Source organism: Desmodus rotundus, chromosome 9 (genome assembly GCF_022682495.2).
Source record: "Desmodus rotundus isolate HL8 chromosome 9, HLdesRot8A.1, whole genome shotgun sequence".
Lineage (NCBI taxonomy): Eukaryota > Metazoa > Chordata > Mammalia > Chiroptera > Phyllostomidae > Desmodus > Desmodus rotundus.
The window spans coordinates 17649974-17938331 of record NC_071395.1 but is presented as its reverse complement, the minus strand read 5'-3'; the positions used below and the strand labels follow the sequence as shown (position 1 = coordinate 17938331).

Here is a 288358-nt window from a genome sequence, read left to right as displayed (position 1 = left end):
ACTTAAAAGAGGTGAGCATTTTTGAGGAAGAAAATGGAAATGTTTTAAATTTTTACTGTACAATTCAAACTTTTCATGGTAACCCTTTATTCCAACTTTAAGGGTTTAGATTAGTTCAACTCTTATCCTTTTAATATCTTAACAGTTCAAAAAGAAATATCTGCCGTTAGCCTAGTCTTAATCCTAAGGGACAGCTGGTGTGAGTTTGGCAGTTTCTTTAGAGAAGGCTCAGTGAGTAAGAAGACTAAAACAACAAACTTGTTTTGAGACAGTGCTTCCAGAACATGATTTGAAACTTTAAAAATTAATCACAGAAGTATCCAGCTATTATTTATGAGAAGAAGAACCTGTTGTCTTTTACATTTACACAAAATTCTTGATGTGGTCAATTTCAGGATCCTTTATTCTCCTGCTGTTTATTTTCTTTTTCTGTAGTTACAATTCATCCAGTAAATAATCAATCTGTCATCATATTTTAGTGTTGGTAGACATTATGACATCCTTCTACATTGGAAAATGAGTCAGCCAATCAACAGCATGTGTTGGACGCCAACACTGAGTCATCCATGGTACTTTGAAAACGAAGTGACCTGTGAAGAGATATGATTTTACTTTGGAAAGGCTAAAATTATAAGGGCTAGCTTAAGTATTTTGTATTAGCTGTGTCCCCTGATTTTAGACTTTTAGATGTGACAAATCAATTCTCTTAAATATAAAAAAAAATAATACTAGGAAGGTTGGTGTATTTTGTTATTAACAGCAAAAAAAAAAAAAAAAAAAGAAAAGAAAAGCCAAACAAACACCGCCCCTCCCAGTATTCTGCTATAAAAACAGATGGGTTTTCTGTAATTAATGTTTATGGGTCTATTAAGAAGATGGGTAGTTTAATCTAGATTCTTTCATTGTAAGAAATCTAATAATTATTACAAGGGCAAAATGCATTTATTAAAGGAAAATCAGAAACTGTGGAAACAAAATGAGGAAAACAATAAAATATTCATAATCCAGTCATTCATAGGCAATCATTTATATAGACTATGGTTTCTATTTTTCTAAGATGTTTTTCTTCTTTTTTGGTTACACCTTTCCGGACTAATATAAATGCATTTAGTTACATAAATTATATTATGTTATTAATAATTATTTTGTAGCCTAATGAAACGGTAGTATGTTCTAAACAGCTTTCTAAATGTCGATTCACTTTATTTTCTAAACAAATGAATAACAATATATAGTATCAAACAACATAATTTGACTAATGAAATGAGGGACAATTGTATTGGTTTAAATATGCCATTGTTTTACACAGTAGAGTGACTATAGTTAACACTGTATTATATACTTGAAAGTTTTTAAGATAGTAGATCTTAAGTGTTATCACCATACACGCACGAATCATAATTATGTGAGGGGATAGGAGCTGTTAATTAACCTTATGATGATTGTCATTTTGCAACATGTACATGTTTCTAATTCACGGGCTTCCATCACCCACTGATTGAAGGTTGACTCCTGGGTTTTTATCTCCCCTCTACTCATTAGTGCATCTGAATCTCCTGTTCAAGGCAAAATGTCTGGACTCTCATTTCTCTCTGTTTTTGCTTCTGGCTTTCTAATTCATTTCTGAGTATATTTAGTTTCTAATTTCTTGGCTTTGACTGCTGTTTCCAGACCTCGTGCTTGTCCTTTCTGCTAATGTCAAAGTTGGCTTCTTCAGTTTTAATCCTTTGCACTCTCCCAGATATTACATCGCAAAAAGTAAAAAGTTTCAGCTATTTTCTTGGTATTGTGTACTTGTTGAAGCCATTTCACTCATTCAAGCTTGACTCTCTTGGAATCCATTCCTCCTGGTCATCTTTGCTTCTCTGCGAACACTTTGGTCTTTTCCCAAAGCCCTGCTTGGAGGGTCAGATCCTGGCCCAGCGAGGAAAGGTAGGTGCTGAGGGAAGGTGGGTCTGGAAGAATGGTTAGACCCAGCTTGCAAGCACAGAGGCCCACCCTCACAGCTTCCAGGACTCATCATGGCAGAACCCACACTGTGCCCATTGCTGCCTGCTCTTGGGCTTGCTTTTGGTTCTAGTATATCTTTAGGCTCCATGCCTCCTATTTGCTGCCGATAATCTGGGCAATTTCCCTAATTTCTTTAACCTTTGCTTAGTTCCTGCAGCTATAGGATGATGAGAATACCAATAGGTAATGATAGAACCACCTCATTTAGATTGTTGTGCCTCGAACAGCTACTGCTATTGTTAGAATCTTAAGTTTTCCAATGGACTCATTTCCTACCCAGCAGTCAGAAACGCTCCAGAGTGGTTGCTCCCCGGGCCATCTTCAGTACTCAGAGCCAGCAAGGTATGTGGGACTCATTATGCTGGCTCCTGCCCACCCTCACTCTGTCTTTGCTTTTTGCCTTCTGACATGTAGACCCCATAATCTACTTTGTCGGACAGAGAGTTAATGATTACTGTCATACATTTTTGCATACAACATGTTTCAATCTCTTTACATACATTAGTTCATATAATCTTTCTGGAAGATAGATTTTATAGTCTCTTTTTTATTGCTTAAAACCAAAACCAAATTAAAGCAAAATAACACAAAACAAAAACAATAGCAAAACCAGAGGCTCTGAGAGATTGATTGCATAACTAGCTGATGTTATATTGGGTTTCCCAAAAAGTTCACTTAGTGTTTTCCATACAATGGCTCTAGTAGTGCTTAGCTGTCTTTAGCTTCATTTGAAATAATTTTGTTAGATTGTATTGTGACAGCTGTCACATCAGCATGCATAAAAATAAACTTACCAAAATTGGTGAATTTTTGTGCAGCCATTTTAATACTGAAGGTGGAAGAAAATACACAACATTTTCAGTGTATTATGCTTTATCATTTCAAGAATGGTAAAAATGCAACTGAAACACAAAAAAAGATTTGTGCAGCATATGGAGAAGGTGCTGTGATGGATTGAACGCGTCAAAAGTGGTTTGCGAAGTTGCGTGGTACTATCGCCATTTTGGTGAAATAATTCTCTGCTGTGGGGCTGTCTTAGGCATTGGAAGATGTTTAGCAGTGCCCCTGGCCTCTACCCACTAGAAGCTAATAGGGGAGATAGCTGACACACTCAAAATATTCAAATCAATATTAAGTTCTTAGTGAAAGTGAAAAATATGTCTTTTATTTTATGGAAAATACTAAACACACTTCTTGGCCGACCCACTATATCCAGGAAAGAATCCAATCAGGATTCTTAGTGAGGCTTTCAGTTTTAAGCAATTTCTCAAATAGTATACTTCTTCAGGATTTTATCCTGTGGATACTTGGCCTATTGTCCTAAGACAAAAAAAAATCTCTACTTAAATATCAAAAAAAAATTTCATCACTTCTATTCTCCCTCATTCTAAACTTGGGAGCCAAGGTACAGGTTTGGTAAATGTACCTTGACGTGTCCATTTTTGCAACAGCTATCTCCTGTTTCCTCTGCCTTGTGTTCTTGAAAGGATTTGCAATTCTTTCCATTAGTCTCTGAAAAGCCTAGAAAGATATCAGCATCTCTTAACTACTTTCCCTCTCTTGGAATTTTGTGGCAGCCAGGCCTTTCTTCACATGGGAAGATCAAAATAAAACTACTTACAGAATGGAATGCTTGCAAGCTTCTCTGACTTTATTTTAACCTTGATGACATTTCTGCTTGCTTTATTACCAGTTTGGTGTGGGAAATTCAACTAAATAAATTACCAGATGTAAGAGATACAGTAATTGCCGACAGGGTGGGAATTTGGAGGCTCCTCATTTAGACTAATTTAAGCTTCAAGCCAGTTTTGTATTTTTAGAAAAATTCTAAAACATTAAAGTCCTGCTTTTCTTCAGTTTTGTTTTTAATACTTACCCAAGGATTCATTTATTGATTTGAGAGGGAGAGAGAGGGAGAGAGAGAGAGAGAGAGAGAGAGAGAGAGATATCAGTCAGTTGCTCCCGTACATCCCCACTGGGGATTGAATCTGCAACCTAGGTATGTGCCCTGATCAGGAATTGAACCCACAGCCTTTCAGCATATGGGGTGGTGCTCTAAGTAACTGAGCCAACTGGCCAGGTTAATCCACTGTACTATTTTTTCAGGTACTAGATGTTTATAGTTTTATGCTGAGTTCTGTTTTAAAAAATCACCAAATGAACACATTCAAAAGTCTAAAAATCTTGAAATATTTTTTAGAGCATGTTCAGCATGACATAATAGTAAAAGTTACAAGTCAGTGTTGGTGAATTATGACCAAGGTCATGGAAAACACATTGCTTTTTTTAGTGGTTGCATGATTATCAGGCCCCTGATAATAAATCTGCACCCACTGGAAATGCAGTTAACTTACCTTGGTGATTGTGATTTATAAGTCTTGCAATGCACAAGGTTGCCCATTTGTTAGTGCTTGTTTTATATTTGAATAGCTTGGAAGCCTGTAAATTTGAGGCATAGCTTAAAGTTTGTCTGGCCATTTCATATTTCATAAAAGACATCTGATCAGACAACTTCAACTTCTATTATTTCTATTGTGACACTATTTAGTCTTTTAACATAGGACTTCTGATTTCTATTTTAGAGCATCTCTTTGTGGGTCAGTGCTGAAGTTTCAAAGAAATGTCGGAACTATAATAAAAACATGAAAACTGCAGGTGAATAATCAGCTTCATTTGGGGAATACAAGTTAAATGGTTTAAAGGAAGAACATTGAAGAACAAGCGACTAATAAAATTTATTCTAATTAGCTTCTCTTTGAATTTTGTTCACAATACACATGATCCTGAGGGCTTTTAATAAAAATTGTGCTTAATTTTAATGATACAGAGAAATCTTCCAGCACTGGTCTGGAATGGCATAGAGAAGATTATTGAATGAATGAAAAGACGTGCCTAGAATGAAAGCTTAATTAATATGGGCTTTGAATGCCAAAATGTAAAATAACTTCCAGGGTTAAATTGACCATAGAAGCAGTTATGCACCAGCCTGAGCTCTCCTTTCTCCTTGCTTACTGAGGCTCTTGATTGCAACCTGAGGCATAACCACATTAAGAACTTTTGAGCATTAGTCCTTGTAGCAAGGTTTCTCAGCCTTCCTGGTATTGTCATTTTGGGTTGGATAATTCTCTGTTGTGAGGGGTTGGTGGTAATCAGGGAGCCGTCCTGTTCATTGGAAGTAGCTAGAGGCCAGTAGCAACTACCCCTAGTTGTGACAATCTAAAATGTCTCTAGACATTGCCAAATGTTCCCAGGGGGATAAAAATCACCCCTGATCTAGGACCACTGTTTGACACTGATAATGCAGAAAAGAGATAAGAACGGCACAGGACAAGTATAATCATCTTGAAGACATCACAGTGTGTATATTAAAATAAGGTACAAATTGCAGTATGTAGTCCATTTGCCATAAGCTCAGTCAAGCTGAACCAATCCGTTCAATATAGCTGCAGTGTTATTTCAATATTCTGTGTCTGGCAACTGTGCAACACTTGATAGTTTTGCATTTGATGTTGTACTTGAATATAACATTGAGAATGATCAAATCTTTTGAGACAGTTTGATATTTGGCATTTATAAATACTGAAGTTTGAATCATCATAGGTGACTAACCTTTATACATTCACATGGACATGAAATTTTTTAAGAAGTAAAATATCAGGAATGTTTCCCCTTTAGTCAACTTTTATTGATTCTTTTACATCTTACTTGTTATAAGCAGAGTCTTTTCTGTGAGGCCTGGCACTGTTTTCTGTGGTCGGATTTGGTGTTCTTCCTAAAGGAGTTGAAACTGACTATATTCTTGTCTGGGACAGAAAAGCTCATCTTGATACAAGCAGTGTGAGAGTAACAGCCAATCGCTGTCTAGTACCTCACAAGGAAACATTCTGCTTCTAGAATTCTTTTGGTATCTAATGGAAAGATGCATATGTGAGAACTAGGACATAATCACATGGTTGGCAGGATCTAGAGAACTATTTGTTATTCACTACTTACTTGGATTTGATTTTAAGAATTTGAAACAATGTAAAGTTGGATAACTAATGGGGAAAAAGAATACAGGAAGTATACAGGTATTAAGTATTCTTAAGCAACTGACATCATTATAATTTTGAGGCAGTGAATATTTTTCTAGAAGTTTCTTGGAGCTAAGGCAGAATGGTAAGTAGTTAAATAGTATGAATTCATTTTTTAAAAAGCTTTTAAATTATTTTGCAAATCCTGGCCGAGTAACTCAGTTGGTAGCATCATCTGGGTGTGCCAAGGTTGTGGATTTGATCCCTGGTCAGGGCACATACAAGAAACAAGCCATGAATGCATAAATAAGTGAAACAACAAATCAGTGGTTCTCCCTCTCTCTCAAAAAAATATCATTTTGCAAGACACCTTTTTTTCATGGAGTTTGTCCGAAATATATTTTCTTAGGATTTGATAAAATTATAAAATTCTTTACTTACAGATGTTGAAGTATATAGTCGACAGTGTTTTCTGTTTTATAAGACAGGAAGGGGAATGTTGTCTGTTAGCTCTTGCAGTTCTCTGCCTTATAGGAAGAAAAGCAAATGGCTTCAGTAGCAAAACTTTTAAGGTGGAGGTTACTAATATACCTCATTATGTATAAAATGTTCCTCCTGGCCGATGTCTGATTATAAATAGCATTGCATCCCCGTGCAACCTCACTTATAAACTGTATTCCCACGTAGCTTTGTGAGTTGATTTAATTATTTAGGTTTCTTAAAAATTACCGTTTAAAAGTTGAAGAATTTTGCCAGATTAAATGTATTTAGTGTTAATACCGAGCTGTTATGACTCAGTCAACAGGGACCAGAGCTTCTTTGAGAGGCTTCTTAAAAAGGGGAAATAAAATCATGCTATTTTCAAAGAGTAGGACACTCAATTGTTTTTTTTTTTAATTAGCTCCATCTCTAAGTCGCATTGTTTAGATGCAGATTTTTAGAGTGCACTTGGCCACAGACATTTAAATTCTGGAAAGATACATATTAAACAAGACATGAGAAAACTCCCAGATTTTAACTGTAGTAATATGATTCAGATCCCAAAGAGGTAATGCATAGGGTATATGTGAGCATTATGCATTTTTTTAACTATTGATGATCTCTGTCCATTGGGCCAATTGCTAATGATAGACCAAAGAGAGAGATTAAAAATATTATTCAGAAAAATGATTCTTAACTGTGCCTAAGTAAGATGGAACAGAGGTGAACAGTGATTGTTAGAATAACCATTCTGCACACCTGGTTGATATTTGTGGTGTGTTATGAAAAAGCTATTATAGAGTTAAGAAAACATACTCAAAATATTATCAGTCAATTCCTTCTGAGTGATTAAGTGTAAAAACATCACTTTGTCCATCTTTAATAATTACCCTTTAGACTTAATTAAGATAATTAGCTTGATAAAAACTGGGTTATTCTTTTAGAACAGGTTGGGAATAAAATTCTGGTGATAAGAGATCATTTTCTGGAGCTGTTTCTAGTGTAGAATAGCTAATTATATGTTTTCGAGGAGAGGAAGTCACAGGTTTCCAGCATGATTTCTAATATGGAAATATCAACATAAATTAACATTTTGGAGTGAAATTACTTGATCAGTATGTGATGGAAATTTGCACTTCAATATTTCCTCTTGGAAAGTCTTGCAATTTTAAAACATCATTCTGTGTATTTGAGAAATTTGGGTAATGTGCAAAAGGTTTTATACTAATGAGTATTAAAGAACCTAGGACCTAGGTTCTTTTTGGTTTTCTGTGTGGTAAGCTTATCAAAAGATCCTCCTGTTTATTTTTAGAAATGTAAATCTGAATTCAGAAGGTTCTTTTCAGCTGCCTCCTACCATTCAGGCGACTCCTTCATGAAGCCTGTGGATCCCAGCATGTTCCCAATGAATTGCAGATTTCCAATTCTTGGGAGGTTTGTAATGAAGCTCTGGGGTTCTAAATGGGTCAGAGCAGATTTTGTACTTTGTCAGGTTGTAAGGAATCCAGGAGGCAATCTGTGCTAAAGACTCTGGAATAATAATTTTGGAACCTGCTGCTTTCTTTGCTTTTCTATGAAGAGAAAAACATTATTGAGGACTAACCAGTAAAAGAATTCCTGAAAGGTATTCCTTATTGAGATATGGATCAGTTTGCTCGGGCTGAGTGTAAAGATGATTCAGATCAGATTCTAGTAATTTAAGTAAAGGTAATTCTATTTGGCTTGGAGACTTATTTCAATCTACATTTGTTTTCCACTTACAACTAAACAGATAAAGAAACTACACTGAAGGGCACCCAGCTGAATTCTTTCTTAACCTTGAATTGGGCTGGTTAGAGTCATGAAGAAATATTCTTGCATTATTTTACTGATGATTGTGTTTTGTTTTCTGGAAACCCTGCTTTCCATTTGTTGAATCTCTTAGACTGGTCTCTTACTTTTGTATCTCTCCTCTCCTTTTTTTTTTTTTAAATCTCTTTGTCCTTTTGATTTATTTCTGGGAGATTCTTCCAGATTTTATCTTCTAACCCTTATACCAATTTCAAATTTCTTCTATCATGCTTCTTAGTTTCTGAAGTTCTTTTTTTAGTTGTTGGTTTTTTTTTAATATTCCTTCCTTGAAGCATTTTGGCCTTTGGTATTATAACTATCATGATTTATTGCTCTGATTTTTTAAAAATTTATTCTCCTTGATAGCCTCTGTGTCTGGCAAGTTGCTTTATAAATAAGTTGTTTTGACTATCTTCCCTAAGTAGAGAATGAAAAAGCTGCTTGAAACCTCTAAGCATTTGAGCTGTACTGTGGGTAACTTGGCTGGGCCATTAGTTGGGCTGATCAAACTCCCTAAGGAAATGCGTTCTGATCTCCTTTCTGGAGGGAGAAGTTCTATCTGCCAGGCTCAGGCACTAAGCAAAGAGGCTGTGTGGAGTGGAGGGAAGATGGCTCCATACTTTGCGTCCTATATGTGCATAGTTACTTAATCCCTTTGTTTTTGGTAGGTGTCCCATGCCCTTAGTCGCTTGGGATACTCCCAATTCAAAGACCCTCTGTTTTACCTTTCCCAGACTTCAGTGGGGGTGGTGGAGGTGAAAGTGGGGAGGGATGGCAGATAACACTCAGCAAAGTGGAGTAGGGGAGACGTGTAAGATTCTAACCAATTCTCAGAGAGCTTTTATCCAATCCTTCTTATTTTAGGTTCCCACCTGCCTACCTCCCTTTTTCCTCATTCTAGAGAAGCTGGTGCTGTCCGTTGCTGAGTATTTGGGGGAATCTTTTGCGTAACTAGTTAGTTCTTGGTTTTTCCCATTGCCCACATCAGATGGAGCACTCTTGAGTCCAATAATTCAACTACTACTTGAGCACCTGCTTTTCGCCTTCCAAAATTTAGTTGTCATTGTCTTTTATCCTGATCTTTCCATTCTTGTAGGTTCAGATCTTTTTTAAAAAGGTCAAGTTAGTCACTTTTGTTCAATACGCTGTGTTGCCCTGGAACACCCTCTTCAAATGTGCTTTTGAATGGGGAGCTATACCTTTGAATGGGAAACTTTCAGAAGACAGATCTTAAACTAATGATGTACCAGGGTCTGGTGCAGAAAATTTCCTTAGCTGAAAAAATAAATTTATTTTGGGAGGCTAAAAGAAAAAATACCCGTTAAAATTTATTGTTTGTGGTGTAGATATTGTACCCATGTCTTTCTTGTGTGGTAGTTTTCTATCCAGCCGCTCACGTGAATTTTGAAAATTAGGACAGTATATATTTTAATGCCATGAAAAAGTTTACCGAGAACTAAATAGTGCCTGAAAATTAAGAATAAATATGCTTAGAACTCTGAAATATTAATGTAGTGTACTCATAACCCAGGTCAAGTTGCTGATTTTTTATGACTATTACTACAAAGAAAAATGCTAGAGGCTTTCATCACAATCACAGAGGTCTGCACTGTTGCCTTGTTACAGGGGATGGCAACATTTATAATTGGTCAGAGCGGAGGATAAGCTTCAATTTACATCAACCAGACTGGAGGCAAAGAAACACACTGTTTCTTCTCTGTGCATTTTATACCTGGGATAAGAGGAAAAAAAACCACTGTCAATCAAAACAAAAAGGGAATTGTAATTACTTCTAATATATTTTACCAACAGTAAAGATGTGTCAGCATTTTAATTATCAATGTTATTCACAATATTTAGATGATATATATATCTCATGTAAATATCTGCAGATTATATATATATAAGTTTTAAGAGGATATTCTCTAAATAATATTTGGGGAATTAGAGTTTTTGCTGTCACTTGAGATGTGTGTGTGTGTGTGTGTGTGTGTGTATAGATGATCTAGATGAAAGAAGGACAGATGAGATGAGAAGCTGGATTTGACCATGAAGTTTGTGAGGCTCCTTGCGGCCATTACATTCTCACTTGCATCTTTGCAATGTGGGGTCATATTATGTATTTCTGGTGCTCATTCCCATCTTCCAATGAAAAGTTATGAGATATGTAATTAATCAAAAAAGAGTACCTGTCAGATCATTTTCAAATGACAAAGGATTTGACCTTTGTCATGGTTGTATTTGGCGTTTAAGTTTGGCTGCTGGGAATTTGACTCCAAGTTAAAAGAAGCATTTGTATTTCTCAGTTCACCCAAAGGAGTAATAAACTAGACTTCAACTTCTGAAGTCTGTTTCAAAGTCAAATGCCTTCCTTTGAGAGTACTTTGCTGCTCACTGATAAAACTGGAAAAGGGCATTTCAGTCAACGTTTTATTCTTTTAGTCAGGAATTGAGGCTGAGTAGGTAGCCACCAAAAGGGATAATTTAAAAGGGACCCCCAGAAGGACCTTCTATCAAAACATATCTCCCTGAAAGAAGACTTCCAGTATATATTTTTCCCTACTTTTTTGAACTGTTTCATATTCTGCTTATTACAGATTCCCTTAGGTTACAGTCTTGTCTTTTAAAATAAAAATATCCCAGGAAGGGTTAAGTAGTCTATTAATCAATCTTTCACAGTCTAATGTGACTTAGTTAAATTACATTGCTTTCCTCTAGCTAATGGAAGTTTTTTTTAAAAAAAAGATTTTATTTATTTATTTTTATAAAGAGGAAGGGAGGGAGACAGAGGAAGGGAGGGAGAAAGAGAGGGAAACACCGAAGTGTGAGAAATTGGTTGCCTCTCGCATGCCCCCTGCTGGGCACCTGGCTCACAACTCAAGCTTGTGCCCTGAGGGGGAATTGAACTGGCAAACCTTTGGTTCACAGGCTGGTGCTCAAACCACTGAACCACATCAGCCAGGGCTGCTAATGGAAGTTTTAATGGGGGATCAGAAAGAGGTGAAAGGGAAGTGCAGTCCCTGGGGTTCTTCAGTGTAAGGCTGAGCAGAAGGCACTAAAGTGGGTTTACTTTGGACGTCCAGTGCATGGAATAAGGACACGGGGTACCTGGTTTGGGAAGAAAGGATGTAGGAGCTAGGGGAGGAGGGAAGAAAGAGAAATGGGAAAAGAGCAAAAACAAACTTGCAAGTTTGAAATATGTGAAATGTGTGTGAGTGGTATGGAGATATGCCTTTGTATTTTTGCTTGGAATTTGTGTTGTTTTGTGTCATATATATCTCAATATTTTAAGAAAGAGAATATAGTTCCTTAAAATCAGACAAGCTGTATTAGAAAAAAACATAAAACATATAAAATGCGATTATATCATTAATTAAAAAAATTTTAATGCTTAAACAATTAAACACATGTTTAATTCAATTAAACATTACTCATTAAACTTCCATTAACTAGAAGAAAGCATTTAATTAATCTATTTTTATTTTAAACTTCAGGGAATAGAAAATCAGGGTTATGAGACTAATTATTGCAAAAGCAAAGAGATCCCAGAATTATTAAATAAAGCAATTCTGCAACTCTTGACTGAAAGAAGTATTTTTTTTTAGAGTTGTATTTTTTTCTTTGTGTTTTTCTATGTGGCAAGGATAATACAATGTAGTATCCCTGGTAGGCTTGAAAAATATTTTCGCTTAAGCAGGTGTTTCTATTTTTTAAAGCTTGCTCTAAATTATAGAGCTTCTGAAATATATTTATTTTAGAAGTTGTTGGGCTTGTTCTTATAGAACAGCATATGTGAGTAGAAAAGCAAGCTAACTTATATACTTGGTTAATCACATCAGTGGGAAACAGACAACTATACTAGAGTTCAGATGCTGCCTGCCACTTCCGAGTTTTTATCTTAATTACAGATATATTGCCTATGAGGAAATCAGTGATGTCATTCTTACTGGTTTGGCAAAATCAAGTCTGGAAGGCCAGAAGCTGCAGCTCCATAGTTAATAGCTAGGGTGACCATATGATTTATCAGCAATCCAAACCCAGAGTTTTGCGCGTAAAAGGTGAAGTTCAAAATAAATTAAAATGTTATTCATCTGCTCTTCATCTATGACCAGTTTAAATTCTCCAGCTTTAAGGATTTTCCTTTAGTTCTCTTTTAGAGTTTCAGTTCATCTCCCGAATACTCCATCTTTTTGGCCATTATATCTTGCCTCTGTTGAATATATAATCTTTTGGTTATGAGTTGCTTGACTCTTTGCAGGTTTTGTTGTTTAAAAACATTATTATTATTATTTTCTTTTTTAATAGAATATTTTATAAATATTTATTTATTTATTTATGTTCGGTTATAGCTATCCTGCCTTTTTCCCCATTGCTCACCCCACCCTTCCCCCACTCCCACAGTCAATCCTCCCCCATTGCCCACACCCATGAGTCCTCTATTTGTGTTCCTTTGCTGGCCCCTTCCCTTCTTTCCCCGTTATCCCGTCTCCCGCTCCTCTGGTCACTGTCAGTTTGTTCTTTATTTCTGTGTTTCTGGTTCTATTTTGCTCGCTTGTTTGTTTTGTTGGTTAGGTCCTACTTATAGGTGAGATCATATGATATTTGTGTTTCACTGTCTGGTATATCCTGTATATTGTTTTCTAAAGAACAATAAAGGCTGAATATCTACTTCTATGTTTATATATCTATTTCTATCTTAACATTTTAATTTAGTATCATTCTTTACTCCATGATTTTCTTAACTTTACCTGATAGCTCTTTCATTTAAATTTAATTTCAGTAATTATACTTTTAATTTCCCTTAAAATCTTGTTCTCTAATTATTCTTTTCCCCCCACAGAAGCCTATTTTTATTTTATGGATGTGATAATTCTTAAAACCGATTTTCCTTGAATGCCCAGTAAAGCATTGATTTTCATTCTTCCTTATTATTGGGGAGGTTTGATTGTCATAGCTCACTGGCATAGCTTCCCATTGCCACTGTATACCTCTGTTTCCCCCGAGTGAGAGAGTTAAGTATAAACTCTGCAAGTACTTGAGTAGGCGTGTTCACTGGTGGATGTGTTTGAATTTAAGAGGAACACCATGTAGCAGGCAGTCCGGTGTTTTCCTTCGGAGTTTAGCCCTTCCAAGAACAATCATTTCAATTCTTTGGAGATGGGCTGTGTCATGTGGTACTTCTGCCAGATGCCTGAAAAAAGTGGGAGGGACTTACCCAGCTGTTCAATTCCAGCTCCTTTATTCAGATACCCTCAGGAGTGCTGTTCAACGTACTCTTGCCTTCCACACCTCTGGCCTGTGCTGTTAGACCCTGTCTGGGTTCTTCCGTGAGCAAAACAGACCCTCATCACCCATTGCCAGCACAGTAATCCCATCTTCGTCCTGTGTCCTCTAAATCCGTAGAGTGTGGCAGGCCAGTCAGAATTTACTGTTCACTCTGCTTTTCGACCTCATTCACTTTTTGTTATGATATTCCCTTTTCTGCATTTTAAGATTCATGTTAGTGGGATTTGAGAGGGAGAAAGATAACGTTTGTGCTCAGGCTGCTTGTTCTGCCTCGACAGTAGCATGGATTTTGAATGTTATTTAAATGTTTAGGGCTTGCCTTTGTTGTTGTTTTTTAAAGCATTTCAGGAGCACTGAAAGTAGGTTTCAATATTTTATATCTCCCTCCCTCCCTTTTTTATCCCTCATGGATTCTGCCATGAACTGAATAGTGGACAAACACAATAAATACTTGTTGAATGACTAAATCTTAAAACCCACTAGCATGAAACCATAATTGAAAGTATTGTAACAGATCATGGGAAAGTTTTGTTGTGAAAATGTGTGCTCTGGCAAAATTAAAAAACTGAAAACCAATTTATAATATCCCTATTTAAAAAAATGCTTTAAATGAATTTTACTTAAAGCAATCTTTAGTGTTCCCTGATTTTGTAGTGATGACGCAGAAAAGGATAGGAGTGAGTTAGAAGCTGCTGAAATTGGAGGAAGTGGCTCTAGGAGGTGCATGGTGAAAGAACATGCAGATGGTGGGGAAAGAGATGCCTAAGAGTGAAGAGTGGAGAAGGAAACTGTCTTGTCTTCTGCTTCCAACTTCTCTTGTCATGGAAGAGACTCGAAGGTAGCTCTGACTCTGAACACTTAGAACTCAAAACTACACAAGAGAAACATGTCTGAGTTTCTTTAGATGGTATTGGGTATAAACACTATGTATTCATTAATTTTCCTGAGTCAGAAGGTAGCTTTTCATACCAGTTTATTTTTATACCAGCTTTTTATATCCAGTATATACTGTTTATACCAGGGAATTGTTTATGTGAATCAGTAAGGAGATGCAAACTTCCCTTCACACTTCTTAATTAGGCTGAAATTCTGTCAAGGGATTTGTGCTGACCTGCTGAATGATAGATGTGAAATTCAATTTTCCAAAGTCACCGATGCCCAATCTGTGTCTTTCCTGGACAGTCTCCTGCATGCCAGCATTGTTCAAGGGCTGAGATGCGTGGAGCCCAGTGTAGAGCCTGCTTTCACACTGTGGCCGGAAACTCCTGGAAGCCTGTGTCCCATCGACGCTTCAGGGAGGCACTGCTTGACTTGCTGTCATTTTGCAATGTTGCTTGTGTTTTTCATAACTTGGTTTGATTCTTGTTCCTCATCTCTGAAATGATCCAATAAAATACAAACAGCAAGCATAGCACCCATTTATGGCTTCTGTTGATAAATATATTGAGTACCAATAATAATAGAAGAAAATAACTGTAGGTCAAAGACAAAAGTAGAGGTTACTGATAGGTTAACATTTTCTATTGTTTGAAAATCACCTATGATGAATTTTGGGAAGAAATGGACAGAAAATATTTTTGAAAATTTGCTTTCTTCCCATGGCTATCTAGTCTTCCAGCCATGGACTGGCCCAAACATATAGCTTCATGAAAATTACAGTATGGCATCTTTAATTATAAAACTCTGCAATGAGGATCCCACAATACAAAGTGCTGCAGCTTGGAAATTTTACATTTAATTTTTATCTTATGGAATTGTACTGTAATTGTATAAATAGTCTTAAACTATCAAATGTTTAAAAATGCATATTTTCATTATTACATATGGTAAAATTTTCCCAAGTGAATAAAAATACTGTGACTCTTTCAATTGAATAAATGTGGGCTTCCCTCTGATGTAATTAATGCAACCTATACTATTCACCAGAGAACAGAAATGTTAAACCACACATTAAATAGTCGCTAAGAGTATTTCATTACCAAACCAATTCTGCAATTTTCATAGGCTTTTGGAAAATGTTACTCACCTCTTGGGGAAAACCTTTGGCAGAAAGCGGGGTTTTGCTTGGCATTCTGTCGCATCAGTTTGGTCTCTGGTTAGCCTGTTCCTGAAGTCAGTGTATGCGTATTCCCTCATGTGGTGGAAGGAAAAACAACTTCAGTTCTCAACCCATATTTATTTTTCTACTGGTGTTTAATCTCTGTGTTGAGATGAGATTTAAGATTCCAGTGTGATAGTTTGAATGTGTACTGTTTGCAGTAATGACAGTTCCCAAGTTATCTAAAGGGGATTCTGGAGTTTTGCTGCTTATTCTATTATAAGCTCTTCAGCTAAACATCTCTGTGGTATAAAATAAGGACATCATCTGAAGCGAGGTTATGTTTCTGACGTGCAGCGAACCTTTTAGGATTCTCAGGCACCTGCTAGCCAGACTGAAGAATGCACATTAAACAAATTTCTAGGTAAGAGAGAGGATAATGAGAATCAATGAAAGAAAAATGGAGAAAAACAACAAAAGGCAGTAATAAAATTTAGAAAGTAGTGTTACCTATGGAAGTTATTTATATGTAATGAAATACGAAGCTTAAGTCTCGTTACTAATCCTTTCATTGGAATTTTGGTGCCTGAATAAAATTATTTGCATTTTTACAGCTTTGCTTTTTAATAACTGAAGGTTTGATTATCTAAAATAACCATTGCTCTTTCTAAAATGAAGTCAATAGTGTAACATATGAGAATACTGAATATAAATTCATATTTGTCTTTGTGTTAATATTGAGATGATACATTTAAAAGATAAAGACTATTAAAATCAGACAACTGAGTTACTTACCTCCAGCCATCAGACTTTTTTAGCACAAATGTGTAGGAGCTACATTTGGTGTCTATTTAATTGATACTACAGTGAAGTTGGGGTGCACGAATATGTGTTTTCCCTGGGCCTGACCCCTGGGGCATCTCAGAGTGGGATATATAGTTGCTGAACTGTGCTGTTTCACTTTCAGTTTTGGTATTATGTTACAATTTCAGCCTGTGTTCTAGGGAGAGTTTCATCCTTAACTATGCAAGAATCTTCCCACTTAATCATTAATTTATCCTTTAATTTAATGACCAGATTATTATTATATAATTACCCACACAAGTTACAGCATTTGAGTTATTCATTCTACTAACACTTCAGGGTTTCTTGCAACAGAGAACACATTTAAATCAAGTTTATCCTTTTATCGTACCTGATCCATAGCAAAGGTTATACTTACATGCTTTTACTGACTGACTGGATTCTTTAGTTAAATTCAAAACCTCATTCACCTTTTTTTCCACATATAAATTGTATATATGAATGGTGGGGAGTGTTGAGAAGGAAGTGCTCATTTTTTTGCCTGCTATGTGATTTTTTAATCTCCAGAATTCATCTGCGGTATGGTTAGGTTAGGTTACTATTCCTGCTGTAAAAATGAGGAAACTAAGATTTCAGAGATTTGGCAATAGGCCCAAAGTTATACGGGGGAAGTCAATGTGGAATAGGATTTGTAGCTAGGTGTTTCTGATCCCAAAGCCTTTGCTGTCACCAACCAACCTATGTCACAACCCCCTGAAAAGTTCATGGACTTGGGGGAGATTTTCTGTGTGAAGTAGTACATTGTTCTGTTGATTGAGTTGTGAGTAAAAAAAAAATTCATCCTCTTGATGTTTACAGCTTCGTTGGAGAACATTGATAGCTTTGAAATAATATTTTAATATTGAAAGTACAGCTACAATGGTGATGAATGCTCTGAAGGGACAGAACACCACTCTACACTAGTGACGTTAACCGAAGAAGCTGAAGTTGAGATGGAAAGGGAAAGTAGGAATTAACTACTGAGTAATGAAGAAGGAACATTCCAGAAGGAAGAGCAAGTGCAGAGGCCCTGCGGAAGAAGAGAGTGTGATGTGTTAGGGATAAAAATGTAGGTTAGAAGCCCTGGCCAGTGTGGCTCAGTTGGTTGGAGTGTTGTCCTGTAACCGAAAGGTTGCAAGTTCAATTCCTGGTCAGAGTGTGTACAACCCCCAGTCTGGGTACATACAGTAGGCAACCAATTGATGTTCCTCTCTCACACTGATAGCTCTCTTTCTCCCTTCCTCTTTTTCTAAAAAGCAATAAGAGGGTGTCCTTGGGTAAGGATAAAAAAATGTAGGGCAGAACAGTAGAAGTGAAAAAGAAAACCGAGGGGGTATACTTTTGGGGGTCTAAGGAGAGGCGCATGACAAAGCTGGCCTTTCTAAGCGGTTTTTCTCTTGGTACCAAGAACAATGGGAAGCCATGAAGGGCTTAAATCAGTGTATGCTATGATTTTTAATGAATAGGGGTGATCACTTATGAGAATATCATGCAGTTAAGCTTTTTAGTAACTGCCAAAGACATGGTAGGTATTTCCATGATTAACTTTTGTTGAGAATGCTTGCAAAGAACCTTCTACCTGGGTTTCTGTTTCCCATTTGCTTGCCTTGCAAACTCTTTAGTGAGGTTCTCTGAGATTTCCAGCTGAGACAATATGTGTGACTGTCCTTTCTAAATCTTTAAAGTTCTGTATGTTAGGCATTATTATAACATGTAGCTTGCTATGCAGTATCAATTTAATGTAATCAGTTGATTCTTACCGAATTTGTTGGACAATAGATAGCTTTCTTCTTTCTGACATCTGAAATTCCCTTCTGGTAAACAGCAGAGATTCACTTCTTAGTGGCAGAACTGAACAGGCAAGTGAGGACTCTAATATGAGCATTAAAAAGGCATCCTTGATGGTGAGGCTGAGGTCCAGGTCTAGAAGGTTGAAGAGACGGGGAAATTACCTGAGGGGTATAGCTGAACAACACATCATACCAAAGGGAATAAGAGGAAGCCACAGAGCCTCTAGTATTAGTCTAAAGCACACCTTAGACTAATAGATACTTTTGTTCTCAATTTTGTCCTGGAGTATTAAACAAACAAACAAAAAACACATATGAATGCCCAATTATTTATTAATTTCTGGATAGACTCTGTTATGGTGTACAGAGAGAGGGCCCAAACATATTACATCACTTCTGGTTGTTATTTTTGTCCCATGGACCACTTGTGAAGGCAGGCATTCAGATGACAGGTATCGGGAGGGATTACCGCCCCCTATCCCCCTTCTCCACTGTGGTTGGGGAAAGCACGGGATCACAGGGGTCTGGGAATAGGCTACAGTTGCAACATGAGGACAATGATGATGTCTACATGGCACAATGGCACTATATCCTAGCACAATGTATAGAAACTGTTGGGGTTTCAGTAAAAATGTATTGAAAAATGAATGAATGAGAGGGAGGTAATTCCAGGTTGGGGTCATACAGAAAAAAGAAACTCAGGAACAAGGAAGCCTTGGAACTGCAGTGCATGTGGGGTCGTTCGCTTGGGGAATGCAGCAACAATGTACTTATGAGGCTCAGGCAGCCAAGTCAGTAAACAGCCAACAGCAAACCAGAATCAATACAGACTTGCAGAGCTGGGGTCCTTAAATTCTTTAGGATTAAAAACCTTGGTGTAGGACTGAAGTTATAGTTGGGAAGAAGAGGTCTCTGATTTAAAAATTAGAAGGGTGAAGGAATGGGTAATCTGAGAAGCAGACTTTTTCCTCACCTGGTTTTCTGGTTGAATCAGCAAGAGTTATTTGCCTTTTGTGTGTATGTGTGTGTGGTACTTTTTGCATGTATTAGGTACTTTCACATCTGCCGTAAGCTCTACTCATTGGGCTGGTGCAGCCAATAGGTACGAATCTGAACAAGCTTTTCTCTTTTTTGTTTTCACCTCCTTCAAGTTAAAGACACTGAACACAGAATGTTTTAGTAAGAAACCTGGTTACTTTCTTCTGACAGGTTTTATCAGATAAGAAAATAGTAGCCTCTGATGGGAATTTTAGCGCATGAATTCCAGACAGTCCCAGATCAAAGGATATTCATTAGTATCACAGTGTTTTTGCAGAGGCCACAGTTTGATCTATATACGATGTGGCTATTAGCGTTGGATATTGAGAACCTGTTTCTGGTACCCAAAATTCTTTTTCTCATCTTTTGGTAAGATTTCTCTGGTGTTCCTTAGAGAACTAGATGCTATTTATTTTCAGTGCATGTGGTTTAGGTGTATCTCCAGAGGACGGCACAACCCCCTCTGACCAAAGATAACACTGTGACTTAATCCAGGGTGGACACGTGGCCCATGGTGAGGTCTTCAGAGCCAACGGCACTTTATCTGTGGACCTTTGCTAAAATGAAGGCAGTGAGAGTGTACTGAGCTCTGCCAACATAAACCTAGAACTATTTTCACTGTGTATAGGGCTGTTGCTGGGTATGGAACCAAATTAGATAAGAACTGAGAGATGGAAAGACAATGAGTTCTGATGAAAATTTCAAGTTGCTGCATCCAGCCATGCCTGAAGTATTTTCTTCTGGACTTTTTAATTTCTTGAACTTGTACATTTTCTTTTTATTGAACTCGATGTTTTATTTTATTTTCTGTAACTTGTTAGAGAAAGAGATTCAAATTTCTTTGTGGAAGGTAGGGAATGTAAAATTAGTAATATTAGAAAATTAAACAATGATAGAAGATTAAATAAAATTAAATTTTATTGAATGCAAAATTATATACTTTCTGAATGATTAAAATGACACTCTTAAGTATGGCCAGTCTAAGGTAATATAGTGATTTAGGAATAATTGGTTCAAAGGACCTTATTGGTTTGATGAGGTATATATTTTTAAAAAATCAATGGCTCTTTTTTTGCAGTAGTATATTTTGCTTTTTAGTAAAAAAATAATACTTTCCAACATTGATATGTGGTTAAGATGTTTATCTCTTGATTTAATTGTTGCCCTTTCTGCCCTCTTCTGTGATTGATACGTTTGAGCAGGCATTTGCCTGAGTGTATCAGTTGTCAGAAAGCCGTATATCGTGACACACTGACTAAAATGCTGGTCACTCCAACCATCTCTTTAATGAAGAAATGTAGCTACCGATACAGTGAGTCACCTGTGTGTTTAAGACTAGATACACTAATAGCACGCATGCAGTTAGATAAGCTGAGCATGCATCTCCAGGCTTCTATGGAAGGTTTGTCAGTGAATGATATGGAGTAAAGACTTAAAAGGATTTATTTGGCTCTCTTCAGTCAGTTTCCAGCAGAAAAACATAGTAGACAAAACCATTCGAATCATCTGCCTCTTTTCAATCCAGCTCCAAAGTATGCTTACATTGAAAACTATCCCTGGGGATCATGCAGTTGGTAAACTCTGATTGATTCAAATAGCTAAATGATAATGTGACAGTGGATCTTTTCATTGATACTATACATGTCTAGTCATTTAGGAGTACTTTTAAAGGAGTATAACTTGTCAATTTAAAAGTCATCTTAAAATATGAATAGGATATGAATTTTAATATGATACATCTGAGAATTTTTTACATTTACTGAAATTAGCTTACTGATTTCCTTGTTTAAGAAGTGAAGCAGAGGAGAATTACTCTTATGGATGTGGTGATTTCCACTGAATCTACAGTAACATATTTGAAAAACAATTTGATATTCTATAAATAGATTTTGTAAAGCCAACTTAAATTATTTGGGTAGTGTATGCAAAGCACTCTTGTAAAGAATATACGGTCTTCATGATACAGTAAGGCTAATTTGATCACATTATTCTCCCTGTCTGACTGCTTTTAAGATGTCTTTTTTTCTTGTCCTGATTAGCAATTTTATTTTGTAGGAAAAAAAATTTCACTTACTTTTAGGACAAGTGTAATCCCACTTGCTCTCCTTTTTGAAACTGGAATGGTCTCCTATCTCCTAAGGACAAAAACCCATTCTCTCCTTTTGTAGATGTTGGTTGGATATGATTCTTTCATTATATTTTCTAACAATTACATAAATCAATTAGATAGCTTTCCTTAGGTGTTCCAGTTATCATTTTTTAAAGAGTAAAGTTGTAACAATTTTCCAATTTTTCCAATGCTACCCTGGGGCAGAGATACCATGCTTTCAGACCCTAATTTCTCAAATAGATGGTTTAAGCTATTTTCTCCACTGCCTCACCACTCACTCACTGGTTAGTACCCTATCATCTGGCTTCTCTGTCTCCGTTTTGTAGAAGCAGTACTGGTCTCCCAGTTACAAAACCAAGAGGCCTTTTCTCAGCTCTCCCGCTCATCTCGCTTCATGCGGAATTTATCGCTGTGGATCATAAGACCCTTTTTGAAATATTCTTGTTTATTGACCTTCATGGCATGACACTAACTTGAGTCTTCAATCTTTATTATTTTCTAAAAGAATAATGATTTTACTATCCTAACAAATGTTTTATGAAAATGATACATACCCATGCTACATAGAATTACAAATAAGAAAGCTGCAAATTGCCCAAATCCCCACTCAGAAATAATGTACATTGTTAAATGATTATTCTGTACAGATGAAGGAATAGCCAGATCAAGTGAGTGACAGATATTCAGGTAGAAGTAATTTTATTAAAACAGAACCACAGTCTATAACATTGGTGACAGGCAGACTCTAAGATGGTCCCCAATTAACCCTACATCCTGGTGTTCCCATACCCCACCGGTAAAACCATCTGAGCCAGGACTTTTATTTTTGGAAAATTTTTAACTATGAATTTGAATTTTTTAATAAGCTTTTTTGCCATTCAGTTATTTTTTTTTCTTGAGTGAATTTTGGTAATTTGTGTCTTTCAAGGATTTGTACATTTCATCTGAATTATTTAATTTGTTGGCATAAAGTTTTTGATAATATTCAGTTATTACTCTTTTAATTTGTATAGTAACTTAAGTAATATCACCTCTCAATCTTGATATTAGTAAATCATCTCTCTTTTTGTTTTTTGCTAATCAGTCTGGCTATGAGCTTATCAAGTATATTGATCTTCACAAAGAACCAGCTTTGGATTTTATTGATTTTTCATCTATTTTTGTCTGTTTTCTATAGCAAAGCTTTTTACTTTGGTCTTTATTGTTATTTTGTCTTGCTTACCATGTATTTAATTCATTATTGTTTTCCTATGTTTTTTTGTAAGGTGGATGTTAAGGTCATTTTTTGAGAACTTTTTAACCAATATGTAGACATTTAGTGCTACATATTCCTCTGTAGCTGCTACTTTTACTGAATCTCACAAATTTTAGTGTATTGTGTCATCATCTTTATTTAGTTTAGAATGTTTTCTAATTTCTCTTTTGATTTCTTCTTTGATGCAAGTTACTTAGAAGAGTGCCACTTAGTTTGCAAACATTTGGGGGTTTTCTATATTTCTGTTATTGTTTTCCAATTTTATGCTATTGTTGTCAGTAAACATACTTTGTATGAGTTTTTAGTCTTTTAAATTTATGGAGAGATATTTTATTTTACAAAATGTGGTCTACTTCAGTAATTGTTCTGAGTGCACTTGAAAAGAATGTGTTTGCAGTTGAAACATCATATAAATGTCAATTCGATTAAGTTGGTTGGCAGTATTATTCAAGTGTTCCATATTCTTAATGATTTTCTGCCTTTTTATGTATTCTATTACTTGTTAGGATATGTGTGTTGAAATCTCTAACTATGATTTTGAATTTATTGATTTCTCCTCCTAGTTCTATTGATTTTCGCTTAATGGATTTTGAAACTCTGTTATTAGGTGCATAAGTGTTAAGGGTTGGTGTATCCTCTGGATAAACTGGCTTTTTTATCTCAATGAAATGACTCTGTTATCTTTGGTAATATTATTTTCTATAAAATGTATTTTGATATTAATATAACAATTTCAGTATTATTTTGATTGTTAGCAAATATATCTTTTCTATTCTTTTAAAAAATCTATTTGCCTTATATTTTATTTTATTTTATTGCTTTAACCCAGTAAGGCAATTTCTGCCTTTAAATTGTAAGTATTGATACCATTTACATTTAATATTTTTGATACGTTTGGGTTTAAGCTCCCATCATTCTTTGTTTTCTATGTTTTCCATATATTTTTGTTCTTTTCTTCCTTTGTTTCCACTGTGTTTTGTATTCTTTTAAGTTTTTATTCCATTTAAATGATATTACACTACTTAATTAATAAAATAGGTAACTTGTAAGTTTGCTTCTACTTCTTTTCTCCTGGTCTTTGTGGTTATATTATTTTTCTTTGTCAAAGTTTAAATTATTGAAATTATATTTTCTTATGTATTACTTTAGTTGTTTAAAATAATTATTTAAATGATTCAATGCCCACCAACACTTATCTATTCATCTTTGCTTCTGAGTCCCTTATTTCATCCATTTCTTAATGTGATTGCATGTGATTTTGTGTGCTTTATTAAGTTAATTGCTTGAATGTCAATGAAAAAGTTGAATGAGTATAAAATCCTAAGGTCACAATTTCTTCCTCTTGAATAGTTAGTCTTTTTTTCCATTGTCTCTGGCAGTTGCTCTGGCAGTTGTCTTCTTTGTTTGGAAGGTGTTACCAATAAAGTAATAACTCTCCCTGTTTTTCTTTAATCCTTACCTTATGATGTGCTTATTGATTTTAGAGAGGGGAGAGGGGGGAAGAAAGAGAGGGAGAGAAACATCAATTGGTTGCCTCTTTCATGTGCCCCAGTTGAGGACTGAACATACAACCTAGGTACGTGCCCTGACTAGGAATCAAACCCTCAACCTTTTGGTTTATGGAACAACACTTCAACCAACTGAGTCACACTGGCCAGGGCCCACAAAATAATCTTTGAATAGGTGCCTGAAGAAAGGGAGCTGTGAGCTAAGAGGTATCTGGGAACAGTGCTCCAGACAGAATGTTTGAAGGACCTGAGTCAGTGGCAAGTTTGTTAGCTTTGACAAGCAAAGGGGCCATGGTAGCTAAAGCACAGTGTGCAATGGTGAAAATGGAAGAAGATGAAATACGTGTGTGGCAAGGGGCCAGATTGTGGAAATGAATTGGGATTTTACTCTGAGACAGAAAGCCATTGGAAGGTACATTAGTTTCCTATTGCTGTGTAACAAATTATCACAAATTAAGTGGCTTGAAACAACACAGAAACTTATTATCGCACAGTGTGTGTGGGCCAGGATTCTGGGCATGGTTGCATGTGCTTTGTGCTTCAGGGCCTCACAAGGCTTCATTCACTGTATTGTCCAGGCTGCATCTCAACTGGAGGCTTGTCTGGGGAAGAATTCACTTTCAGGCTCATTCAGGTTGTCAGCAGAATCTATTTCCTTGCAGTTATGAAACTGGTGGCTGGAGATCGCCTCAGGTCCTGCAGGAGAGGCCACATGCAGCTCTAGAGGCTATTGGAGTTTTCTCCCGTGTGGGCTTCCCCATATCACTGCTGACTTCCTCAAGCTTACAAGGAGAGTCCCATGTACCTATTAGACACAAAAGATGAAATGTCTCAGAATGAATTTCAACACAGCAACGAAACGTAATGTTACCAGCATTCTTTAAAAGGATGTATGCAAATCTCATTGATGAATCATCTGGGTTTGAGGTTTGTAGAAACTGTTGTATTTTTAGAATTAAATTTTTAGAAGATTGTAAAGACTGAAAGAGAGGCTTATAAAAACAGGTTGTGTCTCAGTGTTAGGGAGTTGGACTGGACAATTTCCAGAAAAACCACACGAGTATCTTTTTGTCATGGACATTTGTTTCCTTATCTGCATCGAATACTCTGATTCTGGATGTCAGCAGTTATACATTCTTAAAGACTGGAAACAGGCAGATCTGCAATTTAAAAGTGTCCAGAAATTTGCTACCAGTGCATCTATGGGTATGAGTAGAATTTTCTCTACTCCCACTTTCTCTTTGTCCCCAAGGAAAGATTTTACTATATATCTTATTGCTCATAAGTATAAGATAAATCATTGTTCTAATGATAGCTGTAGAATTTGGAAAAATCATCCAAAGCAGATATTTCAGAGTGAGATGTTAGATTTTCTGTCCGAGATTGTAAAAAATCTCATACGATTGAGTTTAAAAGATTTATCTTGAATCTAGCCATTTTACCAATTTTTGAAAATTCTAGTCATTATCACCCTTATACAATTCTATTAGCAAATAGAGACAAGTTTGTCTTTTCTTATCCAGTGTTTATTCATTAGGCTCAACAAGACAATTTTGAGTGATAATGGCGATGGGGACAGCCCTCTTCACATCTTGATTTTACTTGAAATTGTGTTAGTTTTCTTTGTATGTCAGTCTTATGTCATCTAGTTTTATTTTACTAATCTTCTCTCATGTATCGATATAAATTTTACCATGAAAACTAGAATACTGTTGAACTGACTAATGTTTCTTCCTCTTTTATATATCCATTTGGAGGTTATAATCAGAAGAACCATGCTTCCCATAAGTTGTGATCATAGGACTTAGCCACATAGCTAGCGGTTACAGTTATCGATGAGGAAATGTGTTAGAGTGGGAAGACATTAGATTTGAAATTAGAAAATCTCAGCTCAGCTTGAACCCATCAATTGTTAGTTATGTGACCTTAGGTAAATCTTTTAGTTTCTCTCAGCCTTAGTTTTCTTGTAGAAAAGTAGGGATAATATTGTGCTATTTATATCATAGCTCTGTTTTCAGGAAAAAAAATAAAAAAAAATAATTAACTGCAAAATATTGTCTACCATAGTTAGGGTGACTATATGTCCATGGGACAGATTTATTTATGCCCATTTTTCAGCTTGATTTTTAAGAGCACCTCTCTCACTCTCAGAGTGCCCTAGTGTGAACACTGGATTTGTCATCCAAAGTATAGTTGTTACTTTCTTTGTGCCTGCCATCCCGGGGAGATTGAAAACTGACTGTGGGCAGAGGCTGTGGGCCATCTTTTTTGTGTCACCAACACCACTAAGCCCAGGGGCTTTCAACTTAGGCTGCTCTTAACCCTCGAATTAATGAATATTTATAAAATAAGCAATTAAACCTATGACAGTGTTTTCTGATGAACATCATTATCTTGGCTTATACTGGAACTTAAAATAGTTTGAGTGGGAGGAACCTGCAGCTATATATGAATTTTTCAACTCATGTAAGCAATGCATTATTTAAGAGGACTGCAATAAATTGGAAGTGTGCACTTAGAGTGGATAATTTGGTTAAAAACCTTGTAAAACACACAGTAAGTCTATGACTTGTGCTGACAAATACTGATAGAACTCCTGAAAAGACCATAATAAGATCAGAAATGAAGAGATGGCCTCAGCTTTATCAGTTTTAGTAGTTTGGTGGATCTATTTTCTTGTCGTGCCTTTTATCAGCAGATTTAAGTTTCTGCGGGGCTGAGATGCATGACCTGCTGGGTTATTACTAGCTCCCCCTCTGTAGATGTTAACAACTTTAGGCATTGCCTCTTTACTTGGTGTGAGAAATACATATTCTGGGTCACATCTTGAGGCATTTGTCTTTGGAGAAGCAGTCTTCAACCAGATACTTATTTCGGAGAAGGTTTTGTATTTAATCATTTCAAGAACATGGGCGACATCAAGAGGTCTGTCTCTTGGAAACTTTGAATTTAGGGGTAGAATAATTTATCCACTGGATGTTCATTAAAAAAAGGAGGAATAATCTGAAGCGAAATATGCGAGTTGCTGAATTACCAAAATAACTTCTTGGATTTTTAAAAATATTTTTATATATCTAATTTTTTCAGCAAAAAGAACCTAAGAAACACCTTGGCTTGTTTCCAGGGTCATTAAGTGGCAGCAAGGCAGTCAAAGCTGAGTGGTGTCCAATATGTGGAAGTGATTCCTGGGTGGTGAGAAAAATGAATGTCTCATTATGGCAGCATCTTAACTTGCTAAATTAAAAAAAATTGAAAAAAAACTTTCTCATATCTCTCATATATACTTTCTTACTGGAAAAGAGAAAATTGGACATGTTTTACTTCATCTTTCTGAATGTAATTTTTTTTTTAAGAAAGTAGAAATTTTTATTTTACTGCAAGGCTTGTCGCTGCTCAGGTTTGCAAGTTGAGGAGGTGACATGTATTACAGAGTTAGGCAGCTTGTCCAGCTAATTATACCCTTGCTATATTTGAATAAAACTAAGGAGGAAATGGCTTCAATGCTTAGAATTTTTTTCTAAAAATCACTTTTTAGGTGTGATTTTTAGAAAAGAAAAGATAAGGAAAAAAGACCATTAAAATAATATATTCTACGGTATTCTGAGAAACCTATTATTTGAATAATGACTGATTCTTTAAAAAACAGAAATGCATTGAAATATTAGCCTACATTTTCTTCCTGTTTTCATAAACATTAGAAGAGGGGAAAGGGGGGATAAATGGTGATGGAAGGAGACTTGACTCGGGGTGGTGAACACACAATAGAATATGCAGATGATGTGTTATAGAATTGCAGTCCTGAGTCTCATATCATTTTATTAACCAATGTCACCCTAATACATTCAAGAAAAAAGAAAAGAAAAACAGACATATTACAAAGTAAAAAATAGGGGAATATATATACAAAAAGAAAATTCTTTTAAAAATTTTCTTATTGAATTTATTGGGGTTACACTGGTTAACAAAATTACAGAGGTTTCAAGTGTATAATTGTATAACACATCACCTGTATAATGTATTGTGTGCTCACCATCCAAAGTCTAATCTCCTCCCATCACCATTTATCCCTGTTTTACTCTCTTTCACCTCCTCCCACCGCCCCCCACCCTTCCCTGTGGTAATCACCATGCTGTTGTCTGTGTCTGTGAGGTTTTTATTTATTTATTTTGCTTAATCTCTTCACCTTTTTTACTCAGCCCCCTAGACTCCCTCCCCTCTGACAGCTGTCAGTCAGTCCTCTGTATGTATAAGTCTGTCAAAAAGAAAATTCTTAAAAAAAAAAAAGTAGATCGTGGTTACCAGGACAGGGGGTAGGAAGAAAGAGAATTTTGTTGTTTCATGGGGAGAGAGTTTTAGCTCTGCAATATGGAAAAGTTCTGGAGATCTGTTTTGCAACAATTTGAATATACTTAACTCTGCTGAACTGTATAGTTAAAATGGTTAAGGGGGTAAATTTCATGTTTTACATATATATATGTAATTTTTTTTACCACAATAGAAATAATTTTAAAATGCAGATTCTTACCTTGTCAGTGAAGTTTGTTTTCTGTAAATATACTTTCTAGATGAGGAACTTAACCAGAAACCCACAGTAATGAAGCCTAGAGATATTTATGATTTATTCTCTTAGAGTGAATGACATTTATCTTGGAAGTCATTACAGAGCAGAATACAGGATCAGTCATTTGTAAAATGTATGTTCATTTGTGACAAAATCAGAACTCAGGCTAGATGAGCTCAGCATTATTACTGTTACAGTTTGGCATTTCAGGGAAGCTGCAATTACAATGATAACTTTTAATTGCATGTTTCGTTAACAAACAGAAAACAGCTAATGTAAAGGGAAATAGGTAATAGGGATAGCGTGGTTAGGGAGCACACTCGTGATACCAATGTACCACTTTGGCCAGTGATATGGGCCAAAAGTTGTTCACATTTTTGTGACTATGAATGATCCCATAAGAGACATAATTATACACAAATATACATCTCTGCATCTGTGACTATTTGAATATATTTCTTGAAGGATTGTTAGATGAAAAGACATGGACATTTCCTAACTTTGAGAGTCATCTCCCTAAGAGAGGTGTGGTTGACCATGCAGTTGATTATACAAACCATGATATTTTTATCAGAACAAATATTAAACTGGACAGAACTGGAATAATGGGTGCAAAAGAGAATGAATTGAAATGGAATATAGGATCATGTTGCTAAAAGAAAATATGATTCTTTCCCTTTTAAAGTCAGGTTCCTTCCATGCTACCTCCATTAGAATTTTAAATATTCCTTAGCATGACTATTACTAAAGGTAGTAAAAGTATATTGTCAAAACAACTCATGATCAAGCACACGAATGTATGCTTTCTTGTTCATCAGAGGCCTGTTTGTGAACAAATGCAAAGCTACACTGAGTATTAGAAGTCACACACACGCAGAGACACACACATACACAATTTAGGACCAACAGTGTAACTCCGTTATAACATTATAAATAGGTCTGAACATAACACACTTCAGATCATTACTATAAAGAGGAAGCCTGAACCAAGTACCAACCAACCAGTCAATAAAGGATGAAAGACTATTATTAGTCTGTAAGCCTCCCAAATAAAATGAGAAATTCCATTCTACCATGAGCTATTTTGAAGAGATAACTCATAATGAGAATGAATAAATCAATTAGCTTGTAATAAGAGGAAATTTTAAGAGGCAGTATAATATTTAAGTATGACAATTATTTTAAGGCAGTCTTTTGTTTACTTCACGTTTAATTTGCTATTCTTTTTATTCTATAAATATTAATTAGGTCAAGTTGCATGATAGTGTTATTTAAGTCTCCTATACTTTTACCAATTTTTTGTCTACTTTGTCTATCAATTATTGATAGAAGGATATTGAAGTCTTCAATTATAATTGTGTATTTGCCTTTTTCTCTCTGCAGTTCTATCAGTTTTTTCTGATAAACCACAGTTCAGCAGGTGCATAGGGACAGATACCATATGATCTCACCTTTAACTGGAACATAATCAACAAAAGAAAAAATATAACCAGAGACATTGAAATTAAGAACAATCTAACAATAGCCAGAAGGGAGGGGGGAGGGAACAGTGGGGAGAAGGGTTTTCAGGAACTACTGTAAAGGACACATGGACAAAACCAAGGAGGAGAGTGGAAGCAAGGGAGGGAGGGAGGTTTGGCTGGGGTGGGGGGAGTGGTGAGGCGAAAATGCAGACAACTGTAATTGAACAACAATAAAGTAATTTAAAGAAAGATTGCATGTGCATAAGCCATTAAGATTACTATGTTTCCTTGATGAATCGGCCCCTTCTAAAGTGCTTAATCTAAATAGTTTAAGTTGTCCATAAACACTTTTCTAAATGTAGTCTCAGATGCTGTAAAGAATTCAGTTGTCCTGATGCATAAGTTACATAAAGTGCCCAAAGGCTGCAGTTTGTCAGCTGTGTTGCTTCTCTTAGTGCCAAGTAATACCACAGAGGACTCACATATCTTAGCCTTCCGTAAATATATGATTTAATTGCCAAACATGAATGTTTTCTTAATGATCCTTGGTCTCTGTTTAAGTGCTTCTGTTGTTGAATAACCTAACCCTGATTAGGGGTGGGGAAAATATTGGGATAATCCCATTATAAACAGAAATGTCACAAGCTGGATTTCACATGTTGAAACTCTTGGCAGCAGATATTCAAGTTCCCAAGGGGTGTGTGGGCTGTTCAGAAAACTGATCCTACATAGGATTTTATTTTAACTTTAAAATGCACTTGTCCAGAATTTTTTTTAAGTGATGCAACCAGATATTGGTATAATATTGCTACTTGAATTTTTTCCCTGTTGACCATTGGTTGTTATAGGTGTAAATTATTTTGTCTGTAGCAATCCAAAGACATGCTAGAAAATCAGATGATTCATTATCAATGATTTATTTAGTCAGTACATGTTTCCATTTCTAACCCTGGTCTTGTTATCACAGAGACTGTGAAGTGGGCAAGGTCACTGCCTCCTGGTACTGCAGTTAATCCAGTTTCCGAATTGTAGAGGGCTTCACAGTGATGGTGAAATGATGTATCTTCTGCAGGCATGATTACTAACAGTGTAATCTATCCACCCCTTCATATTTGTGTGCATCTGTGAAATAAAAGTTTAATTTGAAGCAAAATGCAAGATGCGTGAAAAGGAGCTCATCTCCTCTTGAGTTATCTATCTTTCTAGGAGCTTTGAGAGGTGATAAAATTACTTACGTCAGGGTTATGAGTGACTTTCCTTGAGATATGGGACTATTAGTCACGCTCATTTTATATAGATTTTTCCAGGCCCACATAACTAAGATTAGGCCATATATGTAAGGTGAAAGTAGGTTAAATACCCTAAACTCTGAAACAGATCTCCATACATGTACGTTTCTAAAAGGCCACTTTATGTTGTCTGTCTCTCTCTCTCTCTCTCTCTAAATGCACCTGTAGTCCCTCCTATATTCCCATTTATTCTCTTACTTTTCAAAAGACCAATTATACATAAAGATTTAAATTCCTCAAAAACTAGTTTGTCATCTTAATGACAAAGACTAATGAGCAGCAATGATGATAACACAGTTCAACAGACCATTTAATACTCCAAGCTGAAACATGTGATAACGATACTGAAAGGATGCTGAATTTTTCACTCTACCCGACCCAGTCAGTAGGGAGACGATCACAGGCCTTCCGAGAAGTTGCACTATTGAAACCAGAATGAAGTTCAGGAAATATAAATGCTCCGAGACTGATGCTAACACCATGCATGGGTGGAATTTACTCTTTACAGCCATGTCTTTCAGAAATGACTTGTCTCAGTGTAATTTTGAATTGACAGGAGCCGACTATGACACCAGGGACAAACCATAGTAAAATATCATTAAATATAATTAGAAGAAAAATATAAAGATATTTTGAAATGAATAAAAGAAATGGTGTTTCATGGATCTTTGAACCATCAGTTACATAATAAGGATTTCAACAAAATGACAAAAGTCTATGTGTTCCAAGTTTTCTCAGGCAAGATGGCTCCAGCTGACTGTTGTGACAGAGGTGTTTGGGCAGTATCTGTCCCCGTGTTAGTGACCGTAAAAAACGGAGAAATCGCCATCTTAGTGCTAGATGATTTTGGTTAATGAAAAGCATTTCATTATATTTCATTTCTTCCTATTCCTTCTTTAAAAAATTATGAGTAATTCATGTTGTTTTTAGGAAAATTAAAGAGTGAAAAGAGAAAAAAGATAGTGAAATTGCATTGCAAATTTATTTGTATTTTTTTACAAAATAGGATCATTTCATACGTATCTTGAAACTTAATATTTGTTTTTGTTAATATCACTAGGTAAAATGTCAATTAGCCCTAGTTAAAATAATGAAAAATGTTACTATTATTAGAGTCAACTTTAATCTTCTTTCACATCATTTTTCTCTTAATGTGGAAAAATTAGCAGCAGTGTTATTACCTGTAAAAATCAGAAAGGTATATGTGGAGAGTTTCTTGACTTGCAAACCTGAGAACTAAATTCTCTACCTGTGGGGATCCACTGAATTTCTTATTTGCATTAAACACCTTTGTTAAGCTAAGATTTTTTTTCATAATAATTCTACCAGTTATGGGGTAGTTGTTGCAAAATAGTAAATGCTCTGTGATTTTTGTATAGAAATACAAAAATGGTGATTAACACAGAGCTCTTTATCTTTTTTCTTCTCATCTCCAAAGTTACTTCACCTTTGATTTCTCTCTCGTAGTCTTGGGGTCGGAGTCTGCTGTCTTCTACTTCAAAAAAATGCCATCTTTATTCTTTATCTCCTTGATCTCAGCACTTTTCAGCACATAAGATGCATAAATGTTTAGTCATAATCTAAATTTTACGAGGATATTTCACGAAGAAGTACATTTTTTGGTACTTCTAATGTATTTAAAGTGGCTATAAGTTATTAGGTAGAGAAAACCATGATTTTTCCCTCTGTTTGGCATCTGTCAAAGGCACTTCTTTTTAGCATTTTCTAGGTTGGTGGCAGGCCCAAATAGCATGCTGTGGCCCTTATTCTTTCCTGATTTCTGTAACATTCAGTTTGAAACAAATGTTAAAGCAATCAGAGATAAGAGATAGATGGCTTGGGACTTAGAAGTTTTGTTAAGAAACTGCTCATAGGATGTAAGGGTTTCATCCAGCCCAGATGTCTGTGGTGGGATATCCCCGCACTGTGGGATACGGCAGCATCCTCATTTAAAATCTCCAAAGTGCTAGAAGTAGCCACATAGGTTACAAGGCAGATGTGGACTTTTTTTTTTTGAGGAAAATATATTCTTTCCCTGGCAAATAGAGCAGTTTTCAGCTCTACCACCAATACCACCAGGAAGTTTCTACTCTAAACTTCTTTTCTTCATTTCACAGATTCTTACAGATTAAAAAAAAAAGTTCTCGATTCTTCTCTGTCACCGTTCTGTGGGAATTTGTCTTTGTACCTTTCACAGTGAGAAAGGGAACATGCCCAAAGTTTAAGAGCTTACTTTACTTTGTGAGTCAGAGGGTCCTGGCTTGAGTCCAGCCTCTGGCACCTATAGCCCTTTGTCCTCAAACGGGTTACTGGCCCTCTCCAAATCCCTGTGTCCTTATCTCAGAGATCGAGATAAGCAGTAAGTGCAAAGGATTGTTATGGATCTTCAATACAATCTTTATTTAAAGTATTTAGTTTCACAAAGATCATATCCTGGGGATTGCACACACCAATTTCTCTTATTCTACAAACCTCTAAGCATCTCTGATGTTCCAGTTTAGGGGAGGACAACCTCAGCTCTGTGCTTCTCCAAGCCTCTTGCCTCCTTTAGGAGCCTCTTCAAACCCCGCCTCTTCCATGCATTTTCATACACACCCTCCACTCAACATGTGAAGGCTTAACACTTTGCAAAGGTCCCAAGCGTTTTTCTGTTTGTTTGTTCTGACATCACCATGTTATTACTTTCTGATGATGACAGTGATCCTGATGGACTCTGTAAAAATAGGAAGCCATATTTTTAGCATGAAGGCAAATATTAGATTAGATGTATTAGAGGTATTAGATATTAGATTATATTTAAATCTCACTCATTGAATGTACTTGATAATCTTTGTTATTCAACTTTGGATGTTGGCACCAGAGAATGGACCTTGCTCTGGGTGCATGCACGTGCGTGCGCTCCCACGCTCCATGCGTATGTGTATTTAAATGTAACATTTTTACTAAGGCTACATTGAAAATAGCTGCATAGGTATAAGGAGACTAAATGGTAAAGGAAAAAATGCAATAAAATTTATAAAAAAAAGAAAATGGCTGCATGGCAAGAGGATTATCTCTGGGAACCCCTAGTAAGAGTAGTTAGGAAAGGTGATTTAAGTAAAAAAAGGGAGGGAGGTGTAGGGGAATGGGTGAAGAGGTGAGGGGATTAAGAAGTACAAAGAGGTAGTTACATAATAGCTATGGGGATGTAAAATATAGTACAGGAAATGGAGTAGCCAAAGAATTTATAAGTATGACCCATGGACATGAACAATGGTGGGGGGATTGCCTGAGGGAGTGGGGGGCCTGAGTGGAGGGGGCAAAGGGGGGAAATCAGGACAACTGTAATAGTCTAATCAATAACATATATTTTAAAAGTCATAAAATTAAAATAAAAATTTTGGGAATTTTCTGTTAGAGGTTGTATAGATCTGTGGAGAGAGCCTTATCTCTGAATTACAATTGAATAGGCTTTTTATAAATTAATCTCAACTGGAAACTATTTTTTTCTAATTCCTCATGTGAGATTGTACCTAAACCTTACTACATAACAAGGCAATTAAATCTAACTCTCCTGCTGGCGTTGATTGTCTGATAGGGAGGGCCAGGTGAGAGGAGCCTACAAGATCAAGATGGATTTATAGCATGGAGTTACTGCAACCCCTGTCTTCGGTGCTCACATCTTCTTAGGAAGGGACTGTGCAAGTGAGAATGTCCTTTTTAATTAGCTCTGTAGTGCTATCTCAGAGGAGATGAAGTAAAATGATAACTATTTTTATCGAGAGTTTGATACATTTTGTTGTGAGCACACTGCTGTAATTGTGAGGCGATTTGAATATGAGGCCTGGAAGAAGATAACTTCCCCCCCATAATAGACCTGGTATCACCTTTTAAGCCACCTTCTTCCATCTGCCTTGTCATTGAAGAGAAGGTTGTAAGGCTGACTTAGAAAGATCATTTTCCAAACACGTTCTTGTTCTGTTCATTACTTCGCAGCTCACATGTTCCTAAATTTCTGCATCAGTGAAGAACCTTTCCTGTCACGTTACTTAAGCTATTAGATAGAGACTTTAAAAATAAAACAACACCATGCAGTTTTTCTTAATATTTTATTTAAATTGTCTTTGTATATCTTAACCTTATAAATTCTTTTTAAAATTGAGGTATAGTCGACATAGAACATATTAGTTTCAGGTATTCAACATAATGATTCAATATTTATATATATATTGTGAAATGCTCACAATAAATCGAGTCAACATCCATCACCATGCATAGTTATAATTTTTTTCTTGTGATGGGAACTTTTAAGTTCTTCTCTCTTAACAACTTAAAATTCACAGTACAGTATTATCAACTAGAGTCCCCATGCTGCACATCACATCCCCATGCCTGACTTTGTAACTGAAAGTTGGTACTTTTTGAACAAACCATCTGATTCACTTCCCTCCCCTACCTCTGACAGTCACCAACCTGTCTCTAGAGTTTGTTTGAGATTCAACATAAGGATAGCAAGACTAAGAAGGAGGAGAGCACAGGGTAGTGGTGTGGGAATAGGGAATAGGAAGCTTGTTAGCATGCATAAATAAGAGCACTGGGCCTTCGAGTTGGACTTGGATTATTTATTATGATATTATTGTGTAAACACACTTTGATCAAAAAAGGAACATGGATAGATCCATTATTAAGGGGGATCGTTGTGATTTTTTTATGTTGAGCAATAAGGTCATGTGTGAAGGAATAGTTGAATTATGTATTATTTAATGTTTGGCTCCAAACACATTCAATTTCACATCCTGGTCTATATATAGGCATTCTTGGTCCAAGGAATGGACAGGAGAGTAGTAGTTCTATATTTTGTGATTTTAAGGACATCAGGAAAACTTGTACAAAGGCTTAGCAAAATTTTCTGTCTGCTAATATCCTTAAGGCATATTATTTCTTAAAGACAAGGGATGTACTTTCCCCTGTTAAAATACAAGAGCCTTTGGGCATAGTCTGAGAGCCTGGTGCAGGGAAAGAGTATCTCCAAGAACTTTCCTAAAGAATATTTAGGTGAGCACCATTTTTTTTTGACTGACTTCACATTTTTACCTAACCCTATTTTGATAAATCTCATACGTATGTCTAAAATAAATAAATACATCCATACATGTAAATAAAATATACAAAAACAGCACAATGAGTTCACTGGTAGATTTTCTGTAATTTTTATTAAGTAAAAATTTTATTAAATAAAAATGAAACAAAATAATCAGTGTTTTACTATGTGTAAAACAAATGAAATCAGGAACATGACCTTTGGTGGGTGGTTGGAATAGGAGCTCTTCTCCAGAGAAAGATCTGCTGTGCTTTCTTAATGAATACCTGATTTCTGTTAATGAGCAATTCAGGTGTGTAAAAGAACAATTAAATTCACTTTCAGCCTTCTGCTATATTATTTAATCTTGTGTAATGGTTCTTAATAAAGTTACTTTATTCTAAATTGATTTTATTTTGTATAATGCCACCTATTTTTTAGAAAAGAAGATATTGTACTCAAGAGCTAGCATATGATTACTTTGTGCTGCACTTCACTTGCCTCTCGCTTTACTGCATTTCTTGCTCTTCTCGGCAGGTTTTTTTATTTTCTGTGGTTTCTTCTTCCATGTTGGTTCAGTGCCCCATGCTGCTCTTGGATGTTTGAGCCTTCTAGATTGTCCTGCCTTACCTGGGCTTGTTTGGTTCACCCAGTGCCCTAACACAGCTGCACTTCTCTCCCCATCCTTTTTAGCCTTCCTTTTTGTTCATAATATTACTCCTTCCTTCTTTCCTTCCTTCCTTCCTTCCTTCATTCCTTCCATTTTCCTTCCTTGGTACTTAGAGGCTTATATCTTTGTGGAAAATCTCTACTGTTTCATTTTTTGCAGTTGTTTTCTATTCTGTTCATTTTGCTCTTATCTCTGTTAGTTTCTTGTACTTTCTTTGAATTTAATAATTTTTTCTTTATATCAGTTAAAGTTGAGTGCTTAACTATTTTAAATATTTCTTACTTTCTCTTAATAAATTTACTTCTCTATCCTACTTTGCCTTCATTCTACAGGTTTAATTTGCTGTGTTTTCATTTATTCCACATTATAAATATTTCATAATTTCCAATTTGATCTACCCATTAATCAGGAGTACAGTTAAAAAAAACTATCTTTATTGTTGCTTTTTTTAACCTAAAAATAAAAAGTCAAAATGAAAGCAATAAGCATTTACTTGAGATCAAAAAGAATTGCAATTTGGGGTCCCAGTTGCAGGGTGTCCCAATAGTGTCCCAATTGCAGGGTGAAGGCAAGGAGTTTTATAAGAAAAGGAAGGGAAACAATTCCATGAATAGAAGGAAAGAACTTCTGTTGGCATTAAGCGGAGTCACTCTTTAGCTATATATAATTGGATGCTGATTGTATCTTCTGTCTCATCCACCATAATCACCAGTCCTTGTGCTGAGGATGCCTGCCTTCCTGTTAGCCGCGCAGACAATTGTTTGTGAGACAGCGTTGGTTTCTGATTCATAGTATTGTAATTGCCATTGGGTTTCCCATTCCAGAACCAGGTCTTACATTGGTTCTTTGGTGCTCCTGCCTCTGTAATATTGACACTATTTCAAATCTTATCTCTAAACTAGTGACTGGCACGGCTACGTTCCGGTGGTGAGACATGTCTGTATCCTCCGCCTCCTCAAGAATGGAACTTATGAAAAAAGTCCTTGCTCCAAGCAACAGTTGGAAGTTGTTTTTTCTACCTTCTCTAATTTGGTGGCTTTTAGCAGGGCCTGGACCTGACCCCCAACCTCACATGGGGATTGTGCGGAGTCCCGGGTACCCCACTGGAGCTGAGATCCAGGTTGTCTGCCTGTGTCTGGAGTTGGGACAGCAGACACAGCTTCAGTCCCATCACCGCTCTGCATTTACTTTCTACTTCCGATTCTAGACCATGCCTGAAAATATACCCCTTGCTTCTTTATGCCTGCCTCATTCCTTAGGGGAAAGCATTCAACCAGGTATTGGGGAGAAAAAGATAATTGCTTTGATATTTGTTGTTCAGTGTGTTATTTCTCTCAGGGATTTGTTTTCCTAGAAAGAAATGAAGGCTAGATGTTTTACTGTAATGCATCAATGATGTGGTAATTATGGACATTTTTTAGCTCTTTGGGGATTCTTTAAGTTTCTAAAGTTATCCGATGTAGTAGACAAAATGCAAGGGGGATCCCCCAAAACCCTGGAATTTATTTATAAAAAATCGTGTATTTATCCTTATGTGTTGACCTTCAAACTACTCTTCATTTGACGCGATGCATCTACTGAGACAGTTTTCCCACTGCTCCAAACAGTTTTTGAACTCGTTGATTTCGATTTTGATGCTTTTAATGCTTCTGCTGTTTTTTGTTTCACTTCTTCCGCATCGACAAAACGTTTTCCATTGAGGACTTTTTTCATCCTGGGAAACAAAAAACGTTGCTTGGGGCAAGATTGGGTGAATAGGGAGGGTGAGGCCTGGGGGTCATGCTGTTCTTGGTCAAACACTGCTCAACGCACAGTGAGTTGTGGGCAGTTATGCTCATAAATTACCCATCATGATATGGGCAAATGCATCGAGTCTTCCAAAAAATTCACTGAAGCTGAATGCAGCCTCTCACAACAATGCCAGCTGGTGTACTGATACAGATGGGCTCTTAGAACACTCACCTAATGGGGGAAGCCTGTACTACAAGGGGCCTGCCTTCCAGAAGATAATTCCATTTTGGGGGGATCCCCCCTTGTATACTTATTATTTACTTCCTCTTTCTTATTTTATAAAAAGTCCTTGATAGAATCCACCTTTATTTTTAGAGTCAAGTAGAATGTATTACTGACCCCTTCCATGTAGGCCATGGCCCTGTGATTCTGTCATTCCTTGTTTGATCATGTTCACTGATACTGATATGGCCTTGAGGCACTCTCCTTACTTCTTAACATTCTCTTTCTTTCTATGCTGTTCCCAGTCTCTTCAAGTCTGCTGCTTGTGTGATTTCCAAGAAAACTCATTCTCACTCAGTTTTATTTCTTATTTTATTTTTTAAATTATATTTTATTGATTATGTTATTACAGTTATCCTGATTCCCCCCTTTGGCCCCCTCCACCCAGCACACCCTACTCCCTTTGGCAATCCCCCCACCATTGTTCATGTCCATGGGTCATGCATATAAGTTCTTTGGCTACTCCATTTCCTATACTGTACTTTACATCCTCATGACTATTCTGTAGCTATCTCTTTGTACTTCTTAATCCCCTCACCTCTTCATCCACTCCTGTACACCCCCTCCCACCTGGCAACCATCAAAATGCTCTTTGTGTCCATGATTCTGTCTCTGTTCTGCTTGTTTGCTTAATTTGTTTTTTAGATTCAATTGTTGATAGATATGTTTGTTTGTTTGCCATTTTGTTATTCATAGTTTTGATCTTTTTAAATAAGTCTCTTTAACATTTCATATAACAATAGTTTGGTGATGATGAGCTCCTTTATTTTTTTCTTGTCTGGGAAGGTTTCTATCTGTCCTTCCATTCTAAATGACAGCTTTGCTGGATAGAGTAATCTAGGTTGTAGGTCCTTGCTTTTCATGACTTTGAACATTTCCTGCTGATCCCTTCTAGTCTGCAAAGTTTCATTTGAGAAATCAGCTGGTGGTGGGATGGGAACTACTCCCGTAGGTAACTAACTTCTTATCCCTTGCCGCTTTTAAGATTCTCTCTTTATCTTTAACCTTTAGCATTTTAATTATGATGTGTCTTGGAGTGGGCCTCTTTGCATCCATCTTGTTTAGGACTCTCTGTGCTTCCTGGACTTGTATATCTATTTCCTTCACCAAATTAGGGAAGTTTTCTTTCATTATTTTTTTAAAATAGGTTTCCAATTTCCTGCTCTTTCTCTTCTCTTTCTGGCACCCCAATGATGTGAATGTTGGACCTCTTACTTTTATATCTCCAACAAGGAAAGGGACCCCAGAGGAAGTGGCAGATATGGCAATGAGTGCGTACTGCGGGGAGGCTCTGGCGAGGTGCTAAATGTTTTCATACGTTCCTTCACTTGGTCTTGCAGCAGCTCCATGAAGTTAAAGATGATTATTATTCCTAACTTACAGATAAAAAGAGCTCAAGCTGCGGGGACTCAGGATCTTCAGTTTTAAAACCAGTCAAATGCCAGGTATACTGGGACAAACTGGTCCCATGAGGCCTACGATCAGTGACTGGAAGGTGGAGAAGCCTGGACTAGAACTCAGGTCGCCTTAAGACTAGGGTCTTTGCCCTTCACCATGGCATGCTATTGTCTCCATTAGAATGAAGTAGGAAAAAGGACTGACTCAAAGGTAAAAGAGTTCATGCAGGGGAAATACCATTTCCTGGAAGGCGTCTGTCAGGGGAAATTATGCTTTATCAGGAGTCACGAGACCTGAATCTGGGTCCAGTTCATTCACAGACTCAGCACAGGGTTGAACAAATCCCTTACATCCCTGTGCTGCCGTCTCCTCACACGTATAATGAGGGGCTAACAAGAAGACCACTCCTGTGATTGTTTCCAACTTTAAATTAAAAAATTGTATTACTTGAACTTGTTCCTTAAATATAAACTCTTCAAAATCATTTCCTAGCAGATAAATATGAGCTAGTTTTACAAGGTCCTTGAGAAAAAGGAAATCTAAAAATAGATGCCAGGATTCACAGGATTTAATGATTGTGCTGAAATTTCTAGATCTAGCTCTTTAGCACTACTTAGTATTTCTGAGCACAGCAAAATTCCATTGCAACAGCCTAACAGTTTTGGCCTTTAATTTAGTTTATTAAATTTGTGGTAATTAACTTTATGGTATTTTCACTGTTGCCCTTAACTGTTTATATAATGTCCCAAACATTGCAGCAGGAACTGATTTATAAATGGTTTTTGCACTTTATTGTTAATTTATAAAATGTTAATGGCTTTTATTTAGCTGAGACAATGTACTTTTGTAACAGTACTGTTTTCTTCTGTGAAAATTGTAAGAAAAACAGTCAAAACATGCCACAGGTGTCATTGAAGACATAACTGTGTATTGATATGGGAATCTTCATAAGATATTTTGAAAGCATTTCTGATTTAATAGAGTGAATAAAAATAAGGCGCCACTGCCTTTTTTTGTTGTTGTTGTTCCTGGACACATGTGTTTTGACCAAAAATTTCCCCAAATAAAATTCATGATAAGACATAGTTTTTAAGATTTTTAACATTTTATTCAAGAAAAGTCTTACTCTCCCTATGACCTCTGCTTCTACCTCTTCCTATCAGCTTCTTAATGTTGAATTCAAAGACTGAGGGGGAATTTGAGGTGAGGAAAATGTGGAATAATAATAAAAATAACTAAAAGAATGTGTTTTTTCTAAAAATAGTTGCACGTGTGTGTATGTATGTGTGATTACCACTCATTTTGGGCCAAAGTAATTATCTCCTTTTCTCATTTGGGTAATTATGATCTCCCTATCAAGATAACTAGGTGCCTAAAATTAAACAAGCCAAGTTCATTACCGCGCTACAAAAATCATGAAAAGTTACATGGAAAATTTAGTACTAATAAGATTTCTAAATACATATTAGGAAGTCTGTGAAAACTAAGCAGATTGTAACAACTCAGGACTTCCTTGCAGGAATCCAAATCAATTGCTTTTTATGGGGTATTAATTGCTTGGCTAGCCATGTGCTTAGTCTTATGGAAGATATAAATTTTTTTATTTTCTTTTTCTTTCTTTCTTATTTATTTTTATTTTATATATTTATTTTTTCTATTCATTAAAAAATTATTTTATTGTTCAATTACAGTTGTCTGCATTTACCCCCCACCACTCCCCCAACCCCCACCCCAGCCATCCCCACCTCCCTCCCTTGCTTCCACCCTCCTTGGTTTTGTCATGGGTCCTTTATAGTTGTTCCTGAAAACCCTTCCTCCCTTCCCCACATTATCCCTTCCCACCTCCCCTCTGGTTACTGTCAGATTGTTCTTAATTTCAGTGTCTCTGGTTATATTTTGCTTGCTTGTTTTTTTGTTGGTTAGGTTCCACTTAAAGGTGAGATCATATCGAAGACATAAATTTAAAAGACTAGCTCCTTCGCTAGTGGGACTTGTAATCTAGTACAGATACTGTTAGATTTAGCAAAGCCCTATACTTCATGTGCCTTTTGAGGAAGAGTGAGAAGAGCATAAATGAAACTGTCTATAATGATGAGGGTAGTATTCTCAGTTTTAATAGGTTACATGGAAAAACTAATAATTAAAAATTAAAATTTATTGTGAAATATAAATACACGTGTACCATAGATGCAGAAAATTGCACAGTTTCTTAGTGTTGTAGCTCCATGAATATTCACAAAGTGAATGTGCCTGTATGACCATCATCCAATAAAGACAGTGTTACCAGAATCCTAAGAGCCTTTCCTTGTGTCCTTCTTGGACACCACACCCTTTCCTCAAAGGTCACCATTACCCTGTTCGAGTGCCATTCATACGTTTTCTGTGTTTTTAAACTGTATATTAACAAAAGCATACAGTCTGGCATTTTTATGCTGCCTTCTTTCTCTCAAGATTAGATGTGTGAAAATCATTTCTGACATATTTTTATATAGCAGGTCATTCTCACTGCTGTGAAACATCCCATTCAATGAATAAACTGCAATTTATTGGTCTATTCTACTGTCAATGGATATTTGGGTTGCTTCTGGTTTTTAGCTGTTACAAAATAGTGCTGCTGTTGTCATTCTTGTATGTGTCTTTCAGTCCCCACTATAAAGCATTTCTATTTCTGTTGGGAGTGGGAGGGCTGAGTCATAGATGTAGACTTAGTTTTTGAAGATACTACAAATAGTTTTCCAAAGATTACCAATGTACACAACAACAGACAGTGAATGACTTAGTCATTATTCACTCCTAATGACTTAGGAGCTGTACACTTTTGTCAACACTTAGTATTTTGTTAAAGCCATTTGTTTGGGTGTATAGTGGTTGTGGTTTTCCTTTGTTTCCTCGATGACCAATGAGGTGTGAGCATTCTTTCACATGCTGCTCTCCCATTTGGAAATTGTGTTTGCAACGTGTCTATTGAAATCATTTGACTACATTTATATAAAATTGTCTTGTTCATTGATTTGTAAAATTTATTTGTATTGTCTATGTTGTGTTACTCCTCCTAATCACTGTGGAATGACAGTCTCATCTAACTAACTCCAGCCTACCATACCCTGCTGGTAATCTTTGAATGTTAGTGGCCTTCAGTGTACGTGCTGACACACTGCCAAATCCTAGCCCAGAGGGTTGGGCTGGGGTGACTGGGTGCGATGACACCGTGCTGGGAATGACTCTGAGACCCTCTTAAATCAGAACAGCCAGGCTTTCATCTGCTGTCCTCATTGACTTCTGAGAAAGAGTTCCTTTACACTTAGGCTGAAGCTGCTCTTTTTAACATTGTGTGTCTATTTTAAACCCTTGAATTAATGGATGAAGAGGTGGGATTCAACAAGGTCAAGCGGTTTGGCCCTGATCACACACTTTGCTGATGGCAGAAACAGGACTGAAATCCAAGTTAACTTTCTCCACGGTGCTCTGAGACTGATGTTTGTGTCACCTGGAGGAATGTCCTAATGATTCAATTATGTTCCTTCCTTTCCACTTCCCAGCTCTGAGAAATAGATCAGCCCAAGTTAATTAGAGAATCAGATGGAGGTCCCTGCATCAGAAAAGGAGCAGTGCTCCACATGCTTGCCATTGCTGCAGATGGTCACAGGATCCCAGCTTACCTGGTTGATATTAATGGTTATGAATTCATGGATTGTCTTCTTTCCAACTCATGTATGGTCCTCTGACTAATTTGATTCACAATTTTAATTATGTGCGATTATAAATTTTTTATTTTTCTATCATCTTGTATACCATTTTAGCCGTTATTAGATGCCTATTATTGGCCCTGTTATTCTGGATCTACTTAGGACTTGTTCTATCTTGTTTTCTTCACCTGCTCTTTCTTTTCTTTTCTTTATAAATTATTTTATTGTTGTTCAAGTACAGTTGTCTGCATTTACCCCCACCACTTCCCCCCACCCCAACTATCCCCCCCCTCCCTCCCCTGCTTCCACCCGGCCTTGGTTTTGTCCATGTGTCCTTTATAGTTGTTCCTGAAAACCCTTCCACCCTCTACCCTCCCATTATCCCTTTCCACTTGCCCTCTGGTTACTGTCAGATTGTTCTTAATTTCAATGTCTCTAGTTATATTTTGCTTGTTTGTTTGTTTTGTTGATTAGGGTCCATTTAAAGGTGAGATCATATGGTATTTGTCCCTCACCACCTGGCTTATATCACTTAGCATAATGCTCTCCAATTCCATCCATGCTTTCGCAAAGCGTAGCTCCTTCTTTCTTTTTGCTGAGTAGTATTCCCTTGTGTAAATGTACCATAGTTTTTTGATCCATTCATTTGCTGATGGGCACTTAGGTTGGTTTCTTCCAGCACTTGGCTATTGTAAATTGTGCTGCTCTGAACATTGGGGTGCACAGGTTCTTTTGGATTGGTGTTTCAGGGTTCTTAGGATATAATCCCAGCAGTTTGGTGTCAGCATATCTGATCTAGTCAGAGGGACGGGGAGACTTGGCAGAGGGAAGTCAGGCAGGAAGCAAATCTGGAAAATGACCTAAAGGTCCTTGTTGACTTGGAAGAGAAAAAATAGAGACAAGCTCACACTTATCAGAGAGTAGAAGCAGTGACAAGGACAAAAACCTGAGAGGGATGTCCTGTGGCCAAAGGCTGGGAAGCACATGCAGATAATGGTAAATAGGGACTTGACTGGAAGAGCCAGTTTTTTTTTTTTTTTTTATTCTGCTCCTGAGTTCCAGAGAACAAACTAAAGTGAACAGAGACAAGAGAGAGGTAAGAACTCTTAACTATGCAGTTGACTTTTGAGATTAAGGTCCAGTTAGCATCTCATCCAAAAGCAGTAAAATAATAGAGTTTTAGAAACTAATGGGGCTTTGAGATACTCTTGCCCAACAATTTTATTGTGCAAACGAGGAAACTAAGATGAAGAGAAATCAAAGCAGACCCCTTGGCTCAGTTCTGGGTGGGGCTGTGGGATGCCAGGCCTATATTTTCCATTCACATTTATTTACCCAGTTGCATGAGACAGGAGCCTAGATTTTATTCTAAATGCACTTGGAGGTCATGGAATGGAAATTATGTGATCTGATACACATCTAAGAAGATCCCTCCTTCTGCTGTGTGAAGAATAAATTGGACTGGGGTAAGAGTGTAAATCAAGAGAGCAGATAGGGGGCTATTTCAGCACTTTCAGAATGAAATGGTTGTGGCTAAGAGAGGGAAGATGAGAAGAAGCAGGTGTGTTTTGAAGTTAAAATGTAGACGACTGGATGGATTGGATGTGGTAGGTAAAAATACAGGAAGAGTCAAAGACTATGCCTGAACAACTTGGTGCATACAGGTATAGTTTTCTCCATATATAAGTCTATATATGGAGACTATATATGGGTATATGGAGAAATGGGGAGGGGGTGAATGTAAGACTGAAGGTTAGGAGGATTCAGGTGAAGAGACAGTGGGGAAAATTTTGGACTAGAAAATTTGTTCTCATTCATCTTTATATGAACTGCTAAAGCTGTCGGTCTAGACCGCGGGACAATGACCTATTTCCCCAAGTCCTGCTCAGCTCCATAAGGCAGTTCTTTGTTACCAGGTGTGTCATTGTATAGGGTGCCAGGGCACATTCTTATCAGTCATTTGCTTCAGGAAGGATAAGCTAAGGATAAGTTACCTTTTAGGAAGGTAGGGGAATACTGTTTCCACTTCTGTTTGCCTTTTATCCATATACAAACGAAACTAAAAATCCTTAGCATTCCTATAACCCAATTCAGGAGTGCTTTAAGTTGCATCTACTAGAGGAAAAAGGGTGAAAGAGCTTTTTTACAAATGTGCCCACAGAGACATGGGAGGTGGGACATCTCTGTCCAGCATGCTGTTGCTGTAATTACTCGTTCTACAAATAGTTTTTGAAATACTTCCACTTGCCAGGCCCTGGTCAGGGCCCTGGGAACATAGCAGGGAGGAAAACAATGTCCTTGCCTTAGTGGAAATTACATTCCAGAACACTGGTTATGTTAGTGCCTTGTTCAGGAACTTTCAACGCTTTGTTGCCCATTTCAGCAGCGCAAAACCCAACCCTCTGCTTCAATCAAACAGAGCCACTCCTTGCTGTTTCCCAACCACGTGCTTGAGCTATTTCTCTCACTTGCCTGCTTCTCTGTTCCTCTGAAGACAGCCAGTCACTCAGGACAGATACTCAGTACCACAGGGTTGTCCTGGCCAGCGTCCAGTTCTAACTGGTTGATGCCTGTGCTGGATGAGTTATTCAAAATCTCTGTTATCCCTGCACCCACCAAGTGTAGCTCAGTCTCTCTCGAATACTTTTCTAGGTCCCTTTTTCAGCCCTCAGTGATCTTGTCTTCATTTGACCCTCCTTTAAGTCACAAAGCTCACAAACTTTCTCATGACATCTAGCACACAGTCCTTTCCATTTTATTGAAAAAAATTGATTTGTGACTTTGCCTTTTCTTCAAAAAAAGATGATATGCCCCTTGTACAAGTCAGACACTGCATATGCACTTATTGGCTGATCAGTGCACCAGGAGGGACTCAGCACCCATAACTGCCTGCCGAGGACTTCACGTGGAGAGGGACCCTTCCTGCTGGTATTGTGTGTCAGTGTGCTCAGCTCTAAGAGTTCCATCCTCCAGGGCCTTCTTCCACCCCCAGGTTCTATCTCAGAGTCACCCCATCACCTCGGGTTTGCGGGGGCATTACCATGCCAGTACTCCTCAGGATGCCTGACTAGTTTTCTTCATTAAAAGGACAGTGGGATGTCTCATTTGCCAGCCAAGATAATGCAGGCTGACACTCCTGGCACACTGGATTAAAGTGGAGGACCAACTGCTTCAGAGAAGGGTCCACTTTTTTACGGGGATTAAACAAGAAAATGATGGCATGTGAACCATCACTTTATTTTTTCCTCATATTTAAATAGGAAGACTAATTAAGCCAGACCAGCAGATGAGTTCTGATTGTTAATTGCTAAGGGAAGGGCAGTGTTTTTATTTATCCCAGGTCGTTTGTTGAACTAGGCAGATGAGAATCATGTTCTATGGTCTTGCCCATGGTGTAATGCTGACAATGTGAGAATTAATCATTTTCAGATGTTTCAGAGTTTTTATTTTAAAGCTGTTTTCCCCCTCTGGGGAAAAGCTGCGGAAAATATGTTAGTCTTTTATCTAAGAGCATGTTGCTACCATTATGACTTTCATAGGGCAAAGTTGGCTTACGGATTTGCTTGAATAATCCCCCAATTTTTAAATAGGTCACTTCACCACAGTGTGATGGTCTAGTCAGCTAAATGAACAATTATAGTTAGTCTTTTAGAACAAGAGGCTCCTTGGGGCTTCATATACATACACTATTCCACTTCTAGTTACAAAGCTGTGTGAATACACAGTATTATCGACTTGGTGTAACTGACTTCTTGGGGGCTGATAAAAAATGCAGGTGGTGAGGCCCCACTCTAGACTTTGATATATTTTTAACAGCCACTCATCCAGGGCCAAGGACCACAGGTACAAAGTATAGTTTGGTTTTGGAGGCACGTGGAGTCTAATTGGGAATATAAGGGCTTGTATTTATGACTGTCAATCTGCTTTTTTAGCTCCTTACACAGAAGGATATGATAAGTTTAAGTGAGAGGTGTGGACCACATAACTGCTGTGTTTAAGGGAGGAACAACTTACTGAGCAAAAAACTTACTGATGGAATAAGATTTGAACTTATGTTTTAAGGATGATTAGAGTATAAACATAGATATGAGAACATGGTACTCTGAGTAGAAGACTAGCGTGAACCTAAGCTTGTCTGCAAACTCAAGGCAAGAGTGTGTAAGGTATGTACCAGGTATTAATTGCTTATTAATTGGAAAATAAAAGTCAGGTGGCCCTGTACAGGGACTTGGGTCCAAAGATCCAGGTATGAGTTCTGTACATGCCACTAAGTAATGTATATTTCACCTCTCTGAGCTCCAGTTTTCACATCTGCCTAAAGTGGAACAGCAGTTTCTATTTGGTTGTTCGGAACCACTAAGGTAACAGCACTTGATAAACCACAGCGCCCTACCCAAGGCTTGCTTTTATAGTCTTTTGGAATGAAAGTCATGGAAAGTTTCAGAGCAGAGGAGTGATGCATAGAAAGCATTAATCATTCACCCTATTTCTTCATGAGTGAGTGAAAGGAATAGCTAAAAGTGAGTAATAACTGAATGAATATAATTGTGTGTAGGGACTTGGAACCCAGCCTTCATAAAAGAAGACTGGCGTAACTGACATCATGGCTGCCGTCGAGGCTGCGTCTGATGAGGCCTGTGAGTAGCCCCCCTTCCTACGACTTAGTCAACTCAATACACAGTGTGTGACACTCTAACAGCTCTTAAGGACACTTTTCACTAATTATTAACCCCCAGGGCACTAAACTTATTGGCACACCTTGTAAGAATTCATCTCATTCCCTTTATTTAAACATAACCAACTTTTGATAAATCTGTAGCACCGTTTAACTCAGTGTGTGGTCCAATATGGCTATTCAGTGCTTGCAATGAGGCTAGTGCAACTGAAGAGCTGAACATTTAGTTTGAATTCATTTTAATTTCAATATAAAGACCCATAATGCAATTATTGAAAAACTTTTAATCATGTTTGGAGCAACATGGGTATGTGAATCTACCTTTTTGTGTGGACATTTGTAAATTTAAATACAAATCAAGTATTTCTGATAAAAATTTAGCATCTGAATTGAGATGTATGTAAGTGCAGAATACATTTAGGATTTTGAAGACAGAACAACAATATCTCATTAATTTTTAATATTGATTAATGTTGAAATAATAATACTTGGAAGTATTTTGTTTAATAAAATATTCTGTAACAATCATTATATTTTATTAAAATTAATTTCACCTCTTTCCACTTTTAAAATGTGACTACTAGACAATTTTAAATTACACATGCAGCTCACATTATATTTCCTTTAGAGCACTACTACCGGTAGTGCAACACTACAAGTGATCATAAATTCAGGCTTAGGTAGCATGATTGAGAAAGATTTAGTGCTGCGTTATAGAGCTGGGATTATTGGGATTTCCTGTTCTGCTACCTCCCCTTGGCTCAGGTGATCCCAGGTGGTATGTAACGCAGGCTGGCTGGCTTCTGTCCATGGCTACCAATAGCATGTTTTGAGGATCACTTTAACTGGTTTTCCATTTGGATAGTACAATATATTTTTCAAGATGGAGGAGGACTGTCATTTTGCCTTTGGATCATGCCCAATATTACTTAAATTATATTGGAAGTCTTGATACCATAAGCTTGGAATTTTCCTACTTCTCCTTGGCAACTTAGCCCCAGTCTGAGAAACATTAATATAGACGGAGTTTTGGAGGACTACCCTGTAAAATCTCCCTGATATGTGTGGGAAGCCTATTAATCACTTACTGTTGCAAATAGGGTAAACACTTTGCTAAAGAAGACCAAGGTAGGAAATGAGGAAAAGTGAGTCTCTAAGAAAGAACTCAACAGAATATCTTCAAGTTGGAACTGAAGAGTTGGATCTTAACCCAGAATGTGTTGTGAAAAAAAGAGAAAACTATTCCATATAGGTTTCAGGAAATGATAGTCATATGTAACTTGAAGTTTGGGTTTTACTTGGTTCTTTCTTTTTGAAAAGAACTTAGAAAAAATTATGTTTTCTTCATTTGTACATAATAGAATTGAATATAAACTATTTTACTTGAGGTTTCTGTTCAAAGACCCTCTGTTCCCATTGAAGCTTCCACAACAACTTGACCTAAAGTGATTCAAAGGTCTTGGTTCTACGCCCCCCTCCTGTGTTTCCTCTCCGAACCTCTCCCCTCTCCTAACCCTTCCCTTCCTCTGAACGAGCTTTTAGAAGATCTTTCTGCACATACACACATATTCAAATCTTTGCTTATTTGTTTTTTATTTGTTTGGTGTGTGTTTGTTATATTTAGCCAACTTTCTCCCCCCCCGCAATATAACACTTAAGAAGAGCTCAAATAAATAAAACCAATAATGTCTGACTGAAAGAAGGAAGAGCCACCAAACATGTAAACTTGTTGAAGCACAATTTTAAAACCAGTGACTTAGTCTGGATTTGATTCACTATGTTATTTCTCTTGGGATATTTCTGTTTCAAATCTTATCTCTAATAATACAATATAAAGCCTTATATCTTTAAGGGAAGTTTTCACATCAGTGGACTGGCAGGAGGGGTGCTGGTGATTTATGTTGGCCTCTTCCATAGCTTGGATCTTACTGAATGTCACGGCATTTGTGTACAGTTTTTTCTGGCACTGGGTTGTGTGTGCCTGGAATGCTAGGATACCGAGGGTCTTGTTTCTTGCTGAACATTTAGCACCAAAACAATATCTAGGACTTAGTAGGTGCTTCATGACCATATGCTAAGTGTTATTGAGTGTGAAATAGGACTTTTCTAACACCTATGAACTCAAACAGACAATCAGACACCTACTAAGGCTAGCTTTAGCTGTGTGCCTATACATCTTTGTTCGGCGTATCTTCTTAGTAAATATTTGTGAAGTCTCTGAAGAATGCAGCCTGTTTGTAGGAAGGATGAAAGTCCTCTGATAAGTCCAGTTATTTTTGTCATAGTTGTAAAAAACACATGTTTGTTAGTCCCTCCATCGTTTTGGATGCAGAAAAGACTTGTTCAGTGATTACAGGCAAGAGGTGGCCAGCAGTTCATTCCTTATCGTAGTTACTGTAATTGGAGCTTTTGGTGTCTCCATGTCTTCACTCGAGAGTTTTGCTAGAACAATTATACAGAAACTCCTAAAGCATTAAAAGAAAACTGGGATTTTACAAGTGATCAATCATAGTAGCAGTAAGCTGAGTTTCAAGTATATATAATATATATTACATGTATAATAATATAAGAAATTGTTTTAGGCTAGTAAAATTATTTCTTTCCCCATGGAAATGTTAATATTTGCCCACATGTTTTAGCTAAATTTAATATGACTACTTCAATCTCTTTGTGAACTTTATTATAACATATTTGTTATTGCTAATAATAAATTTTTATTGCTACATGGGGATTTGGTCAGTTAATCCAAAGTATGAAGAGATTTTATTATTTGCAAACCTATTAATTAATCAGTTTTGGATAAAAAGAGCTATAATAAGACCAGACTCATTCAAACTAATTTAGAAAGTTGAAATTTATCCTTGTGAAATTGAAGAAATGAGGATTGACTCATGAAATTAATCATATAAAGAGTTAGCTCAATCATAGTAATACAACAATAACTACAGTAATAGTAACTGTCCACATTTATTGAAAGCTTATTATGTGCTGGGTGCTCTGCTAACTGCTTTGTAATCAAGTCCAATTTTATCCTTGCAATGACTCTGTGTGAGATATGTTATTATTATCATCCACATTTTACATATGAGAAAATGAAGGTTTAGGACAATAAAATAAGGTTCATGAGCAAACTGGAATTCAAGACCAAAACAGTGTGACTCGGAAAGAAGGGCTCCCCTCCTTTTTTGCTATGGTCTCCCCTAGGCCCTGTTCCTCTGATTGTCGTTGACCCAAAGTAACAGCTGCCTGGACCCATGAGTCTACATGGTGAAAAGCAAGGGGAAAGTTTGTGAAGGAATGACCCTCTCCTTTCCAAACTGCTTACCTTATTTTGCATTTGCCCCAATGCTGCATGAGGATTCCAGTAGCTCCACGCCTTTCCAACATTGGCTGTTGCCACGCGTTTTAACTTTAGCTATTCTGGTGGGTACGTGGTAGTATCTGCTATGGTCTGAATGTCTGTGTCTCACCTCACCCGAGATGTGTGTTGAAATCTTAATCCTGCAAAGATAATGATAATATGAGGTGGTGCCTTTGGGGGGTGATTAGGTCATGAGTGGGGAGCCCTCATGATGGGATTAGTGCTCTTATGAAAGAGGCTCCACAAAGCTTTCTAGGTCCTTCCACCATGTAAAGGTACAGCTAGAAGTCTGCAGCCGAGAAGAGGGTCCTTTCCTGACTGTGCTGGCTCCCTGATCTCAGACTTCCAGACGTGAGAATTGTGAGAAACAAATTTCTGTTGTTTACACGTCTGTGGCATCTTGTAAAAGCAGACCAAGTGGACTAAGTATCTCATGATGGTTTTGATTTGCTCGAAGATGGAGTTTTTAATTGCTTAAAATGCGAGTGGGTGAAAAGAAGAGAGAAACAAATCTTGATCCTAAGAGTACTAAAGGAATTAGAGTTATAGAAATGGGGAGCATACTGGCCAGACCGAAAAGCTGATTTCAATGGGTACTATACAGGGCCTGGCAGAAGTAACGCCAGTGAGTGTGGTTGGGAGAGTACGTGAATGTCTCCCACTAGACAGACAGCAATTCGAACATTTTGCCTACGGTTTCATATGGTGTGCTTCAGTGTGATACTGTTATGTTATATAATTATGTGATTATGATTTTTATAATAAAGATTTGGTATAGATTACCAGCTCATAAAAAAAACAGTGTTATTTATGCTGGACCCTGTATTTTAATTTTACTGAGTTCAAGGTAAGAAGAGAAAGCCAAGAAACACTTTTAAATGTCACAATCAGCTAATAATAAAGGAAATATATAAGTAGGAAATCTTAGACAAGGCTAAATGAGAATATGTATTCTATATAGGTGCTATAATATTCCATATATAGCTCTGGGTAAAAAAGTAAACTAAAAATCAGGAAAATATAAATGAGATAAGGTATTATAATATTACCCATTTGTAAGTGTATATATTTTTTATTTAAATGCTATTATTATGTAATAAACCTATTTAAAAGTTTTATTTTGAAGTTATAATTTAATCAACAAGTTTTAGGATAAAATTTTTCAAATAAATGTACAGCCATATGAATTATTCATGAAGTATGGAAACAGGAACAGACTTGTTAGTAATTTTTTGTGGCCAAATCATGTCACTGTGTCTTGTGTATAGTAACATTTAAAAATGTTTAGAACTATTTGAGATTTCAATTTTGTGTGCTTTTTTTGATTTCCCTGAATTTTACTAATTTAGGATAATCTATCACTCTGACTATTGTAAGCTGATGTTTTTTAAAGTAAAATATTACATTAAAGGAGCATTACATTAACTTGCTTTGCATTCACTTATAAGTTCCACTTATAAGATTCACTTTTTTTTTTATTATTGTTATTCAATTACAGTTGTATGCCTTTTCTCCCCATCCCTCCACCCCACCCCAGCTGAACCCACCTCCCTCCCCCCTCTCCACCCTCCACCTTGGTTTTGTCCATGTGTCCTTTATAGTAGTTCCTGTAATCCCCTCTTCCCACTGTCCCCGCCCTGGCTATTGTTAGATTGTTCTTAACTTCAATGACTCTGGTTATATTTTGTTTGCTTTTTTCTTCTATTGATTATGTTCCAGTTAAAGGTGAGATCATATGGTATTTGTCCCTCACCGCCTGGCTTATTTCACTTAGCATAATGCTCTCCAGTTTCATCCATGCTGTTGCAAAGGGTATAAGCTCCTTCTTTCTCTCTGCTGCGTAGAATTCCATTGTGTAAATATACTATAGTTTTTGGATCCACTCGTTTGCTGATGGGCACTTCGGTTGCTTCCAGTACTTGGCTATTGTAAATTGTGCTGCTATGAACATTGGGGTGCACAGGTTCTTTTGGATTGGTGTTTCAGGGTTCTTAGGGTATAATCCCAGCAGCGGAATTGCTGGTTCAAAGGGCAGTTCCATTTTTAGTTTTCTGAGGAAATTCCATATTGTTTTCCACAGTGGCCTCACCAGTCTGCATTCCCACCAACAGTGCACTAGGGTTCCCTTTTCTCCGCATCCTTTCCAACATTTGTTTGTGGATTTGTTTATGTTGGCCACTCTGACTGGTGTGAGATGATACCTCATTGTGGTTTTAATTTGCATCTCTCTGATGGCTAGTGATGCTGAGCATCTTTTCATATGTCTCTGGGCCCTCTGTATGTCTTCCTTGGAGAAGTGTCTGTTCAAGTCCTTTGCCCATTTTTTAATTGGGTTGTTTGTCTTCCTGGAGTGGAGTCGTGTGAGTTCTTTATATATTTTGGAGATCAGGCCCTTGTCTGAGGTATCATTGGCAAATATGTTTTCCCATACTGTTGGTTCTCTTTGTAATTTGGTGCTGTTTTCTTTAGCCATGCAGAAGCTTTCTATTTTGATGAGGTCCCATTTGTTTATTCTTTCCTTTATATCCCTTGCTTTAGGGGATGTGTCTGTGAGGATGTTGCTGCGTGGAATGTCTGAGATTTTCCTGCCAATGTTTTCCTCAAGGACTTTTATGGTGTTACGACTTATATTTAAGTCTTTTATCCATCTTGAGTTTATTTTCGTGTATGGCGTAAGTTGGTGATCGAGTTTCATTTTTTTGCACGTAGCTGTCCAGATCTCCCAACACCATCTGTTGAAGAGACTGTTTTTGCTCCATTTTATGCTCCTGCCTCCTTTGTCAAATATTAATTGATCGTATAGGTTTGAGTTTATTTCTGGGCTCTCTATTCTGTTCCATTGGTCTATGTGCCTGTTTTTATGCCAGTACCAGGCTGTTTTGATTACAGTGGCCTTGTAATACAGTTTGATATCAGGTATTGTGATCCCTCCTGCTTTGTTCTTCTTTCTCAAAATTGCTGCTGCTATTCGAGGTCGTTTATGGTTCCATATGAATTTCTGCAATGTTTGTTCTATATCTGTGAAATATGTCATGGGTACTCTAATAGGGATTGCATTGAATCTATAAATTGCTTTGGGTAGTATGGCCATTTTGATGATGTTAATTCTTCCAATACATGAACATGGTACATGCTTCCATTTGTTTGTATCTTCCTTAATTTCTTTCTTCAGTGTTGTGTAGTTTTCTGAGTACAGGTCTTTTACCTCCTTGGTTAGGTTTATTCCTAGGTACTTTATTTTTCTTGTTGCTATATCGAATGGGATTTTTTTCCTGATTTCTGTTTCTGCAGTTTCATTGTTGGTGTACAGGAATGCCTTTGATTTCTGGGTATTGACTCTGTATCCAGCTATTTTGCCAAATTCATTTATTAGGTCGAGTAGTTTTTGAGTGGAGTCTATAGGGTTTTCCATGTACACTATCATGTCGTCTGCAAACAGTGACAGTTTCATTTCCTCCTTTCCAATTTGGATGCCTTTTATTGCTTTTTCTTGTCTGATTGCTGTGGCTAGGACTTCCAATACTATGTTGAATAGGAGTGGTGAGAGAGGGCATCCTTGTCTAGTTCCTGATCTTAGTGGGAAAGCTCTAAGTTTTTGTCCATTGAGTGTGATGTTGGCTGTAGGTCTCTCATATATGGCCTTAATTATGTTGAGGACTGCTCCCTTTATTCCCACTTTGCTGAGTGTTTTTATCAGAAATGGGTGCTGTATCTTATCAAATGCTTTTTCCGCATCTATTGATATGATCACGTGATTTTTGTCTTTGCTGTTGTTGATGTGATGTATTATGTTTATTGATTTGCGAATATTGTACCATCCTTGCATCCCTGGGATGAATCCCACTTGGTCATGGTGGATGATCTTTTTAATATATTGCTGGATGCGGTTTGCTAATATTTTGTTGAGAATTTTAGCGTCTATGTTCATCAGCGATATTGGCCTGAAGTTTTCTTTCTTCGTTGTGTCTTTATCTGGTTTTGGGATTAGGATGATGTTGGCTTCATAAAAAGAGTTTGGGAGTCTTCCATCAGTTTGGATTTTTTCGAATAGTCTGTGAAGGATAGGGGTTAGTTCTTCCTTAAATGCTTTGTAGAAATCTCCTGTGAAGCCATCTGGTCCAGGGCTTTTGTGTGATGGGAGTTTCTTGATGACTGCTTCAATTTCCTTTGCTGATATTGGTCTGTTCAGGTTTTCTGCTTCTTCTTCAGTCAGTTTTGGAAGATTATATTTTTCTAGAAATGTGTCCATTTCATCTAGGTTTTCAAATTTCTTAGCATACAGGTCTTCATAGTAATTTCTTACGATCCTTTGTATTTCTGTGGTATCAGTTGTAATCTCTCCACTTTCATTTCTAATTCTGTTTATTTGGATCCTCTCTCTTTTTTTCTTGATGAGCCTACTTAAAGGGGGCTTGTCAATTTTGTTTATCTTTTCAAACAACCACCTCCTGGATTCATTGATCCTTACAATTGTGCTTTTAGTCTCTATGCCATTTAGTTCTGCTCTGATCTTGGTTATTTCCTTCCTTCTGCTTGCTCTGGGCTGTCTTTGTTGTTGTTCCTCCAGTTCTTGTAGGCATAGGGTTAGGTTGTTTTTTTGAACTGTTTCTAACTTCTTAAGGTAGGCCTGTATTGCTATGAACTTCCCTCTCAGGACTGCCTTTGCTGTGTCCCATAGGTTTTGGGTTGTTGTGAGTTCGTTTTCATTTGTTTCCAGGAAGTTTTTGATTTCTTCCCTAATCTCGTTCTTGACCCATTCATTGTTTAATAGCATGCTATTCAGTCTCCATGCTTTTGAGTGTTTTGGGTTTTTACCCTTGGGGTTGGTTTCTAGTTTCATACCCTTGTGGTCAGAGAAGATGCTTGATATGATTTCAATTTTCTTGAATTTGTTGAGGCTTGCTTTGTGTCCTATCATGTGGTCTATCTTTGAAAAAGTTCCATGGACACTTGAAAAGAATGTGTATTTTGCTTCTTTGGGATGAAAAGCTCTGTATATATCAGTTAAGTCCATTTCCTCTAGGGTATTGTTAAGTGACACAATATCTTTGTTGATCTTTTGTTTGGAAGACCTGTCCATTTTTGATAGTGGGGTGTTAAAATCCCCTACTATAATTGTGTTGCTGTCAATATCTTTCTTGAAGTCCTCCAAGATATTCTTTATGCATTTGGGTGATCCTATGTTGGGTGCATATATATTTATAATGTTTATGTCTTCTTGGTGGATTCTTCCTTTGAGTATTATGAAGTGACCTTCTGGATCTCTCTTTATGGCCCTTCTTTGGAAGTCTATTTTGTCTGATATGAGTATTGCTACCCCTGCTTTTTTTTCCTGTCCGTTTGCTTGGAAAATTTGTTTCCAGCCCTTCACTTTCAGTCTGTGTAAGTCTTTTGTCCTGAGATGGGTTTCTTGTAGGCAGCATATGTGTGGGTCATGTTTTCTTATCCATTCAGCTGTTCTATGTCTTTTGATTGGAGCATTTAATCCATTTACGTTTAAGGTTATTATCGATAGGTAGTTATTCATTGCCATTATTTCCTACCTGTGTTCCTCTGTCTTTCTCTTTTCCTTCCTTTCCTTAAAGCAGTCCCTTTAGCATCTCTTGCAGAACTGGTTTGGTGGAGCTGTATTCTTTTAGACTTCTTTTGTCTGGGAAACTCTTTATTTGGTCTTCTATCTTAATTGAGAGCCTTGCTGGGTAAAGTAGTCTTGGTTGCAGGCCTCTGGTTCTCATTACTTGGAATATTTTTTGCCATTCTCTTCTGGCTTGGAGCGTTTCCATTGAGAAGTCAGTTGCTAACCTTATCGGGGCTCCCTTGTATGTTACTTCCTTTTTCTCCCTTGCTGCCTTTAAGATCCTCTCTTTGTCTTGAAAATTTGCCATTTTAATTATGATGTGTCTTGCAGTGGGTCTCTTTGGGTTCCTCTTGCTTGGGACTCTCTGTGATTCCTGGATTTGGGTGATTTTTTTCTCTCCTCAGATTAGGGAAATTTTCCATCATTACTTTTTCAAACAGGTTTTCTATCCCTTGCTCTTCTTCTCCTTCTGGTATTCCTATTATACGGATATTGTTACGTTTCATGTTGTCCTGCATTTCCCTTATTGCCTCTTCATTCTTTCTGAGCCTCTTTTCCTTTTCTTGCTCCTTCTGGGTGTTTTTTTCTACTTTATCCTCCAGCTCGCTGATCCGATCCTCTGCTTCATCAAGTCTGCTTTTCATTCCTTCTACTGTGTTCTTCAATTCAGAAATTGTATTCTTCATTTCCTCTTGGCTCTTGTTGATATTTTCTATTTCCTTTTTCATGTTTATATAGTTTGCAGTGAGTTCATTGTAGTTTCCTTGTAGTTTCTGGTAGTTCTCTTTGAGCTCAGAGAGCTCAGTGAGCTTCCTGATGACCACTGCTTTGAACTCAGTATCTGATAGTTGAGTTGCCTCTTTTTCGGTTAGTATTCTTTCTGAGACTTCCTCCTTTCCTTTCATTTGGGAATTGTTTCTTTGTCTTCCCATTGTTTGTGAGGCTCTTCTTGTTGGCCTCTGCTTCTTAAATTGCTTTGTTCTGACTCCCTGGATTTATGATATGAACTTCTATGGTAGAATGCCAATGGGATTCGGTGGTGCTGTCTCCTTACTCTCCTGTGCTCACTGGTCTTGAGGTGACGTTTATGTGTTTAACACGGTCTAACTCTAGTCTTTTCAGTCCTCCAGGTTTTGTTGTCTCACCTGTGGGAAAAAGAGAAAGGGGGGGAGAAAGGAAAACACACACACACACACACACACAAAAAAAAACCCACACACACAAAAAAAACCCCACACAAAAAAAACCAAAACAAAGATGGGAAGGAGGGAAAAAGGAACTAGGAAAGGAGGAAAGGAAGGAAGGAGGGAAGAAGGAATAAAGAAAGATCGTAGGCAAGATAAGAAGGAATTTTAACAAAAATTAAAACATAGAAATAGATAAAAGAAGGCAGGAAGAAGACATAAAAATGGTAAAGGATGGGAGGAAGAAGGAATGAAAAAAAAGAAAAAAAGGAGAGAGGAAGAAGGAATTCAGGGGGATAGGAAAGAAAGAAAAAAGATAAGAAAAAATAAAAGAAAAAAAAATCTTCTGTTGGCTTTGAACCAGTCAGGTTATATCTGCTGGTGTCCTGTCTGTGCAACGGGAGGGGGTGGTTGGAAGGATTGGTTTCACTTTTCTCCCTTCCTGGGTCACACTTTTGGCTGTTTTGTAGGTGTGGTCCCTGGCAGTCAGTCAGGCCGTTGATCAGCCACTCCAGCAGCTTTGTTCTTGGGACACGCAAGCAGCGGCTCCAGCCGCTTTGGCTTGGTATGCATGCGTGCGCAGCAGGGGAATCCAGCCGCTTTGGGTTTGTGACGTATTTTGTGCCGCCGGCCGACCAATCGAGCCGCCCGGGCTTGGGACTCTGGAGTTAGTACACTCGCCAGCAGCTTTGTGTTTGGAAAACGCGCACCCAGCCGGCCCTGCGCTTGGTGAGCGCGCAATCCGCGCGCCTGAGGTTCTATGCTTGGGGGCCCCATCCAGCCACCCTGGGCTTGAGTCTCTCGAGCGGGCGGGGCCGCCGTGGGACTGAATCACACGGCACTCGATTCCGAGGTTTTGGGCCTGTGGGTGGAGCAGCTAGCCTCAGCTCCAAATGATCTCGGAGGTTTCAGGTGTGGGCGCCCCTCCGGGGTTTCATGTATGGGCCCCGTTCGCTAATCTGCGCGCGCGCGACCGGACCTCGGGTGAGCGCCGTCACTTTTTGTGCTGTTTATCCCCCCCACTCGCAGTCCAGGGGCGGAGGGGGGAGGGGCGCCAGGGGCCTTGGTTACTACCGAGAGTTCTCTAACTAGCCCCTGAGTGTCTCTATTTTCTTTTTCTTTTTGAGAAATTCCTCCTTTTCAAGCTCCCCTGGTCCAATCAAGCACCTGGCTGCTCACAGCGCATCCTGGCCCTCTCCCAAGACTCCTGCAGCCGCCCCTGCGCCAGGGCTGGCGCTTCTGCCGCCCTTGTACCGCGCGTTCCCGGGTCCCGGGGACCTTATTGTCCTTGAGCACTCTTCTTACCGTCAGATCTTTCAATGTCCTCTATCTTTGGTCTCTAATCTTCGTGTATGCTGGAGTACTGTTGGCTGTTCGCTCTGCTCCTCAGATCAGCTAGGTATTTCCCTGGCGCTGAGGGGAAGTGGATTCCGCTCCCACCTATGTTGCCGCCATCTTATCTCCCCTTTTTTAAGATTCACTTTTTAATAATGTCCTACAAGATTCATAACTGTCTCTCAATTTTAATATCATAGTTTCACCATATTTTGATTAAGAAAGTAAATTAACTACCTTAAAAATAAAGTGTCTCTCTTTCTCTTTTAGGTCCTGTATTAGAGATTACCAAACAAGATTTTTTTCAGGAAGCAAAAAATCTCATTGCCCAACATTATGAGAAAATAAATGAGGTTAGTGCTTTGCATTTATCTAACATTGTATTTTTCAGGAAACTAATAACTATTTTTGTATACTACAATGATTGTTCCAAATGATTGTGTGAACCCTAACAGATTTTGAATAGAATAGAGAAAAAATGAAATCCTTCCTAGCTACAAGAATTGATTTCAGATTGCATTTCAAATTAAGATTTTGCAGCTATACACATGATTTAATTATAAATATATACTTAATTTGCACACACGATTTTTAATATTTTTCTTTTGATGAATTAGAAATATTTGAATTAAATATCTCAAGTAAATATCTCTAGAAAACACACTGTGAGATGTCTCCTCTGTGCCCCTGGCATGCCACGCTTCCCTGAGCTTCCTCCTCATCACTTTGAGTTAGAACTGTTCACCAGTCTGAATGCTCCTCGCGGGTAGTGGCTGCCTTTTTAGAATATCGCATCTCCAGCAACAAGCTTGTGCCTGGCCCAGTAAATACTTGCCGAATGGTATAGATTTGGAAGGTCCAGAAGGAGGAATGGAAGGGAAAGGGGGGACAAAGAGAAAGGAGAGTCAGTACAGGGTGAAATTTTTGAGGACAGCTACAGAAGAGATGGGAAATTTGGGGAGCAGCAGCTATGGTGGCAAATGGGCCTTTGGGGAGACAGGTGAGGAAGGGGGGATCTTAGAATGATATACTTTGTCCTGTGATACCGTATTCCCTTTTGAATACTTCTTAAAACAATGTATTTTAAATAAAGATTTTAAATATGTTTCAATACTTACTATGGAGGAAGGATGTTATAATTTTTACATATGTTACTTTTGAATGGTCCTCTATTGGGAAACTGGCCATAGATAGTTTTAATCTTGTAATCAACATTGTCGACATTGCTTAACTTTTTCCTCTAACCCAAAAATACTTTTAAATTATATTGATTAATTAGTAGGTACATGGGATGAAAACTTCAGTCTTCAGAGTTAGATAGAGGTGCTTTAGAACCCTGACCTATGTTTAGAGTTTAATAACAGAATAATATTCCATCTTTGGCTGCTTGCAAAACATGATACCTCCTTAATGGCATCTTGAATTGGCAACAGTTTGAATTTGTCTAAACCTTTTTTGGGGGAGATGAGGGAGCTATTCTCTATCTGTGAGACAGAGAATGATTAGACTAGAATAAGTATAATTGTTTGGATAAGTACTTCTCAGAGACCTAGGACTATATTATTCTTATATTGCTCAAGGTAGTAAAAAATAAGAAACATTTAAGTGATTGAAATGATCTCAAATACATGCCCAATTGTTAATATTCTTTTCTTGAGAATCTACCTCCATGTGTGAGCAGTTATTTATGGTTCAACAGAAAAAGAGTATTGGGGGTGTTGGCATATTATGGACATTTTAGAATTCTTCAAAGACGATTGAAAAATAATTACATTCTTATATGTCTAGTTGAAAACTTGTATTTTAAAGTAGACTTTAAAGCTATATTTGGAAACATCGCATTTGAGGAAAAAATAACTATTTTAAATTTACATTTTTCAAAGTGGAATATAACCCTCATGTTTGTGAAGTGCCTTTTGAGAACTACATGGGAAAACATCTGCTTTACTTGAACACTGTCATATGCTTTATAGGAAATAGCTTATATAGAAAGGTACTCTGCAAAATGTATTTAGTGGATGTAAGTTTAATACTGTATTAATAAAATTTATTACATACTGTTATTATATAGCTAATATGGGAATTAAATTTAATTAAATTTATCTTTGTTTTATTCACAGAACAAAGTTCAAGGTAGTTCTATAAATGTTTTCAGAAATAAGCACCAAAAACCGAAATCTGGGAAATTCATACCTTTGGAGATTAAAAAAAAGGAAACACTTGACGTGGCCCAAGAACTTCAGATAGCACACAAACATATTTGTCTCTCCAAAGATGTTTCCACAGGTGACCATCTTGAGGAGCCCCCACAGCCAACTTCCTTCAAGGAGCCATGCATCTTTAATGTAAAAGAGAAATTCACGGGATCTATAGATCTAATTGCAAAAGGTAAGTTTTTGGTGGAGCAAAGGGATTCAGGAAACTAACAGGCAAAACGGTTTGCTTCTGGTGTGCTTTTAATGGAATTTCCTTGTTCAGGCAAAAATCCAAACTTTAAATTTCAGCAATGAAAGGTAAGGAGGCTTGATTGAAAGAGCTGCTAACTCTGGGGCAACTCGAAATTGAGAAGAGAGCACCCTAACGGGGAAGAGGAACTTAGATGAACAAAACTGGCTAGCTGCTCTTCCAGCAGGGTGATTGACATTCCTTCTAGTACAAGTCCTCAGAGACTGGTTAGTTCACTATGAGTGGAGCAGTCAGGGCCAAGTGGCTTTGGATTCTGTTGTTGAGTAGGGTAGGTAGGGTAGGCAAACCATGTGTGAGTGTGGTCCTCCAAACCCCTAAGAGGAGTTTTGGGAGTTATAGAGTTCCCTTATTCTCTATCAGGAACTTGGTAAGGTAGAAACTGAAGGTCTATTTAAACAAAATGACATTGTTTTCCTGAGACTAATGGCTGGAATAAATGAGCTCTTAAAACACATTTTTAGTTATAGCTTTTTGAAATTCATGTACATTTTTCTCTTTGTTATTGCTTATTTTGTTATTCATTCCTTTGAATTTTTTCTTCATTCAGTGCCTGTTCTGTGCCAGGCACTGTGCCGGGAGCTGGAGAAACAAAGGTTGAAAGGCTTAGTTACTTAGAGAGTAACGGTGGGAATGCACACATAGGTCGTGTCTTGTCATACAACATGACAGTGGCTGTAACAGAGGTCAGTGCAAAGCATTATGGAAATACTGCGGCATAACCAACCAAGTGCTGGAATGGAAGAGATCTCACTAGAAATGGGTTTTAAGGAGAAGTTTGTTAGAGGATGGAAACAGGAGAGGCCATTTGGAGCAGTGACAACGAAATAAAACCCTAAAGGACAAAAGAATGTGATGTTTTGGGAAGGGAGAGCTGTGAAAGAAAGGAAGTTGGGAAGATGCGTGAGGCTAGGATTTATAATATATAACAGGGGTCTAGGACTGGAACTTGCCTGTATTGGAAACCCAATGGTGACTTTAAAGTTGGGGTTGGGATGGAATGAAGCATGACCAAATCCGTCTGTTAGAAAAATCAAACTGGAGAGGATGTGGTAGAGAGATCAGTAGGAGGCTTTTCAGGAAAGAGGCGCTCCATGTACGAGATGATGGGGGCCTAAAGTCGGGCAGTAGTGAAGGCTGAAGTGTGGAGGATGGATGCTATGGTAGTGATTCTCCAAGTGTAGTCTTCAGTCCTAATGATTCACCTTGACAGAGGGTTCTTCTGTTAGATGACTCTGAAAAAATGCATTCACTTCTTGAAGACTTGTATTGAGTCTTCATATGTAGTGACAAACACTACAGAAAAGAAATCTGTCTATAGTTTTTAACCTAGCTATTCACAGTTCATCTAATTAAAAAATGCCTAAAGAACAACACTGTAGTTCCTAGCCTGGAAAATTTATGTCATTACATTGAGATAAGAATTCAGAGGGAGAAGCAGGTTTTGGTCAGATGGAGAAAGGGCCAGGGAAAATAATGAATTTAATTTTAGACCTGTTAAGTAGATATGCATATGGAGATAATGATTAGAAGGTTGGAAATGGAGATCTAGCACTTAAGGAGGGACAGGTAGGTGAAGACTGAAGATTGATCTTAGGGGTCACTGCCATACTGAAATTGTGAGGTTCATGCATTTATTCAACCAACATTTATTTATTATGTCAGCTATGTAGAGATAAAAGATAAACTACTTGCCCTCAAGAAGTTGCAGTTTGACATATGTAATTTGTATGTGGTTGGATGAAGGAAGATAAATGGACAGTTTCAACAGAGTGTTTCCAATACTGTAATAAACACTAGCTCTGGGCTTCTCTGGCTCCTCCTGACTTGGGACACCCACAGAATGGGCTTAGCACTGATCCATGAACCCCCAGGAAGGGGGCATGAGAGCCGATGGGGAAATGTTTCCTCCTTTCTCTACCTGGGCAGAAGGGCCTCAGTTATATTCTATAAAGCTCCTCAGAAGGCCTCAGGCATTTAAGCAACTAGTTTCCTGTAGTGAGGGTCAACCACCCCCATCGCCAAATTCTTACATTAGTCTCCCTTCTTCCTGGTTTTATTTTCCCATCATTCATTCCTGTTCCCTAAGCTCACTTCCTTAAAATACTTCCTTTAAAATTTTTTGGTGACGAATTGTCAGCACATGCTGAAAGAATGGGTATGGAGGGTGAGGGAAAGGATGATTCTTAACTTTAGATTTGATGAACTGGAAGATAAGAATCGTCACTCTCTGAGAAAGGGAGGAGAGGGAGATGCAGTTTCGCATGGGCCAAAGTCCCGAGTCGAGATTTGGACACATTGCATTCAAGGTGCCTAGTACACATACAAATGAAAATGTCCAGTAGCCAGTCTGTTATATAAGTGAGGGCTAATAGGAAAGGCTGGAGTTATTAATGATCAATATTGTCTAATAGAAATATAAGCCACCAATGTCATTGAAAAATTTCTAGTGGCCACATTAAAGAAGTTAAACAGGTAATATTAATTTTCATAATAGATTTACTTAACCTAATAAATCCAAATATTATAATTTCGTCAGTATAATAATTAATGAGATATTTTACATTTTTTTTCATACTAAGTCTCCAAAATCCAGTGTGTATTTTAGATATTGGTATGACCACATTTCAGGTGCTCAACAGCTGAACACCCTAAACAGCACAAATGTAGGTTTTCTTCACAATCATAGGCCTAGATACATTCATCTAGGAAGTAAATGTAGGTGGAGGAAAAAAATATCCAAGAACTAAGTCCTGGGAGTTACCAACATTTAGAGGACAAGAAGAGAAGTGCACAGCAAAGGAGGTAGAAAAAGAACAGCTAGGAGGGAAATCAGGAGAGCGTGAAATATGTTTCTCACACTTGGATCAAGGAGGAGCAACCCTTAGACAGGAGTAAGGAAAGCTCATCCACTGTCCCAGGAGGAAGGCAGGGGCATGGGCACAGGCACAGGCCGATGGGTAAGTTAAGTGATGGAATTGCTTCTATTGCTTCAGGGAAATTAGATGTGAGGTTTTCACTTAAGGATATGATGGGAAGTATTGGAGTTTCAAGGAGCAAAGAGAAAAGTGAAATAACCATGATCAGGGTGAGTGTGAAAGTACATGGACTATGAACAGACAGTTTGCTATGAAAATGAAGTCCCCATCGTTAGGAGAAGAGAGAAATGGTTGGGAAATGTCAGTAAGGATCGAGAAAGAAACAGATTCTATCTTTAGCTATAGAGTTTGGGAAGGGTTGAAAAAAAAAGGAACAGTTACTTCTTGAGGTAGCTGCCGAAGAAGCTGTATCCTTATGAAAGATAAGATTGTTAGAACAAGAAGACAGAAACCATACAGAGAACAGAGCTCGAATATCAATTTAGCTGATGACAGATTTGAGGTGTCCCAGGGCACAGTGAAGAGTTTGGGCAGGTGATTCAAGAAAGGATGAAAGAAGGTGAGAGGATTAAGCAAAAAATGTATATTCATATAACACATAGACACAGACAACACTGTGGTGGTAGCCGGAAGGAAAGGGGGGTGGAGGGTAGGTGGAGGTGGGCAAAGGGGAGGCAATGTGGATAGAAAGAAACTTCGCTTGGGGTGGTGGGTGCACGATGCAGTGTGCAGACAATGTTTTTTTGAGTTGTACACTTGAAACCTGTATGGTTTTGTGAACAGATGTCACCCCCCAAAATTCAATATAAAAATACATTTAAAAAAGAAAAGGTGAAAGGTTAAGGGTCTATGGAGATTGAGATGAGCAGCAGAGAGTGAGAAGACTAGTTCAGAGGGTGTCTTAGAGAAGGTGGCTAGTCCATTCCAGTGATGGTTTCCTTTGGGGGATTGTTCTCTTCAACTGATTGCTATCTTGAGCCCAAGGATGTTGGAAGTGGGGATGTAAGAAAGGAGTGGAGGTTTATCAAGAACACAGGGAGGCCAGTGGTCATCCTGCAAATCCTACTATAGGCTCTGTTGAAGTCAGGGACATTTTACTAGGGGCCTTTGCCTGTGTCCCACCAGAAAGCTGTGAAGTGCTGATCTTAGACTTTATATGTGAATTAAAATCGCAAACATATTTCTCAAAGCTCTTATCTCAAAAAGCCTATATTAAGTCTGTAACTTAAACTGATTTTAAAAACATATTCTTAATATTCACTTCACTGTGAATGGAAGCATGATCTAAGATATCAGTGACTTCCAGAACTTGATTAAAGTTTGTGAGATTAGAAAGAAAAGTGAGTCATGTGTGTGTGGTATATGTATGTACCTTTTGCTCTCGATGCACTGACAAATTCATGCATTATATTCCATAAGTTGAACATTTGATGTGAGAACAGGGCAAACATTCCTTAAATTTGAGCCAAAGAAATTTGATCCAAAGAAATCAACTTTAAAAATACACTGTAACAATTATAATATCAAATATCTTTAGTAAGTATTTTTTGTGCTTGCATATAATAATACGTAGCCATATTTTACTCAATGGAACTAAATCAGAAAAAAAATATTTTCTCTTTGAGTACTGTTTAACCAGTTTCTATTGTCATGCTGCCATTAATTTATGAATCTTGATTAGAAATATGTAAAAATCAGTTTTTGTAATATATATTAAATATTGGTTTATAGTGAACATATAATAAATAGTACTCCTCTACTTATGCATTTGCTTGGAAACAGAAAAGTACTTAGGTCTTATTTCAATCTATTTAAATTTGAAAACAGATTTTAATTAAACTCAATAAGATTTCATGATATTCATGTTAAGCAAATACATTTATGGTTAGTATTGGATTGTTTCTTAACACTTTGGAAAGGAGTAGGTGTATGTATGTAGGTTCTTTGGACTCCAAATAGTAAATATTTTCCTTTAAATATGAAATGACATCATGAATTTTAATAATGTTTTAGAATAACTGTATGGCTAGAAAGCACTAGAAAAACCTATCAGAAAAAATGACTGTGCTATGTTTATTTATTTTTTCTCACAGTGGTGACAACTTGTCAAACAGTTTTTTGATCAACAATGTTTACAAAACCTTCTATTTTATATTTTAATGAATTTAAGTGTACATAAACTATTAACAAATTTAAAAGTATATTTTACTAATTCTCTCAAAATTATTTGGAGAAATAAAAGAACAGGTTTTATAACAATTTATAAGAGACATGGAAACTAGAGGATTTTTGAAAAAAATAAAATGGAAAATTATATTGAATTTGGTATTACAATGTAATTTGATTTTTGAAGCTTTGGAACTTGAAACCTACTAATCTTCCTCCATGTGTAAAAACAGACTCTAACTGAGGAACTTATAAAGAAGGGAATAAATTTAGGATAATATCTTTAGAGATCATCACACAGAGATTCTGCAGCTGCTTCTCTGCTTCTCTTAGTTTCTTCCAGGCTCAGATTGTTATGTTTCTTTCTATTTCTTGTCTGCAATTATCTTTTGCTTGCCTATACTCTTACAGAAAAAACCTAAAAGAATTTAAAAAATTAGCAAATGAATAGAATTATATATCTGAGTGACAAATTTCTTGAACACAGTCATTTCTCCTCTACACTTTTTCTCTTCTTGTACTGACCCAGTAAGCTCTGAAATAGAAGGCTGCAGGATGGAGATGCAAGGAGAGGAGTCTCATTGCTTCTGTAGTAACATGGCTTACTCCACTGAAGTGGCCACCACGGTCACTGACTTTTAATAAATTTACATATTTTAATGAAAATCATTAAAATATTGAAATATTGTAAAGGATTTAGAGGCGATTGAAAGGCATTCTTTTAACTGTCTCCCTTCTACTAAGTCTATTATTAGCTCAGAGGACAACTTAGGGAACAACAGAAATCTTAGGACCAGACAGAGGTTTGTCTAAATTTGCAGAGCTTTTCTGATTTGGTACATTCACTGTGTTTTGCGTTTGACAAGGAACACAGGCAGAGAAGAGTTAAGAGGCTAGCGGAATAGCTTACAATAGGCGAGGGTCCTCTAGGTCATTTGTACATAAGCTTTATGTACGAGGCAATAATATCACCTTCTCCAAGAAAATAAAATAAGTGCCTTTGCTTCCTAGAAATGGTTTTCCTTGTGCAGTGAAAAGCTTTTCAGCAGACATTTACTGTTTTGGGCTTCTTGGCATCCTTTAACCTTACCTCTGGTGGTAGTCCCCTGATTTGATTTGGGAGAACCATTCCTCCCACTTAAAGTGTGTGCAGTCTGGGGAGGGCTGTCACCCCAACCCCAGCTGCAGGGTGGGCATGTGACACAGGCATAGCCGGAGGGAAGAGCTTATTCTCCTGGCCACTGTGATGGGGTGGAGGGATCGGGCTTCAACCAGCAACGATGATGTGAGCTGGGAGGCACCAAAGAACACAGCCTGGAATTTTGGAATAAAGTCCACACTTAAATGTCAGCTACATGATGCAGAGAAATCGAGTCCTGAGGACATTGTCTAAACCTCAGACCCAAGCTCTGCTGAAGAAAAACTTTACCTGCACTTTCCAGTTTAGGTGACTCTGTGAAATACCCCCTTTTGAGAAGGTGGTATGGTTTATAGGTTCAACTCCCTAGATTCAAATACCAGCTCTGTTACTCATTAGTTTCTTCTATGTCTTTAAAATAATTTGGCTTTCTGTTGGTTTTCTCTGGTAGCCCGACGGAAACATTGCAGGAAAAATTTTACTCGGCGTGTCATTTTGACACCTGGATTATGGATGTCTGATTTCCAAAACTGTAATAGGGACACATTTCTGTTGTTTGAAGCCACCAAGTTTTTGGCAATTTGTTATGACAGGCATAGAAAACTAATAGAGTGTGCTTCCAAAAGTAAGTTTCAGTTGCAGACATCATTCAGAAAATATTTTTCCTTGTGTAGTGAATGCAGAAGCGTCATCGATAGGCTAATTGTTAAACTTTCATTCCTTCCTTCATATCTTTATTCAGCAGCTATAGTGAGCTCCTGCTTCAACCGGGTGCTACTTTCCGTGGTCCTTGCCCTCACAGAACTTTTGGTTTAGTAGAAACTCTCTCTCTCTCTCTCTCTTTCTCTCCCCACCTCCCTCTCTTCTCTCTGTTTCTCTCTTGGGGGACCAGGTTTATAATAAGTAACTGTCATTTTCCTTCCCAGTTTGGAACGGGTTGAATTGGGAAATAAGACACAGGAATCGGGCAAATGAGATTAAAATGTTCATTTTGTTACAGAGAAAGTTGATGAGAGCATATTGCTCTGGAAAAATAGCCATGTGGCTTGTTAATCATCTTCCAGCATTAAACTCATTCTCCCCGCGGCAGGCAGAACTCACCAGCAGCAGGGCCCCATGCCCGCTCTCTGCACACTGCTCTCTGTCACTAAACCTTGTTCTGCAGAGGACACTGACTTGCCTGTTCCCTGGTGGTGTCCTGGAGACCCTCCAGAGGGACTAAGCCCAGCCTGACTCTTCTCGTCAGTGCGAGGAAAGGGGTGGGGTAAGGCAGGCCTTTCATGGTCACAAACCAGAGCCATGAACCTTTCTATCTGTCCCTACCCCTGTCTCTCCTGTATCCTGAAGTAAGAGGAAGGATAAACACGTGTGTGCCCCAGTGATATAAATGCCTATCAGAGGCTACTGAGAGTAGACGTTACAAACTGCTTGCAAGGTTTGCCTATACCCTGAGGTTTACATACCTTTTGGAGGGTTTGGAAAAGGAACAGCCATAAATTGGGTATGAAGGAAACTCAATCTTTTACTGAGTGACAAGTAATTTCCTCCTAGCAACTCGAGACAGTCCAGGACGTGAGCAAATGTGCGAGGCCTGGGACATTTCTTCCTCTCAGTGATTTACGCACGGCCAAGGGGCCTGTGATTATTTCTGTCCTACTGTGTGGAAGTTGGTTGACCCCAACCACTAGCAGTAGTATTCATTTAACCTTTTTTTCAGGCACAGATAATGATCGTCATATGCTAATTAGTAAATCAAGTCAATGTCATTTGAAAAATTCGAGGCTACGCTTATTAAGATCTTAGTTGTCATTCTGAGACAATACATTTTTGAGATTGGTATGTTTATATAAGAGAGATAAGTGAGACTAACTTAATTGGCTTCTTTTTAGTATTTTGAAATGGAGTTTTTAAAAAATTGACTAACATATAAGCTATAGAATGTTATTCACACAGTAACCTCATTTTCAGTAAGAGAAACTCTGTAGTCATTTTGAGACTACATTATTAATGTGCTCTCCTAACTTGTCCCTTTCCTCTGGCCTTAACCTGGCTTAGTATTTAAATAAAGTTATGCCAGAGTGACTTTTGTAAAATGTGAATCCTACCTTCTTTTTTCCCCTAAAATTCCTCAATGGTTTCCCAGGGCTTATAGGATAAAGGAGGTAACATTATTTGTTTTATGCATCTCAACTATGAACATTAAAAATATTGATTAACCATTATAGAAGAAGTACTGAATTATCTTTCAACTCCTTTTATGGAAAAATGACACTTCTGTTGCATGCAGAGGTTACCAAAAAGTATAAAGCCAAGTATGTAGAAAAATGTATTATAGAGGTGTTTCTGGTAGTTACTTAACAAAAACACTATCATTTTTATAAATTGTGTAATGTGATTTGTGTCAGTTTTTTAGAATTTGTTATTTGTGGTGACAATCTTCTCTAATTCTAAATATTCACATTCACACCTCATTTGTATTTATGCTTTTATAGACTCTCCTTTAGTGTTGCCCCCCAAGTTTTATGATTTTAGTCCCCAGAATACCTTCCACTGAGGGAGAGGCAAAGTTTGAGCAGGAAATCAGAGGTTGCTGTTCTAATGTGGACACAGTGAGATGGTGACTTGGATTAGGGTGACAGCTAAGTATTTACATTTTAGGTTTTTCTAAAGGTAGAATCATCGACAGGATTTGCTGATGAGTTGGTTATTGAATGTTACTGAAGAAAAGAGAAGAGTCAAAGGTGATCAATTTATCGGCAAATCCTATTGAAGATTATACCTTTAAACCAAATTCAAAACTTTAAATGCTTTTGACCCAAGTTATTGAGGATGAAATTTCCACTTACCAAGATAGGGATATGTATGGGAGGAGCAGATAGGACTCATGACCAGCAGCTGAGCTGTAGTCGTATGAAGTCTGAGATGTCTTTTAGACACCTTGGTGGAGATATTGAGCAGTAAATTGGCATCTGGGATTGTGATTCATGGCAGAGGACTAAATTCAGGTGTCACTTTGGGACACCTCAGCTTATAGATAGCATTTAATGCCTGGAGGCTGTGTGATATGGCCATAGGAGTTAGAAAAGTCCAAGAACTAAGCCATGGAGTATTTAGAGGTCAGGGAAATGAGGAGACACTAGCAAATATGACTGAGAAAGGAGCAGCAAGTGAGGGAGGAAAAGCAAAACAAAACCCAAAGGATGAGTTGGAAACTGAGTGAAGAACATATTTCAAGGATGAGAGAGTGGTTGATCAACTGTGTCAAATTCTGTTATAGATCAAGATTAGGACTGAATATTGACATTGAACTTAGCAATCTGAAGGTCAGTAGGACCTCCACACCTGCTATTTTGGTAGAGCGGTCAATTTGAAAGAGAATGGTCAGAGAGAAACTAGACAAGCGTAAGAACTATGTCAAGGTGTTATACAGGAGAACACAGAAACTGGTGCCTGCTGAAGGCGGTGAGAGCAGGGAGAATAGTTCCCTTTTCTTTGCTTAAGATGGAGGAAATGGCATTTCTGATCAGAATGATCACAAGGTGAGGAAAAAAAAATCACTAATAAAGGGCAGAGAAGGGAGAATTGTGGGGGAACAAAGACTTTAAGATCAGAGTGGATGAGAACTGTTGTACAAGTAGCGGGGTTGGCTTTCGATTACAATGTGGACTATTTTTGCCTTCACTAATGGGAGGGCATACAGAGTATATGGATACAGATGCTGCCAGTAAGGTAGCTTTGGTGGTCTCTTGCTTGCTTTTGTTTTCTTACTGAGATAGAAAACAAGGATATCAGCTGTAGCTGTGGGGAGAGATGTTGGAGGTTTGGAGTAGAAAATATGAAATAGAGAGGGGAAAGTGAATAGACCAAGGAGTTGTACTGTGGTTAATGATAGCATTAAGGTCCACTTGGGTTCATGTTTATGAAGTATGAAATGAGACCCAATCATTTTTTTCTTTGTTTCTTTGTTTTCCTCATCACGTTGGTCATGCAAATATCACAGAATAGGTGGAGACTTAGATTCAGCTAGGGTTTTGTGTTTTCTCAAGTGAAGATGACAGAATGTGGGAGGGACAGTGGAGTTGAGAGTCACGAGAGAGGATGATCATGAGGACTGACTTCAGAATTTAAGCTGGCTGAGATGTGAAGGCGCAGGCAGGAGTGAAAAGGAGGTGGTATCGATGAGTTATAAGTCCCAGTAATGGGCAAAGGTAGTTGGGGATTGGGAATAACCTGACAAAGTAAAGGTGGTGTTTAGAGAGTAAAAGGCTTCAAATTGAGCTCATCAAGTAGCAATGACTGGTAGTGAAGAGGACCAGGGTGTGAACTTCATCACAAATGGCTCCTCAAGGGGAGACAATAATTTCTTTCAGATTTTACAACCTGTACTTCAGCCAGGCAGATACTCAATAAATAATTCTGAATGAATTCAGAATAAAAGTTGACTATCAGAATGGAGGGAAGGTGACGAGAGTAGATCACTCTGAGTCAGTTTTTTAATTACCAACTGTATCTGTCTTTATACATTTGTGAGGTGCACAGGACAAAGGGCCCCTCAGGCTAGCTTAAGTAAAGGGAACGTATTCTGAGTTTCAGACCTCACTAAATGCAAAGAATTGGGACATAAAATACAGCTGGATCTCGTAAGAACTGCAAAGCCACCAGGGATGGAGGCTGCCCTCTCAGTCTTTTGATGACCACCTGGTCTCAGCCCACTTGTCCCGGGCACACTGCTGTTCTCCCAGACAGGTCCCTCCTCCTCATCTCACACACCGACCAACGCGGTCACCTCAAGTTCTAAGTCAGCATGGACTTTTGACTTCACATATCCAACTCATTTTCTCAGTGTTTGTATTTCTGGCAGAGGGATATGATGGGCCTAGGATGGGTTAGGTGATCCCAAAGCCACACAGTCAGGACAGCAGTGATGGCAACAAGGTACCATTATGGCCATTTCCACCCGTCCTCCCAGCAGAGTCCATAGACAAGAGTCGTATGGGAGAGGGGGCCACATAGGACAGGCAACCCCAAATAAGTCATCTTTTTGTGAGAAAGCGGATCAGGTAGAAAATGTAAGGAAAAATATTTTTGCTTGTGTAAGAAAAACATAATTTAGCTTCTGTAATTCTATCTTTTCTTTTAATAGAAGTTCAGTAGAAGATAATCCTGTTATCAGCTGATTTATTTTGTTAGTTACCACTACTCTTAACAAAACTTGGCTGGTCAATATCTTTATAAACATATTCTTATTTCCACTGATAAGGCCACTTATTTTTATTCTGACCTAGTCAATTAATTTGTACCAGAACATAATAGGATCAGTTATTTTTTCAGGCCAAATATTTTAAAAATAAAAAAGCTCTTCATAGCTCTCTACTATAAAGACACTGTAAGGATAGCTTGGGCAGCAGCTTCCCAAGATGTCAACCATCTTCCAGGATGAGTACCCAGTGTTCTTACTGACATTTGAGAGGGGCTTTAGGTCCCCCTACTATTTGTAGCTCCAAGAACATCTCCCAGCTTTGGTCTATATTCCCTGCTAGTGGGCAGGGATCTTATCTTGTTTGCATTTGTTTGTGTCTAAACAGCAGAATGATGGGTTCGTTTAGAACCTGAAAGGTGTTCTACAAATAATCGTTGAATAATGAAATTAAGAGGGTGTGAGAGTCAGTATGTTTGTGTGTATGTGTTATTAACCAGATTTAAGCAAGTGGTGGTCTTTCCAACTCTTCCATGTACCACTGAGTGGACACTACTGTTACAAGGCACCGATCCCTGTGTTACACCTTAAGAAGACCCAGTGTGTATGCATGTCTGTGTGTGTGTATGAAATGTGATAGTTACTGTACGGAATAAAGAGGTCAATTGTAATTACTGTCTGGTGTAAAACAGCTGTAGCCGGAGCTGCTCAGTGCCCAGGGCAGTTATTCATTTCTTGGGCTTGCGTGGGCACCTCCAAGATGATTCTGTCATAGCATGTGTTTCCTGGCATTCCCTCTGAACCCTGGGAAACGTGGAGCCAAGGATCTGTTAGTGTCTCAAGTGTGGAATGTGTGACACGGATCACCCCTCTCTGAGCTGGCACTGCTCTGAGGCAGCCCGAGAACCAGGAGAACAAGCCCGCTGCCAAATCCGTCTGGTTTTGTTCCCAGTGCACTTAATGAATCAAAACATTTCTTTAGGGCCATTATTATTTCTTTTTAGCTATTCTAGAAGTTCAGTGAGTACTCTGACTATACGTAGGTTGGACGAAAAAACATGCATCATGTAGTAGGTGTAGAGACATTATGGACATGTGTAATGTGTGACCATTACAAGTTTAATAGACTCTTACTTGTAAGCCCTTCCTATGGGATTGAGTGGATGGTAGTTTCTACTTAAGTTCTTGGTTTCCAGCTATGCAAAGCCCCTAAGAGTGGCCTTTAAGTAGAATTCAAAAATAGTTGGGATACCTGGTTGTAGCTCTGTAAATAAATGACCTTTGCCTTTTCATTTCTCAGTGAAAGTTTAGAAATCTCTATATATTTCTGTAAGCTGATCTGTGGCTTAAAGATACTGAAAATGCTTTCACTGTTCTTCTATTGGAAGTCAATTACTGGAGAATAGGAGAGAGGAGCAAAAAATAGCATATATTGAACATATAATACTTACTAGGCGTTATATAAAGCCATGCATTATGTAGAGCCATTCATTTTGCAAAGTCTTGCAAGATAGTCCTATTATTACTTGCGTTCTCCCGATAAGAAAGCTCAGCTCAGAGACACATGTCCAAGCTGCTGTCATGGAGAGTGATGGCAGAACCAGGACATGAGGCCTTTCTGATGCCAAGGCTGGCAGTCTTTCCCTCATCACTGTGCTCCCTCCTTTTCCCCCAGTGGCACTGGGAGCAATTCAGGGCACTTGGAGAAATGAGGGTGTTCCAAATGCTCTGGGAGTGTGGAAATGCTGCTAAGTCTTTTCCTAAATTATTGTATACCTTGAGCAAGTCACTTTTCTTCTCCGAATCTGCAGTTGCCACATAAAGCCGATCTAATCCTTCCTGCTTTTGAAGGCTATTCTATTTTCATGAAGATCTATGATCTTTCAGGAAAAAAAGGTGTTATTTAAAGCGCCCAACCTTATTCTTAGGTAATAATGAGAACGCTGCCAGTGCCAACTACGTCCTGCAGCAAACGAGAGCTTTCCTGGTTCTCGCAGAGCTGTCCCCAGGGGCAGTGTCATTTTCAGGAGGTCCTCAGAGTGGCACCCCGTGGATGAAGACAGAGCATGCCAGGGAGTGGTGACAGCCAGGTCATTCAGCTCGGATTGCTGGTGCAGATCAGTCCTGAAATATTCAATTATTGCTACTGCTTGCATGCTGCTGTCGGACCAAAGCCACAATTTTAGAGGCATCTTAGAAATTTCAACAGAAATGAAATGACATCTGAAAGGGCTATTGTGCTGTGGATTGAAGAGATCAAGAAATCCCAGGAAATGAATATATTTTTGCTAGTAAAATAGAAAAGATGCCTAGTGTTACACAGATATTTTAAAGATTAGAATTTGCAATGAGCTTGGGCAGTTGCTTTTTTCCTGTCTTTTTATTGCGAAAATGGTGACCATTCCTACATCTACCCAGAAAATCCTTTCTGATCATGCCATATTTATTAACAGGGGTATGATTGTTTCCTTGAGTGGGAGGAGCAGCAAGAATATGGGGAAGAATTGACAGTTTCTGTAAAAGAGTTGAAGGCATGATTTTCTGGGCCCACAATAACGAATTGCCCCAAATGGCCGTAAAGATGTTTTCGGTGTTGCCGCACAGTTTCCTAGATAAAATGGTTATGTGAGTTGTTCGGGCTTAGCAATAACACTATGTGTTTACAATTCTAGGGCCCAATGCTAGAATGACCAGACCTTGGGTTTATACTACCCAAGACATTTCTTTGCCAAGCTTTAAAATGAAGCCTGATATTTTTTACAAAGCCTGATTTTTAACTTGTACATAGGCTTTTGCCTTGTTGAAAGAAAAAAAGAAATCACAATAGCTGGAACCCCAATTTGCTCAAATCTGCCTTTTGCAGCTGATTTTATTTAGTTATTGACATAATTACGTTTAGAAAACATTTTGTGGCATCAGCAGTTACATCAAATGAGTGTGCGAATTTTCTCATCATTTATTTCTTGCACAGATTTTAATTGTCCAGATCTACAGATTCGGGACATTCCTGCCCTTGAAATAGGAATGCTTTTCAGGTGTTGATTTCCACTATAGCTAGAGGTTTCATTCCTTTTGTGGTTGTCCTTCATGGTTTGTTTTGTTTTTCCTTTTTCTTTTCCCTTGAAACTAGAGTGAATTTCACATCTTAATAGATTGGTTCCTGACTGTGAGGAAATGTTTGCACTGCTTAAAGGAGCAGCTTCTGTGGCTGCAGAGGGTGGGTAACAGGAAGACCTAGGGGTTGTGAACACATGTGGGAATGTAGTCCAGGACCAGGGTCTGCACACGAATGATAATGGAAGTCTAATAACTGTGTCGCTCCATAAACTCGCTGCGTCTGCTAGAAGGAGAATCTGAGGTTTAGAAACTGAGATAAACATTTAAGGTCTAGTTCCCTTGCTGCATGATCCTAGTCAAATTCTTTAACATATTGATCCTCAGTTTCCTGTTTTGTTTAAATGGTGATGATAAAAATACATGCTGACTCCATTGCTGGAGGACCAAATGAGATTTCTGTGTGAAAACATAATGTAACCCATAAAATACTCGGCACATTGTTACTGATGACTCATTGGGAGACTCCTGAGAATGTGTGCGCTACTGTGGAAAGCTGAGGGGTGTCTATCAGTGTAAAGCAGTTAAGAAGTATGTTTGCAAAAAGAAAATTTGCTGGGAAATATGAGTGGGCTGAGGGTGCTCCCTCCCTTCCTTCCCTTCAGTCAGCAGATCATATTCAACCTTGGTAGGGAATCCAAAAATTAGTTTGATACATTTACCTAGTGGCTATCTAAAAAATAATGTTCTAGTTTTATGTCAGTGTGTTCCAGCTATATTGGTGCTCTAGTGTGTCATCTGGTTTTAGAGTTTTGTGTACCGTGTGGTTTTTAAAGAGTTAATAAAAACTTAACTACTTAGTAAACTGCTAGGGAACAACTGAGACAAATGTCGTTGGCATCAAATACACTGGGAAATAGGGTTTTCAGCAGAAGTGTCTTAATTGGGACTGGGGCTGGTGTCTGCCCTCTGTTCACCTTGGTCTCTGCTTCTGCCACGAGTCACAAAACCGGTCAGCTTTGCAGCCTCGAGCTTCGTGATTGGCTCCAAATGAGTCAGATTCCTGTTCTGTCTAGTGCTTGATATGGTTGGCAAGACCATGTAGATAAACAGCAGCAGAAGTGCCAAACCCGTTTGAGGAGAGAGAACATATCCTGGCTTGGAGAGCATCCGTTGTCCTTCACGTAGGCTTAGTTTTATTGTAGGCAAGGGAAAACTCTCTCTCCTAACGCAAGGTGAGAAAGTGTGTCAAGGTGTTTGGGAACTTTTCCCTTAGACAAAAAATGGTATGAAATGTGAGGAAAGCTAAGAGCTGGTGGGAACATGAAGAAAGAAATAATCATTTACAAATAGCTGTTTACTTCACTCGAAAATGATCCTAATCAGGAATTTGCATTTCTTTAAAGTCTTTCTGTTAGTGATAATATCCCTATCCCTATTTCTCAAAAGACAATTATCACATAAAATGGCTTATAATAGAAGTGTTATTGTTTTCCTAGCATTCAGCATGTAAGATTTTTATTGGTGTGCTTACTTTTTTTTTCTAAGCACCTGCAATTATATTTACATTCTGACAAAATATAGTGAAGGTGGCATTAAATCTCCCAAGTTTCTGTCTGTGATCCTAAGCAATTTTACAGTCTTTTCAGCTCTGTTTTCTGTAACATTTCAAGAGCAATTAAGGCACAGTAGTATCATTTGTAAAGTTTCCACAAAGAATGTATTTTGGGTTTTGGTGCTAGATGGCATAATAACTTGCTTTTATTTATTTTCTTTCTTGTTTTATTGTCATTCAATTACAGTTGTCCCCATTTTCCATCATTACTCTCCCTTGCCCTACCTACCTCCCACCTCCCCCATTCAACCCTCCCCCCCACTCTTGTCTTTGTCCATGGGTCCTTTATACATGCTTTTAATTAGTGTGGCAGATCGAGGATTAGCTCAGTATCAGAGCCTTAGTAGTGAGGCCATAAGATCTTAGCTTTAATGTGGGAGACGTTCTGACGGTGTGAGGAAAGCAGAAAGGGGGTGAGGTGCCAGCATCTGTCATTGGTTGTGTTGAGTGGTTGGCAGGAGGGGATGTTGATGGAAGTGTGGTGAATTGCCAAACAGATGACAGTTTGTGAGAAACAGGAAGAGGAAGATCACAAACACGCCATGGATTCTTTTCTTGGTTCTAGGTTAAAATAAAGGACTCTATTCTACTAAGAACAGGTAAACACCTTACCTTAGATGTCTATTAAGAAAAGGTAATGAAATATATATGAGATACCCTAATTGGCATTCATGCAACAATCATACATTTACTAAGCATCTTCACAGGGCCTGTGAAGGGTCTGGAGTTCCACCCCCCCAACCATTTACAAACTAAAAATTTAGACTGCCACATTTTCTGGGTGCAGGTGGAAGGCACAGAATTGTGACAAGGACTTTGTTAATCCCAGCTCAGCATGCAGGCTGAGCTTTGTGTCCCTGTCAGTTCCTCTTGCCCCCAAGTCCCATGGGGCCATGCGGAGAGGTTCTGGTGGATGCTGTACTTCTGGTGGGTTTGTGTTACTGCTAAGAGATGTGAGCTTGGGGAATCTATGGCTTTTAGAGTAAACGTGTTCTTTGTCCCAGGGAAGGCATTAACTCATTCCTCAAGGTTGTTTGCAGGGAATACAACCCAGAGAAACAGACTGGGTAAAGAGCAAAGAGCAGGCAGGGCCCATCGTCCCTGGCACCCAATACAATTTTCAGGAGTGCTCAGGACCCATGGTAGATTGCCTCTTCCAACACTAAGGGACACATGACAACTACCTTACAAACCATAACTGTCTGTGTACCAATACGTATAATATGCATAAACTCGGTGCACTTATATTTGTAGTTTGCAAGGATTATTATTCCTTCTTTCCAGCACATGAAGAGTTGGAGGCTCAGTGTTGAAATAAGGAACAAAAATCACAAATGAATGGCACAACAGGCACCACAAAACCTCAGTGTTTTAAACTCATAGTCTAACGGTATTACCATTGAACGGTTTTGTGTCACTGCTGAAGAATTTTTAGGCCATGCTGGCTCTGTTTTAGTGAGGGCTTTTCCATTATTTTATTTAGTGCTTTGTACATTTCAGGAAATGAGCACTCTTTTTGCTCATCTATTGCTATTTTTGTTTCTATTGGTCTAGCGTGTTCCTACATCTCTTCCTCCATTTAGCTTAGATAAATCTGTTTATTTCTAAAGATCTGCAGCTTTCAGAGTTCTAGGAAATAGGCTCAAAACAGTGAAATTGTGTGTTAGCATAGAATTGCAGAGTTGTAGAGATAAAATGTACACCAGGCACCATTTAGTCTAACCGTTGGACCTCCGTTTTATGAATAAGAAGGCAGAGGTTCAGAGAGCCTGGGTGAATGCCACCCAAGGTCAAAGGTCTTAGTAATGATGAAGAGAAGATCATAACCCAAGTTTTGTTTTTTTAATCTAAAATTCGGTGTTTTTATCACTGTACTACATTTCATTCTGAAAGAAAAAGAATTCCAGAATATTGGTAGAAGCTTAGTACCTTCTCATTATGTACTCTAAAGTTCTGTTCTGTCATATCAGTACTTCCGAATAATCAATCTATGTATTGACGTACCACAGAATTATAATTCCCTGAGATCATGAGCTAGAAACTGAAATGCCTTCCTCAGATCAGTAGGTAACTGAAACAGCTAGTGTGCTCGGTGGGAAGAATGGAGTCTACAAAACCTAGAGAAAGCACACTCATTCAGACCCACTCGGATTTGACATTTCTTGAACATTGTGTGCCTCATCCCCAACCTACGTCTGCCTCTGGATTTGGCCCTCCAGCTGCCATCCCGCAAGGCCTGAGTTGTATAACATAGACTAAAAGTATTTTCTATATCCTTTAACGTGTTTGGTCACATAGGCTTTTAGAACTAAATAGCATACTAGTTGCCAGCGGCTCTAACCCATTATTTTGCTGAAAGAGAAACAAAGCAGAGTCAGTGACTTGCTCAAGTCGATAAAGCTAGTGTGTCAAACCAGCTGTGACTAGAACTAACTTTATAAACTCCTAGTCCTGTGTTTCTTCGGCTTCATCTTCAAACATTTTCTAAACGAATGTTCAATTTTATAAAGAAAAAGCAATGAGAAAGTCAGATTTGACATGTAACATCACTTTTTGCAGATAACATCTCAGGAATCAATCAATAAATGTATTGAGTATATTATCATATGTCCATGCTAATTGACGTGAGGTATACAAAAATATATTGGACATCTTTGTTCATTCCTGTCCTCCCTAGTTGGGAAAGTCAAAATGAATATTGGAGAACAACTAAATGCTAGAATCTAGCATCAGCATAGCGAATGATTGTGCAGGAAGAAGCTTCTGTTCATATTTTTCTTTTTTTTCAATTTTATGCTTTTAAGTTTTTCTTTTATTGAGTTTATTGGGATAACATTAATTAATAAAATTATATAGATTTCATGTGTACAATTCTATAATATATCATCTGTATATTATATTGTATGTTCATCACCCCAAATCAAATCTCATTCCATCACCATTTATCCCCCTACACCCTCTTCTACCTCCCCCCACCCACTTTCCCTCTGGTAATTAACATGCTGTTGTCTGTGTCTATGAGTTTTTTCTTATATCTTCTTATTTTATGTCTTTTTTATTTTACAATGTTTTATGCATGATATATTAATAAAGTAGATTGTAAATATAATTTGTAGACAAACAACTACACATATATTGGAATACCTGTCCCCCAATCTTTGCAGTGATAATAGTGGGCAAAAAATGATTAGAAAATTAGAGACTCCTGCTATAACTTTTTACATCTTAGCGAAGACCATGCATTTGAAAATATGCCTCTCTCATGCTTGCAGATGAGAAAGGCATTCTTATTATGGAGAACAGTGAGTGCAGAGCTGTGAAATAGGGAAAGGGTACCAGAGAATGTTAGGATCTTGTTAATTCCCTCTCGCATATTCTAACGTTTTAATTGGAACTGCCTCAACTACTCAACAGTAGACCATTAGTCTAATTTTACCTTGAACAGCTATTATTCTCTAATTCTGTTAATGGCCTAGACCATATATTTTGTAGCCTTTGTTAACCCCACAGCATCTGACAGAAAGTTTGATGTACAAAGAGCAAAATGCTCATAACTAAATAAAATGTCAACAAAACACCATTGACTGAAGGTCGTATTGTGACTTTAGAGAACACCATAGAGGCCTTGGACTGTTGTTTAAAACAATACTTGCTACCTTATGGGGGGAGGTTGTGATAGTTACGAAGTTCTGCAGGTATTTTGTGATCCATTTCTCCCCACCTCCTCCCACCATGTGCCGCTAAACATGCCAGTGGGAAGTGTTCATTTTAGCTTTAACATGAATTACACTTAATTTATTTTGAGAACTTTTTGTTAATGTCATGAGGCTGTTTGATATAATTTCAGTTCTTTGGGGCTATGGTAAATCCAGAGTCAGAATGCCCCATACAGGTAGCTAAGATAGGTAACAAAATTAAGTCAAAATCTTTTTAATAGTATGACATTATTGCTTCCTAGTAGCCTACTTTTATCCTTATAATAAAGAGGTTGCATGTTTTGAGGGTTTTTTTGTTTGTGCTAGGCATGTAATTGTGTATGCAAGAATAAGTTGCAAATGTTGAATAAAATATAACGAATAGAGACAGCTTTGCATTTTTAGTGTGGCCTTGTCAAGCTAGAGTTTTGCTTGAGCTAGGAACACAGTGCAGACCATGCTAACATTCTGCCTCGATCGGCTTTTCTTGTGCCATTGGCCCATTTTGTGGAAGTTGGCACTGCCTCTTCACACCCGCATGTGGGGTAAGCCTGGATGACGGGGGAATATTTGAAACTAAAGCAGGCCCTTTGAACTTTCAGTCGTGCCAGCAACGTGTCAGCATTATTAGTCATTATTTGTTTCCATGTTAAACACTAGATTAACAAATTAATCTCTTATTTTCTAGTAGCTAATTGTAATCTTCCAGATAGATGTGTTGTAAGCATAAATTCCTTCTTCCTACCAGGGAAAAATCTTTTAAAGTGTCAGTGGAAAATAATTCTATATATTAAAAACGTATTCAGAGCATGCCTACACATATCACTGTTTGATCTTCCATCTGTATTTGCTTATTTTATTTCCTTTTCATGCTTACCAGTGGCTCTCGGTTTCTGTTTGTGATGAAACAAACTAGACATTCAACTTGAGGAGGCATCTTGTGCAGCTGGAAAGACAAGGAGAGGAAAAGAAGGCATCTTTACTCAGTGCTTCATTTGTGCCAAGTGCTTATTCTCTTGTGTAAGGCTTCCCCCCTCTTGTTTTTTTGGATCTTAACATGTTTATTATTATTTATTTATTTTGTTGTTGTTGACTATTGGACAGTTTATGTTAAGAAAAAAATTACCTATAGTATTTGGATGGTCTACTGTCAAAATGCTCAATTACCTCAAAAAGATACAATGGGAAGGAAAAATGAGTTTCTCTAGTCCTTCGGGTGATGTCCTTAGTGGGTACAGGAGTCCGGATGAATATATGTTTTGTGTCAGTGAAAAGCAAAAGAGACGATAGAAGCATGAAAGTGTGAAGTGAGGGAGTCATCAGGAAGAGCACATAGTCAGAAATAGAAAGCAGCTTGTGTCGGTGCTTCACAAAAATTGGTGGTGAAATGCCTGTTGTTATCTGCAGATCCCAGTCAATATACTGTTGTATATGATCAGTCCTGATGCCTTTATATTTGTAGCAGATATATGTCATCCTATCTTTGTAAATAGATTGACTTTAACACATTAAATGGAAACATGTGTCAAGATATATACATAGACATTCACTCAATATTTATACTGGATTAGATCAGGTGACTGGAGGAGGCTTTTGGGTTTGTTATGTTAGACCATATGGGCAAGTTGCAGACTTGAAAAGACGTATGGTGTTTTCAGTTTCATTCTAATTATAGAATCTTATCTACATCAGTAAAAGTTTATATTTAACTTTTAAGAACTGTATGCAGTGAGCAAAATAACAGTACGAACCCGTGTGTCTGTAAAACAGAAATTAGATTTTGATAAAAAGTAAATTGATTCTTGATAAAGTTCTGAATGTTAATGGGACAAAAATTCCCATCTGACTCTAACCATTTTCTGTTCTTGCAGTAACTTTTACAGTGATATAGGCTGACTTTTTTTTTTGGCACCCACATATAGCAAAGAACTGTGAAACATTTCAAACCTCCAAGTGACACTAAAACTGTGAAGTATGAAATGGAAGTGCCAGAGCGTGTGAGACGCATTGCATAGCGCCGCTCCGTGATTCAGTGTGTGCGTGCAAGGGAAATGACAATGCCACTGCCAGATGCAGCATGACGAATGCTAGGAAAAGTCATAAACAACACAATCTTCATTTGCAAACACTCCCTAATGCCTCAAAGTTAGCGCCTTCTCCGTTTAGCAGCCCTGCCCTGCCCAGTGATTACACCCTTTTCACCCCATGAATATCTGCTGTGAGAAATAAAATCATAAGTGAATATCCTCCATGCTATGTTAAGGTTCCTAAATGGTTATGATAAAGGGCTCTGGTAGTTCAGGATTCCCCATGAATGCTTCTATCCCCCTCCCCCAATACATGAGTATAATTAGTTTGACATTAGTTTGTGTTGATATCTGTTGCCCACTTCCGATTACTGCTTCCTTCCTAGGTTTCCTCAGATAATATTCCAGCTTGGGTCAAATGAGTCCTCTGAGTCCCCCAAATCTGACTCAGGGCCTCAGTTGTGTGTCCGTGTGTGCATTCTTGCTTCTGAGACTCAGGATATCTGTACGTCTCACTTTTGGGAAGCATGTTCACAGGGATTAGGGATGATCACCAAACCTCCTTAACTCCCTGGACAACTCACAATGGGAAGGAAGGAAGAATTCCTCTAGGGTCCTTCAGGTGGATACAGGAGTCCTGCTAGGTCAGGTGAGTGTTGATGCATTGATAATTTATCTTAGTGAAGAGCAAAAAAGACAAGAAAAATATTAATGACAATAGCAACAGCTCCCTATTTCCTGCGTGCTTTATATGTAGTTAGTTTATCGCTTATCTAACGCGTTGCAATCTAATCTACAAAGCTCAGAAGTATCATTCCCCAATTTGAAGAATGGGTGAACTAAAGCTCACAGAGGCTAAGTGGCTTACCAAAGGTCAGAATGGAGCAGCAAACTCAGGCTGCTGACCCAAATTCACTTGCTGCTCACCCAAAGTGTATCACACTGTCTGGTGTGATGCATTTCCTGAAGGAATGAGGTTTTAGTGAGTTGTTTTTGAAACCTCTAGTCCCAAGAGATATTGCAACAGAATGATTAGTTTTAGAGGGTTTAGTAGGTACCCAGCTGTGAGCCAAAGGAGAATAGTGCTCAGGTGTTAACTGAGGCCATAACCAGCAGAAGGTCTTCCTTCCAAGGGATGAGGGCACATGGGAATGACAGGTGTATCAGTGTGGTGGCTGGACGGAGGTAGAATTAAGGAGCTGCTGCAAAAGCAATGAGTTTGAGACATCAGGAGTTGCCCAGAGAAGAGGCTGAGAACTCAAAACTGCTTAAGTTTGGAAAGCAGCTTTGAGGAACAAAATTAATTGCTGGACTAAATAAGACTCAAACATCTGGAAGTCAGTTCTTTACTCACCTCCATGTGGGTCATCTGTGAAGGAAGAGGAGTATGTAAGCCCTGCTTATGTTAAATTTTATGTATTTGTGAAAATGTGTAGCTATGTATCCATCCATCCATCCATCCACTCACTCATCCATCCGCCCACCCATCCACCCATCCATCCATAGACATCTATCTATTCTGACAAGAAACATGAGGTTTCTGGATCAGAGACAGACTTTTAATTACTCACATAGCATCTTACCTCAGTTTTCCCCATGATTCAATTCCCTGTGGGGCCATTCGACAATGGCAGATGTTACCCACATGCACAGAGGTGTTAGTACAACAGAAGAGGAACTCTGAAATTATGAATCTTGGAGCTTATTTAGGACATTTGACACATTTTCCTGTTCCTCCTCTGAGGGTGAGGGGGTAGAGATAGAGAGAGAGAGAGGGAGAGAGAGGAAGGAAGGAAGAAAAAGAAGGAGGAGGAGGAGAAGACGAGAATGAGGGGGAGGGAGAACAAATGCTTTAGGAATGTAAGCAAACCAGTTCTGGGAAGAGGAGGTGAACCGAAGGTCCCGATGTCTATTACTCTTTGGAACTAAATGTTCCACGAGGTCTTTATCTTTAACTTCTATGGCTTATTTGCCATTCAAACATCCTTATCTGATGTGCCAAAATTAGTTGCTTAGAAAGTACTGACTGTGTAGAAATGTGAAAATATTCACGGAGAATTATTTTCTAGAACCTGTTTTTAATTTTGTTTAAGGGAAAAATTAAGATTGGCTGACTAGGGATATACAGCAGCATTTTTCCATTAGGTGGATCAGGGCCCAGTAAACCCACGCAAAGGCTCAGGTTTGCAGGATTAATTGAAACGTAACCACATCTTCTGAGTTTTGATTTGGTTTGTTATGCAGCATTATTCTGGCAATTTTTGTGATATTCATGAATATAGAGAGAAATGGGCAAATTTTAGATATATTTTAGTGATAGATAATGAGTTTCTGGTTTGAATGGGTGGCTATATGATGATGTCATTTAGTAACACAAGAAAGACAATAAAAAACAGCTTTTGGAGGAGAAAAATTAGGAGTTCCATTAAATATATTTGAGATACTTATCAAAATGTGTGTTCACATGTAAGACAACATGAGTCTGAAATTTTGAGTGCAGGTGTGGGCTGGAGAATAAAATTTTAGTATAGACATAATTTATCCAAGGAACTGAATGAAATCTCCCAGAGAACAAGGGAAGTTGATGTAAACAAAAGGGCTTAAAGTAGAGGCCTAGGGCACACGCCATTCTTTAGGAGTCAAATAGAAGAGGGAGAGTCAGCAAAGGAGACCGGGCAGCCTGCTTTTTATAGGAGGAAAAGCAGGAGAAGGTGTTGTCACATAGTGCCTTCCCAAGGGAGTCACCATTGTCACTGAGCATTGCTGAAGGCATAATAAAAAGCAGAGAGTGGGCATGCCCCTCTGAAAGTCATTGTATCCTTGATAAGAGCAAGGACTGTGCAAGCTGGACTGGAAGAGAATTGAAGAGTAAATGGGGTGAGAAGGCGCAAACTGTCCACAGACAACCAGTTTCAACATTTTGCTGTAAAGTGAAGAGAAATTGAATAGTAGCAAGGGAATTTTTTAAAAATTTTGCTGTGAAGTGTTAGGTATGATGGTGACTGCATTAAGCGGTCATTAAAAAGTTAAAACCTTTTATTTGAACGTGGTCATTCTTTTCCCACTCCACTTGACATACATTTCAGATCTTCGCCACTCTCTTGGAGACCCTTGTCCAACTTCTATCACCTTCTCTCGGTACCTGACCTCACCTCCTACTTCATGGAGAAAATAAAGCTGTTCTCGATGACCTTACTGGGAACTTATCAATAGCCACATGATCTACTTTCCTCCTTTAGAAGAAAATGCCTCTTTTCTCTAGATCATGGCTAAATTTTATTCCAACCCTTCCCCTCTCTGCCAGGAACCTATCTTACTTGTTACGTGCTATTTGCTTTTTTACCCTATATTTTCAGTGTCCCCCTTTTTATAATATATAACAATTCTAACGGCTTTCCATCTGAAAACATACTGATACCCAAACATTTTGTTCTCAAACACATGTCCTGGTGGTGCCCATTTCATCTCTCCTCTTCCCTTTAAACCACACCTCTTGAAAACAGAGTCTACATTTATTATCTCCAAACACTTTATTCCTTCAAACCAGTGAAATTTTGCATTCACCTCCATCTTTCCATTATATTTTCCAGCAATAATCTCCCAATTAGAAAAGCTAGAGTACACCTTTCATCACTTGTCTTAAATTTAAGATAGTGGAAATAAATTTTCATAGCACTACAATAGAAATTACTCTGTTATTTGTGTAATTATTTCATTATTCGGTTAATTTTATTTCCCAGAGTATAGCCTTCACAGTCCCCAGATTATTTCTTATATACCTGGCGCCTAGCAGTCTCCCATCATATTATAGGCATTCAGTAAATATTTGTTGAATAAATGATTGAATAAGTGGATGATGGATAAAAACACAATCCTTGTCCTGAAGAGACCATGAAAGAGTTCATGGTCTAGTGAGGAATTGGCATCCTACATTAACACATATGTGCTAGAAATTCCAACCGCAGAAAATCATGCGACATCCACCCAGCCCACACTAGAATGTGAAATGTCAGTAAATTGCAATCTGTCATTCTTGACTAATTAATCTGTCTATAAATTTGTAATACTAAGTTTTAATTTTGTTATAATTACTCCATATGAAATTAAGTGCAATTTAAATAGCAGGTCTTAAAAAGGGGGAAAGGTAAGAAAAGTATTTTATAATCCCTTCAATATACAAAATCTAAAAATCTCATTTTTGATGGTAAAGGATTTGGATTTAGTCCCTGTGAGGCACTTTTGTAGTATTATTATCTGTGTACAAGAGAACTGGAAGCTCATTTAGCCCAACAATTTTTATGGTATAAAAATCCCCTCTATAATGTTCTCCAGAAAGTTCTTATCAAATCTCTGCCAGGAGACACGTGTAATAGCGAATATGCTCCATTTTATGGTATCCATTTTATGAATTATTAAAACTCTAAATTCTACTTAGTGTAATATCCTCTAGGTCCTAAGTGAAATAAGTCAGACAGAGAAAGACAAATGCCATATGGTTTCATTTACATGTGGAATCTATAAAAACAAAGCAAACAAAACAAAACAAAACAGACTTCGAGAAAAGGAGAGCAAACTGAGGGTTGCCCAGGGGGAGGGGGGAGGGGATGGGCGAAAAAGGCGAAGGTGAATGTAGTCAATACTATTGTGATAAGTTTGTACAGTGACACATGATTATTGGACTTAGTGTGATGATCACATTGCAAAGTATATGACTGTCGAATCACTATGTTGTATACTTGAAACTAATATAATGTTATATGCCAACTACATTTTAAAAACCCTCTAAATTCTAGAAAACTTGTTCCTAGTAACTTAACTTGGTCCAGTTTAACTATTGTATTTAGGATTGGTTGCCTTTAACCTTCAGAGTTAGAGCTCTATTTTTTTTTTCCCCAAAAGGAGGACATAAAAGGATTCATTAGGATGGTTGGGGCAGAGATGGGGGTCAGTTGAAGGAGGAATGGTAAACCTATAGTAAGTCGTGATATTAACAATTTTGTGTAGCTGAATAAGAAGTGTTAAATATTTTATTTATTGATTTGTATAACAAATGCTTGATGAATGCGTTAGATATTATAATGAGGATTGCAAATTATTGCAGTGTTTAGACCAAAGAGTGTTTCCTGAGTTGAATCTCGAAATGTGCCTGGCTAACAAAAAGGGGGAAAGTATCGAAGACATTTCTTTTTTTTTAAATATAATAATACAAAAGTTTTATTTGGAGATATGAAGTTGATGTTTTTGGTTGTTCCAGTTCAGTCAAGATAGCCAGAACAATCTTGAGATTTGTTTAATTAAAATTTGATTTGATTTGAACTAAGAAAATATTTAAACCTGATCATATTGGTAATGCCTCTTTTTTAAAAAAATATGTATTTTTAGAGAGAGGGGAAGACAAGCAGAAAGGAAGAAAAACATTGATTGCTGCCTGTCATACTCCCAGACTGGGACCAAACCCACAACCCAGGCATGTGCCCTGACCATGAATTGAACCACAGACCCTTCACTCTATGGGATGATGCCCAACCGAGCAACACTGGTTAGGGCAATCAATGCCTCTTATTTCCCTTCCCTTTTTTTAAGAATCAGTTTTAATGAGGTATAGTTTACATAATACAAATTTCTCCTATTTTAACTATCAAAACATTTTGAGTTTAAGAGTTTAATATACCAGTGTAACCACCACCACTACAATCAAGATAAAGAACGTTTTTGCTCTGGCTGCTGTGGCTCAGTGGATTGAGCGCCAGCCTGAAGACATTTCTTTATTCCGCACATTTTTATGGACCACCTGAAAATCCAAAATGGAAGAAGAGAAGAAGAACAAAAGATTTAGGGCAGAGCCCAGCTTCTGTCCCTGGCAGTTGGTGCACATGCCTGGTGGCCATGACCCCTTCATTTGCATTGCATGAGCGAGGCACAGAATTAAAATTCATGAAACATGCAAGGTGGGGAGTCAGTGCAGTGGCTCCTCAAATTTGAGTGTCTCCCAAAGGGGATGCCATCAATGAAAGGCTAAACCAGGAAAATAAAAAGTCTTGCTTTGTAAGGAGGAAATAGCAAAGAAACTTGAGTATCTTAGCTTTGGCTCTGAGAGAAGTCTCCGCATATAATTTATTGAATCAGAATCAACATTATACTGGAATCTCAAAAATCCCTAAGTGAGAAATTCATTTAATGTTATTATGAGTTGAAACTTTTCTCAACTGCCTGGAGGAAAAATAAATTATTTCTTGAGGAATGGATCTTAATCCCAGCTTGTAAATAATTTCCATTCCTATGAAATATGAGTTTACAGTTTTAAAATATCAGAAAGAAATAAGCCACTGGGAGTGAGAGACCTAGTCCTTCAGTTTCCTCAAAACGAAATTAGGTTTACAAAGACCACAGACATTACAATTTTCTGATATAGAATAGAAAATAAGTATGCTTAATATGTTTAAAAAGTAAAAGTATAAAAATGAACTAGAAACTATAAAAATGTTCAGGAAGATTTGATGAAGGACCAAAGGAACTTCTAGAAATAAATATATAATAATTTAAATAAGACACTTAGTAAGTTTTAAAAATGAATTCAATGAAGCTGAAGATAGAAATAAGAAATTAGAGAAGGTATCTTAAAATTTATAAAATAAGCACAAAGACATGGAAAATATCAAAGTCTAAGAGCTCTGGAGAACATACTGAGAATTTTTAATATGCATTTAAACAGAATTTTCTAATTAGGAAATACTGGAGAATAGAGAGCAAGGTAATTTTAATTTAAAAATATATTTGTTGATTTTGGGGAGAGAGAGAAGGGAGAGAGAAACATTGATATAAAAGAAACATTAATCAGTTGCCTTCAGCATGTGCCCCAGTTGAGGACTAAACCCACAACCTAGGAATGTACCCTGACTGGGAATTGAACCAGCAACCTTTTGGTCTACCGGACAATGCTCCAACAAATGGAGCCTCACCAGCCAGGAGAAGCAAGGTAATTTTAGAAGAGATAGCGACCCCTGCCTCTTGGAGACCTGCAGGTCTGGAACAGAGAAAGAACAAAGTGAGCCTAGAACCATTATTGTGGCAGAAAGGAAGGAGTGTTCAAAAGCCAATGGAGATATGACAAAATGGCCCAGGAGTGACTAGCCAGTTTTGTTGGCATCAGCTTCAAAAAGAATAAAGTTGGAAGTAGATTATAACACACTGAGTAAAAAAGGAATTCATGTGTTATATCCTACATCTCCCTTCTCTAGGAGTTAGCATTGCTATTTTCACTAAGTAGATATTACTTAAGTAAAGAAGCAAACAAATATGCATATTGAATGTCACTGTGATTAAGGATGCAGGCTCCAAGGCTGGCCTGCCTGGGCTTGAATATTGACTTTATCTACTGGCCAGCTGTATAACTCAGGAAAGTTAACTGCTGTTTTTTTGCTCAAGTGTTCTCATCTGTAAAATGGAGATAAAATTAGTACCTAATTTATGGGGTGGTTATGAGAAATAAAATATGATAATCTATATATAGCAATTAGCACACTTAGCTTGTAACAAATAGTTTCAAATGTTTCTGTTTTTGAGTCTCAAACTTATGAATTCTTTCTCTAATTCACCTTAATATATTTCTCAACTATCATGTGTCTTTACTTAAAGTGTGTCTTTTGAGCTCTATAGTTACCCTTCAAAGGAAGCAAGGCAGAAATTACCCGCTTTCCCTGATTAGGTCCCTGAGGCTCCATGAGCTCTGGGGACAATGGAACAGTGATGAAGGGTGAACCTAGTCAGAAGGACACGGGTTCATTTCTTGGCTCTGCACTTTTTCACTTACAATATCTTGAGTAATCTGCTTTCCTCATGTATAAAAGGGAGTAGTCACAGTACTGTACCAAACAAACAAAGAGCGATAAAGCATAAGTGTAGCACAATTCATAGGGAATGCTAACTAGTACCCCTGGTATTTTACAGTCAACAAATATTAACATTCTGTTCTTCATTTCTCCAAAATTTCAGTATTCCATGTTATATGTTTTCAATGGAATTTACATAATCTGGTCAACTGTGCTTTTGTGTCTGTTAGCGTTGAGACACCACTAGTTTGTAAATAATTCTAAAACAGAGGGTTTTGTTCCATTTTTAACATATCTTTGATAGATCTGAGCTAGTAGCTACAAGGTACTTAATGTATGACAATATTTTGTTGCAATGCTTCAAACTATATGTTAGTCCCATTGCGGGTACAAATTAAAAAGTAGTAGCTATTTTGAAAATATGTATGTAATTTTCTCTTTGGACTCAGAACTAGTTTTTTATTTTTTTAAGCAGAAATTTTGCCTTTTCTGGACTTTCGTCTTCCGATCAAACGGATGAGGCTTTTTGGAGCTGTCGATATTCCTATTTATATTAACTAATGATTGCCAAATTATTTTAAAATAGCAGGCTCGCCTGTAAAAACTAAGCCTTCTGATGATCGCAACGATAATAATGCTGATGTGTGAAAACGAGGCCATTTGTTTCCACTGGGATGTGCTGTGCTGTGGCCGACATTTCTCAGGGAGCTAGCTCTCTCCTTCTTGATATATGCGGTTCATTTACTCTATACTTTCAGCGCTAAATTTTCGTAATTGCAAAACATCTGAGGAGCATGGGGTGAAAAAAATACATTCAAATGTGGTTTTAGAGTACCTCTGTGTTAGTAATTTTTTTGAAAAATATGGTAGTACCTGTTATTAAAAAATCCATGATTTGCAATTTAATTTGAAAAATGCCCTTATAACTTGAAAACTAATAGTATACAATTAAAGCTTTTTTTTTCAAATTCCAGAACAAGTTAAACTGTGTAAAATAGTGACTAATATTGAATCAGTGGGTAAAAAAATGGAGAAAGAAAAGCAGCAGTGCCATGGGAAGTCCAGGTAATGTGCACTAAGCTAATCTATAGGAAATTGCTTTCCTTCCATTTGGCCAATATTTCATGACCAATTCTTGTGGTTTCTCAAGTCTATTAACACCCCATGCATGAGGCTAATTTATCCTTCTGCTTGAGTCCCTCAAAGCAATATCAATGATCACAACTTTAGTTTTCATTTCAATTAACTTTTGAACTGGAAGATGTGTGAGGAGTGACGCAAACCATCTGGGCTTTACAGTGCGTAAGCGCAAATCCAATTTGTGGCTTTCTTGAGAAAAATGCCATATTTTATGATAACGTTACATAAGTTTGGGATTTTAATAACTCATATGCAGCAATTATGGAGCAGTTAAGTTATACTTTTTCTTTTTTTAACTTAATAATTTAAAGTTACTCTTTTTCTAACAGAAGGTGAGGCCGATCTTACAAAGCGTAGTTGGTAGGCAGACACTCTGAGTATTGCTTCTGTTTTCCAAAGATGGGGGGAGATGGGTCAGTTACTTTGCCGAATTATTCCACTAAATAACCATCATCCTCTTCAAGACGATGTTATAATTGTGTGTGTGATCATTGGATCTAACGCTACAGATAGACCCTCTCAAAGCCCTTTGGCACGTTTTGTAAGAACACGTATACTTATAGAATGTAAGTACTACCCTGTTAAAGTGCTGTTTATTTCAGACCCTTGTTTTACATCAATTCATTGCTATGGTCAGAAGTTTGAGGTAATTGGCACAATTATAAATAGAATAAATTTGAGAAAATGTTGCCACGGCTACACAGAATGTCATTGATCTTCCAATATTTACGTGGCAAAAATGTGCTTAACACTAGAAGGTTCTTGCTCAGAAGTGTCTATCCTCTTGGCTTAAGTATAAAACTTAAGTTTGGAAGAGTGGAATATATGTAGAGCTTTAATACTGAGGGTCTTTAATACTGAGGGTCTTTAATACTGAGGGTTTTTTCCATGATAAGATATTAATTGTGAAAAAAAAAAAGAAATGATTGTATTGGGAATTTACTGGTTTATAAAAATTTCCTTTCCGCCTTTACTTAATTTCACCCAAGGCCCAGATTGATTTAGCAGAGTGGTAGCTGTTAAAAGAGTACTTAATACAGCAATTTAACCAAATAATGATTTAGGGACAAGTAGACACATATTATTTAATAATCTGATCATGTATAATATTTTTCAATTTGTCTTTCTCAAGAGAGTTCAATATTTACCAAATATTTTTTTCTGCAACTGGCAGAAGACAAAGGTCTCTCTTCACCCTTGTGTCCCTTTTTTTTTTTAAATGAAAATATGTCTCGCTTAATGAGGAAGAGCAACACCCTTTGACAGCAGGGGGCACATAAAGCCTGAACGTAAATCCAGCCAGCTGCCTTGTCTTCACAGCTAGCTTATGGCAGTGACTAGTCTCCTGCCTTAGCAGTTAGCTTCATTTTGTTAGTATTACAAGTGTGATGGGAACACAGAAGAAGAGGCAAATAATTGTTTTGGACATGATGACTCAGGATTTTTAAAAAACTGTGTTTAATTAGACAAATAAAATGTGATCACACTGAACTTTTTATTGAAATCTACTATATCACATAATCTAGGAAAGAAAACTTGGCAATGAGGATATAAGCAACAGTCAGGAAGTCAGGTGGGATTGTAACAGTGCAGAGATAGGTTCTAGGATTAATTAGCATCAATTGATCAGCTTTTTGTGGGACTCAAAATGTGTCTGTTCAAGACAAATAGACTCCTATGAGAGAAGTTGTACGTAAACTACTTACAACTCCCCTGAAGTTGCTAATTTTTACTAATTTTTAATGTGGCACAATATTTTTAGGTAGGCCATAAAAATATTGATCCATGAAAGGAATTTCTTTGGATATGAAATGAAGAAATAGGATAGGATCATATAAATGTTTTCTTTCTTTTTTTTTTGGAAAATGACTTTATTAATCATTGATTTAAGCACTTGTGTAGTTATTAAGAAATGTAAGCAATATATCTTTTTTAAAACAATCTATTCATATACGTAATTTTTAAAAAGATATTTGGTTAGGTTGTATTAGTGAGGGAAAAAGCATTCTCAAAACAAAATATGTTAACATTATTTAATATAATTCCCGTCAAAATTATAAACTTATGTACTATGAATATTCATCTTGAGTCACCGAAATGTGACCTGTGAAGAATTTTTCCCAAGTATGTCTATGTTTGACTTGCAGAGGGAAAACAAAATTGAATATTTCTGCTTTTCAAATTCAAGCTCAAGGAAGTAAAATTCTTTAATATACCTTTGAATTTTAACTTCAAAGATTAATTATCATATCTTAACATACTCTTTTTATGACTATAATGATAAATAGGAATTCATTATAAATATTGATTTTCCATCAAGGAAATTCATTTATAATTCACTCATTTATTAGAACAGATTTTTTTAGTTGATGATATTTGGCACATTTGGAGATATGAAAACTGCGTTTCTGTAAACAGATTCTATAATTCAGACAGGTGAGCCTGTATTTCGTCCCCTAGTTTTGTGATCAGTAGGAATTTCCTATGTGTTACGTGGCAATTTGTATTTAGATTATTCTGATCAGTTTAATAACAGATGAAGATGGGTCATTTCACCTTAATGTTTGTAAAATATTTTGCTTAAGTGGATTAATTGTGATTTACTTCTATTAAAATCTTGCATTAACAGGGGATCATTTTTAAAAATGCAATTAATAGTTCTAATTTTGAGATTTACATAATATTTAACCATGGATCAGATAGAAGAAAGCAAGGCAAACTGACTGATTAGTTTATGTTAATCCAGTTCTTGCTAGCATACAAATAATTTCTAGAATTTCAGATGGAGTTCTGCAAAACTGCCTGAATACCTGTTAAGCATCTCATATTTTCCCTTGGCAATATGACTTAGTTATATTTGGGACACCTCAGTTCTTTGGCTACTAGAATGGGTATGACCACATGAATGACAGTCATACTCATGGATCTTAGAAGTCAGTCATTTATTTACTATTTATTGAGTGCCTACTATGGGCCTAATGTAAAACTCTGAACAGGCCAATTACATTCTCTTCCCTCACAGAACCTATACTTTGATGGGCAGAATGTGTTAAAATCCTAAAAATGTCTTTTATATAACATGTGAATTAGCAATTTCATTTCTAGGCATTTATAACAAGGAAATAATTGGACAGGTACACAAATATAAATACTCAAAGACTTTTACCTTTGTGTGTAAATAACAAAAATGGAAATAACCCCAATGTCCAGCAAAAGAAGATTCATAAATAAACCATCAGTATGTTAAATCCATACAGTGGAATGTTGTGTAATGGACCCAAATAACAATGTGCATCTCTGTAGAGTCACAAAGAAAGATTTTCATGACACAAAATGTAAAAGTAAGCTGAAAAAGTGTTTATACATAAACATAGAAAAGGCATGGAATGTATTGCACATTTTAATCATGACAAATGGTGTCAGTATAAAGTAATAAGAAGAAACTTAGCTCTTGAAGTCCCACCCAATGCCTGGATTCCAATCCTGGCTCCACCCATTTCTAGCTGAGATAATCTGAACTGTATACTACTTAACCCCAAATGTCTTAGTTTCTTCATTTATAAAATGGGTATAATGATAGTAAATACCCAGAGGCTTCTTATGAGGATTAAATGTAATAGTGCGTGGCTGATAAGAACTTAAAGATTTGCAATTATCACTAAAATATTAGAGAGGTGAATTAAGGGCAATTTTAATTTTCTTCCTTTTGCTTATTTACATTTTCTAAAGTTTCTGTGTAGTATCTGGTTTTTGATTCCACTGATGTGGTTGAAGTTCTCCACTTCATGAGAGGAAAACATGTTGGTTAAATCTTTTGCAAAATAGAGAAAAAAATAGATATATTGCATGTTTTTCTAATTTTTCTTAATTTTTTTTTGTTCAGAAAGTAAATGTTATTAATTGTTATCCATGCTCAAAGTCATCAAAACTTGGTATTAATTTGTCTTCATTCAATAATGAATATTTATCAAGAACCCTCAATGCGTCCTTGACTGAAGGGCACTGAGGGTACAACACCTGTCTCGGTTGACAGGAGACAAATAGTTTTCTCTCGAAGATTAGTGTCTAATCCTATAACACTAGCCTTGAAAGTTTGTATTTCAAAATAGGACTATGAGATCACTCAGAGCTCTAACTTTATATTTTTTGAAACAGAGTGCTGGACTCATATGCCTTCCCCATCACCAGGTTCGGCTTGTCCTTACAACCCATGGCCTCCCCTCTCATGATGGGGCTTCTGAAAGGACATGGTGAGTCTCATTGTGTGAGTGTTGGCAGCAGTGATGTTCATTACTCTGCATTCATTCAAAATGCAGAGTGAAACAGCTAGTATTGAGGCAGTCATTTTGTTTTTGTTCTATTGCAAATACCGTATCAAAAAGATTTCAGAAACAACTAGTAACAATTTTTTTAGCTCTGTTTTTGAACTTGAGATGGAAATGTTTTTTGATGTCTATGAATTTTGAAAGTGTTAGGAAATTAAAAGGATAAATTCTTATAATTTTAAAAGTTTCCCTATAGTTGAGTTATTGTTATTTTTAAGACTATATAATTCTTCAAAAGAAAATATAGATGATTCTCTAAAGTCCCTTAAGTGTGATTGAGAAACTTTTTGGAATGTGGTGAGCTACTTGAAGACCTAGGGGGCTACTGAGTCAAAGAAATTAATTTGTATTTTGCCCTATTTTTAACTTATTATTCATGCTCTTGAGCTTCAGGCTATCATTAAGAGGAAAAGCTTCTTATAGAGTGGACTTTGGTTAATTTTGGAAGACATTTTTGAAAATTTTTAGAATATACTCCTCCTTGGATTCTCAGGTCACTCTTGCATACAATTTCCTTGATCCAACTTACAACTTTACAGCCTTTATTGTTTGGATTATTATAGAAGGAATTCCAGCATCAAGTGGAAGCTCAGAAAACACATTTTCATGGATCCAACCAATATCCCCCCAGACTATTAGTATTTGTGAATACAGTGTCAGGATCTTAAACAAATGTAATTGGTCATTTAAAATTTTTTCTTTTAGGCTTGATCAGATCTGAGCCCAAGGGTAGTGGAATGAAGTGTGAGTCTCAACTGAGTCTAGAACTGATTATGCCCGTGAAGAAGTAAATGCTGTCAACAGTTCATCATAAGGCATAAGTTCAATAAATGAAGTCATTTTAGTAGATAATAATCTCAAAATCTGATAACCCTAAAACTGAGGTTTATAACCATTAACTACCCCATAAGTAAAAGTTCTACTAATCCTGTGACATTTAGAGTTTATCCAGGGTCATCCTAAGGGTTAGTGGGAGCTTTCAGTTACAAATGCTGTCCACCTCAGATAAATCACCTGTGTCTTTCCCTTGTGGAGGAACTTCTTAGCTCATTGAAAGATTCAGGAATTCTCATGGCTTTAATCTGAACGTAGAAATTTATTTAAGCCTTCTTTTTCCCATATACCCAGAGCTTACTATACAGGGACTTGACCACTGTTTGTTTAGTGCTAAAGAAAAGATAGAAGACCTTCTAAAACATGTGTTGAGAGAATCCCAGTTACAAGCTACAGATCATTGTGAAATTGTGCGTGGAAGGCTGGCAGAATGGGTAATCACCTGCGTGATATGTTTTGAGATTTGCTAATGGTTCTACCCATGCAAATTTTTTCTGCTGAAGTACCTGAAATATTTACTAATAGAACCATAACTTCATGGAAACTGATGACACCCTGTGTTTATCATAGTGATGAGTATCTGGCACCTATTAGGCACTAATAAATAATTTGTTAAATGAATGAATGAATTATTGAATGTTAATTAAAGAAGAAGCCACCAAATGGAATATACGTCTCTATGCATCTGTGTGTCTGTTTCTGCTTAGTAGGCTAAAACATGATAACTGCTAAAAGAAAAAAGAATTTGGGAATGTCAACTACAATAATAACAGTAATGAATTAATAGCAGTAGTAACATGGAAAAAATAGGACCAGCTGCTATTTCTTAGTTCTTGTTTACTGATTATTTGTAGACTGTAGAGATACCATTAAAATAAGGAAAGTGTTATGCAGTTTACTTTATATGCTTTAAAACCAAATTGTTGGGAAGATTATCAATGTTGTGATATAAGTCTCTCAGTACTCACATAACCTCATGGGGAATTGGAAGGTTGAACACAATGAAAGTACAAAGTATTGCAATAAAAATCATTAGTTCCATATGGTATAGGGTAGCTATTCTTGTATTCTTTGAAATGTATTTTTAATCAAATAAGAGGGGGAATTTCATCACTGCTCTGTTGTATGTGAGGGTTTTGTTTTGTTTTAGTTTGTTTTGTTTTTAGCCAAAACTCTTCTTTTATAATTGGAATTTTGTTTTGGTAAAGGCAGCAATACCCGAAGGCCTGTGGCCAGCAACGTATTTTCTGTGAGCTATTAGTAAAATGCAAAACATGTGGGTTTTCTTTTGAATAACTAGGTGTGGTCTTGGCTTTGTGTCTTAGGTGAAAAATAATGAATACTTTTTATATGCTCATTAATTTTTTAGTTCACTTTAAGGTATAGTATAAAAATTTGCACAACAAAGATTTTTCTCCACATCATTATTATAACTCTGTTTCAATTAGTAAGTTCCAGCTTTACTGAATTTCTGAAACAGTCACTGAGGCCTATTTAATAATAGAATGTAGCTTAAATTGTGAGAGAATGTAGATCTTGTGGTTTTCTCTAAGGTGTGTGGTAATTGACTAGGCTCTTAAATGAAAATTGCCCAGTTCTTTTTTAGAATAAGTAAAGTATTCTTACTTAAGGAAATAGGAAAGGAAATTAGAACATAGAAATAAAGACAAAGTCATTATTTCTATTCGTTTGACTTATACATCATTATATATAGTATATAATATACAATATATGATATATAATATATAATATATATTTTGCATGGGGGTGTGTGTGTGTATACACACACACAAGGTCTGTCCAGAAGTTTTCCAGCCATGCAATAGGAAAAATGGAGACATTGATTGAAGAAGACACAAGATGCAAGAAACATTATACATAGGACAAGGACCCCTCAGTTTCCTCCAAAGTGGGCACAGTTCTCCCAGTCACCATCAGCTGCCCCATCATATTGTCCTGAATCTCATCGACAGTCTGAAATCTCTTCACTTTCAAAGGAGATTTTATTTTTGGGAACAGCCAGAGGTCGCAGGGTGCCCAATCTGGGCTGTAGGGGGAGTGAGTCACCTGGGTGATTTGATATTTTGCCAAAAACTCTGCATGAGATGTGATGCAGGAGTGGGCATGTTGTCCTGATGAAGCTGCCAATCACCAGTTGCCCATAGCTGCGGCCTTCTGAATCATCTGAATAGTTTCTGTGGAGGAATGTTCAAGCTCAATGCAATATTTGACGCAGATTTGTTGCTTTGCTTGCTCAATCGTTTAGAATGCAATGGCCACACCCTGCACATGCTCACTCAGTGGTGTCTACTGCCCCCACTGACTAGTACAGTGAAGTTGTTATTGTACATGCATGTGCATTCCAGTCCACTTTCCTTGGTTGCCAGGTTACATTGAAGATGCACAAACAGTTCTTGTTATATTAACAATGGCTAGACTTTTTCTGGACAGACCTTGTAAACGTAAGTATCTTACACTCCTTGAAGCCTTGTCTTTTTTTTAATCCTCACCCGAGGATGTATTTATTGGTTTTAGAGAGAGAGTGAGAATGAGAGAGAAAGAGAGAGAGAAACATCAATTGGTTGCTTCCTGAACTTGCCTTGATTGGGGATTGAACTCGCAACCTCGGTATGTGCCCTGATCGAATCCACAACATTTTTTGATATACAGGATGATGCTCCAACCAACTTAGCTACCTGGCCAGGGTATCTTGTCTACCATTATTATTTTTTTAGATTTTATTTACTTATTTTTAGAGAGAGGGGAAGGGAGGGAGAAAGAAAGGGAGAGTAACACTGATATGAGAGAGAAACATCAATTGGTTGCCTCTTGCACACACCCCAACCGGGATCAAACCTGCAACCCAGGCTTATGCATGGAACATGAATTGGACTGTGGATGGAACCGATGACCCTTCATTTTGCAGAACTACACCCAGCCAACTGAGCCACACCAGTCAGGGTGCGCCTTGTCTTTTAAAGCAGTATGGCACAGTGATTAACAGTGAAGGCACTGGAGTTACTCTGATGAGGTTAAAACTTTGGCTCTGCCCGTTTCTAGCTGGGAAACCTCATCCAAGTTACTTAATCACTCTGTGATTCATTAGTTAAATAGAGAATAATAGCAATACCTACCTGAAAGTGTTTCCATAGTGCCTGTAAATTATATAACACATATCTTGGTGTTGGATACAATTGAGCTATGCTTATAGCTATAATTCCCTAGCTATAAACTGTAAAGCATAATAGGTTTGAAAATCTGGTGTTGGAGATCCAGCTTAGACCCTGTCCTAAATGGTATATTACCAGCAGCACAAGACACTTCTCATTGTAACATGGACAGACTGTAACAGCACTGAACTCAGGAAGTACAGTTTATTGTTTTTGTGTAAACACAATTGCCGTGGCTTTTCCTGGACTTGGCTGTTTTGCTATTGTTACAGTAAGCATTGTGTTCTAGACCTTGAATCTGCCTGCTCACCCTCCTATTTCAATAAATTTGGCAGGACACTCAAACTTCTATTACTCAAGTGCCCCTTTCCCCAGTAATTTGAAAGCTCTCTCCCATCTTTATGGTTCTAAGGGAATAGGTGCATGGCAGAAATGCTTTAACAGCCTTTTTCAACAGTAATTTCTGGGACAAAGGGAGGTATGTCAGAGAAGCCCACATTGCTCTGACTGAGAACCGTTTGGTCTGGTACAAATCCCTTCAATTTCCTGGGCTTTACTTTCATCATTTGTAATCCTCAAGCAAAGAGTGAAACTGCCCTCAGCAAAAGGGATGATGAGGTTAGAAAATTTTCCTTTTTCTGTGTGGCCTCTCCCCAGATATGAAAACCTCTCACATAGTCGTTGACAGGACACCAGAGGATGGGCCCCCAGACTCTGGTCTTTTAGGTCACCTCTTATTACCAAAAGTTCACTCTCTATATAATTCTGTATTTCTTTTTCCTGACCTCATTCCTCACCCCTGCCATTCCCGAGTCCTGTGTACTGTTCTCCCTGAATCCAGTAACTAGCAAAAGTCCTAAATCCTTAATCTTTTCTAAGGGTTCCCTACACCTTTTTGGCCTACCTGGAATCTGAGCACTGTTCCCAGCTCTGAGGACATTTCTTTCTCTATGGCTCTCTGAAATGATGATGGTCTTTTCTCCCATGCCCCACATCTCTGGGACTAGAGATGGGATTGAGGGTGTGGGTTGCTTCCTTATTCTTCATGCTGTTTCCAGACCATTCTCCCTTCCTCTTCCTTAAAACTCCCAGCTTTGAATCTCCTGTGACCAAATGATACCCTTCATCACCTCTCCTTCTTAGTATCTATTGATTTGTATCCATTCTCTCGTATCTTAAAAAATTTAGCTCCGGGGTCCTTGTAACTTTCTCCAGTCATAGTCTTATAATGATTTTGTGATTTTGGTAGCCAAATAAATAAGTTCTTTCATTTATTGGCATCTAAATTCCCTGATCATTTTTTCCTCCACTAATTTTTGCCTTCCATCATGCTATATACATTCTCTGATAGTTGTGGCTGAGAGATCTTTAAAATATTATTAAAACTCTTACTTTGAAGAGCACCACCTCTAAAACAAATCACCTCTGAGCTCCAACAATTTTTTTTAAAAAACTCCCATTGGGAGCCTTGGAGCTCCCAATGTCCACAGGAGGCTTGGCGATCAATTTTTGAATTTCTTCTCTAACTATACTTATTCCCTCAGTAATTGTACCCATCCATGGCTTTAAATACCATTCATATTCTGATGACTTCAAATTCATATCTCTTGCTTGGTTATTCTCCCAAACTTCAACTCACTTTCAACTGCTTAATCAGCATTTCCACCTGCATTTTTAATAAGCACTTCAACCCTAATGAGTCCAATCAGGAATTTTTTACTTGTTCTGTGCCTGGAAAGCTCTTTCCCTTCAACGCCACAGGCAACATTTCCGGGCTTTGTCCAAACGCCTCCTTATCAGTGAGGACGTGACCTTCCTGACCAGCCTATGAAGTAGCAGCCACACCTCCCAGCCCCATTTACCTCCCCTGCTTCATTGGGATCTCTTTATTTGGCCTCAGGACATGTTGCCTATTCTACTTATTTGGTTTAATCAGCCTCCCCCTACTGGAATGTAATCTCCATGAATTCCTATCATTTTGACTTTTTTTTTGCTACAAGATCCAGACTCATTCTTGGCACATAAGAAGTGCTTATAATATTTTGTTGGATGAATAAACATACTGCTATTTTATTTTCTAAAAGAGTGGCACCAACTTTCATATTTATTTTTCTATTCAATAAGGAAAGTTATCTAATTTGTTAGAATAAATATTTTTACCCATGGAACTCAAATATACTGTTTTCCTTTGGAAGGAAAACTACAGCTGAAAAAAATACAGCTGTGTGTGCCCGTGAGTGCATGGTTTTCTGAAAACATGGTGAACAACTACACAAGGAAAGACTTCTCAGTTGTAGAGCACCTAAAAAAAGCTATTTAAATATTAAAGATAATTTTAAAAACCTGGCTGAGCTGGCAAGAAATCATAAAAATAATAAAAACAGAAAATGAAGAAAGCCAGATTCTATAGGGGTTTCATGTTCTTTGTAGTAGTCTGTTTTTAGAGCTCATATCTATTCCTGGTGGCCTAAAACTTTCCTAGTTCAGGAAAAATAACCCAGAAAAAATTGGCATTAGTTATCTTCTTCTTCCTGTCTGTCTCTCTACTCGCCGTGTAGACAGTATGCATATATTCTCTGTGAAACCTCAGGTATCCAGAATTAGATTAATAGATATCCTTGCTTTATGATGCATCACCATCATTGTCCATGAATTGCCCCCTGTTATTTTTTTTGTATTACTTCATATTATAGTGAACATGGACAATTTCTTCTTTTTTCTGTTGAATGGAATAATGTGTGTAATATTGTGCTAGTATTTTCCTTAAATGTTGGGCACAGGTCACAAGTGAAGCCAAGTGGCCTGGAGATTTCCTTATATGAAATTTTAAGTTCACAGATTAAACGTGTTAATAGACTTAGGACTGATGAAACTATTTTTTATCTTCTATTAGTTTTAATAAGTTACGTTGGTAGGGCTACGTGCATTGTAAAAAATACCGCCATTTGGTTGTCTATAGTAACATTTGTACTGATATCTCCTTTTTGATATTTAATATTGATTATTTAGGCCCTCCCTCTCTTCTTCTCTTCTTCCCTCCCTCTTTTTTTTTTTTTTTGATAGTCTTGCTAGAGCTCGGTCAACTCACTTTTTTTCTTTTCTTTTTTTAAGGCAGGTTTATCTTTACCAATAGCACATTCCTCTATAGCACATTGCTTTCTAGTTTATGAATTTCTAATAATCATTATATTTTCCTGTTCTTCACATTGCTCAGCTCTGACTGAGCACTTCTTTTGAGGCCCTAATATTTGTTACTTGGTTTTATTTCAGCATTTACTCATAACAATGAACATTTTCTAAATATTGTTATATATGGTACTATTATCTAATTAATGTGATACAATTGTCTCTCAATAAGCTAGATGAGTTTTTTGATGAAAGCAGTTTCCAGTAGATTGGTAGACATATGAGATCTCAAAAAATACTTTATAAATAGCTTTTGTTTTCCTGAGAAGACAACTTAAAATAAACAAAACTTATCATTAGATTCATATTGTATTAAGATCAACACCAAATTTTTAGGTTTCATTGTTTGCTATTATAAAAAAAATACATGTAACCATATTAAAGAACATTCAGAGAAAAGACAAAAAAAACTTGTCCATTAATAAATAGCTTCCCTCACAGTCGTGATTAACAACTTGGTTTTTTTCTTTCTAATTTTGTTCCCTTTGCATCTTTGAAAAGCCTTGTGGCAAGTAAAATAGAACCAGAGACAAGGAAATAAAGAACTGACAGTAACCAGAGAGAAGGGGGGCCTAACGGGGGAAAGAAAGGGAAGGGTCAAGTCCAGGAACATGTATAAAGGACCCATGGACAAAGACAAGGGGCAGGGCAGGGAAGGGGAGAGTAATGGGGAAAAGTGGGGACAACTGTAATTGAACAACAATAAAAAAATAAAAAATAAAATAAAAGTCTTGTGGCAAGTAAAGGGATGGGAAAGATATTTCATTCAAATGGAAATTTAGAAAAAGCTGGGGTAGCAATACTTACATCAGACAAAATAGACTTTAAAACAAATACTATAGTAAGAATCAAAGACGAACACTGCATAATGATAAAGGGATTGGTAAGCAAGAGGATATAACGCTTGTAAACATTTATGCACCCAAGCATAGGAGCACCTAAATATGTAAAGCAAATCTGGATGGACATAAAGGGGGAGGTGGACAATAATACAATCTTAGTAGGAGATTTTAACACTGCATTGACATCAATCTTTTAGACAGAAAATCAACAAGGAAATGGTGGCCTTAAATAACACACTAGGTCAGATAGACTTAATTAATATACTCAGAGCATTTCACCCCAAAGCAGCAGAATATACATTCTTTTCAAGTGCACATGGAAAATTCTCTAGGATAGACCACAGTTAGGACATAATAATAGTCTCAGTAAATTTAAGAAGACTGAAATCATAGCAAGCATCTTCTCTGACCACAATAGTATGAAACTAGAAATCAATCAAAAGAAAAAAACTGAAAAACACACAAACACATGGAGGCTGAATAACATGTTACTAAACAATGCATGAGTTGACTACATAAGATAAAGGAAGAAATTAAAAGATACATTGAAACAAATGAAAATGAGAACACAGCAACCTGAAATCTACAGTGAAAGCAGAGAGAGAATCATAAGTGTCCCACCTTATGACCTCATCTAACCTAATTATTACCTGGAGTCCTTTCCTCCAAGTTCTATCTCTTGAGGGCTAGGAATCCAACATAGCACAAATGTTGTGGGACACAGTTCAGTCCATAGCGCTCAGTATCCGGGAAGGAAAAGCCATGTCCTCTGTCCCTGCACTCTGACACCAGGTGAAGGCAGCTGAAGGCAGGGAGAGAGACGGACGGATTCCCAATTCATTTTGGAGGTGGAACATAGATTTTTTTAAAACAATAAAATTCTAAATACATTTAGTTTGATGCAGGAATCCACTGTCTCACTACAGCTGGGGTGGAGGGGAGATGATGCTTCCCTTTTGTGCATTTAGACTGCGGCTACTGGTCCTTTTAATTGTATGGTCACCTACGTCCCCAAATTCTCCTATAATCAAGTATCTCTTCATATATATTTTCATTTATTGATGTAACTTCAATTATTATTTTATTTTTTCAATTATTATTTTGTACAAAGGTGTTTCAAAAATGGTTTTAGAAAGATGAAATTTAAAATATTTAAAAGATTTTTATTTTTGCTACAATGGCTACTGAAAAAGATTAATTGAAGGGTTGAACTTTATAATAAAATACTAGAATAAATTTGTTTTTATATAATTTTAGCATGATTTGTATAACACTTTATTGGTAAAAAGTTTATTTTTATATGTTGTCTCTTTCATTCTCATGGGATTTTTAGTTATGGCCCGTCTGACTTTTTCCATCTTTCAGATAAGGAAACTAAACATCCAAAATTTGGCAACTAGCTGAAGTCTTACAAGTATCAGGCTTCTGATTCTCAGTTGTTGCTGCATTTTATTGTATTGCTTTATATGTTTACATTGTCTTATATGTGGCTGTAAATATTTTGCTCCTTAAGTATGAAATTGAGATGTTTTAAGGCTATATTTTGAGGTGGAACAGAATGATTTATTCTAGAGTGCGCTTATAGAATGAGTATTTTGTGGTATGTACAATGTTACAAACTAAAGGGTAGTGTAAATTTGTTTTTGAGAGTTTTGGTTCATCTGATATCCTACAGTCTAAATTTAGTGCTACTACTGTACATATTTTTTAGAATTATATTTTCAATTAATTTTATAAGCTTATTGATATTGCATTCTATGCAATTTTAGAATGTTAGCCTTTATGCTGAATTATAATTTAGTTTATATTGCTCTTTCAGTGTTTAACAATAGAAAAGGAAAGATAGCTTTCTGATATAGTTCCCCACTGCTCACATTAATAGACATTTCATAAAAACACAAGTATTTTATTGCCTGAAAGCATCCTGCCTCATCTTTAGGAAAATGTGAAAAATATATTTAATGTACCAAATTCTAAACAATCAAAATTTTTCATGCTGAGAGAAATGAGTGCTATACTAAAAAAGTGTTCAGCAAACCTCTAAGAGGTACTTGTAAGATGTAAAAAAGCTATTTTCATTCCATTACAGGAATATCTGTCTTGAACGCAGGCATTTCTCTGTTCATTATGTACTTTGTCAGGAAAAGGAAAACCAATAGGGTTTAGCTAATTTTAGTTAAGCTAATTTCTGAAATTTCAAGGGAGATTGAATATATAGTCAATAAATATTGATGGTGGCAGGAAGATGCATTCCATAGTGGATTATAGATATTTCTTATTCAAAATAATCATGAAATACTTGTGTACATTTAAAAATAACATGTAGGTAATTCATTTACCTGTCCTGAAGCAAGATTGAGAAGATGCTAGTGATATACAATAGAAATAAATATGAGACACACTTATAATTTAAAATTTTGTAGTATTCACATTACATAGGTGAAGAAAAACATGAAATAAATTTTAAACATAATTTTTATTTAACCTAATGTATATGCCACTTATCATTTTAATATGTAACTAATATGAAAGATTACTGGTAACATTGTACATCCTTTTTTTCTTATACATCTTTGAAAATCTTGTGCGTAACATGACTTACAGCACGCCGTAGTTCACACTCGCCCCCTTTCAGGCGCTCCTTGGCCACTATTTCTGTGATGACGCTTGACGCATAGAAAATAGACAGTAAACATTTAAAGAAAAGAGGGGAAAAAGGGTAGCAAAGACGGCTCATGGCAGAACTTTGTAGTCAGAACTATACCCCCATTCATTAGTGTGATGGCCCTGGTTAAGATACTTATCTTTTCTAACCTCTGTGTTCTTTTGTAGGAAGGCGACATTTGTGTCTGTCTTTCAGAATTACTGTGAAAGAATTGAATTAGGGTAACAGGGCACCTACTTGGTATTTTTTTAACCCGTTTCCTTTCTGAAATCTGAATGAAGTTATATACTTGATGACAATCTTTGTTTCTACTTTTATTAGATTATTAAAAATGTAGCAAGCATGGTACTTCATTTTTCAATTATGAGTGGAATGGAAAGGAAGAAACTATTATCAGAGTAGGAGGTTCTTGGTGTCAAGATTTAGTAAGGACAATTATGTCAAATTGCTTAGCATGCTATGGAATTAATTGCCTCTGATCTTAATTATAAATAATTTATAAAACAGCCTTTAAACACACAGGTCTCCATTCAGATGTATGAACATTTTGGTAAATAAGTTTCAGTCTGGTAGTTTAAAATGTGAATGGGCCCTGGGTGCTGAGACTCAGCGGATTGAGTGCTGGCCGGTAAACCAAAGGGTCGCCAGTTTGATTCCCAGTCAGGGCATGTGCCTGGGTTGTGGGCCAGGTCCCCAGTAGGGAGCACCTGAGAGGCAACTACACACTGATGTTTTCCTCCTTCACTTTCTCCCTCTCTTCCCCTCTCTTTCTAAAAATAAATAAAACCTTAAAAAAATAATAAAACCTGAATGGCACAATCACTTTAGATCTTCTGACTTCCCTTCTGCTAATTAAGGCGTGACCCATGGCTCGGGGCCTTGCAGAAGAATAGAAGTATGATTTGTTTGTTCTCCTCTTTCCTATACTCACACATACACTTACACAATATTATGCACATGCACACATGTGTAGAAGACATGTATGTATGGTGTGGGGCTGGCTTCATGGGTGTGCAATCATGCAGTCACACAGGACTCCTCCCTCATCAGGGGCTCAGCACTTACAGTTTTAATGCACTGTGGTCGCCATATTGAAATTATTGGTATTTTTACCTTTCAATTCGTGGTTTGCAAATGAACCTGAGAGGGTAATGAACATGCACTGTAAGTTTGGAGCCTTGGTTCCTAATTGGTCTCACCTCCTGTCCACATCCCTCTACCCCATCAGGTAGGTATAGGGTGTTGATCACACACTCTCAGGTTCCAACCCAGGGATTGTAGCTGCCCTCTGCCCCAGGTACCCGCCTGGGCTCAGGAGCAGGGAGGGTCTGGTGAGTGCTTGTGGCCCACACACCTCTGAGGGTTTGCACTTGTCCAGCTGGTGTCCCCAGGCTCAAGGAATCTCAACATTATATAGCAAATAAAAGCACCATGACAGACTGAGAGAGACTGCTGAATAAATGAAAACTTGGTGTGATGTGATGAACAATTATAAAGTTAACCCTGTGCAAGCACTACCCAAGTCATAAAATAGAATATTCTTAGCACCCAGTCATTGGCCCCATGCCATGCCTCACCTCAGCTCTTTCTAATGAGAACACTCTTACTCACTCCTCAGAGTTATCCACTAGCTCTCATTTTGTGTTACCCATTTCTGTACTACTCTCTCTACTTTTCTCTCTACTTTTAACACCTAGAGTGATGGTGAATTATTTGTGCCTATGCTGAAAAATTTGTATAAGTTAAATCATACTGCATGTATTTTCTGTGTCTTACCTGTTTTGCTCAACATTGCTTTTTTTTTTTTTTGTCTTGGCTGCTACATATGGCTGGAGCCTGTTCATTTCCACTGTTGTATCACACACCATTTTAGAAATATATCATAAAGTTTTTAGTCTATTCTTGATGGAAATTTGAGTTGTTTTCACTTCAGGATTGTTATGGTATACATGTCCTGGTGTGATGTATAAGAATTTCTCTAGGGTTTATACTAAAGAGAGAACCTTCTGGTTCAGGGGTTACATATACCGTCAACTTCTCAATAATGTCAAACTGTATTTTTAGGCTGGTACTAATCCACCTTCACAAAGATGGGACATTTCCATTGTTTCACATCCTTTTCAGCTCTTGAAATTGTTAAACTTAAACATTTGTACCAATCAGTTGGAGTTCACTGTTTTAATTTTAATTTGCATTTCTCTGATGATTGATGAGATTGAGCAAACTTATTATATGCTTCTTGGCCAATTGGAGTTCCTCTTTTTAAAAATATCATTCAAATACATTTTTTACCTAATTTTCTTTTGGGTTGTTTTCCTTTTCTCACTGAGTTGTAAAAATTCTTTATCAAATTTTCTAAACTGCATCTAGGTCAATTGCACGTGTTTAAATTTTTTCCAGCTCTGTGGCTTGTCTTTATATACTCTTTTATGGTGTCTTTTTTTATGGAGGGTATGAAGCTAAGTGAAATAAGTCAGATGGAGAAAGACAAATACTATATAGTTTCACTTATGCGTGGAATCTAAAGAACAAAACAAATGAACAAACAGAACAGAAACAGACTCATAGATACAGAGGACAGACTGATGGTTGTCATAAAGGATGGGGTGTGGGGCACTGGGCGGAAAGGTGAAGGGACTGAGAAGTACAAATTGGCAGTTACAAAACAGTTGCAGGGATGTGAAGTACAGCACAGGGAATACAGTCAACAATATTGTGGTAACTGTGCGTGGTGCCAGGTGGGTACTTGAAGTATCAGGGGGAGCACTTTGTAAAGTATGTGATTGTCTAACCACTGTGCTGCACACCTGAAATGAAAACAAAATAATATTGAATATATACTGTAATTGAAAATTAAAAAAAATTATAGTTTTTATGTTGATTCTTAGGTTTTTAAGCTTATTGGAGTTGATTTTCCAGTCGCATTCCCTCCCCATTCTGTCCTCCTTTCCTGACATAGAGACCCTCGGTGGTCCTGGACACTTTTCCTGAGAAGTCCCTCCTCTACCCGGTGGTCTTCAGGGCCACCTCTGCTGTCACATACTAAATGTCACATATGCATAGGTCTATTTCGGTGCTCTTGTTCCCTTCCATAGGTGTTTTTCTAGCCTTAGAAGAGTACCACATTTTCCTAAGCATTATATGTTTATAAGAAGATAAATCTTTTGTCAATTTTTCTGGTTGTTTGTGACAGCAGGTAAATTCCCATAACAGAATCCTTCTGTTGCCATAATCCTTCAGAAGTAGGAAACACATTTTCTTCATATGTATCTATGACTCCCCCCCACAAACAATAATGGAATTTGCATGCATCTGTTTAGTCTTCCCTCCCCCTCCTTCGTCCATCACCACATTTTATTAAATATGTTTTTCTCTTAGTGTACACCTTTATACTTTTATCTATTTTTAATCATGTGATTTACTAATTCCAAATGCTATCTTTCCCCTTGACAAATAAAAGTTGTTAAAATCAGCTACTAACATCATTTATAAACTTCTTTTCCTCTCAAAATTTTGGTTAGTTATGTTATTTATTGGTTCTGTCATCTAGGCTAGGATAAAAATCTTATGTCACATTCATTTTTCTTGAGTATTTTGTAGACATTTTTCCACTGCCTTGTAGCTTGTGGCTTTGCTGCTTACAGTTATATTGTTCCTTTTGCCTGGCTATTCAAAGGATTCTTAGTTTTGAACCCTAATAATAATTCTGAGATGTGTTTTCGTGAGCATATCATACTGTGACAAGTTCTTTCCTGATATAAAGAATGTCCTTCAATTTGAAGATCCTAATCCTATTTTATTTCAGTAATTGCATCTTAAACTATGTCTTCAATATGTTTTCTTCTATTATTTGGTTTCTTTTCTTATTTTGTCTATTTCCTGTGTCTGCCATTTTTCTTATAATCCCTTTAAAGTCCTTTTTATCGTGTTTCGTGTTGTCTACATCTGCCAATCCTGTTTACAACAGCTTAGAGTTTGTCTTCATGTCTGTGAACGGTTTTATTTTTTTATCCATCAGCCCAAGCGGTCATTTCTATTGTTTCACTATATCTTTCCTAAGCTTTTATATCCTTTCATTTCGGGGTTCTTTTAACAGAAGCAATGACATTTTTTCCTCCCAAAACCCTAGGTAATATGTTTAGTCAAAATATTTACATTGTTTATGGCAATAATTTTCATCTTTTGGCAACATTTTTCTCATGTATTCATCTATCATATGTTTTTACCACCTTTCCCATTTTATTTGTGTCTGCAGAATTTTCGTGAACCTTTTATGCTAGTTCTTTTAAAAATTTTTCATTACTCACTTTGAATGTGGTGCATTCTTCCTGGACCAGCCTTGTGTGGGAGGCTGTGTGTGGGAGTAGCTGGAGCAGTGCTCCCGGTGAATGAGAAGCACCTTTAATGATGCAGGGGTGTGTGTGCGTGTGCGTGTGCGTGTGCATGTGCGTGTGCGTGTGCATGAGCTCTTCTAGCCTTCACTTCTCCCAGCCACTTCATTTCCACTCTGAAGGACAGATCACATTCCTGGCTCTCTCTCCTTACCCCAGCATCAAGGAGGCTGCTTCCTGGAAATGTGCCTCATCTGTGTGATTTTTCATTCAGCCTTACCTTCCCAACTTCCTGAGACCTTGTGAAAATGTGGTGCAGTGTGCTTCTCTGATAGAATAAGCACCTTAGTTCCACTTGTTTTCCAAAGGCACTTGCTCCCTAGCCTGGGACTGCTTAATTTAGAGAGCTAGTCCCTGTATTGTCTGAGATCTGCACCTGTGAGCATCTTTAACTTTCTCTTCTTCCACTCTCATTTACTTTTAATTTATATGTGGGAGCTCTTTCTCACATAATATGCTTCAGAGTTGTGGTTGTCTTTTCCTTTCATCTAAGAAATTTCCTTTTCTGATTTTTCATTTTTACTATAGGTTTCAGACTATTTGCAAGAGAAAGGACAAAAACTGTATTTTAATTCCAGAATTTACAAATGAGAAGGCATAATGATATTTTGAGGAACTAAAGCAAGTGCGAAAAAGCAAGCGTCCCTGACAGAATTATAGTTTATATATTAATGTGTAATATAAAACTTATTATATTATTATCTATCTGTTCTTTTGTATTAAATGATAGTCTTGTAACTTCTTCAAAAGTTACTGATAATGTAGAAAAATAAAAATAACCTTTTAATAGGGTATACTAACTTTTTAGGGCTGCCATAACATATTACCACAAAGTCGAGGGTTTAATACAACAGAAATTTATTGACTCACGGTTCTGGAGACCAGAAGTCTGACACCAAAGTGTGGACCGGGCCAGGGTCTCTTTGAAGTCTCTCAGGGGAATCCATCCTTGTCTGCTCCAGCTTCTGATTGCTCCAGGCATTACGTGGTTTGTGTCAGGAGACATATACTACATAGTAATTTAAATAAGGGAAGTTTAACATAATTATTATGCAATGAGAAAAGAGATATAAGAGAATTCTACAGGGTCCCCTAATGCTGAGAGAGAATATCCAAGAACAGAAACTTGGAAGGGGCCTCCCTACTGAAGGCTGGGGTTCAGACCTCACTGGAGAAGTTGTAGTCATGGCCTCTGAAAGCAGAGAAGTTCACTATGCACCTGGACCGGAGCTGGTCCACAGTCTCTGGGTAAGCAGGAAGCAACCTTCTGGGTTGCATGTGAGCCTCAGCCAATGGCAAGCACGTAGGCATGAGGGCGTGCAGGGGAATGGGCCTGCTCCTGCAGGTGGCGGGCCTGGAATGCCTGGTGTCCACACTGGAAGAAGATATGTGAGCAGAGTGAGTTGGGGTGCCAATGCTAGCAGGAGGTCTGGAGTGGGATGTCCTTTGGCAAGGGCTGTGAGAAGGCGATCACCAGGCCAGGCTGTGGCTGTGAGTTTGCTAAGAGTTCTGCACCCTATGTATATATTCTATCTACTAAAGAGGTGGCAAAAAAAGGGATTTTTTAAATACATTGTAGCATAAAAATTAATTATCCTCATAGAAAAAGGCAAAATTGGATGCATCTAACATCACCTCACTCTTAGAGTGTAGCAATTAAAGGGGACCATCAAAGGAGCTTCTGGTTGCTAGGAATGCTCTGGTTTTAATTTAATCATGGTTGACAAGGATGCTTGCAAAAATTAATTAAGCTGAATTCTTATGTTCAATTTCCTGCATGATTTATATTTTAGTAAAAAGTTAAAAATATGAATCTTTTAACAGACTAGGGAAATATATCCAGGGGTAGAAAAGGGTATCTTAAATAAGATACAAAATCACAAAATATAAATAAAAAAACAGGTTAGTTTACCTATATCAAAGTGAAGAACTTCCGTTCATCACATGCACCATAAAGAGTAAAAAGACAGGTTGCAGAGTGGGAGAAATAATTCCAATTCATATATCTAACAATTCTCTAAAACCTAGTGTGTAAAACAAATTTTTTCAAACTAAGGAGAAAATGAGAAACTACCTGATAGGAAACTAGACAAAAGACTAGAAAAGGCAGTTTAAAATGAGGAAATCCAAATCTCTTATGAACTTATAAAAAGATGCTCACCCTCATTAGTGATTAGAAATATGCGAAGGAAATCGAGGAGATTCCAGACCACATCCTGTAACCAGGTAGTTACAGATGTGAAAGACTGACTGTACTAAGCAAGTGCTGGTGAGGCTGTGGGAGGCTGGGAGCTCTCATACTCCACTGCTGTCCAGCAAGGCTTAACTGGAGTGACCCACTCCTTGGCTTGTATGCTAGGGCAGCGCTTCCCATCCTGTACTGCCTATTATTCACATAGACTTTAATGTGCAAATGAATTTGGTGCAAATGGAGATTCAGTAGGTCTGGGTTGAGACCGAGCACCCACATTTCTATCAAGCTCCCAGAGGAAGACGATTCTGCTCACTCATGGACCACGCTTTCACTAGTGCAACCTAGATAACCCCCGGGACACGGGCACCTGGAGGCACTCATAAGAGTGATCTTAGCAGTGTAGTCGGTAATAACTCCAAACTGGAGAAGATTCAGATGTCGTCAACAGTCAATGAGGAATACGTTTTTGATAAATGCATCCAAGGGAAGAGCATATAGCAAGAAAGGGAATAAGCTACATCTATGTGCAGCAAAGTTGGTAAGTTTTATTAAAACCACGTAGAACACTAAAAGCAAAATACAAAAGTATTTTGGTAGATCAAGTTTTAACAAAAAGGTAGAACTAAAATGTATAGTGTAATCTCATTGGTAAATTTACTTTTAAAAGACAAAGAAATGTTTATAAGAAAAGTTGGGAGAGTAGTTAGTTCTTGGGGGAGGCAAAGTACTTTGATTACGAAGGAAGGGTTCCGGGGTAGCGGCACATCCATTATTTCTGGTACTGAGTGGTCCACTATTTGTTAAATCTGCACACACAACATTTTTGTGCTCTTCTTTATGTACATTACATTTCACATTAGTAGATTTTTAAAAGAACGAATTCACTAGGAAAAGCCATACTGTGAATAAATGCTGCTCTAGGCCTGGGGGCAGGAAATCTTGAGGTGACCGACTGGCCCACCTTGCCCTGGACTGAGGAGGTGTTCAGTATTTATGACTTTTAGTGCTAAAACAGAGGCCATTGGGGCAAATTGAAATGTTTGGCCACACACGACTAAAATACGTCACCGTCGGAGAGGCCATGAAATACAAAGGACAAGTCTGAACATCTCATCAGTTATCATAAAATTGTGCTAGGGAATATTACAGGAGGAAGGCAGAGTCTTTCAACCCAGGGTTTAAAGTAAGAAAAAAGGCTAACCCACTGGAGAGCTTTACTTGGCATTTCTAGTTATAGCAGGTAGGAAAGGGCACAGTGTTAATACAAAATTATTAGGTTTCTTGAGAAACTCCTGACCACCCAGTCTCATCTTGACCAATCTCTAGTTGTCATGGGCAACACCTGGATTTTAGGTGGGTTCCCCCACTGACACCCTCCTGTCTGGCTACACAGTGCTCTGTACTAAGTGTCAGGGATCTCCAGAGTATCTGAGCACCTTGAGAATGTGGAACTCAAGCCCCACCTCTTCATTTTTACCACGACTGTCCTCATCTGAGGAACAGAAGCCCTTCCACCCCTTGCTGGAGCTACTCCATCGTCCTTCAGTGTCCAGCTCAAGTGCCCGTCACCTGTGACGGTATCCCTGGACTTCCCTGATGGAGTTGCTCCATCTCAGAGTGAGCCTTCATGACATGGATTTATTAAAAACTTAACACAAAGAGGCAGTAAATTGTGTGTGTTTACCTTTCCCTATTGGACTGTGCATTTCTCAACACCAGGGCTATGAGTTGTTCCTCTTGTATTCTCAACACTATGCACATGCTTGGCATGTCGTGAGCATCCAGCATTTAGCTGCACCTAGAAAACGTGGAATAAATACCTGCTGGGCTTGTAGCTTATAATAATACCAAAACCATGTGTCGAACTGAAATACTAAGTAGAATAATTCCTTTGGCACTGAAGAAAACCATACTATGCTTAGTCAATACAGGGTGGGACAAAGTAGTTTTACAACTGTGAGTACATGAGCCAGAGTTTATCCTTATATTATTATCTAGTCTTTATTGTATTATTGTCCATGCAAACAACAGTTAACCTACTTTTGCTCCACCCTGTAGTGTTTGCCCGATTGAGTGTGGCTGTGGTAAGTAACACTGGATTAAAAAAAAAACTTAAAAACTAAAAAAAAGTAAAATAACAAGTAAGTACTGATCTTTGGGTTACTGTTATTGAATGTAAATGTCTTAGAAGGTAAACCCCTCAAGGGCAGGTACGATGTTGTGTGTGAAGTCTGCTAGGTAACCACCACATGTATTATTCCTAATTTAAAAACTTACGTGCTTTCTCTCTCTCATACATATGACAAAATGTGAGATAAATTTTATGGGCCAGTAGACATGTTTGTGTGCCCTAAATATATTTTTGAGTCTATCCTAAATCAAGAAGAACTATTCATTACTGTGTCCTAACTCATAAGGAAACCAAAGTCAGTCATTCTTCAAATTTAATACCCTGGAACAATATTCTAGTGTTCTAAAATATTCTTTAAACCAATGAGAATCTCTGTTGTATTTGGATGATTGAACTTTGAAGGAGCTCCACATTTTCCTGTGCAGTGCATGAGAAGGGTTTATAGTTTAGATGGATGAAGGCAATAACTGTTGAGATCACAGAATTTCAGTTCTTTGCTAAAGGGGAAAAAGAATACTTTTGTCATTCCTGACTGCTTTGCAAAAGGTAAAATATTTCAGTGCTTTTAAGTTGGAATTAATTTTTAGCCACTACTCAAAGACTCTATGCAATTACACACCAATGGGCATGAAAATGGATTTCCTATTTTATGACCCTTCATTTTTTATCAGTTTGTGCTAAGCTGTGTCCACTGGGAAATATAGTGTATATAAGTGATGTTTCTTTCAGGCATTTCACACATGTGAATCTTTTAAGCATGAGGTAGTGAAACTACGCCGGCCAAATATACTAGGATTCTATGGCTTAAAAAACAAATAAAAGCTGAAGTGGTTTGACTTGAAGATTCTCTGGGGCTTAAGCAGTTCTTCAAAGTGTCATTTTTTAAATGTCATACTAATTATTTGTACCCTCAGTCCTATAAAGCAAATCTCTGTGATAGCTTTTTATGAAGGTGATTTTTCTCACGCACTATTTGGACTATTTCTTCTTGAATATGTACACTGAGAATTTATCTTTGTCCATAAATAGCCAAAATTTTAATGTTGGTTAATTTATTTAGAGTGACTTTTGAACTAATTTTTAGAATACAAAGAAAGCAAGATCTTACTTATTCTTTAATTTGCCTTTTCTTAAAGGCAGTTTTCCAACAAGATTTGCAATTTCTTTTTTATACCTAAGGTAGTTTCTCTGGTATAAGTTTTAAAAGTTGGAATTAATAATTCATGACCGTAGAAAATTACACATATGTCATAGAATATTTTGCAAGCCCATCTGATTTAAGAAATAGAAGGCTAAAGCATAGAAATAAAGATAAATTTTATGAAGTTTCCTTTTGCTAGGTTTCTAATTTTTGTTTTAAATTCCTCTGTTGGGCAAAATTTGGTTTGGAAATATACTGGAGAAATATTTCAAAGACTGATGCATTTTCTCTGTGTTAAAAAATGAGACCATTTAGGAAGATGGCGGCGAGATAGGTGGGAGCGGAGTCCACTTCCCCGCAGCACCATTTAGTTTCCACTTACAAAAAGATAAAACACACAGACTATTAAAAAGAATTCTTACGTTTTTCATTTTCTTAATTGTGCCCAATTATTTTCATTTAAGTGTATGTGAATGAAAGTGTTTTTTCCACACATAATTTATAAAACATGAATTTTTAAAATGGTATTTATAATGTTTTCAATTTTTAGTGTTTCTGAAATAGTACATAATTAAAAATAGATAGGATTTTGAGTGTGAGAGTCTTAACCAAAGCAAAAGCCTTAAATGAAGATGGTATAGAGTTGGAAAATGTGGTTAGAATTTAAGGAATCAAAGGGGAAAATAGTTAAACAAGAGAACAGGAGTTTCAAGCAAGATAAGGAAAAGTAGTAAAAGCAGGTTAAACCGTAGTTTCGTGTGACTTGTAACGGCAGGGGAGAAAAATCCCTCTTTTATCCACGTGTCGTGGTAAACGGGAGAGACACATGAGGCTTTTCACAGCTGTTACATTGGCACCACTTTGGAACTCTATGAACTGAGGGGTGCAGACCCGCAATCTCAAGCCTTCAATCCTTGAGCATAGCGTTTCTCTTCATTTATTTGTGTTTTATACTGTCTCAGCAATATTTTATATTTTATAAATTATATGTTTATGTAAAGTTTTATATGCTGTCTTTAAAAATTTATCTTTAATACTTTAGTTTTGAAGCTATTGCAAATGATGGTGATTTAAAAATTTTTTTACAAATTATTCATGGTACTATACACAGTAGAATAAATTGATTTTTAATTGCATTAGATACTGCAACAGTGAAAATTTATTTAACTAGTTCTACTAGTTTTCTTTCTGATTCATTAGAAATTTCTACACACTGAGTCATGTCATTCTGACAAGGGCGGCTTTTCCTTTTTTCTTCCCAAACTGTATGTCTTCTTTTATATCTTTGTCCTGTTTTATCGCACTGGTTAGAAAATCCAGCACGATGCTGATTACAGACATCCTGTCTTGTTTCCTATCTTAGGCTTAGACATTCAATATCTCACCATCGTGCATGATATTAGCTATAGTCTTTTGTAGGTTCCCTTTGTGAGGATTAGGAAGTTTTCATTTTTCCTAGTTTGCTGTAAAAATTTTTTTAATGATAACGAGTGTTGAATTTTGTATAATGTTTTTTTATACATGTACTTAAATAATGACTTGATTTTTTCTTTCAGTATATTACTATAGCAAATTATACCAATCAATCTTCTTTTTTCTTATTATTGTTCAATTACAGTTGTCCCCCTTTCCCCCCTATTACGCTCCCCCTGCCCTACCTCCTGTCCCCATTGTCTTTGTCCTTCAGTCCTTTACACATGTTCCTTGACGGCCCTTCCCCTATTTTTCCTCATTATCCCTCTCACCCTTCCCTTGTGGTTACTGTCAGTTTGTTCCTTATTTCCACGTCTCTGGTTCTATTTTGCTCGCTTGTTTGTTTTGTTGATTAGGTTCCACTTACAGGTGAGATCATATGGTATTTGTCTCTCACCGCCTGCCTTATTTCACTTAGCATAAAGCTCTTCAGTTCCATCCATGCTGTCACGACGCATAGGACTTCCTTCTTTCTTTACACCAATTAATTTTCATATGTAAAACCAACTTTATATTTTTGGACTGCATCTAATAGATCAGGATTTATTATGCTTTTCATATCGATGGATTTAATTTGCTAATACCTTGTCAAGGACTTTTGCATTTGTGTTCATGAAGAACGTGGGTGTGTAATTTTCCTTTCTTGTACTACCCTCATCTGGCTGTGCTATCAGGTTACAATGGCTTTATAAAGTGAGCTGAGTTTCCTGCCTGTCCCCAGGCAGCAGCCAGTCACCACCTTGCTCTCACACAGTGTCTGGCTTGGGGATAGCATTCTCTAGCTTCTTGTGGTCCACCACCAAACCATGGCTATCCCCATGCACCTGCATCACAGGGGAGGACTCAGATTTCCTGCGCTACACCAATCTTTCTCATCTGCATTCAGTGCGAACCTTTAGAAAAGAGTAGGACAGTGGGTGTGGACACCCCAGGTGTCTGAGCTTCTGAGGACTCTCTGCTATTTAGTGAGTCCACATTTGGCCTTTAACGATTTATGAAACTTTCAGGTTTTTCCTCTTGCCTACCTCTGGGGTGGTCATCTCTTCCTCCCCTGGTTTTGCCAAGGTGAATTGATATTGCCACTCATTGGGTTTCCTTGTGACCTCAGCTCTCTGATTGACACACAAAAATTATTTTTTGTAAACTGGCTTATTCTTATTGTTAGAGTGAGAATGATTTTATATTTAAAATGAAATCACTATATATCTTTTAAGATTTTGAAATGATATTTCTTAATATTGCACTGAAAAGCCTACAAAACGGGTTGGATTTTCTTTCTCTCATTCTTTGGCTCTGGGCTGGACTTCTCAGATTCTGTTTCCTGTCTTAGTAGAATTGATACTGAATGAAAATGATATCCTAGCTTTTCCTAAGTTACAAAGAACATATAGAAAGTTCTTCGGTTGAAGGAGTGAGGGACCATGAGTTAAAAAACAGGGCTGGAATCTCAGTGGACTGATAGATATAAAATGGGGGAGGTAATCCCTGTTTCCTCTATTTCTCATTGGATATGAGGCTAAAATAAAATGGTGTATATAGAAGCCATTTTTAACATTATAAATAGATGTGTTACTCATAAATAATTTTCAGATGGGAGCATACTTTATTTTGCTGTATGTAATGCACTTTTTGCCCAAATTTTTGAGGGAAAAATAAGCATGAGCATTACACATGGGTAGCACTAATTGCATATGATTTTAATTCTTTTATTTATGCTTATGCATTAAGAGTATAACTCTAGAAAGCAATAACGATATCTGTATGCAAAATAATACCCTAGAATACGATAATCAGTTTTGTTTCTAAATGTAAATAAATAAAAAGTTGAATAAAAAATTAAAATGAAAGACTTTTTCCCTGAAAGTTAGGGCCAAAAATGTGGGTGCATATTCTACAGGAGCCCATTATGTATGGCAAAATGAGGTACGTAATTAAAACCTGAATCTTTGAGATGAGTTTTTGTCCTGATAGTATAATGCTGATGAGAGTTTATGGGCTGTGGTGATAGTTGGAGCACAGTTTATACACAGGAACAACTGAGAGATATCGAATGAGCTTCGACTATGCTCTTGCTGGAAAGACACTGGTAAGATAACAAAAGCAGTTGACCTTGTAGTGCTCATATTCTACTGGAATAGAGGAACAACGAGCAAGTTTCTGATGTTCTGCTTTACCCGAGGAAAGTTCTGGCCTAGGATTTTATAGTGTTTTCAACAAAAATACTGTGTGGGGACTTGCTTAGATTAGTTTCCTTGACTTTATTGTTGTATTCTATCCCTCCTTTTTTTAAATATCAGATCCTGTCAGACAGAAAAGTATTTTATTCATGTTTTGCTTTGTGGCCTGCTCTCTTTTCCTGATCATTAGCTATTTATTTCACATTTTTTTGTGGCATGGTAAAAGTTTATGAATTTTGGAATGAACAGATGGAATCACTTTATAATGGAAAACATAAATATATATAAAAATAAATAAAGTTGGATAATAAACACACATATGCCCATCAGCCAGCTTCTCCAACCAAGAACTTGTGGCCATTTCATTCACGTACCCACTCAGTTTTCTTGTCAGCGTGGGTTATTTGAAGCAACTTCCTTGATGTCTGTTCATAAATATTTTTTCAGTTTTATTATAAGCAATAAGGAATCACATTTTAAAGCACAACCAAAATATCATTATCTCATCTAAAAATTAATAACATTGATATCAACTAATAGTACCCAGTAATTGTTGAAATTCCACATTTTTCATCATATTTTCATAAAGTATTTAAATGGAGATGGAGTCATTGCAACATTTTGGTTCCATCCTTTATAGGGATAAAGACATTTGTTATAAGTATCCACAATGGAAGTGAAGATGCCACCTGAATTTCTTAAAGCAAGGGAATGTTGATTAAAGGGTTTTTTTTTAATGTTTTGAAAACTGAGCATTCAAAATGCTCTGCTAGGTGTATAAGGATTCATAAATAGATTTTAGACATCTGTCATGCCTTATAAATAAGTCACAGTTTGTGACTGAGTTGAAACACAAAGCGAAGGTGACCCCCATACAGGCACTGGGGTGCATGCTGTTTGAGGGGGGGGTAGTTCTCAGCCTCCTGAGCGTCCGTGTCAGCGTGTCGGATCAGCCAGGAGATTGCAAGGCACACGTTTCTTAATACTGAAAAGATAGAACTTGGAAAATTAATTAAATTTTTAATAATTAGAGTGGATTTGAAGTTATTTTTGTAATCATGCCAGTCACATTCTGTTTAATTCCAATATGCTTTTATGAATAAAGAAAAAAGGATGGTGGCTTTACAGCTTGGCCTTGAGAGCTGAACGCACTTTGGGAAGGAGGACTGGGCAGGGTGTGTTGTGAAGGCACAACAGTCAGGGTTCTCCTGAGACACAGAGTCCGTGAGATCTTTCTCTCTCTGTATAGGTATGGATATAGATTCATATTTATTGTAGGTATAGATAGATATATAAGTAAACACATTTTTATATCCTTTGTCCCTCTCCACACATGACTTCTTAAAATCAACTGCTCTTTCCCTCTCTCCACCCCACAATGTATGGGGAGGTTTATTTTACAGCTCGCTGTTTATTTATGTAGAGGCTAGCAAGTTCAAATCTGCAGTGGGGCCGTCAGGCTCGAGACCAGGCAAAAGTTGATGTTGCGCTCAAGACTGACGGCAGTCTGCTGGCAGAATTCTCTCTTTTTCAAGGAAGGTCTGTCTCTTTTTGTAAGGCCTTTGGTTGCATGAAGCCCACTCACATTATGGAGGGCAATCTGCTTTACTCAGAGGAGACTTAAATGTTAACCTCATCTAAAAATACCTTCACAGCAACATCCATGTATGTTTGACAAGTATCTGGATGCTGTGCCTAGATAAGCTGACTCTCAAAATCAGCTACCATAGGCGGAGACAAAGGGCATCGGCAGGCAATCGGGCTTCCAAGCTCTTTCAGGGGAAGGCGAGTAGAGCACTTTAACCAGAGGAAAGGTTCATGGTTGGACATAGTAGGTAGCAGAACGAGTAAGATAAATTAATAAATACACTGAAGTTTGTCCTCAATTATTGTTAAAGTTGCTGCTAAATAATACATATTATGTTTCTGAAAAGAACCAAATTTTGTTGAATTTGATCTGTTGATGTGTAGGAGTAAGAAGATGGAGCATCTGCGGCATATTTTATTAATGCAGTCAATTTTCATTTATTAATAATAATGGAAACAGGGTCCACATGGTTACCGAGCTTTGTAGATAACATTTAACACATTAATATTGAGATTTTTTTATTACTCACTCAGAACTTGGATTTTTACTTATATTTTTAACAAGGAGAAATATTTATGTTTTATCTTTTCTTCCTTTCTAATGATGATTGACAGAACTGAAAAGAACAGGTAGAAATTGGCTAATCCTTAAAGCCAATAATTGTTAACTGTTAGTCATCATAATGGAAAGTTCTTGTTAGCTTATTTCACTAATCTTGTTTGTTATATTTATATGTGATATTTGCTGTGGTTTTATGGGCTTGGTCTCTGTGAATCTCTTTGTAGTTACATGAATTTTTAATTTAATTCTCTACAGTATTCTACCTGTAATTTTGTTAATTTGCCAGCAACCATATATGGTCTATTCCTTGTTGGTGATGAGCTAACTCTCCTAGGTATGACTAGGAGAGTAGAACGGAGTGGAGTAAAACATTTGGAATAAATACACAGACATAAGCAGAGCTAAAATACTCTTCTGTAATTATATTTTTGTTTTTGTCACCAAAGTCTTATTTCCTCCCTTGAATATATTGCTTTAATGAGCTGTTAGTAAAGATAATGATACATTAATGAACTTCAATCTTTGGACAAGCCAATCATCAAAGACAGATGGAAATAACTAACATTAACAATCTTCCTTAGGGAATTGGATTCTTGTTTTTATTTTCTAAAAAGGCCAGCTGATTCCAGAATTTACACAGTAATTCTAGCTTGTGCGTAACCTGTGAACAAATAAAACACCAAAGATTTGCAACAAAACATTTTGTAGATAGGTTTTGTTTACTAAAGCTTAATTATCCTTTTATATTACAAAGCAAATGTGTCTCCATTGGCAGTCTTCTGGAAAGTCGAATGCTCACGCCAGGCTCCTGATGGCTGAAAGGGAATGGCTGGTGCTCTTTCCTCTAGTGGTGGGGCATGGGTATGACAGCATTGTGGGAAGCCGTCCCCTCACCTCACAGTCACTCTGTGATCCAGATTTCTCAGCACTGAGACGACCCACCTGTTTGGAGAGAAGTGGAGAAGGTGCCGACTCTGCTTCTGTTCACTCACTTAGCATTTAAACTGTTAAAAAGTAAGATGTGATTGTGTCACAGTGTTTCCATTTGGTGTGGAGACCAAGCTGGGCAGAGCTGGGGCCAAACCTGTTACCCTCTCATGTCCCCTGAGCTGTGTTTGTCTCAGGCTCATGAACGGGTTCCTCATCCAACCCTCTAGAGCTCAGGCACAAGTCTGACTCCACAGCTAACCCATTGGTCAAGTCCTTCAGCAACTGGTATAAAAAAAACCCCACCCAATTAGGATAGCTTTCCTCAAAAGTCAGGTACTTAGGATTTATGAACCCCACATTCAGCCAAGTCAAAACAAAAAAAAAAAATAGAATACAGGCAAAATTTTGTTCAATCCAGAAACTATCACTTTCAGCATATTGGTATATTTTTTGTTTAATCATTTTGTTTATAGATGTTTTGTTCATCATTAAAAGCATAAGATATGTAATATTTTCAATTTACTGTATTATAATTATCTTGTAAAAATCCTCATAAGCCAAATTTTTATTTTTATAAAATAATCCAGTGCACTTATGTACTGTAATTTACTTCACCCATCTTCCATTACTGGACATTGACATTATTTCCAATGATATTATTGTGCTGTGGGCTGCCCAGACCACCCCCGGATTCAGAGATTTGCTAGGGAGGACACATGGGACTCAGTGTGTAGCTATACTCACAGCTAAGGTTTATTACAGTGAAAGGGTACCGACCAAAATGAAGAAAGGGAAAAGGCACCTGCGGTGAGGTCCAGAGCAAACCGGGAGTGAGCTTTCAAAAGTCCCCTTCCAGCAAGTCTCCCAGACGCGCGTAATGCCTCCAGCCATGAATCATGATGCGTGTGAAGTGGTGCGTACTGGGGAATCTCTTTAGAGACTGCGCCCCCGGCTTTGACTGGGGAATGGAGACAGAGGCGTCCTCTGCTCAGCATGTTCCAATATCCTTCTGCGTAAACACTATTGTTTGCACAGTCTAGACATAGGGATACACCCTTATCTTTTAGTGAAAGTATTACAGCCGTAAAGGGAACTATTTACCCACCAAGTTCCCACATGCCAGTTAAGGGTCAACTTTGCAAGGCTGCCTTTCTAAGAAACCAGTCTCGAGTTTGCAGTGTTAACTCACTTCCTCATAATTACTGTCAATAATTCTATAGTAAACATTTTTGTTAAAGAATCTTTTGGCATATTTCAGCTTATTTCCTTATGAAGTGAACTCCTAGATTGATGTTACATAAAAATAGGAATATTAAAAGACTTCTCTTACTGACAACTCGACTTCCCAAATTTTCCTTTTCATCAAGCATGGAGGAGTGTGGGAACTAAGACCTTGACTAAAATAAGTGAGATCCATGTGGTCCAAACATCAATATATAATAAACCTGAAAGAATTAATTAAAAAAAATTTAGAATTATACGAGACCTAAAAAAAGGCTTGTTACTTTCTTCTGTGGGGGGAGGGAGTGGAGAGTAGCACATTTCTACTGAATTATCACCCAATATCCACTTTCCTCTTGGACCTCCGTCTTTTTTGGTTTTTGCCTATAAATATATAACATCATTTTCTTCTGTAAAACGTGCACAACCTGCTCATTTCAAAATCCATTTGTTCCCAATGATTCGCACATATTCTGTACCGGGCGTTGTGGTTGTGCAGAGGGAAAACGGTGCACCAGGCTCAGCCCGTGCCTCCTGGAGGGCGCGGTCTGCCGCCTGTAGGGGCTGTGTTTGTCAGCGCTCCTTGGCTAAGACGGCAGGTGAGCTGCCATCAGGAGGCATTTTCAGGTCATGTCTTCACCTAGCTGCCTCTGCATTGCAGAGGTGTCTGTGATGGTTCTGCTACCCAGGCTCCTGCTCTAGTTCATCAAGAATCTTTGCTTTCTAAGCCTGAGAACCGAAGTTTTTCCAGAGCTACTTATGACACTGCACACTGCCTCTGACTTCCGGGGAGGGGAGCATGTGGTAAGTTGTGACTCTTTAAAGATGTTGTGGCTCCCCATTTACCTGCCCCCCCCCCCCAAAAAAACCCCATTGTGGTCATTGAGGGAAAATTTAAAGAAAACATTTACTTTTGTACATATGTTACAAGGAGTTTAAATAGTATTTTCTTCTCATAAGTATGAAATGTCCTTCTTAGGAAAAAAGGTACAATTTGGTCTCCATCTCATGCCTCCCTAGAAGTTCACATCCCTAAAGTTATGTGATGTTTTCTCCAGAGTTTGCTTTTGTTCATAGTTTTCTACATAATTTTGTCTGTTTTTACCTAAAATTATATAGCCTATTTTACATATGCCTTTCTCTAAAATATAGTTAGTTATTATTTGCAGAAAACTTGGAAAATACAGAACACTATCACAAAAAAAAAATCACAATCCTGTAATATTCCGCATCCAGAGATACTCACTGACAAATTCTGGTGTATTTCCTACAATCTATTTTCCAGGGGGGTGTGTGTGTGTGTGTGTGTGTGTGTGCGTGTGTTTGTTGTCATTGTTGTCGTTGTTGTTAGTTAAACAACAGTGCGCCATAGCAGCCCTCAGAGGTAGTTCCTGTGACGTGAAACATGTCATGATTCAGGTGATTCAATCTTCATTTTTAAAAAGGAAAGAATTTATTATTTAGGTTCTATGAAAATGGAATAGCCATCGTATTGTTCTCAGTTATTCTCGCCTTGTTTCCTGGGTCTCTGGGTACGTGTTCCACACAGTCAGCCATTGTACGTGCACGACAGACATCAGCTACTGGTCATTGTTTTGGATCATCATAGACTAAGATTCCATTTGAAAGGCTGTTTCATTTAAACGGTGAGTTCAAGTTGATACCCTAGTAAATAACTTGTTTGGCTCCTGGGAAAGTAGAATAAGCAGAAAGGAAACGATGAGGTAAAGCAGGAGTAAGTTTTAAGTCCTGCTACAAACTCCAGGTGCCTACATGGGACCCTACGAGAACTGTGTACAGCAGGGACTGGAGGAACAGCTTGCACTCTGAACATCATGATTTCCGAATTCTTCCTCAATTTGGATTCGTGTCTTGCTCTTCAGATAAGGGTTTATTTATCTAAACAAAAACAAAAATCAAGATTTTTTCTGAGATTTTCAGGGTGTTGGTATATTTGAGGATACATGTTTTTCCTGACCTTTATACGTGGAAGACAGTTTGGTTATAAAATTTTTGTTTCACAACTTTCCTTTTCCTGGAAATTTGGTTGGTGGTATTCTATTACTTACTGGTTCTTTGGCTGTTACTTAGAAGAAATTTGGGAACAAACATAGTTTTACACCTTTGAAATGTTTTCTTTCTAAATATGTATGAATATTTTTATATTCCTAAAATGTACATTTTCTTATCCTTGTGATTTTGCAGAATGTACTTGCATACAAACCTTTTTAAATTCATTTTTCCTTAAAAACCAATGAACTCCAATACTGAGAAGATGTACATCTTTTTTTCAGCTCAGCAAATTATTATTCAATAGTGTATGTTTTCTTTATTTCTGATTATTCTGGTTTCACCCTCAGTAATGGGTATGACTCCTTTGACAGATATTTATTCTTTTCTCCTCTTTAATCTATAATCTTGTCTCTTGTAATTTTCATCTTTGGACACTTTTCTTCTGCATTTTAGGACTGCTTGCCAACCCCAGTCATTTGATATTCCGCACTGTCTATAACATCCCTACAATTCTGAAGTACATTTTAATTCTGCCATTGTGTCTTTGGTTTTATTATATTTCTGCCTTTTTAAAAGGTCTCATTTCAATTTTTCTTTACCTTATAAATATTATTTTTTTAATGTTTTAGTTTATTTCCTCCTTATTGCTTTTGTCCTCTATTTTAAAGAGTTGTTTTGTTATCTTACATTGAGAATGCCAACACTTTTTTTCTGGGTCTAGTAGAATATTTTAAGGCTTAAAAGACTTTTACTAGATTTTCAGAATTGAAAACTATATTAGTTTCCCAGGGCTACTCTCTAACAATTTGCCACAAACTTGGTAGTTTGAAACAACACAAATTTATTCTCTTACAGTTCTAGAGGCCAGAGATCCAAAATCAATTTCCCTGGACTAAGTCAAGATATCTGAACTGCAGAGCTGAATCCTTCTTGCGGCCAGGGAAGGATTTGGGTTTGTCCGTTTGTGTTTGCCTTTTCTAGCTTCCAAATACTGCTTGCGTTTCTTTGCTTGTGACCTGTTCCTCAGTTCAGTCTCTCTCTCTCCTGTCATCGGATTTCCTTCTCTTCTGTAGTGAAGTCTCTGTGAGGGTACTTGTGAGTACCTGTAGACCAACCTGGATGGTTGACGATTCTAATTTTAATCATATCTGCAAAGTTCCTCTTGGCATAAAAGCTCGTGTTTACAAGTTTCAGGGATTAGGACATGAGTATCTCTGGGGCCAGTGTTCCTTCAGTCTACCACAGGGGAGCTTTCCCCTTGTGTCACTGTCACTTGTCCTTCAAATTCATAGTGACCTGGGTTCACACAGCCACTTTGGCCGTCTGAATTTAGGCATGAGACTTAATTTTGTTTTCTCTTCTATTAACCTTGGGATAAACTCAGCATCCGCCTTTTAGGGTTATTGTGCAGAATAATGTAGGTGAAGTATTTAACAGTCCAGGTCCTCAGTAAATGCTAGCAAGCACTGCCAGGATTAATGCAGGCCCCGGTGTGTTTACTCAGCCCTGAATAAGGAGAAATCGATGTGTGCAAAATGAGGGATTACAAATAGGACATGAGGATTTTTCTCAACTCTGCTCTACGTCTACTTGGAGGCATCTGTTACCTTCCCTAGGGCTGTATCTGGTGAGCAGGAGCCAATGCCCACTTCTCCACCCAATTCCCAGTAACCTGTGAACATGCCCCTGGAATAGTCTGGCTCTGCTGAGCTAGGGACTTTCCAATTCCACTCCTTCATTCTTTATTATATTTAGCTATTCAGCACATAAAAATTACAACACCCATTCTGCATTGTTATCGAGACCTGCCAGTCCCACCCTCTGAACAGAGCTCTTCCCTTACAATAGAACTGTATTAAATCCTGGCACTGCTATAGGCCGGATTACTTCCTCTTCTAGCTGTTTTTTTAAAGCTGTACTGTCCAAGTGGATTGTGATAGATGAGGATATAGAGAAGAAAGTGGATCTTCAAATGCAGCACCCACATTATGGAGAAGTAGTTTTTGTTCTTTATTTTTATTCCTTGGGAGGTGTTAAGACTCTTTCTAATATCTTTCAGGTGGGATTGGGGTTTTATTATTATGAAAAGGTCATTGATTGATTTCCTCAATTCAACATCCTAATTAAAGAACATTTTTCCCTCATTTGCAAATTGGCGGATGGTTAGACTTAATGTTTTGTGACCTTAAGATTTCCGGCTCTCCCTTTAGAGTTGTGGTATTTTAGTGGGGCTGTTGAGCATGCTGCCTTAGCAACAAGCCACACTGAGCCAGAAATCATGACTTTCTTTGGGTGTTTTTTGTTCACTATTAGCTTGGAAGCATCTGCTAAACTTGTTCAAATACTTGACAATTCAGAAAGTTATGCAACAGTGACGTTGCTGTTCTGTATTATACCCTAATCCGAAAAAAAGTTCTCATGTTTTCTTTTTCTTCCTTTCTTTTTTTAACTCACATTAAGCTTACCCTGCTTTTTTTTTGGCTTTGCCAAAAAGTTCATTTAGCTGTTTTCCATATGATGGCTCTAGTAGTGCTTAGTTGTATTGACTTCATTCAAAACAATTTTTTAGATTGTGTTGTGACAGCTGCATTGTCATATCAGCGTGCATTAAAAAGACATCAAAATTGAAGTTCTGTGCAGCCATTTTAATATTGAAAATGGGAGAAAAATATATTATGCCTTATTATTTCAAGAAAGGTGAAAATGCAACTGAAAGGCAAAAAAACCCCAAAGATTTGTGCAGTGTGTGGAGAAGGTGCTGTGACTGATAGAACATGTCAGAAGTGGTTTGCAAAGTTTCTTGCTCTTATTGACATTTTGGCCAAATAATTCTTTGTGGTGGGACTATCTTATGCATTGGAAGATGTTTAGCAGCACCCCTGGCCTCTACTTGCTAGAAGCCAATAGTGGGAGATGTCAACATATTCAAAATATCCAAATCAATAAAGTTGTGAAAATGAAAAAGGTGTCTTTTATTTTACAGAAAAAACTAAACAGACTTTTGGCCAACCCAATAGTATTTGCTCTGTATCTACAGACAACTGGTCTCAACAGAGAGCCAGGAAAATGATGAAAGTTATGTCTTACTTGCCATCACTTAGCACACATTTTAAAATATTAAATAGATGTAGTTCAAAAGGAGTTATCTACTTTTCTTCAATTTTTTGAACATAATATTTGGGAGCCATGAATATTAACTGGTATTCAGGAGATATACATAGTTAGCCCATTGAACATTTTTACTGAATCCTTTTGGAAACAGCTCAGTATAAACAAATGAAGGAAGGTAGATAGTTGGTCATTTCAAGTACATATTGTTCATTTTTGATGACAAGTTAACAATATGAACTGATTTAAATGGACATTTCAGTCACTGGTTCTAAAATTTGAACTAATAAAACAGATGGAATTCAGCTGCCCAAGCAGACTTCTGGGGTTTGATTATTCAAGTGATTAAGATGCTATTTGTCAACTCTAGTTTACCACCCCTTTTAATTATATAGATAATCAGACCAAGAACTGCTAATTCTGTCTCCTAACTATTAATTGTTTGTAATTACCTACAGTTTAAAACTGCATGTGCAATTAACTTAAAGAATTAATTGTTACAAGGGAATTGATAAAAGGGAAACAACAAGCTTGGCATAAAAGAGGCTCTCGGGACCACGGACCACTGAAACCGGTGGTGTCTTGGGCTCTATTATGTCCTCATAAAGACATACCGCACTTCATTTGGACTTTTTCAGCTCTCTGTGATGCAGTCACACACACTGTTTCTTATTAACATTTAGTTTCTGAAACAGTATATTCGAAAAGTGTGACTTTTATGGGTTTTGGATCTTCAGCTGATATTAAGGTGACTTGGACTGATTTATCCATTTGAAATAAGAAGGAAATGCTTGTTACTATAAAGTGTGCAGAAGTGGTGAATATTTTAACTAACTAGGAATTTTTCCTTCCTTCCTTCCTTCCTTCCTTCCTTCCTTCCTTCCTTCCTTCCTTCCTTCCTTCCTTCCTTCCTTCCTTCCTTCCTCTTTGCCTTACTTTTTTTTTTAAAGACTTTATTTATTTATTTTTAGAGAAGGGAAGGGAAAGAAAAAGAGAGGGAGAGAAACATCAATGTGTGGTTGCCTCTCACACCCGCTACTGAGGACCTGGCCTGCAACCCAGGCATGCGCCCTGACTGGGAATCAAACCTGTGACCCTTTGGCACTCAATCTGCTGATCCACATCAGCCAGGGCATTTTTCCTTATTTCTTTCCTCATTCTCACGGCAATATCATTGTAGTATACAATCTTATCAGTTTTCAATCAAGTATCTCAGTAATAATGACACTGATTAGATTTTAGAGCTATCTCTCACCTGTGTAAATAATTGGCTCTTTGTTAACTACATAAAATATTTGAATAAAAATGGGAAATAAAACAAAAAGCCACTTACAACTGAAATGTATTTAAAACATGAAGATGATGCTAGAAAATGAGAGAAGATGGTCTGGTGAAAAATAATATTTGGTCCCTGAAAAAAAAATATTTGGTCGAACTAAAAAACCCCTACATTTTTAAGGCTTTTCCATTTCTTCAGATATTTGCATTGGTCGCATGGTATGGGACCTTCCACTAAACAGTTTTGATGATTGGCCTTTCAATCAATGCCACATTGGTCCAGGGGCATTTGTAGAACATGTACTTGGAGCACAGTATTACATTCAGTTTTGGGGGGAATGCAAAGCAACTAAAAGACTTTTAAGTCTAGATAGGGAAATAAGATATGCAAAAGACAACAAAATAACATGAACTATGGTATAATATTTTTCAAAAATACACTAAGTATTGAGGAAATGAAAGACAGGAAGACATCAATGTGGGTAGTTATTTAACAATTTTTTTACATTCAAAATTATTAGCTATTTAGCTAATGCCTTCTTGTTAACCTGATGGAACCATTTTGGTTCCTTTCCAAATTTTGATATTACATTTTCCCCAGGTTTGTTTAATATTAGAGTATTTTATTCTTACTGCTCCCTCCCATCTCTTTCTCTTTCTTGTACATACACACACACACTTGCCCCTAGAATTCAGAGTCCTTATTTCTCTGTGGCATTATCTGTTAGATTGTTGACTCCGTGAAGGGTTTGTGAAGATTTAGTTTGATGTATGACTGGTATCCTTCAAACTATCAGCTTATAACTTTCGACCGACTTTGAGGAATAAACCAGAATTTGTGGCATGTCATCTTCTGTGCCTGGCTTCTGAGGAGGAGTCATTAGCATAACATCAGTGTGTGAATGATTACCTTGAGGATTTTAGTGGAGGCTTTACTGCTTCCTGTAGTGGGAAAGTTATAGCTGTATTTTCTAGGCTGATACCTATGGACTGAAGAAAATAATGCATGGCCTTCTCAACTACATGAGTCTGTTTGGTGGGTAAACAAGATAAAATATTTGAAATGCTATGGACTCTCTTGGCAAATTAAGTTGTATAACATTTAGTGTCATTTTGGGTTGGGCTCTTTAGTGATCAGGAAGATTTCTTTTGCTTGTAAGATTTAACCTCCTGAGGCTAATTCCTGCTCACCGGTGTTTGGATAGCTACCTTAATCACATTACTAATGAACTAGAAGCCCAGAGAAGTTCCAAGTAAGGTATTGTCCCTGCCCTGGAAGGTTTTATATATTTAAAAAGAAGATTGTCAAGAGAGCCTAATTATCTAAAATATATGAGAACAGTTATTTTAGAAGTTCATTAAGGGAAGCGGTTGGACCAGGGGTAGTGAGTCAGAGTGCTTCATATTAGTCAAGAAAGCTTCGTAAGAAATGTGAGGACTAGCACATTTCTAAGAACTCTTGTTTATAAGAGTCTTCCAAAGTATAACATGTATGGCTTTTCCTTTGCTCTCCTCTTCTCAGGTACTAATATTTTCAGGTTCTCTAGAATCTTCCCATTATTGATATTTAATTCCATTAAAATGTTCATTTGTTTGTATTAAGTTGTGATTGAAATATGCAACTTCTTATGTGGCCTCTTTGAAAGATGTTACTTTTTGGACAGAGGGCAGAAACTCTTTTTGACTGAAATGGAAGAAAGACTTATAAAATTAAAATGGGCTAAGATGTGTGTGTGATTTGATTAGGATGTCCCTCAGATAACATCACATATTACACATTACTACGCTGCCTTCTTAGGGGACACTTAACTTTGATCTGTCAATAAATTAAAACAAAGAAATGAAGGAACTTTTTACTTTTGAGTGTTCTGTAAATTTATATAAAATTAACCAATCCATGGAGGACTGTAGTAAATCGACAGCTTCAGGAAAGAATATATGTATGTGAATAAGTATTAGAAAAAAGGGAAAGTAGTTTGACTCATTGGGATGGAAGAATTGAACTACTTTCTGAGAAAAACCGTTTCCTCAGAAATCCCGTATAATAACCGGCACAAGGCAAAAAGAAATATGTGGGTATATGCTGGCTAAACTTTTGTTCTTCAGTCTATTTACTTTAAATACTTTCAATAATTTCATTTACTTTGCAATTTCAAAACTTGTGTTCCTTCATCATAATTTTGTTTTTTCTTTTAAGGTACTTACATTTACAGGAAAAAAGTTTTCCTTTTATTTTTTAAGTGTTACTCACAAACATGACTTTGCTTTAAGCCTCCTTTGTTCTTGAAGAGAAGGGAGTTAGAAGGAGGAGCCTATTAATCTTTTATGTGCACACTCTCTGCAATAAAAACACGAGGGCTTTTCTGTATGAGGAAGTCAATTAATTGAAGTCTACCTCTCTGCAGTGCTATCACTTCATTTCTTTCTGATTAGATGACAAGATGTGATTTTAATACAGAATAATGGGGCCATAAAGATGATATACTTTCCTCTTTATATTATTAAGCAGTATGATCAGTGTGTACTTTTCCTGAATAAAGTGTGTTAACCTACAATGATATTTCCAACAGACAAAACATTCTACGATTGGAGAGGAATTATGTCAAGAAGGTCTTGCCATTCTGCTTGTGGCTCCAATTTGCCTAGTTTCTCTGGACCATCATTTCCGGACTATAGGACTGTGAGTGTTTGTAAAACTGGGCATAGAGTTGAATTATCATTTTCCTGGCAAATTATTGGGTTAATTTTGATATAACATGTGACATTTTTACTATGGACCTATTTCATTCCTAAAATGATTATTAAAATTCACCTTTTTTTAATGAAGCACTGCTTTAGCTTGGTTATCATATCTTATATAAATCTGTTGATCACCTTAACTCCTAAATATGTGTATTAATTTTTATTTGAAGAGCACTAATAGCCAAAGTAATCATCTCAATGGTTGGCCCCAAATGTGATAGGAACTATTTTCGTAATGGTACTTAGAATATCAAGAAAATAATATGGAGGCCAATGGCGAATGAAGACATTTGTTAGGAGCGTGACAGTTGGAGGACCCAAAAACCCCAGGGAGATTTCGTGACCACGTATTGATGGTTTTCTCAATGAGGGCTTTCTATACAGGGACATGGGAATCTGTGACTTGAAAATAGAATCAGGGCTTTACCTTAAGTTCATCTGTTCATCAGAGCAAGTTCTCAGATGTCTCTAGGCAAACAGTAGAGGAAACTTGTGATTTCTGACATCTTTAGCAATAATTTCTTAAAAGATTGTAGCACACTATTTTATAACATCATGACACAGGGTTTGGGTCTGGGTTTAGTACATCTCCCGATGCGTTCTGTTCTGGGTGTGAATGTGTCTGTGTCATCCTTTCTCTGCCTTTTTTGCTCTTTTCATAGCACTATATTATTTTTCTTCTGGAATTGTGATTTGTATTGGTGTGTATGGGCTGCCATAAAAAAACACCACAGACAGGGTGGCTTAAACAACAGAAATTTACTTATCCACATTCTGCGGTCTGCAAGTCCGCATCTAGGTGCCAGCAGGGGGAGTTTCTCGCGGTCCGCTCTCTCCTTGGTGTGCAGACAGCTGCTGTCCTGCTGTGCCCTCACATGGGTTTTCCCATGTGTGTTCCTGGTATCTTCCCATCTTTTTATGATGACACTAGGCATATTGGATCGGGGTCCTACTCTTATGACCTCATGTAACCTAATTACCTCTTTCAAGTCTCTGTCTCTAACTATAGTCACATTGGGTGCCAGGGCATCAACAGGTGAAATTTGAGGAGAGGAGACAACATTCATCCCATAATACCATTAGATAACTGAAATATATTTATTTAATAATTATTTTTTTATCTATTGACTAGTTCTATATCCATCATTTAAACAAATAGTTGAATTTTATATTTTTCCTGTAAACATTTTGAATTATGCCATTTAACTTATGTTGCTAAATTGTTTGTAAGTAAATTTATGAAAGTTAAATTATTGCAATCCTGTTTCAGGCAACAAGGATATTATATGACTATTATGAAGAACTATCAGAATTTTGACAAGGAAATTGTATGAATATTGTATTTCCTGAAATTGTAACAGTCTTTGTACTCTTCTACTTTTAAAACATATTAATTAATCATAGCACAGACAGTTACTCCAGGTAACAGGATGTATATTTCTGATGCACGTATGTCCTTAACAAAAGTACTACGCCTAGAACATTGTTTTCTTATCTTCCAGTAAAGGCAAAAAAAATGAATTGCTTCTTCTAAGCCTTCCAGCTCTGCCCTTTTTTATGCTAACCATTTAGAGACTGCTCTTAGCTGTGCAAATAAGTACACACTAAGCATATTTCTTTGGGGAACACATCTGGCAAGAATAGGCTTGATTGTGGAGATCTCCACGTGCAAGATCGGGGCCTTCATCCATTGCTATGTGAGAAATTAGGAGTAGAAAGGGCTGCTGACCGTGGCTTTGACATAGTAGACGGTACTGTGGGGATGTGCGCCTGTCTGCAGACTTTGGTGTGGACTGCAATGGAGACTGGGCGAGCATTGCCAGGCCTTTGCATCAGTCCAGTTGGAGGTGTGTGTCTTCTCCTTGCAAACCAAACGTACAACGGTGGGGAGAAGGCGTAAGTTTCCAACCTTTAATTGTTTATCCCTGCACCTCACCGCATTTTAACTTTTCACCATTGGATGTCTAACTGACTTATTCACTAAGGATTTCCCTTTTGTGTTTCCTTTAAAATAATAATAGTTCTAGAAGGAGTCAAACACTAAGTTCCAAGTAAACCCTTATATTTTTTATTGTGGTAAAATATACATAACATAAAATTTACCATGGTAACCATCTCAGACTGTAGAGTTTGGTGGCAGTAAGTGCACCCTCGTTGTCGTGTAACTGTCTCCACCATCCATCTCCAGAACCTTTTCATCTTTGCAAACTGAAACTCTGTGCTCATTAAACACCAATTCCCTGTTCTTCTCTTCCCCCATCTCCTGCAAACAAACATTGTGCTTTCTGTCTCTGTCATTTTTGTTTGTCCTTTTATGACTGACGTAGCTCACTTAGCATAATGTCTTCAAGGGCCATCCACGTAGTAGCCTGTGTCAGAATTGCCTTCCTTTTTAAAAAGGCTGAATAATAATCTCTAGTATGTATACACCATATTTTATCCATTCACTTGTCTATGGACACCTGAATTGTGTCCGCCTTTTGGATATGGTGAATAATGCCCCATGAACATGGGCGTACAAGTAATGTTTGAGTCCCTGCTTTTCGTTCTTTTGAGTTTATACCCAGAAGTGAAAAACATGAACCATATTGCATTTCTATGTTTAACATTTTGAGGACTCACCATATGATTTTCTACAGTATTGCTAGTGGGAATTTTTACGTATTCCCACTAGCAATACGCAAGTGTCCCACTTTCTCTACATCCCCATCAACACTTACTGCATTTTCTGTTTTCTTGATAACACCCATCCTAATAGATGGGACGTAGTAAGTAATCTTCATATGAGTTTGTTCAATCGTTCAAGACAAAAAGTAACTTGCAAAGTTGAGAATGTTGAAGCCTGCATTGTTAAACAAAGGAGTAGAGAACAGAAAAAGGAACAGAAAACCCTACCATTGATTGTAGGAGGAGAAAAAATATAACATATTCTGCTTTCAAAACACTCTATAGCTTAGCTGCTGTTATCGACATTTTAATTTGCTCATATAGAAAAGCTATGCTTTCTGTAGGCTAAAACAGACACTTTCCCTTTGAAGCCTGAAATTTTTGTTTTCCTTTCTAATATATTTGGTATGCTTATATGTTTTTTATGTCTAATTAAATAATAATTTAATGTTATATGTCTTTAGCTGTAATGTTTCATTTCTGCAACTGTGGTCTTATGATATTAGAATTATATAAAAGTTTCCAGTTATTTAAAGCAATGGCATGTAGCCCTCTAAAACTTCTTTGCATGAAGTTAAAGAAACTACATCCTGAAGTTACTAATGCTACTTCTTATGGTTTCTGAAGTACTGAGATATTTATAGCCTTAATTATCTTGAAAGGTAATATTTATCCAAGTGAGCACTGGTGAGCATAATCTTTCATGTAACATAAAAATGTAATATCACATTGCCATAATATAGGGAAGACCACCATCTCCAACTTTTTATCACAATTTCATTTCATAACTCTTCCTTAAAAAGGTTTGCTAACTTCATAATAATTTATAAAGCAATCTTGAAACCCACAACCTGGAGGACTGTAGTTATGGAAAAAAACTCCAGTATTTATTAAAATCTGAGATGTAAAAATTAATGTATTTATCAATATATTAAAATATGCTTATAAAAATAGGATAAAAATAAATATTGCCAGAAATTTGGATAAGTAGTTAATTTCTAGCTAATATTTGGAAGCACAGGAGAGAGTACAATAACTTTTATTCACTAGTTGTCCATAAAGCAAAGCTGTCCTGAGTGAGAGGTAAAGTTTCCATGTTGCCCTGGTTCCAGGGGTCAAGAAGGGTTCCCTGAGGGGCTCAGCCATGTGTTGATCCCCTAGCCTGGGGAAGAGATGACAAGCAGGGGAATGCCTGAGCAGGCATGTCAGCATGCATGGCACAGCGGTTACAGGGCTTGGGGACAGGGGGGTGGAGGGGAAAGAGCAGCTGTGGTTGCCCAAGGCAGGGAGCAGCATGCACCTCAGGAACTGAAAGAAGTCCAGTGTGATAGAAGTCCAGTGTGCAAGAGGGAAAGTGGCAAAATTTAACTAAGTTTCCCTCATCCCAGAGTGCCTTGGAGGAAGACCTTGGATCACTTTATCTTCTTAGCCCTGGTTGGAAAGAATTTGCCTAATCTTGGCACTAGCAAGTAAGGGATTACAAGCAAATAGAATTTGGTTTAATGGTTGGTTGCATTATGAATTGTTTGATGTTTCAAAAAACATACTGTGAATCCTCTGGGCATTTGGCTTCTTTCCTCCCTCTCCCCCCAAGGGAACAAGTTCTATATAAGAGAGAAGAAAACGAAAGTCACTGGTCATATGTTTTTAAAACACATTTATAGTTTCATCTGATAAAAACCCAAAAATTTTCATTCATTTTATAAGAACATATTTTTGAAAATTGAAAATTTACAAATATACTATTCTTTATATTAGCTTAATTTTAACCATAAAATGGGTTGATTAGATTTTACCATAAAATTTCTTATTAGTTTTCTCTGGAGAATTTGAGCCATTTGGATAAAAGAAAATGTAAGAATCCAAGGATATATTGTTCTTTTAACTTGGAAATACACACACACACACACACATTTTGTAATTCTTTACTAAATTATATTTTCAGAAGACTGTGCATTCACGTGAAAGATTTTATTATGTAACAAAAATAAATAAATTACCATTTAATACATAAAACATCTTTGTCACATCTTCCTTTCACATCTCAGTATCTTATGCTCTTTACCTTCTGTCCTTCAAAACATCTGAGAAGGTATTATAATTATTTTTATACTTATGATTTTCTCCTTTGGCAAGCTGCACTTATAAAACATAGTCATCTAATTTGATTTTTTATATTTCTAAAAGTTAGCAGAAGTCATTAAAACTACTAAGTTTATATTTATATTTATTCAAATAATTTCCTATGTATCTTTTGCCATTTTGGGTAGAAATGAAATTACTTTTTAAAAATCCTATAGTAGCCTTGGGAATAATTTAGGCCCTCAGTTAATACCTAAGTGACTGATATTTTTGACATTTTGAACAGCATTCTACCAGTTTACTCTTACCTACATTTTTGTTTATTTGTTTGGGGACTACTATGAGGTATAGAAATGCCTAATGTACATACTTCAACCTTCAGATTTTAATTTTAACAAGTATATTTCTTTTCCTATGAAATATTAAAGTCTTGAATTTTTGTGATAAAATGACATATTCACTTTGACACACACACACATATATAAGACCTCATATATATGTGATATCATATATATACACACACACAGACACACACATATAGTCTGTCTAGAAAGAGTCCAGCCATTGCTGATATAACAAGAATGGTTTGCACAATGTCAGTGTAACCTGGCAGCCAAGGAAAGTGGACTGGAATGCACATGTGTGAACAATGACAACTTCACTGTACTAGTCAGTGGGGGCAGTTGATGCCCTGGAGTGAGCATGTATACTGTGTGGCCATCACTCATCAAATGAATGAGCCAATAGAACAACGAATATGCATCAAATTTTGTGTTAAGCTTGAACATTCCTCTTTGGAAACTATTCAGATGATTCCGAAGGCCGCAGCTATGGGCAATTGGTGATTGGCTGCTTCATCATGACAATGCACCTGCTCATGCATCAGGTCTCATGCGGAGGTTTTTTGACAAAACATCAAATCACCCAGGTGACTCAGCCCCCCTACAGCCCACATTTGGCACCCTGTGACTTCTGGCTTTTCCCAAAACTAAAATCACCTTTGAAAGGGAAGAGATTTCAGATCATTGATGAGATTCAGGAAAATACAATGGGCCAGCTGATGGTGATTGGGAGAACTGTGTGAGGCCCAAGGTGCCTACTTTGAAGGGGACTGAGGTGTCATTGACCTATGTACAATGTTTCTTGCATCTACTATTACATGGCTGGGTACCTTCTGGACACACCTCATATATATAATGCACATAGTTGTAGTTAAAAGCCCACACTTTAATAGTTATGTTGTCTTGTAGCAGTATTATCTGGGTCTAAAGTAGATTTTTATAACCATAATTTATTTTATTTTATTCACTTTTAAATTCTAGATAAAAAATTCTTTACTCTTGTCCTAGTTAAGATATTTATTGGGAAAAATTAAGGAGGTACTCCATGCAAAATTTAGCAATAAATAGGTTAATATGTATAGTCAGAAGAAATCAGTCAAGGCTTATACTCAACATTCTTATAATGTTTTGAAAGAAAGCAATTTTGACAAATGAAAGATATGGGTGTAACATTACTTAGATTTACCACTTGATGACATCACAATCCCACCCTAACTAAATAATATTCAAAAGTGGAGGATTAGGTAAATAAATATGATAATTTTAAATTTGTATTTTTGGACCAACTTACCTATATAGAGAAAAATCTTAATCTATACTTATCATTTCTTTTATTATAAAAGACCAGTAAATTTTTACTTTTGGAAGTTACTTCACTGTCTTTCTTTACTGTGGAAGCCAAAAGACTCAACCAAATTTTCTCAATCATATTGATTCTTTATTCTGAGATATTCTCATGGGAGAAAGATATTTGAGGGGCACAAGGACCATCTGCATTACTAATAGTGCCCACAATAGTTCTAGTTCTATAGTTGCCAGTCAACATATGAATTCTTTCTGAGATAAGCTGGAGTGTGATTGTTGCCAAAACCCGGATGAAAGAATGACAAGTTGAATGTAGAGAGAGCATTTGAGCAGATATTAGATTAAGGGAGGGAACAGACAGCGCCTGCCCTGGGGAATCCCGCCTCGCCCAACCTCCTGGGAAGCTAGGTACATTTGTTCTCTGGTAAAGGGAACATTAACTAAATTTCTTTAAAAGTAATGAAAGAGAACAAGCTGTAAAAAGGCAGCCAAAAAAGGTGAACATCTGTTACAGAACAGGTTTCACTTGACTTCCTTTTAAATATTCTTAGGAATAAATTTATGAACTAGGAAAGGTTCAGCACTAATTAGCTTATTTTCATCAAATAAAATGCACCAAACACAGATATAAATACGAATGAAGTCTTTAGTAGCAATAATAATAAGTGGATGTAGAAAGTGCTGCTATTCAAGGTCATGGTCACAGGCTTTCAATATTGCTGTGTCTATTAACATAATATTGACTTATATTTGCTGTAATTTTATCTATTTATTTATAATTTTTTTCAATATTTTAATTTTTAAAAAATTTTTATTCAGTTACAATTGTCTGCATTTTCTCCCTATCCCTCCACCCCACCCCATGATTTTTTTAAAATGATTAGAATAAAAGTTTAACAAGTCAAGTGTATTCATGAAAAAATAGATGGGTTATACACAATGTTTTTCTTCAGTTATACACCTTTAGGATAATAAGATGTTAGAATGATCTGGAATAAGAAGTATAGAGCTACTCAAAGGCAACAACAGTGACAATAGTTGTAGTTGGCAGTAGCTCTACAGACCTATAACCCTTTATTAGAAATTCTTATAGTCAGATGTATTTTGGAATTCAGAAAATTTCAAACTTTAGAAGGGAAGACAAGTGGATCTTCAATTAAACATGTAATCAAAATATGTTAATATTTTCAGTAAAGCATAAGAATATTTTCATGAAGTAGGAAATGGCCACTATATTGGCCTTTTGTTGGTTGGTTCAAGTCAGGTTTTGCCACCATAGGTCAGGTGAGTTAAGTTTTGCCTCTGTGTGTATTATGACAAATGTGTTAGTTTTCAAAGCTTTTTGAATTTCTGAGTCTCAGATAAGGAATTGTAGACCTGTAGTAGCAATAGTAAGAGTAATAGTAGTAGTAGTAATAACAGTAACAATGGTAGTAGTAGTCGCGAAGATAGATGGGGAAAATAAGGAGATAAAGACATGCGTGCATATTGTTAGGTGCATAAGAAAAATATCATGATTATATATTTATTGTTCTTGATGGTTGGTACAAGATATCCTAGAATTAGTTGCAGAAGGTCTGTGTTTACATGGTTCCCAGTGGCAGAAACAGGCAGATGTGATAATACAGCTCTGATAGACACTACCTTCCGTGAGAGTTCTTCCCTGAATCCCACCTAAAAGAGCACCACTGCCTTTATTTTTCAATGTATTCCAACCCGACAGTACATTTTACATGTCTTTATTGGTTTATTCTTGGCCTCCCTCATAAAATGTAGGCTTTGCAAGGCTGAGATGTTCAGATCTTTGGTGCAGCCCCAGTGCCTAGAACAGTGTCTGTCGTACAGCAGATGTTCAGAAAATATTTGCTGAATGAGTGAATAACAGGCTAATTGACACTTCTTCTAAGAGGAACGCAAAAGAGACCCCCCCTTAGCCCCCTTATAGCGCAGAGTTGGTACCCTGAGACTTCTGCCTTTTCCCAAAACTAAAATCACGTTTAAGAGGGAAGGGATTTCAGATCATCAATGAAATTCAGGAAAACACGACGGGGCAGCTGATGGTGACTGGGAGAACTGGTCTCAAGACACCTACTTTGAAGGGGACTGAGACGTCATTGTCCTCTGTTTCCTGTGTCTTGTATGTTCTTCAAGAGATGTCTCTGTTTTTCATATTGCATGGCTGGATGTTTTCCTGACAGACCTCCTATACTGTATTCTTACAGTAAATTAAGCTAGGGGAAAGAAGATGTTATTAAGAAAATCTGAGGAAGAGAAAATTTATTTACAGTTTTTATTGAAAAGGATTTGTGTATACGTGGACCCACAGAAGTTCAAACTTATGCTATTAGAGGGTCAACTGTACATACTGACACTCATTTTAATCGTAAGACCAAAGCAAAATTTGGTGAAAGCACTTTTCCAGGAGTTGGAGGACTTCTGAGGTACGGGTTGTGGAGGAGGTAATGTGGAAATAACATGGTCCTAGTGATCAGTTCTCTGCAGGTTTAGTTTAAATCAGAGATAGATTTTAGGGCATCTTGGGGACAAGGGGAATGTTCTTCAGGACCTTCCCATTCCATCAGTCAACAGCATTGTTATCATCTGGGAACTTGTTATAAATAAATGTAGGATCTCAGGGCTCACTCTATATCTATCAAATCAGGATCTATATTTGAAGATTACTTATAGGCATATTAAAGTAATTACTTATAGGCATATTAAAGATCAAAGAACACTATTTTAGATAATTCCTCATCATATTTTGCCTGTTAAGTGAACTTCTGATAAAGAGACAATGTATGCATGTAATTATTTTTTCAGACAAATACCTAAAGTGCAGATACTCCATGTTGAATTTAGACTCGTGTGGTCAGATAAGAGTGTGTTTTCCTGTGGAAGTCAAGGAGTGAGATAATAACCAATCAAAGACTCAGAAGCAGTCTCAAGTAATGAATGTCAAAATTGGCCTGCAATAATATGCCATATATTTTGATAATAAAGCTTCCATCCAAATGAATTAATCTGGATAATTTCAATAAGCTGATATATCCATCTAAGTATATCCTGAGCCTCTAGAAATCATATCCTAGTGACTTATAAGCACATTGCAGTTTGAGAAGTACTGTAATATTTAATTCCTTATAAAAGCCTTCCAAACAAGGAGTGACAGTCAAGTTGTAGTTAGGGATTGGGGCACTCCTTGACCCTGATGCATTGATTGGCAGTTCTAAATCCCATTATAATTAAGTCCTACTGACTTTCTACAAAATCACTGGATCTTTTCTAAAAAACAAAAGTAGAAAACAAATTTCTGAATCCCAACCAATTAAATGTCTCACATAAACTCCAATACTGTTTTGTTCACTGTATTCTGATTATTTTCATAGATTAAAAGTCTTCTATCTGTATCATCAGTTTCACCCGCTATATAAAACAGAAATCAGTCTGAATCCCAGCAGCTCCACTTGTATAATCAAGATAAAAATATTAAACTCCTTAACTTCCTTAGGAAAAGGGGTAATTAAAATATCTATTTTATGCAGATTGGTGAACATACAAGAAAATGTACATAAAGCACAAACTAGATTCTAATTATTGGTTAAAACAAATCTCATGATGATAACCAAACTCACAATTTACAAGGGTTTCACATCCAAACAAATCCCGAGCATGCAAAGGGTTGAATTCAAAAATTTAAAATACTGTTGAGTTTGTTACTAAATTGTTTAGTAATAAATTTACAACTTGGGAGGTTACCTTAAATCCAAAGGGGGAAACATATTCATAATCAAATAAGCACCTTCTGTATGATTAAGTGTCAACTTCCACATCAGTGTGAACCCAACATTAAAATGTCCCTATATTATAAAACAAAAATTCCTCAATTTAAACTTTTAATTCTAGCTGATTGAAAAATATCAGCCACAGGTATTCACAGATTTATATACTTTTAAACTTCATACCTGCAGCATCTGTTCAATTGCTTGGCATTGAATTTCAGAGTTTCCAAGAACACACATAAACCACAGGAGATTTGGAGCCATGTAACCTCCTAGGAAGCTCTGGTGTATCGGAGAATCCCATAGGCTCCCAGAATACTGTCATTCTTCTCTTCCTTGAGAAGAGAGACACTCAGCTAAAGCTCAAGGAATTTTTCTCCTGTATTTAAATTTCTATTTGCATATAGGGACTGTACAAAACAGTATATTATACATATACACATCTATCAACAAACCTATATCTTAAAGAAAAATAATGATACGCAAAGCTTAAGAAATGGAATTCTGTGGTGTCTATTCCTTCCCTCCATATCCTGAGGAAACCAATCTTCCTAATTTGATTTCTTTACTTTTCTTTATAATCTTAGGGCACATGCCCATATCCCTAATTAGTATTTTATTTACTTTTACTTGTCTTTAACTTCATGTACATGGAATCATAATCTCTTCTCTCTCTCTTCGCTCAGCAGTGTACTTTTGAGATCCGCCAATCCTCACAAATGTTGATGTGGGCCCCTGTAGTTCATTTATTTTCATTGGCGCACGGCATCCCATTAAATGATTATACTCCAATCTAATTATCTATTTGCCGAGAAGTATTTGGCTTTTCTTTTTAGTTATTTCCTTTTAAGAACGCTTCTACTACATTCTTTCACACACCTCCTGAAATATAGGTGCAAGAGTTTCTCTGGGGCAAGACTTCCCAGCGTCAGCATGGGACTCACCCTGTGGCTGGGGTCACATAGATCCCAGGATATTGACCCCCTTAGCCCTCGAGGCCAGTGGGCAGGGCCTGGACAACGGGAGTCCAATAACTTAACTGTGAATAGTTGATTGCCTCTAGCCACAAGCAGCCCGGAGCAAAATGAATGTGCTGGCCAGTGGGCGTATGTTCAGTTTTACCAGGCAATAGCCAACAGTTTCTCATGCCCAGCAGCAGTTATGAGAGTCCCCATTGCTTCAGATACTTGGCAACACTGAATTGATCAAAATTTTAACCTTTGCCAATGCGGCAGGTATAAAATATCTCTTTGGGATTTTAATTCACATTTTCCTAATGACAAAAAGATTTTTTTCATATATTACTAGGCCCTCATTATTTCTTCTATGTGAACATCATACATTTGTATTTTTAAAAAGTACTTGGATGCATTCTGCCCCTTTTATTTTGTGCTTTATATTTGTTCTTTCTACTTTGTCCCACCTCCCCCTCCCCCCATTTTTTGCTCATTTGTTGTCTTTATTGGAAATAGATTGACATATTTTCCCCTCTTTTTCCATTTTTCCTAGTACTAGTTTGTCATTGTACTAGTTTTTTTTTTTTAATACTAGTTTGGTATTTCTATTTTTGTCTTTACTTTTTATAAGTGGTTAACCTATAGTTTTAAATATATACATTTAACTTAATAATCTCTACCCTCTTTCTACTTCATACAGAAATCTTAGATTGCCTTAACTACTAGAGTTTAGTTCTTTTATTTTTTTAACCTCACGTATTAGACAAAATTATTTTGTTTTATACTTTATTGTTTGTTTAGGTTTACTATATGCTTACCAATTTATCTGCTATAATATCCAGCATCACAGACCTATAGAATGATTTTCCTTTTGAGCTGTATACATCCTTTAGAAGTAAGGCTCAGCTGGGAGAAAACGTCAACTCACAGCATATTTTTCTCCATTTTAAACACACATTCTCAGCATTTTGAACTTAGCATTGTCCTGTTTTCTGGCTGCCACTGTTACTGTTGAAAAATCAGATGTTTGTTCACTTGATTTTCCATTGAAAGTAATTTGTGTCTGACCTCTGTCTGCTTCTGAGGACTTCTTTTCATTATTGTTCTGCTGTTTTATTATGAGAGTATAGTATGGTTTTGTTTTTATTTATTCTGCTTTGTTTTTCTTGGTCTTCCTAAATGTAAAAATCAGTGTCTTTCAGGATTCTGAAAAAAATCTCTGCAAATATTATCTTCCTTTTTTTCTATATAAACTGTACTGAAAACATTTTATAAAACTCTACTTAGACATATGTAAGTCTTCCATTCCATTGCCATTCCTTTTTACCCTCTTTTTTATATTTGTCATCTTTTTGTCTCTTATTGATGCATCCTGGTTCATTTTTTTCCTGATTTACCTTACAGATTATGTTTCTCTTTTTATTTGTATGTCTATTTTTTCATTTGCTACTCATCGAGTTTCCAATTTTAGTTATGTATATTTTATTTTAGAATGTCTAGTTGTTACTTTCCAAGTCAGCTTAGTCAACCTTGGTGATTTTGGTTCCTTTAATATACTTCTCTAAACATACAGAAATGAAATTACATTACATTCTGCATATCTTATTTTACGTTTTGCAGATCTCGTTTATATTCTGTACAATTGCAGTATTACGTCTTTCAGGTTCTGAGTGTTTAGTGTGTTATTGTTTTCTGATGTTTAGTGACTTTTCTGATTGTGACCTCATTTTTCTTGGCATTTTATTGTAGATTCTTTGGGTTTAAACTGCATTCTTCTAAAAATGATTGGTAATTGCTTTAACCCAGTACTTTATGGCACTACTAACTGGGAATCACTTTATTTTAATTTTTTGCCTTTCTTTTGGGGAGGTGGTTGTCAGGCATTCCAGGTAGCATGAATTGAGTCCCCAGATCCATGTGAATGAGCTGTTGTTATCAAACTTACCAGGGTTTCATGGTATCTCTTCCTCTCTTTCTTATTTTCTTTCTTTCTCTGTCCAGGGAAAATTAAAATTCTGGCTTATACTCTAAGGATATTGTACTTCCAGTACACAGGTTTTATTGAGGTGTTTCTCAACTCTGATGTTCCTTCTTCATATTCTGAGTGCCAGTGTTCGTCTCCAAACTTGAGAGCATGCAGTTCATTAAAACCCAGGCTTTAGGTTGTCTGAAATTACCATGCAACCCCCAAGGCAAAGACAGTCTCCCAGACTCCTGCAATAGTGAATTCAAAATTTCTTGTTGTTGTCTTCACCCTGGGAGGAATTCTATTACTTTCCCATCCGTTCAGCCATGCGTTTAAAATATCTTTCACTTTTGTCTTTATCATTCAATATGGTATTATGCTGTGATTTTGTTACCACGAGAATATTTCTGGAAACAGCAGCTTTCTTACATCTTTTACAAACGGGTTTCAGCTCTCAGAGGAACTTACACTGGGATGGAAATTTCTCTGTCCAGCTCCCTTCTCCTCAGCAGACCTTGGGTTGTCTCCTCTGTTATGCTTCAATTCCTGCATATCAAAGAGGGGATTCTTAGTTGTGATTTCCCTTGGAGTAAAGAAACTTTGTCCAGTGACTGGTAAATGAACAGCCAGTGATATGTTGGGTTGCCTTGTTCAGTCTCCCCTCATCTGAAAGTTGAATGGTTTTTTGAGGCCACGGCCATTACAGGGTGACCCACATTAGCTTTGGGATCCCCCCACTTGTCTTAGGAAATGTAGAGGAAACACCACACTAGAGATCACCTTTAAAGTGGAGTCTTCTCTGGCTCCATGAGAAGATTTGGGGAAGTTATGGGTTTCCTGGGCCTGCTATAACTTCCTAGAAGAGGCTCTAAGTCTAGAAAATCCTCCTGTAGTTTTTGTGTGCTTTTGGGAGCTCTACAATTCAATAATGCTAAGATACTGACTCGTGAAAAGTCCCACAACAGCGTGTTTGGTGCCTCCTGGTTTTGCACGCGTGCGTGTCATCAACATTTTCCTGTTTAAACCATTTCCTCTATAAGAAGCAGTAGCAGTGTGAGGAGTGCAGCTCACTGCTCTTTCAAAGAAGTGCCAGTGACCGGCTGACTTCGGCTGGGGAAGCACAGTGTTAATGTTCAAGCCTGGCAGGAAAAGCATTTCAGTTTATTTCACATCTTTTAATGTATAATTTATACTTTTATATGTATATGTATATGTTAATAATTTTCTCTTTACAATGACCTATTTTAAAATAAACCTTTCATTTTACTCAGTTTATATATGTGTTTATATATGTTTCTAGTAGGGTCACAAAGCTGTTAAAAACTATGGAATTCTTTGCTACTTAGAAAATACCCTTTAATTGATTTTGATTGTAAGTACTGGGGGTGTAATATGCCATTTGTAGGTTACTTTTTTATAACAAACATATTCTAGCATTTCACACTAATAATAGCAGTATAGAAGATACCTAGCATTAAGAAGAAAATGCAAGGCTTTCTCAAATAGTTCATCTATCGTTAGTCAATGCAAAAAATTAATCATTAGGCAATGAAAGAAATTAGCAGAATTATCAAAAGGAAAAAATAATTCTATGAGATTTGGAAAGAAGAGAGGAATTGGTGGGATTACACAGCTGCTTCTAAAACAAAACTTGAGGTGTGATAATATTGTGTAAATTAGCAGAAGTAGCCTGGTACCATTTAAGTTGTGGAATTTAAGAAAAGATATTGAGGAAAGGAGTCTGAAAAGTGTTTTGGAGTAAATCCACACAGGTTGTTAAAAATTTGAAAATTTTGACACAAGGTTTTGATAAATGACTTATATCTTCAGTCAGGTATTTAGAATGTGTCACTTTAAATGCATTGTCATGGAGAGACTAAGATCTTTAAGAAGTTTAAAGAAGCAGATAGCAGGCACTGGCCAGGTAGCTCAGTTGGTTGGAACATCATTCCTATACACCAAGGTTGTGGGTTCGATCCTCGGTCAGGGCACATACAAGAATCAACCAATGAATGCATAAAGAAGTGTGACAACAAATTGATGTCTCTGTCTCTCTAAAATCAATAAAGAGATTTTAAAAAAGAGAAGCTCATTGCAGTTGAGAGGAAAGATTTTTGAGAGAGAATGGAGTTGAGACTTTAAGACAGAATGGACTTGAGATTTGAATATATAAGTATGTAGGAAGCTAAGAATAAGAAAAACCCAAAATAGAGGACTGCTATTGCCTTTGTAAAAAGGACAGAATAAAAAGTTTCTAAATCAGGTAGGGAGAAGGAAACACAATGGAGGTTGTGAAGGCAATGCAGTTGCAAGAGAGAAACTGGCAAAAATCAGAGAACATCTTGGTAAGAAAAATCCTCGAGAATGTTTGTCTGAGTGTCTTTTACTTAGCAGCCTTCACGTTTGATGCCTGCCCTTCATTATGGACAGCATGCCTATGCCATCAGTCTGGCCAAGAAGGAAGCAGTTAAAAAGTTAAGCTGGCAAGTGTAAATAGTAGTATCACATAGGGCAGTGTGTTCCAGGCCAAGCACGTTGTTGAGTGCAAATGTATGGAATATATAGGTTAAAAATTAATTTTGTAGCCATTGGTATATTTGTAGCCATGAATATATATCAGGAAACATCTTGAGAACAATATTTAAATATAGGTCCTGCTCTATGTTGTATTATTATTTGCATGTTGCACATAAATATTAAAATGTACAATTTTATTCTTTAGGATCATTCTTTACTTAAAAAAACACATGATCAGGGAATTCTAAAAGTAACACATACTTGAGAGATGATGTAAACTCTTTCTCAAGGTTATTGTTGCATTCTATCATAACCATAGAAATTACTCTTTGGTTTACTCTTTTAAAAAATAAATGGCATGAAATACAAATTAACATAAATAAGTCAGATGGCATCTGAGAGAGCAGTATAAGACAGAATGAAGAATTTATGATTTGTGTAAAATATTTAAAACAACCCATGTCTTAATACTGAGTGTTTTTGCAATACAAACACAATTTTCTTTCACATTTCATCTTTATATTAATCCTTTATATGTTTTAGGATTTTATATGAAAATTCTTTGACTTCAGTTGTCAAATAGTGGTTAAAAACATCTTTGAAACTTAAAAAACAAGCAAAACTAAAGTGAGCATTCCCACTGTGGTACATGAGCACACCGCATCTCAATAGCCAAGACACTTTCTATGACCGACTGCTTATAGACTCTGGGGGAGAAGGCAGCACCAACAGCCTAAAACGCATTAACCTTTCACTGTTTTATCACACTCCTCTTATTCAAGACTATTTTTTCAAAAGCTGTTCTGTGCAAAATAATTGTCATGACACATTACAAAGTGGATATTCAGGGCTTCAATGCCTCTACATATCAGTTTAACCTATAGATTATGCCAAATAACCAGAAATGCAATGGCCAAGTGATTCTGAGGTCTTGTAGGATTATATTCCTGAGTTTTTTTCTACTGTTGACTCAAATGGAAGGATTGAATAAAAAATCCGCATCAGACACTCTGGCGTGGTTGTTGAAGAGATGCTCTTGAAGCTGACCATTACATTACACCGGGCTTCTTTTGAAGAACCCATTTTTGCTTCAGTTACAGACATTGTAAATGTTAGAACTACTATGTTTTCTTCATTGCTTGTGCATTATTTGCTAGGCCTGCCCTCATGAAATACCACAGATTGTGTGGCATACACAACAGAAATTAATTTTCTCAAAGTTTTGGAGGCTGGAAGTCCAAGATCAAGATGCCAGCAGAGTTGGTTTCTCCAGAGGCCTCTCTCCTTGGCTTATCAAGATACTTGCTTCTTTCTGTGTGTTCATGTGGCTTTTTCTCTGTGCATGTGCGGCTCTGGTATCTCTTCCTCTTCTTACAAGGCCACCAGTATGATTGGACACAGCCTCACCTTTATGGCTTCATTTAACATTAATTATTTCCTGAAAGGCTTTATCTCCAAACATAGTCCCACTATGGATTAGGGCTTCAACAAAGGCATTTTGGAGGAACACAATTCAGGCGATAATACTTTGAGAGCTAAAAATTTGAGAGCCAAATCTGTGTGACAGACACATCAAGAAATATCCGAAAATATTTGACATTATTGCTCTATACCTATTTTCCCTGTAACTTGATTTTTTTTCTCATGTACTGTTATTTGGTAAGCTACCTTAAATCTTTTTTATAAGACAGAAAGCAAATAAGTAAAGAAATAAATTCTCATCGGAATCAGATTGTATGTATATTGGCCCCCTGAGATGATCAGGAGGAATTGTATTCTTGGGTGTCAGAAGATGCTGGAGGCAGTTCAAGGATCATTGGCCTCTGAGTGTACTCACAACTTATATCGCTGTCTAGGCTTATAATATGTATTATTGTGGACTGGTTCCTTCCCCCTTTGGTAATATAACAGAACATCAATAAAATTAAATTTTTGTAGACTATGACATTTTTCCTACTTATGTCAACTCTTCTTTCTCTTATTCTAGAAGGGCTTTATGAAAAAAGAGCAACCAGCTTTCAAGCCAGAACCAGAGCCACAACCCAGGTATATTTTTTCTATGATAGAAGAAAAGTATATATTAATGTGCATGCTTTTGGTTTTATCTTGTCTTTAAGATTAAAGAAGTGTAGGTTTTTAACGTATCTTTTTTCAATGTTCTAAGTTGACTAAGCCAAGGAGAAAAAAAAACTTTCCTTCTTTCAAATGTATTAATGATCATTCACTAGATTAGGCTGGAGTTTACTCCGTGGTAGGTAGGAAAAGCAGTGTGAACAACACCTCACGAGGTTTTGTTTATTAGAAACTGTGTACTGCAATTCACTGTGGTAGAACACCTTTCAGTGACTCTTTGAGGGATTCTTAAGATTGCTTTGCTACTTTATATAGCAAATTTGTCAAGTAACTTTTGTGAAAAATTACGGACTTTGTGAGATAGATTGGAGAGAGAGATGGAAAGAAGGAACTGTAGAAAGTTAACAGTGAGCTTTCTAAAAGGGACAGGTTTCACACTTGTGTTTTCTTATTCACTGGTAATGTATTAATTCATTAATTCATCAAATAATATTTTAGTACTGACTAGGTGTAAAGCACTGTGCCAGGCTATATAGATGAAAACAGTGAAAGGGTAAATCTTAGAGACTGAAGTTTGTCAACTCAACCAGGTTGGAGATCTAACTCCTCAGTAAATACAGGTTTATTTCCATATATTATTTAGGCTACCTGTTCTTGCCTGACATCCTTCTTTATTCCTCCTCTCAGTTACTGAAAATGTGTCCATAATCTCTCATCCACAATTCCCAAATCCAGAAAGTTCTGGAAAATAAAAGTTGATGCCAAATCTAAGGTTGCACCAAAACTCTTAGTGTCAAAATCTGACCTGAAGTGACAAGTAATTATGGTCATTCTGTGTTTACATTTCTCACTTCATGTGAATGTTCATGTTTTGTGTATACATAAATATTAATTATATTCACTAATTAATGTTAATGTGTTTGATAAGAGAACATGGCCCCAGACCCTGCTTGAGTGTTATATACTATGTAGTATGCACACTATATTAATTTCCTGACATTTGGGAAAAAATGAATTTTAACATCCATTCAGTTCTAAGGTTAGTATTGTGGAATTGTATTCCATGGTAAATCTAGGCCCAATATGATAATGAAACATGCAATGAAGTTATTTAAATATCCAATAAACAGATAGCCTATTTTAGGGACAGGGACTTAGTAAACATGTTAGTTTTTTCCATGGAAATCTTAGAAGGCCAGCACCTAAGGAGAGGAGATTATGTGCCATGACCAAGGGATATAACTTAGTACTATGAACATAACGAACTGCATCGCCCTAACTAAAGCATAAAACCAAGTTTCAACAATTTTAATATGATAAAAACAGTAATTTAGCCACCACCTAGAATTTTTTTTAAAAGTCAACAATTCTTCATGGACAATAACAGAATCCCGAATCTCTACAATGTACAGTGTTATGTATATAATAGATAAAATACGAGACATATTAAGAAACAGAAAAATCTTACTTATATCAGAAAAGATATTCCCAGTTGTTGGAATTAGTAGACAAGTACTTTAAAGCAGCTATTATATGTATTCAAGAATTTAAAGAAAAAGCTGTTCATAATAACAGAGTATCCCAGTGCAGAAATAGGAAGCTATTTTAAGAAGTCAAGTGGAAATTCTAGACTGAGAACTGTAATACCTGATATGACAATTTCATTGGATGGTTTGAACAACAACATATTGGAGAAGACAGTAGAACAATAAGCACATTTATAGATCAATAGAGTCCAATCAGGAGAAGAAACAATAATTGAGAAACAGTGAGCAGAACCTGAGTGATCTGCAAGTTAAACGCAAGGGGCCTACCAGCTGTGAACTGAAGTCTCAGAAGCAGAAAAACAGAAAAAGTAGTTGAAGAAATAATGGCTGATTTTTTTTCAAATTTACTGAAAAATGTCTTTACAAATGCAGGAAGATCATCACATTGTAAACAAGATAAATACAAAAAACAATCCCACAGGCAGGCACATCATAGTCTAAGAGTTGGAAATTTGAAGGCAAAACAAAAAAAGTTGGAAATAGCTAGAGAGGAAAAATATACATTTTACAGAGGGTTATATTTCTAGGAATGATGGATATCTTCTCATCAGAAATGATGAAACCAGAAGACAATGAAATTATGTATGTAAAGTGCTGGAATAAAAAATATTAACTGATAATTCTATATTTAATGAAGCTATCCCATAATATTCAGGTTGAAAATAGACATTTTCAGCTAAGTTAAAAGAATGAGAATTTATTAACAACCAAACTTAACAAATGTTAAAGGAAGCTCTTCATTCTGAAAGGAAGTGACATCTGATGGGAATTTGAATCTACAGAAGAAATAATATTGAACTTAAAAATACATGATGATCAATAGAAAATAAAATATATTTTAACACTTTCTTTAAAATCAACCACTTAAGGCAAATGTATAATGTTATTATGCTACTTCTAAGTTAGGGAGACGCAAATATATATAATGATAATTGCAAAAGAAATGGAGTTACACCATTGTAAATTTCTTTCATTTTACACATAATGATATTAATTCTAATCATTGTCTGATAAGTTAAGAATGCATATTGTAATTCCCAGAGCAACCACTAATATAAAAAGGTAACAAGAACTACTATTTGGTTAACCCAAAGAGGACAAGAAAAGAGGACCAACAGGAGTGAATAAAAACAAATATGAAAATGGTTGACTAAAACTTAGCTGCATCAACACTTAAACTAAATATACAGAATATGCTCTACTAATAAAGCTTCAGCATAAATAAAGCAAAAATTGACAGGCCTAAAGAATAAAATGGACAACTCCATACTTACTGCTAGAAATTTTTGCATACCTCTTTTAGTACTTGACAATAAAATTAGTAAAAAGAAAAAATAATGATATAGCAGGTTGGAACAAACCATCAACTAATTTGACCTAATTGACATTTACAGAAGACTATATCCAACAACTCTAGAATGTTTTTTTTAAATGAGCCTGTGACATTCATTATAATGATAAGAACTGAAAGGAATGAAATATAAATGAAGCAAGAAAGCAAACTAACGAAGCCAAAAGTTGATTCATTGAAAAGGCTAATGAAATTTGCAAGCTCCTAACAAAACTGAGTAATAAAAAGAAGAGATAAAGCACAAATTACCAATATTGAAATGAAAGAGGTTCTTTCTATATGCTATAGACATTAAAAAATAAAAGAACATATGAATAACTTTAAGGCAACTGCATTCAACAACCAAGATGAAACGGACCAGTTCTTTGGAAAACAGACAACATAACAAACCTGATACAGGAATAAATAGCAAATCTGAATAACCCATGTCTATTAAAGAAACTGAATTTATCAAAAACCTTCCCAGAAAATGACTTGCTTTAAAGAAAAAAAATAGTAACTGTCATACATAAATTACTTTCCAAAGTATTTGATTATGTTAAAAGCAGCTTATCTCTTTGTGTAAGTCTTTTTCTGCAAATGTTCTTTACCTGGTTAGGCTGTTTGGGAAGTATTGTTTTCCTTGTAGGTGTTACTAAGTTAAAATTTAGTGCAGCCCTTTCAATGATAAAAAACTGTATAGTCTGAAAGATGAGTGTTTATTATACTTATTTTCCTGGAGCCAGCCAGCTAGTTTGAATTCTAAGCATTTTTGTGTACAGCCTACCATCTGTTGCAGGCATAAAGAGCTATGGCAAAGTTTTAGAGAGATATGTAGCTAATTTTTGTAGGGAGATCTTAAATATTTTAGAGAATGATGGCTGAAGGGTGTTTAGAGATTCCCTGATTCAATTCTTTTAAATTTCACTGGAGAAAACAGAGATCCAAAAAGATTAGTACTTCTTCAAGGTCACAAAAGTAAAAAAATAACTTAGGACAATCCAATCCTCAATTCACCCTCATCTCCCTCAATCATGCTGCTTTTATTCTGTTTCTATACAAATTTTAAGAGCCTTTTGGTGATTACTTAAGAAAAGTACATTGAAACCATTAATTAGCATATCTAACAATGGCTCTAGTAAAAATTGTTACTAGAACAGAATCTTGGAGATTGAGTGTTAAAAAAAAGTAAAACAATGAAAATAAAGCAAAATGTAGTAAACAATGTAAAGCTATAGATTTATAGTTTTTATATAGATACATTTCATTGAAAATATTTAAATTGAATAATATTGATTTTTCTTGTTTATTTGAAATCCTACACCATTTCAGTCACAGAAATTCCATGATACTTCAGAATCCAAATGTTGGGACTCTTTAAAGCTTGGCCTGCAGGACTTTCTTGTTAGAGAAGAATTTCTCAAATACTTTCTGCTAGAGGCTTTCTCAGAGTCTGCACGAGGCAGAGTATTTTATAACTTCCCATCAGTTGTCAGTCAACTTCAATAAGGTACTGGCCAATTCTAAAGTACTTTCCCATTTTAAGGATTACTGTACCTTGGCATAGTTCACCATTGCCAAGGTACAGTAATACAAGAGAGTTTGTTTTCCCCCTCTCTGTTCTTAGTTACTGAAAAAAAAAAAGTGATGGAATTCATTTACACATACCCACAAGCTTTGTGGGAACACTCTACAGTTGGCAAATAAGATGGGTTTACGTGCCCACTCAGCTGTATTTTTTAAGGGGGCAGTCACTGGCTGTTAAAAGGTGGGGGTGCTAGGCTAAGCCAACTTAAAAATGCTGCTGCTGCACTTGGTTTGGAAATACTGCAGGTTTGTGCCCCCCCTTCCTACTCCTGGAGGGAATGGAACCCGCTGCCCTATATGGAGAAATCGTGGTAGATAAGGCAGTCACGATTATTATTTCTGTCCTAATCGTTAATGGTCATAAGCCTAAAAGGCAAGTTTTCACATTTCTATTCTTTTAGTTCATCTTCCTGATTTTTTCAACTGCAGATATCTCAAAATTTAGGAAAGGACTGGTGGCATGTGGCATAGATACATTTGATTGCACAAGTGTGTACGGATGTACAGGAGACTTTTCATTAGCAGTGTTATTAAAGAATTAAAATGCCCAAATCCAGCACAAGTGTGATGAATTTACTGGGTTGTAAGTTCCACACAGTGGTTACTTGACTTTATTTTGGGGTTCCTGTATGTATATTTGTGTGTGTTTCTGAGAGAGAGATGATCCTATTGTCTTGATTTTCTAATTCTTCTGTAAACATTTCATACACCCTTGCTCAACATTTATAGGATATACTTTTCATAGATGAGCATTTGCACAACAAAATTATTTGATTTCTGAATGAAATTTTCTATGTCTTCAATATTTCAATTTGAATGGTAAATTTTGAAATTACCAGAACTCCATAAATTTCAGAAGATTATCAGAAATCCATAAGATTCAAATATGGTTGAGAAAACCTAAAACCTTTTGTAAGGGAAAGGAAGGCTATGTTAAGTATTTCAAAGAAAGCCAAGCAATTTCAGTTCAATTAGAATTGTCAAAGGAATATTTTCGAATTTTATATATTTTAAAATACATAATGTAAAACTTCTAAAACAGAAAGATTTAAATGATATAACAATTTTTAGTTTTTTTAGAGATTTTCCTTATTTAATTTAAGAGAGAGGGGAAGGAAAGGATAAAGAGACAGAAGCATCGATGTGAGAGAGGATCATTGATTGGTTGCCTCTCATACCTGTCCTGACCTGGGACCAAACCCACAACCCACGCATGTGCCTTGACCTGACCAGGATTCAAACCAGTGACCTTGTGCTTTGTGGGACAGGCCCAGCCAACCGAGCCACACAGGTCAGGGCTTATTTTTAGTTTCTAAGAAATGTAATGTGTATATAAATTATAGTACATGTTATTATTTTTACCTTGATCAAGGTAAAGATTGAATGAAATTTTGCAGTGAAGTGGGGTGTTACCTTTTCCTAGCATTATCTCTTTAATCTTCTCATTAACTTCTTTATGACTAACCCATTTTTCTCTCATTCTGATTTGATATCTTTACTGTAAAGAGTCAAAAATAGTTTATATTATTAGGTAGAGTGAAGTAATACATCAGTGCATGCTGAGTTTGCTTTCAATATCTTAATGAAAATTGTGAGCTCGGAGCTATATTCATTGTAATCTACTGTCCTATTACGATGACATTCACTTTTACTTCCTTTTAAAAAGATATTCTTTTTATATGAACAATCTTCCTTGAGGTCCACTTGAATTTGTTTGGTAACTCTAGCTATATTGCAAATCTCTTCTTTTTTTTCAAATGACTGACTTCATTCCTTTATTAAAACCTTATTCTTTATGTCTTTCTGCAGTTAGCTGTTAATCCTTTGCAGATAATATGCCTTTCGTGATACATTTTTCTTTTGTTGAACTTCTAAAACACGTAGTTGCTTTTTTAAATGACTGACTGATTTCCAAGTGTAGAATACAACAATTGATGGGTCTTTAATTCGTAGAGGAAAAACATTCTACCGCTGATTCATAATATTAAATTTCTAGTGGTAATATACTCACAGGCTGGTCATCAACATTTACCCTTTTAAATATTTAATTTGTTTCAATTCTGGATGATAAAGATATGTCATTTAAGTATACCGTCTATGAAGTAAAATGTGCCCTTTGGGACCTCCAAATTCCTTTCTTTTTATTTTTAAAAAAAAATTCTTTAAGATGCCAATCATCGAGATGTTCATGTAGATATGTGGATGAATAATAATTATATACTTTCTCCTTCCTACTTTGAAGTATGCAGGAACTAAAAAGGTAGTAGCTACTACTAGTATATGACTCACTAACATGTTACTGGAAGGCAAAATTGCACTATCAATTCTAAATTTTCTCTTTTTTGATATAATAGAATGTAGTGCATTTACTGGTGTATCTAATTACAAAGCTCACATTTCAGCCTGGAGATTCAGGTAGGTGCTTGAAGGTTTCCTTTCTATCTCAAAAATTACTGTATTTGTCCATTACCATTTTTTACTGAAAAGGGTCAAGCCCTCTTCTTTTATCTTGAAACAGTTTTACAATTCACCACTGAATAACTTTCCTTTGGTTTCTTCCAAAATTTTCTTACCTTTTAATGGAATATTAGCTTATTTATTGTTAGATATCTATGAACAGTTCTTTTTCTGGGTCAGTTCCTAGCATAAACATTTTTTGACAATAGATTTATAGTGGATAATATTTCTCCAGTGAGATTTCCACTTGTGAGTTCTGTCTAGGGAGAATTATAGACTTGCAGAGTTTCAGGAAACTTGGAGATTTTTTTATTGTAACTGTCTATCCAAAGGGCGAATCTCCTCTTTAACATGGTGCCCACACAGCATCTTAAAATTCTGTGGATTCGTAATGCACCTCTTCAAGTGCCATCCCATTTAATTCTAAGGACTGCTCTGATTTTCAGATAGCTCTCTGTGTGCTGCTCAACACTTACCTCCCTTGAGCTGGTACCTATTAGTCCTGATTCTGGCTTCTTGAAGCCACCCTTGTTCCCAATTTTCACTCTTTAGATTAAGCCCCTTAATTCTGTTCAACTACTTTCATGTATAATGGTTTACAAGGTCTTCATTAGAATGGTAATTCAAATTGGCTTAAGCAAAATGGCACTTAAACCCGTTTGCTCCCGTAAGTGGGGACTCCAAGGGTGTAGAGTGGGGTGGGCGCCTGTGCTTTATGTCTGTTTAACGTCCCAGCTCCACTGATTCTTCCTTCAGACTCAAGTAATGTCTCCGGGATGTGCTTTCCTTTCGGTCCTTTTTAATCTCTGCTGACCCCTGCCTGGCTTTACTACCTCTTACTACAGACCTTTCCTCCCTGTGGAAAGGAAAACGCAGGCTTCCTTTTTGTAATTGTAACCAACTGAGGTCCTGCTCTCACCAAAAGGAGAGGTCTCTCACCATGCACACACACAGACCACACACCCTCTGACTGACCTTTTAGCTGGACAGGCAGGACTAGCCCCGGGCAAACCCTGGAGGAATCGCACAACTGCAGTGCCAACAAAACCCCAAACCAGCAAACCCAGACCTTCTCAGATATTCTAATGGGCCCTGATTCTGTTCTCCTTTCATCCCTTTTTCCTTTACCCCTTCTGTATTCTCTTCATCTATGTTATATTGTCAAGCTTACAAAGAAAAGTAGTTGTCCTCAGGAAATTTAGAATATAGAGGGGAGAAGAACCTAGAGGCAAAGTAATGTGGTGACTACCACGATGGAGGAAAGGCCCCTAAACCCTCATGGGTCGGAGAAATTATTTGTACAACTGTATACACTAATCAACTGCAAAGCTTCAGAAGTAAACTTTTCACATGTCAACATTGGCTTTGGCTCCTGTGACATTTACCTCAGCTATTAGCTGACACGTTACCTTTCCCATAACCCACATCTGCCATGACACACTTTTTTAAAAAAAGAGTTTATTTATTTTTCAGAGAGAGGAGAAAGTAGGGAGAAAGACAGGGAGAGAAACATCAATGTGTGGCTGCCTCTGGTATGACCCCGACTTGGGACCTGACTCTCAACCCAGGCATGCACCCCAGCTGGGAATCGAACGAGCAACCCTTTGGTTTGCAGGCTGGCACTCAGTCCACTGAGCCACACCAGCCAGGGCTGCCATGACACACTTTAAAACTGCATCTTCCACCCCTGCTAGCACCCCCCAGCCGCCGTACCATTATTATTTTTACCACAGCGCATGCTGTCTTGGAACGTATTCTGTAATGATGTTTACTTTGAGCATTGCCTGTCTCTCCTCCTGGAATACTAGCTCGGTGGGGACAGAGAATTTTTTTTTATTTACCAGTGAACATAAAGCATCTTATACTGAATGAATTAATGAGTAAGTAGATGAATAAATATTTGTTCAATGCTGAATTCAGTTTTTAGATCTCTTCTTTTTCCTGCCTTCTAATGAATTTTCTTTCATTTCCAGACATTTATAGCTCTCATCTGAAACTCTGTACTGCTTCCTGGGTATTGTCACTGGAATATCCCATAAATATCTCTCAAAATTGAAATATTTATTTCCCTCCCCAGTCTTTACTATATTTTCTGTCTCAGCTAATAATGATACTATCTCCCCAGTCATTCAAGATCACCCAATCAGTCTATATTTCTCTACCTTTTTTACAAAGATTTTATGAGAACCTTGAAAATTGCCTTTCTGAAATTCAGAAATATCATAAATCATTTTCTGCCATAGCAATCTAGTAAAAGAAAAGATAATAATCATAAATTGAATTAAAATAAAGGAAAGATATTCGGGGTGGCATGACATTCTTTTTGTAGTTATTTTGGCTCTTCATACCTCTACTATTTTCTTTAATTCTTCACATTCCATCTAATTGATAACTAATAGAAGCTGGTATTAAACTTACCGGCCCATTCTTTGCAATTTTTATACTATTTCCTTTTTTAAAAATGAAGGCATTTGCCATTCTCCAGTATTCTCACATAACATTCATTCTCCAGTTTCTCAACGAGAGCAGGTCAACAGAGGAATCTGGAAAATTATTTGTCTGAGCTCAGGAGATTTAACTAAGACAAACTTCAACTTTATTAGTTCTTTCCTTGGTTTGAGCTTCAGTTCTCTCCTGACCGGGTTTGTCCTATCCTTTTTTGTAGGTGGTTATTCTACTTGAGCAAAGTGGAATCACTGTGGGTTGGGATATTGCATTTCCAGTAAACTCTAGGTGATGCTGTTGTTGCTGGTCCTCTGACCACACTCCAAGTAGCAAGCTGGAGGTTATATTTGACAATGTTCCGTGTCTCCCCCCAGCTCTGTCAATTCATTGGACGACTTAGTTGCTTTATGCTAGGGTTATGTAGTTAATAGTGAGAACTGTCGTAAACTTCTTTGATAATTCCCCCCCCCCCCGCCGCTCCCCCCCCCACCATGCCATACTTTTGTGATAAGAGCAAGTCTTGAAAAACAGCTACCGTAAAACTGCTACCTAGGAAAAACTGCTAGCATCTCCCAACCCACACACTTACCTGCAAGTCACGTGTTATTTAGCCTTCTTCAGGATTGTTTCCACTGGTATTAAGTGCAGAGTAAAGGTAGATAAGTCTAGGTCAAGTAATTGCCTGAATTATTGATTTCTTTCCCCTGATATCATTTTGTGGTCCATGGTACATCCTGTGCCCTGATTCTTTATTTTTCCTAGAGTTTCTGGCTTACGACTATTTCTTTGGCCGTTAGAATGTCTACTTTCCTCTGTATCGTCACTCTGTTGGCCCCTTCCATGTGACTACTAATAAGAATTTTGAACTTCCTCTTAGTTGTTAGTTGTGGAGTTTTGGTGTCTTCCTTCTATTTCTTACCGTCTCATGCAAAGGCTCTGCTCAGGAGGGTTTACACTCAAGCAGCGGTATGGCTGTGCAGCTGACGGTTGATAGCCTAGCATTCTGAACATGTCCAGAGTCCAGCACCACTGAGAGTCACCAGACATCAGCATCTCAGCACTGTATTTCCAGCCTTGCTCATTTGGAGGGAGAAACACTGTTATCAGTAGGAGGGCCAGGTTCTGATAGCTGGGCTCTCTGGTAAAACTGAGTGAGAACACATTGGCTTAGGCCACAGGCTGAATTGGGGACTTTTGCCTCCTTCTCTGGAACAGAGATGGCTGGGATCCTAGAGAAGTATCGAGTCTACTTCCTCACTCATAGGTGTGGGATGGACATAATCCCCTTAGTGTCTCCTGAAGGATGCAGCAGAGAATAAGAAGTCTTGAAATCAGTAAGAGGGGCTGGGCCCAGTTCAAGGGGAAGGCTCTGGGTAGGTATGATTCCTGCATAAAATCAGAAGAAAACTGTTCAAGGAGCATCAAGCATAATAATAAGAAGAAGAATAGGTTTCATTTTCAAATTACAGTAATCCTTCCTGTAAGTAAAATGAGGATGAATGGATGTCTCAAGCAGGGAAACTCAGACTTTCAATTACGTTTTTGGGAAGGAATTCATAAGGAGGGATTGTAGGGAGGCAGAAGCATGTGGAGTAGGGGCCACGTGTCCCATCTCCCTCTACTGCAGGTGGCTCTGAGACTGCCCACTTCTCCTGCTTTTCCAATAGACTTTGATCTGCTGTGGCTGACCTTGGCTCTCTCTGTGCCTGCTTGAAGGTCTTCCTGATGCCTGGAAACGACAGCTACTGCAACACACATGTAGCTGGTAATAAAGCATTGAGTATAATAACAGAAATTGTTTTCAGAATTGCCTGAATTGTTGTGGGAATTATGTCATCCCCTAAAGCTCTGTTCTAAGGATGCAGCACCTGTGAGCAGGCACTGATCTTTGTTCTCTCCTTGTCTGAGCAGAGATGACGGTGGTGGGTGGAGCCCACCCACCTCCACCACCAACTAGACTAACGTTTGGGTTGGGAGCAGAGGGCTGTCCCAATAGGAGTGAATGACTATTTGGGGAGGAATAATAGACCACTGATCATGTTCCCTTTCCCATGTAGAAGATGTGAAAAGTTGATGACTCAGGTCACTGTACCATAGAAATATCAGCTCCCATGATACCTTTGGCACAAACACCCTATTCTTTTTAGGTGTTTTCAAAGGTGATTTTTTTCAGTGCCCTACATATAAAACGTGTAGGTACAATAAAAATAAAAAACACTTATTTAATACAATAAATATTTGTATTAAAAACAATTCCCTAAAAGTGCATCATAGATTACCATAAAGTCAGAATCAATTAGATTGGACCAAACATAGTATTCCCTTTCAGCTTTTGCTTTTTCTATTATGTGAAATGATCATTTCAGTTTAATTCATAGTGATTAGGGCTCCTCCAAAATGTTTATATGTGAGGGAAGGAATAATTATGTTTTTTGAACTGAATTTGGAATTTAAAAATCTCTATTTTGTTCTGAGGAAGAGCTGTGGTAATATTGAAACCAAGCAGCAGCAGCGATAACCAAACCAATCTCTCTGTAGATAGGACATGCCGGGCTGGGAGAATTTCCTCCGAGGAAAATCAGGTGTGGGGGCAGGGAGAAGTCCCCTCAGCCCCTTATTTCATTTGCATTTCTGGAGAGGTTCTAGTTGGAGCACTTCAGGTAGTAAACAGTTTAAGACAAATACCCTTACAGGATTTAAATAGAATAGCAGCCTCTATCCTTTAATGTGGTCTATTAAAGAGATTGCCGTGGAACTGGGAGCAGACAAAATAGAACAGCTCCTGTTTTTTGGGGGGGAGGGGGGGATTGAAGCAGGCTGGCTTTGTGAGGAATGATCAGGATACAAAAGGAATGTGGCAAGCACAAAAGAGAACACATCTCAGTCAGATATTTAAACTATTGAAAAATTTTGCCTGAATTAAAGTGGTGTTATCTCCCACTCAGAAGGAGCGCATTTTATTTTAAAAAGTCTCAGGAACCCCACTCTGATTTTTGAAGGGAACAGGTTTTTGCTAGCATGTAAACCCTCACTTGGGAAAATTTGGAAATGGAGCACTAAACAATATTGAGACAATATTAGTGATGGAAATGCCCTACATTCCAATTCCTAAACATCTATATCACCCACGCTGAATTTAATTATTTTCTTTCACATGGAACAGACCTCATATAGTTGATTAAGTAGGACACAAACTTGTTTCCCTTATCACCCAAGTTGCTTTCAAATCCGGCATTCAAAGCAGGAGGGCATCACATGTTTCTACTTCAAGGCTGAATGCACAGGAAGCGCAAGCCCTTGACACAGCTTGGTAGCAGAGGATCCAAGTCACAGTCAATCGTGTAAATTATAACTAAATTGCAAAGCATTTGGACAAAGCAGGCATGGTAGTCTAATCAGGGAAGCTTTCAATAGCGCAGGTTGGAAGAGGCAGTGGTGGAGGGCGGCATCACAAATCTCCTTTAATATATTTCTGAACTTGGCAACCTAAACTGGTTTTGTCACAAATTTGCAGCTTAAAAAGTATTTGGCTTTTGCAACAGCCAAAATAAGTATCCTTTAATCACTTTCAACCTATGAACAGATGGGCAAACAGTGCTTTTATAAATGGAGCATACAAAATACTTTGGTATCAGCCAAAACTAATTAGTAGAAATATCTGCACCAAACTCTAAAACTGATTTAGTGTTTAATATATATTATCATATAAGCATTAGCAGTTAAAAGGAAATTCCCTGTGCAAATGTTTGCCAAGCTCAGTGTCTAATGTTCAGACATGATTAACTTGCTAATTAACTTATTGCATCTTTTCTCACATATCACCTTTCTTAATGATTTCTTTTCTTACTAAAACTATTTGATGCAATAGATCATGATCATAGATTTGACAAACTTCAAATGAAAAACTCAAATTCAGCTCTTCATTCCCGATCTGTCAATCTTTCTAAAAGGGACTTTTGTAGGAGGGAGGGTTGAGGACAAAGCGGGTAGTCTCTTGTATAGTGAAAACTGTCCTCTAATCTGTGTCTGTCACTTTTTTATCTTCATAAAGATTTTCTAAGAGAGTTTGGTAGTGACTTTTTAGTGACTAAGCATCGGTAAAAATAATGATAATTTCCATATCAGAATTGTGTTACGACATTGTGAGGAAAGATACATTTAAAAACTACATTTGGAAGAGTAAACGAAGGGTAGCTCCTACTCATTTTATAAATCAGAGGAGGCCACTTGGCCTCCAGTCACAATGTGTTTCCCAGATCTCATCTACTTAGAACCCACTCTTGCAGCCTGCATGCAGCTGAACATTTCTGTGATACTCAGTGCATATGGTCTGGCCATATCTTTCAGTGCTGCTGCCAGGAATGGTCAAACTTTTGGCGTCTCTGAGCCACCCTGGAAGAAGAGTTGTCTTGAGCCACACATCAAATATACAAATACTAATGAAAACTGAGGGGCCCCAGAAAAGGTTTTAGGAATATTTACAGTTTTGTGTTGGGCCACATTCAGACCCACCCTAAGCCACATGCAGCCTGCGGGAACAGGTTGGACACCCCTTAAACTAGTAAAAGGACAAAAACTTAAAGCCAGTCACCCAAATCATTGAGGACCAGCGACCACCAATGCCAGCCTTTCTGAAGTTGCAGTTATGTCCCCTTTTGATGTTATCACACACATAACAAGGAGGGCTTTGAACTCTTACTGTGCTAATTATACCTTCATGGTCTTGGAAAGGTGCCTAATTTATTGCAACGTCAGTTTATAAAATCAGAATAGTAACATTTATCCACACACTTAATTTGAGAATTAAAGGAGAAAGTGTGTCACAAGTAAGCGCTTCATAAAAGATGGCTACAACTACTACTTCTAGTGAATGTAGTTGCTGTGTTTTTCTTTTATATTACACAATGCATATTGGTCCATTTCAGAAAATCTGAACAAAATAAAAAACAAGAAACAAATAATCATTTTCCTTCACACCTAAACTTTTCTTTGCAAGTTAGTATTTAATTAGGGATTTGCATTTATTTTATTGGAAGATTTAATGAATTTGAATGTTATACGGGCAGGTCCTGGGCAAGAGTTCTGGGGAAACTCTTCTCAGTTGGTTTTGACACCACCCTTGATTCAGAAGCACTGCGTTAATACAGTCACTACTACCTGGCCTGTTTCCTTCTGGCCTTGTTTACATACATCACTATGTCATTAAAAAATAATGCTGGAATCATAGGATGAATATAATTTAATATCTTCATTCTCAATGTCATTTTGAAATCGTTAGCATTTTCTCAAGTTATTACATCATCTTTGTAAGTATCACTTTTATGACCACATAATAATTTATTCATTGAATATAACAGTATTTACTTAAATATTTGTTGCTGAATTTCTCCCATCATAACTAAAACTATAAAGAATATCTTGATACATATAGTTGTTCTGAAAGTTTAATTCTTTTGTAGACTAGCATTAGAGAGAATTACCGGTGTTTGCTCAGCACGGGGTGTCAGAAGCCTTTCCTCCCCTGACTTCTGGGACATATGTGTGCATGTCTACACACTTGTGAGGGAGGGAAGACGGGTTGTGAGCTTGCTTCCTGAGCCCTACCTTGCATTTAGGTTGCACTCCATGGCACAATTTTGACTAAATGAGTTGGTTCAGCGACTTTTAGTTCAACATCATTAACTTGGTGTTTTATTAGGTTGGTTCTATTAACATAAATGGACTAGGAGGTGTTGATTAAAACATAAAGATGCCCAGATTCTAGAGTTACCAAATTAGAGTCATTGGATATGAAGGCATCAGTAACTTCTGTCTAGAAGATTGATAAATTCCCTGGCATTAATATTCTTGTAAAATGATTTTATGTGGCAGATATTTTTATTGCTCTTGTGAGTTCTTCTATTAAGGTCAGGAAGTAGGAATTATTCTCTTTTACTCTTCCAGGTTTTACCTACATTATATATAACTGTATAAGCATTCTCTGTCCCTTTTTTAATATCCCCAATTTTCCCAATATTCTTTGTCAGGAAGTGACATTCTAATAGGGGAGAGTTCCTTAAGCAATAGAGGAAGGAGGAAGCAGTCTGGCTATCCGGGACTTAGTGGCCGTCACTTTCGCATGAGAGAGTCTTTGCTCCCCAACAGGAACCACCATAGCTAATAAAATGACTTGCCTTTAAATACAATATCTTTAGTGCAGATTATAGGTACAGGCTAGATTTTTCAATTATATCACAGTAGAAAAAAGGATTGATTTTTATTACAACTTTGTATATAAACATGTTAATGAATTCAATGAAGGCATTTTGTATATATTTAATTATTGTGCTACATTGTTTTATAGATAAATTAATATGATTTTAATTTCTATGAAACCATGTTTGATGACATTAACTTATGACTTATATTAAAATTGTCATTAAGATTTTTTTCCCCTAGATTCTGAGGGTTAGTTGGAACCATTTCCATACCATTTAAAGGAGGTTGCATTTTAAGTCATACATGAGAAGTCAAAAAATTAAAAATTATAAATAGTTCTTTACAAAAAGGTAATTTTCTCACACGTTTGATTAAAATTAATATTAATCACCATTTAACATGCTTATTTAATTCTAGATAATTAATTATTGTTTTGCTTGGATCTTGGATTGAGCAGACATACTTGGGTTAAGGTGGCTAAGAACTATGTGCTATTCAAGCCACTTAGGAGAACAGAACTCTTGTGATCGCTACTGAGGATTCAACAGCACACCTCACACATCACCTTACAATCAATCACTTTAAGATTTTTTTACACCTCATTGTTATATAATGGAACTTTGGGTATTAACTTGGCTCATTTGGGTATTTCTATAATGCTTCTCTTATTCATTCTTTGAGAAAGAAGAAAAAGTCATGAACTCAGAATCCTTTAGATTTTATAGTAGGTCTTGAAACTCTGGACAAGCCAGAAATAATCATTTCCACTTCATCTCCACTCCATTTAATGCAAACATCGTGGCTCACTCATAAAACTGTGATATTCACCAAGCAAAAATCCCCTTAGAAGTCAGAGCTCCCTCTTTGCTAAGCTACTCAATATCAATCTTAATACAAACAAATAGAAAACTTTTCCCTTTTTTTTTTTTGCCTTTTCTGGTAGCTTTGTCTATTTAAATAGGATATGCCTCCAGAGAGCAAAATGATATATTTTTGACTCAATCTACAGAAGTTTCCTCAAGAGAGAGAATGGAAGACAGAAGAAGCCACAGATACTAAAGAGCTAGAGTTATAGAAATTGTACACGGCTAACTTCCATTTTTTGCAAGGGGAGCAAGGACATTTTTCATTTATACACACAAGCACAAAGAGAACTAACAGCCTCTATTCTCCATCTTTAGCTGTATGTCAAATGTAAGTGTGGAGGACAATTTCCTGTGCCTGAGCAATCTTACTAGTCAGTTGCAGTGAACTCGGGAGTAGGAAGGTCAAGGAGTCCAAAAGGATCTCCGAGGAATACTTGTTATGAACATCTCCTAATCTGGAGCTGATGTCTATTCTACTGCATCCAAAATTATCTCTTGTATGATTTTGGTTACACTGGTATTTAAGCAACATATAATACAGCATACTTCATAAGATACCACAAGCATCAAGACAAACTAACAGAAAAGAATGAAAAAGATGATGTGGGATTCCCAGTCATATACCACCTATTACCCAAAATGGACTAGATGAGTCAAATAATCAAAATCAGACTCTCAGCATTTCAGTCACCAAAGGAAGAAAAGTAATGGCTGTGTTAAGAACCACCTCAACACAGACACCAAAACAGACACAGAGAAAAAAAATGCACGGTCAGTGCCCTTTACCTAGGAATCCAGAGAGGTGGGCCTGGGACTCAGAGGTCCCAGTTGCACTTGCCGGGAAGACTCAGCTCTGGTGTGTGACTTCACCCAGGCATTTCATTGGAACTTCAGCTGTGAAAGTTGCAGAAACAAAAGCAATTAAAAAGAATAAAAGGCTTTTTGTATGGGAACGTTACAGGGAAACTAGACTTCAGACTTCGGAAGATATTGAAAAAACTGACTGCCACATTTAAAATACAACCGATATATAAAGAAAAAAATAGGCACAAGATAACCAAGGTTACAGAAAGTCTGCTGACGGTAGAAAGTCTGCAGTTGGTCCCCTGTATCAGTGCGAAGAGCTTGTCACAGTCTCCAGGATGATCCCCCACTTTCTGCGGCCCTGCAGCCCATGACCCTACCAATTCACTGCTGTGCCTCTCAAGTGATAACATTGGAAAATAAAATTAAGCACACTACCAGTACCAAATAAGTTGAAGTAGTCTTTAGGTCAATAGCTTCTGGAGCTGGGAAATTATTTTAACTAACTTGCCCTCTTGTATGAAAATATTTAATTCCTTAGATACCATTTCTCTCTTTTGAATAGTTGTGAACAAGCTTTCACAAGCTCACTTTATTTGGGGTATTTGTTTTTTCCGAAGGTTAATTTCATACATGTTATATCCATTCTGGTATGTTTACCCTTCTTTGGAGAACCCTATTGACATGTTCAGGCAATGTATGTGAAGTCTGTGTACAAATGGTAATCTACTTCCTGTTTGAGTACATTCATCATTGAAATGAATTTAAGACTTTACAAAAGTGCTTATTTTTATTATTAACCATAATAAAAAGTTTAACATTTTATTTTTAGGCTACAACCTAGTGCACTTAAAATTGATAAACTCGACAATAAAGTTAAAAGAATTGGACCACACATAGAAATTTTCCAAGTGTTCCGGAAAAGGAACAAACTGATAATCACCAAAAAAATGATCAGAATGATCACCATCATGCAAGCACACGTCAGAGGGTGGCTTGAGCGCAAAAGATTTCGGAGAATAACGATCAAGGTGAAGCATATGTTAAATATTACAGTATAATGTATTTATAGTATGATGTATTTACCATACAAATATCTGATATGGGTTCAATTAAGTAGGGTTTGGAATAATCACCTGGTCAATTTATGTTTTTTCTTTTTTTTTTTAATGTATCACAGCTTTTTTATTTTTTTTAAATTTTTTATTGTTATTCAATTAAAGTTGTCTGCCTTTTCTCCCCATCCCTCCACCCCACCCCAGCTGAACCCCCCTCCCTCCTCCACCTTCACCCTCCCCCTTGATTTTGTCCATGTGTCCTTTATAGTGGTTCCTGTGATTTATGGTTTTTCTAAATAAAGTTCTGTCTACCTTGTTTGGATTAAGAAAGTGTTATGAATAATCTACTTTGATGGCCAGATGGGTTTTGATGAAACCCACTAGAAAAGAAACCAAAAGAAAAATTCGCAGAATGCTGAAAATACTAAATTTAAATAAACTAAGAGGAATATAGTATATAAATAAAAGGGTAGGCTATGGAGTGTTCCTGTTTTGATTTCAATACCAATTCTGCAAGTGAATAGCTCTGGGACCTTAGGAGAGTTATTTAAAGATTTTATGCTTCAGTTTTTTTCACTTGTAAAATGATATGCAAAGCACATCAGAGGAAGGCTATTCAGGAAAATTCATGACCTTTAAATACATTCTTAAAAATAATTAAAATAGTGAATTAAGTCTTTAATTCAAGAAGTTGAGAATAGGGGGAAAGGCTAAGAAAGGAATTAATAAAGTTATGTAGAAAAATTAATGAGCTAGAAGATGTAAAATGTGAAAATAATTAAATTGTTAAATAAAATGGAACTGGCTATTTAGAAAACGAAAATATCCCAAAATAGATGAATACTTTAATTTTTAAAAGTCTATTGGAGTGTTGAAAATTCCTAGACAGAAAAATATAGTTATGGGTGAAAGATAAACTTATAAAACAATATTTGTACGTATGCTAAAAAGAGTTAATTTTTTTAATAGTCAAAGTTTTTAGAAATCAATAAGAATACCCTGAAAAAGTCCAGTGAAAACTAGGTAAAAGGCATGAACATAGTTTTCAAAAGGAAGAAAATACAAAGATTTTAGGACCCAGAGTGTATATAGATAGCTTCGGCAAGAATCGTTCAACACGAAATGATATTGTAATAAAATTTTACTTTTTTTCTTTTTTTGGCTGGGTTGGCTACATATTATAGAAATCAGGACATCACCCTAAGAAGCTCCTATGAAAGTGTCCATCACGTGGATGGACACATAGAAAGTGTCCATCTATTCTATGGGAAGTACCAGTAGATGACAAAGAAACTCATTGGAATTCTTTGAACTTCAGGGACATTGTCTTACTGTGCAATGCATGCATTAAACAATCTAGGCAAGAAACAATAAATCCATCCAAAAGCCAAGAAACTGAGTGAGATATATGAAATAAAAGGGACAAAATCAAATTACATATAAATAGCACAAATGCATATGGAGTTTTACTGTCTATGTCGCTATTTTATAGGCTTCGTATCATGGGCAAAATTTGAGAGCAGCCATAAACATGTACTGCAGACTGATCCATCGCGTTAAATATCGACTTGGTCTGTGGAGGACAAGACAAATCATAAACTTTACAGAGTTAGAGGAATGGATGGATAGAAAAAAATGTAAGTGAAGGCTTTTCTGAATGATACTCTTTTGCAGAGAGTAATTTCATATTCCATAATCTGGTATGAATGTACCAATATAGTAATATGTATTAAAGTACATACTTGGACCTTACGGTTATTACACTGACCACCGTTTCTTTTCCACTCACTTTATTTTTAGCTACTGACTTCCAAACCACTAAATGCCCCCACTATTTTTACTCAGTCTTGTCTTCATCCCCCAAACTCTGTCACTAAATTCATTCTTTAATCTTACAGAATCTTGCTTATTTTTCTTAGTTGTACTTTCTTTCCCTGATTTCTCCTCCTTGATATGTAACTGTAGATTACACTGTTTTTGCATTTAAAAATAACCTTTTCAGTTAAAAAAACCAAAAACCTAATGGGGTTATGTTTTCCAGTCTGGACTCTGGTGGTTTCCAGCTATGAATGTGAGTAATGATGGTCTTAAAGAAAGTGAGGGCGGAAGAATGCTCCAGGCAGAGGGAGAAGCAGGCACAAGGGCTGGAAGGTGGGGGCAGCTACTGTGGGAGAAAGCTGGGAGCCTGAGGAGCTGGATGGGGTTTGCCAGCCAGTGCAGTGAAATGGGAGAGGTCGCAGGGAGTGGGGACACGGGCTGCATCAGGCTTTATAGACCACTGGGTTTGACCTTGATGGAGTTGGGAAGTCTGTGGAGTGCTGTGAACCAAGGACGATGGTGCAATTTAGACCTGAACAATCACCCCAGCAGTTTTTTGAGAATAGACTGATAGGAAGCAAGGATGTAAAGAGCTCCAGTTGGGACCGATGGTGCTCTGTCTACCGTAGATTCTGAACAATACAAGAGAATTAGCCAAATGAACGATTTGAAGTATTACCAACTAAAGCATCATTTGCAATGAGGTCTAGAGTAACTCTAGAGTCCATAGAATTTGCAAGTTGTTATTGGTCTTCATGTTTTTTAGAATTTTTTTCATCTTTTACATATTTTGATTGCTAATTGGTGATATTTGATATCTGGCAGATTTCTATGCACCTTTTTGATTACCTTTCAATGGCCAGAAAATTTCATTAATTTTCATGATTCAAGTTTTATATTGACCCTAATTTCACCTGCCTAGAATATGAATTCTGTTAGTGTGTTGCCAAATATTTGCTTTTAAGATATAATATACAGGTTAAAGGCTTTGTTATCTATCAACATAGTTACAAATATTAATATTTGTGTTAATCTGATCTAGTGAGAGTTATCTAAAATGGATCAGTTCAAGGAAAAACTAATAACTCAAGGAGAAATGTATTTACTTTAACATATAAGTAAAAAGTGATGTTCTTCGTGCTAGTTTGGGTTTTTCTAGAATTAGGTCCTGAGATAAGAAGTCAAGCACAACTAATTTATCTGTATATTAATCCCAGGAAATACCATTACCTGAATGGGGAAGTGAGACAGGAAAGGGATGGAAGTCAAAAAAGAGTGGATTATCAAGCAGATTATCCATGTGAGCAACCGGAGCTTAATTCCTCTAGAGCACAGGTGACAAACACAAGGCCCAAGGGCCGCTCTGGCCCTCCACCTTGTTTTATCCGGCAGGCACCTTGTTTCTACCCAGCAGTGGCACTGAGCTCTCACTAAACTACTAAGGAGTAGTTACATTTATAGAGTCCTAAAATTACATCCAGCCCTTTGAAGGCAACTGCAAGGCTGATGTGGCCCCCAGTGACAATGAGTTTGACACCCCTGCTCTAAAGAACAGTTCAGCCAACTTGCCTCAAGTGCTGTGTCTTTTTCCACCAGCCACACCCCCTCCTGCCCCACCCCATCTGTGGTTGAGGGCTGCTCCAGTGTGGGCCTTCAGTTCCTGGCGCTTCTGGCTGGCTGCTCAGGTGGGCAGAGGAGCCCAGCAGCCAGAGGGAGCTCTTAGGCAATGAAAGGCAGAGGCTGGCAACTAAAAGTCAGAACAGATTGCCCAGAAACATAAGGGACAAGGCGATATGGATGGGGACACCAACAGCAAATGCTCTAGTTTGTTTATTTGAAATGCGAAAAAAAGTCATAGATATATTAAATATGAACTGACATTTATTTTGCCGCTGTGTTTGAGGATCTAGAGTAGCTACTCATTTTTAGGCAATCACTAAATACTGCTTGAATTTGTCAATGTCTCATGACTATCCACTGCAACTGAATGAGTGAATGAATGAATGAATGAATGAATAGAAAGTTGAAGTCCATATGGTGTTGCGCCAAGATGATACATTAATTTTGTTAGAAATCTCTCCTGGGGCCCTTTGTCATGTGGAGCTCGTATTTCAGAGCTAAACCTGTACTGATGTAAAACCTGCCTGTATGCTAATTATCAATCAGCTCATCCATATTCTTTAAGAATAGTGACTCAATGTCACCATTTTGAAATGAAAAAATAAAATATTTATGGAGAACTACACTTGCAAAATATATGTGTCAATTCATCAATGCTCTTGCTCATTACCTGACCCCTTTCTAATGCCAAGTATGGGAGATAGGTAAGGGATGACCCACCTGAGTCATTTTCTGTGGTAGCCTTGAACCAAGAATAACCAAGTACCCTAAATAGGAAGCAAGACTACAGGAAGTCAGTGAAAAAATAGACATCATTCCATTTAGGAGCCAAAGCAAAAGCATAAAAGTCCGTTCAAAGAGGAATCAGCAATTCAAGCAGTGAGAAAGCGGGTAGAAGTCCAAAAGACATGAAAAATTGGGGGAACTAATAAACAATGAATACTGAAATGGGTCAGCAGAAGTTAGGCCTACCAGAAATCTTGACACAAAAGCTAGGTTATATGACATAGTTTGAGCATTCATGTCTGTAAGGTCTGCAGACCTTGGTCATGGGCACCAGGCCAGAGGATGCCAGTGATCTCCTTGGGGAAGTGAGTCCAAATTTCACCTCCTTCCGATCTTCTGTAGGAGGACCACCCAGTGCCACTCTAAGGCTTATCATTAGATCTAAAGTGAAAACTGGGGTTCAAGTTCCTTCAAATCTAGATGAAACTTTTTAGGTGGCTTGTAGCTGAAATATTATTTATAAACAAAATATTTTCTTTCATCTTTTTTTTAATTTTAGTCTACGAGACGATGTTTGCTAAGAGAGAAGATTGGCAAGGGTTGCAAAGAAGTGAGCTCCTTAAGTACTTCAATGACTGTGGCCATTTCCCGATTCAGCAGCAGATCGATCAGGTTTGGAACCTGGTCCACAGAGGCAAGTCGCTTCTCAGCTGTTGTTGTTTTTTCTTCATTTTTCCCCTTCTGTTTTTCCTTCTTTTCTCATCCCTTTTTCTTTCCTTCCTTTCTTCTCTTCTGTTGAACTTGTCTTATAAATCATTTTCCTTAAGTTTATTTTATCTGATTTTAATATATAAGAAGAAACAGGTTTAAAAGTTAAAAGTTCATATGATGAATTTTTTGAGGTGGATGAAGGAGATGATTTTAGCTTTTTAAGCTTCTAGGTTTTTTTTTTTGCTGTAAGTTACATCTAACAGTGTGTTTTACACCACCATATTTTAAATACTGATGCTCTAAGCTTTCTCGTAGATAGTTAGATTTGGTACTAAAGAACGTAGGGGAGAAAAGGCATACAACTGTAATTGCATAACAATAAAAAAAAAAAAATCCAAAAAAAAAAAAAAAAAAAAAAAAAGAACGTAAATGTTTAAACGTTATGAATTATTTCAATATAATAGAATTTTACGGTTAGAAAGTCATTTGTTTTCTGAAGAGTAAATAAATTAAAGGTTAGTGTTGTATGAAAATATGTGAATGGCATGACATTCCTCCTTTTCAAAGCACTTGTAAAGAGGTAGAAATTGTCATTGGGATGTGAAGTCTCAGTGAATTTTCTTTTACTCTTGGAGGTTGTTCTCAACATTTCTTCTTATATTCATACTATTGTCATGGCTTGCTGCCATATTTAGAGAGGACAGCATGGCTGTATCCACAATTTAATTGAGAAAAAAAGGCAAACAAACATATCAGGACCTTTTTTGGTGGAGGAATAGAGCTCACCTGCTAGTAGGAAGGTGTGTTTCTGGTCAGAGTGACTAAGTTGAAGAGTCATCGAAGGTTTGAAGTTCTTCTCTTCTTTTGTTGGTCCTTAGTGTCAATTTACCTGATTCTTTACCTGTGAGCTTTGCTTTAACATTGCTGTATCCCTAGTGTCTAGAATGCTTTTCTGAACTCTTAATAAACGTGTGTTCACAGAGTAGCAGAAGCATCCAAATCACTTTGTGCTTTAGTGGTCATGATGAGGTTGTCTGTTTGTTTATGCACCTTTTGTCCTGATGGCAAAAACATTATAGAAAATTTGGGAATACAGCAATACATAAAGTTGCTAAGAAATAGCAACTATTAATATTTGAAGTCTATCCAGTTTTTTTTCTGTCCATGACATTATTTTTATAAAAGTTGAGGTTACTTTCTACATGTTTGAAAATCTTCTCTTTTTGCTTAACAATACTCATACGTTTCTAAGCCATAAATACATTTTATAATACTATTTATACTGAGTAGTCTATAATATATTTACCGTTTAAATTATTTACATTTTTTTACAAATTAAATTATTTACATTTTTACAAATTATTTACATTTACATTTAAATTATTTCTACTTTTCTTTATAATAAATAATAATAAAATGAAAAAATAAATATAGCAAAATAGAATTAATCAGGCATTTCAGAAATTATACCAATTATTGTTGATAATTTAAAATATACGTTTTTATTTTCAAATTGTTTCATAGAGACATTTTCTCTACTGATTATTTTAGAGTGTACTTTGAAGGCTTTGATTCAGAGCACAGCTCAGGGATTAACTTGTCTGGGTCTAATTCCTGGCTCCACCACTCACGGGTTGTGTGTCTTTGGATAATTTATTTCTGATAGGCCCCGTTTTTCTCAACTCTAAAAGGAAGATAATACTATCTTAGTCATTGGACTGTGGGGAGGTTTAAATGAAATAATTCACATAAAATGTATTTTCCATTATAAGTGCTCAACAAATGTTTGCTACTATTCTCTCATAGTTTTTAAATATGCTTAATTATATAAAAATAAATTTCGATAATTATTTTGAGAATGTTTAAATATTGAACCTAATTATATAGTGACTCATTTTTATAGAGGTTATTTATTGAATGCCACTCATTGGTTTCTCCCCATGTCATCTCTTTTGATTATCATAATGACCTGTGTCCTAGAGGAGGTGATATGCCCATTTATGCTCATTTTAGAAATGAGGCCTGAGATTTAGAAAGAGACTTTTCTAAGCTCATTAATAAACCTGGAACTTTTTCCTGGTCTCTTCAAGTGAAGTTCAGTGCTCTTTCCATATTAAAATGGAAGATACTTTAAAAGTCAATGTAATGAAAAATGAATGATTATAACATTTTTAACAGCAAGGACTGCCTTTTATTGGTATTTCATAGACCAGCTTAATGCATTGCAATGTAGTAGGCTTTCTTAAATGACTGAGTCTATTAAATTTCTCATAAAAACTAAAATTAAAAAAAAACTTAGTTTAAAAACACTGTTTTATTATAATGCCTAAAATTGGGAAGCTTTGCATTATAGAAAGGAGCCAATTTAACATAATTTTAAATATATGTCCAATTATGTTACTCCAAAAGAAGTTAGAAAAATTCTTTTGATGCATAAGAAACTTTTATTTAAAATGGTGATATTCAAAATAATGAAAAGAAAGAATATGAAAAATGGAGCTAAATTAATGGTTTTCTACTTGCTTCTAGAAAATATTCCATTTTTAAGAGAATCTGATTCTATGAATTTTAGTTTGTCAGTCATCTTCATTCATACTGACTTCTTTGATTGTGGATAATAGTTCCAGGTGTGCAACCTACGCATTTTTCATTCAGCAGGATATTTCACCTAATGCATATGCAGTGAATTCAATTGATTAAGTTCTTTAGTATATGACACCAAGTAGGTCAAATTCCTAAAACTGTCTGTATGTGTTCAGGTATTTTTAGCTTTTTAAAATTCTTCATTCTTATCACTATGGTAACAAAAAAAAATTTGTGACCAAGGACATGATTTTCATCTGAAAATCTTTGAAAGAATGAAGCAACTTTAGGCTGCATGTACAGGCTGATCTTAAAAGCTGAATGATGTGCAAACATGAGAACCTTACTTGATATTCATTTAAATCTCAATGAATAAAACTAATAACAATAGAATAGCATACCTGAAAGTAAGGAAAATAACACATTGTGATTCTATATTATCTATTCTTACATCTGCCTAATTTTTAGAAATTTAAACTTTGAGGATTTTTCAGTATTTTTAAAACATGTAAATAGAACTTTTTGTTTATTTTCTGAAATTAAAGTGCACAGAAAACAACCGGGAAGAGAGGTCTATTTTCACTGTGGAGCCCTAGGCAAAAAAACTTAAAATAAAAAACATAGAAGGTCCTTATATGTTACTTAACCGGACATATGCTACACATCTGAAGAAACTATGGCCTGTGATAGAATGTGGTTTATTTCAGACTCCCTGACTAGTTAGTGGCCAACTTACTGTATCTGGAGCCCCTGTTCCTTGGAGCACAGGGTTTGAAAAGGTAGTAGAGGATTCTAGGGTAGAAGAAAAGTGAGACCCTGGCACATGCAGGTGGTAAAGGATGACATGTTAGAGGTAACCTGTTACCTCTAATAAAATTAACCACCTTCTCACGTTGTATGAAAATTTTAAAATACACACACAAAGAGAGAAAATGAAAACTACTGGCAATGTGATCTTCCAGAATGACATGAGGCTACTCACTGGGGGTCAACTAGAGTAGGTGGCCAGGTCTTCCAAAGGTCTCAGTGCTGCCAATAACGTTTGGAGAAAGTCTCTGGCAGTCTGTCTTCCTTTTGGATACAATAAAAATGTGATCATCCTCTATATTTATGTTGCTGGTCCAAATTTGAGTCCATGGACTCCCTGTTTTTCTGTAAGGAATTAATTTTTGTTTCTAGCTTCTGTCTACCAGAATTTAATTTCAGTCCATTTGGCTCCCATTCTCTTTTCCTGCGACTGTGGCTAAACACAGGTGGAGGGCATGTGTGTGAAGTGGAGTGACCCCTTGGTCTGCAATACCGTCTGTGAACACAGGGGTTTCCTAGGACATGTCTGCTTGGGCAGCCATAACAAATCCCACGGACTGTGTGGCTAAACAGCCTGAGTGGGTGTGGATCATGGATTCTTTGTGTTTACCACACATTGGGGGCATTGAAGATTTTGGATCTGTAGATTCATGTTTTTCACGAACTTTAGCAATTTTTTAGTCAATCATTCTTGCACATTTTTCTTTCTCTTTTTTTCCTCCTAAGACTCCTATTAAACCTATATTAATATAATTAGTATTATCCTAGAGGTCTCTGAGGCTATTTGATATTTTTTAAAATAGTTGTTCTCTTCCTAGAAGTAGACATCTATTGGTCTGTCTTCAAGTTTCTTCCTGCTGCCTTCTCAAATCTGTTGCTGAGCCCATGTTGCACATTTTTCGTTTCATTGTTATATTTTTCAATTCTAGAATCCACTTAGTTACTATTTATAGGTTATGTTTCTCTTGATAATCCTAATTTTTGAGTAATTGTTATGTTTTCTTTAATTTTTAAAACATAATTTATTTTAATTATTTGAGCATATTTGTAACAGCATCTTTGAGGTCTTTGTCTGCTAAATCTAACAAGAGTCAGTTTTTATTGACTGCTATCTTTCCTTGGTTATGGGTCACATTTCTTTGTTTATTTGAGTGATTTGTTTTTTAAAAATAGTTTAATACTGGACATTTTAGCTAATATGTTGTTGCAAGTATGGATTCTGACATCCTGCACTCCAAAGGTTTATTTGTTAATTTAGTAACTTGCTTAGACTTAATATGTGGAATCTGATCTGTCTGCCCACCATAGTGTTTGACTATTCATTTTTCTGCTCAGTTATTTTAATTTTTATAGGTTTAGAATGACTTCTCAAAAGGTCCTCTCCAATCTGTATAACTTAGTTGTCATCCTGGGATTGAACAGAGTATTCACTCAAATAGCTTGCTTCCTAATGTTCCTACCCTCTGCAGAGATATCTGTGTGGGCTGGGGAGCACATTCAATGTTCAGTGTCATGGCTGCCTTGCATTTTACTTTCCGCTGGCACTCTTGGGTTTTCCTGTTCACTCCCAGTGTTTCCCAGTGAGCTTGGGATGTGTGCAGAGGCTGTCAAGTTCTTCTATGACCTTCTCATTTCCAGAATCTGCCTATTAAATTTCTGGCTGGCTTGTCATTGACCCAACTCAGGCTGAACCTCCAGCTAAGAGAACTTTAGCTTCTCTCCATTAATGTCTTATCAACTATGTTATGAGTACTGCCAGTGCCAGTGGTGGAGGTTTTTTTTTTCCTACTATCACCTCCGCCTCACTAGGGAAATGAGTCCCTGAGCTGTTCTGCCATAAAGTTCTTTGGCAGGGTTGAAGGTATTTGTGTTGTGTAACACTAGATCGTTTTAGAAGTGTTTAAGTTTTGTCCCACCTATTCTGATGGCTCCATGCATTACAAATATATGAAGATGTGTCAGTGGTGTCTATAGCCCACATGTAGCAGAAAAGCACTTTTTCCCCAGGTATTTGAGTGGATATTCTCTAATGCTTTCCACTCTGTGAGATTTAGAAGCATATTCTTTTCTGCAATTGATAATTTCAGGAATAAGTCACAGGAAAAGCCAAAGGAAAATGTATTAATAATACTAAACAAATGCCTTCTTTGGTTGTGGCAAGCCAGAATCTTTTTTGATAAAATTGTTGTTGCAAATATGTTCAACAAACATCTTTGGAGCTCTTAACATGGCTAAAGGTCTCAGAGTCCTCATAATAACTGGAGGGACATGCACATACCTAACTACAATAATACAATGTTATAACTGCTTATGCATTCACACATGTATCAAGTGCTAATATGATACAAATATGTCTTAAGTTGGGAAGTCAGAAAAGGTTATAGAGAATGTTTAAGACTTGAGTTAATCATTGTAGCATGAATTAACTAGACAATAAAAGAAAAATAAGGGTTTAATACAGAAGAGATTGTGGGCAAAGCAAGTTAGAGTTTTCAGGGCAGCTGGTTACACAGAATAATGGAAAATCTGTGTCTGCCGGTGCGAAAGGGCAAGGTGTTGCTAAAACTTCTGACTAAAAGAAGCCAGATCATTCACTGAGATCATGGTTGCTTTTCCCTATGGAATTCTTCTTGTTTTGAGTCCCTTAGTCACCTGTCATCTGCCTATTGGAAGTGGATGTTTCCAAATGCACAATGCAAATTAGATTTTGGATATAAATTAGTTTTGTGTCAGTAGGAGCTATTTAAACAGTTTTCCCTAGAGCTTTAATACCCCTGAATAAACCAGAGATCACACCCTGGGGGCAAAGAGCAATCCTGAAAGATCTGTCTGTCGTCACCTGGCTTCGGTACCTAATCCAAGCACCTGCTCCTACAATTCTGCCTGCTTTCTCTCCTAACACTTTTTAAAAGATGGTTCTTGACATTTTTTGCTCGCCTTCCATAATGCAACTCTGTTAACACCATCTTTCACCCTCGCCATGGCTGTGCAAAGCCCGTGAAAGCCTATGCTCATGATGTGTTCTATCCTGTCTTCCTACAGGCTTGTGAGTTGTTACTCCAATTAGTGAGTTACTCTAATTAGCCATTCTGGTTTTTTTTAAGCCTTTGAGTCTTTTATTATTTGGGTTGAAATATTTGTACCATTGTTATATAAGCTGCACAGAGAATCTGATTAAATCTTGTAATATTACTTAACACCGGCTATTCTTCTAAAGCCTGTCTGTTTTCTTTAAGTAGAAAATAACCATCTTTAAGAAACAGCAGGAGCAGCAGGGCTTTGCGAATGGTGTAACTTCAATAAAGGTATAATTACGTTCATAAGTCTGTTAAAGAGCAAGGCTTTAGGCTCCTTTTGTTAGGTCGCCTTTTATTAAGATCACACTCCCAGTACTCCTAACATGCCGAAACCCACTCGCAAGTCTTTGTTTTATATGATTAAGTTACTATAATATCAGGAATATACACTCCCTGGTGATAACAACTTTGCTATGCAAGTCTCTGATAAATGAGAGAAGCAAAATATTTCATCAGGCGTCCTTATAAAATGCAAAATTTTATGTTATAATATAGTTATTCCAATCTCATAAACCTAGCATTAAAGAGCTTTGCTTTTTTTTCTGGCATTTCACTTGATCCAGAGTCCTGTTGATTCCCACAGTGAAATGAAATCTTCCAAAGGACTTAAAATAGTTTTCATCCCTTTAAAGTCAAATAAGTTTTGCAGCTCTGCTTCTTAAGCCACCTTTAGAAAAGAACATTTCCAGCATTTGTGAGTCAAACTTTAAAAAGAAAAAATTAGCCTCTGCTCAATTAGGCACCATGCTCCCATGCCGTTAAGTCTATCACACTGTATATAAATTATAAGTGGTATTGAAATGAACGCTCATGATTCAGATTGGTAGAACCAAGCCTCTTGTGGGATGCTGCTAGTTTGGCAGCGTTGAAGCCAATTGTTAATGCTAGAGGCGTGTTTTCTTAGCATTTACCTCTAGAGCTAGAAGCCCGTGAGAATTTCATTTTGGTATTTCAATTTCCAAAATTTAAAATTCTGTGACTTTTTCCACATTGAAATCAGCATCATAATGCTGTAGTGTCCATGTCCTTTCTTTTTTTTTTTTTTTTATCAGGGACATGTTGATCTATTAGGCAGAGATGTTTATATAGTAAACTTTTAGAACATAATTTTTCAGGCACTTTGATGTAAATATCTCATATTCCTACCATGAAGATAATGGGTTTCTATTTGTATGGAAGTATTCCTGCCAATAATTATCTACCAATGTTTATATATTTTTTTAACATGATGAAGGACCAAACATCTTTTCAGCTGATTTTGTTTAGATATAGATGTTGTTTGGATATAAAGGACTTGACTTTCATACACATCCTCGTATGTACTTGTCATCTTTTGACATAAAAGCATATAAGTATATTTGCATACCAGGTGTATTATAGTCAGTAGTGACTCCCACCAGCACTAACAACTGCCTATAATAAAGACAGGTATCAGAACATTTTCTTTCTCTTTATTTTTGGTGGATTTTAATTCATAGTACTAATCAGGGAAGATGCAAAATTGAATGTATACCTATAATTTATTGTGCATATTTTCTAGCATTGAGATTTATATTTACTATTAAAAAATCACTTAACCTTGTGGCTCTTAACCAAGGCTTCATAATATATTCATGTATCTAAATAAGTTGTAAAGTACATTCCAAGTATACTCGATTCAAAGAAAGTTAACGTACCTAGCTTTTTATTATTTTTTTAATTTATTTTATTTTTTAGAGAGGAGAAGGTAGAGAGAAAGAGAGGGAGAGAAACAATAATGTGTGGTTGCCTCTTGTGCGACCCCTACTGGGGACCTGGCCCACAATCCAGGCATGTGCCCTAGACTAGGAGTCAAAACTGCGACCCTTTGGTTCGCAGGCTGGTGCTTAACCACTGAGCCACAACAGCCAGGTTACCCAGATTTTTAAAGTAAGAAATACATTTGAATGGATTAAAAAGTTAATTCCTCGCTACAGTTCTGAAGGCTTTGTTGAGGAGGGTGAGCATGGAACTATCACTCCGGTGCTGGGAACCCCACCCAAGTGCCCTGCAGGTGAGCCTCGTTCCTGTGTGCAGGTAGCCAGAGAGAGACCTCCTGTCTTGCACTCATTTTTAGCAGGTAAACCTTAATCTGCTTAATCTGCCTGCCCATTGAAAAAAATGTCTGATTATTATGCAGAGTAAAGAGTAATACTGCTTTCCAGGGATGAGAGGATTGCTAATGGAACTACTGCATGACTCTTGCTTATGCTATACATTTGTGTTTTTTGTGGTACCTAGAACCAATCACTGTTAGAAACACTCCCAATTCCATGTTCTTCATGACAGACAGGTCTATTACCAACTCGCATATTCTAAACTGGTTGGCCTAGAAGAATGACTTGCTCTGTAACTGTAACATTTTCAGGCCTGTAGCATTAGTAGTTCCTTGAGGGCTTTTTTCGGCTTACCTCCAGCTGTCCTGTGCTCCTTCCGTGATCTGGGACTGTTTGCAGACAGCAGTCTCCAGTGCAACTCCTGTTCTCATTCCTCCAGTCCTCATTCCTAATGACCTTATTCTTATAGTTACTGTTTTCCTTGCATATAACTGGATTTTGTCGTTATTGTTGATGTAAGTCTCCAACATCTTTCTTTTAAGTTTCTTAATCTCTGACCATCTCATCATATCTTCCTGGCTTATTTTTGCTAGTGCCGCTTCTTTGCTAAATGTGTAACCACATGGGGACATTCAATCCATTAACTTTACTTTATATACTGTATTCGTAACCCACCAGGTTTTTTACCTTTTGTTTTACCAGCTTAGATTTATGCCATGGGACCCCTGCATGCATTTTTAACTTCCTCACGCTTCTCAGACTTATTTTCTAAGAGAATGAATCTGACAGAGCAAACTTTCTGCCTAGTTTAAACTCGTAAACATGGCATGGATGGAGAAAAATACATCATGCTGATTTATTTCATTGTCTACTCACAAATATCAAGTGGACCCTCAGAATTGCCAGGCAATTTTATTCCATTTTTTTTCAGTCTCCTCCCCTCTCAGATTAATGTTCCCCATGATCTTGGCCTTCCTCAAACTTTAAACACCTCCGTCTTTCTCTTCTCTCTAATGACCATGTCTCTCATGAAAGTGATTTGGCAGATATAGTTAAGAAGTGACTACCTTATTGTTGTACCTCTCAGCGTATCAACCTCCCAGCATCCACACCCTCACCACCTGCTTTTCTTCCTCTTGCAAGGGATGAACTTTCCCTATTAATCCTTCGTGACCACAGTGCCCCAGTCTCTCTAGCCTAATAATCAATGATTTTACTCCCGTCTTTACTTTCTTTACTCCTGAATAGTTCCCGTCTCTCCTTTATCATTTATTTCTTCTCCCCTGGACTGTTTCTCAGGAGCATATGAATATGCTGTGGAATTTTCCTTTTTACAGACACCCTCTTGGGGTGCCACACAATCTTTTGGTTCTTATTCTTTAGTTACTGTTCCGTCTCTTTGCTTTCCTTTATAAGCAACTCCTCAAATGTTGCTTATTTGCTGCATCTACTTCCTTACCTCCCATACTTTTATCCTTTTTAAAGTCATAAATTACGTCAGTCCTATAAAAATACCAGTGAATTATATAGTAAACACTGCTCAGGTTGTGACCTAACGCTGCATGACTAACATGGGTAAATGTTAGTTTTAAAATAATGAGTAAAGAAAAAGATTGGAAAGGATACATAATTTATGTAAAAAATTTTTTTGGTGTTCAGCCTGATATTTTATATTTTTAAGAGTATATATATAGGCAGTAAAAGCATAAAGGCATGAGTAGTAAAGGAAAACAGCCAATTCAGAATACGGATCACCTCTTCTTTTTTTCCCCACCAAGGAAGAAAGAGCTGTGTTAAGAGCTTATGTGTATTAGGGAACCCTACCTAGTTTCAGAAGAAAGAGGTACAGGGCAAGAATCTAGCATTACTAAAAACCAAGGGCAAAACTAAAACCTTCCAAGATTCGTAACATTCTAAAAGTCAGAAATGCTGCTGAGTTTAGTCCAGGCGAAACTTTGGAAGTTCCTGGTGAAATGAAGAGATTTTTGTGTAAAGGAAGAACTCTCCATCACAGCTGAATCTGAGCTCCATATAGGCCTTTAGGTCTAGGGTGGAAGAAGTAAAGAAAAAGATGTGGGGATGATATATGGTAGATGCAAAATTTGCAACACTGCTTTTACAGTATAAAATTTCTATCTAAATCTGGGTCTGCTTCTGGATTTTCATTTCTAGTTTTTTTTAAATCTCTTATAATATCCCTTCACTACATCCTAGTTTGTGTAAAGCTTTGCAGCAAGTTATACCTGGCAGGAAAAGTTCCATGACTTTTTTTTTTTTTTGCCTTGGACCTTCTAGGACCTTTTCATTTCTATTAAATGTTGGTATTAGTCTTTGTAATCCATTAAAAATGCAGTTAATATCAAAATAATTTGTAGAGAACTGATTTCTTTTTTATGTTAAATCTTTCTACTTATCAATGTGTTTATATATTATGTATCTTATGTTTATATCTTTTATATTTTTCATCACTTTCTTAACTTTTCCTTCTAAAGATCTTATAAATTTTTGTTAGACTTCTTTCTTTTTCATTTTATTTTTCCATTATTATAGTTAGAGCATGTAACATGAGATCTACTCTGTTAACAAATATTGTTAAACCACCAAAATATTTATTTATTTAAATTGAATTTATTGGGGTGATATTGGCAAATAAAACTATACAGGTTTCAAGTGTACAGTTCTATAACACATCTTCTGTATATTGTGTTTACCCCCGCAAGTCAAGTCTCTTTCCGTTGCCACTTACCTGCCCGCATACCCTCCTATCCCCTCCTCCACCCGCTCCCGCCCACCTTTCCCTCTGGTAAGCACCATATCATTGCCTGTATCTATGAGGGGTTTTTTCGTCATTTTTTTTTTTGCATAATGTCTTCACTTTTTGCACCCAGCCCTGTCCCCACTTCTCTGAGAGCTGTCATTTGTTCTCTATATATGAGTCTGTTTCTATTTTGTCTGTTAGTTTGTTTATTAGATTCCACATGTAAGTGAATTCATATGGTATTTGTCTTTCTCTGTCTGGCTTGTTTCATTTAGCATAATGCTCTCCAGGTCCATCCGCGTTGTTGCAAAGGGTAATATTTCATCCTTTTTTATAGTCAAGTATTAATAGTATTCCATTGTGTAAATGTCCCACAGCTTTTAGGTACTTTGGTGTATAGCAGATCTCTATAACTTTTTCATCTTGCTTAATAGAGTTATTTCTAAGGTTCTTATTTTTTCTGTTGCTGTTGGGGCATAAAGGAGATTTAATGCTCTTACAATGTTTCTTAAGTTGGGTGCTGGGTACACATGTATTTTTTTTTTCTTTTTATCTTTCTATGTCTGAAATGCTTAAAATAATATTTAAAGAATCTCCACTTTCTTCGTATCACATGTAGAATACACTTGAAACATCTAACAAATGATATGATTTCTACCTTTCTGTCTCGATTCCAACCCCTTTCCCTCTTGCTTACTCTACTTCAGTTGGGCTGATGACTTCACTTATTGGATACACTAAATTATTTGAACTTGCTATTTCTGCTATTTAGAATTTTCTTTTTTTCATGAAGTACTTTGTAAGACTGCAACCCACACCTCTGCTCAAATATCATTTCCTCAAAAAGTCCTTTCCTGACTTCCTTCTGTCAAATGTCCCACTTGCCTACACTGTCCTTCCGCCCTCTGTATTCCTCCATCTTTAATATGTATTTCCCCTTGCTCCACGTATCTCTATCTTATTTTATGTTACACATTTATTTGTTTGTTTGTTTGCTGTATACCTCCTTCACTTGCCTGTTGACTTCGAATAGGGAAGGGGTCTTCTCTTTCTTGTGTACTGCTGTGGTCCAGTTCACACAATGGAATCTTGTATAGGACCACAGAGAGATGTGTCGCCAGCCACATGCCAACGTGAAGGCAAGCCAGATGAAAGAAAACCCTTCTCTACTTTCCTCTAAAACTAACAGAGGAGGAAAAATGAAAAGGTAGCATATGCCCATATAGTCATTCTAGAAAAGATAAAAAGCAGATTACTCAGTTGCCTTATCTCTTGTCTTGGGGCCAAGAAAGTTACTGTTCAGAAAATATCTGCTCCTCTCAGAACTTCCCCAAACCTCCTTGAAGCAAGCCTGGGGATATCCTCTCGCATTGCCTGGGTAACAGTGTCTTATCCATGAGCATTCTCTTCAGTCTGTTGGGGGATGGGATTCCAAGCATGGGGCATCTCTTGTAGATCTGTAGCAAATGTGTCACTTCATAGGTGTTGAGAACAACCTGGCTCTGGTGTGTCACACCAGCCTCGTCTTTATTTACCATGCTACAAGAAAAAACATCTCGCGACTCTTGTATTTATTTAGTTTGCATGTTGTTTTTAAGGTGAAAGGAGCTCTAATGTACCCTGAGGCCATATCTATTCACACATATTAACATAGTCTTCTGCAATGATCTGGTGAACTTAGGACACACTTGAATAGCCAGCCAAGTGTGAGTCACCCAACAAACGGGAAAGTTAGGAGGGGATTCGACCTGATTAGGATTCAAATACACGAGGTTATAAAGAAGCTGGAACTTTTGCCAGGCAATGCTACTCTCTTATGTGGCCAACAATAAGCCTGCAGTGACCAGTTATGTTAATCAGACACCTGCTATAAACAATATGTTCATAGGAAAGTTAATAAACAGTACCAGGCCAGTGTCTGCTATGAGTCAGCAGAAGTGGACTGTTTAATCAGAGCAAATGTTTAAATATTTAAAAAGGGGCATTATTCTTATTGTTGAAATAAAAATAAAACAGAATAACTAGAGTATGCAGTCTCCTTTGTGGGGCCTAGTTCTGTTAGTGCTACATAAAATGAATTTTAAAAACTGGTAGCTTTTTAAGAAAAGAAATTATCTAAGAAATTATCATTGGTAACAGTTTCTGAAGACAAACACATGGAAATTAAAAATACAGATCTATTTCACCGATGCATCCAGCATTTTAGTCAGTTTGGGCTGTCATAACAAAATACCGTAGTCTGGGTGGCTTCAACAGCAGACCTTCATCTCTCACAGTTCTAGGGGCTCAGAAGCTCAAGGTCAAAGTGCTGGCAGATCCAGTGCTTAGTGGGGGCCGGTTTTCCTGGCATAAAGACGGTCACCTTAGCCCTGTATCATCACAGGGTGGTGAGAGGAATCTCTGGTGTGTCTTTCTCTTCTTATGAGGGCACTAACTTCGTCATGGTGGCTCCACCCTCCTGACCTCACCTAAACCTAGTCACCTCCCGAGGGCCCTGCTTCCTAATATTGTAACATTGAGGCTTAGCCTTTTAACATGTGAATTTTGGGGTCATGCAAACAGTCCACAACAATAGGAAAATGCATATTATATATAAAGCAGCACATTGGAAAGTTTATAAATGTTAGTCATTTTACATCCTTTCTTCCTGTTGTGGTGGAAAAATTCAACCATGAAACCTGCTTTGGTTGGTGTGGCCCAGCCAAGCTTAGCCTAGTGCTTCCTATTTGATGGGAGTGAGGATGACGGTCTTTCTGTAGTAAGTCGTCCCAGGGATTCCCTTCTCGGCAGCGTGGGGTCAGTATTACAACACGGTTCCTGCCCGACTTCTTAATTCCCAGAGTCGGACAGGAAGTACTTCAAGTGTGGGCTAGAATTCTCCCTGCTGTGCTGATCTGTAAATGTCCTGCAACCTCACCTATTGGTAATTGCTTTTCTGAGAGGTTATAATAATAAACCGTAGAATTGATTACTTATAAGTTTTTATACATGATTTCCTTATAATAGAATATAACATTCAGCAATAAGCAAAATAAAATAAAAAGTGTGCCAGGAATATTACTTTTTTTATTTTGGATATTCATTCTTTATGTTCACAGTTTCTACATTTAAAATAGTTTCATAAAAATGTTTTTAATAAAGTTTCCTAGTTCCAGTGTTTACAAATGTATTTAATCATCGAAAACAATAGTAAGTTGTTAAAAGCTCTATTTAGACCATTTTGTCATTATAATATTATTTAATTATTTATAAATCAAACATGGGTTAGTCTGTCCTGATTTCATGGAGAAGTATAGCTTTCGTTTGTGTAGTCTGTTTTCATTTGTATAATGCAAGCGTACTCTAAAGATATTTGAGGAAAGGCATTTTTCACATTTACATACCTCTTTAAACTTTTCATAGTGAAAAAAAGCCCCTTTTTATGGTACACGTACTCCAATGTTATTCCAGGATCATACTGTACGCATTTTTGAAATCTTGCTTTCCCCGAGCAGTGCACCATGAGAACCCTTTAACTCTTTAATGTCTTCCTGATGTTCCACGAATGTTCTCCCTAATGTCTTCCTGTTGCTCAGAATTTACTTTGTTTATAGTTTGGAGCCATTACAAACTTTTTTTTTTTTTAATTTTAATGGATAGGTTTCCAAGCCTGAGCTTGTTGGATCAAAATACATAAAGATTTTAAATTTCTATTAATATTCACAGAATAATTTTCAAGAAAGTGTGTAACAATTCATATTTTCACCAGCCAAGTTTGTGTATATCCTTTTTATCTGAATTCCCAGTGGCAGGTGTACTTGCCAATTTGGTGAATGAGAAATGATTGAAACTTACTTTCATTTACATTTCTCAAGATGTGACGTTTAACTACTCTTCATATTTGTGCACTCTTCTGTGGTGTTCCTATGTAGAATTTTTGCCCATTTTATTTCTCTTTGTCTCATTGATTTTAATCTGCTTTTTACTCCACTGTATATCTGAACATTTCACTTATTATTTATTTTGCAATCATTTTTAGATATTTAATTATGAACTTTATAACATTTTTTGTAGTGCAAAAACTTTTTATTACTAACAATGTGTATTTTTTCACCTTTGGTTTACTTTTCTTGGTTAAAAAGCTGTTTTAAACTCCAAGTTACACATACAGTCTACTAAAATTTTCTTCTAAAATTATTATATTTTACATACCTTTAATAATTTGGAATTTGTATCTGGGCCCAACTTTCTTCCTAATAGCTGTCCACTTATATCAACATCATTTACTAAATTAATTATATTTTGAACATTAAAAATAATTTTTTTAAAAGATTTTATTTATTTATTTTTAGAGAGAGGGGAGGGGAGGAAGAGAGGAAGAGAAGCATCAATGTGTGGTTGCCTCTTATGCCCCCTACTGGGGACCTGGCCTGCAACCTAGGAATGTGCCCTGACTGGGAACTGAGCCAGCAACCTTTTGGTTCTCAGGATGGCACTCAATCTACTGAGCCACACCAGCCAGGGCTGAAATTACTTGATTTTTAAAGGTCTCTCTCACATACCCAGTTAGTACTAGGTTAGCAGAGATCTACTCTAATTTTATTAAAGTAACTTAGGATATTTAGACTTGCTAAATAGTCATTTTCTTGCTACTACCTACTTGCTAGAAGTATATTTTCCTACACACTTGGTATTGGATTGGGCCATGTAACTAGCTTTAGCTTCATGGTGAGTGGAATATGCTTCCTTACTCTTTGGCATTGGGCTCAGCCATGTGACTTGCTTTGGCCAATTGGGTATTAGTTGATGTAACACCAGCAAAGACTTAACATGTGTGTAGGTGGTTGGGCTGGTCATCTTCTGCCTGTGTTATTTCTATGAGAAGGACATGCTCTTAGCCCTCTGGTCCAAGGAGGATAAGAGAGAATAAGATCAACAACTCATAGCTTATAGATAGGTCTAGCCTAGTCCATTTGATTCTCATCTGACTCACATGAGGTAAATAAATGTTTATCGTTGATAATAGTAAAGACATGAGCTAAATAAATGCTTATTCTCACATACCCCTAATATTCTATGCTGTTTGTTTCACAGCCATAGTTCGCTGATTCAGTTTCTAAAAGATCTATTAAATTTCAAATAAGCAGAGTATTTCAGTATGTGATGCTTAGTAAGAAAAGTAAAAGTGGAACCTAGTCAACAAAGCAAACAAATAAGCAAAATAGAACCAGAGACTTGGAAATAAAGAACAAACTGACAGTGACCAGAGGGGCAGGGGGAGGGGGGTAAAGGGGGATGAAGGAGAAGGGGCAAGCAAAGGAACCTGAATAGAGGACTCATGGGCACAGACCATGGGGGGGATTTACTGTGACACCGGGGGGGGGAGGGTGGGGAAGGGGTGAGCAATGGGGAAAAAGGCGGAACAACTGTAACTGAACAACAAATGAAAAAAAGAAAAGTAAAATAAATTCATACACTTGATAAAGATTGTCATGATAATGTTGAAGGAAAGAGAGGAATCCTATTGTCAAATATTCAGCATGTCCTTTCTCTCAACAACCTAATTCAGTGGATCTTAAATTTTAATGTGATGGATTCAGTTGGATAGATTATTTAAAAGAAAAGTCCCTGTTTTTAACTCAAGCAATTCATTCATTAGATTTAGGATGACTACCAGGAATCTGTATTTTTAACTATCTTTCCAGGTGATTGTGATGTAGCCCAAGAAACATTTATTTTGTTTTCTTTCATTCTTTTTTTGCTCTTTTTCTTTTTAAAAATTCCATAGAGAGGAAAGTATAGGATATATTTGGATGATATATAAAACAAATATAATGTAGAAAATGAAATGATGAGGGATCTATTCTAATATATTCTCTTATACCCTACTGAATATCTTTATTCATCATGAGTTCAAGATTGAAGAACAACATTAACCTATTATTTTTGGTTTTCTGTAGTTTATATTATAAATTCAGTATGCTTTAATTTTTATTTTAGTATGATTTCTATTTAATACCCAAGAGTTCTCCAGAGGCCTCTTTTCAACAATCAATGTTCCCGTTGGCAGTGAAATCCATTTACCTTAACTGACTGTGATTATACTTCAACCTAGTTCTCAGAGTCAGGATGGTAATATTCATTTTACCTTCCCAAAAGGCTCTTAGTATTCATCAAATATTTGATTAACATTGTCTAATAGAGCTTATAGAATGCAGAAACATGTAACCTAACTCCACCATGATTTTTACTACTGCTTCTTTCATTAACACTGTGAGTTGCTTCTCTAAAATAATTAAAATCCATAATTGAATATGCTAGAATAATTTTGGAAAATTAGTTTAATTATTCCAGTACTTCCACTTGGAAAGCTTGCATTATTTGTTACAACTAAATGGATAAATGTGGCCCTTCTTTTCTTTTTATTTCACACTTACTCTTTAGGAAAGAATATTTGTTTTGTATGTTGACATTTTTAGAGCATGCATAATAGCTCTTTGATCTGTGTTGACAAGAACACCACGATAGCTTGAGCACTACAGATAAGATGAGGGCACTCACAGCAGAAGTCTTATCACCATCAGAAACGGGCTCATTACACTAAGAAATATGAAACTCTTTCTCACTGAGTATGTTGCCCAATTTTTAAATTATTCTCTACCCTGAGAAATGAGGTATGAGGCAGGAAATTGTAAATCTTTCAGAGATTCTCTTTGGAATATAGTGTAGGAATATAGTTTCTCTACTCACTTTAGACCTAGGGTCCACTGGTTAGCTAGAATGGGTTTGAGATACAGGCAGTGCATTAGTCTCCATTGTCTTTGTAGTTGAACCTGACATTCAGGACATGGCTGGATTGTTTATATGATGGAAAAACTAGGGATATTTTACAGCTTAGTAAATAAAGGCCTAAACAAGGTATTTTAAACTTAGATTAAGTCCCTTTTGGTTATATTCACATAGCAATCCAAGCAATCATATCGTAGGAGGCTCAGGCTGTCTTTATTTCAAACACCAGTTCAGCTTTATGAGATGAAATTTATTCAGAACACTGGATGACTGTAGTGACTTCATTTTTTTTTTGAAACCCATATTTATGAGAAAGAGCAAGGGCCTCAGAGGAAATTACACAATTAATATTTTAAGAGGTCTGGGTTCATCCAGTCAGCAATAATATGAGGTGGTTGGGTCATAAGTCACAAGTATGCTTGGGTTTCATAATTGTAAGCTTTACCTCAGACTTAGTAGAATAATTCAACTGACAACGCAGACTCAAATGAAAATATTAAAATAATTTAAAAGAGAAATAAATTAAATCTATTAGGAGAGGTCAAAGGCTCTCCGTTAAATTTATATTTGTGAATTTTCTCAAGTTAAGCTAAATAAATATGTATAATAAAGTGTTTAAAAATGCCATCCTCATTTCTATTGCCACATTTCTTAGCTTAGCATTATGAAATCCAAGTCGCAGATCTGGGTTTTGCATGGTATTGCTGCAAAACATGGCAGAAATCTCCAATTTCTAAACCATATTCCCTCCTTCCATCTACATTTCTGCTCCCTAGTCCCCCGCCCACTTACCCAATCCCTATAAACTACTTACTTGTAGTTTCTAAGGGAAGTTGATCAATTGGAATAAGAGGACTTGATTTATATTTTTTGTTAAATGGATATCATGTTCCCTGGAAAACAAGTTGATCAGTCACTGTCAACCACCGTAATATGAATGAGTGACTTTTGCGAATGCCCTTAACTTGTGAAAAAAGTTTTAAGACTTCATGCAGAACATGTTTATAAAGGAATATGAGCAGAGGCCATGCTGTCTTACTCACTAGGCATCTAGCACCTAGCATGTATCTGGCACAAAGAGATGGAATACTATTGGCTGAATGAATGCATGCAGAAATAAATGAAAATTAAGAGAAATACACAAATATCTTTGAGAGCTTTTATAGTGAAGATCATGGTATTCTGAAACAACATTTGTTTATTTATTCACCAGATATTTTTTGAGTAGACATCATATATCAGGCACTATGGTAACACCTGGAGACATAAAAGAAAGAAAAAGGGCACTATCACTGCCTCATGTATCTACAATCCAGTGCAGGACACAGAGGATATGGCAAGGCAATAATAAGGTCTGTGACAGGAGAGGACAATGTACCATGGGAGCACAAAGACACGTCCCTAGACCCAAACTAGAGAGCTCATGAAATACAGTCATGAAAAAAGTCATATGTAGGTTGACAACTGGAGAAAGGATGGAATTTAACTCTGTGAAACCAGAGGTGAGGGGAAGAAAGGGAGAATAGAACACGGGTCTCCGAATGAGGCTAAGGAAGGTAGTGAGGGTCAGATTCTCCATGGATTTGTGGGTCAGGTTGAGGAGGAGGGGCTTTATTCTGTGAGCCACGAAGCAATGTTCTAGGTAGGAAGCCAAGACATTTTATGTATTTGCTATAAAAATGCATGGCTTTAAGGACTTGCTTGCAAAGAACAGAGTACAGAAAGGGAACAATGGTAACTTTTCGGAGAAAACCTGGCAAACACTGTGGTGGTGAAGGTTACCGTATCAGTGGTGGTCATCAGGTACTGTCCGATACCACGTGATGGGAAGAACACCTCTATGGTAACATTTCCAAAAAACCTATCACCCCTTCGAATCATGAGTGAACATCAGACAGTTCCAAATTGAGGAACATTCTATGAACTGCTTGACCAGTAGTCCTCAAAACTCTCAAGGTCATTAAAAGCAAGCAAGAATGAGAAACTATCACAAACCAGAGGATGTGAAACAGAGACATAACAGATAAATGCAATGTGGTCTCCTGGATTGGACCCCGGAACAGAAAGAGGGCATTAATGGAAAAACTGGTGCAATTAGAATAAAGTCTAAAAATTAGTTAGTGGTAATATGCCAATATATTGGTTTCTTAGATTTGAAAAATGTAATGTGACAATGGAAAATTATAACATCAGAAGAAACTGAAGCTAGGTGAGAGACTCTCTGTACTTTCTTTGTAATTTTTATATAAATCTAAAATTATTCCAAAAAAAACACCTTTATTTTAAAAGAGTAAAAAAATAATTTATGGCTAAGATATGATTGATTTGTGGTAACAATTGTAATATTAGGGACATAAATATTTAAATTCTCTACCATACAAAGTCCTTTAAATTGATATGTACAAAGTACTGAGTAGAAAAAATAGGCAAATTACATTATAAGAAATTTCCCAGAAGAGCAAATTCACATGACCAATAAACTTGCTTAACCTCGCTGGTAGTCAGGGAATTGCAAATTAAAATAACAATGAGCTATCTCTTCTCCTATTAGGTTGTTAAAAATTAAAAAGACTAGTAATATCTGGTGCTAGTGGGATTCCAGGAACATAGCATGTTTATATATTGCTGGTAGAAGTTTTGTTATATTTGCAAAATTCATTTTGGCAATACATTAGAATGTAATATGCATACATTTTCCTAGCAAACAGAGTCCTGAAAAATAATCCCATAAAAATAAAAGTCAGTATGAATTAAGAATGCATATTGCTAGGTTAGTTTTAGTAGCAAAGATTGAAATGTAATAAAAGTCTATAATCTGGGAATGATGAAAAAAACGCAGGTACATCAATACCAAGAACTGAAAAGCAACCATTATGAATAAATTAGAAATAAGTTTGTGAGGCTTTCCAGAGTGTATGATTGAATAAGAAAAAGAAGATATGAAGAAACTTATAAAATAAGAGTGCATTTTGTAAATTTAATAATTACACACAGGATATAAGTATATGAAGATATGTGTACATACAAGGTACCTACATATATGTAATATGTATATCTATTTTCTATCTATCTCTTGTTTATTAAATGTAATAGTCTCAAGGGAATGCAACAAGGAAATAACTTTTACTTTTCTCCAGTTATAATCAAACAGATTTTCAGATATCTCTTCCTTGTCCCTGGATTATATCTTGAGTTCAGAGCTCTTGGCTGTTCCAGTCATTTTTCTTTTCAGATAATAAAAAATCAGTCTAATCTAATAACAAAACTTCAATTTCTCAACCAGACCTTCACCTTCACCTCTAGGTCAGGCTGGATCTTTGCTGCTGCAAAGCAGCCGTGAGGAAGACCAGAACGGGGTGAGCGCTGATGCAGCAGCACCTATTCCTTCACTGTCCTTCTATTCTATTCTTTCTCCTTCCTGACTCACTTTCTGCTTCTCATGCCTCCAGTAACAGAGGATGGAGGAGAGACAAGACATAACAGGCAAAGACCGATGCTGCTTGTTCTGTCATGGCTGCTACATGCTGTCTGTTCAGACAGGTGTGTAACTGCTGCTAGCTCCTTCTATTGGGACTGCGTTTGCGGGTTGCTCAGGGACAGGACACCTCCTGCCAGCACCCTGCTGCTGGGACCTTTTATCTTTCACCCTTTCTTAATTCAAGGGATGAACTTTTGATCTACCCTTTTATAATTTTCTCTTAGCTCCTTTCCTAAACATTACAGGGTCTGGCAGGAGTAACGCCTGCTTGAGTATGGTTGGTAGGGAAGGCGAATGTCTCGCACGAGATGGACAGCAATTTGAACATGTCACCTAAAATGTCATATGGTGTGCTTGATCGCGATATTGTTATGTTACAGAATTACATGCTAATGATTGTGTACTAAAAGATTTTGTAGTGAAAAGGGGGCGTTATTTGTGCTGGACCCTGTATACTGTGGGTCCTCTTCTTCTGCCAAGCACCCTGAACGGGGATTATTTCCAGGCAGCACGGGCCTACTGACATTTATGGTATCATCTGGTCTACAGCAAACTGACCATCTGGTCCCACATCCGCCGAAATGCACTGTACTCCTCGTTCTGATGTCAGGGGACTTCCAGCAGCCTTTGTTTTTGTCACGTGTTCTCCCGAACTCTTGTAGGTTTATATTATATTCTCCAATAATTATTTTATAATAGAAGTAGATACAGAATTGGTTGGACTGATGAGTTTCCTTAGGAGAACAAGCAGAAAATAACATGGCAGAATCTTCCTATGCAAGCCTCCTTTAACCTCCCTAAAGCTTTTTATTGCAGCCCTACTCCTCACTCTTTCCCTTGGTTTGGTATGTGGGAAGACAGCATCCTTTCCTTTATTAGGAATAAGAAATGCTGGCTTAGTCTTTGTTAGGACAATACCTCTTCATATAAATAAATATTTACATATAGGCTCAAGGTGGAAGGGTGACTAAGAGTCACAGGCCCAGTTTTGCTCCTCTCTTAGTAAAATATGTCCAGGACCTCTCTTTAAAGTCTTTATAATGTTTTGGCACTTATCTGGTTCAAACATATTCTGGTTAAGGTTTCAGTCCACTCTGAGTACAGGGAAAATCTCACTTTACATCCTTTATGTAAGACATTGTATATGATTATACAAATTTGCACACAAATAACAACCAGATCCTTAATACTGATTTTGAGGATGAGAGATGGAGAGGTGAGAGAAAAGAAAAAAAGAAGAGAAAACAGGTACATCTACAATATTGACAGTACTTTAGAACAAGGTCTAAATATACATTTGACTGTGCATTCATATAGACCTGGAGAGAGGAAAGAAAGGAAGGTGAGAAGCAAAATGTTTGTGGTAGTTATCTCAGGGTGGTATGATTTCAGATGATTTATATTTGTTTCTTTATACTATTCTTATTGATAGTATTTCAAATGCATTTTTATATGGTCTGATAAAAGCTATAGAGCTACATTTCAAAAAAATGCAAGTTTTAGAAAATGAAACAGGCATCTTACTTTTAGAACATTTCAGAGTCTTCAGTTTGGTTACATATATTGGGGACTCTTCAAAAGTATTTGCCAACACAGTGTGACTAAATAATTACCCCTTGCCCCCCCCCCCCGCCTTTTTTTTTTTTACAGCACATCTTTAAGAAATGCTTCCTCAATACATGTGTTCCAAAAAAGATTATTTTAAAATCTTATCTAAGTCATTAGTGTTCTATGACATCAGAAATGTCTACTCTCTTTCCTATGTGCTTTTTAAGTAATTTATTCAGAAATTTCAATAGTGTTCCTATTGTTCCCATTTCCCCAGTACAACGTAAACTCGGTGAGTGTAGGGATCTTAGCTGTCATGGTTGTTACCGTAGGTCCTCATTTAGGAGAGTACCTGAAATGTAATAGGTAATCAATAAATGGTGTTTGAATCAATAAATGGCTGATTTTTGTATATCATCCTTCTGTTGTGTTGTGTAGACATTTTGTTCAGTAATGTTAACGTGGACTTGTTGAGCAGAGTAAATCATTTTTAGGCTTCTGTTTCACATTGTTAAATGTCTTCCCAAAAAGACTCTAACAATTTATGTATTATCATGAATTGTATATGAGAATATCCATTTCTTTTTACCCTGTCCATCTTGGGGGAGTATCATACTTCTTCCTTATTTCTAATCTGACAGATGAAAAATGACTTCACAATGTTGTTTTAAATTTTCTTATTCAATTGCTAGTAAGAGTGAATCTTTTCAGTATTTCTGCCTGGTATAGATTAATTTTTATATTTGGCATTTTGTTGGTCATTTCAGTTTTTTTGTTTGGTTACTGTTTCCTGTGGTTCATTTCTTGGTTGGCTAGTATACACCTTCAAATATTATTTATAGAAAAAATATCCAAATTCTAGATTGAGCTCCAGCATTTAGGAAATCTTTCTTTTACATTTACATAGCACTTACAATTTGGCTGCACATCAAAATCTTGGGTTACAGTTATTTTCTCTAAAAACTCTGTAGATATTTCATTTTGGCATTTAATGTTTGGTGGAAAAATTCTGAAACCACCTTGATTCCCCTCTTTCCTCAAGCTACTTCAACCTGGATGGTTAGGAGAGTATTGTCTTTGAAATTTAAAAATTCTGTTGCCACATAGCTATATATTTTTTTCTGCATTAATTTTCTTGGTGTTTAGTAAACCCTTTAGATATGCAGATACAGACATGTCTATAGATCAGGAAAGTTATCCTTAACTATTTATCTTTATTGTTATTGAAATTTTTTTAGTACTTATTTTTATTTTTAGTCCAATATTTTCTGGTATCTTCTTTAGGAACACATATTCATAGATGCTATTGGATACTGATTTTCTAGCCTTTCTGCTTGCTTGAATATTTTCTCACTTTTGTCCTCTATGTACTGAATTCAAATTTTCTGTAGTGCCCGTTCTACTATTCATGGCTGTAGGTGCATGTGTCAATTCTGCAGTTGTGTTTCTTTGGTTTCCCTGGCCTCGTTGGGCTCATTTTAGTTCTCATCCTGTTGCTTTACCATTTTATTTTTCACCTCAGTTGTCAGAATATATTATGTTCCTTGAATTTTATGGTGAACACAAAGTTGTTTGCAAATTTTACTTTTGTTTTCAATACTAAGTTATTTTGGGAAAATACATCTTTATATTATTTATCTATCTATTTATTATTTATTTATTTAATTACTTTATTGTTATTCAATTACAGTTGTCTGCATTTTCTCCCCCCCCCTACCCCAGCCAAACCCACCTCCCTCCCTTGCTTCCACCATCCCCCTTGGTTTTGTCCATGTGTCCTTTATAGTAGTTTCTGAAAACCCTTCTCCCCAGTTTCCCCTTCCCCCTCCCCTCTGGCTATTGTTAGATTGTTCTTAACTTCAATGTCTCTGGTTATATTTTGTTTGCTTTTTTCTTTTGTTGATTATGGTGAGGGACAAATACCATATAATCTCACCTTTAACCGGAACATAATCAATATATTCATCTATTTAAATACTTAAAAATGATGTATTGAACAGGAGAAGTCTATGCGGTGCTAGTAATTGTCCAGGTGTGGTTTGATGAGTGCTCATTGCCTATCCTGTGCCATAAATATCCTTTATTATATGTTGATTTTTTGACTGGTGGACTGAATTTATGAAACCACAGATCTAGCAGCCTCAGGTGAATTGGAAGGGAACTGAAGTTATAGGAAGTCTTACCACTTTATTACAAGGAATTTACCCCATAACGAATGAGGGAATTTTCTTTTTTATTAATGAAACTGCTACATTGGGAATGGCTTCTGGATGCTGTGTTTGGCTCTCAGCCTTACACCTGGGACCAGCTTCCTGGCACGGCCGCGCCACTCATCTGCTGCGGACTGCAGCTCACGCGCAGCCTCCCTGGGCCATTGATTTCCTATGGCAGACAGGAGTGTAAATGCGTGCTCCAGAGCGGCCATGCACTATCTGCAAAACCAGTGCTATTCTTCAAAGCTACGTGGTGTTAACAGCTTTCCGTGTGGACTTTCTTACTGCCTGCTGATTCTGAGATTTCCCAGCAGATGAATTTGGGAATTGTCTCTTATTTCCAATGGGATCTTTATGATCCCATTTGTTCTATTTTAAAATATAATTTACTAAAAAATATTATTGTATTGGTGGTCGCTCTCATTGTCGACCAGATTTCTTCCTATTTTTATTTTATCTTTTCACATTCTCTGGATATTTCAGTAGGAATCTGGAGCAATGAATAGGCAGACACTTTTCATGTTACCAGGAATTTTTTCTATCATTTACCTAACTGTAGTCTCTGATTGATGTTTCTCACTACCTGGTTAACTTCTTTTGGAGTCATGCAAAGTTGATTTTATTCATCAAATACTCACTATCTGTTATGTCTTAGACACTCAGTATACCAAGATAAATTTAAATAAAAATATCCTTTTTTCAAGACAGTCACAGTTGAGATGGCTGAAAAGCAAGCAAGTGGTTTAGAACATAGTGTGATTAGCTCAGTCACTCAGGTATGGGAAACATATTTTGGCAGCTCCTTGGAGAAGTCATTGTAGAGGATGTGACCGTAAGTCAGACAGATCTGTTGGACAAGCAGGAGCTTTAATGTTGGCCAAACAGAGAGGGCAGGGCCAAGTCACTGCAGACGGAAGTAACAGCGTGCACATAAGCCTGACATATGAAAGTTAAAAAAATTAAATATCTCAGGTCAAATGAATCTAAGTAGATTTTTGCCTTCTAAAAGTAGATAATCATGACTTCCATGTCTTCTCTGAAATCACAGAGAAACAGTATTGCCAAAGGAAAGAACCCAGTCACATAGAGCAGCATAGAACTCCCAGTTGATATTATTTTATTGTTCTGTACCTTTCTACATTGTTTCATAATATCATGTAATTTTGTTGACTGTCTTAGTGAAATCATGACCATGTATGCCTATGATATTCTTCTATTCTTCTAATATAGAAAACTATCAAAAAAGGAACAAATACTGATTTGATTTGAAATTTTTAATTTTTTTATTGTTCAATTACAGTTGTCTCCATTTTCCCCCCATTACTCTCCCCTGCCCTACTTATCCAACTATCTCCCACATTCAATCCTCCCACCCATTGTCTTTGTCTATGGGTCCTTTATACATGTTCCTTGACTTGACCCTTCCCCTTCTTTCCCCTGTTATCCTCCTTCCCCATCCCCACCCCCAACTCCTAGTTACTGTCAGTTTGTTCTTTATTTCCATATCTCTACTTCTGTTTTGCTCGTTTGTTTGTTTCATTGATTAAGCTCCACTTATAGGTGAAATCATATGGTATTTGTCCTTCACCACCTGGCATTTCTCACTTAGCATAATGCTCTCCAGGTCCATCCATGCTGTCACTAAGGGTAGGAGCTCCTTCTTTCTTTCTGCCATGTAGTATTCCATTGTGTAAATGTGCTATGGTTTTTTGATCCACTCACTTACTGATGGGCACTTAAGCTCTTTCCAGTACTTGGCTATTATAAATAATGCTGCTATGAACATTGGGGTGCACAAGATCTTTTGAATTTTCTTACTGAACCTAAGTTAGACTCCTTTGATTTCGACCCTCTTTCCCTGTAATTATATACAAACCATCTGCCTAAAAGCCTGTCCTGTAATTTTCCCTTGAGACTAATGTCACCATTTTTAGGCTTCTGGAACCCATCCTTAAAACAAAATGGACAGGACACCTTTTGCCTATCTTAGTCATTTGTTACTCTTTCAGGTTTATATGGCTTCTAAAAGTTAATTCAAGGTCATGTGTATTTGTATCCGAACGTGATTTTAGCCATCTCTGATTCAGTCATCTGGGTCTAAATGTTTGAACTCTTCAAACACTTAAATGTTCTTTTAATTGCTTCTCAGTTATCTGAAGCAGTTCACTACATATAACAGAAGGTTGTTTTCACTCCTTCCTAGATGAATGCAGAGAGAGGGTTTATATTATATAAAAGATAGTAGCTTAAGCCTGCAAGTCACTTGCCACTTTGCTGGCTTCAGTCATAAATGATCGTGCAGACCGCTACAAGGGCGCCACGTAAACAGCATTCACTCTGCACAGATAGCTCCCTTTAGTGATAGTTGAGACCTTTCTCATCTAGTCCTTCCTTGCAGTTAACTCAGATCCTTCACCTTTGAAATAATGAAAGATAGGTCATTGAAACAAAATTTTGTAACCAAATTGTATTTGGACAAAACAGGAGCTTATTAACTGATTGTTCATTTATACTGCTTTTCCCCAGAGAGGGTCTGGAAGGTCTGCTGAGCTTAGGCTGCCTCCACTGGTCTGCTGGGAAAGAGAGCAGTGAGTTCTGGGGCCCACATCTCAGTCTGGGGCGTATTCTTTGCCTTTTTTTTTTTCCTTACTCTCTCCTCTAATTCCTGTGCCTGATCTATTTTTTCCTGCCTCTATCTACTCATATAGAGAGCCTCACCCCTGACACCAAACCACCTACAATAGCCCATCAGTGCTTTTCTTGGTTTCATTCTAACCTGAGGCCAAGGTAACCTTTAAGACGCATAAGTAAGATCATAGTAACACTATCATGCTTAAAACCCTCTCATGTTGTAATAACATCTGCTCCCCTCATCTTGACCCAGCTTTTCACGCCCTGATTACTGCCTGCTTCTCCAGCTTCATCTTGTTCCTCTCTGGTCTGCCTCACCAGGATCCAGCTCCATTCTCATTCTCTCTGCTCTTCACATCCATCCAGCATCTTCCCACCTTAGGGCCTCTTGTTCCTTGCGGGCAGGGTGTGGAAGGTTTGCCCTGTTTGATTCTCAACTGAGGCATTGTAATTTCTTTCTGTTATGGAAATGATTCTGTCACCCAAGTGCTCAGGGCTCTCTGCTGGTGTCTTTGGCACAAACATGAAAATTGAAGTCCTGGCTTTTTTTTGGTTTTTAAATCAGGGTCCTCATTTTTTGGCATTGAAATTACAAGCTCATTAGTGACTCTGGGTATTAGAATTACTGGAGGCAACAAAAGATCAGAGTTCTGAGTGACATTCATTCTCATGCAGTTGTATTGAGACTTACTTCCTGGCTTGCAGCTGGTTATTTTTCTTTATATCCTTTTATTTGTTGCACAGACTTGTTGCAATTGTTGTAAATGTTTATATCTACTTATTAGGGTGATTACTTTGCATTTATGTCTCAGCAGTGTGCATACTGTAACTCACACAAAGTGTTAGCTCTTAAAAACCACTGCTGGGCCCGAGTTAATTAAAAATACAGAGGAGGCTGAATTTCACTGTGGGTGTAGTATCAAGCTCTGTTTGGACAAGAGTTTTGATATATTATGAAGTGGAAACTGCAAAAAATAAAAAAGAAGAAGAAAAGCATTGAATCTGGATAGAGCCACATGCTTTAACCATGGTTGCTAATTTTTATACAACAAAATAGATGGTTTGATTATGATTCCCCTCTTCAGATATTTATATGCCAGTAAGCAGCAGGCAGAATGTAAATTTCTGTGCCATTTCCAAATTTCTTTCTCTATAGCCCACCCCCACCCCGCCCCCGCTTACACCCACCTATTCTTTTCTCCTCAGTGAAGGACAGGGTTAGCAGCAGCAACAGCACTTGAATTAACTTAATTTACTTTCCTGTGTGTTTGCAGAATGGTTCAAGGTCCATAGCAAGGTGAATCTTTCTCAGACTGCGCCCACATTCTCTAACTACAGAGGTCGCCCAGGGGTAAAAGTACAGATTGCTGGAAACCATTAGGGTCCCCGCCCCCTTCCTCTTTCGCAGCCAGGCAAATCACTGGGTTGTTTAATGCAAGAAATGTGAGATCTCTCTCTAATCACAGGGTGAGGGGTTTTGTCATGGGGAGTTAATATGGGACAACAAGCATTTCTATACTGCCTTGAGTGGACTACTAGTATTTAATCCACATGTATGAGGGTCAGTTAGTGACATGTTTTCCAAAAACTTTAACATTACTCAGGTTGTTCAGGTTAAAGCATCATTTTAAATCCTAGTATTAGCTTTTAATGGGTATAAAAATTGTTCTTTTAATTCAAGGTAAGTTAAAGCTCATTCAAGTTTTTGTTGTAGAGGAATTATTTTATCTTCTATACCTTCTCCTCAATGAGAAAAATGAGAGAATTATTTAGGATGACAAGAAAAATAAAAAATTTAAAAGTATTTAAAGGTTATTATCCAACTGGATATAAGAATGTAGAGAACAATTTCTGGACTTCTTGCTCGGGGGGCAGAGCTGGTAGTGTCACCATTAGCAGAGATGTAGAATACAAGAGAAGGAACACTTTCGAAAAGCAGTACCACGCGGGCGTTGGTGTGTAGATCGTTGAGCTGGAGGTGTCCACCTAGCAATGAAATAAACGTCTAAATAATAAGGGTGATGGCTCACCCCTCTGGTGCTGGAGTTGATGGGTCGCATCTAATTTGCTAGGTCATAGTCTCTTCTTCCTTTTCCACTGTACATTCTGTAACCCATCCAAAGTTGTGCAAGAAGATGACATTCCCTGCCATATCAAAAGCTTTCTTTAGTCAAAGATCTATTTAGGAGTTATAGACACTAATTAGAACCTCCAACATGAGCCTGGAGTTCCGAAGTCAAAGCTGGCCATTTAAGTCTAATTGTTTCAGGCACATTCTGCAGGATGGTGGATGGCAAAGAGAAACTCGGAAATGACAGACAGTCTGTTCTAGTCACTCTCTTCGTTAGCCTAAGAGGATATGAAAGCAGCATGGGAAAGGATGCATCTAAGCAAACGCTTCGTCCTTGCTGTTCCCTTATGGTTGTTGTCAGGGTGGATGCTATGGTTAGCAATCCGCTTGTGAGGAAAAATCATCCAGGTCACAGAAAATTACAATAAGTACTATGAAGGATGCATGCATCCGTCATATATATTATTACCAGGCAATATTCCATTGACTAGTGGAGTTTTAATGGAATAGCAGGTAGTTGGAATAGTGGCACTTTCCATGTACATTACTGGATGGCCACAGAAGTGAGACCTCGGAAATCATGTTGGACTATTGAAAAATACATTGTAATGGAGTGGAGGGATTGATAGAAAAATAGCAGGAAAGATATGTGTTCCACTAAAACTAAGTAATGAAATAAAAAGATAGTGAACAGCCAGGGATGTATTTTTCCAGGCTTACTGATTTGGCTCATAGGATGCTTTTATTTTCTACTGAAGTTCTACCTTTAAAATAAAGGTAAAATGTAAAGGGGTGATGGAAGGACATTTGACTTGGGTGGTAAACACACAATGGAATATACAGATGATGTGTTACAGAATTTTACAGTTGTAACCTATATTATTTTATTAACCAATGTCACCTCAATAAATTTAATAAAAACTAAAAATTCCTTTAGTATAAAAGCTCAGTGCCAACACAGTTGGCAATAAAACATATTGGAGGTAAATGGCTTTATCTTTTTGGTAATATTTCTAAGCATATTTAGGCATTGAAAGTGTCTGTATAACAATAGAGGATTGTTATGGTTGTTTTTGATGCTTAATAGAGTGCGACACTTGTATTAAAATGCTTCTCAGCATGTATCTGTCTAGATACATAAATTTTCTATTATGTGTGCAGTTAACCCAATACATGTTTATATGTTAGGTAATTGAGATTCAAAAACTTTAAAGAACCACAGCTGTCTTTTTAGAACCATCAGTTTAGTACTTTGACTTTTTTCATTATAATTGATTATGCAACTTATTTTTTCAAATTATTATAGTAATGTTTCAAATTTCATTAATTTGTTCATTTTTAGTAATTGCTTTTCTAGTGCTCCTTGAACTAACTGGTAAAAGGCAACATTGAAGACACCTACTCTAATATTGAAATTTTTAACACAAATGTTTGCATTTAATCAAGATAAAAAACAAAAAATTAATCATTTTTATATTTAACTTGTCTTTCAAATTCTAGACAATTTCTTATTAATATACGCATGTATGACATTTCAGAGGATTCCAGTAGAATGATATAAACCTCATTCTCTATATATTTATAAGTACATATATTTAATTACAGAGGTATTCTTGAGCCCATAAAGCATGACAACAAAGCAGGTCAATTTCTTAAACAACAGTATTTCATTCAGTACCTTGGTGGTTGTAATTAACGTTTCTGTTTAGTTCTAATTATAGTTTTTGTATCACAGCCATTATGTTAATGGTGTTATTCAGTAGTATGTGAGATTGCATTCATTATCACTGGTGAATTAAACCTTTATTAAAGAAAAATTCCCGCAGGCCTCATTCTGGAGTTAAGTAATTATTCATTTGGTTTTATCCTAGCAATTAGCTTATATACTGTAGCACTCATTATTGAGTTTCTATACCTCACTGAATGAGATTAACCCACCATGGTAAATAAATGCCTAACAGCTCCCAAGCTCACAATGTGTTGCTTTTTAAGCATATTATTATGTAACAAAATAAGGAATCAGAATGCATTGAAGCCGTATTCTGGCTTCTAACAAATAATGCACTTGCTGGGAAGACTATGCTGGACATTTTGTATTTAATTCAGAAATTTTTAAAAAGCAGTTGAAGCCCTCCACCTGCTAATTCACCTTTGTGGGTGTATGTTTTCCTTTGTTTAAGTCCATTCCATTACTTGCGTCCTTGTTGAATTATGTTATTGTGCCCATTTGATGTTGACAAAAGCTTGTTTCAGTAGCAGAGACTCTAAATAGAACATCCAATTAGATCTCTGTTCCAAATGTATTTGGAGAGGGCCAGATCATCAAAGTCTTTTCGCTGGGTGAAATCTTAAGCCATTTAGTATAAATCACTAGTATTTGTTTGAGCTATAGTTTTAGTAAAAAAAATTTTCCTTTAATGCTCTGTTTTTACATAAGCATTCATGCCATTCGAAGGTCTACCCATAGGAAAAGACCACCCACATTGTCAAGTTTCCACCTTCATTAATAACTGATGTCACGTTTTGAGGAAAAAAATGGCTACTATTGCCTTTTCTCTTTTTAGGGATTACCTAAATCTACCTATTCTGCCTCCAGGTTTTTTCTAGAATTAACTTAGTTCATAAAACACTGCAAACTGAAGCATAGAACTGGGTTCTTTGGGTTGTGTTTGCCTCTTTTCAGTACCTGTCACCTTCCTCTTTACACTTTTAATGCAGCTGTAGTCTACATATATGAAGGGAAAACCTCAAAACCAGCAGTGTGAAGTTTGCTATTATGGCAACGATATCTCTGGAAAGATTTTATCAACAACTCACAATGTACTTGTATTCTTGACTAGAAATGAAATTTATATAAAAATTAATTTAGAAGTTTTAAAAGTTGGCTGTGTCCAATTCCTAGTCTATCTTAAATATGTGTTTTTTGAGAACTGAACAGTGTTTTCATAGAAAGCATTTTTATTATATTGAAATTAGTTTGCTCATCTTGGCATGAGTTTTTTTTTAAGATTATTTATTTATTTTTAGAGAGAGGAGAAGGGAGGAGAAAGAGGGTTAGTGAAACATCAATGTGTGGTTGCCTCTAGCGCACCCTACTGGGGACCTGGCCTGCAACCCAGGCATGTGCCCTCACTGGGAATTGAACGGGCGATACTTTGGTTTGCAGGCCCGCACCCAATCCACTGAGCTACACCAGCCAGGGCAGCATAAGTTCTTTTATGCCCATTTTACAGTCAGGGTATTCCTATGGTACTGGCTTATCGGTAAATATTTGTAAAGCAGATTAACACATTTATTTACGAATGCCTTTCTTTGTAGTAGATAAATATTGCATGGTCACCATATATTTTTCTTATGCCAATGTAGCACCGAAATACTTAACAATGTAGCAATACCAACACAACCTTCCAAAGTGTTTTATATGTTAAAAGAATCAAATATCAAGAAAAAATCTTAAAAAATATCCTTATATCTATTTAAGTGTTTTTTAAAAGTACTATTATAAAATCAGAGTGATTAAGGGTGGATCTACTGACAGCATATTAACAAGTCCTACAATGTTTGTACCAAAGATTTTTACATGTCAGTAGACAGATAAAGACCATGCTTTAATATCCGACAATGGCCTTTAGTTGCAGCTCAGTTGCTGATTGCACTTTATCTAATGTTTCTGCATTCTTTATTTTTCTGGGTATCATCTCGTTCCCTCTGTGTAAGCTGTTTTCATGAAAGGTCTAGGCATGCACCACGCTCTTTGACATGAAGCTTTGGTACACTCTCTTGGGCCTCATCCTCAGCTCCCAGCACTCGGCTGCCTTCTGTATTCCATGTGGGATCTGATGCGCTGTGCAGGGCTGCCCCACTGCAGGGACCCCCCCCCCCCCCCGTTCCACCCAGTCGCTTCACTCTATCACCTCGTGCCAGGCCAGGGCACTGTGGCTTCCCTGACTGGTGTGAGTGTCTACCATGCTCAGCCTCACCTAACAGCACCAGGGCTGCCTTGTTCTAGAAAGGAAAGAAAGAAGAAGAAGACGGAACTCCCTGGCTTCTTAACTTGACTCTGCCGCTTAAAATCGGTGTGACTCGTGAATGTCACTTTCCCTGTTTCCCAGGGTCCTGTTCCTTACATGGGAATAATAAGTGCCTATCTCTTAGAGTGCTAAGAAGATCCAATGAGTGAGTAGGTATCAACATGGAATAGTGACTGGCATATAGTCAATACCTCCAGTGGCAGAGGTTTGTGGTTATGATTGTCATTATTTTAAAATTTAAAGTGACATGCCCCAAATATACCTTAGGCCAGGGGTGTCAAACTCATTTTCACTGGGGGCCACATCAGCCTCGCAATTGCCTTTGAAGGACCAAATGTAATTTTAAGACTGTTTAAATGTAACTTCTCCTTAACAGTTAAGGGAGAGCTTGGCACTGCCACTGGGTAGAAACAAGGTGCCAGGCTGGGTAAAACAAGGTGGAGGGCTGGATTTGGCCCTCAGCCTTGTGTTTGCCACCTTTGCTTTAGGCCATGAGGCAAATCAGAACCTATGACACCTACCCCCTAGAGCAGTGTTTTCCCCTGTTTACACCATGCCATTTGGGATGAACACCTTTGAAAAATACACAGGTCATCGTGTTGAATTTCTATCTCATACTTAAGCTGATGGGGTCAATGTGACCAGTCATTAGCATTAAGTGATTCAAATATCTATTACTCCTGTTATACTCTAAAGAGTTTTCTATTCCTGCTGGGGTATTTTCTCTCTAGAAGCACTTGTCTGTATTTTGACACAGAGTGAAACCGAAAGGTTCTTCACTTCTAAGATCTGGAATTCTTGCTTCATTTGATTCTATTAAAACTAAGGCTCACCTTTATCAGAATCAACTAATATTTATTAAATGAATATTTTATTAGGCATTTGGGGCGTCTAGTCCTCATATTCTAGAAGATTACATTGTATTTGAAAAAATAATATATATTAAAAAAAAAAGTCTGTCCAGAAAGTATCCAGCCACATACTATGTAAAATGGAGACATTTATACACACAGAGACACACATACATACATAAATAAAATCCCAAATATCCCCAGTCATCTTTAACCTGTCAATACAAATGAAATCACATCAATGTTAACACCAAATTTCCCCTAAATGTAACCTGTGTTTATTGCAAGGAATTCCATACCTGTCATGAAATCTTATCCAGTATTTTCTTGGAAGACACTAGAAGGAATCTTACAGACCATAAAGACAAGTCTTGTGGCTGCTAGGCCTGCTGCCCATCTCTTCTTAAAGCCTGTTGAAACTCTTGCATATTAACTGCCAGTCATGATGGCCTCCTTGTGTTCTCAGAACATGCCTCAGGGGCTTTTAGATAGAGCTTGTCCCTCTATCTAAAATAATAATAATAATCAATACTTATTGTACACTAATCCTGTCCTTGGCACTATCCTAAGTAACATAGAGGTGTTTATTTGTGTAATTCTCCAAAACAACTCCATGAGGTAACTGTTATCATTTTTTCTCATTTAGAGATTAATAAACAGAGACCCCTAGTTCAAGAAATTTTCCCAAGGCCACATATTCGAAGGTGCAGAGTCAGAATCTGAACCTAGGTAGTGAGGTGCCAGAACGCTCCATTCTTCGATCCCTTTCTGCATGACTAAGTCCCTCTCTAACTCCTTCACGTCCTCACTGCTGTCTGGAATTATATTACCATTTTATGTTTTAGTTGTTTCTTTTTAGAATGTGAAACCTAGTAGCTAAGGTGTATATTGTACTTACTATGTTCCAGAGAATGCTCTAAATGCTTTACATAGGCCAATTAATTAATAGAATCCTCAACCTTATTAGGAAGGTGCATTATACTTTACAAATGAGACAATTAAAGCTTAGAAATGTCAAGTCACTTGCCCAAGGTCACACAGGTAACAACTATTGTAGCCATAATTTAAACCCATGCCTCCCATCTCCAGAGTCAATGAAACTAACCACTCAACTTCCCCTGCCTCTCAATGGAGGGAGGGACCTGCCCCTTTAATATCTCACTTGGATCCTCAGCCTTGAACCCTGTGGATGCTTAATGTTTGTTAAACTGTTTAATCATTCAGGGAGTCCATATTTACCTTAGTCAATATCCAAAGTGTAAGATCTTGTCCCAGGAGTATTTTACTTCCTTTTCCTGACCCACTTCCTCTCACTCTCTGGTAACCTAAGTTATTCCCCTGTGCCCTTGGAGCTGCTGTGTCCCAGTCACCCAGTTCTGCAGTGTCCTCACCTTGCACGTGGTTCCTCCAGCTCCTGACGTTCACACACATTTGGTTCTCCCCGAAAAAGACCGTCTGCTTGTATAGCCCTTTCAACTGTTGAAAGATCCACAAGCCTCAGAGTAGGATATGGGCTTGGAATGTTTGACTTTCCACTTTCGCTTTCAGACCACAAATTCTTGTAAAATATGTTGATTTAAGATGCCTGTGCCATTTGACCATACCACTCACACCACCTAGCTCCCTCCCACCCACCAGCACACAGACTTCTTTCCCCCCACAATATACTCTCTCACTGTCTTCCACATCTAGCCACTCCATCCTGGGCAATGTTAATGTCCATACGGATTTCTCATCCAACATACTGGTTATGACATTCTTTTATTTTCATGGTTTTTTTTAATGTATAATGACCTTTTCTTTCATTTCATCTTAGATGCTCATTCAAAAAATCATAACTTCTACCTTCCATCATAACTGGTCCATTTCTGTGCTCATTTACCTGTGACACTATTTGATTTAAGGCCTGTTTCCTCACAGCCCCCACTGGACAGAAAGCCCTTTGAGGGCAAGGGCCATGCCTGTTTTTGCTTCCTGATAGATCCCAACTTCCTAGCAGAATGTATGGTACAAAGTAAACACTCAATGTATACCCGCTCCTGGTTATTCACAGTTCTTCCCCTTCTCGGCACAGAGGAATTACTTTTTACAGGCTCCCTTACCCTGGTGCACATCAGCTGTTGCTAACAGACCCCTGGGAGATCACAGCCTGCCAGGTCATCAGAAGATGAGTGATGGTCAGTTCTGGCTTAGGTTTAGCTGAGACGTAAAAAGGTAACTTTCACATAAAGTAGTGTAAAGTAAGCCCTGAATGAAGGTCATCAATTGACTCATCAAAGATGGCAAGAAGGGCATTCGGACCCTTAGTTTTAACTTTATGAACACAGCCATGTTTTAGAAAGATGATGTCTTTTGAAAGGTGTATGATCGATTGCTGCTTATTTTCCCCTGAATTTCTTGTCTTTGATGTGTGACCAAATAAAAATGAAGAGAATTCAGGACAATGGTGATGGCACATAAACTTTTGCCTGAAGAACTCCTTTAATTGTGGGCCAGCTTGTAAAGAATTTTCTCACTTTTATTTTGTTTGTTTGAATAGATTTTTTTCTTCAATTTTGAAGGATAATTTAAATGGGTATAAAGTTGTAGATTGATATTTATTTGTTTTCAGTATTTTGATGACTGAATTCCCCTGTCTTTAGGCTTGTTAGGCAGTTGGGTCAGTTTTACTTTTTCTCTCTTGAAGGAAATGTGCTTTTTTGTGTTTTTTAAAAATATATTAGCCTTGGTTTTTAGAACACTTGTTTTCTGTGGTTGCTTATCTATAATTTTCTTTGTATTTATACCGCTTGAGCTTCCTTGTAATTCTCAAATTTCTGGTTTGATTTTTTTTCCAACACTTTTGGAAAATTTTTGAGTTTCAACTCAAATATCCAAAATATCCTTACATTCTTTTCTATGAATTATAGGTCTCTGTTTTTTTTTTTTGTTCATGACATTTGGGCGCATACTTTGTAAGATACACACACATACTCAAATATATATATTTGAGCATATATATATATTCAGCTTTGGTGATTTACATAAAAATGCCATCTTATTTGGGAGTGAAATAAGATCATCTTATTTTAATGAAAACCTCCAGCTATCTTGTATCAATCACCACCACCTCCTTCCTACTGGGAATCCCTTCATACTAATGATTTCTCAGTATCATTTAAAAAACTTTTCTGTTACTTTCAGTTATTAAACCACTCTTATTGTGGTTCAGTAAAACTCTGTCCAACTAATTTTACATTTTTAATCTCGGAAATTAAGATCTCTTTTCTTGCATAATCTTGACTGTGATTCCAGTGGCTTGGGATAAAAATTGGTAAAAATGATGATTTATTCTTTCACTCCTCCATTTCTCCTCCAGGGCAATTACTGTCCTAATGTTGGGTAGGAGTAGGGCTAGAGAAAGCAGTGACATCCCTATTTGACCTCCTGTGTTCAGGTTAGTGGTATATGTTGTTGTAATGTATTGTACATAGACTCAGTGTCTCTGGTGAGAGCTTCAAAAAGACTCACTGGAGAAGGACTAACCTCCAAAAAGCCCTCACCGACATTGATGGCCCTTTGCTAGGCTAGACTGCATCTCCCGGATCTCTCCCAGTTGTTGATTATTTTTGTAAGGTTTAAGTCTCTTTGCACGATTCTTTCAAGGGCTGGACAAAACGTGGCCATTCCCATGCCCACTCCTGAATTTATCTACCCTCCTTGCTCTCATGAAAACTGGGGACACAGAGGGCAGCCCTTCCTTTACCTCCTTGCAGTTCTCTGCCATGGAGGTTTTCATCTTTCCCAATACTGTTTTCCCTGCTCCAGTGGCAAAGAGGCAGGTCTGTAAACACAACGCCTGGCAGATGGCCAACTAGGAACCAAAAAGCTATTTTTCCACTTTTGAAGACACACCCATCATTTGCAACTTATTCTTTGGAATCTTTCACATTTGACTCTGGGGCTGTTCCCATCAGGAGATGAGGAGATGGAACAAGTTTCCTGCAGTGGCTTTTCCTCAAAGGCACCTTCACTTTTCCCAACGGTGGTGGTGGTTCTGTCATGATTCGAGTGCCGAGGGAGTTAGAGCTGGTTGCACAGCACACCTCTCTCAGTGAGCTCTATGGGGAGAGAGCTGCAATGCCTTGGAGCCTTGTAGGCTACGAATAGAGTGTATTGGCTCTTTGTTTGTAGCCACCGAGGAGTTTTAGTTACCACTTTTGTGCCTTGGCTCCTAATATCATCACATTATATAGAAAAATACCACAACTCAGTGACCATGTCATGAGGTTTTATATGGAGCTTGAAGGCCAAATACGAACTTGTGTATTATTTATATAAACTGTGCCTCCCAGGCCACATATTTAATTGATTAAAAAATCAAAAGATAAAAAAAAATCAAAAGATAAAACTATCTCTGTCGTCACTGATTTTTCTCATATCCAAGAGCATATGAAAAAGTACACTAAGATTATCATCTAAATACCCTTCTCTTTTTTCTTTACATATCTACTTTGAATTTTTTATGAATTCTTGTATTAATGGCTTGGATACCTGGAGAGGTTGGTTAGTATCATAGATATAATGAAAGTGGGAAAAGGAAAAAAACAGAATAATTATATGATAGTTTTCTTTTATCTGTATCTTTATGTACACATCATACATCTAGCCATCATAACTATTTCTATTGAACTTTACAATTTTTATTTGTAAACTACCAAAAGTATAGGGGGTACTTGGTATTGAGAAATCTGATATGGTATCTAGTCAGTCAAAATTTTTTAAATTAATAAGTTAGCTCCTTAGTCACACCAACCACATTTCAAGTACTTTGGAGCCGCATGTTGCTAGTGGCTACCATACTGGGCAGCACAGATATACAACATTTCCGTCAATCTAGCACTGATCACGTAGAATTAGATCTGAGAGATGACACAGATCTCATAGATCAGGCAAGGCAATCTCAAAATGCCCCACCAAGCACAGAAGTTGGAGGTACAATAAGACAAGTTAAGTGTGCATGAGAAAGGCTCAGTTTTTTGTTTGTTTGTTTGTTTGTTTGCCATAGGAAAGCAAGGTATTCCACCTGAGAGTATGATAGCAGGCAGTCCTATGTCAAGACCAATCTGGAAAGAGAGAGGCTTTAGGAGCTGTGTGCCTCATCCAGAGAGCTCTAGCACGGTCCAAGCAGGATAGGTTCTAATCCTAGATGATAATAGAAGCATGTAAGATACTATCTGAAACATTTAGTTTGGGGGCAGGAGAGCTGGGTTTGGAGTGAATGTAAGGTGACTATTGAAGCTTATTTATGGGAACTTCATCTAGAAATCAGTAGAATTAGGTGATAACCTTGGAATGATGCTCATGTAAGAGTGAGGTCCCCCTGATAAAGAATGTGGTGCAGGTCAGGAACCCCAGGAAGGGTGAAGTGTCCTTTCTGGGGGACGAGAGGTGGGGACAGCCTGAGATCGGTAGTTCAATTGATTAGCTGAGTAGCAACACTACACACACAATAAAAGCGGGAAAAGCTGAATACCATGAAGCTTTACAATTCAGCCTTGTACCCAGAATGAAATAGGCCGTTTACGTTCACTTCTTATCTGAGCAGTTACTTCCTTGAGACTCACATTTTCCTTTTGAGTGTCATGCTTAGGAATTTCCCAGAACATTCCTATTTATCAAGTCTGCTCGTATTATTTTCATGTTTTACGTTTGAGCTTTTCAAAAATGTTAAGTCCATGTTATTCTCCAGAAATACTGAACATCTGGTACGACAATTCTAAACATTGTTTATATTCATTATGACTTTAATTTTGATTCTTAGCCATCATATTTTGAAATACCATGTTTGCTTTAAGTTACATAATCAAAATGTTATAGGCATCTTATAAAAAAAACAATGAGTTCATTTTAAAAGAGAAACAAAATAAAAACCCATATGCTTAGCATTGAGAGAGTAGTTACAAAAATGCACTGTTGAGGGACTTGCAATTCAGCCGTCAGAATTTCATAACCAATTGTTTCCCAGCCCTCAGGGATTAAGAATATGGTTTCCATGGTAATTCTGGATTCTGAAAATGCTCATCTTTGCCCTAAATGGATAGTAAATAGTTTGAATAGAAAACGACCTGTCTATTCGCAATGATTACACTTCAGTGTTGTAAGACAGAGGAACACACGACCCGTTTAAAAATAGATGACTGTCAGGGCACCTAATAGTCTCCAAGTCTGGAAAATCACAACTTCTGGATTGCCAGTGCTAACAAAAGCTTGTTCTTTAATTGCCTACATTGCGTTTGGCTTCTGTTTCCTTCCAAAACCCAATTATGGCTGATAGCAGTGGTGAACTGTACTCCTGTTGCTCACGGCAGTTCATTTCAGAGGGCTCTGTTTGATCGTCGTTTGTCTTCACGACTTTAACAAATCAGGTTCGGATTTTCATTGGAAACCTCCAGTTTGGTAGTCTTCGCCTTGACTGAATATTTGTAAACGACAATGTTATATAACGGAAATGTCCTTTTTACATTTTCTAACCAGAGGCTGTTCCCTAAATGATGAAACACATTCTATTTTACTAAGCTCTTACTAACAGTTTTCATAATGCAGTAATTCCAACACCTCACAGCAAAGGGGTATTTTGAAATTTGTAGAAAAGAGATGAAGCACTTTTATTTATTCCTTCCTTCTGCAAATCCATTTTCTCCCAGTGTGGTGTTCACTGCCTAATCATTCTCTGCAGCTCAAATTCATATGTTCCCCTGCAGAGACTAGCAGGCTGCCTTCTAGAGTTGAATCCAGAATAATGCAGCAGGTAATTTCTGATTTAATTTTGCTGCTTTCCAGCTGTGGTATAAACCCAGCTCCGAGGACTGAGTGTAACTTTTGGCACTTCGCCTCCGTCTCTATTTCTCATGCACACTAGCATTGTTTACTGATAACTAATGGGCTCTGAGTGGAAATGGAGAAGATGACACATGGAAGATATACAGGAAAGACAGAATCTGAACAGTAGGAAATATTGGGTTGGCCAAAAAGTTCGTCTGGGTTTTTCCATAAGAGGGCTCTAGTAGCACTTAGTTGTCTTTAACTTCACTTGAAACAATTTTGTTAGGTTGTATAGTGACAGCTGGCATATCAGTGTGTATTTAAAAAAAAGTATCAAAATTGGTGAATTTTTGTGAATTTAAATATTGAAGAAGGAAGAAATATGCATCATTTTCAGCATATTATGCTTTATTATTTCAAGAAAGTTAAAAACACAATTGAAACCCCCAAAAAGATTTGTGCAGTGTATGGAGAAGGTGCTGTGACTGATCAAATGTGTCAAGTAGCTTGAGAAGTTTCATGCTGGAGAGTTCTCACTGGACGATGCTCCGCAGTCCGGTAGACCAGTTGAAGTTGATAGTGATGAAATTGAGACATTAATTGAGAACAATCAACATCATACCATGTGGGAGACAGCCAACATACTTGAAATATCCTAATCAAGGAAGTTATTGGTAAAAATTTAAAATGTGTCTCTTTGGCCAACCCAATAGTTTTGTTGCTTTATTGAAAATTAATGTACTGTACTGCGTGTAGATGGTAGGGGCTCTTTTGGCAATGGGAGAAGATGAGTAGTTTGCATTTGCATCTCTCTCTAACATGACTTCTTCTCCTTCCCGTGTATCTTTAGAATAGCCAGGAAGCACACGGACCATGAGACAATGGGGCTTTCCTGACTGTGTGTACTGCTACCTGTCATTATTTTTACTGAGTCATTTTCTTTCTGAAGTGTCATTCCGATTTGGGTCTGTCCCTGACAATGACCTTCCTGTGCAGCAGCTAGTCAGCCTGTGAGAACCTTTCCACTCGGTGTTCACTGATATCAGCAACATTGATGTGGTTTGCCTTATGTCAGAAACTCAGAGTCTCAAGCTCCACCCAAGAACTACCAAATTTCTATGTGCGTGGGCCCCAGAGACATAGAACATTAACCTTCACAAGATCTCCAAAGAATTCACTGATGACTTAATAGATATTATGGATGAGCCCTTTTAGGTACAATTCATCTTGAAAGGGGTGTGTAATTTTTATGTAATAGATAAGGTCTGTCAAAGCAACTTTTTATAGCATAGGATCTTTATTTCCTCATTTCCTAATACTTTATTTAATGAGAAGTCTCCGGAGGAATAGGATTTAGCTCCTTAACAGTGCTCAGGCTCCTGTCCCTCCCTTCTAGCTTAGATTTGGGTTTCTGTAAGTAGTTCCAGGGGAGTTCGCATTTATCTTCAATTCATGTCACAGCCATGTGACAAATTTATATTCTGGGCATATGGTTTCTCCAAAATCTCTTTTTAATCTTTAGTCATTCATCACTTCTTCTCCTTGACAGTGTAATAAGCAACCTCATAAAATGATGCAAGACAAGATATTTCTGTTGGGACTAATCCAAGATTTGATTAAAAATTCCAACTTTTCTAATGGAAAGTGCTGCCTTTGACAGTGATTCTCCATGCCAGGTATAGCCTCTCATGTTGCCATTGATAAGAAACTTGCCACACCAGAATCTTTCTTCCTTTCTTCCCCCTAATCAATTTCAAAATTGAAAATAAAATCAAAGTTCCTGTATTTTATTTATGTTTCTTTTCTTTGATACTTTCTAACCTGCACTGATAACACTATGTGTAAGACCCATTATTTCCTTACATCACTTCCAAAGATGATTAAAATTCAGGTCTCGGTGCCATGTAAAAAATTCTACATTTGAGTTTGCTTTAACAATTAGTCAAATTTTCCTCCACGCTGGTGACTTACTGTCCAGAAAAATGACACTTTGCATCTTAATATTTTTTTTCTAGGATTTAAAAATTTCGTTTTAAGACTTTATTTATTTTTAGAGAGAGGAGAAGGGAGAGAGACAGAGAGGGAAAGAAACATCAATAGGTTGCTTCTCACACACCCCAAACTGGAGACCTGGCCTGCAACCCAGGCATGTGCCCCGAGTGGGAATCAAACTGGCAGCCTTCCAGTTCACAGGCTGTCACTCAGTCCACTGAGCCACACCAGCGAGGGTGCATCTTAATTTCTTTAAAAAATGTATCATTGACACAGATTTCTATTTTTATTCAAAAGTGTATATATTGCTCATATTTGAGCTCTTTTGAATGGAGCATATTAGAAAAACCTAGCATTATGGATTCAATTATTTCATGGGCTAGTTAGGTTGACACAAAGAATCCATTCTATTTCACCGCACAAGAATAAAGTCATTTTAAAAGAGTTTCCTCGTATACACATTTTAGTATCATAACAGTCATCAAATACGAGAGCATGAATGGCTGATTCCAAATTTCTCATAACAGCTAATAAGAGGAAAAACTTTAAACTATATTTTTAGCAGTTAGTCAGTTGCATGGTAATTTCATTCAAAATATTACATGCAAGAATAAGTCTCATTTTTTAAGTCTGGTGATTTCTCAGAAAGTTAGATAAAATAATGTCAAAAGCTATTTTTTTTGAAAATGCTAACATGCCAACACTATAGATGAATAAATAGAAAATGTTATTTAATTTCCTACAAGAATACGAATTTCATGGGAATATAGGGAAAAAACATTTTTTGATCAGATCATAGCAGATCATGTGACAACCTAAATGAATGGGCAGCTTTATTTCTATTCTGGAAAAAAATATATTTCCTTTCTGTTTTCAACTACTATCCCAAGTAAAATATGTTGTTGTTTGAAACAAACCTTTCTTGAAAAATCTGAATTGAGATCTGAGATTTTAGGGTAAATCATCAAAGAAACAGCCATTACCCTGTTAGGGATGCAGAGAGTAACAACACAGATAAAAATGCTGAACTCACGAGACTTTTTGTGTATTACTACCCGGTGATGACGATTAATGTAAGCACAGGCAACATTTCACAGAGCTAGTAAATTAGGTCCCTATAAGTTATCATTTTGACCCCAAAGCGAAGCTATATATTTTATCTTTTTATCTTATCATTTGCTTTTATGAGAATCATGTTTGTAGCCACTAGATGTCTGGTTTCATATATGAATTTCAAATCTAATTTTAAAATGAGAAACCTGGAAGATCAAATGTGCACAAACTAAAAAGCTTGATGGTGTCCATGAGAAATTACTATATGCCTATTCTGTGTCCTCCGTTAAGTCGTTTGAAACTCAGACAGTTACATAAATACACATATCTAACCACAGGGCTTCTGCAGAAACAGGGATTTATCCTACCTTGGCAGTCATGTCGACCATTTGGCCACCATCCTCTCAGTCACTCACAGTTAGTTAATGCTAAGTGTTGAGCCATGAAGAAGATTGCATTAAAGGGCAGAAAAAGGTGCTCCTGCAGGCCTGTCTACAGGTTGCATGGTTCACCAAGAGGCGTTGGTCCTCACCATAGTGTTCAGGGTTACAGGTGGAAAATGCTTCAGGGTTACAGGTGGAAAATGAACATTGTGGCTATGATGAAGTCACAGTGTAGTAGGTATCATATTAGCCTGGCACCCTTCTAATGGGTACTCCCAACCCAAAAGAGAATGGAAATTAAGGAGAAAGGTGGTCTTTTGATCAGCAGTAACTCTTAATTTTAATGTACTGTAGTCAAATTCACCTATCTTTTCGTCTTTACTTTTTGCACTATTTCTGAATATTATCTCAGTGCATTTTCTGAGCTATATTATATTAACATTTCCCCTTTTTCCTCAAGATAATACAATATGTTAGGCTCATATTTGTTATCAATTTAATGAATATCTTTAGTCAATTTGCCAGGGACCTACTAAAAACAATCTGTTTATTATTTTTGCCAATCCATTTGATCTTAGTGCTTGCTAATCTGTTTTTTTTTCTTTAGTTTCCATACAAGTTCTTTTTACAAAATGTCCTTTAAAGCCCAGTTAAAACAGAGAGGTAGAAAATCTCTAGCTTACTTTATCCTTTAAGCTTGTTATCCTACAAAAGATATTAAATACAGCACAGTGAACCCCCCCCTACAAATCTATAAATTATGGAATACTATCTTTAGACAAGCAATTAATCTTGATCTTTTGGGAAAAAAACCTGAGGAGAATAACCCAAATTCTCTTATATTTCAAGAAACAACATGCACAAAATACTGGAATTTTTCTGTTTATCCTATCTCAAATGTCAGAAATACATCATCTAAACATCACTTTTCTCCTAAATATAATTATTAGATAACCTGAAAAATATTTGATTAGATATAGAAAACAGTGTAACATGATATATTTATATTTTATAGAACATTATACTATTTATATATTAATAGAAAAAGTATCGCATGAGAGTTTCTCACCAAATGCCTTTAATTCATTTGGAGAATGAGGGAATTGATATAAATACATACATGTTTAATCTTTCCCCTTTTAATTGGTAACTAAATTTCTAAATTATTAGAGGCAACATTATATCTAGCTAAAATAATATGCATGTTACCCAGTGGGAATTTAACTCAATCAGGAAATATTCTGCATTTTTTAAAAGAACACTTTAAGTAATTTAAATACTTAAAGTATTTCATCATTTATCAAAATCCTCTATTGGACGATCTACCAATAAAAGGATAAAATTATCACATTTAAACTCTCTATTACATCTTCTTGTAAATATCTCTCAATTTAAAAGTTATAACTGATGGTTTTTGAAAGTACAACATTTCTAACATATGTACTTTTTCTGTAAGTTCTGCAGTTGTTTGGCTTTGTGGCTCTATATATTTAAACAAGTTTAATATTTACCAGCTTCCTTTCTTCCTCCCTCCCTCCCTCCCTTCCTTCTTTCCTTCATGTTTACCATGGCTTCTCCACTCTTTAGTTCTTTATTTTGATTCAACTTTATTTGACTGTATTTTAACAAAATACAGTATTTCATTGTTTAGTTTTGTTGTATTTCAGGAAGAGATTTTGGGTGCTTTATTTTCTGAGAATGTTTTTTGGATATCTTTATACTGGGCTTAATTTAAAACTCTTGGATTACACCTCTTCTCAGAATTGTCTAAGTATTTTTCTTCTTTTGTTAAATGTTGTTTTGGAAAAACTGAAGCCAGCTGTTACCACCTGTTGGAAATGATTTGCAATCTTCAAGGATACATTCTGTATCCTTAAGTTTAGTTAGCTTGTTATGGTCTTTTTGATGTGTAAACTTGACTAGCCTAGAGTTCCCAGTTATTCAAACACTAATCTACACGTTGCCCCCAAGGCATTTCGTAGATGTGACTAAAGTGTATAATCAATCAATTGATGTAAATAAAGGAGATTATCCGAGATAATCTGGGCAGGCCTGTACAGTTAGTTGAAGTCCTATAAAATAGAGCTGAGGCTTCCCTGAAGAAATTCTTCTTGTGTACAATAACTTCAGTATTTGCCCCCAAATTCCAGCCTCCCGTCCTGATGGCCTGCTGTGTGGGTTTTGGACTTGATTAACTTGTCCTTACAATTGCACAAATGGATTTCTGGCAATAACACATTTAGGCCAATAGAATGATTCTGCTTCTCTAGTTGAATGCTGACTGATGAAGGTTATCTAAAAATGTGGAACTGGGCAGTAGGTAAAGGCTAGAAAAGTACTGAAGACCCTGACTGAAGAAGAAAAGACTGGATTGCCTTGAACAGACTGTTAGTAGAATTATGGACATTAATCATCTGTTAGTAAGGTCTTAGAAAAAAGGAGCATAGTAGAGAAAACCTAAATCACCTTACAGAATATCTATATCACAAAGAAACTGTTGGTAGAAATATGGAAGTTAAAGGTACTGCTGTTGAGGTATTGCTCAAAATGAAGGACATGTTACTAGACACTAGGGAAAGGGAGATCCTTGTTATACAGTGATCAAGAGCTCAGAAGAAATGGGTCCTATAGTTAATGTAGAAAGTTCAAGTTGTAAGCTATGACCTTGAACATTTAGCTGAAGAGATTGCCAAGCAAAAATTTGAATGTGCAGCCTAGTTACTTTTGTTGCCTATAGTAAAATGCAAGAGGAAAAAACTGAGAGAACTGTTAAACAAAAAGTAATCAGACGTTTTGGAAAATTCTCAGCTCATTCAGATTGTGAAAGATACTAAAATGAAGAGGTTCATTCTTAGGAAAATATACAGTAGAACAAAGCTGATTGTGGTCAGACAATCTTTTGCTAATAACCTCAGACAGGTTAAAAAAAAGAATTCAGTCACGCACAGGTTTTTTTACGGAGAAAAAAAGTGTGTGACCCATAGCACCTCCCAGTCATCTAAGCAGAAGTCAAGAATGGGGATGGCATTTTCCAAGAAAAATGTGTGGAGAAACCTCTTGTCTGATGGAGTAAATCCCCATAACATGCACGGGACAACCACAAGATTCTTGAGAAGTTGGTACCAGAATAACACTGCCAGCTCAGACTGGTAAGGTCTGACAGTATGAAATGAAGGAATGTTACTAGACATAAGTATATGGGCAAGAAACAGATGGGTTAAACTTCTCAGCTATGAATCCATGATGCCCTTCTTGAACACAAAAACAAAAAAGGAAGGAAGGGTGGGGGAGAAGAAGGAAGGAAGGAAGAAAGGAAGGAAGGAAGGAAGGAAGGAGATTCAGAGGGCAGAGCTGAAAACCACAGAGGATTATTTCCAATCCTTGAAATCTAATGAAATTTATCCAGCTAGACTTCAAAAACACTCCTTTTTTTCCTTTCTATGTTTTTGCTTTTGAGTAGAAATGTGTTAACTTATAAATTATGTTGCTCCATTGCTGTATTTTGGGAGCAGACAACTGGTTCCTCAGTTTCAGAGTTCCATAGGGAGGAATTGCACCCAAGATGGGTTATACCCAGAACGTGACTCATAGCAAATTTAGTCAATTTATATATTAGATGTGGGACTCTTGAGCTGATGAGATTTTTGGATTTTGACTTGCCACTGTAAGTGGTAGAGACTTTAGGGGACATTGTGATGTCACCCCAAAGGGGACATGGGGTGAATGTAAAATGCATGTGGGACAGGCATATACAAGTATTTTCCTTCCTTTGGCTCCACCTTCCCTGTCATTCCGAGGTGTGGTATGGACGAGGACCTTGGTGACATTGTTTGTTTCTCCTATATTTTATCACACACATGGGTCTTGTTACTCTCCCAAATTTGGCTGAAAGGGTCCTTCAGAACTGTGGTTTTTCTTTTCAGACATGTCTGTATCTTGTCTGGGATCTGAGGAAGTTTGGATCAGTTCTAGGCATTCTTTTTCATTTAGGTCTGAATTTTATTGTTTCTATCAAATATTCTTCAGGGTTATTGATGTTCATGGGGACTCTTGTGTTTCACTAAGTTGTAAATATATTTATTCTGTTGATAGATTAAAATATGATTGTGGGGGAGATATCATGCAAGAAGAGGAGAGAAAAAGACTTGCTTTTACTCTATCATCTTTAACCAGAGGCATTAGTACTGTTGATATTGATAAATAAATCAAGCTAGAAAATTGGATACTTGTTAAGTAAATTCTTCCACTTATTAATTAGCTTGTACCCAACTTTGTTTCAGAAAGAATTTAGATTAATCTTAGCTTTTCTGTAATCATTATACAGGCCTCAAATTATAGATCTCTTTACTGTGATTGAGAAATTTACATTAGCCTAGCAAATGGTCCCCCAAAAGCTAGAGAATGGTTCAGTTCTAAAAGACAGCCTTTATTGTTTAGAAATGCATACATAAAATCATTTAAAAACATTTATTTGGTATTCACTTGAAAAATTTATAAGGAAAGATTTTTAACTTACTTAGAGTTCATTTTTTATTGTATAAAATAGCATGGTATTTTTGCCTTCTGAATCTAGAGACAAAACTAAGCGTAGAAAAGGAAAGGTAAACCTTTGGTGTTTTTTCATAATATTTTTTTTATTTTTTGCATGGCAGGCTGACAAAATTGTGGAGTAAAGCTATGTAGCTAAGCCTGTTGGTAAACTGCCAATTATTATTATTATTGTTATTGTTATTATTATCATCATTTGCTAAGGGATTGAGATAACATGGGATAATAGTACTGAAAGTAATGAACTTTGTAACTCCAACTTTCTCCCCATTATGCTTTTTAAAACTGATATTACTAATGAATAGCCTAAAGAATGTTTCATATTCTCTGGCTCTTAAATATATATATATATATATTAGTCTGTCGAGAAGAAAGTCCAGCCATTACTGATATAATAAGAATGGTTTGTGTGACATCAGTGTAACCTGGCAGCCAAGGAGAGTGGACTAGAAGGTGCATGCATGAATGATGACGACTTCACTGTACTAGTCAGTGGGGGCAGTAGAGGTCATTGAGTGAGCATGTGTACTGTGTGGTCATCATATTCAAAATGACTAAGTGAGCAGAGCAAGGAATCTGCATCAGATTTTATATTAAGCTTGAAATTCCTCTGTGGAAACTATTCAGATGATTCAGAAGGCCGCAGCTATGGGCAACTGGTGATTGGCAGCTTCATCATGACAATGCGCCTGCTCATCACGTCTAATGCAGAGTTTTTTGCCGAAACATCAAATCTCCCTGGTGACTCAGTCCTGCAACAGCCCAGATTTTGTTCCCTGCAACATCTGGCTTCTCCCAAAACTAAAATCACCTTTGAAAGGAAAGAGATTTCAGACTGTTGATGAGATTCAGGAAAATAACACAGGGCAGCTGATGGTGATGGGGAGAACCGTGTGCGGCCCCAAGGTGCCTACTTTGAAGGGGACTGAGGTATCCTTGTCCTGTGTACAGTGTTTCTTGTATCTTGTACTTTTCTTCAGTAAGTGTCTCTATTTTTCATATTACATGGCTGGATATCTTCTGTACAGAACTCGTATCTATGAAAATGACTAAAAGAATGGCAAACTGTAGCAAAAAGAAAACCTAAAAACAACCAAGAGGATGGTAATTTCAAATTTAATCGAATAATCCAACCTAGGAGGTAAATTTTTTTCATTAAAATACTCTTTCAAACAAAGTAAAAAGAAATATATTGTGAATTATGTATGGTGAGCCAAATAAAAACTGCTGCTGTGCTCTTAAGTTTTATTAATTTTTCTGTGCTATTGTTATTCTCACAAAGTGAGAGCATTTAAACTAGGGTGAGAGGGCCATTCATCTTGAGTCTGTCAGAATAAAGTCATGATAATGGATTTAATCTGGCCATCCCGAGACTCAGACCTTCAGAGGAGTATGAAGGGCATATTTTTAAAATAAAATACTTAATATTAATCATAATACTCCAGTCATGTATGAGGCAATGTTTGTATTACTTCCAGTACACAGACACACACACAAACATGCATAGGCTTTTACAAAAAGAAAATTCTCCTTATAAGGAATCCTTATAATTATATTTGAGTTATTAACCAAAATCATTTTAGTGTTTTGTGTCGCTATATGATTTATGTATTTATGTATAATGTGATCTGTTTTGACCTAAATTACATGAAGGCAGAAAAAAGTCTTTTATCTTTTATTATCAAACACTTGAAAATATATTTATTTGCTAATAGACTGAAAAGCCAAAAAAAATCAACATGGAAATAAAATGAAACAGCATGTTTCTTTAGTAACTCTCTGTATTTATTCTACTGAAGATTTTGAAATAATTGTACTTAGATTATTGAACTATCAAATGCCTGCAATCCCCTTGTTTTCTGTTTTATAATAGAATTTTAATTGGATTTATAGGGTATGTATGAAGGACACAATTTTTATACATGTAACCTTTTAATTATATAGTGAAGAACATTCTGGCAAAATTAACAATATGTGCCTGTTTTCATGAACAGAGGGGATTTAAAAATAGAAATATTTGCTATACTTTAACAAATTTTTAATTAACTCATGTTCTTATTTTGTATTTTTTTACTCTCAGTCAAATATTAATGGACATTTTTGTTCTTTAAATTAAGTCATGTCAGTATTTATGTGTAATATAAGAGATCAATGGTTCTTGCATTTATTTTTACTGGTTACACATCCAGTGGCATATTGTTTAACTGCCTTCCTAATCATTTTGCCCTTTGCTTTTGAATTTCAGTGTTTCCCTCCTTCTTCAATGATCTTTAAAAAAGAAAATTTCATTAATGTTGATATGGGAATGCTATAGATTCACTTTCCTTTGTTCAAGACAAATATAATTTTTCATTCTGAGAAATTGCTATCCTTTTAAATTTACTAATAAATAGAAAAAGCTCTGATAAAAATGGTATGACAAAAAAGTATGACATTCACTTATTTCAAATCAAAGAAAACAAATACAGCATAAAATGCTCTAACTAAACAGTGAAAAGATATTAAAGTACAACATTGAGAAATTGGTTATTTATAGTAGGCTCTAGATTATAAACCACCGGTTCAAAATCTCCACATACTGGGATCCTCATGTGACTGGTCAGTGGCCCATGAGAGAGAAATTAGTATTTTAATGAATATATAATATTGAAAATGGAAGAAAACCTCTCTTACCTGTCACCGTGGTTTCAGCCTGTAAACTTTGTGTTTGTGTGAAGACTATAAAGTATATTTTTACCTTGGTGATAAATTCAGTTCCATAATAGTGCAGTAAGTTACTGGGCTAAGGTGAAGGATTAGGGTATTTCTACCCATACTTCTAAACATGTATTAATAATTGACTTCAATCACAAAGTCTGCCATTCTGGTTTAATAACTCAGGGTCACTACTGGAACTTTCCTACCCTCCTAACTCTTCCTGATATATTGGATTGGCCAAAAAGTCCATGTGGTTTTATCCATAAAATAAAAGACAGTTTTAATTTTCACCAATAACTTTATTGACTTGGATATTTTGAGTATGTTGGCTATCTCCTACATGGTAGAATATTGATTGTTCTCAATTAATGTCTCAATTTGATCGCTATCAACTTCAACTGCTCTACCTGACTGTGGAGCATCATCCAGCAAGAAGTCCCCAGCACAAAACTTTGCACAGCACTTTTGACACTTCTGTCAGTCACAGCACCTTCTCCATACACTGCAAACGACTTTTTGTGTATGTGTTTCAGCTGCATTTTTACCTTTCTTGGAATAATAAAACATAATATGCTGAAAATGATGTGTATTTTCTTCCTTCTTCAATATTAAAATGGCTACACAAAAAGTCACCAATTTTGGCAAGTTTTTTTTTTTTTTACTGGAAGCTGATATGACAGCTGTCACAATACAATCTAACAAAATTGTTTCAAAAGAAGTTAAAGACAATTGACTAAGTGCTACTAGAGCTGACCTATGGGAAAAAAAACAAAGGAACTTTTTGGCCAACCAGATACTTGGGACTGGTCCTAAACCTAATTTACACACATGCCCTTTGGAAATGTTGTGTCTGAGCTACAATTTGTGTTGAGGAAAGCCTTTTTAGAAAGAAATTGACACTTTTAACAATCCTATAAGCTCAAGGTTTTCATCACTTGAGGCGAAGTACTGCCTTTCATCTGAGACTGTGTTGCTCATGAATTTTTAGTGTTAAAATATCTTTTAAACATAATTTTAGAAAGGAACAAGTGTAATAATAGATGAGATTTCTTTTTATAATCTTAGAATGTAAAGCTGACAATTTGTCTATTTCCTAATTATTAACATTCTTTTGTTTTTTGAAAGTAGGTACTCAGTCTATTATTTTTAATAGAAAATATTTTGCATATCTGAGAATGATGTGCTACAAAATGTCCTATTAACTACTTATATCCTATTTGGTTTCTTGGGGAATGTGGGAGGATAAAACCCATGCGTATGTGATTAGAGTTGGCAAATAAAAAGGGTAACCAAAACTTTTTCAGTCAACAATTCAAATTATTAATATTGTCTTAGATTTTATTTATTTATTTTTAGGATGAGGGGGAGGGAGGGAGGGAGAGAGGGAGAGAAAGAAACATCCATGTGTGAGAGAGAAACAGCCATTGGTTGCTAATGGCACACCCCCAGCTGAGAACCTGGCCCCCATTGGTTGCTGATGGCACACCCCCATTTAGGGACCTGGCCATGACTCACAGATGTGCCCTGCCTAGGAATTGAAGGGCATTCAAACTGCTGAGCCGCACCAGCCAAGGCCAGTTTTCTTACCTACTTGTTAATGCAGGTCATACTTGGTTGACAAGCTTCTGTTTTCAAATAAGAGCTTCCTTAGCTAATCCAAATCCTAATTGCATCATTTACAGACTGAAAGACTTAGGCAAGTTATTTAATTTCTCTGGGACTCAAATTCTTCATGTGAAATAGAAATAATAATAGGATCTACCTTAGAGATGTGCTTTGAAAATTAAATGTGTTAATGTTTTAAAGCACTTGGAAAAATCCCTTGAGTATAGTAAGTGCTATATAAATATTTGTATACTCATTACTAGATCATAGCCTAGGAATATTAATTATTCCAGCAATTTCAGTTTATGGAACTCTACTCAACATTTTGGGGGGCTCTCTGGCTAATCTGATTTCATCATTTATTGGCAATTTCAAAGTACATATGGTTATGCTATAGGATGTAGAATGTAAATGCTGTTCATTTGTATCTTTTTTTCTAGAGATACTAACAGCACTGCTTTAATTGATACAGTGTTTGAAGATGCTGTCAGTAAAGCCCTTATTCAATTTTTGCTATGAATTATCTAAACAGTAAGATTTTTGTTGAAGTAACTTTGGCTAAAGAAAATCCATGTTATCAACATAATCAGCATTCAAATTATTAAAAAATTTTTAAAGATTTTATTTATTTTTAGACAGAGGGGAAGGGAGGGAGAAAGGGAGAGAAGCATTAATGTGTGGTTGCCTCTTGTGCACCCCCTACTGGGGACCTGGCCTGCAACCCAGACATGTGCCCTCGCTGGGAATCAAACCAGCGACCCTTTGGTTCACAGGCCAGTGCTCAATCCACTGAGCCACACCAGCCAGGGCCAAATTATTAAAGAGTTTTAATTTGCATCTCTTAAAAGAAACACATTAGACCTTTTATTAAAATGTCTAAAATTAAAAAAAATTAATATTAATTTTTATTACAGAAGACCGTGAAAAATATTCTGAAATCATCAAGAAGCCCAATGCAATTGAAATGTTATTCACACTGTATCCTCCTCAAGGAGCCCATGTGCAGAATAATACGCGACTTAGGTCAACTTGGCTGAGACCTATAGTAAATGGGGAAGAAGGATACAAATATATAGGTAAGATTCTGAACCTGTAATTTCCTTTTATAGTTGAGAAGAAATGACTGTACCTTACACAACTCTAATTCATCAATCAGATAAGGTGAGGTGATATGTAGGCCCTATAGAATATTCTCTTTAGTTCTTAGATATTATGCCTGCATTTTAAAAAGTGGCTGTTTTATACTTTGGTGCCTCTAGAAAGTGGAACCACACTGTGTTCATCTGTTCACCTTATGATGGACATTTTGGTTGTTTTATTATTTTTTAATAGTGATTCCCCAAGGAAAGCTGCTATGGACATTCATATACAGGACTGCGTATAGAAATACAGTTGCTTTTTTCTTGACTACAGTTTTCCAAAGTGGTTATACCATTCCATATTGCTCATCAGTTGAAACATGAGAGCTGAATCTGGTCCGTAACTCCATCAATACTTGATGTGATCAGTTTTTCTAATTTCATTCATTGTGAGAGCTAAGTATTAGTGTTCCATTGTGATTTTAATTTGACTTTCTCGAGTTGATATAAAGCATCTTTCCATGTACTCGCCATTTGTGTATCTTCTTTAGTGAAATGACTGTTCAAATATTTTGCCTATTTTTATTTTTAGTGGACTGTTCAAATATTTTGTCTATAAGTGTTGAAAGTGCTTTAATCATAATTGCCAAAAGCTAGAAAGAGCACAAATATTCTTCACCTAGTAAATGGATAATGAAAATGCGTTACATCTGTACGATGAAATGCTACCCAGCTATTGGTACAACAACATGATGAAGTTTAAATACATCATGTTAAGTGGAAGAAGCCTAGCTCAAAAGCTACATATTGATTCCATTTAAATGATGCTTTGGAAAAAAGTAAAACTATAAAGACAGAGACCAGCCCTGTGATGACCACGGCTTAAGGCTGGTGGGAGGACTTGGCTCTACAGAGGCAGCGTGAGAGAGTTGTTAGGTAAGCGGGCCTGTTCTGTGTCTCCATCGCAGTGCTGCTCCCTGACTCTAAACATTAACAAAAACAAACTATGTACTGAAAAGAGTTAATGTTACTATAAATAAAATAAAAAACACAAGATAAAAAGAGAAACAAATTTATCGGAATGGCAAACAAGACCAAAAAAGACACGCCCTGTTACTAGTCCTTAGGGAAATGTAAATTAAACCACAATGGGATACCATTACACACCTACTGTAATGGCTGAAATTAAAAAGACAGCAATACGCCCAGTGTTGGCAGCAATGTGCGGCAACTGGAACACTAATATTTGCCTTGCGAATGCAAAATGGTAAAAAACAAACAAAAAAAAACACTTTGCAAAAGAGTTTGACACTTTCTTAAGAACTTAAACATACACCTCTTATATGACCCAGCCATAGCACTCCTAGAAGTCTGCCTGAGAGAAGAGAAAGTCTGTGTCCCCACGAAGACTTGTACATGAGTACTCATTGGTACATTGCGGTAAATGACCCAGACCAGAAACAAAGTCAGCTGCCAACCTACAGAGGAAAGGATAAACAAACTGTGATATATCCATGAAGAACACTACTCAGGAATATAAAAGAAATGTTTGTCAGAAACCACTGACAGTATTGATACGTATACAACATGGCTGAATCTCAAAACGATTATGCTGAGTGAAAGATGCCAGATTTTAAAAAAGGAGTGCAAGAGTGTGGTTCTATTTATACAAAAGTCTAGGAAATGTAAACAAATTAAACCACATGGCAGATGCATATCTGTGGTTATCTGGGAATGGGGGCGTGGCGGGGAGTGGAAGTGAGCTGTGATGGGTTACAGAATGTGGGGCCAACAAAGATACTTATTATCTTGATTGTGGTGATGGTTTCATGGATGTGCACATATGTAAAAATGCCTAGATTATCCATTTTAAATATGTGCAGTTTTTCATTTGTACTTTAATATAATAGAGCTATAAAAATAAACTTGAAACCATAAAAATCCAAGATACTAAAATCTGTATTTTGGTAATACTTTTTGCAAGATGATTTCTCTTTAAGTTTTAAACCTAGTATTTTAGAATTTATCTACAGTCATAAGATTTAATGCAATCTTATTGGGCCAGTGAATATGAAAGTCTATTTAAGTGTCCAGTTCTGATAGGTAGCCTAGAGGAAGAAGAGGGAAAGAAAGCAAGAAAATTATGAAAAAAAAAGTTTAACTTTTTAGGTTCTGTAAAAGGAATCAAGACTCTGGTTGTGATTTATTTGCTCTTTGCAGTTTTCTACTTGAAAATTACCAGAACAGGACACATATCATTTTTTTTTAAAAATTGTGTTCATTTTTTAGAGCCCATTTGTGAATATTTGGCTCAAATAAAATAAATAGAAAGAATATATATATATATATATATATATATATATATATATATATATATATATACTATGGCATTATGTTGTAAGTTGAGGACTCCGACTTCTGAGGTTTTAGGCTTATCTTTCTCTTTTGTAGCAAGTGACCAAGGCTTTGCATCTTTCTGAATTGCAGTTATTAAATTGATTGACAAGAGAGTTTGCAGCATTTGTCTTGAAAAAGAAGTCTATTACAGAAAGTGCTTTTTGAAACTTAGCAACTCCTTGACTATAAACATTTTAGGGAAGGTAGCTCTGGGAATTTACTGTATGTTCCAACAATAATGTTCCACAATGTAGGCAGTCCTGTTTATTGATTTCCCTCTGTAGATTTAGAGATGTATCATCAGCAAGGACGGAGGACTAGTTAATACAGTTACTGAATGCTCTGTAAATGGCGTGGGTCACTAACAAATTATGTAGTTTTAGGACCAGGCATACTCTAAAAATATTCAGCAAATCCATACTTTTATATTTCATACTTACTAACCCAGTGGCTTGAACATAACTGTAATGCTGCTTAAGTCAAATTTCAAATTGCTTAATGTGCACAAAGTTTTTCTTCTGAATCATAATTTTATAATGTTAAAATCAACTATATAAAAAGTCTTCAAATATTTTCCCCTCTGAGCAATAGGTCTTGTCAAACCTATTTTTGGAAAGGCTATTTTGGAAACCCAGTCTTTTAACACGTCTTTGGGTTTCCTTCCTTATGAATTGCCTTTTCTCGAGCCCCCTGGCTTTCTGGCCTGTGTCAAATACACTGAAGTTGTTTCTCTCCTTCATCAAGTTTTTGTGACTTTGGTGGGCTTTTAACCTGGAAGCTGTAGATTAGATTAAGGAACTCCTGGAATTCTAATGGGAATACCCTGAAAGGGGTAGGCCAGCCATGATCTTTTAATGAAATCATCTAGGGAATACAAGTGAATGATTAAATTACTTTCTCAAACTAATGGTCCATTCTTAACTGAAACCATATTATTGTATTAATGTAAGGTTTCTAATTTGTTCAGATCCTGAGTAATGAGCAGAGACTTCTAATTTTCAAGTACTTCTTTTTTTATATGTCATTTTCAGCCCTTAATGTAGTAAATTTTACTTACCTCAATAACATAGGGTTATCTAAGTTATGTAATTAATACTGGAAGCTGGTTCCCTGGTCTAATCACTGTTTTGTTACCCATTATAAAAGTACAAGGTGTCTTTTTATGCCATTCACTTTATTCCACTGCCTTCAGGCAAGATCTGATGGGCATTAGCCAAGTGATAATCCCTTCTTTAAAGATTGGCAACTGCACAGTCGTCCTTGAGAGTCGGTCTGATATTTGATGATGTCCTCTTAGAAGTTTCTACTTCGCGATGTAAGACTTTCTTTCCTTGAACACCCTTCATTGCACTTGTAACTTCCTCACTATCCATGAAATAAAGGCTATGCATAGATTAATACGAATTTTTCCTTTCTCTAAAATTGGCCATTTAATCTATTATTCCTCAGAAGCCCTCTTTGTAATCCTTAATGTCTTTGGAATGTCTCTCTAAGTATTTTGCAAGTTTTCTCATTTCTTTTAAGTGATGAAACTTACAATAAGATATGATAATCAAATATGTCTGATTTATCGTGGATATAATTCTAGCTGCTACATGTTCTACTTACATTTTTCACTTTAAAAAATTTAAAAAATACATCTCAGCAGTTACTTAGATTTCTATTCATCATTTTTATCTTCTTTTTTGCCATATTTTGTTGTAACTATATGCTATATGTGCAATTTATTTTGCCTCCTTAAATTTTTTTATCCTGACTTGCCCTGATTTTCCTTTTAGAATAGACATTTATTACTATTGTCAAAACTAAGTTGTTTTGAACCTATTCTTTGAGGATTATCCTAATTTGAAAGAAGCTCCATATATTTATTTTTATTTTATAATTATTTATGGTCTATTATAATTTGGATAAGTTGAAATGTACTATGCCTTGCTCTGCCTATGAAGTATTTGATTGAGGAGAATGATGTAGCCACCAAATTCAACTGGACTTGAAAGTTGTTTGGGTGCACACCTATTGATCCCCTCCTTTTCTCCCCCAACTATAAACTGGCAGAAGCCTCCACTTTTATGTTCTTTAATGTCTCTTTTATTTCCTTTGTTAAGGGTGAATGATGTGAATGTGTTTTTCTAAGCCTAATTGCTGCTGGGAAAACGTCATGCTGCTGGGGAAACGTCATGTTCAGTTGTTTAAAACTTTCAATATTCAGCATACTTACAGGAATCACTCAACAGAAAGATATGACTGAATTAGGTAGTGTGTCTGGTTAAAGTTTTTCAACTATGGTCAAGTTATTAAAAATTCTAATGAATTGGGCCTTCGTCATTTAGTGGAGTGAATGTTTTCTATGTGAAGTCCATGTGTTTTCTTGGACTTCCGTGATAAAATCAGAGGGAGTCTCGCACCCCACCAACCCTGGTTTCCCCAAGCAGGTTGGAAGCTTAAGGAAGAGGGTGCAGCATCAGGTCTACTAGTTATAGGGAATGTGAGCTGCACATTTACAATGACCTACCACTCAACATTTTACCTCTGAACTTTGTAAAATGAAAAGTGCAAGAATGTTTTATTCTTTGACTTCTGCATCTATTTATTCTACAAGCATTGAGTGTCTACTACATGCTTGTGAGAAAAATTGAGAAATAACTAAAGCTTAATCCCTGCCTTAGAAGTGTTCATATTCTATCAGAGCCAAAGCACTGGGAGAGTTTGGGCTCAATCAGTTCCAGTGAGCACTCCTATTGGTCTATGGGTCATATGAGAATGCTACCAAATGAGAATCTTTAAAAAAAAATCCTAGAAGAACATTTCTAAATGACAAGGGATGACAGCAATATCTGAAATTAAAAACTGAAAGCTGATTTCAGGCAGAGTTACACTGGTTAAACAGTCTCTCTGAGCGAAGTAAACTGTTGGCATTATATGGGGTTGTTGGGAAGAATGGTAGCCAGCCTACAATATGGCCGCCCTGATCTGTGCATCTTGGTACTCATGCTTTGGTTGAAGTCATACACATTGCATCAGGGTTGGTCTTTGTCACCAGCAGAGTACAGTAGTAGTAATGGTGTTACTTCTGAGGGTAGGCATAAAAGGTTTTGTGGCTCCTGCCTTGCTTTTTCTTGGATAAGCTACTCAGGAAACTAGCTGCCACGTCAGGAAGACATCTGGGCAGCCTTGCCAAGAGGTCTGTGTGCTGATGTACACAGGGCCTCTGCCCGCAGTCAGTGAGGAAGTGAGGTCCACGTGAGCAATAAAACATGGATGTGGAGCCTCCAGCCCCATCAGTCCTTCAGGTGCCTATAGCTCCCGTGACGGTTTGACTGCAGCTGCACAAGAGACCCTGGCCTGAGCCACCAGAAAATATAGCCTGGATTCCTAACTCTCAGAAACTGCATGAGACAATTGTTTGTTTAGGCTTCTGGTTTGGGGGGGTCATTGGTTATGCAGCATTCAAGTCAGGGATTCATGGCTTTTAGCAGTGAGAGGGAAATGGCCCAGGATTCAGAGTGTAGCTCCTCAGGAAGGACTGAGTTGCTGATTGACCTGCTTTTGAAAATGTGTTGCCAGAGTGAGGCTTGGCTCATTGCTTAACTTTCAAAAGTAGGATCTCTCACTGACTGTTGGCTTTCAGAACTGCGTTTACTGAGGTGATGTGTCACTGGTTGATAAAACAGCTTTAATACGTATTATCAGGATATTTTTTTTGTCGCCATGGCTATAGAATTATAATGGAGTGGTTAAAGAGGGTTAAAAACGATTTCTAGTATTAACTTGTTACCATAGCTGCAGAACTGCTAGACTTTTCTAAAAAATGTGGGGGTAATATTATTCTCAGTAAATAGTCACAGAAAAAAATAAAGATTGCATGCTAATTGATATAATAAAAGCAATTAAGTATAATTGTGATCTTAGGAAAAGAGAATGATTACATCTGGCAGTATCAGAGATGATTTTGTAAAGATAATGATTTATGAATATGTTCTCACAGAGTAGGCGAGAGTTACTAAGCCGAGAATCGAAGACATTATAGGCAAAGGGAAGAACATGAGGGTTTCCAGATGTGGGAACTCACTTTGTTTTAAGACATTTTTTTTGAATTTGCCTACACGACCTAGAATGGTTTTTATTAACAGATAATTGACAGATAATATTATATTATTTTCAAGTATGAAACACAATGATTTGCTATTTGCATATATTGCCAAATGATCACCACAGTAAGTCTAGTTAACGTTCACCACTCTATGTAGTTGCAAAATTTTTTTCTTGTGATGTGAATTGTTAAGTTCTACCCCCCTAGCAACTTTCAAATATACTGTATTTACCATGCTATACATTATATTCCCATGTGTTATTTTATAACTGGAAGTTTATACGTTTTGACCACCTTCTCCTATTTCAGCTATCCCTCGTTCCCCGCCTCTGGCAACCGCTGATTTGCTCTCTATATCTATGAGGTTAACTTTTTGTTTTGTGTGGTTTGTGGGTTTGTTTTTGTTTTTTTAAGTGTCCACATATAAGTGAGATCTTACGGTACTTTTCTTTCTCTGTCTACTCTGTCTACTCAGTATAATGCCCTCAAGGTCCACCCATGTTGTCACAATGGCAAGATTTTCTTCTTCCTTAAGGCTAATATTCTATTGTATATATACCAGAGTGTCTTTTCCAATATCATTGATGGACACTTAGGTTGCTTCCGTGTCTCTTGTACATAACGCTGCAATGACTATGAGGGTGCGTGTATGTATTCAAGTTAGTGTTTGCATTTTCTTTGGATAAATACCCAGAAGTGGAATTGCTAGATCGTATGGTAGTTCTGTTTTTCAGTTCTCGAGGAACCTCTGTACTGTTTTCTGTCATAACTGCAACAATTCATATTTCCACCTAGTGTGTATAAGGGTTCACTTTTTCACCATCCTCTGCGACACTTGTTCTGTTTTTTTTGTTTTCTGATAATAGCCATTTTGACAGCTATGAGGTGATATCTTATTGTGGTTTTGATTTGAGTTCCCTGATGATTAGTGATTTTTTGCACTTCATCTACCTGTAGGCCATCTGTATGTCTTCTTTAGAAAAATGTCTATTTATACCATCTCCCCATTTTTAAACTGGATTGTTTAATATTTTGTTATTGAGTTGTATCATTCTTTTTTTTTTCAGGTTTTGCCTATAACCATTTTATTTATTTATTTATTTATGATATTAACTCTTATCAGATAGATACATGATTTCCAACTATTTTCTCCTGTTCAGTAGGTTTCCTTTTCATTTTGTTGGTGGTTACCTTTGCTGTGCAGAAACTATTAGTCTGATGTAGTCCCATTTGTCTATTTTTGCTTTTGTTGCCATTGCTTTTGGTGTCAAATCCAAAAAATCATTACCAAGACCTCTGGCAAAGAGCTCACTGCCTGTGTTTTCATCTAGAAGTTTTACTGTTTCAGGTCTTGCATTCAAGTCTTTGATACATTTTGAGTTAATATTTGTATACTGTGTAAGGGAGAGGGCCACTTTCATTCTTTTGCATATGTCTCCGCAGTGTTCCCAACACTGTTCATTGAGGAGACTGTCTTTACCCACTGCATATTCTTAGCTCCTTTGTTAGAAATTAATTGACCATATATTCATGGATTTGTCTCTGCTTTCTCTGTGCTGGTCTGTTGATCTATGTGTCTGTTTTTATGCCAAATATCATACTGTTTTGATTACTATAGCTTTGTAATATAGTTTGAAACCAGCATGTGTGGTGCCTTCAGTTTTGTTCTTCTTCAAGATTGCTTTGGCTCTTTGGGGTCTTTTGTGGGGGACTCCTTATAAGACAATGGTTTTATAAAGCATGATAAATTGGTGACAGAGTATACAGGGGCAGGAATAATAAAATAATATTTTGGAAATATACACCTTTACTCCTCTCAAATTTTAATATAATTTATGACAATATTATAAATACACACACATTTATATATAACATATATACATAAAATAATTTTAAATGAATTGTCTTGATCACTCATTTTTATGTATAAATATATAATTTCTACTTTTATAAAATTTGTTTATATAGAGTTTTATATATTATATAGCAGTTCTTGGTCTCTACTATTAGGTTTATGATGATAAATGGCTTAGTTAATATAAAGTTAACATATTCTTATAAAACTAAACACTATACTTTTAAACAATTTTCTCATTTCATGTCTGTAATCTACATGATACATGCTATTATTGAACTCATTTTACAAGGGAATTATTACGTCTGAAAAAGACCAAATGACACAGCCATTGAGGTGGTGCTACCAGGATTTCAGTTCAGTTATTCTGAACCGAGAGCAAGTACTTATCATGGTGTTCCATGCTGCCATAAATATGGTAATTTATTTTGAATTATCAAGAAAATATTAGATTAAGATAAATTTATTTTTTCAGGACTCAGTGAAGTATATACAATAATTTATATTAAAGAAATAATACTTATATTTTTACATATGATAGTAATTATAGTATTGTAATTCCTGCAACTCTTGAAGCAATGTAAATTCCCTGCAATAGGAGAATGGTTGATTAATTATGATTCATGAATAACAAGGAATTCCATATGACCATAAAAATTATATTTTTGAGTATTATAGAGAAATATGGAGAAAATATTTCCAATGAAAAAAGGTTACAGAATAGAATGATGTGTATACTATATTCATATAATTGCATAAAATGAATATAAGTATATACAAATTTTAACCTCTACATTGTGTGAATCTGTTGAATTTAACTATTTTAACATAGATGATTTTTCTAATTTTCAACACAGTGTACACATTTTATTGTACATTTTTCATTTAATCATAATAAAAAGATAAGTGACTTGATCATTATAAGTTTGAAATTGCATGTGCATGCCATATTCTTTGATTTCAAAATCAAAAAGTTTTGTTTAACTTTACATTTTTCCTTACAAAAGTTTACCTTTATATTATTTCCTTTAATTTTGCTGTGTTAAACTATATCAAAGGATAGCTTTTCAAAAAAAGTAAATGAATGAAGGTATTTTAAAATTTATCTTTTCAAAACTATCTAAAGTGCTTTTATATTTAAAACTACATTTAAGACATGCAAAAATATAATATTTATTTTTAACACTTCTTTCTTTGGTAGTTCTATAAGCTTTTGAGAATACATTCTATTTAACAACCCTCATTCCCACACTAAAATTCTTAGCATGTAGTAGGCATTATACATTAACTATTTGTTACATGAATGAATATAGGAAGCACTACTATAGCAGTTAAGCCATCTTTTTCATATTAAAGATAAATATTTTTTTCATCTTTAATGTATTGAAGTTACTTTTGTTTATTCTCTCTGCATTCCTTCAAAGATTACTGTAATATGTTATGGCCATACTGTAGTATGGTACAGTTCTTTGATACTTAAAATTTTCAAGTTAATACATAAAGTATAATTTAGCCATAAATGGAGGCAAAAATCCAAGATGAGATAAGAGCATTCTTCAGTCACTCTACAAATCTTTAATATTGGGTGCCTGTGTTCAGTGATGGATGAGGAGGGTTCAAAAGTAAATAAAAGAGCTTCCCTGTCTTGTGTTTATGAGTTAGGCTGGGGAAATGATATGTATGCATAATTAACTGCCCTAGAATACAAAGTGGCGAGTGATGTGAAACTAGTGAACAGTGAGTTCTCAGTTGCTCTGCTAAACAGCCTTGAGAGGGAAGGTGCAGAGGGGGCTTTGTAAGAGGGAGGGGCCTGAGCCCTGGTTGGGGCAGACTCCTGGGGTCTTGATGGGACTGTGAGACCGCCTCTAAATTATTTCATGCTCCCAGGAAAGGAGTCCCCTCAGCTAACACATTCACAGTGTGCGTAACTAACCTATCTAATGAAACATATAAACATAATGACTTGTTTACTAAGTAGTAAACACTACTTCATTATATAATAATCATCTGCATATCCTACACATTGATATTTATGTAAAAACTCAATATAAAAATGGGTTATAGAAAATACATACAATTGTAAGAAAAGAAAATACTACTGAGAGTTACTTTCTTTAATATAATCAGCTATTTTGGCATATTTTCTTCTAGTTTTGTAAAACTGCTCGTGACTAGAATATCTAAGCCTTGGAAGCAACATTACAGGTCATTTTGCTCAACTCCCCTTTTATTTTTACGGGGAGCCTGTTAGAATGTGTTAGAAAGTGATCATTTGAAATGAAGGTCAGAGGGCACAGAGGCTACACTTTGCTTGCTCAGGATCACAGCCTTAATTATAAATGTGGTGATGGTTCAAGTTCAGAGTCTTATCAGGATCATCCTCCCCCATCCCTCCCACCCACACACACATACAAATCATCCTTTTTTTTATGAAACATAATTTTTCTGGACAAAGTAAACACTATTACACCTATCTTTGTACGAGTCTTTATTTTTCTTTTTGTTTTTCTGAAGCTTTAAAAGTGGCATCTAATTTTGTCCTTTAAATATTTTCTGAAGCAAAACCTGAAAGAAATGCTACCTGCTCCCCTCCAGCTCTGCCCCAGGGGGTGGAAGCAAGGCAGAGGCCTGGGGCTGGGGTGGCCTGGTCCCCAGAATCCCTCACTGCCTGTGGACATGGTGAGTCCCAACCTCTTTGGCAAGCTCTGACTGCACATTTTTGGCCCCTCCCTCAAATCTTGCCTTTCAGGACTATTTAAGTCCAGTCTCTTTTCTTTTCCAACTACACATATTAAATCATAGGAAATCATACTTCATCATAAAACCTCGCGTAAAACAAAACCTGATCCTTATTAGATGTACATTTTGTTTAAGCTGAAAACCATTTAATGTCTCTAAGGGAGAATGGTGACTTTTCTCTTCAAGACTGAAGTATAATATTTTCACAATACTTCAGAATTTTTATAATTGTCCTCTGTATTGTTTGACTGTCATTAAATTAGAGCATCTGATAATTGTAGGGAGCTGATGAGACTCTCTATTAAAGGTATGTTATTATGTTAATCTCAGTTCAAATATAGTTTGCCCAAACTCTGTTTTGATTATATAATATTAGAACACATTAACCTGTTAAATAAGCTCACCCTGGAGGGCATAGAACATTTTAAACTCTGTTAAAATTAACATTAGTTTACACAAGTATGTAAAGCATGTACTACTAAAACTGGATTTGTCCTTTCTCCTTAAAGCTTTTAAAACTTGGAACATACATGATTTCATAATAAATTTGTTAAATTTGAAACGTAATTTCTTATAAGTATAGGCATTTTAGACTTAAAATCAACTAATGGATAATATCATTTAGCTGTTAACTGTTTGTATATTCTAAAAAAATAATGGATGATGACAAAAAAATTGTAAAGCCTCCCAGGTGTCATTTGGTATGCCCAAACCAGGACACTAGACATGTTTAATAAACACACTGAGAGACAGTTATAATGTTATTTAAAATGCCAATCTTTGTGGCATGTTGGAAATAATCGGGGTTCTCCAACAGTTTTAACCATACTCCCTTGATTCATACATGGGAGAGTCTCAGTGAGCATGACTAACACATACATGTTCTCACACATGCAATTATGTACTGCCCATGTTAGCGGGGTGTGGCCAGCTTTTTTTTTTCCAGAGTAAATTTGACAGATTTCTGTTCAAAAATCAGTAACCCCATCTCACCTTACTTAAAGAAAAGTTTCAAAACTTCATGTATTTATCTATTTATTCACTCAGTGAATATTACGCAGTAGCTATTATACACCAGGAACCTGTAGCAATGTAAAGACGTACAGGCAAAAGCAGCACAGAACAGGCTGAACATTGAGTAGATTTCTATCCAGCCAATATGCAGGTATACCAAAAAATATGCAAAGCTTTTATGTTTTGGCAATATAAATTATTTGTGCTTTTCATGATTATACATATTAACTTCCATCTGGCAGTCTGTGTAATGGGTACCTCTTAGAGGTTTTAGAGTAAAATTTAAAGGCAGAAGAGAGAAAAGTATGGAAGAATTAGGGGTTGGGAGAGGAATTGTATAGTCAATGCTGGTGCCTGATTATCGATATTTGCAAAATCATCAGTAAATATTGTCATAGGAATGGGCAGAAGTCAAGAGAACTATTTTTATCATTTAAAAATTGCTTTTATAATGTACAGCCTATGTATGTTAGTGGTAAAACAGTTATTTTACACTTGAGAATACACCCAAGTGTGTGCTTCCGTGTATACTCACCGTTTAAGAATTACCTGGTGTTTGTCGTTTCTGTTCCTGGCTTTAAGCTTGAGGTTAATTGGAATTCTTTAAACTCAAAGCAAATCAACATCTGTTTAGCAAACTAGAGCTGCACTCCAGATACTATATTATTAGGAAACAAAGATAGAAACTAATTATACGTCACATATATCGAATGCTTCCTACATGCAAAGAACGGTGCTAAATGGTTTACCTAAATTTATTTAAGTGATCTTATTTAATTCTCATAGAAACACAATGGGCCACTTACCATAATAACACTGAATCATAGAAAGCTAATATACGTAAAAAGGCATAGCTAGAAAGTGGTGGAGTTGTGACGTGGAGTCGGCTCAGCCCATGGTTTCAAAATATTTAAAGTAATGTAAGATATTAAACATATAACCTGTAAAAAAAAAGTAGATCAGAATAAACGATTCAAACAGAAGTTCAAAAGCAGGTCAACACTTGTACACAATTATTTGTATAGTATTGCTTGTACATTGCATATAGATACAGTATTTTATTGGCAATTTTAAGTGGTGGAAATGAATAAAATATGTTTTGGGGGACACCATTAGTTTTTATGGGCCAACACCACCAGCATTACATTTTATTGACTTTTTCCAAGAAAAATGCAACATTTGCTTTTTGCCAAAAACTATTTAAAATTAGAAAAGGTAAAGAAGAAAATGTATTCATTTATTCAATAAATATTTGAGTCCTTACAATCACCTATAAAACATGCCACTAAGATATAACTACCATTAACTTTTTTGTGGTATTTTCTTGTTTTGCTTTTGAATATAATTGTAACAGTAGGGTATCTAAAATTATACATACACACATGATTTTAAAATCAGTTTTCCTGTTTATAAAAATAATGCATGTCATTGTGGACAACTTAGAAAATGCAAATAAGTAAATGAAAAAATACTTGGAATATCCATCTCTTAGAAATCTCTGTTAACTTTGTGTATATTTTATTAATTATGTAATGAATTATAAGATATTTTACTAACTATATATGCTCATAAAGCAAAGCATATCTGTATATATTGATATTTAGTAAAATAGTCCAGGAACAGTTACATGTCTGATTGGAAGATAGTAATTTAAAAAACAATGGAAAGATACTATTAGCTACAGGCCAGTTTAGTAATCTTTCTTGATTGAGTAACTGTGATTTGGGTCAGTCAACATGAATCTAACAGATGCAGAAGAGTATCAGTCACAATTCTCTATAAAGAAAATAACCAATTTGTTTTTCTATGCCCTCCTGCTTATGTTCAAGGAAAAAAGTACAGCAAACGTCCCAGAAGAGTATCCAACTATGTGAATAGTTTAGCCATTTAACGAAGCTCTGGAAGATAACAGACCCCCTGATTGCTTTTGGTAGACTCAAGTGTGTGCCCGTAATAACCCTAGCCCATCCCACGAACCCAAATTACTAGTGATACACTTCCATAATCCTCAAATTTCTATTCCTGCAAACGTCAATGTGCTTCAATTAAAAAAAAAAAAGTAAAAAGGACATAGGCAACACCTTTTTGAGCATTTGGCATCTGCACATACACCCAGGAGGTTAGAACAGTCTCATCTAAAGGGCGAATCACCAAGGAGGAGACAGTAATATGCCTCTCTCTCCTGCAGAGCAGAGAGGGGATGACTCACTTGTATAACTTGAGACTCTGAGTCTTTTATGTACCAATCTGCAACACATCCATCAAGAGTGCTCACTGTGATGTATAATGAATTATGCTTCCAATTTAGTTCCATTAGAAGATTGCTGGATTAAATTTCAGTGGATTTAAGGTGACAAGAGTGAATCAGCACCCAGAAATATGTTCAGGTAGGACCAGTTCCAGTGGAACCAAAGTACCCCAGAGCAGCTAGGCTGTAGAGTGTTCTGTCCCATTGGAATGTAAGCTGCACTGCCGTTCTGATGTGACATGAGGAGGTAAAGACCCACGTGCAAGGAGAGGAGCACCAAGGCATATGGGTTTCCAGGGAATCTATCCTCCTAGGTTTAGGGAGAGTCCTAAAAGATGTCAGCAGTCATCAACCTGGCAAGAAATTCTATTTAAACTTTGTGTTAAACTCACAGGAAATGTAATTTCAACTCCTTAACAGTTAAGGAGTAGTTACATTTATACAGTCCTAAAATTATTTCGGCCCTTTGAAGGCAACCACAAGGCTGATGTGGCCCCCCAGTGAAAATGAGTTTGACACCCCTGAAAGATGTGTCACAAGAAATACATTTGCTAATACAGGGAAAGCAGCAAAAGCTAAGGACAAAGACCAGGCTGTATAAATGTTCTGACAACATGTTACTCAACAGCACCTTTGAGTGGGGGATTCAAACTGAGTAAGGAAAAAGCCGTTATACACAACTCTTCCATTCTTGAGTTTTGATTACTCTTTCCATCTGCTAAGTCTGTCTAAAATAATTAAAAAATTATTGGCATTCTCACATGCTTGTGTAAGTGTTCCTGTTCCTTTCATAATACTAGAAAGCATATGAGATTCTTAGGTTGAACTCTTTTCCCTCAAAAGCCTATAGCAATTACTAAGTTAGCATATAATATAGTGGTGCAAAAGTAGGTTTAAACTTGGTTGTGTGGAAAATAATACAATAATTAATAAATAATAATCCAAGAATAAACTCTGTTTCATGTGGTCACAACTGTAAACCTACTTTTGCCCCACCCTGCATTTAGACAACATTTTATTTCAGAAATTTTCAACATATGCAAAAATAGAAGAGCCTAACGAACCTCCTTTCTCAACTTCATAATATCAGCACTTCTTTGTGTTTCGAACATTCCTTGCTCTCTTTCCACTTCCTCCATTCTTATTCAAGTCACATTATTTCTAGTCTGTACCATTCAAAGTCTCGTAATAATCTTCTCTTTCTACCTAACAGTCTATTTTCCACCAAGTCAAAATGGTCAATAACTATGTAAATCAGATCATGCTATTGCTTTACTAAAATCTCCATGCCTTCTCATTAAATGTAAAAATCCAGGGTATTAGTCACAGTCTAACAGACTTTTCTGATCTGTGGATGGCCTGCCTTTCTCATCTCTACCACACCATTCACCCCACACTCGCTGGCCTCCTTACTTTTACTCAGCTCCATCAAGGTTTTATCACCCTAAGGCTTTGCACTATTTACTCCTCATATAAAGCTCTGCTCCCACATCTTGGCCAGCCTGGTTTATCTTTCTATCTAGGTCTCACTTCAACTGTCACCTTTTTTAGAAAGTCTTCCTAACTGCTCCCCCCCAAATGCCCTGTCCAATGCCCTCCAGTTGTTCTCCAAGTACAGCAAGCTGTTTCTCATCATGGCTACTATCATCATCTAAAAGTATTTCTCTGTGTACGACCCAAGTCTTACTTCAAGGACTGCAGCTTCATGACAGTTGGAATCCAGTCCGTATGTTCCCAGCTGGATCCGCCCTCTGCCTGGGTGGTTCTCAACCCTGGATGCACGTTAGCATCAGCTGGGTGGCACTGACCACAGTCTATCTGGGGCCCAGGCACTGCTCATTTTTTTTTCAGACCTCTCAAGGGTTTCTCATGCATTCTAGGGAATGGGAAACACTGCATTATGGAAATGCCTGGCACATAGAAGGTACAGTAACTCAGTAAACTCTGAATTTCAACAAATACAGGAGGACTCGGCTCCTACTTTATAGATGTCATGTGCCCAATTTTCTAAAACTTTTATTTTGAATACAGCAATAGATAATTTGTCAGGAATATGTTATTCCTCTGAATCTTTAGGATCACTTTGGTTCTGCAGTATTTATTTTTAAGTTGGTATTGGGAGAGAGGGAGGAAGGAAGGGAGATGGGGGGGAGAAAGAGAGAGAGAGAGAGAGAGAGAGAGAGAGAGAGAGATTTTGCTTCCCGTTTTTCCAAGCCTGAACGAGGAAAAATCTGTCTGATGCTAGAGTTAACTACTTGCATATGGGTCAAGCCCATTCAGTCATCTGATTGGGAGGTTTCTAAACTAACTTTACTAGGAGACTTTCACCCAGTCCAGCAATCTTCCTGCCCAACTCTCTAACTCATTGAATAGACAAGTTTGCGAAAAGCTGTCCTTGCAGAATTTACTAGTATTTTGCCTATAATCTTGCACATCTCAGAAGAGGAAATGTTAGCATTAGTCTTTATCCTGACCTTTTTTTTCCTGGCATGGTTGCAATATGTGAATAGGTATGGAATGCACATTGCAGTTAAGTTGGGAGATTTAGAAAAGCACTTTTACTTTCTAAAAGAATCAAAAACCGCACCACAGAGTAATGGCCATTTGGTATTCTAGCCGGGGCAGGTCTTGTGCTCCTGCTGTCTTCCTTGCGATCAGTTGCATGAATTATGTGATTCACACATAAACATGTGTTATGTAAAGCTCACTGACCATTGTGATTATTTCAATAATACTGAGGTAAGTAATAGAATGGCAGACAGGGAGATAGATAACTCCAGACAGACATTTTTTCATACTGCAGTATACAAAACTGAGGTGTAAGGAAATAATGTCTCGCCCAAGATTCCAGTTTATGGTAGACTCCCCTTCTTCTGGTGGTGTCATCAATTATAGAAAATGATGAGCAAGAAATGGTGACTGAGCTTTCCCTACAACACAGTGACTGCAATGTAATTTTTCTAGCTGACCTCAAAACTTCAAGTGTTCAAGGCTGTTCTCCTCTGCATGCATTTTTAAATGTGATGAAAATGTAGCATGATAGCATTTTAATTGAAGTATCCATTCCTTTTTCTAATATAATTGACATTTTTAGAAGGCATGTAAAATGAATTAATTTTCAACCTCATACAAATATTACTATAAAATATAAGTTCATATTGTAAAACCTAATTTTATTAGCTTTGATACAAGTCATTTCTACAGAATCTACAGAACAGTGTTTTTTTCCCTTCCTTCAATAATTGGATATTTGTAGTGTTTTTTCCTGTGACTTATTGCCCTATGAGTCCATTAACATTTTTATGTACTTTTATTAAGTTTTATAATTGAAACCTCTGATTATTACTCTATAAATATGAGGAAACATTCTTAAATGGCACTATTGATGTCAGAGGGAGAAGTCCAAGGTTGGTTAGTATTTTTAAATTGTTATATTTTCATTTGTAAAGATCAATGGCAAATATTAATTGTACAATTGAGAAGCATCTATAAAATATAGGAAATTCAACTGGGGCTTTTAAAAGGGAAGGGGGGAGGGATAAAATGACAGTATTAGCTTTGGACATAAGGAGATAATGGACAAATGGAGTGCATCAATGACTATTTATTTCACGATGCTGTGACTCTGTCTCTGCACTTCCACGGGCTCCTATCCCATCTTGACTACACTGTGTTTCCCTTACAGTGAGACCGAGTGAATGTACACGAATCAGAGATGAAGGTTCAGACCCAGCATTGTTCTATAACGCAGCAAAACTATTATAGTGAGAGCAAATCCCTCGCTGCAATTTGAGGTATCAGTTCTGGGCAGAATCATCTTTTATGAAGAAGATACAGTGGTATGGGTCGAGTACGTTAGTGCTCTTCAGAATTTATTGGCGCTCCATACCCTTAAGTAGTTGAATGAAATGGGAATGCCCTGAATTCAATCATTAATTGCTCCTCAATCCTCCTTTAGGAAAACATTCATTACAAGATAGGACTTGATAAGGTAGGACAGGGGTTTTAAATATGAGAAAAATCAAAAGAATTACCTTGTGTGGTATTCATCATCTTCAAAAATGTGCATATTTTAAATCATTGGATTGCAGGCAAGACTTTGCATTCATACTAGAACTAGAAATGTTTTTCTAACATGCCTGGAGGAAGATTCTTTGTTATGGCTTCACTGAACACTCATTAATTTTGTAACAGAGAGGGGAGTTGATAGCAATTTTGCATGTATCTGCAAATGTATGAAATGTTTAGTCATTTTAAGGTATGAAATTCTCACTTGTCAACATTCACTGAAGGTAACAAAACTGCTAGTTTTTGTAAGGAGAATTTAATGTTTAGTATTCATAGGTCAAAATTCTCTGTTAATGAGGTTGATTTAAAAATGTTAGCATGTGAATAATCTATATTCTTATTTTAAAATAGTTAAAAACTATAGAGAAATAGAAACTAAAATAATGAGCCACTCAGTTATTACTAAAATTTTGTTTAAATAGTTATTTATTATTTCTATTTCATTTCTTTATCTTTCCTTAACAAAGTCTTGGTTTAAAGCAGACAGATGATTTCCCCGAAGAACTGTGTGTATATGGTTCTGAGCATCCTGGGCGGGTGGATGGATACAATGTCAGTGTGGCCCTGGCACTTCCACTCCCCACTGATGGGAGTGTAATCTGTCTTGGCCTTTGCTCTTTGCTGCAGGTTTAACCCAGGTTTCCACCAGCCCTCCTGCACCACGTCTTGAGGCTCCACCTGTTCTCCCTGTCCACAGTTTCCTTTTTCAATTGGTCCTCTTCCCTTGTCCCTGAGTTAATCTCTTGAAAAAGCAAAGCTGATTACTTAATTCCCTTGTTTCCAAGTCTCCTTCGAGTTTTCACTGCCTAATGGACTAGCTTCTAAAGTCGGGTGCATAGACCAAGAATGACCCATTGGGGTGGGAGGAGGAATCTCAGAGGCTCGATTCTATTTTTTATGTTGTACTTTTGAAATTAGTACTTTTAATGTGTGTTTTATAACATGCATATATGTTTTTCTCTATTGGGGATTCATGCTAATACAGATACACAATTAGAGATTATAGAGACCGCTGGCTTCCAGAACGAATTCAAGCCCCTTCATAGTCTGGCCCCAACGTTTTCTCTCCACCCGGTCAGCTGCTGTTTTCCTAACTCCTGGGCTCTCAAGAGTTTTTAACTTTTCCTGGACCTGCTTTAGCACAGGTTCTTTCTTACAGAAGAGCCGTTCTCTCTTGATTGGGAACCACCTTCACGTATATTAACTAAGTCCAATGGCACATGGTATGAAGTATTAAAATTTTTTAAAATTATTTCATCCTTGAGCTCCTATAGCCCTTTGTTAAGACATTTTGAAAACACTTGTACACTATAATTTAGATCTACATATACCTGTCCCCCATCTTCTACTTTGAGCTACATGAAGCGGGAGCCATTTCTTATTCATTTTTATACCCACAGTACCTGCTCACTCTCTGGTACAGCAAGGTGTTCAATAAATACTTTTGAATAAGGGAATAGAAATGTGGGCCTGGATTACAGAGGTCCTGCTACTGCTTAAAACCAACACTAAGGCGAATCAATGTGTCACTTTAAATTTAGTCAGTGTTCATTGCCTCACAGGAGATGTTCGGATGCAATGTAAGAGGGGAGGTAGCATTTGGGTGGGCCCTAGGTATGCACAGTTGGACTTTCAATGGTCAAAAAATAAACATGTATTATATTTTAAATACTCTGGAGGAGTTTACTTTGTTATTTTTAAGTCTTGAGGAATTTCTCAGGCCTGGGGCGACCTGGGCTTGTTCTTTTCTTTCTTTTTCTTTTTGTCATAAAACTGAAAGGCATACTTTTTAGACTATTATATCTACTGTGGCCACCTCCATTCTGTTCCTGTTCTACTCCCCAAGACTAGTTGCAGAGTGATGGGGTGAAGAATTTACATGAGCATATGTGTATATATTTATATGTATGAGCTAAATTTTATATGAATTAATGTATATATAACATACATATGAAGGTACATAAAATCTATCTAAAGTCACCTATAAAAGAAGACTCTATAGCTTAATTGTATGTAGTAATATAGATAGGGTTTGGTTGGTTGAGAGTCTGGGACCTGGAGTAGAGAACAATAGAACAACCTGGGTCACCTCTGTCACTACTGAAATAGATTATGTGTCTTGGGACAATTTATTTACCTTCCTCAGCACCAGTTTTATTATCTCAGGAAAGTTTTTTGAAAAGGGTATTGTGTGGATTGAATGATGTACAATATTCAAGGAACATAGCATGGAGACTAATAAAAAATACCTAATTGTTAGCTACTCTCATTATTCTACTCTCATTACTAACTAGTAAACATAGCTACTTCTTTCAACTTAATAATAAAGATCTTAAGGTGAGAAACATACTAACCTAATGAAAAGGATCTAGAAATTGCTTCATTTTACTTGTTCTTCTCTTTCTCTGGGTAGAATATTTAATTGGTATATTTTATTTTTCTGTAAAGTCAAAATATGATTTACTTTTTTAGCCTTTGCTGAAGCTGCCATATAAATTTCCATCCCAAAATACAAGTGAGTTAATAAATACAAACCACCTAAACGAAGGTTTGGCACATAGTGAGCACTTAAAAAAATGTTAACTATAGTTGACTTTGTTACTGACAGACTTTTAACCTATTTTCCATGACCACAATATGTATTAAAATACAAGCATATTTTGAACTGTTAAACAGTTGTTTTCTCCCATAGAACTGTACTGAAGAGAATCTGTATTTTGTTTAAAAATACAGGAAAATATTAATTATTTTAAAATGTCATTTGAAAAGCATGTTGTAGGGAAAAAAAACCACTACTAAAGACTCCACTGAAAGTGAAATGTTGAGGATACATACATTTTATAAATTTAATTGGCTATTGCAATAGAAGTGTTACTTTGCAAATGGTGATTTTAATGAGCTTCAATTTCTTTGAAAAGACCATTACTATAAACAGGATGCCCATATCCATGGCAACAGGGAGGATACCTCTTAAGCTTTTCAAAACATACTAAGATAATTAAATTTTCTTTATTTTTTTAAAGGAACATAATTTAAAACAACAATAAGAGAGAGTTTTGCTTATTTGTTCACTAAGATATTATACATAGTCCCGATAGAAAAATTAAAATCTAGTGACAAAATCAATAATGTCCACTCTGCCGCAGGCTTGAAAATAGGTCTTTGGTCTACAGGAACTCTTGTTCATAGGTAGAATAGATTCCTTAAGACAGTCAATTAAAGCCAAAAACTTTCCTCTACATCAAATTTTATTAGTTAAAGGCAGAAATCTGACTTTCTCTAATTTTAGCCTAAATGTCATTGAAAATAGCTCTTTTAAGTCAAAGGCATAGGAGCAATTTGACTGCTTAAAAAAAGAAGTCTGACAGTGTGAGTGCTACTGTTAATATTTTTGGTCTTGAATTCCGGTATATAAAAATGCAAGTTTTTCCATGACCAACCAGTTGTTTATAAACTACAAAACGATAATCTATACAATTTTTACTCTTAAATACTGTGATATATATCATATACTATGATGTATAATATAGAAAAATTCTATCTGGAAATTATCTATCATATATTTTTAGAACTTCCCTACAAAAGGAAGTTTATTTTAGTCATTTAGGGTTATATTTTATGCTGTTTAAACACACTATTTAATGTAGCCCTGTAAACTGTAACAGTTAATACACTGATTTCCAGGAGAGCTAGGGCGCACAAGCGCTTTGGTGCCGCTAGCTCTGCAGCATTGGTGCTTTTGTGCTACAGGACTGGGTGAGATCAGGGCCAGCAGGCAGCGGGTAGAGCCCAGGAACGGCTATTGCCCTGCCTCCTTTCCCTCGGGGTGCTGCTTCTCTGCTGCGGAGGTGTGTTCCTCTCTTAGAAAAAGAGTGGAGGGTTTATAAACAGGGGCAGGAAACTCCCTAGGGAAGAACGTGCACATTTTCAGGATCCCAGATCAACATTCAGAGCTGTTCACAAGGACTTTAGATACTACTTTTTTTTTCTTTATAACGTCTCCACTCTCCACACACATCTCTAGTAGACTTCAAAAAAGGGATTTGGTGAAGAAACGTAAAAAAAGTTACCTGCTATCTTTTGTTCTATTGTTTCTCTTTGACCTTCACAAAATGGAACAGAGCAACCCCATGATTTTTACCGTGTGAAATGCCAGAATGATAATCGCTGGACTATTTGCCACATCCACGCAGCGTGCAGCCGTGGGGAGTGCCAGAACATCTGAAAGGAGAGCATCCTGGTGTGGCCCGGGAATAGCTGGGCTGGCGATGACTGGCAGGGGTGAGAGTCTGACCCCTGCCGGGACTTTAATACTTCAGTTCACGCACTCCTCCTTGGACCCGCCCTAGAGTCATTTGTAGTGTCCTGCGGTGGGGAGGGGTGTTTTGGCCGACCTTTCCTGACTCGCGCACTAAATAATTTGTGATCTGGCTCTCACCCCCTGGATAGTTTCCAAGGGCCCTGGCAGTGGCACCGGACCTCTGTCGGCATGGCAATCTGGCCTGTATTCCAGAAGGGCATAGAACAGTATTTCTGCCATCTTCAGGAGGTTGTGGAAAGTTGTTGATCACTGTATCTAATTTCACCTTATTTGGAAAATAACAGGAACTTTGGGAAGTAATATTGTCAAAGGTTATGTTGTGTACACCAAAATGTTAAATAGTGAGGTTGGAGCAAGGTGACGTTTTTTTTGAATGGCAAGGGAACAGACTTTCAGACCTCCTTGCCTTTCCTTCACATTCTGCCTGGTCAGCCTGAGTGCATCAGTGGGAAGGAACACAGTCTGATCTTGAAGAACAATACTTGTGTTGCTCTACTGTGGCGTTATCTGAAAAAAATAAAATTAAAATATAGAAAAGCCCCAAAGGATCTTAAAATTTTTTTGTAAGCCAATATCCAACATTATTAGATGCATGTACACATGCACAAATAAAAACAAATGAAGGGGACCCCCCAAACCAGGATTATCTTCTGGGGGGGGGGGGGCCCCTTATACTACAGGCTTACCCCACAGGGGAGTGTCCTAGGAACCTATCCGTATCAGTGGACTAGCTGGTGGTGGTGTGAGAGGCTGCATTTAGCTTCAGTGAGTTTTTTTGGAAGACTCTTTCAATGCGTTTGTGCATTTCATGGTGGGTAATTTACAAGCACACCTGCCCACACCATGCTGAGTACCCAGCAGTTTTTGATCCAAAAGGGCATGACCCCCCATACCCTACCCTCCCTATTCACCCAATTTCACCCAGAGTGCCTTTTTGTTTGTTTGTTTCCCTGGATGAAAAAAGTCCTCAAAGGGAAATGTTTGCTGCTGTGGAAGAGGTGAAACAAAAAATGGCAGAAGCATTAAAAGTTATCACAATTGATGGGCTCAAAAACTGTTTTGAGCAGTGGAAAAAACATCTCTACAGGTGTATTGTAACAAATGGAGAGTACTTTGATGGTGACTGAAGTTTAAACATGTAAGAATAAATACATAATATTTTATAAAGAAATTCTGGTTTTTGGAGTCCCTCCTTGTGCTAAGGATAATATTTGGAACTTAACGGGACCTTAAATATAAACACATTTCCGACTTAAAACTCACCTCCTGTTGTTAAAATATCAAAGAATAATAATTGAGTGACTACTAAAATCATTTCTCAAATTTTCCTGGTTTCTGATAGGAATTTCTTATATGATAGGAAACAAATGGATTCAAAGGTGAAGAAGCAGTTGTTTATGAAAGTTGTAACATTTTAATGCTATCTATTAAAATGACTATGTTTCAAAATTGATGCTTCTGGCCCTGGCTAGTGTAGCTCAGTGGATTGAGTGCCAGCCTACAAACCAGAGGGTCACTGGTTTGATTCCCAGTCAGGGAACACGCCTAGGTTGCGGGCCAGGTCCCCAGTATGGGGTGCATAAGAAGCAACCATACATTGGTGTTTCTCTCCCTCTCTTTCTCCCTTCCTTCCCCTCTTTCTGGAAATAAATGAGTAAAGTCTTTAAAAAAATTGATGCTTCTGTCGTAGAATTCAGTAATCTCTAGAAAATTAGATGGCATGAAACAGTTAATTTTCAACAGTGCTTGGAAAAGCAGGTATTTTTCTATTTAAAATTGGACCAACTCATTGTGACATATGGAGTAATAAAGAAAATGAATAATGAAATTGTGCAACAGATGATAATTATGTTTAAAGTGTGACAAGTAGACTGGTTACAAAATAATTGATGAAGAATAAGTATAGATAAGAGATATAAGATATGCCATTCTGAAAGCTGTAGGAGCCTCTTCTAAATGCATCCACTCCTTCATTTATACATAAATAATTTCAGGTATTTATAAACAAAATATGTTGGACATAATTTGGTTTGTGTGTGTACAATTATTGTGAGTTTAATCATAATAGAGATTCTGCTTCTTTTTAAAGTCCTTCATTTTTTTCACCTGGCTCTTAGAATAGGAACTAAAACCCCTAATATGGACTCTGACCCCCTTGCCTCTTTCTCCAGCCTCATTGTACGCTGTTCTCTGATGTTCTCATTGCTTTATCCATCTTGGTGGTCTTAAGTCCCTTGCTGTTACCATACTTGTTCCTGCCACAAGACATTTGTACATGCTAGTCTTTCTACCTGGAATTCTTTTTCTTAATTCTTTACTGGGTAATACTGTCTATCCTTCAGATCGCAATTCAAGTGTCACTTTCTCAGTGAAGTCTTTTCTTGCCTCCCTGACCAATAATATGGGCTCAAAACTATGCTCTAGCATTCATTGTGGTATAGAGCCTATATTAATTATCTCCTTCTCTAGGTAGTGAGCTGTACAGAGGCAGAGACCTGGTCTGTTTTGCTCGCCATTAACTACCCCAGTGCCTGATACAGCACCTGGCTCAAGGCGGAGTGAGCATTTTTACTGGGGAGACACTGCGTTCAAGGGGACAGAGCTTGGTTCTTGGGAGCTGGAAAAATCTGAGATGTTACAGTGATTTAAGACCCTCCAAACGGCCACAGTACACTCACACACACAAATAAATAGTACATCTGTAGTGTTATATTTTCATGGGGTGGGGTCAGGAAAATAAATGTCTAAAAATTTCCTTCAGGAGTGAAAATAAAAAAAATGTTGAGGAACACTGAAAGGAGGTATCAATAAATATTTATTGAAAGAATGCATAACTACAACGAGTTCATGATTGTAAGTAATGATTTCTGTCCTGAACACCATTTTCTCCAGAGTTGTTTAAGGGTATATTCCATTATGAAGAAACTGATTTTGAGTTTTCTTGAAGCTTTTCCAAATTTTATTTTCTATTCCCTTCCTTCAGTATCCGAGGTCAGTTATTATTTAGGAGGGGGGCCAAAATAATCCATAATTTATTTATTAAAAATAGTGTATTTAGCCTTACATGTTTAAACTTTGGTCACCTTCAAACTATTTTCCTTTTGATGCAACAAACCTATCAAGGTGTTTTTTTCCACTGCTCAAAAGTTTTTGAACTCTTCCATTTTTTGTTTTACCTCTTCCGCATCAGCAAAACGTTTCCCTTTGAGGACTATTTTCATCAGAGTAAGAAAAAAAAGTTGCTCTGGGCAAGACTGCGTGAATAAGGAGGGTGGGGGAGGGGGGTCTTGCCATTTTTGGTCAAAAATTGCTGAACACACAGCAAAGTATGGGCAGGTATGCTTGTCAATCACCTGTTATAAAATGGGTAAAGACACTGAAAAAGTCAACTCACTGAAGCTGAACACAGCCTCTCACAACAACGCCAGCTGGTCTACTGATACAGATGGGTTCCCAGAACACTCACCTACTAGTAGGCAAAGCCTGTACTACAAGGGGCTCACTCTCCAGAATATAATTCTGTGTTTTTTGGCGGTCTCCCTTTGTATTCTTATCTGGTTACTTATTTTCATCTCTAATCTGTTGTGGGCTAAGAAAACAGATGGCAAAGCTAGGAAAGTGTTTAAAATAAAAACTAGGTAGCTGTAGAATGAGAGCCCAGGAAGTTTCTTGTTGACTAATATACTGATCAACAAATATCTCAGCATTGTGCTAGGGACTGTTTGCTAAATGTATAATGACTTTATACTGTACAATCTTTTGGCTGCTGCTATCTTCTTGAATCCAGCCCCTCCTCCTTTATCTTTATGACCTAATGCTCTTTCTTTTCTGAACATGCAGACTGGCCAGAGAGGGAGCTCTAAATAAATGACCTGTCGTTTTATTCCAAACCATTATTTCTGTCTCCAAATGAATTATACCTATATATTTCTTAAATTATTGCTTCTTCATAATGGAAAACCTTAGCAAAGAATTTCAATTTGTTAGATTATTTAAAGTATTCTTCTACATAAAATATAGATTGATGTCTATTTTTCTCTGCTAAATACACGTATTTTTCTCAGCTTTCTCTACAGAAGGACATGTTGATGTTAACTGGTAAATTTGATTTTTTCCATAAAAATCTATGAAAAGCCATGTATTTTTTTTAATGAACAAATTTATTGTTTGAACAGATATTCAAACTGAGGTCTGTCTGACTTCAGGGTCCTTTTTAAAAAATTTTTATTGTTATTCAATTACAGTTGTATGCCTTTTCTCCCCATCCCTCCACCCCACCCCAGCCAAACCCCCCTCCCTCCCCAACCTCCACCCTTCCCCTTGATTTTGTCCATGTGTCCTTTATAGTAGTTCCTGTAATCCCCTCTCCTCACTGTCCCCTCCCCACTCCCCCCTGGCTATTGTTAGATTGTTCTTAACTTCAATGTCTCTGGTTATATTTTGTTTGCTTTTTTCTTCTGTTGATTATGTTCCAGTTAAAGGTGAAATCATATGGTATTTGTCCCTCACCGCCTGGCTTATTTCACTTAGCGTAATGCTCTCCAGTTCCATCCATGCTGTTGCAAAGGTATAAGCTCCAAGTGCCCATCAGCAAATGAGTGGGTCAAAAAACTATGGTATATTTACACAATGGAATTCTATGAAGCCACGTATTTCCTCTCATATTTTTGTACTGTTCTTTCCCCTTGAAGACTATATTTTTAAATCTTCTTTCATACACTCCAAATATTTTCCTATCTATGGTTGCTAACTGTACTGATTTTTTGTTCCATCTATTTGATTTTTTTCCTCGAGCTCTCATCAGCTGCTAGCCTCCATTTTGGACCCCAGGAAATAAACGCTGCTTTCCCTCTGTGTATCTTTTATTTTCTTATATCTCTATATTCACAAATTGGAACTTTTCATAACATCTCCACTTTCTGTACATTGTAATGTTTTAAGTAATGATTATTCAAATATGTGTTTGAGCTCTCAGTGTATCTTTTTATTTGAATAAGAGTCAGGAGCCCAGAAACTCTTCTCTGAGTTTTCATCTGGTTGATATTTCCAAATAGAGGACAAAGGTCAAATATTCAAAGTTTAGAAAGGTCTTAATAAATCCCTGCTTTGATGGTGGCCATTTGTATTGCCATCCTGATACTTATTTTGTGTTGGTTGGTCAGTTAGAGATGAGGCCATTGGAGTTGCCTCAACATACTCAGTTGTAATCCCGTAACTCCAGATAAATACCTGAGTGAATTGGAGCAATGAATGGTTTGAGTTGTTCCAAAGGGTGAGGGTCTGTTCACCGCTCTCAGGAGTTGAGAGAGCTTTGAGGAAAGGTATTAAGTCTAACTCTCCAGGTCTGTCTTTGTGCCCCTTTTGTTTGTCAGATGCCTAACAAATATCAAGCATTTAATAAATGCTTCCTAAACACTTGGTAATTAAAAAATATTCATTTGGTTGTTTATCCACACTTGACTCATTTCTCTCCTTCCTCGGCACCATTTGCTTCCTAACTAACTCATCTTTAGTTCTGCTCTAATGATGTGAATATTTAAAAAATGAAAAATTGAAAATGTTTAATTGCTTTTCCATAATGTATTATCTGTGACATCAGCTACCTAATCAATATTTTACTTCTAATTGAATTTGCACACATAAGGACATTATAAATGATGTCGGATGCACTCAGTTTTGTCTTCTGACTCCTGAAAGCTTTCTCTTTCTCTTCCATCTGTCCCATTATGCTCCCGATTTGGTGATGATGTTACCGTCTGCATTGGCATGCTTATTCCTAGGCCGAGTGAAAAGACCCATGCAGGAACTGATCGCTAATTAGCAATGCGCTTCCCATCATGAAAAATTGGCCTAAACTTTCAAGCAAAAAAATAGAGTTGCTGAAGCTGAAAATGAGTCTGCCAGTTCAGACCCATAGCAAATTGTTACTGCTCTCAAACTCAAGATCTTTACAATAGATAATTGAAGATTCTCTTAACTAAAACATTGTAAATGGCATAACTATGATGATCCCATTTGGAATTCAGCCCTTGTTTTCAGGGATTTACTGTTTTGAAAAATGTTTGATAAATTTATAGCAAAAGAGAAAATACTTCTGCCAACTACGTAAGTGCTTTGGACATAATTTGTATTCCTGCTGTTACATGCAGAAACTTGTGCCAGGGGTAAAAAGTAAAAAGAAATTTTGTTTGGAAAGAAACTAGCAGTCTGGAAAGGTAGTTTTGATCTATAAATATCTCTCTTAAGGAGAATTGAACACCAGCTAAATTCAGTCTCAAGAACTAAAATGCTTAAGGTAATCAAATGATTCCATTCACTTAAAAATGCTTATACTGGATATATTGTTTAATGAATTTTCAAATAAGAATGGCATTTGAGGATTATGATAAAGTATATCATAATGAAAAAATGTAAAAACTAATACGTATTGTATGTCATGAAATGCAAGTAAGCGTGTTGAAATGGAAATAACATGACATAGGGTTGACAGACCCTGATTAATGCCTGGCCCGGCCATTCACTAGGTATATAACATTGCGAAAGCTAGGTTTCTTCATTTCTCCAATGGAGGCAACTACTCAGAAGTGAAGAGGTTTAAGTAAAACCACGTTTTTAAAATACTTCATAAGTTGTGAAGCACCATAGAAATAAAGGCATGATTATTTAAAAGAATCATAGGATGTGGGATACTGCAAACAGAGAAAGGTTCAAATAAGTACATAATAAATATGTTATAACCCCATAGTTCCACATGTGAATTAGCATTGTTAGATAACTTATCATTTTCATTTATGGTGCATTGACCCCTGTACAGTTACTTCATTGAAAAAGGACCATAGCTTATTGAATGTCATTCAGTCCACAGTGCTCTCCCCTCTCACTCTGCACCAGTCCTCTGTAAGCCAAGCCTCTCCTCTCTTTAGCTTCATGGAACAAAAGAATTGATGATGGCCTAGAGTTCAATATTATATATATATATTTAAAATTTTTAGAACCAATAGATGCCCACCAAAATGATTTATAAACCTGCAAATCCTAATTTCTCAGACACATTTATTGCTGTTGAACACACCTGAGCATAAGTTCCCTTATAGGTTCTGTGCCCTTAGATGCCTTCTCTGTTTCCTCTGCCTTGAATTTCAGTAAAGATGTGGGTAGATCATGAGGAATAACTTTTCCTAGAACCTCACAATAGGAACCAGTGGTGTTCTGCTAGGGCATGTAGAAAAACGAAAGCTGCTGGGAGAAGAACCCAAGGACCTAAGTCTTGATGTATGTATTAATGCCATTCATCCAGTGACTCCTAAATTTCAGAGATGTCTTCCTATTCTCTCTGCACCCGGATGTATGTGTCTGTTCACAGCCATAACAACAAAAAGACTATCGTCAACCCCAAATTTTCTGTACGGTCATCCTTAAAAATAACAAATCACTTCAATGCATCAACCTCCCCCTTCCTTAGTGTTTTGTTGAGTCCATTTTCACATGATCCAATTGAACATTTTCAGTTTTGCATTAAAACATTATTCATGTTTAATTGAAATTGCATGAACAAAATACCCTCAATATTCTGGAAACCATCCACTCTTGTAAAAGTAACCTTTAAATTACGTAAGTTTTCATGACGTAATCATTAGAAAAGTTGTCATTTTTATTAGCAGTGCAAGTAATTATTTAAAATTTGTTTCATCTCTAAAATTATCATGCTCTACTTACCTGTTTTGCAAGCAATGCTATCTAACCATTAACATGTGATGTTTAGTACCTGTGTTTTAAACCATTGTTCAATAGTGGGGATTTTCAGCTTCTAAAGTTAAAGGCAAGAAGCAACAAAGGTGTTGTTACTGCTTTTTGATAACCAGTCCAGAGTCTGCAATCAAATTTCATTAAATTATTAAATACCTTGGAGTAAATTTACATATACGTGTATATCTAAATATGCATTTTCATTAAAATGACTGGGTGTTTTTCTTTATTAATACCAGGCTTCTCATGATCTCTCTTAAAGGATAACAACTAGGATTTATGGAGAGTTTGCTATTTTATAGCTATTGTGATAAGCACTCTCTCTATATTAACCCACATATTAACCCATACTCCCAGTAACCCCATGAAGGAAGGGAAATGAAGGTGACCAAGGCACACTGACACACACAGATCACCAGGGTACAATTTTAAGTGAACAAAATGGGATGTGGAACTACATACAACGCCTTTCCACAAGAATGCATGCATGCACACACACATTTTTCAATAAAATATTGGAGAGCTAAACCAGAAACTAATTAAAATAATTACCTATAGAATGTGGGTAAGACATTTGGGGGAAAACTATGGCAGTTTGGTCATGAACTGGACACTGCACGAGATTAGGAAATTGTCACTTTTTGTGAGACAATAGTATTATTAGTATTATTAGTATAGTATCAATAGTATTATTAGGTAGCATCTGCAACTTTCAAATAATTTGGTAAATTGCATATGTGTGTATGTGGGTGTGTGATAGATAATCAACTATTAGAAAAAGCTAGTAAGTGATGAATCAAATTGACCAACTGATGATGCATGTATTTCTTGTAGTATTCTTCTAGTTTTCATATTTTAAATATTCACAATCAAAAGTTGTAAAAAATTAAAATGTAAATATTAGAGACAGGTGACTTGAATTAGATGTTCATTCTTATCTGTTAAAAGTATCAAAAATTTAACAACAATTACCCCAGTTTTTGCTAATTTGCTAGTTGTTTTAAATTCACGTAATGGTAAGTTTGGCAATTGTCCAATTGGGAAAATGAAATCAGACTGAGAAGTAAGGCTAATTAGGAAAAAATAAAATGCAAGTTTTATTTGTATAGAGAAAGCTGAAGAATAAGATGTTAGTGTTTTCAGGGTTACACGGATTTTTATAAGATGTAAAATGTCTAGTCATTTTTTCCTACTAATTATAAAAAGTTGCATTTGCATAGCACTTTATTGTTCCAAAATACTTTTGTGTCTCCTGATAGAAATGGTTTTAGGAAATCGAAGTGAACTACTTAGAATAATTTCAGATTCGCCTTCATTCTTTGGCAGAGTATAGACAGCCCTGTGGCAAGCACGAATCCCCAGGGGTTAAAGGGAAGCAATATACAACCCCTTGGGATCCCTTTCAGCTTATGGTTTGCTACTTCCTATCCTTTGTTATACACAAACAAACTATGCTTAAATGAAACTTTAATTCCAAGGCCGCCATATATAAACCTTTCTCCAAAAAGTAGCACTTAATTAGACCTGAATTCTATTAATTCACATACTGGTTTTTGCCTGAAAGTTACATTCAGCAAATTATATTTCTATAATAGAAACAGCCATCATTACTGCAAAAGTGAATCCCTACCATTTGTGTAAAATGACACTTGCTGAGTTTTAAAATACATATAATACCCCTAATAACTTTTCAAGGCAGGTTAGCCCTTTAACTGCTGGCAATGAAAATAGGATTTTCTTCCTAGTTGCCATGTGTTTCCTGGAGGAATGTGTGATCAAAACAAATGTTAGCTATAGATATGTTTATATGTTTTACTTTATGACATTTTTTTCCCATTTGAATTGGCCTTTTTAAAATTTTTAGATTTCACTGGGGCAGATTTATATACCTATCTGTGGACACATATATGCCCTTCCTATTCTCTCCGCTAGATTTTACTTGGTGGGTTTTCCATCTAAGATGTTTTCTGTATCAGTTAAATTATAGGCCAATAAAAAACAAAATAAGCTTGTCTGGAGGCAGCTATGTGTACCTCAAGGCGTGTAATTGCTTAATCAAGCAAATTTTCTTCAGCTATTTTAATTACCATATGACCCAGCAGTTCCACTCTTAGGCATCTACCCAAGAGAAATGAAAATGGAAATCTATATTAAAAAAAAACCCTATACAAATGTTCATAACAGCATCATTTATAGTAGCACCCAAATGGAACCAACCTAAATGTCCATCAACTGATGAATGGATAACCCAAATACTGTATATTGATACAATAGAATATTATTCCGCAATTTAAAAAGAATGAAGTGCTGATACATGGCTCAATATCAATAAACCCTGGCAATGTTATGCTAAGTAAAGGAAACAAAACACATGACATATTGCGTGATTCCATTTATATGAAATATCCAGAATAGGCAAATCTATAGCACAGAAATTGGACTAGTGATTATTTAAGACCGATGAGTAGGGATAATTGATAGTGGCAATAACTAATAATGGACATGAGTTTTTTGGAGGGTGTTGAAATATTTTAAAATTCAGTTGTAATGATGATCACGTAACTCTATAAATATGCCAAAACCACTGAACTGTATACTTTAAATAAGTAAATTTATGGTATGTGAAATATCTCAATGAAGTTGTAAAAAAGCCACACATATAAACATCTAGGTCCTAGACCAGCATCTATTGTCAATTAAAGGAAAAAAATCAGAATAATTCTGCTTTAACCATATGAACTATATACTAGGGTAAGCAAATAATATTGGTTGACAAAGGAAAGTTTTTCTTCCAGAGAAATTCCAGCAAATGCATATGAAAGAATTGATAGAGTCAGAAAGTCACCATTTTGTAATCCTTAAAAAACTAATTCAGACAAAGATCATCAAAGAATAAAGCCATTGGGTAGAATCTAATTGTAATTCTATAATAGAGTGGGCCGGTCGGTCTATCACCATCTGAACCCACATGTATTTGTATCACCAAGGAGACAGGTCCTGTGCCTCCTTGTGATGCTACATGAATACACAGCACAACCTAAGTGTTCTTGGTTGAAGGAGATATAGAAGGACAGTCACCCTAAATTTATTAAAGTCCTTTGAGCTAACTTCTAATTTACAGAAAATTTCCTGGTAAAATAAGTTCAGTGAGACCACAAAGAAATCAAACTGAAACACACAGAGTATAGGACATTCTATAGGAAATCGGTCCCAGTTTCCAGTTAGTTGGATGAGATGTTTGAAAGATGGGAAGAGGACTGCTTCAGATTAAGAGATTTAGGAGACATAACTAAATACAATGTATGGACTTGGTTTGAAACTTCATTCTAGTAATTCATATGTGAAAATGACATTTTTGAATATGGCTTTTGAGTCCAAGGAATTCTTATTGTTTTTGTTAGGTGTTACACCAAGGAATTGTTACTGTTTTTGTTAGGTATAATAATGACATTGTAGTTTTCAAGAAAGCATCTATCTTGTTAAAGATGCCCATTAAAGCATGCTGAAATGAAGTTACATGAGGTTTAGGACTTCCCCTAAAATACTTCAGTTACAAAAAAAGAAAATAAAACACAAAATATTGATACTTGCTGCATCTATGTGGTGAATATATAGAATTTGTTATATATTCTCTCTACTTTGTGTTTGAATATATTTATATTAAAAATATTTATTTAAATAGCTTGTGTCATCTGAGATCACCACCTTCCCCCCATCTCTTGTCTGTCCTCTTTTTTAAATTATATTTTATCAATTATGCTATTACAGTTGTCCTGACTTTCCCCCCCTCCACCTAGCACCCCCAGTCCCTCAGGCAATCCCCCCACCATTGTTCATGTCCATGGGTCATGCATATAAGTTCTTTGGCTACTCCATTTCCTATACTGTACTTTACATCCCCATGGCTATTTTGTAACTACCTATCTGTATTTCTTAATCCTCTCACCTCCTCACTGACTCTACCACACCTCCCTACCATCTGGCAACCATCAGAACACTGTCTGTATCCATAATTCTATGTCAGTTCTTCTTGTTTGCTTAGTTTATTTTTTAGATTCAACTGATGGAAGATATATATTTTTTGCTATTTTATTGTCCATAGTTTTGATCTTCTTTATCTTAAATAAGTCCCTTTAACATTTCATATAATACTGGTTTGGTGATGATGACTTCCTTTAGATTTTTCTCGTTTGGGAAACTCTTTATCTGCCCTTCCATTCTAACTGATAGCTTTGCTGGTTAGAGCATTCTTGGATGTACGTCCTTGCTTTTCATGACTTTGAATATTTCTTGCCAGTCCCTCCTAGCAAAGCTTCTTTTGAGAAATCAGCTGACAGTCTTATGGGAACTCCCCTGTAGGTAATTAACCACTTTTCTCTTGCTGCTTTTAAGATTCTCTCTTTATGTTTAACCTTTGGCATTTTATTAGAAATGTCTTGGAATGGGCCTCTTTGTATCCATCTAGTTTGGGACTCTCGGTGCTTCCTGCACTTGCATGTTTATTTCCTTCACTAAATTAGGGAAGTTTTCTTTCATTATTTTTTCAAATAGATTTCCAATTTCTTGCTTTTTCTCTTCTCCTTCTGGCACCTCTATGATGTGAATGTTGGACCTCTTGAAGTTGTCCCAAAGGCTGCTTATACTGTCCTCATTTTCTTGGATTTTTTTTCTTGTTGTTGTTCTGATTGGTTGTTTTTTGCTTCTTTATGTTCCAAATCATTGATTTGATTCTTGGCTTCATCCACTCAACTGTTGTTTCCCTGTAAATTGTTCTTTATTTCAATTAGTTTATCCTTCATTTCTGACTGGATGTTTTTATGCTGCTGAGGTCCTCACTAAGTTCCTTGAGTATCCTTATAACCAATGTTTTGAACTCTGTATCAGCTAGATTGCTTATCTCCATTTTGTTTAGCTCTTTTTCTGCAGTGTTGATCTGTTCTTTCATTTGGGCCATGTTTCTGTCTCCTCATTTTGGCAACCTCCCCGTGTTTGTTTCTATGTATTACATAGAGCTGCTTCGACTCCATGTCTTAGTATCATGCCCTAATGTAGTAGGTGTCCTGTAGGGTCCAGTGACACAGCCTCCTTTATCACCCAAACTGGATCCTTGAGGTGTGCCCTTTGTGTGGACTGAGTACACCCTCCTCTTGTAGTTGAGCCTTGGTTTCTGTTGGCCAATCAGTGGGAGGGATTTACCAAGGCCAGTCAGCTGCAAGGATTGGCTGTGACCACTTACCACCAACCTCTGCCTGCTGTGGAGGATCAGCTGTGCAGGGGCAGGGTGGTGGTGCCCTGACGTGGTCTGTAGCTGTCCACTGAGTATGTTGGCCCTGGGTTTTCCCAGGTGGTACAGGCCAAGGTCAGCTCCCACCTGTGTTTTGCCCAGGGCCACTGTGCCTGAGCTATACAGCAATCTGAGGTGGCTGCTACTTGTGTTGGGCTTAGAGATTTCCAGGCTAATCTAAGCTGTGAATTGAGACTGACTGCTGCTAGTGCCAGGCCTGGGGTTCACTGAGGCTGGCTGTTACTTGTTTGAGAAGATTCAGGAAGGTGTGAAACATGAGCTAAGATCAGCCATTCATATGGAAAAGCAACTTGGGTGGGCCCATAAATTGGGTGGGGCAAAGTCTCTGGGAATCTTCAAGGCAGGTCAAACAGTCTCAATTGTGGCATCAGCTTGCTGGATTTTTAGGAGGAGGGTTTAGAAAAGGGACAATGGCCTCTGTTTGCCTTGATGCCAGATACTTCAGTTTCTCTCTCTATGCCACTGGTACCTTTCAAACTGCTACCCCAGTGCTGGAGCTCAGAGGGAATGAGTGAGCAGGTGAGTCCATGTGTGGGTTCTTTATGAAGAAGTGTTTGGGGCTCCAACAGTTTCTTCCACTGGTTCAGTCTCCACTTGTTTTTGCAGCCAGAAGTTGTGGGGACTTATTTCCTGGCACTGGAACCCAGGGCTGGGGCACCTGGTTTGGGGCTGGGAATCCTCACTCCTGAGATATCTCTACCAAATTTTTATCCACTACGTGTGAGGAAGGACCAGCCCATTCTGCATCTACACCCCTGCTACCAGTCTGGATGGATGTGGTTCCTTTAACTCTTCAGTTGTCAGACTTCCATTCAACTAGATTTCTGACAGTTCTGAGCGATAGTTGTTCTATATTTTAGTTGTAATTTTGATGTGGTTGTGTGAAGAGGCAAGCCATATCTGTCTGTGCCGCCATCTTGACCAGAAGTCTTGTTTCTCCCCTGTATCTACTGAAGTATGACTCACTCAGAGTTCCTAATTATTCAATGTGGAGGTTGACACCACAGTGCAAATCCCATACAGTCATAATAAATTACAAGTGCATGGACTTACATTTCTCATCTTGTTTTGTACAAGATAGAACATTAACCAATTCATTCATGCAGGGCCTTTTAAGGCTTATTAATTTTTTTTCTTTAAAAGTGATGGAAAGCCAATGTGGATTTTAAATCAGAGAATGACATGATAATATTAGAGAACAGAAAAGATTACCCCGTCCCTTAGAAAATGAATTAGAGGGTAAGCAAACGGGGTGCAAGAAATTCAGTTCAGGCAATCACTTATTCATTCAATGTATTTATTAGGCATTTAGTATATTCTAGTCATGCTTTGAATTGCTTAAGTAATACAATAATAAAAGTGGTTGATTGTAATTTCAATTATGGTAGTCATGGAGAAGACATAGATTTGGACTCATTTGAAAGATATTTTGGGGATAAAATTAGCAGGAAAGAACTTCACAATGATTTAGTAATGGAAGGAGTCAAGTTTGACCAATTTCTCACTTGAGAAACAGGGTGGAAATCTATAGTGTAGAACACCAGGTTTTTAAGGAAAGATCATATGTTATATGTTAACATGTTAAACTCGATGGATTTGTCAAGTCAGTTGGATATTTAGGTCTGTATCTTGGGGGGAAAGTCTTGGCTTCTAGGAGTCTTGGAGATAAATTTGTGATCAATTCATTAGTATAAAAGTGGCACATCATACTTATCACCTTTCTTTTTTTAACCTTCCTCTTAACAAGCAACTTCTTATGAGTTCAAAAGCCATCATCTCTAATAATTTTTGTCAAGCTGTATAGTGTTACACTTGTTTACTCCTGTTTTTTTCCTCCTGTTATTCTGGCTCAGTCTTATAGTCTCTTCACCGTACACTTCGTTTTCAGCTGTCTCCTTACATATGCTTGTAAGACTTCATGGATAGGCATCGTGACTCAGTCTTTGTCAGCAAGTGTCTGACACTCAGTGGGCAGTTAATTGTGTTAAAGGCATTCATAAGGAGGCAAATTAAAACCGGTTAACAATAGAGCTAGTGCCATAACATTAATACGGCAGGCTCCCTCCCCCTCTCATACCTTTCTAAAACATTCTTTCAGGATGAGTGGCAATAGCAACCCCACACTTTATCTCCCCTCCCCCTGCTTCAATCCTCAACACATGTAGTAGAAGAATGGAGTTCTGAAGTAGATAGTATGGAAAATTTTAAGGATGTGTAATATTTTTTCTGAAGTAATAAAGCCAAATCACCAACATCTGGATTATAACCATACTACAGAAATAGCTATTTCTGAGGAAATTCTTAATGCTACTTATTTAACCAGGTGGCAAATAATCAAATGTATTATGTAGGGGAGGGAAAATTTTCCCCTGCTCTCTTAGGTTATGACTGAAGCCTGCAAATTAAACTGACAAAAACTAGCAGGAAGAGTCATCAAGGAACATGTATGAAGGACACATGGACAAAGCCGAAGGAGGGTAGCATCAAGGGTGGAAGGTGGCAGTGGCTGGGGTGGGGGTTGTGGTGGGAGGAAAATGGAGACAATTGCACTTGAACAATAATAAAAAAAGAGGAAAAAGAAAGAAGTACTAATAGGTGGTTACAGAATAGCCATGGGGATGTAAAGTACAGTATAGAAAATGGAGTAGCTGAAGAATATATGCACACAACCCAGGGACATGAACAATGGTGTGGGGATTTCCTGGGGGAGTGGGGCATGCTGGGTGGAGGTGGGCAAAGGGGGAAATATTAGGACAACTGTAATAGTGTAACCAATGAAATATAATTTTAAAAAGAAAATTAAAAGAAAAACTAACAGGAGTAAAGACATATATAATTTATTGATAGTGATTTTTTTACTAATAAATATTAGTAAGTGATACTAATGAATATTCATTCATTAGTGCAAACTGTGGTGGGGTAAGTCACAGAAGAGAAGTGATAACCCTAGAAAGGCAGTTAAACCCTAGGCTTATGTACTATTCTAACAAAGGGCAATGGATTGTGGAGAAGGGACAAGAAAGGGAAGAGGAGTTTGGACTTCTAAGGGTAGTAAAGTATGAGAAGGTAGATAAAATATATGGACCGCTAATGGGATTTGAAGGTTGTTCAGTAAGTTTTGTTAGGAAGACTTGAGTCAGTGCCACCTTGAGTCTTGAGTGAGATGAGAAGTCCCTGTCCTCTTCTTGCTACTGGAGATGGGAGGGGAAAACCTTCACGAAGGAAAATGTGTTCCCTGCTTTCAGGCAGAAAGTAGGAAGGCAGAGAGTTTTTCCTGCATCTGCTGCTTCTCAATTGCCTTTAACTCATGATAATCCTTTAGCCAAAGTGACGTGATTTGGAATAGCATATTTGGATCCCCTTCAGTCACTTAGATGCAATTCTAACCACTAATATGTGTCTATATCACTCTGCTTCACTGAATCTGAGCTTCTTATGTATAAAATGAAAAAACTGAGCTAAGATGATCTCTAGTGTACTTCTAAGGTCTCAAATTGCATTAGAAGATATACTTTTCATCACCTTTCCTACACGATCTTCACATTCATAGAAACTATAACATCATAAGCATTTCTAATATAGGACATACTCTAGAATGTTTTATAGAGAATGTGAGGATTCATCGTGGAGGAGCTTAGCCCATCCTTTTAGAAGACAGTTGGCCAAAAAGATCAGCTGGTCAAATGTAACACTCAATTTTATAGCTGAATGTCTTAAAATTTCTGAAATCAGCTACACAGTTTGTGACATAGCTCTAGTTGTACAATTAAAACACAGAATTATGCCAAATTTGGTTTATTGGATATGCCAAGATGCTGACCATATTATCTCAGTATCACACTCATGTGGTATAAATTCTTGTGTTTAATTTGGAATCTGCATTGTCCTTGGAGGGCCATAGAGACATTCATTATCCAGATATGATTTCAAACACTACTTAATGACTACAGATTATCTAAATTTCCTAGATTTATGAGCAAGTCAAAATATATTGACTGTGCATTTTGTCTCTAGTTCGTATCTCCAACACCGTTATTTAAAGTGTCTACATATGGCCCTGGAAGCAATTACCAATCTAACCAGATTTCCAGATGTTACATGTGGACACAAGAAATTGAAGATGGACAGAAAGTGTCAGTGTTACGCCCTGGAGGGGCAGGGGACTGCACATACTTTTCATACTGGGCTGTCTCATTGGGGTCTGTGTCTGTGTGTGACTCAGGACTTCAATATCATGTACCTGTTTCTGTGTGTCTTCACGGTCATGGTCAATAATGTCAAAATAAGAATGAGAGTAAAATAAAGTTTTTATTTTTACATGCTGATCTAAGCTAGGTGAACCAACTGTTATTAAAACTGATGAGCTCAACTATGTGTCCTTGTGCTAACTGATGTATCCAAGCCTCAGGGCAATCCTGCCTTTGGCATCACGGAAACTTAGTGTGAACAATATCACGCAAACAGTCCCACAATGGGGAGTTCGTTCGTTATTGTTGGTTCGTTAACATCCAGAGACAGTTTTGCAAGGGATTATTCCTTTCTATTCTATAGGAGAATTTTTTTCTTTCTTTTCACTGACATTGTGTTTTTATCCAAGAAGATTGCTCTGAGTGATCAGATGCCAAATACAACATGAGCTTTTTATCTAAGTTTTGTTTAAAAAAAAAAAGAAAGACCTGGGAAAGTACCCATTCTGCCCCTGGAAAAACTTGATAGTGGAAATTAGAATGATAATATGCCATGGTGTCATATTAAAACTAGGACCCAGTGCCAATTTCATTGTAATCAGTTTACTAGGCATCCATGGAAACAACATTTTTCCTGACTAAATTGCTATACATCCCCAAATTTTGGAAATGAAATCTACACAGATGCAGAGTCTAAGTAGCACAAAACAAAGAGCTGGCAATCCTCCAACATTTTGAATGAGAGCAGTGGAGGCAGATTGCGTGTGCAGTTCAGCCGTTTCCCCAACTTCACCCCACAAGTATTTCTATTGATTATTTGAATTGACTTGTTTATTTATGCAAGAGATTACTGTGCATCTACTATATGCTAGGCACTGTTCTAGGCACATGAGGATGCAGCTGAGACTTAACAGGTCAAAAAAATTCTTCGAACAATGAGTGTATGTTCTAATGGAGTAAAAAATAAATAAAATATATACTATGTTATGTGCATGTAAATTATATGGCAGAAAGGAGCAAGGAGGGAGATAGGGTGTCCTGAGGGTAAGCGATGCTTTAAATCGATTTGCCAAGAAAAGAATCTGTGTTCAGAAGGAGACATTTAAACACCTGAAGGTGGTGAGGACTTGAAATTCTAAGAAGTAACAGGAACAGCCAAGACAAAGGGTCTGAGGAGAGAGTGTTTGGAGTGGTTTAGGACAGCAGGGGAGCCCATGCAGTTGGAAGGAAATAAGCGAGGAGGTGAAGAATTGGAAGTGAAGGTGCAGAGCTAAAGAAGAGGGTCTTTCTAAGGCTTTTGGGTTTTAGCCTGAGAGAAACGGGGAGCTTCATGGAGTGTTGATCTGAAGAAGGACATGATTTACTCTGGCTGCTGTGGAGAAAAGACTTGGGGGAGAGTTGGGGAGCGATGAAGCGGGACCGAAGCAGGGAATGTTAAAAGCTACTGCAGTAATCTAGGCATGCTGAATAATGGCTTTCATTGTCATCAAAGAAGAATTTGGTAACAATGGGAATGATGAGATGTATTTAGATTCTCTATATATTATTTGAAGATACAGCCAATAGGACATGCTATGGATTTGGATGTACTTACGTGAGAGAAAAGGAGTCAAAGTCTGTTGGTTTTAGCCTGAACACCTAAAGAAAGACGGAGAAATCTGAAGAAAAAGGTGAAATATGAATGAAGCAGCTTTGGGTGAAATTTAAGAATTTAGTTTTAGACACAAAAAGAGGTATTTATTTAAAGAACTCAGTGGAAGCACGTGAAACCAACTGCAGGCAGTACAGCCAGGGTTATGGGATGTCAGCTCATCCTCACTCCCTCTCTTTCCTGGACCACACAATCTCTTAGCACTGCTTCTCTTTGCGTATTTGCTTTATGCTCCAATTTCTCTCTGATTTCCTCTGCTCTGTAATTCATGGCTCTTCACAGCAGCAATGTTAGATAGAATATATAAATACGACTTTCCAACTTGGCTATCATCAGCTAACTGACCTATACATTTCAGAAAAAAAAATGTGATTGGCCAGTTTGTATTAAGTGCCTCCTCCCAGATCTAAATATCTGTATGGGGAAGGGGTTAGAGATACCAGTATCATAGGATCCTAATCTAGTTAACAATTTGTAGTAAAATTTTCCTTAAAGCAATTAAATTTGTTTCCCCTGACCTCACATATTGCCTAACCTTGTTCCATCCTGAATGAAGAGGTTAAATATCCCAAAGTCAGCAAATCTAGGTGCTGATCAGAATTTGGAACTTTCTGCATATAAAGATAATTTACATAAACCGAAGCAATAGATTTTGTAAATGATCTTCAAAGGATAACTGAAATAACAATCTTTATACACATGCACAAAATCATTTTAATTACTCAGGGTCTCTTGGGCCCTGTTTTTTTTTTTTTTTTTTTTTTTGCTGTTACAGTATAGTATTGGCAGTAGTGTACTTTTAAGCTAATTTTAGAACGGAGTGAGGATTTATAACATTTGATTATTTTCATGGCCTAAATATTCCCAAATATGGCTAATTTCAAGTTACCAACATGTTGTCACTGAATGCAGAATTGGGAAGAGATGTGTGAAATCTGCCCTTGGCGGTCTAGTACGTCAATGGAAGTATTAATTCCTGCCCCTCCCCCACGGTGTGCAGTGGACTTTAGGGCCTCCTTTCACACCAAATCTGGAGTTCAGGGCACTATTGAAGCTGGAGCTATGAATTTGACAGCCATGAATACATTTATAATATTTAAAGACATGGGATTAGATAAGGACGGTGGGGAGTGGGAGGGGGCAGATAGAGGAGTGTTCAAGGCACAGACTATGATATGAAGTCAGAGAAAAGGAGGAAGAATTCTTAAAAGACTGAGACATAGCAGTTTATTGAGGTCGGAGAAAACTAGAGAGTTGACTCGCCTAGAAATCCTGCAGACTTCACTCCAGATGAGATGGGGAAAATAGGAAGGGGCCAGACCTTATGGGCCTCACAGATGATGTTAAGAATTTTGTTGTTGTTTATCATAAGCTCACAATTACCTTATGTCTTGAAATGCAAATATTACAATGTTTCAAAGATTTTGATATGTCTTAGTTTAGTTCCATCATCTAAATTAAATTTCATTTCCTTTCCAAAGTTCAAATGATTCAATCCTATGAAACTAGCCAATGTGCCAAAATATACTTTTTAGTTAGATAATTTAAAAAGATGATTCTGGGGGATTTTAAAACTAGAAATTGTCTATCTTCTGGTGAAAAAGAACAAATTACACAATATTATTTTAAACTTTAATTTGACTTGGTAGTTCAATGTACTAATTCATATGTTTAAAAACCAAAGACTGATATAATCTAGTGTGAATGGTGGTATTATGACATGAAATTCTACATATTTTTTCCCCTACCTGTTTTTCTTTCCGTTATTAACAGACACAATCTGAACACCTTACCTAAGGTCTTGAATAACATTACAAGATTTAAAGTCTTTTTAAAAAGCAGAAAGATTTGTGCTTGTTGCTTTTTAGCGATACACATTAGGCTCAGTTAGATAAAAGTTAGTAGCTGAAGTGGACCCCCAAAGTATTTTTAGTTCTTTCCTTTTTGCAAAAATGCATTTCTTATCTCTCTTCCCACATAAATATTAATCCGGTTGCATGCTACAGTCACAGATAGAATAATCTTAAACCAAAGGGCCAGAGAGTGCCATTTGCGCAGAGCGCCGATGATTTCGGATGACCCCAATCGTCTGTCATTGCACATTGTCATCTCAGCTGGGCAACCCTGGCAATATTGCAGCAGGCTATTGTTCATTGAGAAAGCTAATATTAGGAGGAGATGTGATAAGAATGCCTTTAAAAAACTAATTGAGTGCTATCTGTTTTTGGCAGTAGCATCTTGTATCTCTCTCTAGTTTATCGCTTTTGAGTCCTTTATTCAGGCTTTTTATAAAATCCCATTATTTAAAAATCGAGGGCAGAGTGATGGCATGTAAGCAGCTTTTTATATTAGTCTGATGCTCGATGATAACCCTTTCTCCTCTACTGCTCCACAAACCGACTTTATTGAAAAACATGGGAAAACCTGCAGAAAACATTGAGATATGAGTCATAATAATCCCAGTGTTCACTTCAAACATTCTCCAAAATGTTATAGTAATTTTTAGAAGGCAAAAGCATTTCGGGGAGATTTCTATGTAATCATGCCCTTTTTAATGTTTTTCAGCTGATTCCTCTTGCGTTCTTATTACAAAATCCCCCAAATAAAACAGACAGGTGGAGAGACACATGATAAAGAAAATCCAGTAAAATATTGATTGTGGAATTTAAGTGATTTTCATTGTATAACTTTTTTCACATTTTTAGTATGTCTGTAAATGTTATAAAGGTACAGAGAATAAGTAGCATAGATGATAGGTGGAAAATAGACAGGGGGAGGGTAAGAATAGTGTAGGAAATGTAGAAGCCAAAGAACTTATAAGTATGACCCATGGACATGAACTATAGGGGGGGGGGAATTGGGAGGGAGGGGGTGGGCAGGATGGAGTGGAGTGAGGGGGGGAAATGGGACAACTGTAATAGCATAATCAATAAATATATTTAAAAAATAAAAAAAATGAATCACTGGAAACAAAATATTCAAATATCCCCCTGCTGGCCCTACCAGTGAAAATGGAGTAGGTATCTGTTTATCTCATCAAACCAGTATTTATAATAAATTTAAATTTAAATGACTTGCAGCATCAAATACTATTTGCTAAAGAAATTCCATACTTCCAATTGAAATATTAACAAAACACAAACTGGGAGTCAGAATCAAGGAATTACAATATGTAGGAAAATCTCAATGGAACAACAAGGAAATAGCCATGAGGACAATACTTTTGTAAAAGATCTGGAACAAACCAGAGTGCAAAAAGCCCCAGTTCTTTCCACAGAAATGCATTAACCTAATTAACTTTCAAAGTAATGTGTAAAATTATTCGAGAGTGAAAATTGTATTTTTCTTAATTAATATATTTTTTTCTGCAAAACCCTTCTCTGTCGCCACCCAGGAACCACAAAGTAGGTGCTAACCCAGCTCCTGGTGACAGGGGTTTGCTCCTTTTTCAGGACACTCCTCTGGTTTGGCCGCGGCATTTTGTGACCTGGATATAGTGTTTGATCTGTGCCTTCTCCTCCTTCTCTTCGGCAGGGAAAGAGGCTGAGAGCAGAAGTGTCAGATGGGCTGTAGGCGCCCCTCTCTGCAGTAGCACAAATAGCAGCTGAGTATATTTTTGGTCAGGTACAAAGAAACAAACGGCTGTTGGTTTTCCCAAATGTTGTTTACCCTTCTGATAGTCTTCACAAGAGCCATCACATATAAATATGTATGGTATTTATTTTCATGTGCATCTGAGGACAAATTCAGCAAGGTGCTCTGGTACCAGTATTCTTTGATATGAAGTTATTGAGCTTTTTCGCTAAATGGATTTTGGACTTCCTTCATGGCTACTCTTAACCTCAACTTTGTTAATAAGTAATATCCTAAAAAATAAAAAAATGATAGGATTCTCAAAACGTATATTTTTGCACAAAAGATTTTGTGCAAAACTGTGGCAGAGGCAAGGGACTTGGTATGATCCTGAATTCCAGTCTGTATACACATGTCTTAAAGATATTTATATTTTGCGGCCGGTACGAAGTATCAATAAGTATGTCTACTTCTTTTTGAAACAGAATTTTCGGGACAAGGGTGAAGCAGTAACATTAGCAGCAGCAATGGTGTAGGTGGCACCAGTGGTGAACGGTGGCAGGTGGTGGGAGCCAGGTGTCCACCAGAAAAGAGAAAGACAAACGAATAAAATCCTCTTCCATTAGGGACATCATTGTTTTAATTACCTTAAAACAAATCAAAATCTGAACATAGTATTTCTTGAATTTTCTTTTTATTTCAAGATGATATTCAGATTCCTAAATTGGAACCACACGAAATGTATTAGACTTGACTGTCGAAATGGTTTTCCTAAATGATTTCGCAGTGGTGAGTGGACAGGATTACTCACGGAGGGAGGGCGGGGTGAGGAGGGCAGACGGGAATGCAGGAAGAGGCAGAAGTGTAAGATGCAGCAGCACTGCAGTCTCTCCAAGGGGAGTTCTCTGCAGTCTCTCCTCGCTGCAGATCGAAGTCATCCAAGCCAAACAATGAATGTCAGTCAAGGCTCAGCTAAGGAAAGGAAAAGCACACTAGGAATGTTATGAAGAAATGAATTTAATACAGTAAATTATGTCCTTAAAAAATTGTTGGGGGGTGGAGTTCTGGTTTCCAGTTTAAGCTTCTAGGAATGACTCTCAGAGCGGCAAAGGCCTGTCCCACCAAGGAGGCTACTGCCTTGGTGCTGCCAGTTAAAGCTGTGAACTCAAGAACACACCTCAGTGGCTGATCCGGAAGCCAGAATGTGAAACTGGCAAGATGTTCTGGTGGCTGCTGCTGCTGCCGCCGCCGCTGCTGTAAATGCTTCTGGTCACCCAGGAATATATTACAGATAAGAGTCTTTGGAACAGCAGCAGAGCAAATACACCCTTCCTTGAATCTGCCTACAAGCAGAGCATTAAAAAAAAAAAAAGAAAAGAAAGAGGGTGGAGCGTAGGAAAAAGGTCCCCACATCATTTTTGCCTTCCAAACCCTGTAAGGGCGTAGCTAATTGAAAAAATGTAATTAACATCCAGACTCTTAGTTTCAAGGGCATCTCAGAAAAATAATTCTTTATGCAATTGCTCTACATCTAGGGAGGTTGAAGTCAATCCACAATATTCAGTGTAGAGTCAATATCCAAGGATAGAAAATACTTATAAATGCTTGCATAACTGTTTTATATTTTAATTCCTGGAGGTAAGATCATAATGTGCATAAAATATTTGTATAAACTATAAATATATATATCTCAGTTAAATATATGTAGGTAGTTAATATTCAGAAAAAAGGCAAAAGTATAGTGTCTGTTGGCCAGCTTGATTTAAATCCTGATTTTGTCATGCATTAAGTATTTAATCTCATAGAAGTTATTTAACTTCTGGGAACCATGGTTTTTCTCATCTGTAAAAGGAGACTTACAGTAATAACTTCTAATGGGGTTGGGATCCAGAGTGAATGAGAAAATTCAAGTAAAGTGCTTACATAGTATCCGGTTCCTTGCTGCTATTGCTGCTGCTGCTGCTGTGGTGGAGTCGGGCATCTTATCTACACTGCTTGTTTTGTGATAAGAAATAAATAAAATAGTATATGTACAGTACTTAACACAGTGCCAGACATATAATAAAATCCAGGGATTTTTAAAACATCTTACATTTAGTTACTGAATTTGCTGTAACAGTATCAGCCTAGTCAACATTTTCTTTCTGAGATTTAGCACAAGGTCTTTGCTTTTGCATTTCTGAGAAGAAACAGAATAAAGCTATCCTGTTTATTATGTCTTACAAACACAGATTGCGTTACAAATTATCTCAGGCATGAAACTGTCTAGACTGGTACATAATATTCACGTACCATGCAGATATGATGCGATGAATAATATACAGGAGTGGGCAAAAATAGGTTTACAGCTGAAGAAGACAAACAATACAATAATGAATAAATAATAATAAAGTCTACAAGAAACAGTTTATTCTTGCATTATTATTTAACAATACTTTTGCCCACCCCATATTTAAAATCTTCACTACCAATAGTTGGTGCCAAATGATAAAACCTTTAGGGTGTAGCACCATCAATTCTGTCTTTCAAAACCAGGGAACTATGACAATAGAATAAATTAAGAAAAGAAGATGCGTTTGAGAATATGATTTCATATTGATTTTTATTAAAGTGAGGTGTTTTCAAAAATACTTTTAAATTTTTAAAATTTAAAAATGCTAGATTTGCAGCCAGAAAATTAACTTCCATGATCTATCAACAACAGTAGAATGGATCTGAGAGAATCAGGAAGAATTAGATCATGTTCGCATATGAGCTTTATGTGGCTAAGACGTATCGACTTACCTTGGTCTTCCATCACAAAATCAGGGACCTGTCTGAGTTCTTGTTAGTGACACTAACACAGTCTGAGGGTACAAAGGAAGGGATTCAATCAGCCTCTGGCATGGTAAAGCTTGGAAAGGTGGGCACTTTCAGAGCCAGGAACACTGCAGGTGTGCCTCAGCCCTTGGAGACAGGTATCTGTTAAATGAGGTCCTGGTTGGTGAAGATAAGTGAGTTCTCCTAATCTGATCAGAGGATACTCCCAGGCAGCCTTGGTCTTATATTTGCAATTAATATTATTTGTTTGCAGTGTGGCAAAGTCAGTGTTACTGTTAGATGTTTCTCAGGCATGGAACAAGTACCTGGAGAGCAGAGCATTTTGGTAGCAGGAGGGGGCTCCCACGTACGCTTGGCTGTGACAAAGAGTGACATCTAGTGGTGAAGTATAGCTGGGAGCATATTTACCCTATGATCCTATCTGTTCTTAAGTCTTTCCAGACATGTGGACTTCCTATGGAAAGGACTATATGCTCACTTTTATAAAGATGCTTACTCAAAAGTTGTCATAGCCTAGCTTCTAGGTCTGGGAGACGGCACTTCGAGGCAGCCCTCCAGACTGAGTCTTAACAACATTTCCCGTCATGCTCATGTAGAAGGGGTGGGACAGTGTTGATAGAGCCCTTGGGTACACTGGATAGATTTTCCTAAGGAGAATGAACAAAACGAAGAATTTGTACTTCTCAGAATTTATAGAGTATGTATATGGGTGGGGGAGGCAGCACTATGTGTTAAAAACCAATCAGAATGGAGGAAAAATGACATGTTTCAGTGGTCTCCACATTAGAATGCAGGTACATCAGTGGGAGATACCTAACATTTATCCAGAAAAGGGCTAAAGGGAACAATCTGGGGGAATATGTCTATGCAGATGGTCACACTCTAATCTCCTTTGCAGTGAAGGAGAACAAAAACGAAGAGAAGGGGAATAATGATAGCTAAAATTTATTAAGAAATTATGATGCATTCAAATCTAAGACAAGTGCTTTATGAGTATTTTCTCATTAAATTCCTGTACTATTCATTTGAAGTAGGAACCGTTATCTTCGTTTTACAGATGAATAAATGCAAGCTCATTTTCCCTAATCACAAAGGTGCTAAGTTAGAAGTCAGTATTTGAGTTCTGGTCTTTCTGATCCCAAAGTTCATTCTCTTAGAATTTGGTAATTTGTATCTTCACTGCGCTGTTCCCAATGCAGACTAAATTAAATAAGGAAACACTGCGAGTATTTCCTAATAGATCATCGTAGTACTACCATACCATTGTTGTGAATTAAGAATTCTATTTCCATTATTTATTATATCAACAATTTTAGGAAGAAAAAAAATCATTTGCTAATAACAAATACTAAAAGAAGATACTGAGAAAATAAAAAGTCTAAATAGATAAGTTAATTAATAAACTAATTGATTTATAAATCGATTTAGTTCTGAAAAGAAAGCTAGAGAACAGCATATTCAATCTAGGAGCAGGAAAGATGCTCAATAAAAGAACATGAAAGAGAAGAAAAATAACTTTGGTTTTATAAAAATTGTTAAACTTTTCTATGGAAAACACCATAAACAAACAGATTTTAAAAACTGATGTGAAATGGACTTGCATCGTAGAAGACGGGTTTAACACAATGAACTATTTTAAATTGAGAACAATGGGGCACTACAATAAAAATGACAAAAGATGCAGAGAAACGAATCACAAAATGAAAACCCAGCACCTACTGAGAATAGGCAAAGATGCTCCTACTCACCAGTAAGTGAGGGAACTCCGTGGATTAGCAGCTTTGGGATCCGCCAAACTTAAAACAACAGAATAAAACAGTAACTGCTGCTAGTGTTTGGGACATGAACAGGAAAGTGCTGTCACACATTGCTGGCAGGTATGTGAGTCTCCTAGTGTGTTAGAAAGCACCTTGAAAACATCACCTAAAATTAAAAATGTATATACTTCGAACTCTGCACTTCATCCTAGCAGTGTATCACCTGAAAATAAAGGCATTATCAAATAAATAAGAGTGCTCATTTTATCATTTTGGGGGGGGGGTGGAAATTGGAGGAACATAGCAAACATTAACCAGTAGAGAAATATTATGGTCTATTTATACCACAGAATACTATGTACCATGTAAAATAAGGAATTGGAGCTATGCTAGTTAGCTTGGAAAGATTTTCATGAAGTCTTCTTGAGTGAAGAAAGCAAAAAATGCATAATATGATGTTGTTACAAAACAGAAATGAGCATTATTAAAATTTTTATTGAGCACTTGTTTATCTGAAAGGCACTGTCCCAGAGATCAGTGTGACAGAGAGATGAGTTACTGATATTCCGAGGATGCAGAAGAAATATAAAAAGGCAAACAACAATCTAATGGAACGTAGACCTGCGTTAAAAATGAATGCGGTAAATAATGCCGTGCTCTCCAATGAGTTGTTAGGAGAGATTCCGCAGTCCACGTGTGCGTCAAGAATTGCCATAGCCCGAAGAAACCCGCCGCTGACCCGAGAGTCTCAGCTTCTTTCCATTGTCAAGGTGATAGCGTTGGGCGTTGGTAGAAAGGGAAATTGAGATAATAATATAAGTAGAGCATTCATTACAGTGCCTGGCACAGAATAAATGCACGTTAAAAGGCAATCGTCTCATTATTATTACGGTTTTTAAAATGCTGAGTTTATCCATTTTTTGAAAGAATATCGCAGAGGAGTGCCTTCCTTCGGCACTGCAGGACTCCGCAGACTCGTCGTGTATCACCCCTGCCCTGGCGCTTCCAGACGCCGGTGTTCTCAGGACCCCGGTGCCCACTCGGACTCCCCGCGGTCTCGGTCGGTCTCCTGATGCCGCCCCCCCTCCCCACTGCAGTTTGTCCTGGGAGGCTGCAGATCCTTCATCTCGACACTGTCCGTACCTGTCGCTACAGCACCGTGTTGGTCACACGGCTTTTTCTAAGAGGTTTGCAGTCCCTTTTAACAAAACCTCCTTACTTCTGAGTTTTCCATAAACTACAGGTGGTCTCTATTATTAAGGTTTCTCTCTTTTCATCCCCCAAGGCAAGGTGCAAGGGGACGTGCAGCTTAGCCCTTTCTCAAGGTCCTATCAGTGTCTCCTCCTTCCCTCTTCCACCAGTCTGCTCGTCCAGTTCTGGTTCCCTGTACATTGGAAAGGGTTCTCCTGCCATCTCTTTATTACCATCGGGTTTCCTGTGCTAAGTTCTTTCCATTCTGGTTTCTTGGATCTGCAAAGTGCTACATACATTGTGAGGAAAGGATACTCTTCCAAGTGGAAGCCTTCCTTTAGAAAATACTGTTTTTGCTTTGTGTTTTAAAACCTCCTTCTTGAGATGCAGTTGTCTTCTTTGTTCTAGGATTTTTCTGCATGGAGTGTCACAAAATTATTCACCTCATTTTAAGTAGTTATGCTTATTAAAGCCCCCCCCCAACTTTACAGATTACAAGCGGGAGCTATTATTTAAAAACCTGAGCATAGAATATTTATTAGCTACTTATAGCTTTTCCTTGTTTCAGAATTGATAAATACCAGAAATTAGGTGATTTATTCTCAGTCGCCCTCAGCAAAGCCATTACTATTGCCTCACTGGCAGAGTCGGGAGCTGGGAAGAGTGAGCAAGGAGAACCAAAACTTTATTACTTCAAAGCAAAATCCAACTGCATACATTCCCATATATGTAGATACGTATATAATCACAAAAATAGCGACACATAGAATTTTCTACCTACTCTCATGCAGCCGCTGGTCTCTTTGAAAGCATTCCCTGTCACAGCAGTTATTTCCAGGAATTCTCTTAGAATGTCTCACATGTCCTCATAAACACACCCCTCTGGGCAGTAGCAGAGAATTCCATACCCGCCCCCCTCCACCCCGCCGCAGTCCCTGCTCCTTTTCATACTGTCTGCTGTGGTCGCTCTGAAGCACGGGGAGCTGGGTAAAGGTGTCTTGTGAACGCCATTGCCGCCAGTACCCATCCAGGCCCTGCTGTGCTGACTTCGCACAGGCCTAAGCTGCCCTCCTGGAGGGAGAAGCCCCTCTCTGACCTTTGGATCACGGTTGTCTCAACCTCAGAGTGCCTGTGCCTTCTGCTCTTCGTACCTCAAGGGCTCAAGGTGGAAAAACAGCTTTCCAGTTCTGTCATTTTATCTCTGGGAGCTCCCTCTCATGAAGGGGAAGGCCAGAATCTCCCTGGGGGTGGGAGGGCAGGAAAGAGGGAACTGGAGAATCAAGGCAAAATCTCCTCAGCAAGAGGCAGCTCCAAGTATATAAAATCATCTGTTCCCACCAACTGCCACCATCTTATTGGACCGAGATGAAAATACTTGGCTCACTCTTCTCATATTAAGAGATGTTGCCCAAGACGATTTCTTGGTCTTTTGATGTCATAGAGATCCGTAGAGTGTTTGTTCTGCCTGTGTTCTGGACTTAACCTTCATTGAAACACTAAACTGCATTCAACTTGAGTTCAAACTTGGACTCCTGCTCTATGCTAGCATTAAGTGTAATTACTGAAGTACATTCTTAATTGTTTGTCATGTAGAACTGTATTTTTGCTTTATATTGACTATGATAATCTTCTGGTAGGCAGAGCTATGATCCTTTGTTAGGAAAGTGCTTTCATTTTTTTTTTAAAGCTAAATTTGTTTGAGTAGCATAATAATTGCAGTTTTTTGCTTTTGTTTGTTTCTGGATTAAGAAATGGAGACCCAGAAAGGTCTCAGCTAGTGCCTTTTACATCACTCCACAGCACTTACCGTGAACCTGAACAAGTAGGATGCATTCGATACTCAGCGACCTCAATGTGTGTTTTATTTTCTAAAACACTCTGTTCATTTTCTTTCCAAATTGCTTTACAAAGATTCATTGTCAAGTATTCACTGGAAGTAGTCAATAGTGTAGAATAATATATAACCTTGCACAGGTCATGGAAAGTGCATAAAAAGTTATAAAATAGACCGGTGAACATGAAAATCTGGAGGTGGTTTAAAAGAACACAGAGGGCAAAAGCATACTCTGGACCTTTGAGAAAAATGTGGTTTCTCTTTTCCGAAAATGCAAACTATAAAAATACACATTATTATTATTCATATTATTTGAACATTTTCCCAATTTGAAATCATTCCTTCAAATTATTGAAGTATAAATAAAAATATCTAACTTCTGATTATTTATCTACTACCTACAAAAAATGACTTGCTATCATATATTTCAATCTAGAAACTCGAAAATCTCTAATAGTTATTTTTGCATAAATGTTATCTTTTGTTGATGAAATGCATAAACTCAAGGAACTAGAGCTAAATTGTAATTCTACCCATTGTTAATATTTTGGTATTCAATACCGCGTGTGTCTTCCTGTGCAGATAACTATTTAAAAACCTGGGATCATTTTGTGGATACCGCTTTTCCATATAATTGAACATATATAGAGGGTTAATAAAATGTGTTTCTATGGTATGTTTTAAAGGCCTTGATTAAAGTTTATTTTTTCTAGAAGGGTTTTTTCATTTACTCCTAGGGCCCAACAAATGCAAAATTTATTTGACATGTTTTGGACGACACAAGTGACATAAACTGGAATCCCAGACCGAGGGCCAGCTTGTGGGCTCTGCTCTATCCACTCAGCCTCATGGGAACAGGAGCATTTCCTTGCTGTCCCCTTCTTTAAAGTCCCCACCCCTTCCCTCCCTTCCCTCTTTGTCTATTAACACTATATATAAACATAAAAAGAGCAACACCACCCTGCTTCTTTTTACAACCCAAGTCATGCATTTCCTTTTCTAATGTGAATTGTTCTTCTCATAACTTTAACTGTTTTTTGATAGTTGGCTAAGTTTTTGATTAATAAACAGTAGGTCCCCAAAGTATACTACCCTAACTGTAAATTATCACTGTGTGTAACGGTAGCCACAGTAAACCGATGACTTATTTTCTCTTATGTAGAAAGTCATTTTGTACATAAAGATGGATCAAGTACAAGCAATGTATATTATAAACAGTGTTACAAATTGATTTCAATATCAGTATCAGAACTGGCTATATTATAGTACAAAAAAGTTAATACTGTCATTCCTAGGGTAAATCTATGTTGTATCTAACTTATTTCAACCACTGTGTGTATTGGTGGAATCCAGCTTCTGCCACCCCCTCTCTCAAATCTTTGATCCAACGGTAACTCCTTCTGAGACTCTCGGCATGACCTGTAGTGTAAAGCAATACAACTGAAAGAAATGGCCCAGGTCAAATATTTCCTATGTTCTAGCACAACCGTAATTAATTACATGCAATATTTTATAATTTCAAAAATATGATACGCTTGGCATATTAATTAAAATTTATTAATTTAATAATATATTTCATCTTACAGTGAGCGGACATCCAGTACTCAAAAGAGCTAACATCCGGATTGTTGGGAAGTTAGTGTCCACATCTATGAGAGAAAGGAAAATGAGACAACATCACATGTTTTGAGGAGTAGAATAATGATTTCAATACAATGTTGCTATCTTAAGAGATGAACTCATCTACCCAAAGAGATAAGTTAACATTGGCCATGGATTAATTTGGTATCAACAGGCAGAATGACAAAGCGTCTTTACATAGCTAGAGGTTTGAAACAAGTCAGTCTGTAACTTTTAAATATCTTTGGATGGACCACTCATTGGATGTTATTCATAAAAATTCTATTGAAACCACAGTGTCAAGTATTCCTTTCACTGGACTTCGAGTTGTTTTGTTCTATTACCAACAGCTGCCATACAGAAACTTCAAGATCCTTATTTTTAAAAATTCACTTAAATCTTTTGGAAATGGTTTCTCAAAATGCTCTTCAAATGATATGATTTTATAAGTGTAGTCATAATACTGTTTTTCCCTATTCTCCTTGCTCACTGACGTGAACAACTGACAGTCACTATACAGTATTCTTGATTACCTACCTGCCTTAGTTCAGAAAGGATTGGAGCACAGGGGCTAACCTCAGTTCCTTAAGAGTCTTGAGTTTAAGTTCATCTATCTATCTATCTATCTATCTATCTATCTATCATCTATCGTTCATCTATCACCCCTCCCTCCCTCTATAAATGGGATTGGAAAACCAGTGAAGGGGCACTTGTTGAAGGACAAGACTGTAAAGTAGCACAAAGACTCGGTGTGAATAGAGGCAGGAACTACCTGGCAGGCGTTCCAATTTCATAGTTCTTACCCCTGATCTATTACTTCTACAATCAACTTTTTGGTTTTTGAAAGTCTCTCGGGCTCCTTTGTGCAATGGAGTTTACGGCAGAATACATATGGACGTTATTAGAATGAAATCTTTAGAGAAGCCAATTTTAAGAATCCTATTAAGTCAGGATCTCACCAAAACCAAAACAGAGTTGTGCTCAACATCATTCTGATTCTCCAATCAGAAAATGTTAGCAGTGAAACATCTGATAGGGAGAAAACAAGTGATTACTAGCTAAAATGGAGAGGTTAGCTTATAAGAAATTCGATTATTCATATTCTTTCTGTTGGTAATTGAGTTTCATTTTAAAAAGAAAAGTTCTTCTTCATTTCAATACTAGAAGAAGCTGGAAAATGCACAGTAAGAAAGGAGAAAGAGCAGACCTGAGTTGTGTACAGCATGGTGGCAGATCGTTGGCTGTTTCCTTTTCATAGCGTTATTAGGGTAGAGATTCGACTAGGTTTTTTGCCACCACTATTCAAAAAAACGTGAGAGCAAAAGAACAGCTATAGAAAGGCACTTACAATGCACAGTGCAGAATCTCCTAGCGGGTGTTGTGCAGCAAAGTACCACTATTTCAAGTGGCAAATATGTTCATGAGAAAACAGTATAAAAACAGTATCAGATTACCTTACAAAAATAAAAGCAACATTAAGTTATGATTATGACAACTGGGCCGAATACAGAAGTTTATTTTTCTTTTCATAAAATGCAATTGTTCTTGTCTCACATTTCCTACATTTGACTATTACTCTTGATTTTTTATCAGACTGAAACAGGGCTACTAGATGTCATTTAGGGGGGTGATTTTACATAAGTTCAGTGACAGTAAGTCACTCTCTAGCTGTAGAAGACAGTGTAAGGTCAGGGAAAAGAAGCCTTTACTTTTCAATAGTTCGTTTCCATATAAAAATTGGCACTTGGTGCTCATCAAAGAAAAGAAATATTGGATATGCTCTAAATGTCCATCGTGTTTTTGAGCCAACTACCTGATGGAAGTCATCACTTATATGTAAATGAACTGTCAATGGCTTGCCGCCATGGGCAATCACTGGACTGTGAAGGGTATGTCTTAATAAGAACCGAAGCTCTTCACAGACTTTGATTTACTGGAAATAAAAAGTCCTCTGAGACTACAAAGGACACTTGTTTCAGATAAAAAGTCTAGACAGTAGCAATATATTTAGGGATTTTATTATAGCAAAACTGCAAGTTAGAATGGAGTGGCGAGAAAGTTCCTGTGGCCCCGCTGGGCTCTGAAACACTGCTTCTGACTAGAGTGCTACCAGCTACGCCACATTAGATAAAAGTGCATTAAGAAAAAAAAGATTAAGATTTGAGTTTGTTACATCTTTTAAATTATTTATGTTTTACATTTTCTTATAAATCTACTTTTTCTTAATAAATGTAGCTATTAGATATTGGGAAGTTAAACTTTCATGATTCTACAACAAAGATTACTTTTCTGGAAATTCAGATTTAAGGGGATTTATTTTTTTTTGTATTCATTCCTTTTCCCAGCTTCCATTCCAAAACACAATGGAAATACTGAATTCAATATTTTTAT

At 36.9% G+C, this 288358-nt stretch overlaps 1 protein-coding gene across 1 annotated transcript; it reads left to right on the top strand.

Annotated features, from left to right (window-relative positions):
- Nucleotides 1-60074: 60074 nt before the first annotated feature.
- Nucleotides 60075-286037, top strand: IQCM (IQ motif containing M). Its single transcript, XM_071222322.1, has 13 exons — nt 60075-60141; nt 60744-60826; nt 62594-62861; nt 93511-93601; nt 97832-97926; nt 98707-98788; nt 127005-127104; nt 153247-153305; nt 171399-171597; nt 173117-173261; nt 176348-176482; nt 231387-231548; nt 285934-286037. The coding sequence occupies exons 1-13, from the start codon at nt 60075-60077 to the stop codon at nt 286035-286037; spliced, it is 1590 nt and encodes a 529-aa protein (XP_071078423.1).
- Nucleotides 286038-288358: the final 2321 nt, after the last annotated feature.

Coding starts and splice junctions, on each gene's coding strand:
- IQCM (XM_071222322.1), top strand. CDS start 60,075: ATGTATGGGCCCCGTTCGCTAATCTGCGCGCGCGCGACCGGACCTCGG. Junction 60,142..60,743: donor GGTGAGCGCCGTCACTTTTT/GTGCTGTTTATC, acceptor TTTCTCTTTTAG/GTCCTGTATTAGAGATTACC. Junction 127,105..153,246: donor CTCCTTGGCTAAGACGGCAG/GTGAGCTGCCAT, acceptor CTCTTATTCTAG/AAGGGCTTTATGAAAAAAGA.